A 288,358-nucleotide genomic window follows, 5' to 3' on the forward strand; every position below is an offset into this window, starting at 1 on the left:
AATATAGCCACCAGGGTTTCCTGTTTCCCAGAGCTACTAACCAGAAGAATGCAAACTCATCTACAGAAGCTCAGTGTAGCTTTGATGGCTGGAGTGTGTTGAACTGTGATTCAAAGGATAGATGACAGCTCTAATTCCTGCTGAGCCTCCACTCTGCCCCGGGAAAACTCTCAGCATCCTCTTATTTCCATGACCCCATTTACCACAAACTTAACTGTGGGTGAAGATGCCGTAAGGAATTCACTCAGCCTATATAAAGGCATCAGAAGGTATGGATGAGTGACACACATCAATCACAAACAAGAAGAGGAATTTAGTGGCAACCATGCAAGAACCCTACCTACACAGCCCCAAAATCAAATCATGGGACTGCTATACATAATTATGACCAGGTCTTCTCAAAGCACAGTTCTGGACCTCATCCCCAGAAACCCTGACTCTATACCCTAAAGAACCCTGCTTAACCTTTTATCCCAATACAATAGGTATGTGGAGAGAATGTTGCTATGTAATGAATATGTCTTTAAAAAACCAGCCTATCAAAATAAACTCAATAGATTTTGAAGATTCTTTATCCCATCATCTTCCAATATGATAGGTTTTTAAAATTTAATTTTTAAATTTCACACAGGAATACTGTATTTACATTATTTTCACCCCTCCCTCTCTCCCTCCAACCCCCCCTCCTACTTGCTCTCAAATCCATGGTCTCTTCTTTAATTATAATTGTTGTATACACACAGACACAGACATACACATGTACACACACACACACACACACACACACACACACACACACACACACACATTTGATGTTACTCTTACTTATCTGTGTTTCAGGCTGACCACTCAGAATTCGTATTTATCAGGGAGCTCATCCCTGGAGAAAACCAATACTCCTTCTCCCAGCAGCATTGACTGCCTACAGATCTTCATCTAGGGATGGGACCTTTCAAAACTGCTCCTGTCCACATTGCATATATGACATGGGTTTTAAGAATCTGTTTTAGGCCAGATAGAGTGGAACACACCATTAATTTTGGGACTTAGGAGGCAGAGGCAGGAAGGTCTCTATGAATTCAATGTCAGCCTGTTCTACATAGTAAATACCAGGCCAATGCAGACAAAGCAGAAGAAAATGACCTTAAAAACAACTCTATGAAGATGATAGAGGCCCTTAAAGAGGAAATGAGAAATTACCTTAAAGAAATGGAAGAAAAGACAAACAAAAAAAGGGGAAGAAATTGAGGAAAAGACAAACCAAAAAATGCAAGAAACCAACAAATCTCTTAAAGAAAGCAAGGAAAGTCAAGAAAAAACAATCAAACACGTGAAGGAAATAATTCAAACAGTTCAAGACTTGAAAACTGAAATAGAGGCAATAATGAAAACACAAACTGAGGGAATACTGGAAATAGAAAATCTGGGTAAATGATCAGATGTAACGATAACTCTTTCCAACAGCTGCCTGGGTTCTCCTACTGCTCTAGGGCCCCCAAATAACACAGAGAGATTTATATTAGGTACAATGCTGCTGGACAGTAGATTTCTTATCTGCTAGCTCAGTCTTAATTATCAACCATAAGTACCAATCTATGTATTTTATAAGGACTTACCTTACAGAGGACGCTGGCCTTACGAGTCCTCTCTTCCTGGTGATCACATGGCGATACCTTACTTCATTTCTCAGAATCCTCCTTCTCTCCTAGTCCTGCCTAACTTGCTCCCCTATTGGCCAACAGTGCTTTATTTATCAACCAATAAGACAAGCATATACACAGAAGGACTTCCTCCATTAATCAGAAACTACAGATGCAAGCATAACCAACAGAATACAATAGATGGAAGAGAGGAAACAGATTCATTGACCAAAGAAAATGTTAAGTCCAACAACTCCTTAACACAAAATATCCAGAAAATATGGGACACTGTGAAAAGACCAAACCTAAGGAAAAAGGAAGACCAAACCAAAGGAAAAAGGTCAAGTAACATACAAAGGCAGACCTTTCAGTATTACACCTGACTTCTCAATGGAAGCTCTGAAAGCCAGAAGGTCCTGGATAGATGTTCCATAAACACTAAGAGATCACAGATAACAGTCTGGACTACTATACCCAGCAAAGCTTTCAATCACTATAGATGTAGAAAACAAGATATTTCATGACAAAACCAGATTTAAACAATACATATCTACAAATCCAGCCCTACAGAAAGTAATGGAGGGAAAATTCCAACCAGAGGAAGTTAGCTACACTCATAAAAACATAGGCAATAGATAATCCCCCATTACCAAAAGCCAAAAGTGTGTGGGGGGCACTGGGTCAGGGGGCTGGGAGATGGGGGGGACAGGGACACAATACCACTATCACAAACAAATCCAAAACTAACAAGAATCAACAATCAATGGTCATTAATATCCCTCAATGTCAATGGTCTTAATTAGCCTATAAAAAGACACAGGCTAACAGAATGGATACAAAGACAGAATCCATCCTTCTGCTGCATACAAGAAATGCACCTCAACTTCAAAGATACACGTATCTCATAGTAAAGGGTTGGAAAACATTTTTCAATCAAATGGATCTAAGAAACAAGCTGGCATAGCTATCCAAATATCTTCAAATTAGACTTCAAACTAAAATTAATCAAGAGAGATGAAGAAGGTCATTTCATATTCATCACATGAAAAATCCATTAGGATGAAGTCTCAATTCTGAATGTCTATGCCCCAAATTCAAAGGAACCCACATTCGTAAAAGAAATATTACTAAAACTTAAATCACACATAAAACCCCACACACTTATGTTGAAAGAATTCAACACCCTACTCTCACCACTGGACAGGACTACCAGACAGAAATTTAATGAAGAAATAAAGGAACTAACAGAAGTTAAGACTCATTGGGTTTAACAGACATTTAAAGAACATTGCATCCAAATACAAAAGAATATACCTTCTTCCCAACACCACATGGAACCTTCACTAAAATCGGTCACATGCTCAGCATCAAAACAACCTCATCAGGTACAAAAAATATTGGAATAACCCCCTGTATCTTGTCGGATTACCATGGTTTAAAGTTAGGATTCAACAACAACAAAAATTGCAGAAAGCCTTCAAATTCATGGAAATAAACAATACTCAATTGCATCACTCCAGAGTCAAGGAAGAAATAAAGAAAGAAATTAAAGACTTCCCAGAATTCAATGAAAATGAAGGCACAACAAACCCAAACTTATGGGACACTTTGAAAGACATGCTAAGAGAAAAGTTTATAGCACTAAACACCTATATAAAGAAGATAGAGAAATCCCACACTTTCCAATTAATAAAACACATGGAAGTTCTAGAACACAAAGAAGCAAACTCACCCAGGAGTAGACAACAGGAAATAATCAAATTGAGGGCTAAAATCAATAAAGTAAAAAAAAAAAAGAAAACAATACAAAGAATCAATGTAACAAAGAGTTAGTTCTTGCCAGGTGTTGGTGGCCCATACCTTTAATCCCAGCACTCAGGAGGCAGAGGCAGGTGGATCTCTGTGCGTTTGAGACCAGCCTGGTCTACAAGAGCTAGTTGCAGGACAGCCTCCAAAGCCACAGAGAAACTGTCTCGAAAAACAAAACAAAACAAAAAAAAAAAGGAAAGAAAGAGTTGGTTCTTTGTGAAAATCAACAAGATAAACAAACCTTTATCAAAACTAACCAAAAAGCAGAGAGAGAATATGCAAATTAACAAAATTAGAAATGAAAAGGGGGATATAGCAACAGACATTAAGGAAATCCAGATAATCATCAGATCATACTTTGAAAACCTGTACTCCAAAAAATTGGAAAATTTAAAGGAAATGGACAATTTTCTGGATAGGTAGCACTTACCAAAATTAAATCTAGAACAGATAAGCAATTTAAATAGTCCTGTAACCCCTAATGAAATAGAAACAGTCAACAAAAGTCTCCCACCAAAAAAAAGCTCAGGACCAAATGGTTTCAGTGCAGAATTCTACCAGAAATTCAAAGAAGAGCTAATACCAATACTCCTCAAAGTGTGCCACACAATAGAAGCAGAAGGGTCATTGCCAAACTCTTTTTACGAGGCTTCAATAACCATGATACCGCAACCACACAAAGACACAACTAAGAAAGAGAACTACAGACCAATCTCACTCATGAACATTGATGCAAAAATACTCAAGATAGGGGGCCAGTGCGGGGCAGGGGAGGAGGAGGGGAGAGGGAACTTGGATTGACATGTAAAACAAGGTTGTTTCTAATTTAAATAAAAAATTGTAAAAAAAAAAAAAAGAAAGAAAAGAAGTTGCTCAACATCCTTATACATCATGGAAATGCAAATCAAAACAACTCTGAGATACCATCTTACTCCTGTCAGAATGGCTAAAATCAAAAACACCAAGGACAGTTTATGTTGAAGAGGATGTGGAGAAAGGGGAACACTCTTTCACTGCTGGTGGGAATGCAAACTTGTACAATCACTTTAGAAATCAGTATGGTGGCTTCTCAGGAAAATGGGAAATCAGTCTACCTCAAGATCCAGCAATTCCACTCTTAGGCATATACCCAAAGGAAGCACATTCATACCACGAAGAAATCTGTTCAACTATGTTCATAGCAGCATTATTTGTAATAGCCAGAACCTGGAAGCAAACTAGATGCCCCTCAACCAAAGAATGGATAAAGAAAATGTGGTACATTTACACAATGGAGTACTACTCAGCAAAGCAAAACAAAACAAACAAAAACTAATGAAATCCTGAAATTCAAAGGCAAATGGATGGAACTAGAAGAAAACATCCTGAGTCAGGTAACCCAGCCACAAAAAGGCAAACATGGTATGTACTCACTCATAAGTGGATATTAGACATGGAGCAAAGGATTACCAGCCTACAATCCATAACCCCAGAGAAGCTAGGAAGCAAAGAGGACCCTAAGAGAGACATACATGGACCCCATCTCTGGAGTAAATTGGGAGCACAGGGTGGAGGGAGAAATGGAGGGGGTAGGAAAAAAAGAATCCAGAATCTTCTCTAGGAACAAAGTTTTCTGTGCCCATCTCTCAAGAAAGAGGAGATGCTGTCTTTCTTATAAGAAAACCCAGATGTGAATTCTTAAGGCTCTTCACTTAAACACATGTAGGAATGCCAACCAAGCCAAATTGTGGTTAAGAGTTGGAGTAAAGGGAAAATGAAGAAGTTACTTGCTGCACTGTTTCCAAAACTGTTCTCCCTCAGGGTAACAATAGCTGTACCATTAGAAACGTTGAGAATTCCATGTCAGGTTAGGAAGGGAGTATAGATGGACATGTATATACATAAGAGAAGTTACTGGTTTTGCAGGCTGAGAGCATGTATAAATTACATCCAAATGCTATTAATGCACTTAATGTTGACTACACATTAAGTGGTATTTTCTATTAATTAAGAACTACTAAACCTTCAGAATAACATACAGCTCCCAATTTGATATTTCCATGAAGGCAAGGAAAGACACTATCACCTACAGAAATATTTCAAAAAGTGATTAACTGATAAATTAGTGTGACAAAACTATAAGGCTCGATCTCATTTTTCTCAATTGCCAATTCTTACAGAATTTTTTCCTATTCACCCCAGTTTCTCAGAGTCTCTGTGCGTGGGAGGAGGGTGTATGTGTTTGTGTAAGCACATACATGTGTGTCTGTGTGTGGAGGGAAGAGGTTGGCAGTGGCTGTCTTCCTCATTACTCTCCACCTTATTTTTTACCTCTCTATTATTTATTTATCTATTTCTTTATTATTGTTTATTTTTATACTGATTCATCAGGGCTCTCTGGCCAGCACACTGCAAGGATCCATTGTTTCCACTCCCTTCCTCAGTTCCGTGATCACAACTATTTGGCTTTTTTGTGGGTGATGGAGATCAAAACACAAATCAGCATCCTTATGTCACAAGGCTTTCCCAACAAAGTGACCACCCCAGCCTCAGATGGATTTGATATTTGGTTTTTTGGCCAATGTCAGTATTTTCAAAGAATCTGGCACTCTGAAATACACCTTACCTCCCCAAACACCTTTCATAACTTTTGTGGCTTAAATATGATTTGTCTCCTCTAAAACTTTTATCAATATTTAATGTTGTGTTGGGCAATATTTAAAGTAGTGTTGGGCAGGGTCTTTAAGAGGTCTCTCTAGCCCAGTGGTTCTCAACCTTCCTAATCCTGCAACCCTTTAATATAGTTCCTCAGTTGTGATGACCCCCCCAACCATAAAATTGTTTTGTTGCTACTTTCTAACTGTAATTTTGCTACTATGATGAATCATAATGTAAATATTTGATATTCAGGATATCTGATAGTGAGCCCCAAAGGGGTCACAACCCACAGGTTGAGAACTGCTACCCTAGAGGGAGTAAGAGGAAGAAGGATAGCTATATGTGAGTGAGTCATTATAAAATGAAGCTGTCCCTTGTTACCTCTCACTTTGGCCTTCATCTTTTCCATCATCTTATGACATAGCACAAGGTCCTCAACAGATGCACCCACCAAACTTTGGACTCCCAGCTTTTGAAACTGCGAGCTTTAAAAGTGTTTCCTTTATAGGTTCCCTAGTCTCAAGGGTTGAGGTATAACAATGGATAATAGACAATACTGTATCATCCCACTTGTCATCACTATAACTATATGCTGTATCCTATTATAACAACTAGTCCTTTTTAGAGACTCAAAACCTGAGATACTGAGATACCAGAGTCTATGCGGTTAATTGCTTTCAACACTGAAGTGAGAACAAAGTAATTAGGCAGTTATGTTGAGGTTATTGTTAATAATTCATGTAACCTCTACTTTCATAAATTAAATTAGGATCCTAAGGGAATAGCCAGTACTTGTTTTATTTTTCAATGTCACAAGACTTGAAAGCAGATAGAGGACCTATAAGAGTTAAGGTCCTGCTCTCATTTAATGTGTCCTCTTTTAAGAAATATCTGTTTGATTTTGTCATTGGCCTTCCCTTTTTATTAGTTTCCAAAATTCAAGGCAAGAATGTGGCCTTAAGTAATGGTATAATTTGCCTAAATAGAGAACTGGTAACTTACTGACATTCAGGTGTTGTGACTAATGTCTTCATCTACACATAGCTAAATTAATTCATTAAAATCAGTGTTTGCCAACCAACTCATCGCATCTTTGCAGTAGATTTGTCTGATGTGGGTATAAAAGCACAGATTATAGTTTATTTCTGTAACTAGCATATTTTTGCATGTTTTTACTACTGAGAAAGCAGAGACAAATTTGTATTAGTTGCCGTTGTTGTTTGGATATGCCGTTGTATGGCCCCATAGACTCATGTGTTTGAATGCTTGGCCCATAGAGAATGGCACTGTTAGCAGGTGTGGCCTTGTTGGAGGAAGTGTGTCACTGTGGGGATGAGCTTTGAAGTCTCTTATATTCAAGCTATACCCAGTACACAGTTTCTCCTTCTGCTGTCTGCAAGTCAAGATGTAGAACGCTCAACTCCTTCTCCAGCACCAAATCTACCTGCATGCCTCTATGTCCCACCACGATGATAATGGACTAAACGTCTGAAACTGTAAGCCACCCAATGAAATGTTTTCCTTTACAGGAGTTACCATGGTCAGGGTATCTCTTAACAGCAAACCTTTTAATACATCTGTTTTTAGTATCTGTAGTTTTGAAATAACTTTATGTTGAGGGGATCAATCTTAGTTACATAGAAAAATTATGAAGTTAATACAGAGGGTTTTTGTGTATCCCACACTTGATTTCCTGTGTTATTACCAAGTATTATGTACTATTATTCACCAAAACCCTGTTTTCCATTCAGTTTTGTTTTCCTCAGTTCTTACCTAAAGTTCTTTTTCTGGTGCTGAACTCCACCTGAGATACCACACCCACTTAGTTGTTGTGTCTCCTCAGGGTCTCCTTGGCTGTGTTTCTTAGACTGTCTCTGTTTTGATGACCTTGATGGTTTGAAGTACTGGCCAGTATTTTGTAGACTATCTCTCTAATGAGATTTATCTTAATTTTTTCATCATTAGAGTGTGCTATTGTCTTGGGCACCTGTTGCAGATGAAGATCCCAAAGACAAAGTGCCATTTTTACGAAACGTATCACAGGTATCAAAATGGCTTCTCACTGTTGAAGTCAGCCTTGATCATTTGACTGAGGTAGTGTTGGACATTCTCTTACTCTAAAGCTGTTATTTTTCTTTATTTCTACAGTACTCTTTGCACTCCATAAAGGTCACTACTTCTGTTCTCAGGTAAGAAGAAAAGAGTCATTTACTTTTTAAAATGCAATCAAAATGTAACTTGGAGTTTTGAAAGCACAGTTAGATAAAATAAAACCAGGTGAGTCTGGGCATCATTAAGCAGCACAGTAAGAACACTGTTCTGAAACTCTTTGTAGGGATTTCTCTGTATGACACATTTGGAATGGACTATCTCCATGCTTCAGATTTGGCAAGCCTTTATTCACCTGGCACTCTACTGGATCCTGGGAACACACATTTGGAAAGTCACTTTTGTCCCAAGAGGTTAAAATTACCACATAAAACTCACCCTCATGTCTCTTGCCATGGTATTTGGACTATTTGCAGATTCAGACAAATCTTTTAGAACTATGCTCATTATGAAATAAATGGAATAATACAGGATTATTGAGGAAAGGAGTGAACATTCTTTTTAAAAATCATACTTTTTTGTATGAAAAGTATGGAGGTAGTTCCTTAGAGGCAGACTGTCCTTGGGTCTTTTCTTGGAAATAAAATGGATATGGGACATTATATATGTCACCTGCTAGTTTTATCCTCACCTTCTTTCACTATTGAAAGGACAATAAAGGCAAACAAGGATGGGAGATCTAGTACTATCCTAACCCTTACATCAGCTAAAGCATCCTTGACTAAAAGAATTCAGAATCATTTAGCCAAATGAACTTAAACAATACAAACTCATTAACTCATATATCAGAAAACTCTGATGTATTTAGTAATGGTGGAGGGTGGTTGCATTCTTTTGCCAATGTCATCATGGATGCTACATTCCATTTGTCACTCAGTCATCATCAGTGGCCTGGGATTGTGCTCAGACTTGTAACACATTAATAGCTATTCCAGTCACTGGGTACAGACACGAACAATTCAGAGGCAGGTAGGGGATGGGTCTTAGGACAGACATCTTTTCCAAACCACCCATGTGGTGATATATTATTTATGATTTAATAAACTTGACTAAGGGTTCAGAATGCAAAGCCATAGAGCCAGGCAGTGATGATACACACCCTTAATTACAGCAGTCATATTAACTAGCCATAGAGGCCAGGAAGTGGTGGTACACACCTTTAAACCCAGGGCTCAGGAGAAAAAGGCAGATGGATCTCTGTGAATTTAAGACCATCCAGGGCTACATGAGAGTGAATCAGTCTAAAAGAGAAACAGAGCTCACACCTTTGATCCCATCACTAGAAAGGTATATAAGATAGGAGCATGGTCTTGTATTCTGGCAATTAGTCTCCAACCATGTTGAAGACAGGATTCTTCTTCCAACTTTGGTAAAGGTAAGTGCTCTCTGGTGGCTTGGCTGCATTGCTTCTCTGATCTTCAGCTTGAGCCCCAATATCTGTCTCTGGGTTTATATTATTCATGCTACACACACTCTCTTCCACTCATGGGTAAGAACCACATTTCTAGACTACATAATCAATTCCATAAATGGTAAACCTGTAATATCACAAATGACTCAGGCCAATTGTGGTTGACCCTTGAGCTGGGGATCATCTAGACTGCAGAAAAGATAGACAGGTATCTCAGTAGAATGAGGCTCTTGCTGAAGAGAATAGATCTTACAGAGTGCTAGAAAAGCCAAAAGTTATGGTCCACATGGTCTTGTCCATGTGATCCCTGGATCTCCAAACACCAGTGGTATCCTTTCTACCATGCTATTGTTTTCAGATGATTCTGCCAGACTAAGCCTTCCTTCTCTGAACACTGAAAAAAAAATTTTCACTTCCAAGTTACTCCAAAGATGTATGAATTTGTCATTATGTAGGCTATATTCAAGTTATTTTCCACATAAAATAATGCCAATACATTTTCACTACCTTGGCAGAGCTGGCCTGTGTAGCCAAGGATAACGTTGACCTCGTAATTCTCCTGCCTTAGCCTTCCAAGTGTTGGGATTACAGGCATCTGCCATCAGGCCTCTCTGAAAAGCCCACTATCTTCACATAGTTGCTAGATATACCTTCCAGTTAGGTGGTCAGCTTGTTTCCAAGCACAGCTGCGATGTTGGTTCTAAGTGAGTTGGCTTATTAGACTTTGATTGCTAAATTTTGTCCTGAATTCTTTGTCTTCTACAGAGCAGAATTTATCACCTTTATTGCAAACGCCCATGACATGTCTGACACAAGGGGAGTTCTAGAGCTAAGGACATGAAAACATGTAAGGCTGGGGCTAGAGAGATGGTTCAGCAGATAAGAGCATTTGCTGCTTTTTCAGATGACCTGGATTCAGTTCCCAGCTCACACATGGATGGCTCACAACTCCCTCTAACTCAAGCTCCATATGATCTGGCCTAGTGAGGCACATTTATATACATGGTGCATATACTTACCTGCACTCAGGTAAGTACAGATGCATGGTAAAATAAAGTAAAATAATTAAAATTTAAAAATAATTTAATTTAAAATCTAAGATTTTAAATTGAATTTTAAAATTAAATAAATAATTTTATCCCCCCCTTTTTTTATAAATGCAATATTTGTTATTTTATTCAAAACTTGGTAGCGTTAGGGGTGGAATTCCAGAACTCCTCAACTGTGGTTTTATTTTTAACAGAAAAACACCAATAGTTTTGAAGTGACTGGTCATTCCCCTGCTTCTCCTCTTTCTAAGCAAACAGGAACACAGCTGAAGAGAACATCGTCTGTTCCCTTGTTTTAAACTGTGTCTCCTGGGAGTCACCAAGCTAGTCAACACTTGGCACAAGCCAGTGCCTTGGATGCCCTGAGCAGGCAATGGCTGTTACAGGATTGCTGTGAAGGAAACAGCAAGGGCAATGTGGTAGGAGAGAAAGAGATAATGAACCAGAACAGGAACAGAGTTTTAGGAAACCGAGAGAGTTCCTTGGGGGCTTTTTATGAGAAACAGGGAAAGTAAGTAAAGAGTACATTTGTGTAGGAAACCAAGGCCTGCCCTGCTTATAGTTTTGCTGGAAAGTGCTGGTTTAAACCCAGGTTTATACTTCATACCGTTCTCTGATTTTCTGATTTTCCTTAATGATGTTTTCCAAGTCTAGAATTTCTCTGTTAGTAACAGCCCTCTGCCTTCCTGATCCTCATTGAAGCTTATTTTTGCTGCAACTTATTTTAGTTTGTAAGCCTGATTCTAAGTAGAGATTATTTTAGGCCCAGGCTTCCTTTCTTGTGCTTCTTGGTGTTTGATTTATGACAATTTCAGTAATCATGGGGCAAAATTAAGAATTATAGTAAATATTGGTCTACCGCCAATCCTGAGGCCAAATCTACTCTTTTTGTTGAAAATTACTTTACTAATAAGAGAAAGAAAACATTCTTCTTGTACCTTTGCCCCACCCTAAGCCCTGGCCCATGATGAATATTGCTCAGTTTCTTTTAGTTATATCTCCATTTGAAGAGTTAATATACTTTATTCTTTCATTCTTTTTTATTGTGACTTTTTTCATATACTAGGTTCTGATCACACTTTCCCTTTCCCTTCATCCACCTCCTCCAAGATCCTTCCAACCCAATCTATCCAACTTCAGGTGTCCTTCCTTCCTCCCTCTCCCTCTCCCTCTCTCTCCCCTTCCCTCCCTCCCCCTCCTCCTCCCTTCCTCTCTCTCTCTCTCTCTCTCTCTCTCTCTCTCTCTCTCTGTCTCTTTCTCTCTCTCTCTCTCTCTCTCACACACACACACACAAACACTGTGTCAAAAAAAAACATGACTGAGTTCCTTTTGTGTTGTCTAATCACTCGGGCACGGGGCCTGCCCTGGAATATGGTTAATATATACCCAGTGAAACTCCATTGAAGACAACTAATTTTTCCTTTGCAAGTGGGTGTCAATTGCAGATAGCTTCTTGGTAGGGGCCAAGTACACATCCACTTTCCCCTCTCAGCACTGGGACCCTATCTGGCTTGAACTTGTGCAGCCCTATGCATGCTGCCACAGTCACTTCGAGTTCATATAGGCATATGTTGTGTTGTGTCTGGAGGACACTATTTCTTTAGTGTCTTCCATCACTTCTGCCTCTTACAATCATTTCTCCTCCTCTTCTGCATAGATCCCTGAGCCCTGAGAGGAGGAGTTTAGTGAAAACATCCCATTCAGGACTGAGTGTTCCAAACTCTCTCATCCTCGGTACAGTTCACTTGTGGGTCTCTGGGTTAGTTTCCATCTACTACAAGAGGAATTTCATTCTTTTTTTTTAAAGAATCTATTTGATGGTTCTTATTTTCTACTCTGTGTCCTCCATGTTATGGATATGGGGATAGACATATCACAACATGAATGTTAACATGATCTGTATATGACATTTAAGCAGTATTAATGTATTACACCCCTTGCCCATACTCCAAGGATCGATGCTATTCGAGGAGACATAAGAACTGAATCACTAAAATCAGAACCAAAGACTTAAGTGTGATTATTAACTAAAATTAAAGTAATTAACTTTGAAGGTTTTATGAGGGAATGCTTGACTTATCTTAGCTACATTTGTTTCACAGTAAAGTTAGGTTATCAGTAGTCATCTCAAGAACTGTTTTGCTATCAACTGAGATAGTTGGCTTGAAAAGGATATTATTACTATCATGAAGTATAAGAACATATAAGGATAAGGGAAATATTTTGGGTGTTTTAGGAAATGCAAAACACATAGAAAAAATAAAAAAGCAAATTAATAGATGGCTTTATTTGGGCAAAAATTCGCAACTGGTTAAAATGTCAGTTCTCAGCTCACATCCCCTCAGCCTGGATGTTAACTGAGTTCAGCTATCATAATACATTATTTATGATTTAATAAAGCTTGCCTGAGGGTTCAAAATGCAAAGCTAGCCACAAGCCATAGAGGTCAGGTAGTGGTGATACACACTACCATACTAGATAGCTATAGAGCTATGTATGTAGTGTTAGCACACACTTTTAATCTCAGGACTCAGAAGACAGGTAGACAGATCTTTTTTGGTTCAAGGCTACAGTGAGCAACATGAAATTGATCCAGTCTAAAAGAGAAACAGCTCACACAAAAGTGATCACAGCACTTGGGATTACACGTCTTTAATCCCAGCACTAGGGAGATATAAAAGGAAGAAGCAAAGAGTCTCATGTGGAGATTTAGTTTCCAGACAGGGAAGACATAGGATTGCAGTCTGAGGATTCGTGAGGACAGGACAGCCCTTTCAGCCTGAGGTAGAGGTAGGAGCTAGTGGCCAGCTGCTTTGCTTATTCCACCCTCAGCTTGAACCCCAATATCTATCTCTGGGTCTTTATTATTTATGTTACCCAGCTAGATGTTTCTTCACCTCTAGTAGTTTCCCTATGTATGCTCTGAGGATTCTCAGGGAGTTGATTTTTTGGAAGCAAGTATCAACAAGTAAAGGATAGCTATTAATAATCAAAAAACACCTGCACTTCCTATTGTCTACTTGGAACAGATTAAGAAGTGCCTTGCACAGCCTCTCCCAGAATCCACAGGGACCTTGAACCCCAGTTGCCACAGCAGTAACTGGAATGTAGACTTACACCATGCTTCCTGGATCACCTCCTAGACAGATTGCTAACATTCAATTCCTTAGCTCACAACCTGCTTTTGAGCAAAACACAAAGTAAGATGTTTCATTTTTCAAAAAATATTTTTTAAGATTTCTTTTATTTTTAAATTTGTATGCATGTGCAAGTCCAAGCAGAGTCCAGAAGAAGGCTAGAAGATTCCCTGGAGCTGCCATTACAGGGAGCCACCTATCTCTCCAGCCCCATTTCTCTCTCTCTCTCTCTCTCTCTCTCTCTCTCTCTCTCTCTCTCTCTCTCTCTCTCTCTCATTTTAAAACTCTGCTGTAGTGATCTGTAAGATTTGTTTTTATGGGTGTGTGTTAGTAATGGTTCACCTTTTGTTTTAGTGTTTGCTTTCATTTTTCTATTTTAAAGCGTTTCTATTTGTGAAGTATGAGAAACTAAAGAGTAGGCCAGGAAGGAGAGGAAAGGGGTGAATAGCTGAAAGCTAAGCGCTTTCACACAAGCCAATTGAATCAACAGTTTTTGTAGACTGAAGTCACACTTTTGAAGTGTGAATCAAGCCAGTCATCAGATAGAGGCGAGAAAGAAGGGTGTGATCCACCAGGCAGAAAGGATGGAAGACACCAACGTCATTCTCTGACCCCAATATGCCTTTAGATACATTTTTTCTAAATATAGTTTCTTCTTTATTGCCGCTTTGGCCCCCAAACTTTGTAACTCTTTCTTAACCCATTTCTCATCCTTCAAGGTGACACATTAAATCTCCAGTGAGAAAAGAGACTAAAAGGCTGCTTCAAGCAGGACTATAAAAGTGCAGCGTTTCCCCTCTGCATTCTGAAATTGGATGGGCTGCCTAGAGGCCAGCTCTGTCCGCCAGTGGCAGAATCAGAACCAGATCTGAGTGGAATGTGCAGGGGGAAGGGGGCTCCTGGTGTTGGGAAGTGCAGGAAACAGGTAGTCAGGCATCTAGGACATAAATGGTCACTCCCACACTGGATCGAAGCCGAGAGATGGGTATCAGCACTAAGAATGTGCCTTGGCATTACTTTCTTTCTTCTATTCTTTCCACTGCCTCTCGCCTCAACTTCCAGACTGTGCAAAATAGTACCACACTGAAAAACTACACAGCCTGATGGGAATTGTTTGAAGATACCTCCTGGGGCCGGGTAGGGAAGAATACATGGGCCACAGGACAGAAAGTATAAAGAAGCAAGCTGAGGAGGAGGCTGTTTTCAAGCAGCTGGCTGAGAATACACAGTAGCTATCCCCTGCCCCGGTACCCAGTGGCACAGCCTCGAAGGGGTGATTTTCAGTCTGCATTCTAATGAACCTGTTACCGAAGGATCCTAGCGTTATTTAGAAGAGAAGTGTGAGGAGACTGACTCTGGTAGGATAAAACTCACAGGACAGTGTAATGTCAGAGAAGAAAACAAGGTGGAAAGGAAACCAAGGATAAACCCACTGCCACAGATATCCCCCTCTGGACCCCAAAGGATGGAAAAGCCTACAGTATTTTCTCCTCTAAATGAGAACCATGCATACCTTGACCTGAAGTAAAAGCTTTACTTCCTGAACACCAGATTTGGGGTTCAAAAGCAAGGGTTTGGCCTGAAGAAAAGCAAAATGAAATGGAAAATTGACCAGTGAGTCACCAACTCCTACTGCCAGGATCTTCCCCAAGCTCAGCACTTGCTTGCTCACTTTGTAGGTAGATTGCTTCTTCCTTCCTTCATTGCTTTTTGAAGAGACAAAGATTATTCTGCTAAGAGTGCATTGGTCTACTTCGCATGTTGCCATTCTTTGCAAAGAGATAGGCATGTTTGATCAAGGTAGTAGAGTTCTCAGCCTGTAGCGCACAACTCCTTTGGCAACCCTCTCTCTCCAAAAATATTGACATTATGGTTTGTAACAGTAGCAAAATTACAGTTATGAAGTAGCAATGAAAATACTCTTATGGTTGGGGGTCACCACAACATTAAAGGGTCACAACAGTAAGATTGAGAACCACTGGATTAGGGGAAACCAGGAACCTATTTACTATCAGGACTGGCTTCTGTGAGGAAGCAAAGCTTGTAGTGACTTGTGCTACTCCACTCAGCCACCTTTGACTTGTAGCAGCAGTAGCAAGTCACTTGTAGTGACTTGCAGCAGCAGCAGCAGCAGTGGCCTAGGACCTGTGTGTTTTCAGAGTCCCACCGCACAGGTACTTTACCCTTCAGCGTTTCTCTTCCAAGTCTTTCTCTGAAGCAGTAGGAACTTCCATATATGTGTACAGGGCAAGCCCAAAGAAAAGGTTAGAATGTCTTCAGAGGAATGGTGGGCCAAAGGGCCCAGGAAGCAGCAGAGGACGGATGCTTCAGCCTCCCATTCCCACTCTTTGTAAGGGCACTTTGTGACTTGTACCCCAGGTGGCCCTTCAGAATATGTGAACACAGTTGCCCTGAGTGATAGCCCAGTAACCTGCTGTTTATTGACCTGTCCAGCTTCCTTTTCTTTAAAAAATAAATAAATAAACCTTCCTTCTTCCTTCATATCTTTGGTAGTCTTTGAAAACAAGTACCTAGACTTGTGCCTTCATCTCAGACTCTGCCTTTGAGGCCCAAAAAGAACCTTAATATCAAATGAACTGCAAGAAAGCTGGCCCTCAGGGCAGGACTGTGCAAATGCTTTATTTTCCAGTGATATGGAAACAGAAGTCCATCGTAGATAGAGTCAATCACCTCTGGCCTAACTATAGAATTCTCATTCATACTAAATCGGATGTGGGTGAAAGAAGTTTTGCTTATCCAGTGTCTCTAATATTTGAATAAAAAGTGGCAGCATTGATTATAAGAGTATACATTGACTGGTTTTCATGAAAATCCTTCATAGTCTTGCATGCCTCAATGAAAAAAGACAACAAATTATTTGAGGCTTTCTGTGAAAGTTAAAATCCCTCCCTGGGTACAAACAGACCATAGGGGAAAAAATAGAAATCTGGACTAAAAATCAGGTGCAGAATTTAATTATAGGGGTGACAGGAAGAACCCCAAATGTGAAGGTCTCCTATGTCACAGCTCTGTGTCAAAGACAGGAATGAGCAGGAGCCTGAGACTTGGAAATAAGACAATTGGGAGTTATGAAGACATATGGGAGGCTATATCGATATGGTCATGAATATGAGGGTGGCTACAGATGTGGATATAAACATGGATGGGATCTGGACAAGGTTATGAATATGGATAATAAAGACCTTATATTCTGGATGCTCTTCAATCATGGAACCTAGAGAAAGCAGTCTCTCCCTCTTGCCAGTGGATTGCAGTCTTCTCTTGCCCAGAAAAAAAAGGAAAGCCTCTCTTAATTGAGGATCTTGTAGAACGACAATCTTCCTTGGGATCTTGTCAGCTGCCTCCCCAATACCTCATATGCTGATACATGTAAGCTTCTAGAATATGAGGTGGGAGATTGAGAATCTGGATGGGAAGATGTAACTTACTGAAAGAGTTACAGAAAAATTCTGATAGAAACTAAGAAATGAGCTACGGCAGTAGATTTGAAAGTGCAGAAACTAAGTAGGGTGATGGAGATGTAAGGCTCTGTGGAGTTCATTGACTTGGAAACATTTCCCCCACAATTCAAGACTTAATATCATGTCAAGGACACCTAGAATTTGTTTCAAAATATTGTTCTAAATGTCCCTTGGAACAAAATGATGACATAGAGAAGCCTGTGATACCTTTGGATTTTAAGGACTATGCTGGAAGGCTCCAGGATGTAGGGATGGGGTTTTCAAGTCACATCCATTGCCTGTGTTTCCTAGGATAGTCCCTTCCCTGGGAGGAATATGAAATGTGCTAACACGGTTTAAAAGGTCAGTGAAGTATTTCATATGAGCCAGGGTTTACAGAATAAAGTTTGACCATAGAATACAGCTCCATGGGGCCTATGGGAAATAAAAAAGTATGATTTTAGAGTTCATATAGCTAGACTTACACAGCAAAGGTCAAGTAGACACAATCAGTACAATGGATAGAAGGTGTAACCAGAGTTCTGGCGTCCTAGGTGTTTGGGGGTAATGACTAATAGACCTTGTATTCCTAGGTGTGAAGAAGGGAGGTGAGGCAGCTTTCAACATTATTATTTGACTTGTGGCAACAACCTCCCCTCCAAAAACCCCAACCATTAAATACAGGTGAGCAGTAGATGAGAATTGAGCCATAATTGGAAAGCACCATCTGGCTGAGTTCCCAGGTCACAGCCAGTTATCAGACCCAGAGCCCAGTGGCTGGAGAGGAAGCCTCCTTGTGTGTGTGTGTGTGTGTGTGTGTGTGTGTGTGTGTGTGCACTAACACTCCAGCTCTCCTGCTAAAGAAATACATTTACCCAGACCTTGTAAAAGCTACATATCTGAGGTGCCCCAAACACTATCTTGGGTTCATTAATAAAGTGCAAGGTTAAAGAAGCCAGGGAAAGTGAGGTGGTAGTGACAAGTGCCTTTAATTGCAGGACTTGGGAAGCAGAGGCAGGCAGATCTCCGTGCGTTCAAGGCCAGCTTGGTCAATAGGTGGGTTCCAGGACATCTGGAACTGTTTCTCAGAGAAATTTGTCTTGAAAAACAAAACAAAAAACCAAAAAAGCCAGAAAGAAATGGAGACCATCCTGTGTCATTCTCTTCAGCCTGAATGAATAACAGGGATAGATGTACTTAATCATGGACTGCAGTTTTGTTGTTGTTGTTTTGTGTGTTTTTTTTGGGGGGGGCAGGTTTTTTGGTTTTTTTGAGCTATGGTTTCTCTGTGTAACAGTTCTGGCTGTCCTGGAACTCACTTTGTATACCAGGCTGGCCTTGAACTCATTGAGATCCACATGCCTCTGCCTCCCAAATGCTGGGGTTAAGGGCGTGCACATTTCTATTGCTTAGGATCATAGCACAGATTTGGTCTCTTTTAATTTTGGAGGCAGCTGCTCCCCAGGGAAGATGCTGCTCGAACCCATTTATTGAGTAACTCAGGATTTCACCAGTGCCCCTTCAGACAAGATGCAAACGACCACTCTGTAACAGACTTAAAGGACTATATTATAAAGCAGTTTTCCTTGGCACTAAGACTACAGGACACACCAGACTAATGGGTGCCAGAGGCTATCAGGAGAGGAGAGTTAACTCAGCTCCTGTCAACTTCTGCATCTTCTTCAGTGAACCACTCAAGTAACGCGTTCTGCTATGCCCCAGGGTCCCACTAGAGCCTGATCACCTGGTCATGAGGCATCAAGAAACATCGAGTGGAGATGCCCGCTCTGAGTGGTATATTATCAAATCCTCTAAGTTATAAGTTCATATAACCACTATGCATCATGTGAGGGGAATTAGACAGACAGAACTGGATTTAAGCAATTCCTCCTTGGGGTGAGGAAGTTTCATGATCAGGTTCCAGGTTCCCATTCCATCAACCTATGCTGCACGAGTGATCCTCTCCCTTCCCACACCTATAGCCTCACGAGATGCTCCCTGTGCCCAAATGGCAGAAGAAAAAGATACAATTCCATTTGCAAAATGAAGTGACTTTAAAAATGGACATGGTGGGGGCTGGAGAGATGGCTCAGAGGCTAAGAGCACTGACTGCTCTTCTGCTCTTCTGAGGACCCGAGTTCAATTCCCAGGAATCTCATGGTGGCTCACAACCATCTGTAATAAGATCTGGTGCTCTGCTCTGGTGTGGAAGCATGCATGCAGATAACTGTATACATAATAAATAAATAAAATCTTTAAAAATGGACATGGTAATGCATGCCTATAATGTCAACACTTAGGAGGTGGAGAGAGAAAGTACAAGGTCATGCTCAGCTATACAGTGAGTTGAAAGCTGGCCAGGGCTGCATGAGACAATAGATACAAAGAGGAAATGGCTTAATGTGAAGTCTGGAGTGTGGCACAGAGCACCTGGTGTATAGAGGAAGAATGATGTAAGGTATATATGCTGTCCCGTATAGTCCTTGTCCAGTTAGGGTTTCTATTGCTGTGAAGAGACACCATGACGACTACAACTCTTATAAAGGAAAACATTTAATCAGGTGGCTTACAGTTTCAGAGGTTTGGTTCACTATTATCATGATGGGCATGGAGGCATGCATAGTGCTGGAGATGGAGCTGAGAATTAACACATCTTGATCCACAGGCAACAGGAAGTGAACTGAGTGTCTCACTGAAAGAAGCTTGAGCAAAGGAGACTTCAAAGCCCACCTCCACAGCGACACACTTACTCCAACAAGGTCACACCTACTCCAACAAAGCCATACTTCCTAATAGTGCCACTCCCTATGAACTTATGGGGGGGCAGTTCCATTCAAACTACCACAGTTCTGAATTTAGTTGATTTGTTAGGGCAATGGGATTAAAATTACAATGCTGAGCATAAAGAGTCATATGGAGGTAGAATCAAATATGCACATTTTAATGTCTCACACATGTGTCCACTGGAGTTCATTCATCAGCAAGGAGGCTGGTAGTGGGTACCTTGTCTGGTTTGGTGTCAGCTAGGCTCTGTTCAAGGCACACCAGTGTGATAGACCCATAAACATAGTGGCCTTTTTGACAGGCATGGGGGACATGTAAGGCCCCAATATTATTGATTCCTCTCACCAAGTTGACATAGCTACTATTTCTGCAAAAGTCCTGTTGTGCCAGCAGCAAACCCAATAACTAGCATTTGATAGAGTATGAACCCTTAATGAAACAGCAAGGCACTTAGTGATAAATTGTTTCCATCAGATCTCTCTCACACACACCCTCCAGAGAATGAACGAATGAGTCATTCTTGTTGGAAGTGCCTTTGATTCTGAATATGTGTTTGGCTGACTTGCCCATGAATGTCACTTCTAAGGATTATTACTTGATGTCTCACAAAATGATTTATTTACAGACACTGCATCCTAGCATGTATCACTTTAGATAAGAGACCCATAGTAAAGAGTCACAACAAGGCAGCGGGATCCACAACATGGGATCCACTGCTCCTACCATATTCCTCATTATTCAAAAGTAGTTACTTTGCTAGAATGCTAGAATGGATTATTAAAGGCTCAGTTCACTTGGGGAAAAGGACCTGTATGGTTGGAACCTGTCCTACATGGCATGGTATATGCCTTGAGATAATGACTAATATATGGTCCAAACACTAGATCCAGGTCTGGAAACCAAGATGAAGTAGGGATGGCTATTCACACCATCCCAATCATTCAATCTCAGAATCTGCACTCGGTTCCCATACACCATTAGGCTCTGTTAGGTTATAGGCCTTGCCTATAACAGTGAGGAAGACACTCACTGTTAAACCACGGCAAAGTTCCCACAGAACTATCTCCATGGCTACCACCTGCTCACTTTGGATCTTAATGACAAAGGTCTCACAGACAAAGGCACTTTTTAATACTGGTATATGAGTTGATTATCATGACACCTAGGATTGTTGCCCAATGATAGAAACAGAAACAAATATTTCTAGATCTCAAAGATTTCAATGGGATTCCTTTGTCCTTCTTCCATCCTCTGTCCTGGTGAGAGATCGGGGGAAAAAATCAATAACAACTCTAGCCTGACACAGGAAAGCTCGTTAAGAGCTTGGGTTTCCTCAAGAAAATTACCCAGGTCAGCTGAAGTACTCATCAAAGGGGAGGAAAATCTAAAATAGATGGTGAACATTGGGCTTGATAAATATCATCAGTGGAGTTGAGATAGTTCCATAGGAGCACCTGTGTGCTACATGGACTGTCTTGTCTTGAGTCCCTGCAATATTTGCAAATGACTATGGCATTAATATTTTGGAGAGGAGATGGATTTTAGAGGCGGTAAAGTGGATCGGAAAAAATCCAAGGGCTAGATTGTGGGAGATATTTTTGGTGTCCTGCACCACTTCTCTTGAGTCCACCTTCAAGTGATGGACAACTAAAGAGAGTGCCACAGCTCTCACTCTCTCACAAGTGCTGCTTTTCTCCACTCTTTTCCGGTGTCATAGAACTTCACTACACCTATATTGAGTGGCATATACTATAGTGGTGGTTCTCAGCCTTTCTAACGCTGAGACCCCTTAATACAGTTCCTCATGTTGTAGTGATCCCCCACTCATAATATTATTTTCATTGCTAATTCATAACTGGAATTTTACTAGTGTTGTGAGTTGTAATGTAAATATCTGTGTTTTCTGATGGCTTTGACTGATCCCTGTTTAAGGGTCATTTGAGCCCCAAAGGGGTCAGGACCCACAGGTTGGAAACCACTGCACTCAACTAGTGAAGAGAGTTGGTGGATTAACATAAGCCTTTAGGCAGTGGAAGGGAAATTCTGAGATGCATTCTACAGGGTTTTTCTGAGGAAAGTTCCTAGAACTGAGTTCCTATGGACATAGTGCAGTCACCTCAATGGTGTACTCTTTCGTACTTCCTATGTTTCAGCTTCTTGCTTCCCTAAACCATCTATCAGGTAAAAGAGCTGCTTCAGTTCCTACTTTCAGAGCAACCCAAAGAAGATGAACAAACTAGTTGGCTTCTGGAAAAGATTGTCTTTGCTAATAAAGGGAAAGTTAATGATACTGAAGAGTATGAAGTGAGCTGAAACCAGAAGCAAACATTTATTGAATATTAATCATGGACTAAGCATTTGGATGACACTGAATACATCCACTGAGATCAAAGGACATACCTAAGGTTTATTGTATGTGCCAAGCTTTGGGGGACTATGTTAAAAAGCAGAAGTGAAAGTAGGAAAATGATTAATGTGTGGTATACTTAAATAAATGTAACACATTCTGCCTTAAAATGTGTAAGTAATTTGGTATGTAATATGTGAGAAACGTAAGAACCCCTCAAAGCCCTTTTGCTGAATTATCTTGTCTCTCAGAGGAACACATTAATGCTCAGAAGGTGAAGATTCTGGTAGTCTTTCTATCACACTTAGACACTTGTACCAAGACAGGAGTTGCCAATGGGAAATATTTAGCTGAAAATAGTAAGCTAATTGGTATGTTTATTGATTCCATTGAAGTTCAGTTGCATGTTGAATCTGTATTAATTTGGGACCCATGTTACTAAACTTTGTTTTATGACCTTGGATTAAGTCCCATTTAAGTACAGAATTCTCCTAAGAGGCAGAACGCTGTGATGTAAAAGAGAGGATACCTGGGACATCAGCTTACTGCCCTTACAAAGTGCTACAGTAGATATCCAGTACAGGTTACCCATACTTAATTCAATCTCTGATTCTTTGGCCAAATATCCTCTTTTATGAACGCCTGTCCCAGGCAGGAAATGGCTGCCTCACCTGCACTTGGGAAGCAGTCTATCAGCAGGTTATTTCTAGTCTCTGGAACAGATTTCCCATAAGTAACAATAGTATCTTCCACTGAAAAAATATGATGACCAATTTTATTCATTGGGATAAAATATATCTAACATTCAATTTTAGCCATTTTAAGTTCACTCATCATTACCATCTGTCTCTAGAACTTAGCTTCTGTCCCAACTTAAAGTGCTCACATTAAATACCACTCCATCCTCTCTCTATATCCACCACTGTTCTATTGGTCTCTATGAATCTGACCACTCTACCTTCCTCATACTAGTAGAACCATACTCAGTTTGTATCTTTTTGACTAGCTTAATTGACTTAGCATAATGTCATCAGGATTCATCCCCAGAGCCTGTAGCAGACCCTTGAAGATTCCATTGTGCTTACCACATCCTGCTTATCCAACCCTTTGTGCATAGAAACTTGCCATGATGGAGAGTAGAGCTGCTGCTGATTCTAACATACAGATATCTTTGAGCCTTTGCTTTCACTTCTTCCAGATATGCATTAGGAGAGTGTTGCTATTGAGTGATATTGTATGTTAGGGTGTTTTAATTTTTTTGAGGAACCACCATATTTTTTCAGTGTATCATAATTTTATATCCCAACTAGACATGCGCAAGTGTATTACTTTCTCCATATAATACTTACTACTTACTGTTTTCTTGTCATTTTGGTTTGATTTTTATAATAGCCATACCGTTGGGTATGTGTCCCGTCCACCCTTGACCAGCAAGAAAGACGCAACACCGAGGAACCTTCTTCTCACAGTTTAATCGGGAACCTTGATTTACAGTGAATGGCGGCCCCGGGTAGAGGAAGACGGGGGCCTGATATAGTCTACATCTACCAATCACCTAACCCTACGTGGCGCTCCAGGATAGGTTGTCTCCAAGCAGAATTAAAAGGATACATGGCCTTTACCAAATTAGGAGTTGTTTACCACAGAGAGCACTCGCCGTCGGGCTGGCGGAAGGCAGAAATCGGCGCCATCTTTTGAGCGCGGTACTTTGCAGATCCCAACATTTCCCCCTTTTTGTTTTAATATTATAGGAGTAGCAGTATCTATCTGTTGTCAGATTTCAGTCATCTCTGTCTTAGGTTCAACCCCAGTGTCCGTATCTTACCTGTCAAAGAGTCACTGTGTCGCCCTCACAGGCTCATGTCTTAGGTTGAAGGGAACACATGTATGCTTATTCCCTCAGCAAGAGGGTAGGTGCCCGTCATTGAGCATGACTGATTCAGATACGCATCACTCACTCAGCAAGGGTGAGATAGACACCTATTTGTCTGTCAGCATGGGTAACCATGCTTGAGGGGATTGTCCTGCTTCCATAGCAGCAAAGGCCTGTACCAATATAGCAGCTTGGGATTTTTGCGACTTCCTGATCCTGCTTAGGCACCACAGGCAAACAAAAATGGCTAACAGCATCATAGAAAGCATAACCCCCACCCCAGCCCATTCCTTACCTAAACTAAAGGCTTGCTTAAGAGTAGTTAAGAGGGTATTAACAGTGGGCAGGCTCAGGCGTGTAGCATTCACAGCAACAATTCTGTTGTGTTAAGGTGTCTGTCAGATTCTCGAACTGTTGACTCCAATTTCCCTGAAGGTAGGCACTCAGCTTTCAACTCAGGTTGCTGTTCTCCGTGAAATTGTTGGCCATCCTGGAGGTGATACATAAGGAAGAAAAGGAATGAATGCATCCTATGGAAGTTAAGGTTACTAAATCATCCACCTGTTCCTGCAACAGGTCCACTCTTTTGTTCACAGTTAGAATGCCAGCTTTTAAGTGGCCATCAATAGATCTCAAGGTAATTAATGTTGTGGCTGTTTTTTCCACAATGTCATTGACTGTCTCAGCTGATTGGACCTGAGCAGCCATGACAACGGCAGCAGTCGTAGCCACTGCTGCAGAAAGGGTTATGGCAGTAACCAATGCTGCAGTTATGTCAAAATCCCGTTTGGTTCTGATGATTTCCGTAATGGGAAATGTTCCTGTATCCACTTTAACCGGAATAGGAACATACGTAAGGACCCTCATCACTACTGCTGTATTAGCAGAACCATTCCAACATTGACTAGCAATGCAGGAGACGTCAGTCAAATTGCACGAGATCACTTCTTTGGTAGCATTAGTAGCATTAGAGAGCAAAAAGAAAAAGGGAGCTTTTAAACATACTGGGCTAGCTGGAACAGTGAAATTATCCAAAGTTTTATGTATTGATAGATTCTTGAGAGAAGGTCCCTTTTCATCCCTTATACCAGAAACATTAAGAAGTCTTATGCAGAGATTCTGGAGAACCATAAAAGGTTCAAGGGAAGTAAATGCTCCACGCTTGTTGGAGAGTACCCATTGAAACCATGGCCAGGTATTTTTACTGCCTGTTCTTTGGGAACCTCCTTGAGTTAGGTTATACTGATACCTGCCAAGAGGGGGAGTAAATTCAAAACCAGAAGCTATCTGTTTAAGTTTGTGGTCCGGACTCTGACAGGGCGTCCAATGAGGAGGATAGCCTTGATTGGGTGCACAATAAGGCAAGACTTGTCGAGCAGTGGAGTTCTCTTGACTAAAGCGTGAATTTGAGGGTCGGAGCCCCTCCATCAGCATCAGAAATGTAGTGATATTTACATCCTTGGTCCCATTTGTAACAGTGCCGGAGCCAGAACTAGCGCCTGTACTAATCTGGGTCAGGACTTCGATGAGCATAGCGCTCAAGATCTGGTTATGAGTAAGGGTGTCAAGCCAATTGCCAACAGAACCGTTTTTCATCCAAATGCATGGGTTAGAATTATTAATAAGGGAGAAGCATAATGCTCCATGGAGAGAAATATTAGTGGCTGAATACTGGGCAGTGTCAGGGTCTAAATTTACACAAGGCAAGCCCAATTCACAACTAGTAGAGAAGAAAACAGGCAAAACTTTAGATGCGCTATGAACATGTGAGGGAATTGGCCACGCTTTCGCTATGGCCCACAGGATTTGTTCTCTGGCCTGGATCAGCCACGGTGTTGTTATGATCTTTTTTGGCAGTCTCCCAAAATATTGAACGCATTGCTGTATCCCATTTTGAGCCAAGTCAGCAACCGCTGCAGGATAGTATTAGAATAAATCCATAGTAACGGACCATCTTGCCACAGCAAAGCTGTAGGCTGGGAGAATGTTGGGAGCACACACAAAAGAATATCCATATTTTCTACTAGCCATTTAAGGCTGGCATTTTGTAATTCTGTCTCCACTTTCTTCAAAACTCCTCTGGCTTCAGCGGTTAACTGCCTAGGTGAATCTAACGCTGAATCACCATTGAGAATATTATACAATGGTTACAACTCATAATTAGGCAATTTTAAATAACACCTTATCAAATTTATATCTCCCAACAACTTCTGAAAATCATTAAGAGTTTTTAAATTATCTTTTCTAATCTCTATCTTTTGTGGAATAATTGTATGAGGGAGAATCTTAGCCCCTAGATAGTTAATAACAGTGTCCTTCTGTACCTTTTCTGAGGCTATGACTAATTTATGCATCTCAAGCAATTTTACCAATTTTATATATGCCTTATTGAGCGTTTTATCATCTTTGGCAGCCAATAAAATATCATCCATATAATGAACACATCTAATCTTTGGAAAATCCACTCTCAAAGGAGCGATGGCCTCTGCAACAAACAACTGACACATAGTAGGCCATCCCCTGTGGCAACACTATCCATTCATACCTTTGATCAGGTTGTTCATGATTACAAGAGGGCAGCATAAATGCAAAACGCCCTGAATCCTTGGCACACAAAGGTATGGAAAAGAAACAGTCTTTAATATCTATAGAGGCCATGATGCAGGTAAAGAGGTTAAAAGTGGAAGACCCACGTTGCACAGGGCCTATAATTTGCATCTGCTGATTAATAGCTCTAAGATTATGAAGCAATCTCCATTTACCAGATGTTTTCTTAATGACAGATATAGGAGTATTCCATGGGGACACAGAGGATTTTATATGCCCCAGATCCAGCTGCTCCCGCACTAGAGTCCTAGCAGCCTCCAGTTTTTCAGAGGAAAGTGGCCACTGAGGAACCCATACCGGCTCCTCTGTTTTCCAGGTAATAGGAATACCTTCCCTAGTGGCCCCTAGGAAAAACCCAGACCTAGATTCTTTGGTCTCGGTTGTGGAATAATAGGACTAGTTCGACCCTACAGATGTTTTCCGAGGCCTCGACCTGGGACGTATCCCATTCGTATCATGATATCTTGAGATGTTTCTGAGTATTCATTTGTGAGTTTAAAACCCATATCCTTTAACAAATCTCTTCCCCATAGTGAAATTGGTAAGTCTAACACATAAGGCTGCATGGTCCCTGAATGCCCTTCCTGATCTTTCCAAGGCAATTGTCTAGCACTCACATCAGGAGCCTTAGCGTAGCCCAAACCTTGTAAAGTGTGAGAAGAGACCTGTATAGGCCAGCCAGAGGGCCAATCTTTGGTGGCTATGATGCTCTTATCAGCTCCAGAATCTAGTAAGCCTAGGATTTTCTTACCATTCACTATTAACTCAAGGGTCGGACATTGATCGAGGTCTAAAGCTAGGAAAGTTAACTTCGATCCAGTGGAACCAAAGCCTCCCTCTCCTCTCTCTCTGGTTTGAGCTGGAAACTTGTCATGTAAACTTGGCAAAAGCAGTAGCTGTGCTATCCTGTCTCCAGGAGAAATGGCTGTAATCCCTCTAGGAGATTCTACCATGATCTTTACTACACCCATGTAATCAGGATCTATAACTCCAGGATGTACTCGTAGACCTTTCAAGGCTGCAGATGATCTTCCTATAAGCAGGCCTACTGTGCCAGGCTCAAGGGGTCCCTTAAAATCAGTGTCAACGAGCTGGACTCCCATTCTGGGAGTTAATATGAGTCTGGTGGTGGAGCGTAAGTCCAGCCCCGAGGAGCCTGTAGTGGCTCTCCTCGGTCCCTCGGATGTCGAAGAGAGGGCCAGGTTTCAGGACTCTGCTCCTGGTTCTGATCCTCCATGGCCCCATATATTTGTGGGCCCTGGGGTTGTGGGCCCCATCGTCCGTTTTTTGGACGAGCTCCTCCATACCCCTGAACAAGAGGCTGTCCACTGATGTCTTTTACTGATCTACAATCCTTAGCCCAATGATTTCCTTTTCTACATCTAGGGCATAAGCCAGGTTGCTTAGGGCGAGGGGTAGAGTTATTGACTTTAGTAATTCCTCCCTCTGGGCATTGCTTTCTCAAATGCCCTTGCTTGCCGAATTTAAAGCAAGCTCCTGAACTTCTGCCTTTCCTAGTTAATTGCATCACAGCAGCTGCTAGGCCAGCATTGGTCAGCGGACCCCCTAACTCCCTACAGACCTTCATCCAGACTTCAAGGCCTTTACCCTTATATGGAGTTATTGCAGCCCTACACTCCTTTGTACATTGTTCATAAATCAGCTGTTTGATCAAAGTCATAGCAGCATCTGGATCCCCAAACACTCGTCCTGCAGATTCTACCATTCTTGCCACAAAGTCTGAAAAGGGTTCATAGGACCTTGTAATATCTTTGTAAGATTTCCACTGACCTCACCTTTGTTGGGCAGAGACCTCCAAGCCCTAATGGCATTTGGTTAATCTGATCCTACACCTGAGGGGGATATCCCGTTTGTTGCTGTGCAAAACGTCCTTGACCAAGAAGCATGTCCACATCCCAGGCTGGATTACCAGCCTCGAGGTTAGCCGCACCTTGATCATTGGCAAATTCAATTTGGAAAGCTCTCCAATCCAAATATTGTCCTGGTGATAAACAAGCTCTTACCAAATTCATCCAGTCACTAGGTGTCATACAGAAGCAAGTGACTGCTTCTACCTGAGCAATTGTAAAAGCTGCCATCACCCCATAGGTGCGTACTGACTCTGCCAGAGCTTTGACTATTTTAAAGTCAATCGGCTCATGATATCTCTGTTGGTTACCATCTGTAAAAACTGAATAAGCCAGTGGTCGAGCAATCCAGAACTCAGTGCGAATAGTACGCCACACTTCTGGACAGAAGGTGGAGCAACCAGGAGCTCCTTCCTACTTCCTCTTTCTAGCAGTAGGGGGGAGGAGCAGGAGGGCGGTGCCCTTGCTTTACAGTCACCATTTTAGGGCGCTGTTTTTCTGGTATTTTTAAGGAATGTTTTTCCATGAGCTCAATAATCTCTCCCTCCTCATCCTCCGTGAGGTCCTCATCCTCACATTTATCCTGCTCTGATTCTGAATCCTCTCCTGGTTCTTTTAACTCTTTCCTCAACTCTCCTAGAGAAGGATAGACTCGCTTCTTATTCCCTTTCTGTTTTTCCTTTCCTCTCTCACTTTCTGACTGTTCTGATCTTTCTTCTTGAAGCATTTCAAGGGCAGCTTGTCCATTTGCTATAGCTTTCTTATATCCCTCATATATATATATATATATATATATATATATCCTTCTAGGATATATATATATCCTTCTAGACAGCTGTGTACCAGTCGCCATACCGGCCGAACACACGGCTTCAACATTCCTTGTTCCCAGGCAAAATCCAGGTCTTTCCCTAACTTATCCCAACTAGCCACCGTGAGATTGCCTGAGGCCGAGAACCAGGGTGCAATGGTGTCGCATTCATTCAGGAACCTCTGCAATGTGGCTTTAGTTAACCTTAAATTTTTAGAATGAAGTGGCTCTTGAAGAGCCAGAAAAATTGGATGTGACTGTGACGATCCCATTGTGCTTTTGTCTTAGTTTGTGCGCTCCGAAGGTGTGCAAGTCGGATACCACCACCAGAAAACAAAAGCCCACACTGCGATGTTAAAGAGCAGCCAAATCACCACAATAATAGCGGGGTCCATTCACTTACTCTCACTCTCCAAGATAAAGCAGGAGCGAGATGTTTTGCTTTTGGTTCAATTTTGCCACGAACAGTCTTGCTCCTCTCTGGAGACCTTATTGCCTCTTTACTGAGGGCCCTGTTGCTCCTTTACTGGAGACCATATTGCCTCTTTCCCGAGGGCCTTATTGTCCCACTTACCTTGGGAACTTACCGGCGCCACCCCAACTGTGAGAAGTTCTGATTCCTTGTACGGGCCACCACTTGTCGCGTCTACCCTTGACCAGCAAGAAAGACGCAACACCGAGGAACCTTCTTCTCACAGTTTAATTGGGAACCTTGATTTACAGTGAATGGTGGCCCCGGGTAGAGGAAGACGGGGCCTGATATAGTCTACATCTACCAATCACCTAACCCTTAATGGTGTGCCAGGATAGGTTGTCTCCAAGCAGAATTAAGAGGATACATGGCCTTTACCAAATTAGGAGTTGTTTACCACAGAGAGCACTTGCCGTCAGGCTGGCAGAAGGCGGAAACCAGCGCCATCTTTTGGGCGCGGTACTTTGCAGCTCCCAACAGGTCTGAAGTATCATCTCACTGTGATTTGATAGGAATGTCTTTGATGGTTAGAGATATTAAACATCTATCTTTGCACTTTCTTCCTCGTCATTTGTATACAGTTTGGGGAAATGACATTTCAAGCTTTTTAAAATCAGGTTCTTTGTTTCTGAGTTTTAGGAATGCTTTATATATTCTTGATATTAATCCATATATGACCTGTAAATATTTCCTTACATTGCAAAGATTTCCATTTCAATCTTGAGTGTCCCTTAATCTGCCAACATTTTTTTAAACCCTGATGAAGTCCAATTTGTCTATTTTAAAACTTGTTGCCTGGGCTATTATCTAGAATCACCATGTTCTTCTATGTCTGTCTGTCTGTCTGTCTCCCTCTATCCTACTCTTTCTTCTCTGCCTCTCTCCCTGCCACTTCCCCTCCTATATGTGTTTGTCTGTTCTTCCCTCCCTTACATTCCTCCTCCTTTTTCTCCCCCTCATTTTGCCTTTCTCTGATAGGGTCCCAATAGCTTCTGGCACGAAATGCTGCACCAGCTGCCACTGACTTTGGAGCTTACATTTCAAACCCCATTGTGATTCTTCTGGTCCTTAGTCAGATACCTTATCGATTGCATTCCTGGCTGGGATTTTCATTCTGAAGTGCAGCAGTCTGGAGTTTATCTAGGTTTTCTGAGCCTGAAATAAACACAATTTTGTAAGCTTAAGAAAGAAAATATAAAACTATTACTTTTTATAAGTTTCTGTTGAATTTTGTAACCATGTTATTCATTCCAAAGACCCCTCTTGGTAGGGTCATGCAAGCTCCATCTGCTTTGTTATTAATTAGCTGTTGAAATATGAACACAATTTTCAACACTTCCCTACCAGCAACTATTTTTTGGGTGGGGGTGGGGGAGATGGCAGGATCTCTCTGCATAGACTCACCATGTAGATAGACCAGGCTGGCCTCAAACTTACAGAGATCAGCCTGATTTTATCTCTCAGGTGTTGTGATTAAAGGTGTGTGCCACCACCCCCAGCTTACCTGAAACCATTTAAAAATCATTCTGAGGTAGAGTCCTGCTTGATTTTTTTCTTCTGGATGCATAATTTCCATTCCTTCCTTTTTCATATCGCCAACATATTTAAGGTGGCAATCACTCTTGTCCCACCTAATGGGTATAATAGACTCCTCATCCATATAGGTGCCTCTGTGGTCCATTTTCCTCACTCACAATTATGGAACTGAAATGCAAACCCAGTTATGCTATTTTTCTTGCCTAAGGTTTTTCAGGTGCCCACCCTTATCTTCAAAGTAATCTTCTGCAATCTCATTGTCAAGGTTCATAAGTCTTCCCACCCATGAGTCATTTTGACATCTGCTCCACCACACTGCTATTCTGAGACCCCATACAAACTTTGTTCTAGCCACGTCACACCCACTGGTGCTACCTAAATAGGCCACGTTCTCTCATCTTCAGGGCTTTGGCCTTGCTAATCCTAGACCTTGTTCTCTCTTCTCTTTATCTGAAACATGTATCCTTCAAGAGTCTGTTCAAATAACCACCTTTTTGTATGCTTTGAGCCTTTCTCAGCCGCTCTAAGTCCAACTGTACCCCCTGTAGCCTGAGTGTACCCCCTGAAGTTGCTTTACAATGCCTAATGATGTCTTCTCCACTTAGTTCAGGACAGATACCAATGGGGAGCTGCAATACCTAGAATTCAGTAACACTTAGTGACTGCTTTTGAATAAACACCTCATGATAGAAGCTGTTACTGTACCAAGATTTCTTGTCTAACTACCATCCCTCCTTTTCTCTCCCTTTGTATGTCTTCTTTAAAAATGAGCCTCTATGTTACAGGATCATGAGTGTGTTATAGCATATTTCTGTGCATTATTTATAATAAATATAATTCTTCATAAAATGACCTGTTTTATTAATTATTCATAGGGAAAATGTTAGATCCATAGAATGCTGGATACCTTCTGTGCATAAAGTTTTGGGGGGATGGGTTCTCTTGGCTTAAGGTAGTAATGGCAGACACTCATGTGCCATATTTCCTAATTTCCAAGTCTGAGCTGGAAGATGCAGATAACTGTCTCCTCTCTTCTTTCAGGGGAAGTGTGGGAAAGGAGAAAGGTGCAGGGGATGAGCTGATGGTACACATTGGTCTCTGCATTTCTAGTCCTACAGTCTTTCCACTCCATTATAGACACAGAAGCTCCAAACTCCTTTCTTGCCTCAGCAGGATATGGCTATACAGATTTGTATTTATTGGAAATGTGAAGGACAAGGGAGTGCTAACGTGATTGAGTCTTCTCTGCCCCAAAATTTAATCAAATAATAATACTAGTTTCTGTCAGGTCCAAAGGAAAACTCAATCCCCCAAACTCCAAAAGGCAGTCCATAGTTCAGAAATGAGATCAATCTGGACACAAGAGGCTTTCAGGCAGTTAGATAAAAGCTAGTATTCCTCAGAAACTTGTGAGACTGGTGCCTCTCTAACAGAAGGAGTCATTTCCCTGACCTCTGGCAGAAGGGATTTGTGACTATCAGGTAGCAAACCTCATGCTGGCCTTCAGGCTCCTTCAGTATCACAAGTGCTTCTTATACATCTCAAAGTCAAGCAGTCAACCTCACCACTTCCCCTAACCCAAACTCTCTCCAGCCCATGCACTCCCTCCACTCAGCTACCCACTCTCCCTATAACCCTGCCGTTCTTGCTTTGTTTTTCTCTATGCTCTGCTCGGGCTTCTCTCACGGTGTGTTCTGTATCCCACCCCGTTATTCTTCCCTCTCTTGCAGACAGTCTTGACCTTGTTCAGTAGACTGGCCATGTTCAGTCTATTTTCTCTCCCTGCTATAGACTCTTGGAGATGTCTCTGCCGATTCTCTTATATCTACAATAACCCCCTCCCTTATCTATAGCATGGAGGGTCATGTCATCAGTTTATAGAGTTTCTAATTCTCTTTTATTTAATTATTAGTGATTAAGGGGACAGAAAACACACATTCATTTCTCAATACTGCCCCATTCAGAACATTGGAACTAAACTCGTTTTCTGGAAAGTCTACTACTGAGGTACTGAGCGCCTGGCGTCTGGCAAAAGGTGACACCAGTTTCAATCTTTCTTTCCTTCTGGAATTCTAACCGATCTGGAAATGCTTCAGGATCTAGTTAATCTTCATTTTATTTTGTTTTGCTTGTCTTGCTACATTTGGACACTTTGTACATTTGGCCCCCAATTTAATTTGCTAGGATTTCAATTTTTATGTGATGGCTGCTTGCTTGTTAAAGAAGAATCACATAAAGTGGAGGAACTCCGTTCTGCAAAACTGCAGAGAGAATATTATTTTCAAAAAAATACATGTAATTTTATAAGGTGAGTCTTCACAGTACCCTAAAGGGATCCCACTTCAACAAACAGTACAAGTTTAAAAAAGTAATTTGACCTAAAGAGCAGAGATCTAAGAGATCTGTGCAAAGTAATACATTTAGCATGGTGAAAAGTACTTGTAATGCCACATTTTGGTACAAGCCCCCATCTTTAAGGGCTGACTCATTCCATTGTTCTGCTCTCCTCTCTATATTCCAGTCCTATTCTAATTTCCAGCCAATTGTATTTCATACACAATTGTTTCTGGCTTCCTTCCACTGAGAAGTGGGGTGCAGCTGACTCTAGAGGTACACTCCTTCACTCCTAGGCACTTGGCATTGTTTTATTCAATGTAGTCTGGCACACAATCAGTCAGCGCAACCGTGGAATGGTCAAGCCTGGGTGAATTTGAAAAGACCAATCAAGTCTAGAATTACAGGTCTTCTTCTATTTCACCACCACTTCTCTGGAGCGGAGGAGGTCCTTGGCCTTAGAGGCCTGCACACAAGAGGTACAAGCAGAAGAGGCTCTGTCAAGCTGCAGGCTTGTTGCTAACAGAAGGTGACCATCAAAACTTTTCTCTTCTGAACGATTTTAAAAACAACAACAAAACAAACAAACAAAACCCAGAAGACTACACACTCAGGCACAGGGCAATAGTCAAAGGCTGCAGGCTGCTGGGACAGGTTGTAAACTACAGGATTGGATGGGGTGCGGGCTAAGGCTGCATGGTGAAAGGGAAGGTGATGTTGCAGGGCTAGCAGCCTGCAGAGCTGACTATGATCTGGAGGCCTCCGCGGTGCAGAGCTTCATATGGGGCTGAAGAGCTATGGAGCTGCGAGCTGAAGGGATGCGGAGTGCGCGTCTGTGTGCTGGCGGTTGGAGGGCTGAGGGGTGCAGGGCCGCGCGTTTGCGGGAAGCAGAGCGGTTGCAGGCGCGCGGAGCTACAGGCGGGAGGGCTGAGGGTCGGATCTCGGCTGCGGGCTCAGGAGCTGCGGGCTGGAGGCCTGCGGGGCGGAGAGCTGCGGGGCGGAGCTTGGCTGCGGGGAAATGACGTGGCCAGCTCCGCGCGCTCGCCGAGCCCCAAGCCGCGCGCCCTGGTAACGGCGCTCCGCGGCTCCCGCGTCTGCGGCCCGCCTCCCGCCGCTGCAGCCGCCCGGTCCCCGCCTCCCTCGCAACCCCGGCGGCTGCCGAGTCTCGGGGCCCGGTGGCCCGCCGTTCGCGGGACGCTAGCCGCGCCGTCGCCAAACCGGGGTAGGGGGACGCGGCCGTCGCGGGCGGGAGGGAAGGCGCTGGCCGCCGGGACTGGAGGGCGCGGGCCGGCGGGTCGGCAAGCGGCGGCCCCTGCTGTCGCCTGTCCCGCGTCGTCGCTGCGCCGGCCTCGCCCCGCGCACGGGGACAGGTGCCCCAGCCGGGGTCTGCCGGGAAGATGGCGACCCCGGGCATGAGCTGGCAGCAGCACTATTACGGCGGCTCTGCGGCCGGGGCGGCCAAATTCGCGCCCTCGCCGGCCGCCGCGCCGCCGGCCGGGCACAGCATGGACTACAGCCAGGACATGCACCTGAAGATGAGCAAGAAGATCGCCCAGCTCACCAAGGTACGGGGGTGCGGGGTTCGGGACTCACCTGGCTCCTAAGAGAAGCAATAGCCTAAGAGTTGCTTCCTGGACCAGCCAAACTTGGGTGGAATGCTGGCCACTGAACTTGAGCTACACTGCACCCCGCGGGGTTTCCAGGGCTTGCACCCCATTGCCAACCAAGAGTAAAGCAGCACAGAGCACAAGAAGGCTCACTTTCCGGGCTCCACAGTAGCAAATGGACTGTTGCTCCTGTGCCTCTTGCCGAGGGCTGCACGAGGCACCACGCCAAGAGTACCCGGTGAAGTACGGTACCTAACATGACCCGGAATCCTCAGAGTTAATCAGTGTCTGCTCCTAGGTCCCACGGTTAATGGGAGCATAAACTTCCCGAGGTTATTCCGAGGACTGTAGGAAGATGAAACATACCTTGCATGCCATTTTAGGGATTTAATGAGTCATTCCTTACTTACCCTGACATAATGTCAAATAAGGTTTATTAGATGAATCACACTGAGTTTGCATTTAGTAAATGTTTCATCTTTATCAGAATACAGTTTTCAAGGAGCCCATCACCTGCACAGTTTTCCAACCACGGTCAGTTTGTGAGCTCTCTTTCTAATTTAGTAAATACTGATAATAAGGCATGGGTCTATGTAGATCTTAGCAGCAGTATAGCGCTATGTGGGCTTGACGTTCACTGCTTGGTAATCTCTTTAGATCTGGCCCAACTCCAGAGCCCCATCATCTTATTTTACTAGAGTTTAAAGAGAGGACAGGGAATGGTTGTGAAAAGGTAATAAAAAGAGGGTGAAAATGGTAAAGAGATATAATGGAGGATACAGAGAAAGATGCCACAAAAGGAATAAAGAATGAAGGGATGCACAGAAGGCTAAATTTAAAGAGATTAAAAAAAAAAAAACAAGCAAACAAACTAAAAGCATGTGATCATGACTTGAGCCATGCAAAGCAATACTTCCTTTTGTGGAATGCATATATGTGTATGGTGTGTGTGTGTGTGTGTGTGTGTGTGTGTGTGTGTGTTCTAAGCACTGTCTGCATGTGTGTGTGTGAGAGAGAGAGAAACAGAGAGAGAGAGAAAGAAGAGAGAGAGAGAGAGAGAGAGAGAGAGAGAGAGAGAGAGGAGAGAGGAGAGGGTTGTCTCCAAACTCAGAATGGAAGGTGTAGCTATTATGGCTGGAGCTAAAAGCCAGGCCTCCCCAGCAGTTTCATCTTCAGAATGCTGGTGGCCATAGTGAGGCTCATGAATATTTGTTCTGGCTTTTTTTTTTTTTTTAATGCTGTGTGCACAACATTCCTTTTCTTATTTTAGAATGTCACTCTTGGAGACTCTTGTAACACACACTGCATAGGTTAGAAGTGGGACTGTGTAGTATTTAATAAAAGCGGGTTTTCATCAGTAAGCTTTTCCTCTTTCTACTTAGGCTTCAATTTCCTGTTCAGTAAAGCAATTCAGCCTCGCTGCACAGGTGGATATTAAGGGGGATGATCATATCTCTCTCTCAAATGTAATGAACCAGGTGCTGCTGGCCCAGGGCTTCCCTGGCTGCTGAGCATTGCCTGCATTCTGATTGCCTGTTTGTAGTTACTGTTTCTAACACCCAGTCTGCTTGGAAGTGCTGCAGGCATTTAATCCCTTGTGTTGGGGTTTCTCAGTGTAACACAGTTGACACTTCAGGCCAGCTAGTTCCTTATTGGGGACTATCCTGTACAGTCCAGAGATGCCTAGTAACATCCTTGCAAATTGTGGGTACAGGTTGCACATGCCTCTGCCCTGCATTTAGAAGTGACAAGAGACAGGTCTGCAGGCGTTACCAAGTGTTTCTTGGGCAGGGTAGTGTAGGAGGCTCATTGGTAAGGGATACTTACCATGGAGTTGTACTGAAATGCCTAGGGCTTCCCCCACCGCTATTGCTGGCCTTTATATTTCCTAAGATAAAGCCTGAGTCTGGTAACAGTCTAATAACAGCACTCGATTGCAGTCAGTATCACAATCCTTTCTGTATCACTTTAGAAATTGTCAAACTTGGTAGTCACATATACGTCATAAGCCTTGCACCATGAATGTGTGTATAAAAGGATTGCTAGAAATTTGACTTTGCAATGTATTTGCTGTCTGAGATTGTCATAAAGAGTTTACTACTGAGTTCCTAGCAGTCAGAGATAAATTAAACGCAGCTATGGTTGGAACTTGACTTTAGCTTTTTTTTTCAAAATACAATATTGTAGAGGTAACCATTTGAATAGGGACTTGGGACTAAAAAAGGAGCTCTGTTGATAAATTGCCTGCCCATGCAAACATGAGGATCTGTGTTTGATCCCCAGCACACACATGAAAAAGCCAGGTGCTGCAGCTTGCATTTCCAATCGAAGGGCTTGGGGAGCAGAAACAGGAGGATCCCCGTGGCTTTCTAGACAGCTGGTGTAGCTGAAGCAGCAAGATGCTGGTTCAGCGAGAGACCCAGTCTCAAAGAATAAGATGGAGAGTGATGAGAATGACAACTGACATCAGTCTCTGGCCTCCATGCATATATGTGTGTTTGTATGTATATACGCACACTCATGCACACACGTACACACACACACACACACCACCAATAAAAAATGCAATGGGCTCACACCACTGTTAAAGACACAGTGTGATTAAGAATGTGTGTTGTTGATGTCACACACTGTCTTGAGTTAGAAAGCTGGCTCCACTACTTACTAATAGTGTGACCTCAAGCAAGTCACTAACCCTGAGCCTCAGTGTCCTAGGTATAACAAAAGGAGTAATGCCACTTAGGAAGCTGTAATGGCACACAGTAGGCTCTTAATTCAGGTTGTCACTGAAATTACTTATTATGTACTACCAAAGTACTAAGAAGGAGTATTTTAAATTTTAACTTTGATTTTTTTTTTTTTTAAAGACAGAGGCTCTCTATATAACTGAAACTGACCTCAAAGTAACAGTGCTCCTGAGTCCTGGGCTCCCAGAAGGACTCTGTTCTGCATTTGATAGCATTATTGATACTCTATTTATTTTCTACCCAGCTCTATTAAAATTTGTATAGTAGATCTTCTGTTGAATAGCTGAGTTTCAAGGCTTCACATTCTGATTTGCTGTTTGGTCTGCAAAGCATGCTCCCGGAGATCCCACTAGCTCTGAAAGGGCAAAGAAGAAAATTAACCACTTTAGAATGCACCTGGTGAGGCTTGTCTGGTTTCTTTCCATTTGGTCCCAGGGATCACACCTTGTGAGTGCTGAGCAAGCACTCTGCCCCTGAGCTGTATCCCGAGCCCTTTGGTGTATTTTTAACTAAAGAAATTACTCACGGTGTGAATATTTGCTCAGGATCTGTTTCCTAAGAACCCGGCAGGTCAGCCTTGTCCTGGTGAGAACAGCAATTCTTAGAGCCCCTTTAGTAGACAGGGCTTTTGCTGAGTGTTAGAGCAAGCAGGAGTAAGAGAGAGAGGAGCAGAACAGCCTCTGCCCATAAGTCAGGAATATTTAGGTCGTTTATGTCAAGTTTTGCAAATGAGTGCTGAACTGGTGGTGGATTCCTATGTCGTGCCATGTTTCTGGAACTGTTAATAACTGACTTCAGGGCGAGGGGAGGGGCTGAATGGATTCTGTTTGATTTGTAAAACCCCATTTCTGTGCTTCCATACTTGCCCTTCTGTAGAAAAGCAGAACTTGGAAGAGGTAACCATGAAACAGCCTTGTTGTCCCCTTTCACTTTGCCTCCCCTATCCCCCTCCAGTCCAGTTTGTCCCTTTGACTTCTTAGGACTGGATTATTTTTGGCTAGCGATGGACTTGATTTTTCTAGTTGTCCTTAGATAATATTGATAGATCAATCTCAGGTCACGAGAAGTCTCAAATCTGATTAATAAAAGGTCCAGTGCCGATCATGCAATCTTGAGGGCAGATGCAGAGGTGAAGCCCCCTGTCTTCTGCTCGCCCTCTTCAGCCCTGCCTCTGGCCAGGGGGGATGGTAGGTGACTGGGGAAGGCATTTCATAGACTTACTATTATTATTATTATTATTATTATTATTATTATTATTATTATTATTTGCTTCTGGCCTGGTTTCTACCCTTGCCAGCCCTGGTCCCTGATCCCTGTGAAGTGACACAAGGAAGGACACAGAAGGAAGGGAGCAGCCAAGTTCCATGGACTCTAACTCTGGTGCTTCCGTAGCCTTGGCAGGTGTTTCCCGCCTACCTCCTGCCTCAGTTGCTTAAGATTTCCACTTTAACTTCCCTGATGATAAAAATGCATCTAAACTCTGACTAGTTGCTGGTTCCCTGCCCAACCTCTTGGGACTGGCATTACCGCCATATTCATTTTTTTATGGTGTGTTAAAGCTCCAGATATGCCTCTTGGCCCGACCCATGCAGCACCATCCCAGCTTGCTGTGTCTCTTGCCCATAGGACTTGCTTGCATGTGGTCCATGGGACAACACTCATCTTCTTCAGACTGGTAATGGGACCAGTTCAGCCATCTCTCTTGGGCTCATGTTTCTCCACCCAGCATCTTCTCATCCTGCTGATTATTAAGGGATGGAACGGGTGCCACAGTGCTTGATGTAAGTGTCAAGCTCACCAAGTGTTACCCTCAAAGCTTTCTTCTCAGCTTCAGTGGGGGCCAGTCATCTTTCCACAGACCCTTCTTCACTGTGGCTTCCCTAAGAAAATCACTAGAACCACTCTATGATTTCCATAAAGCTGCTTGTTGCAATGGTTTGCAGAGGGGTAACTTATGTGAGCAGTGCTTAACCTTCAGACTTCTTCCTTTGACATTTTAAAGAGTGCTTTGATCACCTGCTTTGGAATGCTGTTTTATTGTCTTTACCTCTAAGTAGAAACCTCTGTTTATTTTCTTGCTATTTTAGCTCTTGCCTCTGTTGGTAACTGAGTTTCTGGTACACCTCATTCCACTCATCATTTATAGTTAGAACTCACAGAAGGTACAGCATAAGCTGAAGCTTATAGTTAAAAGCTTTCTGTTTGGTCCTTTTTCAAGTTCTTTTCTTCAGTAGGCTGCTGTGGCCTTTCCACATGGAGCTGTCCTGACCAGTCTAGTCCTCTGAGGACTTCCTTCCTCTGAAGGCTTATAATATTTGTTACCTTGATTTCTCATTTGATACTTAATGATGCAAATTTGTCACTAGTGGTCATTATGGGTATGACTGTGTCCATTCCCCTTATTTGATTGTTAGTTTATCAGCTATAGGAACCATAACGTTTAGTTCCTGTAACCTTAACTCTTCATTCATTGTAACAGTTACTGAGTATTTGGAAAGGGTGATGGTGGTAATATGAAAGGAATTTTATTGTGAAGTAGGGAAAGTCAGTATTTTTGAGAAATTATATCTGTGGTTTTCCTGGGTTGGCTGAGTTAAAATATTCTAAGCTGTTTAAATGTGACTGGCAGTTCATTAAACCATTGATAAGTGCTATATGAACTTAGTTTTCATATAAGAATTTAAAATATAAACTCTTCTGTCTAAATTCTAACATAATTTCAGAAAGCAATTGCTATTTTTATAATCAAACATTTAAAAAAATCTTAATGATCATTTGACACTGTTTTTTTTCTATGTTCCAAACCAGAATGTATTTAGGCAATGCAAAAACCAGTAAAAATTTCAAACAATCCCATTTTCTCTTCATTAAATAAAACTGATTTTCAGTTTTTATTTATTTTTATTTTTTATTTTTGAGATTATAATTCCATCTTTTCACCTTCTGTCTCCTCTCCAGCTTCTTCCATGCACCCTCTTGCTCTTTTGTTGGATAACCAATTTGGGGGCTTTTCCTTCTAGAAGAATATTACTCCCAACTCCAAGAATTTCTTAATTTTTGCCTGTTTTTGCCAAGGGTTGAGGCCTCCCAAGCTTTCCTGTTCCATGTTAGCATGTTTATTGGTGCCATCTTTGTTTAGGTCATATTTAGACAGCCATGTTGGTGAGATTTCATGGGTGTAGCTTCTCTGACATTTGTAGAAAACACAATCCCACAGCTAACTTCCTATTCCTCTGGCAGGTACCACCCTCTCCCCTTCAGTGATTCCTGAGCCATGAGTGCAGGAGTTTTGTAGATGTATCAGTAGAGACTGGGCTCCACAACTCTGCATTTTGATTGGTTGTGGCTCCCTATAATGGTTTGTTTGTGGCAAAGATAAGTTTCCTTATGAGGGGTGAAGACTACACTGATCTGTGGGTATATGGATAAATGTTTAGAATGTACTTACGGATTATGCTGGTTAAATAAACTGGTTCTCCAAGACCCATAACTTCACTGAGTAGTTGGTTAGGTTTTCAGTACTAGGCGTGATTTCCCTCTTGGTGAGTCAGTCTAAAGTCTAATTAGAGAACTGTTGGTTACCATCAAGGTAAGTGTGACACCACTGCTCCTAAAGAGTTATTGTGCCATGCTGGTCATTGTTGTGATTCATAGGCACTGTAACCGTGTGGGACTATTGTTCACGTCCCTCTTTGGGAGGTTTGCATGGAGACTTCTGGCACCATGAAAGCTGGTCCTCAGGGAGGAGACTCCCAGATCAGATCCTGCTTGGGTCCTCTGGGTGCTATGTCCTAGGTGCATGGTGTCTTCAGCAGCAGGGATATGCCTTCCATCTCTGGGAGGCAACTGAGATAACAGCAGTAGCCTATAGTGTTTTGGGATTCTCTTATACAACCCTGCAAAAGAGGGCTTCTCCATTAGTTGATTAGTTGATAGCAATTTGCAGCTTCACTGGATTACCATTGTCCATACAATCTGTGGCTAACCAAATGTCAGCATACAGCACAAGACTGCACTGAAGGCTGTGATTTTCTCCTAAGCAAAGATTTAAATCCATGCCATTTTTATGTTTGATGTACTGCTTCTGATTTGTGTATGCATGGTTCAGCAGGCATGTCCATGTGTTGTGGCAGATGTGTGCAAAAGACAGCTTTTAGAAATTAGTTCTCTCATTCCATTACACTGGTCTTCTAGTTCAAACTCAAGTCACTAGGCTTTGTGGCAAGTGTCTTTACCCACTGAATTACCTCCCCATTCCAACTGCTCTTTTTAAAATGCAGATTTCTTCTTCATTTTTGCATTCTAACTTTATCTTATTTAGAGAATATATTCTATTTAATTCTTTGGGAATTCTCATTTTTGGTGCATCCTAAAATATAACTAACACTTATAAAAGTTCAAATTAGCAATGAAGAGTATACTTATTTGGGGGAGTTCCAGGTCCTCTTAATTCTAGTTCACTTATCTGCCATACCAAATAGAAAAAATAAAAGTTTGATGTGTTCCTGGTAAAAAAAAAGGGGGAGTGGGGGGAGCTTCTCATGCCTGGTGTTGGGGTTTTTGTTAGACTGTCTCTGGCTCTTGGAGAAGCGTTGTCAGCCCCGATGGGAAATTTTCATTTAAACTATATATGTATATGTGTATACAGACTCATGCATTATAGGTATTTCTAAGTAGATATACAATAATACGATTCCTTATAACTTTTCCTGTATATAACCTTACTTAAGTAAATATATGTATGTATGTATGTATGTATGTATGTATGTATGTATGTATGGTTATATACTTTTACTGTTTTAAGTAGTAACTGCATAATAATGTCCAGTTTGGGTTTCTGAGCAATTGCTGTAAGTAGCCTCATGGTGTAAACATCTGGCTGTTTCAGCTTAGCACTAGCACACGCCAGATGCGGCCTCCTTCTACATCCCGTGTTACACAGCAGCTCTGCCATTGTCTTGTGCAGTAGCATGGGCATAATCTTCTAGTCATAGCTGAATAGATTAATTTTTATGATTTTACAAATGGACACAAAAGCATGATACACAGATAGGTGTAGTCATATGGTCCTGTAATCCTAGCATTTGGGAGTTGAGGCAGGAGGATCATGACGAGGTGGAGGCCAACTTTAATTACAGAGTGAGTTCCAGGCCAGTCTGGGCCCCATAGCAAGTCTCTGTTTTAAAATTAAAACAAATGAAAAACCATAATGTCCTATTAATTGTCTAAAAAATTTTAGATGGGGATGGGGAGGGTGGAACTGTCTTTTATAGTTAAAGGAAACTCTGGACAGAAATTTTAGTCTCTAACTAGCTTAAACCACTCATTTACAGACATAGAAGTTGGGACAGTTATACAGCCTATCAGGACTTGAATTCAGTTCTTCAGATTGCTCTGCACAGACAGCTGAATTTACAGGTCTTTTTCTCAGTGTTTTCCTTCTCACCAATTTAGGTTAAGAAGTCACAGTTATTGTTTTCCCTATTGGAGCTATATTTTGCTTACCATCCAAATCAATAGATATTTGTTAATATTGAAACCAATCCCCTTTTTCCCCACACTGTAGAAATTTTCTAGATTTAAGGATGGGAAGATAGTTGGTAAAGCATTTGCTGCACAAATATCATACCTGAGTTCAATGTCTATGTGTAACCCCCCCCCCCAAACAAACAAAAGAAAAAGCCAGGCATGGTATTATATGCTTGTAATCCCAGAACCAGCGAGGCAAAGATAGGTGGAGAGGTGGATCCCTGAGGCTCACTGGTCAGCTGGCCTAGCCTGGTCCCCGTGGTACCTGATCCACCTCACTACCATGTGTATTGAAGTTACCAGTATAATCAGATTAGGTCAGTTGCTATACTTTAAATCCTAAAATGATGACTATTTCTGAAAATTTTGCATCTCCTCCAGTTGAGATGGGCATGAAGAGTAACTTGGGTCTGTAATACCAGTTAGGTGCTGGTTGGCAAAGGGGACCTACTGATGAGATGCTGCTGTGCCAGCCAATCCTGGGAGATTTCAACAACAAAAATCCCTCTTGTCAGTATGATGCTGTGAAAGGAGACTGGTGTGCACAATGGGAATTTGCCCTGCACGGCTGGTTTTTCACTATAGAATGTCCCTATCCTGCAGGTCTTTTGTGAATAAAAAGGACATTAAATAAATGCCACAGTTGGTGCACAGTAGGCCTTTTGTGGAGGTAGACACCTGCAGGGAACATTTGTTAACTGAATTTAGGGTTAAAAATGGAAAACAATGTTGTAAATGATAGCTTGATGGAGGGTGGGGGATGTCACCATCTGGTTCATTTTCTGTTTCAAGCCTATTTGAGCCACAGTAACTCTTTTAGATTTAGCTAGTAACCAAGTGGTCCTTTGATATACTGTACATCGAGTTTCTCTTATCCAAAATGCCTGAATTTGAAGTAAATCAGCTTCCCGATTTGCATATTTGGCCATATTTGCATAGACTTTACTGGCCAAACATCTTGACCTTAAGAGTCCAGATTCCTTCAAAATTCAAAATGTTTGTGTTACATGACAGTGTTGAAAAAGTTTTTAAGAGTAGGGCACAGTGACATGTACCTGTGGGCTGAATGAACTCTGAGTGAAAGGTAGGCAGGAATATTGCTTGAGCTCATGAAGTCAAGACCAGTTTTGAAAATGTACTGAGACCCCACATGGAGAAGAACAAACTGTTGGGATTTTGGAATGTTTCAGATTTCACTGTTCAGGTTAAAGATCTTCACCTTGTTCCTTCACTTCATGTGGAACAGTGAATTTTGGAATCGTCATCTTTTGCAAGTGGAAGATTGCCAGTTGTAGTCAGTATTTTGGTATAATTAAAATCTGAGCCCATAGCCCACACTGTAGAAAATATTTTCCTAGCTATTGCTAAACGGCATCGATAGACACTTGTCATTTGTAGACCTTGCAACTTTATTCTTTCCTACCAAAACTTTAACAAAAACATGTTAGAAGTTGAAGTGTACATTTGTTGTTTTTCTCTTAGTACTGTACTTTGATGTACACAATCTCAAAGCTCTGTAGTGCCTACAAAGATGGAAAAACAAGGTCAATGATCATCCGTGTCATGTGGGGTGGGTATTTCAGATTAGCCGCCGTGTGCTGCCTCCTATGTTACAAAGCAGATAGCATTTCTAACAACCCTTTAAAGTTGTCTGTCTGTACCTCGTTATTTTTGTACATCATGTCTATATTGAAATTTAAGGGGTTTGAAAGTACAACATTTTGTCCATGATTAGATTACCAAATATATTTGATATTTTTAGTCAAATACTGGAATAATTTATTATCTACTATTGGAGAATAACTTGTTTTAGTTAAGTGGAACTTACCTAGAGATTGATAATCTCCTACCATCTAACATGTGTTTTAAAAACATAATTCACAAGTTAACTATGGTTCCTTGTCAGCCTGAAGCCATTTTCATGACCAATAATACAGGATATTAAACCAAAGTTGTACCAATACCAAACCAAAGTTATACCAATACCATTAGGCTAAGCCTATAAATCAGGAGGCCCCAGACTGCATTCAACCCAGGGTCGCTATGCATGTACCCCAACCAAAAAAATGTAAACTCACTTAAAACATGATGAGATTTTTTATTGTTGTTGTAATTTTATTTTTTAATACCTTTATATAATTCTTGAGTGTGTGTTTACTGCTCTAAAGGTGGTGGGACCTGGAAGAATAGGACCTAAAAGTGAGACAGATTAAAGGCTCATTCAATGGCAATCTTTATTTGGAACATCAGACAATCTATACTCTGGGGGTTGAGAAAGGCCACATGAGCAAAGTTCTCATGAGTTCAAGCTGTATACAATCACAAGGACAGCTGCACATGGCAAAAACATGTTTTTCTATAGAGGCATATAAACAATTAACAATAGCCAGTCGTAATGAATAATCTGAAGTAAACTCACTCCTATCCACCACACATGGAAGTGAAAAACACATTCCAAGAACAATCCCATGGTTTTGAAGACATTGAGGTCACAAGACTCTTGTTTTCTCACAAGTACTCAGAATTCCTCACACAGGACTCCTTTCTTGGACGGTATACTGGCAAATTAGAACCTCTTAGGTGATGACATCATGTTTCAATGGCAAAAGGCTGTGCACTGAAATATATTTTGTTCATTCACCTTTTATTTGGCACTTCTCATTTGCTTACCAATGAAGTACAGAATAGAACATGCAGATTTCTTACCATGTCTTCTCAGTTGCACAGATGTTCCTGTTGTGGGGAGTGGGTGCTTAGGTGCAGGTTGAGTATCTCAAACTTGAGATACTGGAGGCCAGAAGTCTCTCATTGTGAACTGTTTTAGATTTTTGGAATATTTGCATATATAAGGATGGCACCCAAACATTAACATGACACTCGCTTGTGTTTGATAGACACTCAGGAGTGGTAAGTTTTTGAGATATTTTTGATATGTCTGCATTTTGACTGTGATTTGTCACATGAAATCAAGTTTGGAAATGCAGCAGCATTACTCAGTCCCAGAAAGCCTCAGATTTTGGACCTTGGCATTGGAAATGCTTACCCAATGTTTGTGTCAGTCATTTTGCTTAAGCTTGATTTCTACAAGATCCCATTTCCTTCAGAAAATATTTTGTGGTCAAATACAAAATAGTATTCTTATTCTTAGATGTTAAATGTCAACCAAGAGTTATGATTAGGGGGTACACTTCAGAGTGCATTTGCATGTGTTTAATGATCTACTGAGAACAGGAAAGGGGATAACAAAACTGAGGTGGAATTCAGAGGTGCATGTGTTTAGAAAGTTTATTCAGTTGTCAACACTGAACTAAACATTATTCGTTACTTATTTCTGTTAATTTATTATCCCATTTTGGATTATATGGGTTTTTTTCTGTTTGTTTTTATTTGATGGGGAAAACATAATAGGAATATGTTGATCATATGTATCACAACATTTATTAATTATGACAAATCCTACATATATTACCATGGGCAACTTGTTCTATTTGATTTGATTATTTGGTAGAGGTTATGTATATGCTCTCCTCAGGCCATGAATCTTTGTTTCTTAAGCACATCCCTAATAAGGTTTTGATGCCCTAGTTAGTGCATTCAGTGGTTACAAATCGCCATGTGTGTATTTGGCCAGGGAATAGAAGGAATGGAGGGAAACCCCAGGAAACCGGGGGTTAGTGTATCTGTGTGAGATCAGGATTTCCATGAGCAGGCCAGAGAGTCCCTTGGAAAGCCTCAGCAGTATTCACCAGAGGGCCAGAGCGAAGGTTCCCTTAGATCTACTTCAGTATGTCTATGACTTCTGTATGTGCTGCCTTCCAGTAAACGTTTTCACCTCTCTGAACCACACTATAAATTGACAGAGCCTACTGCACACAGTTATTGCAAAGGTCAAATGAGATAATTTATGTAGGTGAGAGGCGGTCAATAAATATCAAATCCTGTGCGCTCCAGTCCTTTCCCCTCCAGGCTGAGCCTCTGCCAACACTGTCTCTAACAGAAAGTGTGGTTTGCACAGGATCTCTGGGATGCAGGGATGTTTGGCATCATTGGGGGCCATAGCTAAAAGCAAAGGCTGAGGAGTGATGAAAATCTGGTCAGTTCTCATTATGCAAAGCAGTTCCTATTCCATGCTCTGTGTTCCCGGGGCAAATTAGAATGAGGTTGGTGACAATCCCCTAGTCTGCCATGTCCTCAGCTGGTCAGCACACAGTGCCTTTGTTTATGTCTGCCTGAAACACTTTGTGAATTGTTGGTTCATTGACACTGAATCTGCTGTGTGACTCAGGTACAAATGGAGCTTATCTAAACACACCGTGTGAGTGTTAGATTTGGAGTTAGGTACACATTTTAGCAGGAAGGTAAATCCACAAATAGGAAGTCCATGGGTACGAGGAATAAGCTGTATCTGAAAACAGCAGAATTTTGTATCTACATAGCCCGGCTTTGGCTTTCAGCTGTTGTTATGGGCCTGTGTGACTGTGACTGTTATTACCACCCTAAACACCCGGCTATTATTGCAACTGTGGCTCTTGTTATTTCCCCAAACACTTGGTGGTGAGACAAAGAGGAGGAGGCAAGAATATTCATGTGCTGTGTGAGTTGCCAGTCATCTGGCCCAGGCTCCACAATTACATTCAGATCTGCTACTTGCATGTTAATTGTATCTGTCACATTGCCCTACTTCAGGAAAAGTGACACAGTGTATAATTTATTTCAAAACACGGGGTGAGGGTCAGTGAGACGGTTAAGAGGATAAGAGCACTTGCTGCCAAGCCTGGCAGCCTGAGTTTGATGTGGCGGAAGAGGAGAACCAAGTCCTGCAGGTTGTCCTCTGATCTCCTGTGCGCTATGGCAGTGCCATCCCTACATTCAAACACAAAAATAAATAACCGTTAAATTAAAAGGCAAACACAGAGCAAAAGCTTTAACACTGCTGTGTGGCTTTAGCTTTATTTCAATAAAGCCATGTCTTTTGTGTCCATCATTTGCTTAGGATTTATTTGCAGTTGCTTCCTTCCCAGCGTACTCTGCCAGTGTGGGAGATGGTTTTGGTAAAAGTCTTTGTAGGTGTATAAAGACAGCAAGGAATCTCATAGTTTGAGTCTGTCACACATTTGATTGGACATTTTATGGATTACATTTATGCAATATATAAGAAACTTAAAAAAAAAGACAATCCAAATATAGTATGTCTTAGGTGTGTGGTTTAGTGTCTCCATGCAGTCTTCTTAAATGGTCTAGGACAGGCACTGTTTTCTTTTGTTTTGGGATAGAACCCTGGGCCTCTTTCACAGTAGGTCACCTGCTACCACTGAACCATTGAACCAAATTCCTGGCCAGCCCTTTTGGTGTTTTTAATAGCAGCACGTGTTCCTATCTGTCTTCTCTTTCTGATCCCAATCACCTTGTGCTTTTAAAAAATACTCATGAGGGCTGGAGAAATTGCTCGCTGAGTAAAGGCATTTGCTGCCAATCCCAACCGAGCATACCCACAGCCTTGAGCCCCTAAGCCACCATTGCTATTTGCTTTCTCTATTTCTTTCTCTTAACTGTGGAACATTTTACTGAAATCTGTAGCTGGTGGCTGAACAGCGCCTCCCTACAAAAGAGCCATCATCTCCAGCTTCATCTCAGAAACCTGTGAGTATGTGACCATCATTTCAAGATGTGATTTAAAAACTTGAGACAGGTGTTTACTCTCGATTTTTCTGCTAGGGAAGAATAATCTCAAGATACTCTCTCAGTGAAAGAGAGAGGTGGGAGAGGCTGCAGAAATGTCAACTAGTCTTTGCTGGCTTTGGAGTGGGAAGCAAGGGATACAAACCAAGGACTGTAAGTCGCTTCTAAAATATGGAAAAGACAAGGAAAGAAGCCCGTGTGACCATCCATATTTTAGCCCAGTAAAACTTCAGATCTCTGAGCTTCAGAGTTATAAGATGAGCAACTTTAGGTTGTGTTGAGAACACTGGCTATGTGGTTACATTATTACAGGAGTTGTAGGAAATTAATGCCAGGACTGACATGCCGTTTTATTTTGTCAGATGGTTTTGCTGAATTCTCTGATGGTGCTGTGTTTGAACATTTTTTCCCCACTGTCCTTTTTCTCTCTCTATATATATTGGGGAGATGCAACCTTCTACTCTGCTGAAATTAGCAATGCTAGCAGATTGAAGCTATTTGTCGTTCTTTCTTTTTTTTTATCCTGTAAATTTTTTTCCCAATTTTATTTTTTGTTGATTGTTTGTGGATTTCACATCTTGATCCCATTCATCTCCCCATCCCTTCCCATCTGATCTTGCAACCCTCAGCCCCAGGATAAAACAAGATAAAATTCGAAAGACAAGGGGGGTCTCTTTATGGAAGCTGTAGTGTGACACAGTGAGTCACACCCTGTCTTTTAGTCCATATATTGATACTTGCAAGTGTTCATTGCAATGAGTTGTTGGTCTGGTTCGAGGTCTCTGGTTTTTGATACATCATCAACACTGGGCCCTCACTGGGACTCCTCTTGGGTATCCTGTTGTCCTGTGTCTTGGAGATCCTGTAACCTTGAGTCTACAGGACCAGCCGCTTCACTTTCTCCAGCAGATCGTAGATGGAGTGGATGATGGGACTGACTGACTCATAGCTCTGGTTCTGGGTCTGGGTAGTTACTAGGTTGGTCAGCCCACCAGCTCTTCTTCGTCGTCAAAACCATGATGAGCTCTCCTATACTGCCCAGGCTAGTTCACCCTATGTAGTAAGCAGCAGTGGGCAGGGCTGATTCTTCTGCCCTCATGTCCCACACCTACACCAGCTTTACTGTGTTGCCTAGGTGAGGTACAGAGGCCACTCTGCCTAAGGCTGCAGCTAGTGAGAACTCCCTCTCTCTTTAGTGACCTCAGGGATGGTTCTTGCACCTGTAGCAAGCTTTCCTGTTGGACTATCTTTGGACTTCCAGCCCACAAATAATGACCCAGAGACTTATTATTAATTATGAAAGCTTGGCCTTTAGCGTAGGCTTGTCTTAACTAGGTCTTATAACTTAATTAACCCATATTTTTAAATTTATGTTCTACCATGTGGCTTGGTTACCTCTCTTCCATCTTGTACCTTCTGTCTTTTCTCCTTCTCTGGCTGGTGACTCTGCCTTTCTTCCTCTCAGTGTTCCGTCATCTCTGTAAGTCCTGCCTAACCTCTTCTTGACTAGGTATTGGCCATTTAGCTCTTTATTTAAGCCAATTAGAAGGAGCCTTGGCAAAGGCATATCTTCACAGTGTAAACAAAGATTCTGCAGCATCCACCTACCACAGGCCTCGAGGGGCATGGGGTGGGGCTTCTCTCCCTTGCCCACACCACCATATGGTATATGAGGGGCAGAATCCCGTCTCTCACACTCACATTCTCGGCCTGGCTCACCCATGCCTCCAACAATGGGGTTAGCTCTACTGTGTTGCCCAGGCGTGGTCCAGGGCGTACTCTCCCTAGTTCTGCATCTAGTGAGGGTACAGGGCTAGCTCTCCCATTCTCACAACCTTGGGGCAGCCTCATCTGTGCCCTAACCAGCAGGGTCAGCACTACTATGTTGCCTAGGTGAGGTGCAGGGCCTGCTCTCCTGAGTGCTGTAGTGATGAGGGGAAAGGGGAGCAGGGCATCTCTCCCCTATCCATGCTACATGACAGATGAGAAGTGGGCCTAGCTCTCCCACACTTAGGCCCTCAGAGTGAGCTCACCAGAACAAGCACCAGCAGGGTCAGGTATCATTCTTTCTTTAAGAGAGCCATCTCCTTAGCTCTCATGAATATATTGTTGCTTCTCTGTCTCAAGTAGATCCTCTTGATGACACATAAAAGTTAAGGAAGCTAATTGGAAAGTTGACATAGTGAGAAATTTTGAGATCTTAAAATGGTGGCGAAGAAAGAAGAGATTGGAGAAATATTTCAGAGCTCAGCATGTCAGAACTTGGTGACAGTTTGTTGTAGGGGAAGATTGAGATGGACAGGTCTGTTGTTTATTAGGTGCTTAAATATTTGATGCATGAAGGAGAGAATGACTACATAAGTATAGAGGTATCGGTAAGAAGGATTGTATTAGTTATCTATTGCTAAGTAACAAATAATCCCAGTAATCGAGAAGCTTAAAGTAACATTTACTGTCGCACATAGAATCTAGGGTTTGTTTCATAGATGTTATTTATTTGGCTTGTTCTGGTTCAAGGCTTCTCATGAAGTTGGCCAGGGCTGTAGGCACTGACGAGTTGACTATAGCAGAATTTCTTCCACATGAGTTAACTTATATGACTGAGTTCTGTGTGATCCCGAGAACGACCTATGATACACATGCTTTTCCATTCAAATGAGTGAGTTTTTTTAAGTTTCGGGGTTTGCTGTTTTCCAAACAGGAAAACAAGCCAAGAAACACAAAGAGATAAGAGTAAAAACCTGGTGCAGATTGACTTCATCAACCTAATCAGACTTAGGATCAGTCTAATAACAGCCAGTTTATTCCCAATGTATTTAAGCCTAGCATAATTTGGGAAAAAAGTTTTCCAGTGTGATACAATCCCCATTGCACAAGGAAGTGTAATTACATTTCATCTCAGTTCAACTCAGGGTAAATTTCATTTCCTCTAAGAAGATGGGTTCTAGAGATACACTATCTGTACTAGCTTAAGGGCCTAATGGTCTGGCCTGGTCTGGATCATACAGATAGTGTATATGTTATTTGGGCTATTATCCACCTCTGGTCCTGGTTGTCAGAGCTTGGGGAAGGTCATTTAGATTATTAGCTACTTGCATTCTTAGTTGTAAGAGCTTGATATGGCCGGGCCCAACAGATAACACAGATCATGAGGCTGTTAATCACTTCCAGCTCTCAGCTTTCTAGGTGGAAGAACAGGCTGTTGATCTTTCCCATTGGAAAGACAATCCTTTGTTCTTAACATTCCTGGTTTCTCTGGAGACCTGTGGGCTCAAGGACCTTCATGCTATGCTCCCAACATTAAGTATATCGTAAACAAGAGTAAGGGAACAAATAGCAGGTAGAGAAAAGCAGCAGATAAATAGTTAAACACAATGAAATCCAGCAGAGATGACTGGAGTAGCCTGATTGAGACAGCAAACAGGTAACATCATCATATTGGGGCTTTAGACACCCAGCAGAAATGACTGGAGAAGTTGAGGCAATCACCTGATTAAGCTTTCTTTGCATGGATGAGCTTTCCATGGCTGAACTTCTGGCTTCCCATTACCACTGCAGACATTTTATACCTTAAGATAAGCAATAACAACTTGTGTTGGAAATGTTTACCTTGTAGCTGTTTTCAAGGGCACATTGTTTTCAATATTGGACTGTTTTCCATGTTCCCTTCCCTCCCTGTGACAGAATTAGGGAATCCAGCACTGTACAAGAAGTCTTGGACAACACTGTGAGATAAATCTGTGTGGCTCTGAAATGTTGGGATCAACCTTGTTTCCAGAGACAGTTTCTTGGTGAAGTTAAAAAGCAGGTGGCAGTTTACCTACACATTGTGTATTACAGGCTATAATCTGGAAACTTTAAACCTTGAGTGGGTCTCTCCTTAGCATGTGATCTAGGGCAAGGGTCAGGGACAGACAAGATGAAAACAATAGTCTCTTCAGGATATAATCATAAAATGACATATAATTTCCTTTGGTATGTTTCATGGTTACAAGGACCAGCCATTTTACAATGAAGGAAGCAACTACACAAATATTTGCAGTTATCTGCTGTTTTGTGAAAAGGGACATTGTTTGTCATGTTGATGGAGAAAAAGGCTTGGGATTACTCCAGAATCTGAATTTTGCTTGATAAGTGCAGCAAATGAACTGGCTTAAAGAACGTTAAAGAGCTTTGGCAGAGAGTAATTTGGCTACTCCACAGTTAGGAACTGTAATGGACTTTCCTTTGGGCCTCCAGCTCACAAATAATGACACGGAGACTTCTTATTAATTATGAAAGCTTGACCTTAGTTTAGGCTTGTCTCACTAGCCCTTGTAACTTAAATTAATACATTTATTTTAATCTACATTCTGTCATGTGACTCATTACCTCATCTCTCCTACTGTCCATGCATCCGGCTGGCAACTCCGCCCTCCTAGAGTCCTGCTCCTCTTCTTTTCTCTGCCTGGAAACCCTGCCTGTCCCTCCTGCCTAGATATTGGCCATTCAGCTTTTTATTACACCAATCACAGCGATACATCTTTACACAGTGTATAGACCCCACAGCATTTCCCACTTTTTGTCTAAATAGGAAAGGTTTTAACTCTAATATAGTAAAAGTATATTCAATAAGAAAAATTATCAGGTAGGAATTACATTCACAATGTTTAGTCCATATGTATTTTGCAAATTTGGAGAAAGAACTGTATTATCCTAACTTAGAGAATCCAGAGTTTTATACCTAAGTCATTTTCTATCACAACTTGTATTTTCGCCCTAAAAATATATTTTTAGACCTTAAAACATCTTCTTAAATAAACAATTGAAGCTCTTATGTTTCTCAACCTTATAAACTTTACATCTCTTATGTAAGTTTCTTTTCTGAAGTTGGTAACAAGGAAAATCTTTAACTATAACTATCTGGTCTTCAACCCAATCAAAGACCTGAGAAAGATATAATATTGCCTGGGTAAACAGGAAGTGCAGATTGCGCAACCTCCAAAGCTATAGAAATGACAGAAGCACCTGGCTGCCTGGATAGTCACCAAAGATTCTTCTGCTGTGATGAGGCATCCATCTTTGGCCTACAGGCCTACAATATTTGACAGACTTTCAATGAAGCAGGAAGTTTGAAAGACTGTTTTTCCTTGTATTGACAAAGTTTGGCAGTCTTTTCCCTTTGAGTCCTGCTTGTCCAGTTTGTACAGCATACTGTCAGCAACTGAGACAACAGTAGTTTCTTGTCCAAATGGCTAGCTTTGCTGCAATAAAAGCAAATTCCATATTCTATATTCAGTAGGTCTCTGAAGTGTCTGAAGATCACCTATCTAAAATGCATATGTTTAATCTTGAAAACATACTAACATAAGCAGTTTGTAATAATAGCTTTCAAGGACTAGAACTTTATTTTACATTTTTAAATGAGCTGCATAAGTACAATATCTTAAACAAGAGTAGAAATATCTATGGTATAACAAAAAAACCTTAAATTTGTATCAATATACAAAAATCCATAGAAATGTAAAATATTTGAGATGAGTAGTTGTCTTTTTATTCCATATCCCTACATCCCCACTAAATGATGACAAACTTCAAAAACCCACTAAATGACCATAAACCCAACTAAACTCTTTTTCCTTGGTCATGGTGACTCATCAAAAACAATAGAAAGTAACTAATTCAGAGGCTAACATTAAGCTAATAGACTGAAGACAGACAGACAGACACACACACACACACACACAGAGAGAGAGAGAGAGAGAGAGAGAGAGAGAGAGAGAGAGAGAGAGAGAAACACCATTGGGATACATGAAATCCATCCTTGGAAGGTACTGTGATGAGGCAGATTGAGTGGTAAAGTTGTTTTAAATTGGACCTCATGCTGACCTTGTCCTAAGGGGTTGCTACTGGATTTCATGAGGAAACTGTGTGCTACAGAGTTCCAGTGACTTGCTGCTGACCAGGCTGTGAACAGAGGCAGAATCTGAACCTAGATTTGTTTTGCTCCCAAGTTGACCTTGTAGAGGGCAGTTAGGTGAATACCCACATAAATGCTTGTATATCTGTGATGAGTTAGGTAGTGTGAGAGCAGCTTGTGGTGAGAAGAGCCTTACTGAAGCTGAAAGATCAGCTTCAGTAAGGAATGTAGCAGAATGTGATCCTGAGTATGTAGGTTGTTAGTTTTACTTTGTGTGGATTATTATTATTATTCAACTTCTGGTTTGGATTCTAAAGAATATAATATAGGCTGGTGGGAATGACAGTCTTGGGGGAAGAGACAGGTAATGGAGATGAACACTGGAATTTAACTTAACATATTCCACAATCATTTGCCTGCATAAAGTAGAATGTATGGTTATGAAATGCAAAATCTTAGATACTCAAGTTTTTTTAGAAACACCATTTCCTTTATTATTTTTAATTATGTATGTGGGAGGATCTGATTTGCAATTTTCTTCCTTTACTGCTAGTCAAGTATTCCTGAAAAGGGGCCAGCTCTGTTTTGAGAGATAGCTATCTGGTGGTTTAAATGGCTATAGCCCACGGAGATCAGAAACTTTGGCTCTCCTGGAGCTGGAGTTAAGACAGTTATGAGCTACATGACATGGGTTCTGGGAACCAGGCTCAGGTCCTTTCCAAGCAGTACTTGTTCTTACGCACTGGACCATTTCTCCAGCCCTGTGTGCTCACAGTTCTGTAAATGTTGGACAGCAGCTCAAAAACCATAGATATTTGTCAAATGGTAATAAAGAACACTACAGTTTTAAAGCAAGATTATGACCCGTTTAAGTGAATTGTCAAAGATCCTCATACTTTGATGAAATTCTTCACATAAAATTTCTATACATTTGGTCATAATAAAAACACTGAGTTTGGCATTTTGGGAACATAGCTGTAGTTTAGCATTGGTAATGCTGAAGTAGACTGTAATTTTGAGGCCAGCCTGGGCTACATACTGAACATGGAAGGTCTTTCCATTTTCTATTTCCCTCTTCCATTTTTCTCTGTGGTGTTTTAAAGTTTTCATCCTAGGGTTCTTTTATCTTCTTGTTTAAGCTTATTTCTAGCCTTTTTAAAGAAGGTTGTTGTGAATGAACTTGCTTTCTTGACTTCTTTCTCATTCTTGATGTACAAAAATGGCTACTGATTTTGTGTGTAGATTTTTATCTTGTCACCTTGCTGAATTTATTTACAAAAGCTAAAGGTCTTTTGGTGGTGCCCTCAGGGTCTTCTAAGTAGTCTTTTGTCACCTACAAATGACTTCTTTCTGTGAAGGTTATCTTCATTGTCACCTTGATGGGATTTAGAATCACCATGGCAATACCTCTCTGGGTGTGTCTGTGAGGACTTTTCCAATTCAGTTTTACATAGCAGGAAAGATGCAGAATATGGGGGTCCCAGACTGAATAAAAGGAGAAATTGAATGAGCAGCAGCATTTCTCTCCCTCCCTTCCCCTCTCTCCCTCCCTCCCTCCCTCCCTCCCTCTCTCTCCCTCCCTCCCTCTCCCTCTCAGCCTCCTGAGCATAGTGGCTCTGTGACCAACTACCTCATGCTCCTGCTGCCACCCATGCCTCCCTTGCTGCAATCAATTATACCCTCAAACTGTGGTACATAACAAAATAAATCTTGTGTTAAATGTAAGTGGACATCTTTCTTTTGGTCCTTATTTTAGATGAAATCCTTTAAGTTACTTCCCAGTCAGTCTGAAGTTGGCTATGTGTTTACCTATAGTCCTTGTTATGTTGAGTTATGATGTTTCAATCCTTGTTTCTTTGGGGATTTTGTTTCAGGAAAGAGATGGATCTTTGTGAAAGGCCATTTATGCATCTATTAAAATGATTATGTGATTATCCTTCCTTGATTCTGTTTATGACCAGGATTATATTTATTGACTTGATTATGTTGAGCCATCTCTGCAAGCAAGCATCCCTAGATTTAAAGCAGTTTATAATCATACTGTGTGGTCTTTAAAATAAGTTGTGAATTCAGTTTGCAAGTTTGCATCTGTGTTCATCAAGGATATCTGTCTATGATTTCCCCTTTTTGTTGTGTCTTCATGAGGTTTTGATTAGGATAATGCATTAAAGAATGAACCTGGACCATTTTCTCCTGTCTGTGGTATGGAATACTTGGAGTAGCAGTGCCTTGTGCTTTATCGACCTGGTAAAGGTTAACAGGAGAATACATCAAGTCCTGTGTTCTTGTTTTTCTGGGAGACTTTTTATTATTCTGTCAATTTCATTGCTTATTATGGATTTTTTAGGCTGTTTATAGCATCTTGGTTTAATTTAGGTAGACCATGTGTGTCTAAAAGTCTATTTCTTCTATCTTCTCTATAACACTGGAGTATAAATTTTCAAAACAGCATGTCTGGAGGGTCATTAGATCTCTGTTGTAGTGTCTTCAACTTGCCTCCAATGTTATTAGTTTGCATTTTCCTTGCTTTTGGTTAACATAGTAATAGTTTGCCACTTATTTATCTTTTCAAAGAACCAATTTGTTTCAATAATCCTTTATATTGATCTTTGAATCTTGACTCATTAAATGGGGTTCTACCATTTAGTATTTTTTTCTTTTATATTGGTTTTGAGTTTGCTGTGTTCTTGTTTTTCTAGATCTTGACAACCATCATTAACATGATTATTTGAGATCTGGTTTTTGTAACATAGAAACTTATGGTTTTGCACTACCCTCTTTTAGAATTGTCTACACTGTGTTTCTGGTATTTTATGTTTTCATTTTCATTTCATTCTAGGAATTTTTAAATTTCCCCCTGGATAATTTAGTCACCCCTTGAGTATTGAAAAGAAAATTATTGTTGTATCTCCTGTTCCGATTTTTTTTTCATTTCATTATGATGTGGTAGAATTCATGAATTTTTTTTCTTTCATGTTTGTCAAGACTTACTTTGTAGTCTAATAGATGATCTAGACTAGAGAAAAGTCCATGAGCTGGTGGTAAAATGTTTCTTTTTCATTTGTTGTATTCTATAGATGTCTGTTAAGCCTATTTGATTCAGAGTGTTGTTTAACTCTGATTGTTCCTTGATTTCTTGACTTGGTCTATCCATCGATGGAGTAAAGGCTACCTACTATAATTGTATTAGGGCTGGTGTGTCCCCAAATGTCTAGTGTTATTTATGTAAAATCATTGTCTCTTCTTAGGTAAAGGCGACTAATCATATATAGTAGCTTTATTTGTCTCCTTTTATTAATGTTGTCTGGAGGTTTGCTTTGCCCTTTGTGAATTTATTTTATCCTTCTTGCTTTCAGATACAGTGCTTTGAATATCATTTCCCATTATTTCTGTTTCAGTCCATGTATATCATGGGTGAGTTGAGTTTCTTATAGGCATTAATTAGCTGGGTTTTGTTAATCTAATCAGTCTGTTAGTTGCAGTTTTTGAAAGACTTCTTTATTTTTATTGTATGTGCAAGGTGTTTTGCTCATATGTACATATGTACATATGTCTATGTACCACTTGTGAGCCTGGTGCCCCAGCCCATCTGTTCTTTTTAATTAGGGAATTAAGACCATTTACATTCAGGGTTATTATTGGCAGATATGCCTTAACTTCTGTCACTTTGTTGCTTTGAATCCTTTATCTTTTATTTCTCCTTTATTCATCTTAAGGTTTTGGTGGTCTACTGCATTATGTTGTTTAATTCTTTCCTAGTGCTCATTTGCTTTTCTCCCCTCCTGTTGAGACTTACCGTTGTTTGAGCTGCTGTGACTTGAACTTTTCTTCTGCGTCTTTGTACCTTACACAGTGCTGACTTAGTGACCATAGATCCTATAGTTAATTCTTACCATATCTTTATTACTACACTGCTTCTGGTGGATGCCTTTTCTCATAACAAAAATATATATTGGCAGTGAATTTTTAAAAAAATTTCAGGGCTTGATATATATCATCATCCCATGCCCTCTTGGCCTTGATGGATTCTGGGGAAATACCTGCAGTTATTTTGATGTGATGACTTTGTTGAATACTTTGGTGCCACTGTCTTTCAGCTTGTAGAATACCTTCTTTGTCTGCAGTGGAGTTTGTCTGGTCCTGGTCTCTTCTTTGTTGGGAGACTTTACCACTGTGTTACTAATGTCATTGCTCCTTGTGAATCAATGCAGGTTGTTCGGATCATCTTGGTTTCACTGTGGGTTATATGTGTCCACTTCTAGACTTCTGAATGCATTGAAGAATATTTTCCAACTAGTACATAGGGAACTTCTGGATCCCACTGGTGTCTGAATCACCTGGCAGTTTTCAGTTTTCCCTGGTGTTGCTTTCTACTTCTCCATGCTTTTTAGCTTCCTAGTCATTCTTGATGCTCAGTGCTCTTTTCTCTTCATTTCTTCTCAGAATGTAGTTTGCCCTTTGTTTCCCCTCAGTCCTAGAGCTGTGTGGAGGAATATTTGAAATCTGCTGTCTTATCTCTACTCAATTTCATCTTCTCTTTATAACTTGTTTAGCAGGTAGCAGTCTCTTCACTGGGTAGGAAACACCTGAGATGGAGAGCTGCTTAAAATAACTTTCTCAACACTATACACTTGTATATAAAGGCAAAGGTGCTACCTCTCCAAAGCATTGGAATCCTGTGTAAAACCAGTTTTCTGTGTTCGCAATGGTGAGAGCTGGCTGTTTTCTTGTAGGCTTCTTATCTACTCAATTCTGTTTCCTTGCGCTTTGCTGGGCCCCAGCTCCAGATGCAGGCAGCTGGATCCCGTATCTATTCTTCTGCAGTTGTGTCTTGTATTTTCTGAAAAATTTTCACATTCTTTTTAGTATTCATATATAAGCATTTTTACATATTTTTGTCCCAAAATTTAAACTTTTGTCAGTTCAGCCACTATCAATACTGACCAACCATTATTCAGAGTACTTGTACACTCCACTCTTGCAGCCACACATGGCAATCCTGTCAGGACTTTGTAACCACATCCTAAAACTCTGGTTTTATGTTGCCAAACGTTTCTGCAGCTACATCTGTTTGTTGAACACTCTTTAATTTGAAAGTCACCCTTTCTGTCTCCCTGGGCTACCATGTATTCCTTGCAAGTACCATTGCCTATCCTCATGCATTTCTTTAGTCGGCACTATCTTTAGTTCTCGTTACAACCTGTACCGCCTTGTCAATGTAATGCCTAGGGTTCAGCCCCCCCGTGTTGCTTATATCCACCCTCTGCTACTTTGCATTCTCCCAGTGTGGGGGGTCCATCAAGCATTCCGCCCCCAGGTTTCTTGACTGTCTCAGACTCTGAGCTTCATCTTTACTTAGACTCTATTCATACACATTTTCCTCTGACTCCTAAACTATAGTAACTCTTGTAGCAGGGACTCGTGTAGGCATTTGTGGATGATATACATGAGGTTTTACTTTCCAGTAGTTCATATTTCAAATTATGTGTCTTGTGCAGTTCCTTGGGTCTTTTTATTAAGCACCTTCAGTTTATCCTTATTCATCACCTCCTTTTTGCAGCTCTTTTTTCCTCTCATTCTAACATAAGGACACTGATACAGTGAGGCATTTAGCAAGTGATGAATGAAATTCAGTTTCTCCCCCAAAGGGCCAACAGTCATGTCTGTTTAAAGCATTATTTCTGTGGAAAAGGTCTAGGTTGACACGGAAATATAAAAGAATGGTTATATTAGTCAGACTTTCTCATCTCCATCACAAAATACTAGACAGATCAAGTAAAGAAAGATTTATTTTGACCCATGGTTCAGGGAGTACAGTCCACAGTCATTGCCACTGATTCTGGTGTCATCTTGGCAGTGAGGCAGTGTGAAAAGGCTACTGGCCTCCTGTCAGGCAGACTGTCAGGTCACTTCACCTCTAGGCTGCCTACATTATCACTTCATCCGTTCGTTGTCTTCTGCTCTCTTGCCTGTCATGTTGTTCTGGTACATAGCCATGGAGAGAAGGACACAGGTGAGCACTTTAAAATTTTGAAGGAAAAGATTTAATGTTAAGTGTGATGACTTACTCTATTTTAACTATCTTCTGAAAGGCCTAAGCTGTAATCTAGATGGCAACAGGTTTAAGGCAATCAAGAACTAACTGGGTGTGACATGCCCCGCTTCTGAGACTAGAAGAGAGGGCACTCAATATGATGTGGTGGCAGATGGATTTTTTCCCATATCACTATAGTCATTAAAACAACAATATTCAAGAGAACCAAGCTTCAGTTTCTTTTTAAAAATACTTATTTTTCTGAGTATATGTATGTTTGAGCATATATATGTGCACCACAAGTGTGCTGGAATGCCAAGAGGTCAGAAGAAGGCATCAGATCATCTGGGATTGGAGATACACAGGGTTGTGAGCAGCCATGTGGGTGCTGGGAATTGAACTTGGGTTTTCTGCCAACAGCAGTAAATGCTCTTAACTGCTGAGCCATCTCTCCAGTCTGCAAGCTTCATTTTGTTACATTATGATTTGTGAGGGGCCAGCTTATATAGTAGCAAGATATAGTGTAGATTATATTTGTAAACATACAATGAGTTCATACTAAATTATATATAAAATAATGGGTCTTTGAAAGTATTAAAATGTGCTTTTCTGATAAGGTAGCAGAAGGAGAGATGTGCCAATGTGCACTATAAAAATATTCATAACAATAAACATCTGAAGTAATAAGTGCTGAACAGTCCCTATGCCTGACACTGCCATCACTTATCTTGGTTATAGTTAGATGCACAAAATTTTTCTTTGGGTATTTATGTCTTTAGCCATTCCCCAGTCCAAACATAGATTGGATCAGATGGGTGAAAAGACTAAAATAATTCTGGTAAGTAGATAGGATGCTGCGAGTAAAAGCTTTTTAAACACAAATAAGCTGAAAAATTAAACTCTAGGAAATCATTTTCTTGGACATGACCATTTCTAAAGTTGAACTCAAAGATATGAAAATTCACAGTGGATTTTTATTATTGGCAAAAATAATGGGGAATGAAAATTCTTATAAAGAAAAATATGTCGTGTATGGTTACTCATGGATTGTGTATTTCGGCTACCCTACAATATGCTGCTGTGTGACCTCTGTTCCCACAGGACTTCATTTACTACCCAAGGAATGCTACAGGCAAGATGTCTCCTCCCTGTCCTCAGCAGTGCAGCTTAGTGGACCCAAGTACATTATACAACAGCCCCTATTTGACCCTGAGACTTTCTGTCCTCTAAGAACATCTGATGATAGTGATGAGAACTGTTCTGTATGTTTAACTTGGCTTTTTTGTCCTTGCTTTGAGCCCTGAGACATCTCAGGAAAAAAAAAATGAAAGAAGATTTAGAGAAGCCCAGGAAAGGGCTGTGGAACTCTGATTACCTGAAGTCCCCTGGTGCCCTGCAATCTCAAATTCCACTTCAAATCTTCAGTGTTGCTCCCTGGTGGTTACTAAACCAAGTGACAGCCATTTATCCAACATGCATTCACTTACTTATTGTGGCTCTAATTATTTCTTGGTGTCTTTTACACCACCTACAACTACCATTTTTTTTATGCCCACAAGTTCTAGAGTCAGGAATTCAAAGCAAGACATTCAGATGGCTGTATGGTTCAATAAGCTAGAGTTGAAAAAGAATCCCTCCCTGGAGAACTTGGTTACGCATCTGGCACTTGGACGAGGATGAATGAAAGGCAGGCTCAGCTGGAAGTATTAGCTAAAGTCCTCCACAGTCCTGTATGTGTAGCCTCTTTTTCTCAGCTGGCTTCATTTTATCACTGTATAAATGCTGGCCAGGGTATGAGTGCCACACTCTCATAGCCCTTTGGAAAGGAAGATCCTAGTGAAAGACTGACTCCCTTCACCCCTTATTTTTAATGATGGAAATAATGCAAAAATACACCTAAACCCCAAGCATTTGGAATACCATCTTGATCTTGCACCTCTTATCTCATTTTAAACTCAACCTTGGCTGCCCATTTGGCCTTTCACTTCTGGACTGGATCTTTAAAGGCATCCTTGTTGAAGACAGTTGGTACAAGAGGATGCCCACAGAGTGCTTGTGGGCATAAGGTGACTATAGTTATACATCTTCTTGGGAGACTTGATCTGCAACTTCTTGGTGGTTTTCTTCTTGCCCATGACAGATGTCACTTTGGGGAATAGCAACAAAAGGTCAAATCCAGCCATCATAATGAGATTATAGGGGCTTTCTGGGGTGTCATCATCAATGTTTTTCATGATAACAGCTGTGTGTCTAAAGTAGCATCTAGCTAGGACCAGCTAGGAGCAGCACCATTTTGCCAGGTTTCATGAACTTACCCACTTCTGTATCAACCAGCAGGGACACAAAAGGAAGGAAGGAAGGAAGGAAGGAAGGAAGGAAGGAAGGAAGGAAGGAAGGAAGGAAGGAAGGAAGGAAGGACACTCTGAATAGCTATACTCTGTGGAGCTATTGCAAGATTGTAGTTGTAGAGTTGAAAAATGTAACAGTGTGGTAAGAACCAGGATTTAATGGACAATTGATATGGTACCCAGTGCCAACTGCTGCCCTTGGATAAAACAAGACCTCCCTGGTAACTTTGAAATGTTGCTGTGGTGTAGAATTCTCAATCACTTTGGGGAAGCTTCTTTGCCTGCCATCCTTTAAGACTGTCATCTGTACCTGGGTGTCTGCCACAACCTCAGTTCCTATCACTTGTCCAAAATAGGATTAATTGTCTTTATTAGATACCCCTCCTCCACCCTGCCACATGGCAAAGATAAAGACATGAGCTACAATGCCTGCTTTCCTTTCACAACTGTCATTTCTGTCCAAGTCTATGTTAAATTTAGTCTTTCAAAGTATAAGTCTGGAATTAAATTTACCTCTTCTCTTTTTATTTTTATTTTTATTTTTATTTTTATTTTTCTTTCCAAATGTCTTTTATATTTGTTCTCATTTTTTCATTAGTCTTTGAGGTTTTTTTTTTCTTTTTGTTTGTTTGTTTGTTTTTGAGATAGAGTGTCTCTGTGTAGCCTTAGCTGTCCTGGAACTTGCTTTGTAGACCAAGCTGGCCTTGAACTCACAGATCCATATGCCTCCTGAGTGCTGGGATTAAAGGCACACACTGCTTGGTCAATATTTGTTGTTTTTTGTTTGTTTGTTTGTTTGTTTGTTTGGATGGTTGGTTAGTTTTATTCCCCCACATTCTATGACACAAGTATGTGGTGTCTTCAACAGTGGGGTTTTAATGTCAAGTTCTGGAAAATAGCCAGAACATTGGAAGTAGCCTGTAACATTTTATATTTTCCTTTCCCTTCCCATTATCTTGTGGAGGAATCAATGTTAGCCTTTGCTTTGAAAAGTTTCTCAACTTTGATGTTCTTCTATTTTAGTTATCTTGCATAGTGCTATGACTATACCATCAATAATACAATCACTGACACAAGTTCTCATTCCCTCATTGTTGTTTACAATGTCATATATGAGCTTCTCTGAAAAAAAAAATGTATGAAAGTGGGATGTAGACAGGATGTCACTGAATTAAATGTGTCTAGTTTCCCTGATGACTTTGAATGCTCATAACTTTAAACTTCTTTTCTAGAACTTCATTATGTTTCTTCAAATTCTTTCATGATGCTATGGAGATTATCTCAGTAGGGAGAGCATCATAATGTTTGTTTCATTAAACTATATGTAGCTCCTGCTGAGAAGTAAATTGAGACCTAAAATGTTTATCACTAGCAAGCATTGGGAAAGGTATTTCAAAAACACACTTTCTTCCCTTAAAATTCAATTTGTTATGCTACTGTCATGTTTCAAAACTTTTTGTTTTGTAAAATTTTGTTTCTTTTTAAGAACTGAATTTTATTGGCCTGTATCTTTGTGTTTATTAAAGCAATAGGTGGCTCTTTACCTTTTCCCATTTAGTCTACTTTGGAAGGTGTGGCTGTGGCCATCAGGATGGGGGTAGGGGAGTAAATGTGTAATTTCCTATCAGGGTGACCTAATGATTGTTATACTACCCCCCCCCCCCGTCTCTGCACCAAATGAGATCATCCTCTATAATGATCAAAAGTTGCTAATGAATGTGGGTTATCTCCTTGGTTATTAGATTAAAACATTGGTAAAGCACACAGTTAGCCTCAGGTTCTCACATAAAGGCCTGTTCTGGAAGTGCCTGTTGTTTTGGGAAGATAAACACTAACAGAGCTATAGCCCTGAAAGTCAGAAGTGGAGGAGCTATAGCCCAACCTGGTTTATCTTTGGTAGCAGGTTACTGTCTAGGGAACAAGGGTGTAATCTCAATTACTCAGTGTTATGTAAGTAAAGTCTTTGTTCATTTTGTATCTCTATAACCAAGTACTTGAGGCTGGGTATGGTCTCAGTTAAGAGGTTTATTTTGCTAATAAATTTTGATGACTAGAAAGTCTAAACTACCTGGTACTGGTGTCAGGGTGAGACTCAATGACATGGTGGAAACAAAGAGGAAAAGTGGTGACAAACCCAAAATACCAAGCATGTGATGTAGCTTCTTTTATAATTGCCAACTCTGTAAACAGCTGCCTCACCCATCAGAGATCCAGCCCACTCCTCAGTGGAGCATTAACCTCTTCATGGATGTCAAGTCTTGTGACATAGTTATCTCTCACCACGTTAACTTCCCAACTCTGTAGACCAAGCTGTTAGCCATGAACTTGTGTGGATGGAACAGTTCCACAAATCATAGTGTAAGCTGTCTGTCACTCTGGTTGTGACAAAGTGGACTTTGTAGAATTACACCATCAGCAGACTGAACACCTTGGACAGAGTATGTCTCGACTTCTGGCCAATCATCAGACTCTCTTGCTACCAGGACCTATATAACTCTCCATTTAAGTCTCCCATCTTTTTCTGTTAAACTCAGTGCTGTCCCACGTTAGCAATGTCTTTTGAATGTGCCCTAATTTCATACCACCCAGTTTATCTTCTATAGTGGAACTAAAACTTTAATTTTTAAGATGCATATCAAATCAAGTCATTCCTTTGCTGGAAGTCCTTCACGGGCTCTCCACCTCCCTAAGGAATGAAGGGTTAAAGGGATATGCTGAATTCCATCAAGGATACTTGTGATTTTGTTTTAGTAATTCATTATACAGGTGTGTCTTCCTTTAGGACAGACAGCTCAGTAAATTCAAATTCCTGGTGAGTCACACCAAAAGCCCTTGCCCATTCTGCCTACACAGCCAGTATAATACTGACCGCTTCCAGCAAGAGCTGCTTCCTAACCTGTCTCTGGGGAGCACTTTGTTGGCTTTGTCTGTTGGACTCATTTGGTGAAAATGACTTCAAGTTTAGGTTAGTTAAGGAAGATCATAGATCTTTGAAGACTGAAGCACTAACCCGTGTGATCTGCTTTTGTTGCTCTGTACATGTTGATGGGAAACTGTTGGATGGCTGGGAACAACAGTTCTGCTTGGCTTATGTTTTGGTGGCCAGTTTGGTTTCTGAGTGAGGAGTAGATCAAAGCAGAGCAGGAGGGCAAGCTCAGGGATGAGTTAGGCAATTGGGTCCTTGCCTTAAATCCAGAGATGCTGGTGCCTTGCACTGGGCTCCTTGCAATGAAAATGAAGATGGCAGTGGAGACTGATGATGCCTTGTGGAGGCTGAACAGACAGAACCTTGTAATACTGACTTCCTATGGGGTGGGGAGTGGGGAGGAAAGGAGGAAAGGAAAGTACTCCTTGGTGAAATGTTCATTTTTTTTTTCAAAGCACTTTCAAATGTTTGAAAGTGTGAAATGAAAAAAATTAGAAAATGTTTTTTTTTCTCAAAGCCACCAATAAATATTAGTTCAATCTTAGAATTGTTTTTGGAGTTAGGTGACTAATGTTAGTGATTAGAAATAACAAATATGTGACTTGACAATATAAGGTTCAGGAAGCAGCTTATAGAGCAGACACTGCTGTCAACGAGTGCAGCCAGAAGGCTTCAGAGTAACCAAGAAAAGAGTCCCGAAGCTCCTGGGATACGCCAGGGAGTGTGTCTCATCTCAGGAACAGAGTATCTGGCATAGATGCTGGAACATGGGGACCTGGACCTCAGGTGGCTGTGGGCTCCAAAACTGTGGCTCTCAAGGATGGTGTCCCACCACATTCAGTATCTGGCATGTTTATATCAAATAACCTTGCAGTCCCAGCTGAGTCACCTCATTGAATTTTATTGTCAGGCAAGTTCTTATTCAGAAACCTGTTTATGGAGTCCTCTGATTGGACAAGGTCACGAGGTTAAACAGCTAACATGTTATAACTCCCCTCTTCACTCATTCACCCAGGCCAGTGCATTTGTTCTTACTAATGAGCGAGGCACCTGTGATTTACTGCTGTCACCTGCTGTAATTGCGTCATGGCCCACAACAGCTGATGACATACCACTAAAGGCTCTAGTGGTAGTTCTTCAGGTCTGTCCTTGATTGGTAGTCACTCAGCATCAAGTTGTGTAGTGTCAAGGTATATCAGAGCAAGGTGGGGCCTGTCCTAAACTGTAGAGAAATGCCCGCCCTACTGGTTGCACTCAACTGATGTGTTTTGAAAGGAGTCATCTTCCTCTTCCTGGGGAGCACTCCTTACTTGCCCTCCAGAATTGACCACATGAATTCATTACTAATAGCTTTCTTGTTTAATGACATAGAACCTCTGAGAAAAGATTTAAAGTGTTGTTGATGAGTCATTAATATTGCCCAATACATATTTATTTGTAAGATTCATTGTCTGATTGATTATTGAAAAGGCACCAAAATGCAGAATAAAGGCAGATAAGTATGAAGACAGAATTTGTTGTGTTAAACAGAAACTGTAAAAGAGGTATGTTGAAATATCATAGGAACCCACATATTGTGGGCCTCCTGGAGTTCAAATGCTGTTTTAGAAAAGAACTGATGGTGTAGTCAAGGCTAAAAATATTTTACATGATTTTGCAGACACAATTTTGACAATATTGTCAAGTATCAGTGTGTATTATGTATCTCTCTGAATTTCCTTTGCACAGAAAATAGAAATTGAGGAATGTGGTAATATAGAATGGGAATTAGATGGGCCTAGAAAAACTCCAGTGTATTTTTGGATAGCTTTTATTTGACCAGCATCCAGTTACTGTGTAATTGTAATGAAGTTACTTTCCAAAGTAAATGTTTCTCCTCATGAAACTAATTGTCTTCCCATCTTCTCAGATTGTAAGTGTTATGATTTTTTCACTCTTCCTTGTACTTTTCTCTCATGTCTAACCTCTTTAATTTGTAAAAATAAAAATGTAGCATTCTCCCTTTCTTCTCTTGTGTTCTAAACTTTCTACAATGAACAGATTATAGGTCAGGAAATGTATAACACAGGTAATTTTTCCCAAGTGTAGTTTTTAGTAATTGGACAAGACAGTAGAGTGTTCCAGGGGAACAGTGGTATTGGTAAAGATGTACAAAGAATAAAATCAGTTAATTTCAGAATATTTATAACTTCTCTAATCAATAGTTTAGATATATTTTTAAAGAAAACCCTGGCTTCATAGTGTTCCTGAGGAAACTGGAAGTCTCCGTTACACAGTTTGAACATTTGGCATGACCATTGCTAAATTCACGGTGGTGCAGGATTCTTCTTGTCTGAATACCGATGGCAAGCAGTCTGTTTCTGTAGCCCTGTTTACATCCCCTTGCCACTACTGTTCTGCCTTTTCAGTTCCAAGGTACAGTCAACCTGTTAAGTGACAACACTGGGCCTCCCTGGTCATTTCTCTTCTTAAGAAGTGGGGCTGGGGACTAGACTAGTCTGGAGAGGCTTCCCAAAGCCCTGCAAGTAAGCCAAGCCATGGCCAGGCTCAGGTGATGCTTCTTCAAGCAGCCCACCAGGCAGCAATGAGAGAGCACTAGAGGAGTGACCTGCTTCCAAGAAAAGACTGGCTTCTTGCAGGGCCCCTCTCCTGGTCACAATTAGAACAACCACAAGCCAGAGATTTGGGGAAATGCACCGGCTGCGGTGTTTTACTTTGGCAGGTGGAGAAGAGAAGTGGCCTTCTTTTCTCCTAAGGTTTTCTGGCTTCTTTGTAATTAGGAGCTAACTTTTTTTGTTGTTGTTTAGATCTTTGAAATCATCACAGCCAAGAACTTGAGGAGTTGAGGTGGGAAGGATGACATCTATGGCTTTATTTTCAGTCTGTCCAGGAATGTCACAATCTTTGCATGGGACAAGCACTGGTGGGAGAACCCACTAATAAGGCCTTCAGAATGACCAGAAGCTGTGTGTCATGGTATTCTAATAGAAGCCACCACTAAATTACTCTTCTTGTGAGCAACTTTTCTTTCTGTGCTTGCCTAAGAAAACACATAATAACCTTGTTCAGATCAGCTTCATAGAGCAACCATGGTAGTTAAACTTTACATTGTTGTGACCAAGTTAACTGAAAAGGAAATCACTTACAAGCAGAAGGCTTTATTCCGGCTCATGGCTTCATGGTTGCTTGGCTCCCCGAACTTGGACTGAACTTCACCACAGTGGGAGTCTTCCTTGTCTTAATCTAGTTGATCCTTTTAATTTTTTTAAAGATTTGTTTTTATTTCATGTGCATAGGACTTTTGTTTGTTTGTTTGTTTGTTTGTTTTTGCCTGTATACATGTCTGTGCACCGAATGCACGCCATGCTCATGGAAGCCAGAAGAAAGCACGATTCTCCAAGACTGGAGTTATAGATGGGGGTTAACAGCCATGTGGGTGCTGGCAGCAGAACCCAGGTCCTCTGCAAGAGCAACAAGTGCTCTGAATCATGAGGCCAGCTCTCGGGCCCTTAGCTGATCCTTTTTTAAAAGACCAGCTTTTCATGTCATTGTTTTCTAATCTCATTCATCTCTAATTATTTCCTTCCATTTGATACTACCAGGTAAAGTTCACTCCTTTTCTGATTCCTTTTGAAATGTGGTTTATTTTATCGACTTAATATTTTTATTCTTTTTCATGGTAGTTGATAATGACTATGCAGCTATATTGTTGCAGTAGGAAAACAGCCAGCAATAGCATGTAAATTAATGAACTTGGCTGTGATCTTTTTATAAAAAAACAAAAAACTGTGTTTGTCAACGTTTGTTTAAGTTACACTCCAAAAACCTTGAAATACGTTTTATTTCATTTGTATTTATGGAGTTCCTGCCCTTGGCCTAGAGGACATTGGATTTTTCTCATCTTCAGGCCTCCACAGGTGTCACTGGTTCCTATGACTAGAGGGGAGAGAGCACCACTGCCTTTACCTGGTTTGGGCTTTTAGGACCTGATAGCATTGTGCTTTCCCGCAGTTGCAGTCCTGTCCCCCTAGGGGGCGTTCTCTGTACTCTTGATCCATCTTTCTTGCAGATATCCACCAAACTTACAGACAAGGGTCCGCCCCTGACTGTACCTATTGCTTCAGGAAGTTTCAGATTCTGGCACTTGCCCATGTTTTGCTTTCAGCAGTTCATTACAAGATTTCACTTACTTTTTCTTACCTGCCTGTAGGATAGCTGGTTTTCTTCCTTTGCTACACATACCATAATGCTTGTTCCCTGTCTAGCCTGGGAGGCTTTTCCGGTATTGAAAGGCAGCTGACTGAATTGTGGTGGGTGCTGTCTGACAAGTTGAAGAAGATGACGACTTTGTAGGCTGATGTTTGTTGGGTGCAGCTCCGCTTTCACCTTTCTACCTCTTAGGTGGGAATGGGATGATCTTTTTAATTGGACACACCCAAATACCAGGAGGATTAGACCTTTTCTGTAGGTAGTTCATTTCCTCCAGGAAATGCTTTGATCCGTTGCAAGGACGGATGGAACTCTGCTGCTAGCATTCAGAGGCTGCACTCAGGAGGGCAACAATCAGGAAATTATGTTTCAGGTGTGGTTTTGCAAGTAGACCTTGTATTCTAGATTTTCAGCAGAACTGAATGGAAATTACAGGTGTTTCACATACCCTCCCTTCAACACACAGGTTCTTGTGTGTTATAGAAGCTTCTGGCAGCAGGGTGACACATTTATTAGAATTGATGATCCCACAGTGTCACATCATTACCACCTTAGGGGACATTAGGACTTCACTCTTGAACCAGTGGAAATAACACATATACCTGTTACTAGACCATACTCCATCAGCACACTGCTCAACAGCTAGTACCAGGGAAATAAGAGTTGATGAGATGGAAACCAGGTTTATTTGCAGGCTAGCACCTACAATGATAGAAGGGCATCATCACTCCAAATGATTGTGTTGGGAAACTCACATATGCAAAGGGGCTTAAATATGTATGCATAGGAAGTACAGGAAAATGGGCAGGAAGACCACACTATGCTGGGTAGGGCCATGCTCACTTAGGACATGGGATCTAGCAATTTCTCTCCCTCCCTCCCCACTTACCTCTCCTGAGAGGACAATGACAGTTGACATTGAAGTGTCACAGTAATTTGTACACTCTGCTTCATGTTAGTTGGTGCACAAAATGAAAAGGGCCACATTTACATTCTGGTGTTATCTGATGGTAGCAATATATTTTACACTCAGTAAATTAAAGAATTACAGTTAGTCATTCTTTAATCATTTAGGTATAGCAAATTGTTTAGATTTAGGACAGGATGCATCACTGAGGCAGAGGGAGGGAGGGGATGAACTGCCTCTGCAAAGGGGAACTTCCAAAGGAGTTGCCATTACAGCGCCATGTAGATTGACCTCATTAAACATGTTCATATTCCCTACCTGCCTCTTGACCACTGGCAACCACTGATCTTTTCCTCTCTGCGCTTTCCCTGAATGACACATAGTTGAAATGATATACAATGTAACTTTTTCAGATTGGCTTTTAAAGCAGACCTTACGATTTAGATTTGCAGTAGAACTGAACAGAAATAGTTACACACACACACACACACACACACACACACACACACACACACACACACACACACACACACACACACACAGATTCTTATGTATTATAGAAGCTCCCTGCAGCAGGGAAACGTGTATTAGAATTGATGATCCCACAGTGACACCCACAGTGACAAAATCTATAGCTCCACTTTCTCTGTTTTCCTTTTTTCTTGTCCTTATTTTAAAAAATAGTAATCGTAGGGGTGAATTAAAGAGGAAAGATAAATTGTTTCGGTGCCATGGCTTTGTGATTTCATTTTTTCTTATTGAAAAATTTGATTTTTCAAATGCATTTTTTGATATTTGAAATTTATGGTATCAATTCCTTCTGCATTAAGCACAAATTGGCATTATTAATGTTTTTGTGTTCTTAATGTCAAATAATATGTTTTGCCACCATTAAACTATCTTCTTGATATTTTGTTCCAAAACTTATTCTTTGAGAAATAGAATTTTTAATTCAAAAACACAAAACGCAGTTTTGGTTTCTTCTTTTTCTTTGAGTAGTGCCAGTGTTCCTGTTTGTGATATTGCCAGCACACCAACACTCACTGTAGTCAAATGCTGTGGGAAATGCTGTCCTGCTGGCTTATAGAAGAGATGACACAAAGTGTCATTTCTACTATTACATATAGTATGTGTTTTAATAAATCAAAACATTTTGATAATGAATTTTAGATGTCCCTAGTAAAGAAAGCATGATTGTACACATTAAAATGTAGGTAAGCTAAGAGATGCTTTATTTTTAACACCCTGTGAAACATCCTAAATTGTGATTTGATGGGCATTTGTGAGACTGACTGGAGACAGGTGACTTCTCTGTCATTGCTGAAAGTTGATTGCATTTACAGAGACAAGATGTCCACATGTCTCACAATGGACTGACACGATAGTAAATGACACATCGAGGTGCCCAGCAGGACCTCTAGAACAGAAACTGTGGGTAATTGGTGACAGATCGTATGGGTTTGGACTGAAGACTGCGGCTTCACAGGGAAAACGGGCCTCGGGATGCTTCTGAAGCATGAGTCATGTAAAGTAGGAACGGTACTGGCCACGGTGGTCATCTCACTGGGTAGAAAAACCAAGGTCTTTCAAGGGAATGCAGGTCTCAGTGGAGCAGAGCCTGGGCATCGGGACTAATGTGTGCAGCTAGATAAGTAGATTAGACAGGACAGGCAGTGCTAATCGCTGCTCTCTGAAGGTCTGTAACAGGCAGAAGCTGAAGAAGGTGCTTTGATGACTTTACTTGAGAGACTTTACTTTAAAGAGTTTTTTTAGTAAGTAACTCAATATTCTCATTTGCAGGTACAGAAGCAGGCATACACAGAGTTTGAACACCTTTGCCAGGTGCCATAAACGTAAGCAGTGCACAGACTCAAAGCCGGGTCTTGTTTTACTACAAGATCTGAATGCTTTCGCCATCGTCACACATGGGCCATTTGGCCACAGCCTATGGGATCTGTTTTTGCCATACAGTGGTTTAACGATGCTATGCTTTAAGATGATTTGCCTAGGGGTGGTGGACAGGAGAGATGGGAACACAGATAACTGAGGTCAGGAGAGAGGGCAAAGATCTTTCCAGTAACTGTCATTGGCTACTCAGAACCAAAGCAATGACAAAGAATAGATACCTAGAGAATGAAGAGGAACTGGAAATGCTGGTTACTGAGAAATGAGCAGACTGCAGTGTCAGGGGATGGGGAGAATGGTGTTGTCAAAAAGAAAAGAATCCTGAGGCTACGCATTTGTATAAAGGGACTGTCTGCCTCCTGTTTGTGTGTGTGTGTGTGTGTGTGTCTGTGTGTCCCTCTGAATGTCTTTGTGTGTATGTGAATGTTCGTATGTGTGTATGTACATGTTTTCATGTGTGCAGGTGTAGCAGGGGCAGAGGTTGATGTCAGGTGTCTTCATTGATCACTCACTCTCCACTTTATTTCCTGAGCCACTTGTAGCTGGAGCTTGCTGATTTAGTTAGTCTAGCTAGTCAGCTTGCCTTTGGGGATCCCTCATTTCTGCCTCCAGAGCTTTGGGATTATAAGGGAGCTGTCACACCCCTGTGGCTCCTTATGTGGGTGCTGGAGTTCTGAACTCCAGTTCTCACTTACATTACATGTTCTTTACCCATTGAGCTTTCTACTCGACCTCTTTACTCCCTATTTAACAGCTGTTAGACTTTCCCTGGTGTCCCTGATGCCTTGAGCAAAGGATGTCAAGCAGGCAGCCAGATGTCCCTCCTGCTGGCATTGGCTGCTCTGAACACTCTGTTTGGAGGAAACTACATAGCAACAATAACTGTGTGCTGCCATGACAGAAAGTTCCATGACTTGGAAAACAAATTGCTCTAGATATTTGTTTTGCCAGTGGTGAACTCTGGACTACCTGTAGCCATCTCATCCAGACTAGGGTGGGGGAGCACTTCCCTTGGTCTAGTGGAAGGCTTGTGATTTGTGCAGAGACCTTCATTTGCATTGTACATAGTCTTTCATTTGCAGGAAGGTGTGCTTTGATTTTTGTAGAAACACCTTGCCATGCCCTTTTCTGGAAATGAATGTAAGCAAGCTGTTTGGCTCACCTTTTGAGTCACTTTTCTGATGCTCCTCTGGTGTTGTGAGCTGACATATGGGTGCTGGGAATTGAACCCGGTTCTTTGGAAGAACAATCGTTGCTCTTAACCACTGATCTAACTCTCTAGCCCCTAAACTTATTAATTAAAACATTTTAAGTATGTGGATGTTTGCCTGCATGTGTGTATTTGCATCATGTGCATGCAGTGCCCGTGGTAGCCAGGAGAGGGCATCATATCCCTTGAACTACATACAGATTGGGGGCGGTAGGTGCTAAGAACTGAACCTGGGTCCTCTGGAAGAACAGCAAATGCTCTTAACTGCTGAGACATCTTTCCAGCTCCATCCTTTCAGACCTTTTCTGGTAACTTTCAGTCTTCATCGAGTTATTTCTACTGAGGACCTCGTGTTGTGTCTTCATTCTGCACCCCACAGCTTGACACTTGATACAAATGTGTATCATCTGAAATGTCCATTATCTTATGTATGTTCTAGTTTGAAAAGTTCTATTTCGGGTTAAGAATGCATATGTTTTTCTTTGTTGGAATTCATATAGAAATTCAGAGCACACAGTAAAATTCACACATATACACACACAAACACACACACTTACACACACACACACACACACACACACACACACACACACACACACACACACGTTGATGTTTTATAAAGTTTGGTACCTCAGATCCCATAGAGAGAATCCTGAATGACAACTGGATCCATGAACCTGTTGTGTTCAAAAAGAGACATTTGTGTTTTAAAATTCAGACTGACTTTCCTAAGGATATAGGAACATTCTACATCACCACACAGGGAAAGAAAGCATCATTACACTTTATAAATATTTTCTGAAATATTTTTCCAACAGTAGTTATGGAAACACAGAGAACAAATGTATCTTTAAAAGTAATTATTTCCCAAAGTAATTAAGTTTTCAAATTATTTTAAAATCAATGCTTTAGAGTGCCCTTGGCTTACATAAATCCGAATGAGCTTTTTTGTTAATTGCCTCCTAAATGTTTCATTTAGATACAAGTCTGTTGCTGGAATTAATTTGATTACATAATGCATGAAAAGCAGCTTTTGTCTTTCTATTTAATTTAATACAAAAGGAACTGGACCAAGAGGTGAAAAATGGAGGTGGTTAACTTCCAGTCAGGACAAAACTGCTGTGTGTGGTCCAGTGCTGCTCTCCTCAGACATCAATATGTGCCCAGCATTCCCGTACATCCTGTTGTACAACTAAGGTAGAAATGAACTGCATACTTTATGAGAATGTGGATTAGAAGGATTTTCCTTGTACATTGCCGAGGACTGTCAGATTCTCTTTACATATCTAGTTTGTTAGTGCTTGTTCCTCTATGGCTCTCACTGCCTCTTTGAATTCCCTCCATACATGTGAACAGTTCCGTTTCTAACAACCCCTACCCAGGAAAAGAAAGGACAGGATCTCATGGAGCAGGGTTGAAACCAGCAAGCCCCAGCCTGTAACTTGCTGCATATGAGGAGGACATTGGTCTTAGGATCTAACTTTATAAGCAAAAATAAATTCTGTTCTATTTTCTTATCTACATTTTTTTGTTTGTTGTTTGTTTGTGGACTCAGTCATACAGTGTGGTCCAGGGACTGAAAATGTGGTAATCCTCCTGTCTCAGCCTCTTGAGTGCTGGGATTACACATGGGCCACTTGGCTTTTCATTTTATCAAGCAACTTTTTTTTATGTGCATATATGTATGTGTTACATGTGTGCAGGTGCTGGAAGATGCCAGGAGGGTGTGTCACGTTGAATAACCTGGAACTGTAGTTACAAGCCACAATGAGCCACCTGATAAGGCCAAACTCTGGTCCTCTACAAGATTGGCAAGTGTTCTTAGCTGAAGAGTCATCTCTGAAGTCCCAGCTTTCTTATTTTTTGATGGATTTAAACTGAGTAGTACATTACAAGAGAAGGATACTACTTGAGAAGAGGATTGGTGAAAGTAATATATTTTATAGTTTTACCCTCAGAGTATTAATGTAACGATATTAATTAATGAATGAATTTTACATACTCAGCACATGGACTGAGAAGACACAACATCAAAATTTCTTAAATAATTTGGTATTAAAACCCCCCATAAAGGGCTGGAGAGATAGCACAGAGGTTAAGAGCACTGGCTGTTCTTCCAGAGATCCTGAGTTCAATTCCCAGCAACCACATGGTGGTTCACATTCATTTGTAATAAGATATGGTGCCCTCTTCTGGTGTGCAGACATAAATGCAGGCAGAATGTTGTATTCATAATAAATAAATAAATCTTTAAAAAAAACATAAAATAAAAATATAAAAACCTACACACTTCATAACCAACATCCTGGTTCTTTAAAAACATACATGTCATAAACTTAAAAAAAAAAGAAAGAAAACAATAGTGCTCTCTCTTCTCTCTCTCTCTCTCTCTCTCTCTCTCTTTCTGTGTGTGTGTGTGTGTGTGTGTGTGTGTGTGTGTGTATGTGTGTGTATCACTAAAGTAACAGGACAGTTTAGAAAAATGTGGAATTAATGCTAAGTCTACACTGATAAAGAAAAGATGCTGTAAATTTCACTACTGGAATAATTAAATTTTCTTTATTATCCTCTGGGAATTGGAGAATGTTGTATTAGTCTAAATTTGGGGGTATTAAAATAAGGTTTGAATATATTTTGAAACAGTATGCACTGGTAGATAAAATTCATTTTTAAAAGGTTCAGAAAAGAGAAAATAATCCACATGTGTTCACATTTTTGTGTGTATGTGTACACATGCTTGGTGCTGCAACCTGAGATTTTCTCCTGACATTTCTGTTTGTATTAGGTAATGCTCCTTAGCTTTTGCCACATCATTGTTGTTTGGCAGGCATTCTCATTTGTGACTTACTAATTCTATGTTTGTTTGTTTTTTCTTTTGTTCACCTCATCTGTTAGCATGAGTTACTTGGCATGAATTTGGCTGTTTTTCCCCTTCCATGCAATGAGTAAAGCTGAGGTAATATAGTCAGCATAAATCTATCTTACCTTTTATCCTGGTATAACTGTCAAGAAAATAAGGAAGTACTTGTATGGTTTCATCACCTCTAAAGGAATGGCTTTAAACATTTGATTAACATGCCTTTACTTAGCAAGAATGGATACGGGCGCACAGGGCTAATATTCAGGCTCCAAACTATAAAACTATGTCACCAATGAATAAGACTCCCTAAGTAAGCTGTTTAGAGCTCATTGGAAGTATTTGAGAATTGGAGAGCTGTCTTGGACAATTTATGAAATTTTACTTCTGAGTCTGTTCTGAGAGTGTCAGTGAATAGAGATCCAGACAGAGTTTTCACCTGCGTTACTGTTCTAGAGCAAATGGAACAGTAATGGCAAGCACAAGACATTATCTGTAGAATTTGAGTTTTGACAGTGTTATTTCATTCTGATGTCTTAGGACCAAGTAATCTATTGGCCGACTCCACTAGAAGAACATAAAGCTTAAATGTGAGAACAGAGCTGGGGTGCAGTTCATTGGCAGAGTGCCTGCCTAGTGTACACAAGGCCCAGGTTCAGTCCCCAGCACTATATAAACCAGATATGTGGTGCTCTCCCACGGTCCCACCCAGGGAGTGGAAGGCTGAGGCAGGATGATGAGGTCAACGTCTTCTCTGGCTCTATTGCCAGTTTGAGGCCAGCCAGCATGGACTGTATGAAACCCTGTCCATAAAAGTCAAAACCTTTGGGCAAGATGTATTAGATCTTAACAATACAAACAACCCCTCCCAAACACCCTACCAAATATGGGTCAGTGAGATGGCTCAGTGGGTAAAAGCGATTGCCACTAACCCTGATGACCTGAGTTCAACCCCTAGAACTGACGCAGTCGGAGGAAATTTGAACTGACTTGTGCAAATTCTCTTCCGACTTCCACATGCATGCTGCTACATTCCCTCCTCCCAAATAAATAATGATTCTAAGTTTTAAAAATATTGACTATGAGGCCAGGGAGGTGGTTCAGTGGGTGAAGTGCAAACATGAAAGTCTGAATCTGGGTCTCCAGGACTCACGTACAAGTCAGGTGTTATGGCCACTGTTTGTGATTCCAGCAGTTGGGGAGGGGAGAGACAGGCAGATAGCGGGCTCACTGAGTAGCGAGTTTAACTGTACTCATGAGCTTTTCTTCTGTGACAAGTCCTATTTCTAAACCATAAGACTAGAACAACCACCTCTGGCCTCCATACCCATATCCACAGGCATGTGCACCCCCCACACACGCAGACACGCACAGATGCACACACATGCATAAACCACACACTCTCTCCCCAAACAATCAAACAAAAACTAGTGAATATGACTTTGTAAGCCTTATGCAACTCTTTGGTACTCAGAGGGCAAGTTTCTTCTCTGTTGGCCCATTCCTAGCACTGACTAGAAAAAGAAAGTGCAGCTGCATCTAGAATTGTCCCCTAGTTGTAAAATAAAAGATTGAGACTGTCTGGAAAGCCATACCCTGGAGGAGCAGTGATGAGAAGGGTCTACTCCTGGCTGCTATGCGACTGAACCTTTCTCTAGGTAGATGTGCAGGCCTGATGCCTGCGGGGGTCAGAAAAGGAATCAGAGTTACAGATGGTTACAAGTAGTGACCATGTGGGTGCTAGGAATTGAGCCTGGGTTCTCTGGAAAAGCAACCAGTGCTCTTAACCACTGAGCCATCTCTCTAGCCCCTTTAAAAATGTTAAACTATTTGTTTAATATGGTCTGTAATGTATGTGGATGTTAGCAGTTAACTCTTTGATAAGTAAATTAAAATCCATATCATCAAAGAAGTTAGGCATAGAATGAGGGAGGGACTAGGCAAGGAGAAATAAAATACATAGTTATGGATGGATGAGGAGGGGCTTTTGCTACAACAGGAGGATGAAACGGGGAGGGGAGGGAAAAAGGGGGATGAAGGAGGGACAGCTGAAACTAAGGGCTCTTTGAGTGATCATATATGGAAACTAGATACAATAGATGTTTCCTAATACACACGAAGGTGATCTAAATGGAATCCCCAGATTACAGGGGAGTTAGAGCCCCGTGGGCCACTCTTGTCACCAAATGAAGCCTCCAGTTCTGGGACTGGGTTACATGTAATTGAGTGTTGGCCAAGGGGCCCTGTGGAAACCCCAAACAGTCCAGACTCTTTCCAAGGTTTCTTAGCATAATCTGATAGTAATCCCCTATGGCTGAAGACAATACCGACATAATTCATTGAATATGGAGATGTCAAGCTAGTGCCTACCTAGAGCCTTTACCCCTATTGACCAGTGTCCATAGTACGCGAAGGTACTCTACATGCTACCAACGAAGAAACATGGATGGGGAATACATGGATGGGGAATGTCAATCCAGCTACAAGCTTTTCCATCTACAATGGTGACCTGCCTGCAAGATTTGCTGGTACAGTAGTGGCACAAAGCTTGTACAACTAACCCATCAATGTCTGATGGATTTAAGGTCCACTCCATGAAATGGAACCCATCCCCAACACTGCTTAGGTCACCAAGAACCTGAGACTAGATAAGCTAGACACTAAGGGAAAGCAGATACTATTGTTCTGCTTAAAGAACCTAGCAATAAAGTGATTCCTAACAACATTCTACTATACTCATAGGTCAATGCCTTGAGTCATCAACATAGAAGCTTCCTCCTGCAACATATGGGAGCAGATACAGAGACCCACAGTCCCACAATGTGCAGACAGTGGGAGACCTTGGAATACTCAGTCCTAAATGGGATGTCTCCATCAAATCCCTCCCCTCAGAGCTCAGGGAACCCTACAGAAGAGTAGAAAGTGTGTAAGAGCCAAAGGGGAGCATGGACTCTGGGTACACTAGAAGACCAGGCCACACACTCAGCAGTAGAGGGACAACACAAAATGAACTCAGTGACATTTTTAAGGGTTCTTTGTCTAATAATGCTTTGTCAGGTTTTTTGTTTGTTTGTTTGTTTGTGTTAGACCCCCGGAAAACTCAGGTATCCGGGGTCCCAGGCCACGACCGAGGTCACCCCAGTCACCAGGCGGATTCGAGAGCTTGCTGCAAACTGCATGAGGCTTTATTGTAATTTAACGAGCTAACCCCATGGTAGCTCAGGTCTTTCACCCACCCGCCATGGCGGATGGCTAGCAAAAGACTCTGAGAAGCCACAGGACCGAGATCTTATAGGGCAGTGAGTGTGTAGGGGTATGCACAGGCTCAGGATTGGTGTGCCTCCAGGCTTGGAGAGTTTGCCCTGTGTTGATTGGCCAACTGGTTGTTATGGCCCATAGACCCTCCCAGGGTGGTTGCTATGCTCTGCGTCATTGCTGTGTGCTTGTCCGTAAAGTACACCCAGGGTATTAAAGCAAAGCGCCACCAGCTAACTTCTGATTGGTTCCTTGTCACGAGGCAGGCATCTGACTTTCTAGTGTCTAAGACAAGGTCATAGAGCACGTGCTCCGCTGTTATGGCTGCCCAAAGGAGAGCTGGTCCCTTCAGTTTGTTTTTCTTTCTTTTCTTTTTCTTTTTTGTTTTTCTTTCTTTTTTTTTTTCCTTACAGGTCCTTTGTGCATGCATTAAGGTTTCCAGTTTTATATTTCTATGGGTTTTCTGTTTGTGCAAATGTGTGTGTCACTGTTTCTTGAGCATTTTCTTTGGCTGTGTTTTGTTTTGTTTTGTTTTTTCCTGTTTGCTATATTCTATTCTCATTTGTTTGGTTTTGCTTTATCTTATTTTATGACTACTTTTTGGATGCCTGTTTGTATCCTAATGAGAGAGACAAAAGGAAAGGGTGTAGATTTGGATGGGTGGGGAAGAGAGGAGGAGGATCTCAGGCTCAGTCTCAAGCTCTCTATCTCCCCTCCCCAATGCACCAGCATTGACTGTGGATCAGGATGTAAATCTCTAAGCTACTTCTCCAGTACCATGCCTGCCTGGCTGCTGCAATATTCCCCATTATGATGATTATGGACTAATCCAATAAAACTGTAAACAAGCTGGGCTGCAAGGTGGCACATGTCTTTAATTCCACTCAGAAGGCAGAGGCAGGTGGATCTCTGTGAGTTCAAGGCCAGACTGGGCTACAGAGCAAGTTCCAGGACAGGCTCCAAAGCTACACAGAGGAAACCCGTCTCAGAAAAACAAAACAAAACAAGCAAACAAAAAGCTGTAAGGAAGTCCCCAGTTTAGTGCTTTCTTTTATAAGTTGCCTCAGCCATGGTGTCCCTTTGCAGCAACAGAATACTAAGATGGATCCTGAAAGAAGCAGGTACCAGCTGAACTTCCCAGAAGAAATAAAGGCCAACTGAGTCACCTGGAAAGGACACTTTCCAACATTTTGAGCTGCCTGCACATTATGCAGTGAGCTCCCGGTCTGGTTTTTGTGAGCTATATTTGGCTGGTTTCTGCTTCTTTCAGGCTGCTCGACTTGTCTTGAGAGTTGGGAAGGAGGGACCGTGTAAATATGGCCAACTGGCCTTCACCCACAGACTTCCTGAAACTATTTTGAGTTGTTTATTCCCTTTCTTAATGAGCTTCCAATTGTAACTTCTCTGCAACACGTGACTGGGATAATGGTTCAGAGGTGTTCACTGAGCAAGTTTGAGGACTTGCATTTGAATCCCCAGCACATACATAAAGAGCCAGACATGGCCACATGTGCCTGTGGCTCCAGTATTGGAACAGTGGACAGTGGAGATCATAGGCCAACCTAGCCAAAATGTCAAGTTCCAGTTCAGTGAGAGACATTATCTCAAGATAATAAGATAGAGAGCCATAGTGGAAGATACCTAATGTCCGCCTCAGGCCTTTGCATGCATGTATCTGCATGTACACCTGCGTGCCCACATATAAAGTGATGTTTTTTTCTCTTTTGGCTTTTTGAAGGGCTCACCACCCAACTCCCAAATAAATCATACACGGAGGCTTATTCTTAGTTATGAATGCCCAGCCTTAGCTCCTAGTCAGCTTTTCTTATCTTCATTTGTCCCTTCTACCTTTTCCCTCTGGACTTCCATCTTTCTTCTGTATATCTTACTTTCCTTCTTACTCTGTAGCTGGCTGGGTGGCTGGCCCCTGATGTCCTCTTCTCCTTGTTCTCGCCTTGCTCCTCCTCTTCCTAGGTTCTCCTGTTTATCCTCTCTGCCTGCCAGCCCTGGCTATCCTTGTTCCTGCCTCACTGTTGGACATTCAGCTCTTTATTAGGACCACCGGGTGTTTTAGACAGGCACAGTAACACAGCTTCACAAAGTTAAACAAATGCATCGTAAATAAAAGTCACACACCTGAAAATACTATTCTACCATACTCACATACATACAGCACACACTGAATTTCTCAGTTTGGAGGCTTGGATTCCATGCCCAGGGTGCCATGTAGTTCAGTCCTATGAGGGCTCTCTTTCTGGCTTGCATGTGGTAGTCTTTTTCTTCTGTGGTAGAGACAGAGGGACTAAGTATAGATGAGGCCCCACATTGTGACCCATTGAAACCTCTCAAAATTCTCATCTCTAAATACCACCATGTCCAGGGAAAGTTTTTCAAAATATGTATTAGGAAGAAATATAATTCATCCCATATCAGCCAACATTAGAAAAAATTATTAAAGAAATGACTTGTTTTGCTTGAACTTGTAAACGTGTGTGTGTGTGTGTGTGTGTGTGTGTGTGTGTGTGTACACTCAATCAGTATGAATATCTACAGCCACATGTTCAGATGCTTTTACACATGGGTACACATATGTGGAGGCTCAAGGTTGAAGTTGGTGTATCTCCCTGATAGCAGGGTCTTTCACTGAGCCTAGAGCTCATGGATTCCTCTAGGGTGGCTAGCTAATCAGCTCCAGGAATCCACCTGTCTCCTCACCCCTCTCCACTTGAATCTTCATATGGAAGATTCTTATTTTAAAATAACCATAACTTGAGCTGATTGCTCAGTGGATAGAGGGAGGCACTTGCTAGTGAGCCTGATGACCTGAGTTTGATCCCTGGGTCCCACAAGTTGGAAGGAGAGAACCAACTCCCTGGAGTTGCACTCTGACCTCCACACATGTACCACGGCACGTCCCTTCCCCCACAATAAAGTAAATCAGTGTAAAAATAGTTTTTAAAGATTTTAACCTTTTTTTTTCCCCCTGAGACGGTTTCTCTGTGGCTTTTGGAGGCTGTCCTGGAACTAGCTCTTTTAGACCAGGCTGGTCTCAAACTCACAGAGTAAAGATTTTAACTTAATGGCATGTCTCAAGTGGTAATTTATTGGGCTAGTATTGATTTGTTGCACTTGGCACCTTTTAATTGTTCTTTTTAAGTTTTTAGAAATATATTTTAATATTTCTTTCCTGGAAGATACGGTATGTTTGACGTGGGTGTGTACTTCTTTATGAATTATACCTTCAAATTAGACAATTGGTTTCTCACTGTGTGAGTTTTGGTGGAAAGGAATATGGAAGTGTTGTTGCTGATTTTTGACTAAGATGGCTTCCCTGAGACTGGGAGTTTGTAATGGGCTTTTCTACTCCTTCTCAGTCCTGCTGTCATGGGCGGATTGCAGCATTGAACAAATGCACACAGTTATGCTGTAGGTATTTACAATGGCAAGCAGCAGCCGTATTTGGCCTTCAGATGTTGCTTGCTGACCTCTGCATTAGAGTTTTAACTGAAATAATGCTTGCTACTGTAATATTTTTCTGTTTTTCTGCATTTTGATAGTGTACATCTTATTCTTTCTAATTCATTGTTTTAATTCCAAGTTCCTATTGAATTTCCCCTATTTACTACTTTGAATGCTACAATGATTTTCTATCGATAGCTTCTTTTCTAGACTCTCTGAGGGACTCCTATATCTTTCCTGCCTTGTTGACCATACTTAATCTAACACTTCCTGAGTTTCAGGAGATGATGACGGTAAATGATGGGCATGCTGGGTGGTCAGAGCATAACTTTTTATCAGTGGTGTTTGAGAAAGAAGGGTTAAAGGATGTGGGACTTGACGTCACTCACCAAAGGCGGATGGAAATTGTTAGGAAGAAGAGTATTTCAATAAACCATCGATGAGAAAACTCACATGCTGTATCCTTCTACTGCTTCATTCCTGAAATAGTGACGCCCCACAATGGGCTAGGCCTTTTTAAGCACAAAGTCCTAAAGGTGTGACTAGGTTCTTGGAAGTCTATTTCCTTTCCATTTTCTTCCATGTGCTTAGGAAGATAAAATTCGACTCAGAGCACAACTTCCCTAGGAAGACTTGAGGCCTGTAGTCTGCATCCCCTTGCTCTAGGCATCCTGACCAGTGGGCTTCTCTTTTCTTGCCTTTTTCCCTTTCCTGTTCTTTTTCTTTCTTCTTCTTTTTTTTTTTCTTCTTTTTAGACAAAGCATTGCTGTGTATCCCTGCTGGTCTGCTGCTCAGTTTGTAGTCCAACCTGGCCTTAGGTTCATGATCCTCTCTCAGCCTCAGCTTCTTGACTATTCGGATGACTGGCATGTGCCATCATCCCTAGCCTGGTTGTTCATCTTAATGGCTGTTTGATATGGGATAAAGCAAGTTGTCTTCCTTTTCTCACACTCAGTGTGGTTTGCTGTGGTCACCTCTGGTCACCACCATATATGTGGATTTCTCTAGTGTCTGTAATTCAGTTCACCTGGAAGTGATATTAGATCTCAGAGACTGAGAATTCACGTCCACTTCAGAGTCCCCTAGGAGCACTAGAGCATAAGGCTGGTCACAGCAAAGGGGAGCAACCCTATATTCTTTGAGCTCTGTAGTTCTGGAGCCCCCTTAGCATCACATGCCACTGCTCACTAGGGCCCTGTGGACTGCAGAGGCCTGGCCCAAGTCAGGTTTACATTTACATTCACTCACTGGTTTAGAATGCAGCAGATTTTGTGCATTGTCAATAAAATAGTTCTAAACCCTTAACAAAAGCAAACAATAAGGGAACTAGAAAAGGGAATTTGCAAATATATATATATATATATAATATATATATATGTGTGTGTGTGTGTGTGTGTGTGTGTGTGTGTGTCCTTTAACACACAAAAAAGGACTCTGGGGACCCCTAAAATCTTGAGCTCTGTGCATGTGAATGTGATACAAGGACATGATTCAAAGTGGAGAGACTTTTCTCCTCATCTCTTCTGTAGCCCTCACTATGATGGCCTGGGCTGTACAGAGAACTACCTTCTCTGGCCAAATGACCTCTGTTCTTCTTTTCATCCTTTCTTTATACTACATCATTCTTAATTTTGAATGCTTTTCTGAGAAAGAGATGGGAAGAGAGACAGAACCAGAGACAGACAGACAGACAGAATTTCTATGTATTCCAAGATGGCCTGGAATTCAGTATGTATGTAGTAACTTTCTATCCTTCCTCCTTAGTCTCTTGAGTGTTGGGCATTTTTAAAAATGAGTGATCTTGAATGTTTTAAAAATAACAATTTGAAAGTCTGTGCAAGGGCAGACATTTTCAAAGCAAATCAATTGCATGATGTTTCAGTGTTTAATATTTGTCAGAAATAATATTTACATAGAAAAAAGACAATCCAAATGAAAGAATTAACTTCAAGATGTAACAGAATATGTGCTGAATTCTTCTCCCTTCTTCAAAACCATGTAGGTAATATATGCTTTGAATACTAAAAATGATGAACACGAGTCTGCAATTCAGGCGCTCAAAGATGCTCATGAAGAAGAAATCCAACAAATTCTTGCAGAAACCAGAGAAAAGATACTGCTATATAAAAGCAAGGTAACAGAGGAGTTAGACCTTAAGAGAAAGATCCAAGTTCTGGAAGCGTCTTTAGAAGATCATGTGAAGATGAAGCAGCAGGCCTTGACGGAGTTTGAAGCCTATAAGCACAGGGTTGAGGACATGCAACTCTGTGCAGAGGCCCAGCACGTCCAGCGCATAGTAACCATGTCTCGGGAGGTCGAAGAGATTAGAAGGAAGTTTGAAGAGAGGTTGCAAAGCTTTGGACAGCTCCAGGTACAGTTTGAAAAGGACAAACAGTTAGCCCTGGAAGAGTTGAGAACCACCCACAGACGGGAAGTCCAAGAGCTGTTGAAGTCGCAGCAGGACCACAGTGCCTCAGTGAACCAGGGACAGGAGAAGATGGAGCAGCTGCACAGGATGGAGGTGGAGGCCTTGAACAGCACCCTGGAAGAGCTGAGACTTGAAAAGAAAAAGCTCATTGAGGAATATGAAGGCAAGTTGAGCAAAGCTCAGTCATTTTATGAGCGTGAGCTTGATAATATGAAAAGGTCACAGCTCTTCACAGCAGAAAGCCTGCAGGCCAGCAGGGACAAGGAGGCTGATCTTCGCAAAGAGTTCCAGGGACAAGAAGCCATTTTGAGAAAAACCATAGGAAAATTGAAGACTGAGTTGCAAATGGTGCAGGATGAAGCCAGCAGTCTTCTTGACAAATGCCAAAAGCTGCAGGGGGCACTGGCCACAGCAGAGAACAATGTTCAGGTGAGTGGGCATGGGTCATTTAGAGTCTGTTTTCTCTCTCTCTCTCTCTCTCTCTCTCTCTCTCTCTCTCTGTGTGTGTGTGTGTGTGTGTGTGTGTGTGTGTGTGTGATGTGTAAACCTGAGATTGACACTGGGTGTTTTCTCAGATTGCTCTCCACCTCCCATGTTGAGGCAGAGTCTTTTGGTAAAACCAAGAGGACTCCATTTGCCATTTCACATATTCAAGCTAGCCAGCTTGCTCTGGGGATTCCTGGCCTCTGCCTCCCTAGCTGTGACATTGTAGGTGGCCACCATGCTCACCTGACTTTAACTGGGTTTGGGAATCTGAACCTTATCCAAACATTTGGATGGTAGACACTTTACTCACTGAGCAATCTCCAAACACCCCACCACCACCACCACTTAAAAACAAAACAAAAAACTTATTTTGGATTTTTTATTTTATTTTATGTGTATGGGTATTTTACCTAGATGTATCTGTTAATGGATGGCTGTAAGCCACCATGTGGATGCTTGGGAACTGAACCTGAGTTCTCTGCAAGAGCAGCAAGCCATTCTCATGCTCACCTACCTTTTCATACATATTAATTTGTTGATTTGGAGAGCAGCCTGGCTAACTTTAGGATTAGCTGTTTATATTCATACCACTTTATTATACCCCTGCCCCCACCCACCCCATTTTTTGTCTTTGCCTTTGTGAGGTAAAAAACTGGAAGGGGTAATTCTTATTACCTTTACCTATTCTGTTAGATGTTCAGACATCAAAAACCCAAAAAGATAAGTTTAAAACTTTGTTGGTTCTATGAGTAGATTTCATTTAAACAGCTTACTCTGGTATTTCCATCAGTGTCTTGGGAGAGTTGAAATACAGAGCTTAGGGGTTAATTGTGCTTTTCTTTTTTTCTTCAGTAAGGATAATCTGTCTCATTATTTGGTATTTAGACACTGAACAAAAATTTATTACTTTTGATGGTATATACCTTTAGCCCCAGCATTCAGGAGACAGAGCCAGGCAGATCTCTGAGTTTGAGGCCAACTTGGTCTACAAATGATAACTAGGGCTATACAAAGAAACACTGTTTCAAAAACCAACCAAGGAAACAAACAAAAAAATTAATAAAGAGATAGCCCACATGCAGAAAAGATGCCAAAAGCCTCTATAAGTTTTGTTGTACGGGCACAGAAACTTTCCTGGCTATGTAAGTATCAGCAGAATATTAGAATTCATTAGGCAGGGTAGAAATAGACTTCCCTAATTGGGTCATATGACTTAAAATGTCAGATTGCGTTACCTCATCTAGCAGATTTAAAACTGGGTAGTCCTAGTTACACAGAACTTTCCAGGAAGAGAAAAGGTGATGCTTGTAATTTAAATAAATTATTTAGCTTAGTGTCATGCTTGCATTTTGATTATGGCTATTTGATCTTTCTTAGGTTCTACAAAAACAGCTCGATGATGCCAAGGAGGGAGAAATGGCCTTGTTAAGCAAGCACAAGGAAGTGGAGAGTGAGCTGGCAGCTGCCCAGGAGCGTTTACAACAGCAAGCTTCAGACCTTGTCCTCAAAGCTAGTATGTCTCCCCATAGCTTGGTGCAGTGCTCAGCTAAAACCAGCCCTTTGTTCACTCAAAACAATATCTGAGTATTTTGAAAGTTCTGCTAATTTAATATTTACCATCCCTTCTAATGTTTTAATTTAGACTATGTTTTTATTTTAAAATAATATCTAATATCTTCTTGAGTGATTATAACAATGAAATAATGAAACTGTCAACAGTTGTGGGGCACAGCCCCTTCCCCTAATCATCCCCCCACCTTTACCCCCTATCCTGCAGCAGCCTGTGGGGGTTCCTTCCAGAATTCCACTGAGGTTAAGTCAGGTCTTTGACTTCACTGTAAAAAGGATTCTCAGAATGAACCAGTTTGTTTCTCTGAAGAGATTTTTAACATAGATTTAAACCCAGGGTCAACAGAAAAGAGGTGATCCCTGAGCAAGTAAGATGCCCTGACATATGGGTGTGGGCTTCTCGAGAGAGAGCTGCGCCTCGCTGTCTTTTCAGTAGCCATGTTTATGTTGTTGGCGTGTTTCCAGTTGCCATCCTTAGAGCTGTCAAGGAATTTGAGGTTCCTGTGGTGTTCCAGTCAAGGATTTTAGTCAGGGTAACATCCCTAAATCACATGAAGCATTTACTGTCAACAAAAGTTAATAGCCTAGTTAGTGAGATTCCCAGGAACTATCTGGGGAAGGCTGAAGATCAAATTCAGTTATGTGTGCTCAGGCCTTAAGCAAGGTTTATTGCTGTTTTGACCTTCTCCTTTGGGAATATCTTTGTGTAAAAGGAGCAGTGTCTCCGTGTAAGCAATTTTTACAGCACATTTTAATTGCACTGGGATGCTTAAGTTTCAATTGGTGAGAGACCTCACCCAAGCTTTGGACCTAGTGGCTCTTTTTCCTTCCCATCTTGCCTCAGGAGCCCTCATATAGTTTTTGGTTTTAGGAATATATTTTTATAGAATACACTCCACAAAAATAAGACGTTTATTCTTTTCTATCCTCCCTCTCTCCCTCCGTCCGTCTGTCTGTCTGACAGCCGAGTGACCCATGTGATGCAGCCAGCGTTCTTCATTTCATAGCACTTAGTTAGTGGGAAGATGCTGATCCAGGTCAGGTCTGATTTGTTTTTTGTCCATGTGGATAGTGTATCTATCCAGTGGAGCTGTTTCAGGACCCCCTTACATTTTGATTGGCTCCCTGGCAACTTTTCTTGCCCATAAAGTAGTCATTTCTAATGTCCTTCAGCATGCATCTGAATTATGCAAGCAGTTAGCATGCCCACAGATGCTGGGCCTGCCTCAGGTTTTGCCACTCCCTGGGCAGCAGTAGGCTCTCCCTGGCTGTGTGTCCAGGATTCTTTGAAATTTCCACTTACGTGATGCTTTGTTTGGGAACCAGTTCCACCCTCTAGATCCCTCATCTCCCCTTTACCAGTGCACTCCCCTCACCCGTTTTAAATAGACTATCTGCTACTTCTTGCAGTTTCAAATCTGTAAACAATGGCTTGATCGGATCCAGCCCAACCACCCTTTCACTACCCCTCACCCAGTTTTACTGTCATTTATTTTATTTTTTCATAATCTTGTTGTCCTCCTTTTTTCAATCTAGTCTTTATCTAAACTAAATTCAGTGGAAACTCCACTGCTGTCTGCCGCCTTTGTTCCCTGCATACACATTCTTCCAGGAAGAGACAGAGAAGCAGAGATCAAAAGGAAGAGTGGGAGCAAAAGAGATGATAGAAAGTAACAAGTGGCTCATTTTCACTTCATAGTGTTAGTCAGTGCGTCTTCTCTTTCCTCAGTTACCCCCCACCCAGGAGACTTTGACATGAGCTACTGAGGAGTTGCCACTACTTCAACTTGTTTTGCTTGCATTCTTCTCCTTTTTTAAAAAGTGAGATGCTACCAGGGAGCAACATTAGTGATGTAAAAATGGGCTTTGTGTTTTAAAGGATTATAATTGGCTAAGACATTCCCATGGTGAGTATTTCCCTTTGTACCATGAGGAAACAAAAGCCCTTCTCCCACCCCCCTTTCGGCCCACTCAGGGGTGAAGTGCATTGTGTCCTTAGAGACACACTTTAATGTCAACGGACTTAAAAATTAAGGAGACTTTTTTTGTGGGGGGTGGTTTCTAGGTCATATTGGAATGCTTCAAGCAACTCAGATGACCCAGGAAGTTACAATTAAAGATTTAGAATCAGAAAAATGCAGAGCCAATGAGAGATTATGTCAGCTTGAAAAGGAAAGAGCCTTTCTGCAAAGCAGAACACGGAGTCTGGATGAGGAACAGAAGCAGCAGCTGCTGGAGCTGGAGAAGGTATTGTGATGGATGCCTGGAGGACAGGCAGGGAAGTTCCTGATGGGTGCCCGGAGGACGGGCAGGGAAGTTCCTGATGGGTGCCCGGAGGACAGGTAGAGAAGTTCCTGATGGGTGCCCGGAGGGGACGGGTAGGGAAGTTCCTGATGGGTGCCCGGGGGACGGGCAGGGAAGTTCCTGATGGGTGCCCGGAGGACGGGTAGAGAAGTTCCTGATGGGTGCCCGGAGGACAGGTAGGGAAGTTCATGATGGTTGCCCGGAGGACGGGCAGGGAAGTTCCTGATGGGTGCCCGGAGGACGGGTAGGGAAGTTCATGATGGGTGCCCGGAGGACGGGCAGGGAAGTTCCTGATGGGTGCCCGGAGGACGGGCAGGGAAGTTCCTGATGGGTGCCCGGAGGACGGGCAGGGAAGTTCCCGATGGGTGCCCGGAGGACGGGCAGGGAAGTTCCCGATGGGTGCCCGGAGGACGGGCAGGGAAGTTCCCGATGGGTGCCCGGAGGACGGGCAGGGAAGTTCCCGATGGGTGCCCGGGGGACGGGCAGGGAAGTTCCCGATGGGTGCCCGGGGGACGGGCAGGGAAGTTCCTGATGGGTGCCCGGGGGACGGGCAGGGAAGTTCCCGATGGGTGCCCGGAGGACGGGCAGGGAAGTTCCCGATGGGTGCCCGGAGGACGGGCAGGGAAGTTCCCGATGGGTGCCCGGGGACGGGCAGGGAAGTTCCCGATGGGTGCCCGGAGGACGGGCAGGGAAGTTCCTGATGGGTGCCCGGAGGACGGGCAGGGAAGTTCCTGATGGGTGCCCGGAGGACAGGTAGGGAAGTTCCCGATGGGTGCCCGGGGGACGGGTAGGGAAGTTCATGATGGGTGCCCGGGGGACGGGTAGGGAAGTTCCTGATGGGTGCCCGGGGGACGGGCAGGGAAGTTCCCGATGGGTGCCCGGGGGACGGGCAGGGAAGTTCCCGATGGGTGCCCGGGGGACGGGCAGGGAAGTTCCTGATGGGTGCCTGGAAGATGGGCAGGGAAGGTAGGAAAGTTTGTGATGGGTGCTCAGAGGACTGGAAGGGAAGGACAGATCCAGACTCCTGCTGCACAGGAGCACTTCTTAGTCTAGTGTTTGTTGGTTTGTTTTTGAGGAACAGGAAATATGCAATTTTAAGTGTGCATCCCAAATATTAGGGTAATAGTCTATTTTATGAAAGTCTTAAGAATTTCAGTTTATTTTAAACCAGAAATTGAGTTAACTTTTATTTCATTGAGATTTGTATTTTATTAAATATCATATTAAATATACATATTTAAATAAGTGATGTATGTTATTGTGTATTCCTAGGAAGCTTCTATTTCTTTCTCTCCCTTCCCCCACTTCCTTCCTCTCTTTCTGGTTTGGACTTTTCTTTTTGAACTTGGAATGAACCCTATACCTTATTAGTGTTAGGAAAATTCCCTGCATCTGAACTCTATTCCTGGGCTCTTTACACTTTTTATTTTGAAACAGGGTCTCTTTAAGTCTCAGCTAAAGCTGGCCCTGAACTTGTAATCCTCCATGGCAGCCTCCCCAGTAGCTAGCACTAAGGCCTATTACATGATGTTTGGATCCTAGGAAATTTCTACAAAAGTAAAGAGAAGACAACAAATATCAAGTTGTAAAAATTCTTACAGCAGCATTGTGATTTTTCTGGACCACAATTGCTGCTTATTTATTGGATAGTTTCATCGAAAGTGTGAGTTTGGGCTATGCTCTCCCTTCTCTTTCCAGTATTTAAATCTATTTAGGAGCATCTGCTGTTGCTCTGTGCTCACTCCAGTTCACTCCTTAACCTGATGCTGCCTGCTCTACCATGCCATAAGAATCTGGGTTTGCCTCAGTTCCCCTGACTGTGGTTGTCACCAGATCTGATTGGTGCATCTTCCTTTGTACTATTTGTACCTCTCCCCACAGTTCATAGTGGTATTTCATACTCTCTCATTTCTCTTCTAACTCTTTGGCCTTTTAGTCTTACTTGTAAAAATTTCCAGCTCTACCCATTCCATTCCTGAAGATTTTTCTAGCAATAAAAACAATTATTAGTTGAGAATTTCGCACATTATTGTGTTATAATGTGTTTTCATCAAATCTTTCCCCTCTCAACTCTTCCCATAACTCTACCACTTTTTCCTCCCAAGTTCACCATCTCTTTCTAATCCCACCGAGTCCATTAAACACTTCCTAAGTATGTGTGTGGGTGCAGGGCCATCCAAAGGAACATGGGCGGCCTATTAAGAACTGCACCCTAGGAGCCATCAATTGCCTATAGCTCCTTAGCCAGAGGTGAGATTTTGTGAGCCCCTTTCCCATTCATACTGGGACTTTGGCTGGCTTGGTCTTTTGTAGGCCTTGTGCATCTACCATAGTCCCTGTAAGTTCATATTTGCAATGGTCCTGTAATGGCCAGAAAACACTTCCAAAGCAACCCTCCACTACTCCTGGCAGAATTTTCTGACTCTTCCTCTGAGATGATTCCTGAGCCTTAGGGGTAGGGACTGTGGTGTAGATGTCCCATTTAGGGTTCAGCACTCCCCCACCTTTTATCCTCTGCACTTTGTGATATGAATCTCTATAGTCTTCTCCGTCTACTGCAAAAAGAAACTTCTCTTCTGAGAATTGAGAGCTGCAGTAGCCTGCATGTGTAAATATGTGGGAGACGGTTTAAATCAATGTTAGCCGTAGGTCCTTTGCCCAGATAACACTACCAGACAAGTGTTCTGTCTTGTGGAACGAGTGTTAAATCCAATCAGAAAGCAAATGGTTGCTCCAAAAACATTCTTAGCATCATCACTATTGCTCTTAGTTATGCCCCAGAACTTGATGATAAGACCCTGCTGCGGAAGACACCACAAACTTGAGTCACAGGACATGCAGACATCAAGCTGGTACTCACCAGGAAGTGCCATCCCTGCTGGTTAGCTTTCATGGTACCAGAAAGTGCTCTGCTTGCTCGGGGTGGGGGGTGGGGTGGGGTGGGGACACATGGATGGACGGATGGGACAGATAACCAATGCTGTTGCCCAGCTGTGAATCTTGCAAGCTACAGAAATGACCTTCCTGTCAGGATCTTCCCAGGGTTTTCTTTCATTCCACATGCTCGTCTATCTATCCTAGCAACATCAAGTGCCTTTTGTTTACTGATAGCTGCAAATCTACCGTTAACAGTCAGCTCTCTTCTCTTGAGTCTCATATATTTAACTCTAGTTGTCTCTATTTATGGTTTTGATAAAATGTCATCACATTATGCACAGGATTTCTCTCCCCTTAAAACGGTTTATTGCATTCCTTACTTGGCATAGTTGAAGGAGTTTTTCCTGATTTCTTTTTTCCAATCTCCTTATCTGTTACTAAGTCCTGTTAGTTCTACTCCCTTCATACATTTTTATTCTAGCCATCCTCCTCTCTTTATACCCACCCACAGACTACAAGTTTAAGTAAGTGTCATTGCTTGTATGGATGATAGTGACACCTTCCTAGCTGCTTTCCATAGCCTATGCAAAGATGACTATTTAAAGTGTGTATACACGTGTGTGCGTGTCTTTATGATTTCTCATTCCCTCCATAATAAAAGTCCAAGATTATAGAATTAAGACTCCCTTCATTGTCTGACTCCTGCTTGTTTCTGAGCCCCATCTCTCTTCCCTCAGTATTCCCAGGCTTCTATAGCCTGTGGTAACTTGTGTGCCTTAGATGCATTAGGCCTTCTGTCTCCCTCCATCTTTGCCTCCTGCTTAACTACTTTTTCGTCTTTCAAAATTCTGAAAGTCAATGGAAATGGTTATGAACCCATGCTTTTGACAAGAGATGTAAATGAGACATCTCTGGATGCCTCTGGGCTTGTATAAATTGAGAGAACATGTCATTACCAGCTCTATATTTTCTCTTCCCAAATTGAATTGATTCTTATTTCTCATTCTCGCTCTCTCTCTCCCTCCCTCCCTCTCCCTTTCTCTTCCTCTCTATTCCCCCTCTCCTCCCACCCTTACTTTTCTACCCACCCAGGTTATGCCCTTTTCCTGTATTCTCTAGCAACATACAATAGACACCCTTTCACAAAACTCATAAAACTATTGCCACTGTGTTTTTACTTTCTTTTACCACTGGATTGTGATTGGTTAAAGGGCACATAACTGACACACCAGTTGTATTGAATAATATTATTTGAGTGGTTAATAGGTAAGCTATTTTGTGTACTATACAGAAACTTTTATCTTTTAAGTTGGTCATTGCAGAAACCCACATTTGATTCTAATACAGCAACAGTTTCTTTTATTTCTTGATTTTTAAATATTTTATTTTGCCTCATCCTCCTTGTCACTCTCTGGGAACACCAACTGTAAGGTTTCAAAGTCTAGATCTCAAACCAGTTAGTTCATTCCAATTTACGTATGCCTAAGGTGTTCAGACAGTGATAGCACTAATGAAAAAAGGAGGTACCAGTTCTTAACCTTTATTTGTTTTCATTCAAGAGAGTAAATGAAGCAAAGAGAACTCAGCAAGAATATTATGAAATGGAGCTTAAAACCCTGCAGAATAGATTGGAAGGCGAGGTGGCCCAATTAAACGAGGCCCATTCAAAGACTTTGAAAGAATTAGCCTGGAAGCACCACATGGCGATGGAGGCTGTGCACAACAATGCAAGCAGAGATAAGAAAAAGCTGCAAATGGTGAGTGGAAACTTCATTCACTAGTACAGTTTAAAGAGGTGACAGTGTGGGGATTGTCCAACATGGCCTGTATTGTGGAAGAATAGTTGCTTGACTTTTATGGCTCCTGTCTTGTCATCATGCTTCCAGGAATAATACCCATAAAAGTGAAATTCCTTCCCTGTCTTCCTCTTGAGATGTGGCCTCACTGTGTAACTCAGTCTAGTCTTGTCCTTGTAATTCTCCTGCCTCCACCTCCCAAGTGCTTGCACCATCCCACCTGGCTTATATTAAGTTCTTGGTACAGCATGGTTTGTTAGCGCAGACTATGTACTACGTAATGCAAGTCATAACAGAAACATTCTTTGACCTGGGGCTTCTTCATGATGAAATAACTGTACCACACAGGAAGCCTTAACTCACCAGGGCACATCTTTCTAGTAGATAGCTTCCTTCCCTGGGAACACTATTCATGCATGTGTGTTTTTGTTTTCTTTCCTTCCTTGAATAATCTCTCAGTTTATAAGGATTGGGTGGATCTCCAGTCTCAGGCCTTATTAATAAGGGCACTAATATTTTATATGGCAGCAATTTATAGTTTACAAGTGATTTTTCTGTGATGTGTTCCTTGATACTCATGACTTGGAGATTAGTGTCATCTTTATTATAAAATATATACTATATTTAGTAATCCTAAATGATTTTTTGCAAATCCATGAACCTGATTGAGTGGAATAGATTGAATGCAAATTTAGATATTCTGACTTAATACTCCTTCATTTTGTGGCATAAGTGCTGGAAGAAATATTTTAAGATGTAAAAATTAAAAATTTATGTGAGATTTTCTGGTAGAATGTTACTTCTTTCTAGGTGGAGACAAAACTTTCATACTCTTTCTCAAGACTGATTGCCATTTTCTCTGTGCCAGGTCACATGTCCCATCCTTGTGTAGTCCTGTACTTGCTTAAGGAGGCTGCTGTGCACTGTTCAGGGTTACACACTAATGCATGCAGTGGACACAGCTGCCTGTGATTTCCTCCCTAGCTATTGTTTATCCTTCGTATTTATACATTCATTTTTAATTGATGATGTCCTACTTTTAGGTGTTACTTAAGCAAACTCCAGTTTGTCTGTACTTCATTACTCCTTATCATCTCTTCACCCAGTAAATTCTGGATTTTGTGCTACCTGCAAACCTGCCTTAGCCCACATTCGGTTCTTTTACAAAATAATCTCCATGTGTTTATTTTTATTTTGTGTGAGTATTTTGCCTCTAAGTATTTATATCTGTGCACCACATGTGTAAAGCCAAACACAATGGAGTCAAAACTAGATTGACAACGGGTAAAGGGATAGTACTCATGGAAGGGCCAGTGATCAGGTTTACACCAGAGCTGGCATGACAAGCAGATGTCCACTCAGCCAAGCGGGAGAGAGGAAAGAGGGCCACATGCATGCCTTTCTGCTACTTAAACCCTTGCTACGTCACTGTGACATGCCCAATTGGGCATGATCAGTGGCACCTGTGGCCAGCCCAAGCAGGCATGGTCAGTAGTACCTCTAAACAGGATTACTCCCTACACTTATGTCCAATGACTGTTGAAGCCAAAGGAGGACTTTGGAGCTCCTGGAATTAGAATTACAGAAGGTATCGAGCCACTGTGTAGGAGCTGGAAATCAAATCTGGGTCCTCTGGAAGAGCAGTCAGTTCTCTTAACTACTGAGCCATCTCTCCAGCACCCCACTTATGGTTCACAAAAATCTGTTCCAAAACACATTAGCCATTGGAAAGATAACTTGAACTTTGCTGCATGTGAGCATATTCAAAAGCTCTGTGTTGTGTTTGAGGCTTCCTTGGGGAAGCAGTACACACTGGCTCACCCCAGAAAGGGAGCCTGTGACAGACTGAAGTAACAATTACACCAGCGTCCAAGTTGGGGAAGTGGTGAGTGATTACTGGGGTTCCTAGCAGGAGCATGGATGAGGAATTACATGGAGCAGGAAAGACTCAGAAGCAGCTGTATCTACCAAAAGCCCACCCCATCAAAGTTGCAGCTGGAGCACACACTCTGCATGGGCTGCAGGCAGATGCAGAGGTCTTGGGGACTCAGACTCGCAGCTGGGCTGGCCAGGGCTCCTCCTCCAGCCATTTTTCTAGCTTTTATGATGCTGGGGAGAAGCCTTTGAGAATTGTCCAAGTTTTCCTTCACCACACCTGTGACTTCTTGCTTACCTCTTGAGGCTCATGAGCCTGGAGAGAAAGTTTCCTTGTGAAGGGATTTGCCACAGAACCCTCTGAGAGGCCTTACCTGTACCACTTACCCAAATAGCTTGTTCTTACCTGCTGCTTCCTTCCCTTGCTGCTGCCAAGTTAACATAGTAAGTGTGTGAGCTAAAACCAACTTCGTTCCAGAATGGCCTTTCTCTAATGTCAAAGAGCATTTAGGGGAAACAGTCAGTCAGTGCCTGGCTCAGCCATCCTCTGAGAAGCTCCCCACTACAGCAGATGGGAACAAATACAGAGACCCACAGCCAGACATCAATGCAGAGGATGAGAAACCTTGAACACTTATCCCTCAATTGGATGTCTTCTTCAAACCCCTCCTCCTAGGGTTCAGGAAACCCTGAGGAAGAGGAGGCAGAAAGAGTATAAGAGCCAGAGGGGATGGGAAGATTCAGGGGTGGGGTGGATGGCAAGGCCCTCTAAATCAACATGATCAACGTATATATGAACTCACAAAGACTGAGGCAGCATGCACAGGGCCTGCAGGGCTCTGCACCAGGTCCTCTGTTATATATTATGGCTTCCAGTTTAGTGTTTTTATGGAATTTCTGAGTGTGCCAACAGTGGATCTCTTGGGCCTTCTGTGTTGTTGGTTGTTTTATTACTCTTTACTCTTTGGCTCCTTTAGCTCTTTTGGGGGTCCCACCACCTGGCTTCCAAATACTTACAAATACTTATAAATACCCAGCCTTATTTAGCTTGGTTTGTTTCTAGCCAGGTTTTCTTAAGTTATCCCATCTACCTTTTACCTCTCGGCTTTTATCTTTCTTACTTTTGTATATCTTACTTTCCTTCTTACTCCCTGGCTGGCAGGGTAACTGGCCCCTAGCATCCTCCCTCCTTTCCTTGTTCTATCTTGCTTCCTCCTCATCTTCTTAGATTTCCACTCCTATTTATTCTGTCTGCCTGCCTGCCAGCCTCGCCTTGCCTTTCTCCTGCCTCGATATTGACTGTTCAGCTCTTTAGTAGATCATCAGGTGTTTTAGACAGGCAAAGAATCACAGCCTCACAGCTAAACAAATGCAGCATTAAACAAAACAACACATCTTTACATGGTTAGACAAATGTACAGCATAAACAAAAGTAACATACCTTAAAGTAATATTCTACAACACTTCCTTTTGTTTTGTCCAATTCTGACCTGTTAGCTTTTGTTTTATCTTATGTTATATTTTATTATCCCTTAGAATTCTGTTGTTTTTTTTTTTTTTCTAATGAGAGACAAGGAGTGGATCTGGATGGGAAGGGCTGTGAGGAGGAACTGGGAGGGGGAACTGTAGAGATGGGCAGGACTATTTTCTATAAAAGAAAAAAGGTAAGAATTATTTTAAGGGCCTTAGTGAGAAATAAATGTGTTTATGAATGTGAAAAAAGAACATTTAGCTAAGATGACCTCTCTGTTCCTTATTTATTACAAAAGGACTGTATTTTCTACTGTAACTGTAGTTCACCATCTGAACAAAAGTACAGGGACAACCTGTGCAGAAACGATGACATAGCACCCAAGACTACTCTTGTCAGACAGTTTAGCCTCTGACTGGTTCCTCGAAACTGGGGTTTCAGAAGGGTGTCATCTTCCCCCAAGATGGAAAGCTCACCTGCTTAAACTGTATGTACCAATAGTGTGATAATGAGAGCACCTACTTATCCCCTGGAACTTTGGAAGAGGGTGCCCATGCATCCAGGCCCCAATGAAAAAGACCTGGGCCCCGTGTCTCTCAGGAGCCTTCCTCCAGACTTTATTTCATACTGCTGTCACAGCTTGTTAGGGCAGTCTAGTTAGCATGTCTAGTGTTCAGGGCCCCTTGGTAGCCAAGGCCCTGTAGATACCTCACTCACGCGTTTCCCTTTGTAGGTTGTAATTTAAATATTTTCACCATAATAAATGCCAAAGCCTGTGGCTACTCCTAGAATATCATCCAACTCCAGTTTGTCATGAAGGTCCCCAGCACAACCTTACCACAGCTTTCCTCACCTTATACTGTAGAAATTGTGCCCTTACCAAGCTGTGCATGTGTATGCTCCTCCGTTGTGTTTAGACATTCCTTTTCCTCTACCTAGAATGCTCGGTTCCCCTCTACTCCACCATTATTTTTAACTGGTATGCTCTTCAAACTCTGCTTAGTGTCCTATCCAAAGAAAACTCAATCCCCCAAACTCCAAAAGGCAGTTCATATATGCAGAAATGAGCTCAGCCTGGACTAAAGGAGGATTTCTAGGGAAAGCTAGAAAAGCTGGCATTCCACAGGAACTTGTAAAACTGGTTTCCTTCTTCTAAATGGAGTCATTTCCCTTACCTCTGACAGAAAGGACATAGGACTAACTGTGGTTCCTACAGCATATCAAAGCTCATTCTGGCCACCAGACTCCTTCAGTATCACAGGTACCTATTAAACATTTCGAAGTCCAAGCTAGCATCCTAGCCCTTCTCACTGCCTCCTATATTCTTAACTTCCTCCAACTCATGGGATTCCCTCCCCCTCAGCTATTTATTCTCCTTATAGACCTGCTATTCTTGTTGGGTTTGCTCTTGCAGGTATGTTTGCTCTCTCTCTGCTCTGTTCCTACTTCTCTCATTTTCTCCATTCCTTATCCTCTCTTTCTCCCCTCTCTTGCAGAGAGCCCTGGCCATGTTCAGCCTACTGCTTTCTCTCTCTGCCCTGGACTTTTCCAGATGTCTCTGGCTATTCTCTCTCTAATGTCTAAAATATAAACCTTACCCCTAACCATACTGTGGAGTGGTCATGGCATCAGTTTATACACTTAGGAATTACTTTCTCTCTAAAGTTTCCCCTCAAAGTTTATCTGTTCCCTGCCTAGATAATTCTCTCTTTACTCCATATGTCTAATTTTTGGTGAATAAGTGGTTCCTTATTTGGTATCATGGGTTATTAAGACAGGCTTCCTATCACATCTTGTCTGTGAGGCTCAGGTATTAAGTAGCATGCCTGGAAGATAGATAAGTTCTTTAGCAGTTATCATTGTAATTGGTTTTACAATCCATTCCTTCATTTTGTTCTTGTTAATTCTCAACTACATGCCACAGTTTGAATGGCGAATTTCTGTGTTACAGGAATTTTTGTATTTTAATATGAAAGAAAGGAAAATTCAAGAGAATGTTTTTGTGTGTGTGTGTTAAATTATCATTTCTATCATGCTTTTCTGGTTTTCTTCGATAGCTTAGCCAGTGAATGACACACCCTTGTCATGAAAGGCACTATCTAATGGCTATATCAGTATGATTTGACCTACTCCATTTAGTGTTAAATGGTGTCACAGTTAACTGTGACATTATTTATGAGGAGAGATAATTTGTAAAGAAAAATATTAACATGATTGTGTTTCTTGGAATCTCAAGGTATATAGTACTTCAATCTTACTAATTTTTAATTTTTTCTCTTTTTAAGGAATTGGAGGAACAATATAAAAAGGAGAAACTGAGTCTGGAAGAGGATAAAAGTCAGCTTCAACTAGAGCTGGAAAACCTAAAGCAAGTGCTGGAAGACAAGCTGACTTCAGCCAATCAGGAGGCAAGAGCTCTTTAGGCCTGTCGCCTACATTCCATGTATGCTTTGTAGTAACTTAATCTGGTGGCAGTATAGTTAGGTGACAAAACTGGCCAAAGGTCTTGAATTGGTGCTGAATTTTCCTAACAGTGTGTTTCTCTCCTGTTAGGTAAACCTTTACTATCAAAAATACTAAGTGGCAATGCTTTTGTGGAGGAGTGCAAAGCAATGGAGAATACACCTCCACAGGTGAAATGGAAGTGACTGTTAGCACCGTAGTCTTCTCTACACTGTACCTCGTTTTAGAGAGAGAGATTTGTAAGGTCCAGATACTGGCTTCTAAAACAACTGTTGAATTTATATGGAAATATTGTTTAGCCTTTTCTTTGACTAAGGATACAATATTAGAAAAATGTTAGCAACTCAAACAAACAAACAAAAAACAACCCATAAGTAAATGTATATGTAAAGCCTTTTGTAAACATGACATTTGTCCCTCCTCTGCCTGCATCGGGCTGATTGCTAACAGCTTCCCTAATGTTTACCTTTTTTATTCCAGTTCATCCCTCTGTGGCTTCTTGGGTGAGCTCCCTCTGATTCTCTAACTCGGCTCTTCTCTCTGCCCTTTTCACCTCGCCAGCTTTTCCTTCCTCACGGACCCCATGGCTCCATACAGCCCTGTTGGGTGGGGCCACTTTTCTGTTGCCCTAAATCTGCCCACAGAACACACCAGAAGGCACTCTTGCCCCAAGCGGGCTGCAGTTTGCACTCAGTGTTCTTGGATTGTTTTAAAATGTTTGTTCAGAGAAATTACAGAGTACTGTCTTGGAGAATGGTAGCCCAGCCTGTCTTCTGTTGTCCTAGCTAATCCACGATGACTTTGTGAATGCACTTTCTCATCAGAATCCACCCAGTTGCCATCCCGCTCTCACGGGAAGACACTTCAGTGGCCATCTGTTCTCATGTAGGCTCCTTGGGCAGCCTCTCTCAATTCTAAATGCTTCCTCTCCCTATCTCCCCAGCCTCCATACTGAAGCTTCTATGAGAAGAGCTGCAGTGAATATGTAACTTAGTTTCCTCCTGGCTACATTCTCAATTATGTTTCCGCACCCTGGCGATGCTTTGGGGCCACATTACTATGGCTCCTGAGAATCTGCTTGGCTTATTGCTCCATCTGCTTCAGAACCGGCAGGCAGTCTTTCTCCTGTCCTGCTGACTCCAGTCTCCAGGGACAGGGTTCCTCTTCCATTTCCCGAACTTAAAATCAAGGATAGGCAAATTTCCCAGTCAACCAAGGTTTCCATAGAACCCATTCACGAATCATTGGTGAAAACAGATTATAACCATGTTATTATTCATGTGACTGTATTAATTGGGAAAAACTGAAACACTGGAGATACTATGAATGTTCTAATAAAAACAAGTGTATAAAATCATAAGGAGTAATTCTCGAGACATTTAGCACCCGTCTATCAGTGACTGTGAAGGGCATCCATGTCAGTGATGTAAGAGCAGATTTAGGGACTCAGTCTCAACTCTCTAGGTCATTGTGACACACGCCTTGCTTGTCCCCTGCGGCCTCCGTGTTAGTGCACCTTTGTGGAAGCCACAGCACCTGTTTGCTTGTTCAGTTAAAGATAAAACTTGCAAGAAAGAAAATATTCCATACGCAGAAGGTAAAGAGAAAGGGAGGTATAAATGGCTGATAAATTGCATAAATAAATTCATGTCTTTATTACCATTAAAGTGTTTACAAAGCAGTAAGGAAAATGGGCACCACTATTTTGTTTTTATAAACTAAAGAGAAAGAAGAAAAGTAATTTTAACCTTGCTAAATTTAAGAGCTAGGAATCTGTAAGATGCCACTCCATGACCATAAAATTCATTGTGATAAAAATTGAGGCCATGCAGTATTGCTGAGTGTGGGGAGAGATAAGCATCCGGAAGCCTCCAAGGGTGATATGAAATCACTGATTTTTCTGGAAAGGGCTTAGCAGCCTGTGTGGGAGCCTCAGATTGGCATGCCCTTTGACAGAAGCTTCAGTTTTTTGTTTATCATGTAAGCAAATAATAAAGGATTATTGAGGAAATGTCAGCACTGTTTACAGGAGAAATTCAGAAATAGCTTAGATTTCCACAGAACTCTTGTCTCCCCAAAAGAAAGGAACTCTTTTTCTAATTCACATGACATCATCTGTGTCCCCCATACTCTGGAGCTGTTTGCACTCCAGTGGGAATTGCCTATTCCTGCATGGAGGCACCACATGGCCTACCAGTGGCCTGGGGGTAGTACAGGGTCAAGAAAAGCTGAGGTACTGGTTTCTTTTACAGATTAAATGCTTGCATACTGAGATGTCAAAGATATTTTATTCCTTAATAAGTATATATGAAATATTTTAGTAATTGACTCATCCATTTATTTAGTGAATGTTGGGTGGTTGGTTAGGTACAAGGAACTCTTTCTTAGGCACTGTTATTGCAGTGACAAATTAACATGGTCCATGCAGGGATGATAGGTTTCACAAGATAAAGTATTTCTAAATCTAGCTAGATGCATACTGCAAAGGGAAGCTAAGTGATTGACAGGGACTGGACAAGGTGAGAAATTGAGGAAATATTATACAAAGGCTGTAGTCCATGGGGTGTTTCAAAATGGTGTAGGAATGCCAGTATAGATATGGTGCTACAACAACTATAGTGATGTTATTGCTTACTGTCTCCCAGGCTTTGATTTGTAGTCTTCTCTCCTCTATCCTTAAGACAAGCCAGGGCAATAGATTCTAGTTACTAAGTCACTAAGAGGGATATAGGATTTGTCTGTGACATGTACTAAGTGGGCGAAATCAAAATTTCAGTCCAAGTGTATTATCTTAGCTCAGTTTAACCATCAGGGCCACAGTAATTTATGCTTCCAACAATTACAAAGACCAAAGAAGAAAGATTGTCACGCTAGCTAGAGAGTTTGGCAGCCTCTATGTCACAGAGGCCCTGTATAATATTTTGACTGTTAGCGTAGTGGAAGGCTATTAGAAGATGCTAAGCACAAGCCTGTGGATGCTTACTTCATGGACAAGGCTTCCACTCATGTCTGTATTCTTCATTTATAAAAGTTCACTCAGTGCTTCTTAGGCGAAGGGGTTGGAGAAGAACATACATTCATAGGTAGGGATTCTAGGGAGGAGGTGTCTACCTTTTGTAGTCCCTTAGGGGTCAAAATAATAAGAATCTAGATGTTCTATCTCTGTTGCAAAGAGCAGAAGTTCTAATGCAAACCAACAGAAGGACAAAGGAAATACACTGACCCATACTGGTTCAAATATCCCAGGATAATATCAGTTTCAAGCAGATTGGATTCAGAGTTGGAATAGGTGACACTGGGACCTTCTTTGTATACTTCGTGTTGACTTTATTCTTCAGCCATGCATTCCTTTGGGTGTGGTATGGCTGACAAAAGAGCATCAGTAGGAGACCCATTTTCCTTTAAATCGTCTCAGTTCTCTATGAATGATATGTTCATCCCCATGACTTCTCTTGAACCATTCCCAGTGGCTAGAGAATGAGGCAACTGTGTTGGGTTAGACTAGGATCAGGCTGATTATCTGGAGTTTGCCTGAAGTCCTGCTGAGACTACAGGACACCAAGGTGGAAGGAATGAAGATCTTCCACATGCCAAAAAGAGATTTTTGACAGTGACAAACAACAGTTATTTTAAAATGAACCCATTTGAATTATACTCATAAAAAGCAATTAGCTATTCTTGTTGCTTACTTGTATTTTGTATTTTATTATATTTAACTATGCACAATTTAAAAGTTTTTGCTTATTTAAATATTAATGTCCTCTTTAATTAAATTATTTATTTCTTTAATATAACTTCCCTTTATTCTTTATGTGCTACTTATAGTACTATTCTTCATATATTTTTGAATATGTTATATTCATGTAATATTTAATCAACTGAAAACTTGCTAGATTGTAGAAGAATATTTCCATATTATTGAATTTTATTATTATTTTTCTTTTAAATTTTTTAAAAAAATATTTTATGTGTATGGGTGTTCTGGCTACATGTCTGTCCCTGTACCACATGTGTGCCTGATAACTGTGGAAGTCAGAAGAGTCTGTCAGTTCCCTTGGAACTGGAGTTACAGACAGTTGTAAGCTGCTTTGTGGATGTTGGTAATTGAAACCAGATCCTTAAGCAGCAAGTGCCTTTAACTCTGGAGCTATCTCTCTAGCCCTACCTTAAAAAAATAGTAATAAATTTAATTCAGTATCTTACCATAGTGCCCTAGCTAGCCTGATCACACTATGTAGCCTGGGCGGACCTTGAACCTCCCAAATGCTATAATTGTAGACATGTACCACCATGCCTGATTCTGTATCCATATGGATTGTCCCTTATATCTTTTCTAGTAAATATCTTTCTCTATATCCTTGGATGGAATTATGAAAGTAACCCCACAAAGATTGGGATTATTACTCCTGTTTTATATTGGCAGAGCTTGGACTTAAACTAGAATTCCTGCTAAGTTTAATAACCTCCCGGTTGTTACCACTGTCTTTCTTACAGCCCATTTGCCACTGCCATGCACAATTATGGGCAAGCCAGGTCAGCACAAAGAGTTGAGAAGACACACCATGTAAGCAGTATGGAATACAGAATGGGGATTTAAAACAGTGGTAAAGTTTAGACCCCTGTAAGTGGATGCTACATATGAACATGCCGGTAATCTTTAGTAATCAGTATGTATTTTTATGAAAGTTTGTACTTTTAAAATGGCTCAAAGAACTTAAACAACTTACCAATTATAACCATAAAAGAAAATCGTTCACCATGTGTCTAGACAGACATTAGGTTCAGAGAATTTAATGGATGAAATTTTACCAAATTTTCTAATTCCGGCTATGAATGTATGCTAGAACACAGAAAAGGGGAGAAGTTCTTAAATCATTTTACAAAGTTTTTGACCATTTAGAGACACTACAAAGATCACAAGATTGTATCCTACCACCTCCAGACTCATTTAGCATACACATATAGAGATACCATGTATATGTATGTATATATGCATATAGATATATACACATAGAGATACCTGTAAAACATATAGACATACACACATAGAGATACCATAGATATATACACATATAGATACCCACGTATATGTATACATATAGATATATACACATATATACATGTACAAATATACTCATAGTGTTACCTGCACTGAACGAACAGGCAGGCTGTGTTTCTGAAAAAGAATGTGTGTCACACTTCCTGTCTGTCTGTACAGACCTCCAGATCTCTATGGTTAGGTAGTGGCAAGGTCTATCTTCTGATCTTCAGACAAGCTTTATTTGTACAAGCAAGATATCGCCACAACAGAGGGTGCTAAAGGACAGTTTTTGTATTTTCCTTTGTGAAATCTATAGTTGTAAGAAAATATCTTCAGGAAAATATTCTTGTATTTTTAAAGAAGGCTTGTCCATTTTCTGTTCAAATGCATTTTGACTTCATAGCATTTTCTTAAAGTATTTATTTCATTCATTGATTTTGGCTCTTACAATGAAATGGTTTCTGCCAACCCAGTCAACAAATTGTCCTTTTACTTCTAGTTCCAACTTAAAAGTTTCTTTCCTGAGGCAACTTCTGTGTGGAAGTACAAATAACAATTGGTTTTCTGAGATATATTTAAGAGATTGCCAGTATTGACCTAAATGCATGAAGGCTTGACTTGTGATTTGTAAATGGTTCAATTTTAAAGAAAGCTTTAAAACCATTTATTTTTATCTCTAATATAATCTTTTATCTTTCAGTAGTTCCTTTTTCATAGGTATTTTATTATCTGATCTAACCAGGAATTTTTTTTAAACCAAGAGCCCAAGGAAGTTGTATCCATGTCCTTGCATTATAGTCCTGGAAAGTGGAAACTGTAGTCATGGAAGTCTTTTTGAAAAAAAAAAAAAAAAAAAAAAACAGATGGTAAAGATTATCATGGCTAAGTGTTTCTTACAAATTCATGAAGAAGGAATCCATTCAGCGAAGCCAAAACTAAGGAAAAACTCTCAAACCATGAGACTGGCACTGGTCTGCCACTGTTTGGCATATTAAAAATACTCTGTTCACTCATAGATTGGCCGCCTCCAAGATCTGGTAAGGAAAAGTGAACAAGATCTTGGCTCTGCCGAGGGACTCATTGCTAGTCTTCAGGACTCCCAAGAGAAGCTTCAGAGTGAACTGGATCTGACAAAAGGCAGGCTAAAGGACACCAAGGATGTCCTATTAAAAGTTGAGGTAATTGCTTATCTCTGCTGTAATCTAAATGTGTAATGTGAAAATATAATTGGACCACTTTGCTTAGAGCCTATGTCAGCATCATTGTGTGTATATTAGTTCCCAGGAATCCCATTAACAAAGTAACACAAATGCTGTGACTTGAGCCCATCTAAAATGGGTCATCTCCTGGTTCTGGAGCTAGAAGTCTAAAATAAATTCCTATGTCTCTAAGAGGGAATCACCCCCCCTCCTTTTTTTGAGCTATTTATAGCCCTGAAGATGGTTTTACATTTAGTCACATCATCTCCGTTTCTACCTGTCTCCACATTATCATCTTATAAGTCATATTGGAGTAGGGATTCAGTTGCTCCCATACGGCCTCATTTTAAGTAAATAAAAGTGCATGGGTGCTGTTTCCAGATAAGGTTGACTCCTGAGACAGACTGAGTGTAAGGGCTGAGATTTCAGGGAAGCTTTTTACAGACACAGTTAAATCCAGGATAATTAGTATGTGCAAGTTCTTTTCCTGGTTGAAGCTGCAACTTTCATATATAGCAAACAAGAGTTCTTTGTGACTTGCAAGTCTCAGAAGGCCCTGCCTTTCCCCTCCCACTCTTGGGAAATATAGCAAAGTTTCAGAACCTGTAAAACTAGGCAGACAATAGACAAGGGTTTTTCATATACTCTCTGAGTGGTGAACTGGAATGTGGATTCCATAGTCAGGCAGTGCTGGTCCTGTGTGAACTCTGTATCCACCACTTACTGTGGCACTTTGGAAGAAGATGCATTTTCTTCCTTGACACTTTAATAAGACAGAGAGCAACATAATAATATTTTTCATATCACAGTTGTAATAATTAAAAGAGATAAGCTATGTACAGGACAGTGCTCAACAAAGTGGAAACACTTGGTGTTGGTTTTAGTAATAATATTAGCTTTTAGCTTCAAGTGTGTCACCTCCTATACTGTGTACATATATAATTCTATTCATGTTTACCTAGGGAATTTTACCTAGGGAACAATTGCTTTGATTGCCAATTGCATTTTATTTTTGAAATCTGTGACAAAATAAATAGATGGCTTTTATTTACCTTTATCTAGTGGCTATATGATACAACAGTGCTAATAGGACAAAGAATGAGTCTTCATTTAGAATTGCTGTAGTATACAATATAGTTAATGTGTGTGATACCAAGCATTGCTTATAGTATCAGTGGTAGCCATTTTCCACAGAAGGCTGAATGGAATGACTAATTCATATTAAGAGATATTTTTGTACATTGCCAAAAGTAAAAGGTATTTTAAATGCATAAATCCATTTAGTTGAAAGTTGCACATGGATTTTTTTTTTTTTTGTGTGTGTGTGTGTGTGTGTGTGTGTGTATGTGGTACCTCACCTTAATGTATGTGCCCCATTCCTAACTTTAGCATATGTCATCTTACAACTCCAGCCTCAGAGGGAACCGATGCCTCTGAGGCCATCTGTAGTCACATGCACATGCCTACACACACACACACACACACACACACACACACACACACACACATTTAAAAATAAATCTTAATGCAGAATTTCTTTAAATAAGAAAAAGTTTAAGAAATTCTATTGTGTGTACTGCTACTGATTGTGAACAAAAATGATTCCTAGAGGATAAATAGTATTCTAGAACAGGGACCTGAATTCAATTTTTAGTATTTACCTTTTGTTAGCCAAATGAATCATATTGAGTGGGAATTTTGATACTGACGTCTTTTTTGTCATTAATATGAATACAACCTTTAAAACTGCTCTATCCTATGCTGTCAGTCAGAGAGATATCCAGGAACATGCATCAGAGTGACCAAAGGATACTCGTCACCTCCCTTTTGCCTGGTACCCTTGAGCAGCCACAGCACTGACAGTGGTCTGTTTGGTGGATTTTGTCCAGATGCTCACCTCTAGCCACTAGTCCAGAGAATCACTTGATTTATGCTAATCTGTAAGGGTTTCTTGTGAATCATGTCTTTTTCTTAGCATTAAGCACATGGGCCTGTGGCTTAAGTTACGTAAGAAAATATCCAATCAACTTAAGTTCCTCATAATTCCTTTAATCATATTGATGGTATGTAGCTATAATAATTAGACTTTGGACAAATGGCCTGATTTTAAATATGAATATGAATTAATTTGAGGAACATGGCTATATGATATATGTTTGTGATTAAAAAAAGAAAGCTTTAGTAAACTAACTTTAAACTGTTCAAATAATGCTAGTTTGGATTTTAAAGGTTAAGGAAAGATCAATTAAAATATAGAATGTGTTCCATGTATTTTGTTGAAATATCTTGAATAATTCTCTTAGCTAGCTTTATCATTGGCTGCTACTGTAAACATTGGCATGGTCTATAGAAGCATGCTGTTCGTGACAGTAGTGCTCGGGCTTGTGGAGACTGACCAATGCTCACTTGTGTTTCTGTTCCACAGGCTGAGCTACAACAAGAGAGACACCAGCATGAAGAAACACTTGCTGCCATGAAGGAAGAGGAGAAGCTGAGGGTGGGCAGAATGGCTCATGACCTAGAGATAAAGTGGACTGAAAATCTTAGGTACACTGGGCTCTGCTGTGCGGTCTCCCTGGTACAGACAAGTGGGAAGTATCCCTGTTGTAGGCTGCTTATTAAAGATGTGCTAGCAGTGCTTTAAGTTAATTTTTCTCATGGACAAATGTAGAGAATTTAGAGTTCTTTTTTTTTTCCTGTTTGAGTTCAGATTCACCCTTTAAATGTAATTTTCTTGAATATATTTTTTTAAAAAGCAGAGAACTAACTTGATTAGAAGACTATTTGTTCTCATGCCTATTGTGCCAATAGTAGAGTGATAAGTGGTCTTGGTTAGTTACCAGTTTCCTGAAAGTCAGCCTTGTGACACAGACTCACAGACTTGAGAACTCAGTGAGCTTTTAGAAAATCTGTGAACCACTAGGGAATGCTTACGGAGGGAGATGACTCTCTTTACAAAGCAAATGCCTCTGTTTTATTATAGACTAGAGTGCTCTAAACTTCGCCAAGAGTTAAGGCTTCAACATGAAGAGGATAAAAAGTCTGCAATGTCTCAACTGTTGCAGCTGAAAGAGCGAGAGAAAAACGCCGCCAGGGATTCATGGCAGAAGAAGGTGGAAGACCTTCTAAACCAGGTAGATCTAGTGTTCTCATGGGTGTTCATCTCCTTGGCACTCTCCAGTTGATAAACACAATCTATTGCATGTCAACTCACTGTATTTTGTTTTCTGTAGGACAAACTTAAACATTTTGAATGTTTAAAACCACACAGACATATTCATATGAAACATTGTGCTAAATAAATCTGTTGCATACGTGATCCTAAATTCTGAGAAAATTTCATAATTTTTTAGTTTCATATTTGAGCAGAACACATCGACTTTATATAGGAAGGTCAGCTCATTTTTGAAAATGGAAAATCATTTTGTATCTAGCCCTAAGATGCCATCTGGGCAACAGAAGATGTTCATTAGCAGTGTCCTGATTTCCTAAACACATTTACCCAAGTGAGCAATTTCTGTCTGTTCCTCTTGTGAGTTTGTGCCTGAAGTACTGGAAGAGTATGGCATAAATGAAAAGTGGTATTTCTAGATCTGTCTTATTTCCAAAAGATGTACACATTTTCACTTATTTGCACAACCTCAGACTTTATTGACTTTTTGTACTGTCCTGATAAACCAGTAACTGAAAGACTTGACTATGAGCATCACCAAGCAAGGCAGATCCTGGTAAACCAGTAATTAAATAGACTTCACTGTGTATATCACCAAGCAAGGGCAGAACTTGGGCATGAAGCAACTCCTGATTCAGTGCTGAAAAATGTGCTGATATCTTAATCCTTTTTATTCTGTTTGTGATCATGAAGAATTTCAAAATAGAATTCAAAATAGGCTTTCTGTAAGCTAGTTGTTATGTATGTATAAACATGTATTGCCCTCTTAGGAGTGCTTGAGGCCTGCCCATTTGTGTCTGATTTTTATAATTTAATAATTTATAATGAGACTCTGAAAAGGTGTGTGTGTGTGTGTGTGTGTGTGTGTGTGTGTGTGTGTGTGTGTGTTTTCAAATCATTTGAAAGAAGAACAAGTAAACCCTTACTAGAGGTTGGTATCATATTTTGCACAGCTTAGTAGTGACCTTCTATATACTTCTTTTACATTCTTATTTAGGGACCAAGATGGGGTGGATTTTCTTGAATAGACTCCCCCATCTTTCTATCATGCTGCGCACCTAGCAAGATGTAGTTGGTTTAATTACATAATAAAATGGACACCTGCAAGTCTTTCTGATATTTTTCAGTCAGAAATTATTGAACACAGGCATTTGGGGTACTGGGTTAGTATTATAAGGAAATCTCACCACTGTCACCATTTTTCTTTAAATTTAGTGTTGTTCTTTTCTATTGCATGCTACTTCTTTGTGCAATATACCCATGTACACTGTGCATGTGTGGAGGTCAGAGGACAACTTTCAGGATTCAATTCTTTCCTTCCACCATGGGGACTCCAGGTATTGAACTCATGCCATCAGATTTGGTGACAGACACCTTTACCTGTTGAACCCTCTTGCTGACCATGTCTTTGTTGTTCTTGTATCTCTTATATTAAGTTGTCAGAGGGCATCCTTGTTCCTTTTTTGCTTTCTCTCCTCCCCACTCCTTTCTTTTCTTCCTAATTTTCTTTGTGTTTCTTCAGTGCTGATTCCTAAGAGGTTTTCTTTTAATATTTCATTTGTTCCTCTTTGTGTTCCATGATTGTATTTTAACATATTTTGGTTGTTGTTGATGGTGGTGGTGGTGGTGGTGGTGGTGATAATGGAAGTCGTGGTAGTGATGGTGGTGATGATGATAGTGGTGGTGGTAGTGATGGTAGTTGTGGTGCTGATGGTGGTGATGGTGGTTTAGGGTCTCACTGTGTTGCCCAGGTTGATCTGGAACTCTGGGCTCGAGTTCTCTTTCTCCCTCACACTCCCAAGTTTCCAGGCTTACAGGTGTGTGCTAAGCAGCCCAGGCTTAAAGGGTTACAGCATTGCCCAGTGCAAGTAAATGTGATACTCACCTCTGGCGAGAGTTGTTATTTCAAAGGTTTCAGATGATTTGAACACACACACACACACACACACACACACACACACACACACAACCTTTTCAGAGCCTCATTATAAATTATAGAAACCAGACAACATTTTGGCAGGCCTCAGGCATTCCTAAGAGGGCAATACGTATTTCTAGAATATGGTGTACATCAGAATTTGCAAACAAAACAACTAGGTTTGCATTCTGTAATAATATCTAGAAAGTTGTAAAGAAAACACTTGACCATATTTTCTGTTATTAATCCTAAAGTATCATCATATGCTCATTTATTTCCCTATTAAGGCAGATTTTATTGTGGTTCCAAACTGATGATTCATTTATTTATCTTCATTTAGGATATTAGCTGAGAAATTAAGAAAACTGATCGCTTAGACACAAACCTATGGAATAGAGGCATGATCTAAATTCATCTCAGATAATGTGGATGGAATGACTAGAACTGGAATCCCTTGTTACGTGTAATTAGCCAGAGTTAGAAAGACAAATAGCCACTTTCTCACATGTGCAGAACATAGATTTTAGGATGTATGTACATGTGTCTCAATGTGTGATGAAACTGGCAAGGGGATCATGAGAAGGGAGGGAGGGGTCTAAAGAGAGAAGGAAGTAGGAGAAATGGAGGGTGCTAGAATACAATTAAGTGAAAGCAGAAGGGGCATAATGCAGGGAAGAAAAGGGACCAGCAAGAAAAGTTGGTGGGATGAGGGAGGGTGGGGGAGGAGGGGGGGGAAGAGTGAATCAGAGCACAGTAGAATTGTACATGTATATGAACATGGCATAATGAAACCTGTTACTTTGGACGATGAGTTTAAATTTAGTTAAAAAAAAAAATGAAGTCTAGGAAGATGATTCTGGGTGAGAGGGCTCTGCAAGCATGAGGACCTGAGTTCAAATCCCCAGAACCCATGTAAGACCTCAAACATGGCCATGTGTCCTTGTCTGTACCACAGCCATGTGAGAACTGCAGACCGAAAGATTACTAGGGCTTGCTGACTGCCAGCTTAGTTTCAGGGTCAGTGAGAGACCTCGCTTTAAGCAAGCAGGGCACGGGATGACAGAGCTGAACACCTGATGTTCTCCTCTGACCTCTGTTTGCATGGGCACACCCATGCACACATGAACCAAAAAAAAACCCAAAAAAACAAACAAAAAAAAAATATGCAGTACCAAAAAAAAAAAAAAAATCCTTGAAGGAGAAAAGGTTCATTTTGCCACAGTGTTAGAGGGTTTTGTTCAAGGTCAGCTGGGTCCATTACTTTAAGTATGCTGCATTTGAATATTATTATGACAGGATTATAAAGCAGCCATGAAACAGAGAGAGGAGAAGGAGAAGAAAGCAGAGGCATAATATACACTTAGCAAGGCATAGTGTACTTCTGAGTACTTCTCCAACTATTCCTCAGAGTTCTGCTTCCTCCTGTTTTTCTGTGAGCATCTTCAGCCCATGGTCAGATTAAGCTATTGATTAGATCAGAGCCCTTATAAACTCAGTTGTCTCTTTAGAATGCTTCATAGACACACCCAGAAGTAGATTTTGTTCTCAAGGCATCTATCATTCCAGTCAGCTCAATTATGATAGTTAATCATTACTCAGAGTCTCTCTCCTTAAAAGACTGCAAGGATTTTAGAATTTACATTACCAAAATGTTTGCGAATTACTAGAAGTAAAACCATGCCCTGCTTTAACAATGAATAAATCAGGGTTTAGAAGAATGATGACTGACAAGATGTCTCAGTAGGTAAAGGTGCCTGATGCCAAACCTGAGGACCTGAGTTTGATCCTATTACCCACATGGTAGAAGATAGGTAATGGAATCCTGCAAGTTGCCCTCTGACTTCTGCCAGAGTGCTGTGGCACTGTGCCCCCTTGTCCTCACAAAATAAATAAATAGAATGTTAAAGAGAAGTTGTTAAAAACAAGAACCAGGAATCAATTCCTAAGAGGATTGCCTTTTATATACAATGACCTAGATTTCTAATGCAGTATTAAAAAAGATTGATTTCACTTTTTCTCAAGTGATTTACACTCCTTCTTCAAGAGTAGAAATCATGAGGTGTGGTGCTCACACCTGTAGCCCAACACTCCAGATTCTGAGATAGAAGTAGTGCTGTGAGTTCAAGACTACCCTGGGTCACACAGTTCAAAACAAAACAAAAGAATTTTTGAAACACATTACATATTTAGTAAGCTTTTAACACTGAAGCCTCTGAGTCCACTCAGTGAACTGATGATGGCTCACTCCCCTCAAAAATTACAAAGAATCTTAAGACCCTTGAAAATGATGAGTATGTAGTGTTATAAGATGGTGTGAGGGTGGGACCTTGGCCAATCCCGTGGTGGGGCATAAACACGCCATCAGGCAGAACTTACATGGAAAGGAAGTTTTACTGGGAGGGGAGTGGGAAGAGTAAGAGAGGAGAGAGAAGAAAAAGAGAAAGAAAGGGTGACAGAGAGGAAGCGAGAGGAGAGAGACAGAACAGGTAGGAATCTGCCTCCTCCTCGTAGAGATGGCAGAAAGACAGAGGGGGGAGGTGGGTGGAGTTTGCCTCTTAAAGAAACCTTTGTACCTTCCTGCAGACTAGGTAGTGACATAGCAATCATGGCACCCTGGGATGTCCAGGGTATTGCATGAGTGCATTCTGCCAGGTGACATGGGGCAGGCCAGAATAATGCCTGAATCCTTACATGTACGACATCAGTTTTGTTGGTATGGATCTTATATAGAATGCTAGACAAATATTTCACATAGAAGCTCTTAGTTTGTACAGTATTCCTAGGCAGGCATTTGTAATTTAGCTTGTATTCAGTAACAGATGACCATAGACCACATCCTTAATAGACAATGGAGGTTGGTTTCCAATAGCTGAAAAGGCCAGGAAGTCCAAAGTTCAAGGTATTTGCAGTTTTGGGCTGGTCAGGGTACACTCATTGGCTTTCCTCTCACTGCATCCTCATATAGTTGAAGGACCAATGTAGCTCTTTCTGGGGTCCCATTTTCAAGGCAGCATCCTCTTGATCTAAAGGCTAGACCAAAGGCTCCAATTGCTAATACTACTCCACGGAAGGTTAGGATTTCCCCATTCCTGCCCCCCAATATTCATGATGTTCCCACATGCAGAAATACACATTACATCCCAACATCGTCCCAAAATTCCATCTCATTCCAGCATCAACCCTAAAGTCAAAATCTAAAGCCTTATGCAAATCAGACTGGAGTTAGATTTTATTGTGATAGATCCTGAATCAAATTGCTCTCCTGCTGCAAACCTGTGGAACTGACTAGCTAGCTCTCTCACACTGTAACAAAGTATCCAAAGTAAGGATAAAGTGTAAAGTTTATTTTGAATTGCAATTTCAGAGATTTAGCCCATAGTTGCTTAGACCCATTCCTTGTAAGGCCTCTGGTGTGGTGCCAGGATGTCAGTGGTTGAAAGCACGTCATAGAGAAAACTTCAGGGCCAGGAAAAACAGAGCAGATGAGGAAGGAGTTGGTGTCCCACCAGCTTCCCTTCTTGTCTTGTCTCTAGTGATACAAGGCTCAGTGCTAGGCCACTGTGCTAGGGTACATCTCTCAAAAGCTCCCAGGTGCACCACCTCCCGGGAGCATCACCTCCCAGGAGCACCACCCTAAGGGCCAAGTCTTTGTCATGTGAGTTTAACGGAGCCACTTACCATCTAAATCATAGCACTAAGTAAGTTTTATGCATCCCACATAAAGGGTGGGAAAACAAGATACGCATTCTTTTTCCAAAAGTGAGAAATAGGAAAGGAAGGAATGATTCCAAACTGCAAGGCAGATACAGTGAGATCTACAGACTTGGGATTCACCTCTTTACTCCTCTGCCTTCTAGTGCCACTGTAGCTGAAGTCCCAGCTTCCAGAGACAAGAAGACAATGGGTTAGCAGTCCTGGCCCTAAAGCTTTGGAACCCCACCAGCAGCTTTAGGAGGAGTCCTTCTGGCTTGTTAGCAGTGAAGTGCAGGGTCTCCCCTCAAGCAAAGACAGGTGATTCACGTTCAGAGATGTCCTTCCCTGTTATTTCTTCCTTCCTTCCTCCCTCCCTCCCTCCTTTTCCCCCTCCCTCCCTCTCTCTCTCTCTCTTCCTCCTCCTTCTTCCACCTCTAACCCCTTCCTCCTCCTTCCTCTCTTTCCCTTCTGTTTCTTCTTCCCCCTTGAAATAGAATTGTGGATGGATGTGAGTAGCCACGTGGGTGCTGGGAACTGAGCGCAGGTCCTCTGCAAGAATGAAACATGTTCTTAAGTGCTGAGCCATCTCTCCAATCTCTCTCTCTCTCTATGACAGCCAATCCAGACCTCAAAACTGCTTACAAAGCACTTCAACTTAATATCCAACTTCTTTGCTCAAGTTCTATTTTCTGTAAGACCTAAGTACAGAAGCAAGTGGCAGCAAAGGGTGTGGCTTCTTTATGAGAAGGACAACCCTTTCTCCAGTTTTTAGCATTGTGATCTTTTTTACCTGAGACTTTATCTGGATGGCTTTTACTGTCCATATTTCTACCAACCTTTTATTTCCCCAGCATCCCTTTAATGTTCCCTAAAGTGATTGGCACTTCTCTGCACCTGTCCACTTTTCTTTCTGAGCCCTAGCACTAGGTCCATTCACACTAATATAGGCTTTTCTAGCATGGCACCCAAACTCCAGCCTCCACCCAGTACTGCGTCCTAAACAACTTCTACGTTTCTGGATTAGATCCACACCCTCACTTCTTAGTACCAGTAGACCTGGCTTAGCCTGGGCTACAGTGATGGAATGCAGTAGGTGTTAGCTTTTGAATGTAAATATTTCTAACAGCTGTAAAAACTGGAAAGTTCAACTTCAAGGAGCTAGCTACTTGGTTTGTAGGCAGCCACCATCTGCCTGTGCTCTCACTAGTGGAAGTTACCAGGAAGCTCTCTGGGGATATTTTTATAAGGACAGTACCCACTAAAGAAAGTGTTGTCCATATGACCTAATCCTTTCCCAAGGTTTTACTCTTACTTCTGTCCCTTTGAGTGTTGGGATGTCAACAGAGGAGATTGAGGGTTGGGGACACAAACATTCAGTCCATGGTTTTTTAAGATTCCAGGTTGGCTTGTAATGTACATAGCACTAACTGTCAGTGATTGCCAGTGTCAAATCCATAGGTGTGGTATCTTTCCCCATTCAACTCTAGTAAACCATGTTCTCTAATGTCTTAGTTTTCCAGGCATAGTAAACCTTGTAAAAAAAAAAATGTTGTTTTATGTGTATGAGTATTTTGCTTTGCATGTATGTATGTATACTTTGTGTGTGCTTCTGCTGTCAGAATCCCAAAGAGGGTTGGCATCAGATTCCCTGGAATTGGAGTTACAGATGATTGTAAAGTACTATGTGAGTTTTTGGGAACCGAATCTGGGTCCTCTGTAAAAGTAGCGAGTGTGCTTACACTCTGAGGCAGATCTCTAGCCTCATAGTCAACTTTTTGACATTAGAAAACAACAAAGTAGTCTATAAAGTTCATGTTAGAAAAGAGGATTTAAAAGCTATAAAAATCATCTCAAATTTTCCCTAGAGTCCCAGTTTCCAAGATTACCTCAAGGCAGCAGAAATACAAAAACATCCAGGTGGTTTTGTGGTTCTCATTTGCTCCCTGGAGAAACCTATGTCCTACAGCCATTTGCATGCAACACTTGAATAGTTAGGTTGCAGCTATCTGGAAGACTTTAGAACAGCAATAGCACTCTGTTCCTGTCCATAACCATCTTTTATACTGGACTCGGGTCTCATGTTCTAACCTTAAGCATCCTGTATAGGTAAGTAGACTGCCCACAGGTGCATCAGATAATTTTAGGGACTGTGTGCAGATCATTTACACTGTGTCTTAAATTTTAAATCAATTCTTCTTAAATCAAATTTCTTCTCAGAACTGTTTTTTGTGAGCATGTTATTATTACTGTTCTATGTTTCACACTTGGTTTTTAATCTTTCTTTTTCTCACTTAGTTGGTTTCTGAATGTTCCCCTTTCTTCTGTGATCTTTTTTTTTAGCGGCACTCTCTGGGTGAGGCTTTGCATAAATCTATCAACAATGTAAGTGAGTGGCACTTACAGTTTGTGCACAAGGCATGTTGCACCTTTGATTTTGCATAATAACACTGCTTTGAAGCTTTAACTTATACAAAAGTATACTTTGGCACAAAATAAGATTTTTTTGCATATAGGTACTAATAATATCTAACTTTCAACCATTCATTTGTGTATTGTATGTGCAAACATCTGCCATCCATCTTATTAAGTGTTTTATGATGAAACTAATGTAGATTTTCATCTTATGCATAAAATTCATTAATTTAATGTTAACCTTGAAAGGCATGGTAATATTCTTGAAAAATACTAACTAGTTGATTATCATAAAATGGGAATAAATGCAAAATTTTTTGAGTTAAAAGTTTATTTTTGGAAAAGTGTCAATAGACTTTTAAAGAATCAAGTGTTTGGGAAAGTTCACAAAATTTAAATATGGTTTATGTTTTACTGTCCTAATTTTAACACACAAAAAACAAAATAATGTAAATCCATTTCCCAAGAATTGGCAAAAGTATTGTTTTTTTCTTCTGTGTAGACACACATATAGGAATTAAGCTTCAAAATAATATTCCATATGTTCCTACTCAGTAAAGATTTATACATGAAGAAAAATATGAGATTTATCTTCATATCAAACCCATTCCTATCTTATCCTTCATGGTAAAATTACAGAGTTGGATGTCTCTAAATAAGTTCCTCAGTTCCTGGATATCTCAGGAGAGGTCTCCGCACTCCTACTGGAAAAGGCATATGGGTGGATTTTTCTTTTCTCAGGTAGTGGAAAATGAGAATATTACAGTTGAGTGCTGTCTCTGCTGCTATCCTGTGGGACACCTACTCCTTGGAGTGTCACACAGGGACACAGCTGTCCTCCAGTGCACTTAGAAACAGAATGGAGCCTGCCAGTGTTTCCCTAGACAAAGCAAAGTTTGAATCTAGATGTGCCCTGTGAAACGTTAATATTTCATTTTCTACTACCTGAGAAAGGAAATTTTTGCTTGCTTTTCAAAGTCAATTCTTCTTTCAATATAAAAAGCAGTTGGAAAATAAATGACTCTGATCATCATAATTTTCTTAATGTGTTTTAAAGTAAGGAAAAGATATATTTATCTAAATTTTGATAAACAACACTACATTAAGATATTCTTGTTAACAATAAAATCTCATGACTCGAATAAAAATTTTGTTTGATATTTCACTTTTGGGCCTAATAATATCAATCCAGATTTTTTATACATCATTTGTTGATTATATAGAATAATAACTTAAATATGATTGTTTTCTAAATGAATCACATTGTACCTTAGAATATATGTGATGATGTAGTTATTCCCCTTAGTGGTTAAAAAGGTACTAATTAAATAAAACCATTTTATTGACTCAATATCATAAATAAAAGTACATTAAGTGTCTATTAGTAACTGGATGGGAACAACTTTGTTATTAATTAAATGTTATTACCACAATGAAATCCTCATTGAATTAATCCCCTAATGTGACATCATAATTATCGTTGGTCACCTTCACCCTCATCATCCATAATCAAAATGAAGTGTTGGCATACAGAATTGCCAGGCTGGCATTCCTCACCCACCATACATTGGCCCTGCTTCCCAAGTAGTAGTTCCTTTCTTAGCAAGAATTTGCTTCTCTACAGGTCATCCTTTAAAAAGAAATGGAGTGATTGCTAATATATCTTATAGATGCTTTCTAGTTTGTTTTAGTTTAAGACCGAGGTGATAACTGGGAATGTATTTTATAGTATCTCCAGGAAAATAAGAAGTGTCACTGTGGCTCTTAATTGCTAAGTTTAGTTTAGGATCAAAAAAAAAAAAACAAAAAACAAAAACAAACAAACAAAAAAAACACTGTCTTGGAATTGCCAAACAGAAGTTTTTCGGAGTGACCATAATTTCATGACCTGAAATATATTCTTTTCTTTTTAAATGTTTTTACTGAAATACAATTTTATCACTTTCCCTTCTCCCTGTATTCTTTAATAATAGCAAATTAGTAATCTTAAAAAAGAATTAAGATGTCTATGCACCATCCACCATTGTCCATGAAAATGTATGCAAGTCATTGACATACTAAAGATTAATCTTATTGTTCTCCACAAGGCCAAAATTAGCAGGTTTTAGTGTTGCTTTCAGTATTTGAAAGTGCTGGACTTTATACCTTACGATTAAGCTGATATTGCCTAGTTATGTATTAGTGGGAAAAGAGGGTCCCCTGGTCTTTAAGATGGTGACATGACTTAATCCCAGCAGAGTCTGACAACTCTGTTAACTGACATGGAACAAAGCCTGGAGGGCAAGGGACAGTGACTGCTGTAGAATGCCATTAAAAACACAAGGGAGGTCATTAGCATGCCTGGATTCTAGCACTTGAGAGCAGAGGCAGAAAGATCAGGATTTCCAGAACATCACCCAAGATATAGGAGACCCTGTTACAATAATAACAGTTTTGAACATTAAAAAAGAATGGGCAGAAAAATCTGTATGTGTCATCCCTGCATCTGCAAGTCTAAGACCAGCCCAGCAGTTATGGTAATTAGAAACAAACATGTTGGTCAGCCTGGGCCCAAATCCAATGTGCTAAGCCAGAATCTCAGACACCAGGAGAGATTCCTATAATATTCAGCTAAGTTTGAGGGTCATCTACTATCTTGCAACAGGCTGTCTCTTGAGGACAGATTGTTTGTATACTTTGTGTGATCCTTAATTCTTGTAATAAGACTGAAGAAGGAAAAGACTCCAGTATCACATGAAAAACAAGCAAAAATAAAAGAGTTGGTAGGTAATATTGTGTCTGTGTTGGTATCATGTCACACCTCAATTTGAATTGTTTACTTCTAGAATTAATGATACAATCTACATATATTTGAATACTACTAAGTTAATAAATGACTAGATTAGTTCCAGTATTTTTGTTGAACAGCTTCAACACACACACACAGTAAAGGCCCAGGGCCTTTGTGAAGGGCTCCACAGTGAGGCAAGATAACTTCTACATTAATATATATATGTATTTATATATATAAATGTGTTTTCTTTTTGATATTTATACAAAATTCTATCTTTAATACCATATTTTCTAAAAGATAGTAAAATTTCTGTGTGGTGGTGGTACACGCCTTTAATCCCAGCACATGGCAATCAGAGGCTGGCAGATCTCCAAGAGTTTGAGGCCAGCCTAATCTATAAAGAGAGTTCCAGGACAGCCAGGACTATTAACACAAAGAAACCCTGTCTCAAAAGAGAGAGAGAGAGAGAGAGAGAGAGAGAGAGAGAGAGAGAGAGAGAGAGAGAGAGAGAGAGAAACTTACTTTCAAAAAAAGTATTGCTCAATAGTGGAAGTTAGAGGATGTCAATCATTTTCAGTACCCTTAAACTTTTTAAACTGTTGCAAGATAGAGGGCATGTTACTTAATTACACCACACCTACATAGATTGGTAAGAATTGTTAAAGTAAGAATTTATTTTTTTTTGCAATAAAGGTTCTTGTATTTTTTTAATGGAATGAAATAGGGCTGGCCAGATGGCTTAGCAGCTAAGATCCCTGGCTGTTCTTCTAGAGGATCTGGGTTCAGTTTGCAGCACCCACATGGCAGCTCACAACCTTCTGTAACTCCAGATACAAGGGAATTCTCTGGCCTCTCCAGCCCTACATCACATGGTACACAAACATAACATGTAGACAGAACACACATACACATAAAAATAAGTCTTTTAAAAAGGTAAAGGGATCAAATGTCCAAAAGTTTATGGCATACAACGACACTAATACCATACACACAGTACTTAATTTGAGTATAGTATACAATTTAAAGCAACTGCTATTTCTCATTCACTGTTCAATGTATCTTTCTAGATATTCTGTGCTCTTTATCCGTCAAGGTTGTCCAAACATTTAATGCAGACCCTGCCTTACTTTACTTTGAATTAATGCGGGTTGATGTCAATATGTATATATAAACTATATATTACGCACAGATGCTTAAATAGTGGCTAGAAAACATTAGTTTATATCTCACTGCTCTGCTCATGATCTGTCCTTTTTAATGGTATGCAATTTTCCTGCTAAACAAAGGCTGATTTACTTAGTGCTGCTCTACTAACGCGCTCACTTGCAGTGCTGCATTGCATGACACGGCTTCTGCATACAATTCACATTGCTGCACTGAGCATGAGTGCAAAGACTTTGGAGTTTGTGTGCTTCCAAAGTTCAGAAAACAAAAACACGTGGATTTGACTACTAAATTGCATGGTGTCTTTTCCTACATATAGAGTCTGTTACTGTCTAGAGTGTAGATTCAAATATTAATCATACATTCTAAGTTGGAAAATAATATTTTGGAGTTCTTTTAAGGTAAAGTATATTATACTATAAAATATTAAAGCTAGAGAAAGTTTAAAATGCTTATATTTTAAAAGTATTATGTATTACTGTATTATTTAAAAGTATATTATATTACTGTGGCAATTCTCTTATTTTAATGTTATTTCTTCATTAGCTTCACCTTTAAATAGATTAATACAATTCAATGCAGTTGTGGTCCAATTAACACCACGGCGGGCAACAATCATTTAAAGCAGGTATCACAACAGTAAAACATATGCCAGGTCAAGTGAGTGGGTGGTTTCTTACTAACCGAAGCATTTAAAGCAGCAGTTCTTAACCTGTGCGTCCAGACCCCTACCTGCATACCAGATGTTTACATTAGAATTCATAACAGTAGCAAAATTACCGTTATAAAGTCACAATGAGAATAATATCATGGTTATTGGTCACCACAACATGAGCAACTGTATTAAAGGGTCACGGCATTAGGAAGGTTTATAGGGTGCAACCTGGGGCCACCGCCAGCCCCATTGGTACCTTTGGGCAAAGCAAAACTTCATGTATACTCTTGCTAGATGAACATAGGCTGTGCCAGGGCATGGTAAGAAAAATGCTAGGTAGATTTTTAGTTCTCACTTTGTCAGGTGCCATGGAAGAACTTTGAGAATATCAGTTAAAATTATGCATGTGACACACAATGTCCCCACCTTTCCCATATGTATCCTAACAAGTTAACTCCAGAGAAACATAAGGCAGTCGCCATGAGGCCCATCCTGTTGCTGAGATTGGTACTGAACCCATAAGAGAGTGGAGAGGTGCCTTTTGTCTCTCAAGACCCTGCTGGCTGGGCATAGACTGACCACAATTACAGATCACTGTTCACAGTCCTATTTACTGCTGTGGCCTCTTACAACTTTCCTTTTACTTCCTTAGTATTTGTTTCACCCTGATGTTCCTTGCATAAAATTGTGAGCACTAAGCTATAATCCTATCCCACATCGTGGCCTTATTGGTGACTGTGCCTTTTTCGTGAAGTTAGCCATGTGTGGTGTTCACACTCACAATTTCTGAACTCAGGTGGATTGTCATAAGTTCCAGGCTAGCCTGGGCTACAGAGGAAGCCCCTGTCTCAGAGACTATTGAAAAGCTTAGTTGCCTGGAGTCAGATTCATGGTTGCTCCTTTGGCCCCCACATCTGTAAAATCTCTGGGATATACCACTGTATAAAAAGAAATTGATAAGGTTTCAACAGCTAAAGTAGCTCCTTGGGAAGTACATATCCACCATCTGTGTCAGTTGTGTCATTTCTCACCAGGGTGTGGCTATATCCTTGACAACATGCACTGACTCTTCTAACTAATCCTGGTTGGTGCCTTTGTAACTTGGCCCCAAACCCTTCCGTGTAGTTCATGTTGCAGCCAAGCTCACTGCTGTGTTTAGCCTTACTCGTTTGCTAGTGAGTGGTTTTCCCCTCTCATCTTGCTTTGCATTACTGGTGAATCCCCAGGCTGTCTTCTTTCTCCTGTGCTTTCCTTGTGAGACATGTTAAGTGGCCTGTTACTGCCACCAGCACATCAAAGAAAAGTTGTTGCCAATATAAAGGAAAAGGGCTCCTGCTCAGTGTAGGGTGCCCTCTTCAGTTGGCTTTGGAGGACCCAGACAGTTTTGCTTAAGTATGAGTGGATACGAGTGAATACGGTGTCTTAAGTTTTTTACAGGGTGTATTTTTACAACTTTTTATCTGGACTCTTAAGTTGCTCTTTTCTTCAGATTTCTTCTAGAGTAAGGTCAACCTTCACCATTTCAGGTTAGAATAACATGGATAAGAATAGAAATAGATAAAATCAAACCATTTCACCAGCTCCATGTATGTATTTGTATGTAATACACACTTATCTATACTGGCATGCTTTTTGTTCTTAGGAAAGACTTCATTTTAATTAAAACAGCCAGAGATGATCCTTGACAGATTAAGGCTGATGTCTTTGGTTGACAAAAGGAACAACAAATCATTTTCCACTTAAGGAGGTTGAGTGATTAGAGGGAGCTTGCTCCTCTTCTGGGTTTGGGGCTCAGCCTCCATGCCTGGTAGCTTACAACTGCCTATAACCTTAGCTTGAGGGGATAGACTGTGATCACCTCTTCCAGCCTCTTTGGGCACCCTCACAAACATGGCATACATGAATACAAACACATGCACATCACATAAATTAATAAATAACAAGCTGACAAATCATTTGAAGGAGCAGGTCTTCAGCCCTCAGACAATCTTAGCTAGCGATTACTGCTTGTTCCCTGTAGAAGTACTCTAAGCGACAGTGGGTGGAGACACCAATTCCCACACTGTGGTGAGAGTAGATACAGATGATGGTGGAGAAAGAGGACCTTCATTCCAAACCCATATCCCTAACCATCTCACTGCCGCCTCCCTGTGGAGCCATTTAACCCTTGGTGCTTTCTCCTCAGAGCGAATTCATTGCCTCCTGTTTTATATAAATGTTAAACACATGGCAGCAAGTGTGATCTACAAATTGTGTATTATTTTATAAGCAGTATAATTAGGCCATTTTCAAGGTACTACCTGAAAACAGGCTTAAACTAGTGATTATGCAGATTAGATTTTGGGGCTGGTAAGATGGCTCAGCATATAAACTGTCTTCCATCAAGCCTGGCACTTGAATTCAGTTTCCAGAAACCACATAAAGGTAGAAGGAGAGGACCGACTCCATGCTGCTTTCCTGTGACCTACACATGCACACACCATATACACATCCACTAATAATGAATGAATTTTTCAGTTAGGTTTTTTTTTTTTTTATCATGGAACATTTAAACTAACCACAGTTATCCCATCAGCTCTATTTGAGCTGCTCCTTTCCTTTGGATGGGGAGTCTGTGAAGCACACCTTGTGTTTACTCCTTGTTGTGTGTCTCTCTGGCATAGATCTCCCTGCTCAAGCAGAACCTGGAGCTGCAGCTCTGCCAGTCGCAGACATCTCTGCAGCAGTTGCAAGCTCAATTCACACAGGAGCGCCAGCGACTCACACAGGAGCTGGAGGAGCTGGAGGAGCAGCACCAACAGAGACATAAGTCCCTCAAGGAAGCACATGTCCTTGCCTTCCAAACCATGGAAGAAGAGAAGGAAAAGGAACAAAGGGTGAGGTTCCTGGGAAACACCTTCAAAGCTCGTCCAAGAGCTTGATGATAATTACCCTTTAGATTCCTCTTTGTAATGGCTTGTGGCCCATATGCAGCACAGGGTGGGCCTGACGTGTGAAGATGAAGTAGAAACCACCAGCCTTGAGATTCGTTAAGAATTCCAAAGTTTTCCTTCCTTTTCTCTTTCTTCTATTTTCATTTTTCTTTAAAATGTTATATATTGTTTTACTGAATTGTTCTCCAGAACATGACTTCCTGTAGGAGTCAGTCACCGTGCTTAAGCACACACAGTGATTTACATAATAGTGGACAAAGAGAGTGGAGCTAACATTGTCTGTTTATCGTAACACCAAGCTGAGCACATCTTTGGCTCCTTAACAGTTAAAACAGTTGTGGTATAAATTCAGCTACTGTTCTAGTCATAGTGTATTATCCTAATAGTTTTTCATTGGATTTTTTGAGACTCATGTGACCACGCTAGTCTTGAACTCACTTATGTACATGGGCTGACTTTGAACTCCTGATCCTCCTGACCCAGCCTCCTCAGTGCTAGGATTACAAATGTGTGTCACCACACTCAGACTTCTATCAAATTCTAAATTTGTTTTCACTCTGGGCCTACAAAAAGAGAAATGGATCCGAGATATATAGCTTTGCTTTTTTTGTTTTGTTTTATTTTGTTTTTCTCTCTTGGATTTTCCCCTTACATTCTTTCTGTTTGTACAAAAGAAATATTCATGGTAAAATGAATTTGAAATGTTTTAAAATATAATTTCCTTGTAATATAATCCTATAACTTATATAAAAATTATAACTACAATAACTTAAAATGGATTTAAATCAAGTGAATATATTATTGAATTATTATCATAGTCTTTTTACTCTGTGTGTGAGCAAACATGTATGTGTACATCTGCACAGGCATATGTAGAGACCAGATGTTGATGCCACGGATCTCCCTTTTCTGCTCTTCTGTTTGGTTTGGTTTGGTTTTAAGGAGACAGGGACTTTTATTGAGCCTGGAGCTCACTGATCACTAAACTGACCAATGAGCTCCAGGGATCCTCCTGCTCCATCTCCCAGGGCTAGGATTACAGATGTGCACTGGCCTGCCTGTCTTCTTACAGGGTTGCCAGGGATGTGAACTCAGGTCCAGGGCTAGGGCTCAGTGGGTAAAACATTTGCCACGCCCCTACAAGGATCAGAGTTCAGAGCCTCAGAAGTCATGTACAGTCATGCACAATAGTTTGCATCTATAATCCCAGCATTCTTATGGTGGGTAGTTCTTATGGAAGGTGGTGACTGGAGAAACCCCAGAAGCTCATGGGCCACCTAGCCTACTGTATGTGGAAAACAGCAAGAAACTGCCTCAAACAAGATGGATGGCAAGGAGCAACACCCTGAGTTGTCTTCTAACCATCACACACACACACAGATTGTATATCTGCAATCACACACATTTATATACAAGCACATAAACAAATACAGAAAGAAAACAAACAAACTGAGGTTCTTGTGTTTGCATAGCAAAAATTTTGTTCACTAGCCCCCATATTATTATATTCTCTGCTGGGATCTCCAGATATCTATTTCTTTATTTTGTCAGGGAGTGGGGTGTGTGTATGTATGTGTCATATAGTTGTGTGCATGTGCACACGAAGTGGGGGTCAGTGTCAGCTGTTTTCCTACATTTCTCCACACACATTTTTTCCCCTTAGATTGAGTCTTTCAATACTTGGAGCTTATACATTCAGATAGGCTGGCTGGCCAGTGAGTTCCCAGAATCCCTCTGTCTCAATGGCCTCCCATCCTGGAGTTACACACACACACACACACACACACACACACACACACACACACACACACACACACACACACACACACACACACGCTGCTACCCCTGGCTTTTTATGTGGATACTTGGGATCCACATTTATGTCATCATGCTTGAGCCAGGTGCCTTGCCTGAGCTATTTCCACAGCACCCATTGTTCAGTTGTAAACCATTAGTGTGTCACAATTGGAATGTGATTCATTTTTGTTTAGTTCATTTCTTAGCGATGTATTTTTCACCTTCTTCCAATGACCTCAGTATAACAAAGACTTTGTAGAAGAACCCAGTCATACTATCATTTTCATCATAATACATAATTACCTATAAAGGCTGTTTATTAATTTTTCATTCAGGTGCAAGCACTAGTTTAAGAAATGGTATAAATAAATTAAGGTTGAATTCAACAGTGATCTTAGCTTTTCAACCTGTTTTGTGTCTTGACCGTTGTTAACTTTAGAGTCTTTGACATGTAGAAGTAAAATATCTTCTTTGTATACAAAAATAAATGAATTATTTAGGAAAATTTTATGCTTTTAAAAAACAAAGAAACACTTACTTATATGGCAAGTTATAGTCTATAAATCATGTCCAGAAATCCAAGGAGGTCTCTTGGGTTAAGAATTAGACCTGATAGACGGAGCAAGGTGCTACATTCCTATAATCTCTGCACCCAGGAGGTGGAGGCAGGAGGATGAGCGTCATCCTTTGCTACATAGCATGTTTGAGTGCAGGCTCAGCTACATGAAAACTTGTCTCAAAACAAACAAACAAAAACAAGAATCAGGAAAGGCCTGGCAGCGTTCCTAACTTCATCTACTCGTTGGCTGCTACTTTTGAATTGATGTAACACATGACCTCTTATCAGTAATGAAATGCTATACATTTGAATTTTTAAAATCAATTAGCTTTGATCTTCAGAAGGAATCAGAACATGAAATGTTTCTGTGTTGTCATTAAATAACCCAACTATCTAGCTGTAGGTTCTGTAGCAACAAAACAATCATTTTGCTCATAATGGAAGACACTCATGCTTTGTTTCTGAAAAGCGTTTCTCAGAGAGTGATAAGCAAACAAATACTAAACTTTAAAACACCACTTCTCTGTTAAAGAAGTGAGTCTTTTTCTGTCCCACCTACCAGCTTCCAAGAAACAGTCCTAACTGTCCTGGAACTCACTCTATAGACCAGGTTGGCCACGAACTCAGAGAGATCTGCCTGCCTCTGCCTCCTAAGTGCTGGGATTAAAGGTGTGCCCCACCACCACCCAGCCCTAACTAGTTTTTATAACTGAAATTAACCCATACCTTTTAATCTTTGTCCTTTTATATGACTCAGTTACCTTTGCACTGTGCTGTCCATCCTGCCTCCTCTCATGTCTGGCATCTCTGCTTTCTTTTTCCCAGAGTTCTCTCTCCACCCTGAAACCCACCTATACCCCCTGCCTACCTATTGGCCATTCAGCTCTTTAATAAACTAATCACAGTGACATGTCTTCACACAGGGTAAAGGAATAGTCCACAACTATTAAATGTAACCCTAGTTGTAGGACTCTAAAATACTTCATTTTAGAAATTACAGTAAAACAAAAGCAACAAAAATTCTATCACAGTCAGTTCATCTTTCACCTGTAAGGACCTGGGTAACATATTTTCTCTTAACCATGTATAGGCTGTTATATCCATAAAACCTTTGAAGCAGCTTATCACATGTAATCTGAAATAGTTGCCTTTATGTCACTGTGACAGAATACCTGACAGAAGGTTGTGTTAGCTTTTCCTTGAGCAGACAGAACAAAAAAATGTCTCTCACTCCAAGTAGGACACCTACAGCAGGCCAAAGCAGCAAGTCTAGCTTGATGAACCAATGAGATTAATTGGGATTACTTCCAGGGGCACATACCACCAAAGAAAAATGCTCCATATCCTCCCTCCAGCAGCCTTTAACCAGACAGGGAGGGATCTTGTGGGCCTGGGGAGTTCTTCTCCCTCCATGGGAGAATGCTCGCAGACTCAGCTCTCAGGGTCTTCTTCAGGACAGCACAGCTGCTCTGACTTTAAGACCATGGCCATGCCATGCCCAGAGGGAAGGGCTCCACAACACAGGGGAACTCAAGGGAGAAAACATTTCCTTTGGCACTGTGTTTGGAGTCGGGAGAAGCACAGCAGATTTAGTAGTGATGGGAGCTCTGTACATCACAGTAGTCCAGGAAGCAAGCCACAGTGTCCAAAGTCTTGATGGTAGTGACTTTCTACTTCCAGGTAGTCTGCTTCCTAAGTGATCAAAGAGCTCCTCCAAAGACACCACCAGTGGTCAACACGTTAGTGTAGAGGAGACTTTTCAGGGACAACGAAAACACTTCTATCCACTTACCCTCAGAGAATTGCTTCTTCACACAAATAATTTATGGAAAATAGCTGTAAAATATTTGATTGGAGGGGACTAGAGAGATAGCTCAGTGGCTTAGAGTACTGGCTGCTCTTCCAGAGGACCCAAGTTCAATTCCCAGCACCCACATGGCAGTTTACCAGTTTGTTAACTCCAGATCCAGGACTTCTGACACCTTCACACATATACATGTGCTCACAAAACATCAATGCATATAAAATAAAAATAAATATTTAAAAGAGATTTGATTGGAGTGATGTTTCCCCAATGTCCCCACTGTGCTTATGCAAACCTAATGAGGAGTGGCTTTGTGTTATTTTCTTAATGATAACCCCCTCCTCTCCTTTCCAGGCACACAGGTTCTTTTCCTTAGTTTTTAGTAATTTGTATCCTTAGCAACTTTAGAAAATGATTTTATTTGGAAACTACCTGCAGCTAAAGGTCTGTATTTCCAAATTCAACAAAATCTGGTGAGCCAAACTGGTTTCATAATTCATTATTTTCTACTGATTGCACCAATGAGTTTGTTTTCCAGTTACAGTTACTTTATATCTGATTTTGATGAGAATGAACTAAGGCAGCGAGTCTTCTTAAACACTAGGCTCCCCGGCCACTTTCTGTTTTGTTTTTCATGCTCTAGCATAATGAATTAATTTGCTTCTCCCACCCAGGCTCTGGAGAATCACCTGCAGCAGAAACATTCTGCAGAGCTGCAGTCACTGAAAGATGCACACCGAGAGTCCATGGAGGGCTTCCGCATGGAGATGGAGCAGGAGCTTCAGACACTCCGCTTTGAATTAGAGGATGAAGGAAAAGCTATGCTTGGTATTGTGGGAAGGATTATGATCTTGTCCTACTTATCTGTACACTCCTCCATTGTAAACCTCAACAGAAAGCATCTAGTTGCATAATTAAATTTTGGAACATCAAGATGATGTTTCTGTATAAAGAGGAAAGGAAGGTAGACTGGGATGATGTCAGCTTCCTCTGCACTCTGAGAAAGCAGTGTTCATAACGGATTTGTCGGTCTTCATGGACCTGAATGGAGGCAGAACACTTAGGGATCTGAGAAACCAGTCACTGTCCACTAGCCCCCATGCATCCACACATGCACTCCCACACATACACCAATGCAAGCATCCACGCATGCACTCCCACACATGCACCAGTGCAAGCATCCACGCATGCACTCCCACACATACACTAGTGCAAGCATCCACACATGCACTCCCACACATGCACCAGTGTAAGCATCCACGCATGCATCCCCACACATGCACCAGTGCAAGCATCCACACATGCATTCCCACAAATACAGCAGTGCAAGCATCCACACATGCATTCCCACACATACACCAGTGCAAGCATCCACACATGCACTCCCACACATACACCAGTGCAAGCATCCACACATGCACTCCCACACATGCACCAGTGCAAGCATCCACACATGCACTCCCACACATACACCAGTGCAAGCATCCACACATGCATTCCCACACATACACCAGTGCAAGCATCCACACATGCATTCCCACACATGCACCAGTGCAAGCATCCACACATGCATTCCCACACATACACCAGTGCAGGCATCCACACATGCATTCCCACACATGCACCAGTGCAAGCATTCACACATGCATTCCCACACATGCACCAGTGCAAGCATCCACACATGCATTCCCACACATACACCAGTACAAGCATCTACACATGTACTCCCACATCTGCCCTTGCATATGCACCGAAACATGCATCCACACATGCACCCATGCACTCACCCCACACATGCACTCCCACACATACACCAATACACCCAAACATGCATCCACACATGCACCTATGCAGCCACCCCACACATACATACTCTCACACATACAAATTCAGGCAACCACACATGCATTCCCACATCCACCCCCACACATGCACCCAAACATGTACCCACACATGTACTTATACCCATGCACACATGCAACCACACACATATCCACTCACACACTCACATGCACACCCCCACACATGGCTCATGGCTTGGACTTTACAATATTGTGTTTCCACTTCAGGATTTTGTTCTGGGAAGAAAGGGAAAAAGACCTTTTTATTGATGTCTGTTTCGTATGGAATTCTTCCCTATGAGATGGATCCTTGTAAAGTGAGATCTTTGTAAAGTTTTGAAGAAAATGTTAGATATGTATTTAAAATTTTATTTATGATTTTGTTTTTTGATGTTATTAGATAACTCATTTCTGCCATCTCATTTTTCCCTCTATTTTTTTCCCTGTGTTTGACATAATCCAGTGAGCGCTCTTTGCAGGTGAACTTGGAACAAAGAGGACTAGCAGGGTGTGAGTGACTATCTGGAACTCAGAGGGGAACCATGGGTACTGTCCATCACCCATGGGACAGGTGTGGAAGTCCTAGGCCATGTTGTTACAGTTCTCATTTCTTCTTGAGAAGCTGTTGTGATACCTAGCTTGAAAGTCACAGCAATGATGAACATTATCAAAGATTTGCAAAACATCAAATTGTATGCTAGAGGCTATACTGTGCTATTTCATTAAAAATGAGCTGCTGCTCTGTCTTTGCATGGAGCTGAGAGCTAACACCAGAGGTGGCCTTTGTAGGATTCTGGCCATAGAGAATGCCATTCAGTTTCCAAAGCTGTGTGAGGTAAGGTTGAAGGAGCCAAGTGTTAGATCTATCCCTGTTCAGCCCTCTGAGATGTGATTTCACTACCATCAGGTTGAAATAGGATGTTGGGAACCTCTAAAAAGGGTTTCTTTTTAAGATAATTGTAGATTTGCATTACTTTTTTAAAATTTAATTTAAAAAATTTTTGAGACATTTACACAGTTACATCACTCCCCCAGTTCCCTCCATGTCCTTTGCTTCCTCCTAAATTCATGACCTTTACTTCCTTAATTATAACTCCATGTATGTCTAAACATACCAGTATATTGCCCAGGTCTTATATATCCTTGAGATTTAATGGATGCAGCTTCCCTTTCATATAAAGAAGAAATGGTACAAAAAAAAAAAAAAAAAAAAAAACCACCCTCATGCCTTTTCCCATTTTCCAATGAAAGCATCCTATAAGAGTGTATTACAGTATCACAGCTAATGTATTGATATGGATACTGTTAGGATGCAGAACTTTTAGGTCCCTGGGAAACACACTTTCTTCACTGTCTTTCCTGTCTGGGATTACTGGCAAACCTCAGGCTGGTCTCTGCTTCTACACCATCAGCAGTTTGAGAATGCCATCATTTTTATATGTAGAATCTACAATATTTCTGTAGAAATTGCCCTTTTCACTCATTATAATTCTCTGGAATCACCCTGGTAGTTGTGGTCATCTCTAGTTTGTTCCTTTTCTCCCTAGTCATAGTGGTGCATCACCATATCCCCGTCTGTCCTTCAGTCATTGAAGGCGATCTGGGCTTCAGTTTGCTGTTGCATTTGTGCACACAAACATTCATGTGTATGCTGTCTGCGTAAATACAAGGTTTTGGTTGTCTGGAATAAAAGCCAAGAGAAAACTTTCTAGGTCATGTGGTTATTATGTATTTATTTAGTTTTTAAAGGCCCTGCCAGAATGTTCATTAGAATGCCTCTGCCATGTTTCAATCCACTAGCATTGTCTCAGTGACCCATTTCCCTCACATCGCACCAATATCTGATCTTATGACTATGTCATAATATCTCATTGTGGTTTTATTCTCCATTTCCCTAGTGGATAGAGATGTTGAATATTTTTCATGTTCTCATCAACTTCACGTCTTCTTTTTTGGTTGGGTTCGTCATTGTTACTGTTGAGTTTTAAGTATTCTAGTTATAGATTCTAGCTACTAGTCTTTCTCTGGATCCTTCAGGTCTGTTTACTCTATCACTCTCATTAACATACTGTCCCTGAGGCCACCACCAACTTTTGAGCTATTGTCACTGTCTGGCTCTCATCTTATTTTCTCTGTGTGTACATCTGGCCAGTTTGTCCTTCTTGGGTCATTTCCATGTTATTATATATTCTCGCTGTACCTATTTTCTAATCTGTACCCTTTACTGAAGTTCTCTGCCAAGGTCTCAACAGGAGCTTAAGTTGGCCAACTATAAGCAAGGGGAGCATTCTTTGACTAGATCTCATGTTTTAGCTTTAAAACCCACAGTTTGCATTTAACTCATTTACATCACAGTTTGAGGACCTAGGGTTTAAAGTAAAAGCTATGCAGGTTCCATTTCCTTCATGTCTCCATGTACCCTGTGACCTCCTGCCACATAGACTTCACAGCTTTCTGGACAGACCTCATTCTGGCTTCTTTGGCTTGTTCTGTCTTAGTGATAAAAGTGCCTCCTCCTCTACTTAGGAGCCCCAGTTCAGTCCCACTGAATTGCAGACAGAGTCACCATAACAGTCTCTCTGTGATTGATCCCCAATCACTGACTCCCAGAAATTGGGATGCTTTCACCACTGTGTTTTCATTATACTTGATATGAACCTCTGATATACCAGTTAGTTACCCGGCATAATGTGTTCACTTCTGGCTTGTGAAGTTATAAAGACAGGATCAAATTTTATTCTCTCTTAGGATACTGTTGTCACTCAATAAATGTGCACTGTATGATTAATTAATATGTATAATTAATTCCAGGGCCAGGCATAATGCATGCCTGTAGTCCCAGTACATGTGACATACATGACATGTAGGAAATGAAGATTTCAAGGCCCAGTTGCAGAGTGAGTTCCAAACCAGCCTTGGCTACATGAGACCCTGTCTCAAATAAATAAATAAATAAATAAATAAATAAATAAATAAATAAATAAATATTAAAAATAAATAAAATGGAAAGTCAGTTCTGAGCTCTACTGAAGGTGATGGCTGACCTCCAGGTAATTCAGAGTGTTTTTCAGCCAGTACTTTGTGTATTCTGGGGATGTTGTAAAATAATTCCTACTGGGAAGAAAGTTGACTCTTAAACATTTATAAAGGTACAACTCTAAAATCCATAGTATTTTAATAATATAAAACAGTCAAAGTATTTCATCTCCACTGCCACTTTATCTTCCAGCTGAATTCATCAAAAAACCCGCCTGTCATTTAAGTTCATGACATTTTTCATACCCTCATCAAAGCTAAGTAAATTTCAAATCCACATCTGATAATCTATTTTATGCACATTTTTGAGTATCCTAATTTTAAAAGTTATATTCTGGATCTTTTGTAGTTCTTTTCCTAAGGTACTAGTAGGATTTTGACGTTTCTAACCCTTACCCTTTGCATGCCAGCTTCCTTGCGATCTGAACTAAACCATCAACATGCAGCTTCAATTGATTTATTACGACACAACCACCATCAAGAACTGGCAGCGGCTAAAATGGAACTAGAGCGAAGCATAGACATCAGCCGAAGGCAGGTCAGTGTGAACACACCACACTGATCCCTTAAATCTGGGTCCACCGAGCCCACACGCTAGGAGAGGGGATGTTGTAAAATAAGTACTAATTGCATTAGTTATTATCAACATGGTGAAAGTTTCCCTTTTCACAGGAAAAGAGCAACCTTCTTTTGTACACCAGCCATAAAATTACATTTTAGTTTATGGCCATTTGACTGAATATTTTGCATTTTGTTTGCATCTTAAGAAAATAAACAATAAAATGTGAACAAAAATATAAAGGGTAAAACCATCTCTATTCAATAGGACTAGCCATGTCAATCAACACACCATTCTGTGTCTGGGAGGTCCATTGTGGTAGTTGGTTTGTCTAGTACAACCAAGAAACTGCATTTTCAATTTTATGTATTTTGACTTAATTAAACAGTTGCATTGTATGGTATACTACACAGAAGGAGTAGATCCCCAAAAAGAAGAAGGATAACTCATATTCCCAAAGTATGAATTAGCCACCGCTGCTTATACTTTTTAGACTGTGCTCTTTGGCCCAGTGTCCTTTTTTTTACTTTGATAATCTGTGATTTGATGATATATATGTATGGAAGGGTGCAGCGGTTGGCACTGCAGAGAAAGCTGCTGTTATTACACTTCCAAACTTCACTTTGTTGGTTAACGAATTAGCCTGGATTTGTTCTTCATTGCTATGATAAATGGGCCTCCTGTAACCATAGAGGGAGGTTACTGCTCAGCTATGTGCACAGTGAAGTTGACAATCTCTACAGAGCGTGCAGAAAGCATGGGCTTGTAGGAACATCTTTCTAGACAGAAAGCTATTAGGACAGCAGTGAAAGCAGCAAAGGCTGGCTTTCCAAAGAATGGAATGTGTGTGTTGGGTGGGGTTCCCTAGTTGAAAATCCTTTTGATATTAAAGGACAGTGGTACCAGCAGTTTACTATAAGACCTATATAACTTACTAAGAGACCTGTGTTCTACTCCAGATTCTGCCACTGATCATAAGTTATCTTTGAGAAAAATTAGAGTATATATTGTTTTTTTTACTCTTTCAGGGCCCACCACCACCCCCCCAAACAAATCACACATGGAGACATATTAATGCCCAGCCTTTGCTTGGCTTATTTCTAGCCAGCTTTTCTTAACTTATTATCCCATCGATCTTTTGCCTCTGGGCTTTTATCATTATCCTGTATACCTTTCTCTACTTCTTACTCCATAGCTTGCTGTGTAGTTGGGTGGCTGCCCCCCCTCCCCCCCCACGGAGTCCTCCTCCTTCTCTCACTCCTAGATCCTTTCTCTCCCCAGATTTTTCCTCCTGTTTATTCTCTTTACCTGCCAGCTTTGCCTATCCTTCCTCCTGTCTTGCTATGGCCATTCAACTCTTTATTAGACCAATCAGGTGTTTTAGACAAAGTAACACAGCTTCATCACAAAATAAAAGAATTCAACACATCTTTGCATCTTTAAACAAATGTTCCACAGCATAAACAAATGTAAAACATCTTAAAATAATAATAAGAATTATTATAGTTAATATTCAAAACTGTCATTTTCTCTCCCTCATATTAACACAGAAGACAAATGTATAGAGAACACTCTAGCAGGCTTTGTTTTTTTGCAGAGTAAGGAGCACATGTGTAGAATAAGTGATCTGCAAGAGGAACTACGGCACAGAGAGCACCACATCTCAGACTTGGACAAGGAGGTCCAGCACCTCCATGAAAACATAAGTACCCTAACGAAAGAACTGGAACTTAAGGGGAAAGAAATTCTCAGAATACGAAGTGACTCCAACCAGCAGATGAGGTATGCCAGTAACTACAGCAGAAGATGCATTGTTGACTAAAATATTGTTGGGGACATGCTTAGCAATATGTCCCTAGTTTTGTGACTAGACTGCCCTCCCAATAATATATAGAAGACCACTTTTCACTGTATGTGGTGGGTATGATATCATCTGGAAAATAAAATATCTGCATTTTATGATATATTTATTTTCATTAACTTTGGGAAATGACCATAATGAAAGATTTTTTAAAAATTTTTTATTAGAAAAAGCATTAAAGGAGACAAAATTTAACACTCACCAGACAACTACAGGAAACTACATAGTTTCTACATAGTAAACTTAACCTGTTTACATTAATTTTCCAAATGTTATAACAAAAAGGGGGTGTTTCAAATCTGGTAGAACATAGACTCTTTGAAAACGTGACTTCAGAATAACATTTTCTTAACTAAAAATAAATTAAACAGGTTGCATGAGCAAGATATAAACAAGAGACTTGAGAAAGAGCTGGATGTCATGACAGCAGACCACATCAGAGAGAAAAATATCATGCGGGCAGATTTTAATAAGACTAATGAGCTACTCAAGGAAATAAATGCAGCTTTACAAGTGTCGTAAGTCATATTGCATTAAAGAAAATGTGTGTGTGGATAATAAACTGACGAGCACTGTGTCTAACCTCAGCTTAACTGTCGGAATCTAAGAAAAAATGATCCTTAGTGAGGAAGACTTAAGTACTGTATTACAGATGGAATATCATTGTGATATCTATGTTCTGTAGTTAGGATAAGGCCATTGGATGCTTTTGTTGCATCTGCTGCTATTGCTGCAGGTCTACTAAAACAATACATATCTTAAGAGTGACCCCATGGTACATCACTTCCCTGATGACGTCTCAAAGTGTGTTCATTCTATAATGTAACCTTTTTTAGTACATTGTGAACATGCGTAAGTTAACAATACATATTTTGCAAAAACCAAAATGTCCTTCAGAGTGAGCATACACTTTTAACAATGTGGCCCCATTTAGCAAGTACATTGGTAGGTCCCAGGGAAGGAAAGGGACAGAGACTTCATTTCCGATACTCGGGGACTGCCTGAATTTCCACAATTAGCATTTAAATGGCTTTTTTATTAATTTAAGGAATCTATAAGGTAAAATCATTACAAATAAAGTTATTACTCTAATTTAGTAGGCCCATTATTCAAGTCAAAATTTGTACTTATTTCCTAACATTCATTAAGAAGACTAATAGCCCCTGTCTTTCCAAGATCCTTTCAAACTGCTGCAGACAACTCACTTTGAATTCAGTCTGTCTCTCTGAACTAACCATTGGTCCCCTTTAGGTTATCTTAGGTTTAATCTACTCTAAGCTGCTGCTAATGGCTTATTCCCTGAAAGTCCTTCTTGTTCCAGTTATTCAGATGCTTCAATAAAAGTAACAATTAAGTCACCACTCCCCACAGGGTCAGACTCTTAGCTTTGTGATGCCTTCTTGTGCATTTGTGTTACTAATACCTATATACCTACCTCAAATATAGATACCATCATCACATCTTCTATCAGTGTAACAACTCAGTCTCAGCAACTACTCCAGGCGTAGGTGCAGACACACATACACAGACACACTCAAGCAGGAACAGGCCCCAGCTGCTAGTTTTACTGCAGTGTCCTCTGGGATGAGGCACTCTTGCTGCTAGGCTCATTTGCCCTCTTCACATGGTATTCACCTAATGAAGCTGTCATGGATAAATTGCATGAAGCTTCCCACTTAGTGACATTACCCATAAAATAGGGAAGAAACTCGTTATTTCCACAAACTCAGTGATGTGTTGTTTGCCCTTACCCTTCCTTCACTGTGACCTCCTCACATGTCTGCAATGGAGCAGAGCATATATAGAACATGTTTGGTAGAAACCAGATGTGATCGGCCTCAATGGCATGGCTGTCACATTTCCTGACCTCTGTGTCCTGGGCAGACACTGATGCTGGTGTCCCTCTTCCCATCACAAAGACAGCCTGTGTTCATCTGTGTGTCCTGATATCTCCTTAGAAATAGTGATTTATGAAAAGGAAAGGCTAAGTCTGTTTGGACATTCTTTTCTGTGGTTTTGCTCATTGGGAAATTTCAATAGATAGTAACCTTTAACATAATGTCTCTATATTTTGAACTTTGATAATTGAAGAATTAATATTACTGATAAGTAAAATGTTTTTGCCTTCTTTTTTATACGTTGGGTCTATACTAACCCACCACACTTCTCTTTTTACCTGCTTTAATATCATATAATTCTTTAGATTTAGGTAATCCCTTGTTTAATTAAAGTCAAATCATGTACACTCAGTTTTGACTTGCACTGTGCCACAGAGTTTTCCATGAAATGCTTCCCATTATCTCTTCCCAGTCTAGTGGCTATTAACCACGAGTAGTTATGGAACACTTGACCTGAGAACTTAAACCCTAATCAACATAGTTAATGGAAATGCAGATGGAAGCCCGTGGACTAGAAGCTGGAAAATAGTACTGGGTGTTTCTGGCCATGTCCTTTCATGAAGACTGGTTAAGATTCAGACAGCTGATAAGTGGGGGAGTCCTTTCCGGTTTACAGGTGGGGGAGCGGGTGATTCGAACTATTCACAGTCTACTGCAGGGTTGCCCTAGTGTGTTATGAGCACCTGTATCTCAGCTTTGTTGCTTCAGATTCCAAGCCCCAGGTACTTTTATTAGAGGGATGAGAGGGGACTGTAAAGGCCCATGCTTCAGCCTCCAGGCCAAAGTATGGGGCTTACTCAGCATATGGAAAACTTCTCTTCTCTATTCTGCTTCTGCTGAACTGAGGAGAGCAAGAACAGGTTTAAAGGAGTGCAGCGTCTTTGAAGTGGCTCTTAGAAACTGTGCTCTGTGTGCTGAGTGTTGAGACCCCCTTAGGGTTTCATGGAAATTTGATTGTCTTGACTGTTGTCCTAACAAGAACCTTGCATCTAATTTTAAAATGTATTCAGTTTCATTTGTTTAAAAAAAAAAAAAAAGCAAGCAGGGGATAGGACATAGCTCAGTGTTAGAATGTTTGTTTAGCACACACAAGACATTAGTTAAATTCCCAAGACCCTAAAGGGAGAAAAAAACATAATAGCAAGTGACAGGCAAGGCTACTCAATTTTACCTAAGTGGCATTTTTCTATAGGTAGAGTTTAAACTAAATTGAAAATTGTCCCAGTACCTTGTGGTCCAGAAATATTTATTGTATAAAAAGTGCTTAGTGAGCCGGGCGTTGGTGGCACACACCTTTAATCCCAGCACTCAGGAGGCAGAGGCAGGCGGATCTCTGTGAGTTCGAGGCCAGCCTGGTCTCCAGAGCGAGTGCAGGATAGGCTCCAAAGCTACACAGAGAAACCCTGTCTTGAAAAACAACAACAACAAAAAAAAGTGCTTAGTGTTTGTCATTTTAGTTTTTGTGGGTTTGTTATCTGTTGTTTTTTGTTTGTTTGTTTTTGTTTTTTTTTTGTTTGTTTTTGAAACAGGGTTTCACATAGTCCTTGAATGTCCTTGAACTCTTGCTTTCCCTCTCCCTATCTCACAAGGGTTGGGATTATAGATGTGGACTATCACATCTGGCCAGAGACTGCTTTTGATTGTTTAGTTTACTTTAAATTAGCACCTACTGTACTGGAACAAAAAGAATATTTCTTTATTCGAGAACTGTCAGTCTGCACATAGATAGATAGACCAGTAATTTTAACTATAAGGATAGACTCTGCCATAGCAGAATTGCTTATTTTCAGTCCCTAATCTCTAAAACTCCAATGATTTTTATAGTTGTTTGGTTCTTTGTTTAATTTACCACCACCCAGGCTATTTCTGTAAACTTTGAGGACATCTGGAAGTAGTAGTGGTCTTGTTAACACAAATGAATGTCTGCTTGGGAATTTTAGAAGTCCAACAGTGAAATGCTTCAGTCCTCTGATGTATATATAACAGAATTCATAAAACATAATTTTTGCTGCATATGTTCCTGGTGATGTTATTGTTCAGTTCTGCAGTCTCTAGTCATTGATTTTCTTGTCTGTTGGGTCTTATAAAGCAACATGAGGTAGATGATAACTTGGAAAACATCTTTGTACAGTTTAATACAGGACTGTGTTGTTTGTGAGCTATGGAAATCTGACCTCTATGCGCTCTCTCTCTCTCTCTCTCTCTCTCTCTCTCTCTCTCTCTCTCTCTCTCTCTCTCTCTCTCACACACACACACACACACACACATACCCCAAGAAATATTCTTGGCTAGAGTCTAGCCATGACCCTAATTAGCACTTCCATGTGTTCTGCTTCTCCTTCCTATGTGCAGTCTTTGTATTTATTACTTTTAATGGTAATCTGAAAACTCAGTGAGAATCAAATTGGATTCTACCTACCATATTAATGTTCAGAGACATGACTTTTATGAATTAGGGTCGGAAGTATATTTTATAAAGGCTATTTAAGAACTATGGGTCCAAACAGACTTCTTGTGATGATAATGGTTAGAGGTTGGCTGTTATCTTAGTACATGTCTGTAATCCTTGCACTTGGGAGACAAAATTAGGAGCATCTCTGAGTTTACATCAAATCCAAGATATAAACTGAGGCTCTGTGTCAAAGAAATAAAGGATGGAAGGAAGCAAAAAGGACTTAAAGAAGTCAAACCTAGACACCCCACCCCAAGAAATCTGCTGATTCTACTTTATACTTTGCACTAGGCCTTTTAGATGCACTGTTGGTCTAGAGAGTTGCCCAGATGGCTGTGAAAAGGGAAAACATTGACTAGTTTTACCTTGAAGTAGATATTGGAATGGTACTAAGTTCCTTCCCATTAGAATGTTGGATGAGATTCTTGTACATTTTTAAGTTACAAGCAGTTCATAATAGTTTCTTCTTCTCTCCTTTAATGCTTTCCTATTTGTTCTTATAGATTGCTGCCTGTCAATACTTCTCTTCATTATTATCTAGTTTTTTATTAAAATTTTTGCTGATGTAAAACCATGTTGTAGGGAGAATTAACTTGTGTTAATTCTGTAGGTAAAAATGTTTGTGCTAGGGCTGGAGAGATGGTTAAGGGGTTAAGATCACTGGCTGCTCTTCCAGAGGTCCTGAGTTCAATTCCCAGCAACCACATGGTGGCTCACCAACCATCTACAATGAGATCTGGTGCCGTCTTCCTGTATAAAGCTGTACATGCAGATAGAGCACTCTCATACATTAAATAAATAAATATAACTTTTAAAAAAATACTTCAGCTAAACTAGGTGTGGTGGTTGCACACTTATCCCAGCACTTAAGAGGCAGAGGCCGGTGGATCTCTGAGAGTCAGAGACCAGCCTGGTCTACATAATGTATTCCAGGACAGCCAGGGCAGCATAATGAGACACTTTCTATAATAATAATTGTTGTTGTTGTTGTTGTTATTACTATATTATTACAATATAAATATAATCATAAATAATATAACAACAGGATATCTCAGCTAAATTAAATAGCACACTTGAATGGGGGAGATCTTTATAGCAAAAAAGAGGGTCCAAAACTGTAAATAGCTGTCTTAGATTCACTTTACTTCTCGTTGTTCTGCAACAAAAATAACATCTAGGCTGGGCTTTAGCTACCCCTTCTACCAGCTATTCTCTTAGGTGTGGGAAGTAGTTCCAAATCTGCTTTGCTTCCAACCACAGTGGTAGCCCTCCAGTGACATCTTGTGGCTGCTCCAGCACAAAGTCCAAATGCCTCTTTTACCTCTTGGATAGATAGTATTTCTAAACCTGAATAGAAAACTGACAAGCTTGGCTCACAAAATGCATACAGGCAGTTCTTTTCATATTGTAATCAAAATGCAAGACAATTCTGTAGCCTCAAAGGATATCATTTATATTTGCTTAGTATGCACTGTCAAAAAAGAAAAGGGGGAAATGTATTGAAATGTGCTGTGTGACCAACTTCTGTACTGACTTAGCCAAGTCCCAGGTGAGCCAGGGATAATCACTGTCTAGCTCCTCACTTCCCTATTACCCCTTCAGACCAGCAGTCAGGGACAGGGTGGGAAGCCAGATATTTTTCCTCCAAATCATTTGTTTAGGTTGGATTCATGGTTGGTTTTTATGACTCTAAAATACAGAGATTATCTGTTGTCTAGGATTTGCCTGGTGGCACAGTGGCAGATCACTAGCATCTTCATGATAGGTCATCTAGAGTTACTCAATGCTTGTTAAGTGAGTTATTTCAGACTCAACATTAACCGCAACTTAGCAAGTTTTAATTCCACCTTGTCCATTCTGAAAATAATAAAAATTAATTGCTTTAATTATTTATACTTTCTGAAACAGTTCTTTTACCCCCAAACTAAGCCAGCAGATTGCATTTGCATTTAGATTCTGCATGATCCATGTCACCCCTGCTTGTAAGGAATGGTCTGTGTTGTAGTCTTTGGTGGCATTCACTCCTGTTAACACTCTCTTACCATTCAGGCAAGAGTAGGCCGACAAAGAAATGTGATTATTCTCCTACCCGATGAACCTTTTTTAACTGGTCCATATTGGCTCAGAATGTAGAGTTTTAAAACTGCCTTCCCCACAAACCAAGACGAGAGGATGTCATTCATGGGTGTCTTTTGTTCCCCTTTGTATCTTTTCTTGTTCCTTATATATGTTACATACCCCATCATACACTATTGCATTGATGGTAATCACTCCCTATAGTTGCTGACCTGAGTTTGTGAAGTTTGTATTATTTGGTGTCTCAGTTCCTTCACAGGGCTCACCTCACCTTATTCACATATGACATCAAGTGGGTAAATCCTTCCAAAAGTAACCAGTGGTGGGAGCACTTACTGGCTCCTATTCCTGCGAAAACTTTTGCAGCTCTTGAGGCAATCGTGTTACCATGCTTGCAAGTCTTAGTTAAATTTGTGTGTATTTAACTGGACTAATTGAAACATGTAGGTGTCTATTAGAACAGGATGTGTCTGCGTCATACCAGTGAGATAAAGGTTTTCTCGTTTATAGACTAGAAGAAATGGAAGAAAAGTACCTAATGAGAGAATCAAAGCCCGAAGATATACAGATGATCGCAGAATTAAAATCCTTGCTTTCAGAGAGAGACCGTGTCATAAAGAAACTAATTGTAAGATATTTTGTTTTTAGTATAACCATGTTAGTTATCAATAGACTATTGGTTGGGAAGACATGGGGAAGTATTTTTGAATAATGGAAAGTGAAAAATGTAAAATCTGTGCATTGTGATCAAGTTTATTAAAATATAATTTCAGATTTAAATTTGGCATTAAAATAAGGGAATTTTATGTTATTCTTCAGTGTTTCATTGAACGTTTTAATAGGTATGAAATATTTAATAATATGTTGTAGGGAGAGACCCCGATACCTGTACCTGTGACCACATTACCACTTAATAGTTAACATCCTATATATAGGGATGTATATTGTACCACAGAGTTAGAACTAAGAAAAATCTATGAAGGTAGCTATGCATTAGACTGCCCTGTCAACTTACAGATTAGTCTCTTTTTATGTTTGTTTTGTTTTGAGATGGAGTTATGCTATAGAGCCCTTTAACCTTTAACAGCAATCCTTCTGCCTCAATAGCTGAAGTTCTGGTATGGCAGGCAGGCATCACCTGTCATCATGTTTCATTCAAATGAATCATGTTAATTTTCTGAATTGTATTTACCAAACACTAATCTGTAGGGAGACAACCTAGCCCCGCCCAATAGTCCTGGGACAGGTACCAGGTGGACCCGGGACTCGCCCATAAGGGCGTGGTGAAGGAAAGCCGGGGTGACGTAAGGGAGCTTCTTAAGGGGCTGCACGTGGGGACCCGGCCCCTTTTTGTTCTGGCCGCGCTTGCTGGGTTCTATAACCTAGCTCTGGCCTGTGTTTTGCCTTGGTGTCTTCTTGAATAAAGAGACTTTAATCTAAACACTAATCAGGAGAGCTATGGACCCATCCATGTACTCAGGAGACTGGGGTAGGAGGAGCTTAAGTTTGAGGCTAACCTGAGCATCATGTCAGATTCAAGAGTATCTTGGGATACACAAGAAGCTGTATCAAAAGCCAACACCAAACAAAGGAAAAGGAAGGTCTCATGGTGTAGAGTAGGAAGAACTGTGTGGTCTATCAGGGAGTCAATATGCCGAGTGTGAAGGACTCGCAAAAGTCTATTTGAGAAAAAAATAAGATTGTAGTGATAAATATACCATCTTGAGAATCAAAAAAATACAAATGTTTGAAAATTTATAAAATATTTCAGAATTTTCAAAAATGCTTTATTCTGGTCAGTAACTAAAATGTTGCTATTCATTGCCACTAATAAATGAAAGTATTTCATAGTAAAATTGAAAACGACACTTGCCATCTATATGTTCCTTGATTGCTTTAATTACACACTCTGAATAACAGCACAAGACCAATATTCTGACATCCTTTAAGAATTACTTTAATGATTTAGAAAATTCCATCTGTTTTAAAGACTGGGAAGTTCCTTTTGAAGCCAACACGGGTGATTAGGGTCCACAGAAGGAGCCCAGGAGTAGGCTGTGGAGAGTGTTCCTGTGGTTGTAGCCTGCCCAAGCACCTAGTTCTCCAAATGTGGTACATATGAGCATAGTTCTACATTTAAGACACGGGCAGTCAAGCCTAGACATGCTTAAACAAAATATATAAGCCGTTATAGTTTATTAAATGTTTAATGAAATGGCAGTCATACAATTTAAGTTTGTAAGTCTATAATAGAAAATGTTGAAAGACTGTTTATAATTCTTTTGCATAGGAGGATAATAAATTTTATCAGCTGGAATTAGTCAATCGAGAAACTAACTTCAACAAAATATTTAACACAAGTCCTACTGTTGGTGTTATTAACCCATTGGCTAAGGTATGTGTAAAGTAGGGATATACTTAAGACTTGGAGGGAAATGGGCTAAGTTAGGTAGAGCAAGCAGCATAAAAGGGTAAAGCTCCCCTAAATGGTTTCATAAGTATAATAATCTCCCACTAAAGTTTATTAGTTCTTTGTTCATTTTCACAGTGAGCTACTCATTTGCTGGTAATTTATACTCTTTAAAATATTTTATTAATAATGAAACACTTTGACTCTATCTTTGTTTTTCATATGTCTAAAGAAAAGCAAACTTCTGGCTTGAATTAATTTATTGTCATTTCTTTATTGACCACAATCACTTGTGGAGTTCAGAAAGACTCCAGTTCCAATGCCAAACAGTTCTTCCTAGTCCCAGGCCTTCTGTCATAAGGGACTAAAAGTGACACTGTATGCTTCACTTTTGACATTCTTTGACTGTTCTTGGAAAGTTAAGTATGGCTTTTTCTGATTCTGTGTTATTCTCTTAGAACAAATGGAAGAGCCTTGAATTACATCTGGGTAACTTATCCATCATTGCACCCTCTCCTTTCCTAGCCCTGGTGTTAAACTGCAAAACTTATCAATACAAATTATTCTATAAATAAAGCAAGTAATGAATAAATAGTTGCATATGCTGATTTCACATCAATTGTGAATCTCTTAGGAGAAATCAATAATAAAATAAAGCTTACATTAAAGCTGTTTTTTAATCCATATTTTGTCACTTCACATTGTTCTGATTAGTATCCAGAAATTTTATTTCCAAGATTATACAATTTCTCTGTTTAGAATACTAAATTTACTATTTCTTCAGGAGTGTCCCAAACTTTGAACTTTAGTATTTTGCAAACTAAAAATAATAGCTCTAACTTTAGGACTTCATGTAGAAAGTTCTCAATAAATAATTAAATGAAGAAACAGTTTATTTTATGCTGGGTTTTTGTTTTCATTTGATTTTTGAAACAGTATCATGTGACCTAGGGTACCCTTAAACTCACCCTGAAGCCAGGGCTGGCCTTGAACTCACCTTATACCCAAGGCCAGTCTTGAACTCACCCTATAGCCACAGCTGGCCTTGAGCTGCTTACTGATCCTCCTACCTCTACCTCCTGATCTCTTGGGTTATAGCTGTGTGACATCCACCACTAAAAATTATTAATTTTTAAAATTAATAATTTAGGATAACATAGCTTTTAATTAGAAAATATTTCAAGGTTTACATAAAACAAAGCATACTGGAGAATTTTATGCATTTTATCAGAATTATTTTTTTTTTTAGCTTTAAAGCCAATACTTTAGAATTTTACTAGAAGTATGGGTTTTCTTGTTTGTTTGTTTGGTTTTTAGACATGGTCATACTATGTAGTCCTGGCTTACCTTACTGTGTAGACAAAATTGGCCTTGAACTCAAAGAATGCTGGTATTAAAGGCATGGGCCACCACACCTGGCTATCAACTATATGATTTCTTAAAGAAAAAAGAAACAAGACCCAAAACCTTTACAATCTTGGAGTAAGAAAAGGGAAAAACTAGAGTGTTGAGAGAACCTCTGACTGCTGTTGACTCCTAATAGCTTTCCACTTTTCACACACACACAGTGCTCTGACGCTAGAGATACACTATCCCAGACACTTGTTAGTTACAGGGTATGACACATGGAGAACGGCCATGAGACTGGATTATCTTAAGTGAAGTAATGTCCTATCTAGGATATTATTCCATTTTTAAAACTAATTTTGCAAAAAAAAAAATTCAGCATACATGCAGTTGAAAAACATGTGAGAATGTTCTAAGTCAATTACAACATACCAATTTTTATTTTCATAAAGATTGGTGCTCATCAATCCTAGAACTAGGAATAAAATTCCTTGAGATTAAAGTCAATGACTTGGAAGCTGACAAATTTTGAGGCTTCACACAATGTGTTCATTTTAAGTACTGATTGGACATTAAAAATTGATTACTCTTGACTTTAGCCTTTAAATTGTGAGCTAATCCTTGATATAGCCAATTAATTAAAATGCAGATTTACACAGATTTAATTTTCTTTCATCAGAAAGATGGCACAGAGAATCTAAAATCAAATTATTTATGTCAGTTTTAAGTCTTTAGTAAAAATGTAAAATTTGTTTCAAACTACTATGCCAAGCATTTTCTTATTCCTTTTTTTTCCAGGCAAGAACAGCTTCTCTTTGACAGATGGATAAAGTTCATGGACCTCTCTTTTAATATTGTGTTTAGCTTCATGCCTTCCAATTTTAGCCTAAACCCACTTACCCTTGTGGTATTTGGAACTTCTCCTCCCTCACTTGTTCCCTGCACCCAGCACTCCAGCCTATTCTTCTCTTCCCCTAGTCCACTGAGTGGTGAGGGAATAGAGGTGAACCACTCCTTACTGACCCTTTGCCCTGTGCTTTCTATCCTGGTAGCATGTCTATCTTAGAGGATTCCATGTAGATGAACACTTTCGAGGGTCCCCAGACCACACGTTGGGTAACACTGGTTAATTTTAACATGATAATTTGACATAAAGATTCCAAAAATTTTCCATGCCAAATTTCTGTTTCCTGCTATTTCCTGTTTTCTTGTTGATTCCTATGCAGCAGAAGAGTATTCTCACGTGTGTTATCTTTAACGCAGCAAAAGAAGAAGAATGATAAGTCCCCATCAAACAGGTTTGTGAGTGTTCCCAATCTAAGTGCTCTGGAATCCTGTGGAGTGGGCAATGGACATCCTACCCGCTTGGAACCCATTCCCAATTCTCCAATCCATGACGTTGAGTTCAACAGCAACAAGCCTCTTCCACAGCCATTGCCACCCAAAGAACCCAAGACATTTTTGAGGTGAGCCTCGTCTCACCAGTAGTTTTTTTTCTTCTTCTTCTTTACATTTTTAACTTGAGAAATTTTCCTTTTTGCATTGCAGAAATCCACTACTCCAAAACCTAAAAAATAATATACAATAGTTTGAAAATATTTTACCTCTCTAGAGAATTCTCTTTTGACATTGTCCAAAGATATTTTTTTAATTTATCACTAGTGAATTTACTAAATCCTAACAGAGGTGTTCACATAATACATGTGCTCAGAATTTCAATATTTATAGTTTACCAAGATTTTATTCGTGCTAACTTTTATTTATTAAGATTTTTATTTCTTATTATTTATATATTTATTTTCTTTTATCATGCTTATTATTAAGATACATATGCATATTGCCAAATTAAAAAAGTAAGCTCCAAGAATTTAATGATACAGTTAAATATAAATAAATTTAGAAATAAATCAGTTTTAAAAATTATTCCAGTTTGAATTTGCCTCAGAGCTGATTAAATATATTAAGTAAATTTTGAATGAAATGAAATTATTAAACCATTAAAGGATAAAAATTTTTAAAGTACTGTTTTGTGCTCACTTTAATACTTCTTTTTCTTGTTATTGATTCAACTTTATTTTTTTTCTTTTTCCTAAATCCTCACAACTCCACTGGTAATTTTTATGAGTGGAGTTAGTATTTCTGCTTTTAAGCTAAATGATTTCTAACATAGTCAATGACTGGTTAAGAATGAACAGTAGTCGAGTCTGTCTCTGAACGTGTCTCCTGCTAAATCCTCTGTGTTGCTTGTCTCCCGTGCGTGGGTGTGCTCAGGTATCAGTAAGGATGCATGTGCATGTGCTCAAGGAACTTGACCGCTGGAGCTTCCATTACACATTGTTGCGTGCCTTGTAATTTCCCCAAAGACGGTAGGGATGCTTTTTTTTTCTTAAGTAGCCCAAAGAATCTTAGTTAAAATTACGATGTACTACTTGGAGAATAGAAGAAAACCTGGTTTCTAATGCACTCTGTAGAGTATCTGCTTAGGGAATGATGGAGGCTTAATGTAAATGTGCAGATAGTAAGAAGAACTCTACCTTGATTCAGTTACGACTAAGTTTAGTTCTAGTGAAGGATACAAATGTGAGAATCAATGCTCTTGTCAGATTATAATTAAAAGGGAAAAGTTTCCAAAAGAAGGAACACTATTTTGTTCTCTCTTCCCACAAATACTCAATTTTTTAAATTTCCAGGATGATAATATTGTTTTTGCCAGTTGCTGACTTTCTGCCCCATGGAGTAATTATTATGATGCGGCTCCTCTGTCACTGAGTTCATCTGAGCTGCCACTGTAACTCCTGCTCTCAGAGGACCCTCTCTGAGAAGGCAGAAGGGTAGCCAGTCCTTACACACGGTTCTGACGGGGGTTGCCAGTTGTGGAAATCAGTGCTTACTATTTAATTGCCTTCCCATTACTTTGCAAAACGTTTAATCCTGGGTTACGTCTCTCTTTTTATGAATTCAGTCCTCCTCAGAGTGAAGCTTCCCCGGTGGCTTCTCCAGATCCACAGCGCCAGGAGTGGTTTGCCCGGTACTTCACATTCTGAACGAATTGTGCTGGCACAGCTCTTGTGGACTGTTGGAAGAGCATGACTGTATCTGAATCATTATGCAGACAGGCTTTCCCATGTAAAGCACTGTGAATGAGAAAGTGTTTGTCCAATTTGAAAATGCACTGTATTTCCTGTGATATTTATTGGAATCACTCTCTGAGGGTACTATACTCTATTATGTGTGTAATTATAACAATTATTTTTATTTGAGATGGAAGTCTTTAATCTTTGTAATTACTGCATAATAAATTTTGTTAGAACAAATGTTATTCGTTGTTGTTTTCTATTAAGTGTGCTTTAAACACTTTTTAATACCAGGTGTAAGACTTGTCAATATGTTTTACTGCATTAATGATCATTAATTGTTACCATAATAGTCTTAAAATCAATATAGGGAAATATATTCTACTAATAGCTTTCATTGTTGTGTATAATTTTAACTAAATTGTCAATATTTATAAATCCAGAATAAAAGAATTTATGTAAATTGTGTACTTTCAAGTACTGAATTCTTGCTGGTTTATAGTTTTCTCTTTTTATTCTGATAGATGAGATATAAACTTTCAATGCAGCTAGTATCTGTGATTAATATTATTTAGGGTCAAAGTTATTATGTAAAATGACTATGTGAAAAAAGTTTCTATGTAAAATACATTGTAAAAAAAAAAAGTTCCACTATAGTTTGTCTTAAAAGGTAGTTTATGCCAGATATGCTGGCACATGCCTTTAGTCTCAACACTTGAAATCTCTGTGCACTGGAGGCCAGCCTGCTCAACAGCCTGCTCAGCTAGGCCTATATAGTGAGACCCTGTCTTTAAAAAAAAGAAGAGGAAAAAACCAGATTGTCAATTTTCATAGTAGCCCAGTTCTTGTTGACATATGAACACAGATCCAAAGATGTCATAAATGGGGTTTTTTTTTTGCTTTTTTGTCCATTTTTATGACTGTGTGTGTACATATGTACATATACTTTTTCATGCATGTATGTGAACATAGGTACATGTGGAGGCCCAAAGCCAATGTCGGAAATGATCCCTCTTTCCAGTATTTATTTCGGCAGGTCTGTCAATCAACCTAGAAGCCACCAAGTGACTAGTCTTGTTTGATTCGTCTCTACCTTCCAGGACTGAAATACAGGTGGACAACCATGCTCACATAGCAAATATGTGGGTCCCAGGAGACCGGATTCCTCCAGTCCTTACAATGTGCAGCAAGTGTTTTAACCCCTGAACAATCTCTCCTGCCCCACATTTGATGTAAGCTTAGCAGAAAGTACTTGCTGTGATTCATCCGAATGCAGCCAGAGTAGCACAGGTGCTTCAGGGCCACTCCTTCAGTTCTGCTTTTGAGAACACAGCTAGCAGTGGGATTTACAGGGTGCTGTGGTAATTCTGCTTGGAATTATAGGCTGGAACATCTCCAAAATGAATGTCAGTGCCACCATCCTCGCCTAAGAATAGCCCAAGTTATAGGCGCATAAAGCACTGGTTAGACTTCTCCAAAAACGTTAAAAACTGTGGCCAATGCTTTTCATACTACAGCAAAGTCACTGATTCTATCTTTAATAACTAAACTGAATAATTATTACCTGTCAGTTGCTAGCCAAATATAATCCAAGCTGATGTTAAGTCACTTTTCCCTGCTAATATGTAGTTTCTAAGAACACTGTCAGTAAGTAGGGGGACGTGACCTTTCTAATGGCTACTGTGGCTATGTATCATCTTCATCCACAAAGATCAGTGGCAGCAATCAAAGCAGACTTGCCTCGGGACTTTCTGGAGAGACATCGATATCTGATCACCCCAAAGGGGAAGGAACCAATAGGTGAAAGATTCCAAGTCTAGCTTCACAAATAAGTGAGTTTATTTGGAGTTGTTCACATGAGATGGTTAGTGCAGGGCTAGCTTGCAGCACTGAAAGTCCCATGCAACAGCAATGGGATATGCTCAGGGGTAAGAGCACTTGTTGGATATGAGTTCAAGCCCAGGACTCTCACAGGTTGTTAACTGACCTAAGTTTGACCGGCCACAATAAATAAATATAAACAGATGTCATTCTCAATTTTTTTAAAAAAGTACTACTCCAAGTCAATGTGGTTTTTTGTTGTTGTTGCTTTATTTTGTTTTTGTTTTTACCTTACTTTCACACAGTGGGGCAGGAGGGGATGGTGATTTCAATGTGAGGGGTAGGTCTGTAGATATTTAGACCTTCCTCTTTCTAAGATGAAATGTTCACATCTCTATTGCCAGTGCCAAAGACCTAGCTATCAGTTGCACTGTTTGACTTATTTTGTAGTCATCACTGTAGGTTATGGTCTTCAGCAGGCTAGCAGCTCTGCTTCAAGAGGCGACTCTGTGTGTGTGTGTGTGTGTGTGTGTGTGTGTGTGTGTGTGTGTGTAAAGGTTATACTACAAGGCTTGAGAGTGCCCTATTGGCCATTTATGATAGTTCATACCTGAAGTCCTAGCACTTGGGAGGCAGGAGAATCACAAATTGGAGGACATTGTGAGCTACATAATAAGATCCTGTCTCAAAAAAATAAATAAACAATGCTTCTAGTAATTGTAGACTTCAAAACACAAGTCTCACCTCAAAGGGGTAACAGTTTATGTTGGAGTAAAATATGAGTGGCCATGACCCAGAGGCACAGATTCATGTTACTTCAGTTTCATGGTCCAATGTGCTAACTGTTTCATGAAGTTTTTTAGAGGAATAGAAGAAAATCAAGACACTTCTCAAATACATTGGTGGATTGTTAGTTACTCAGGTGTGTTGGTTAATTTTAAATGTCAACTTGCCTCATCCTCTGAGAAGAGAATCTTAACTGAGGAATTGCTGTATCAATTGGTCTATATCCATGTCTGTGAGGGACTGAATCCTTAACTGATGTAAAAGGTCCCACCCTCTGGAGGTAGTACCATGCGTAGGCAGGTAGTCCTGAACCATGTAAGAAAGCTAGCTGAATACTAGCTGGCTTGTGAGCTACCCAGAAAGCAGCATCTTCCATGGTTCCTGCCACACTTCTTTGGCTGTAAAGTTCATTCTTTGGTGAGAATGAGTTTCGAGCAAAGCTTGTGTACTGTCAAGTTACTGCCTCAGTGATGGACCTGGACTCGTAAGTCAAATAACCCCTTTCTCCCTCAAAGTTGTTTTCCGTCAGGATAATTTTCACAGCAGCAGAAATGAAACTAGAAGAGCAAGTTCCAGCAAAGCTTGGAAGTCTCTAGGATGCTCTCTAATAATATTAATGGTGGAAGCTGGCGGTCTGAAAAGTCCCAAAAGGGGCTGGAGAAATGGCTTCACCATTAAATAGAATGCACTGCTTTTCTGAAGGAACCAAGTTTGATTCCCAGAACCTACTGAAGGAAACTTACAACCGCCTGTTACTCCAGTGCCAACAGATCCAACACCCTCTTCTCATGCACACATACCCACACAGAGAGACACACATATACACCTCATTAAGCATAATAAATCCTAAAAAACAAATACAGTCAAAATGGTTTCACCAGTTACAAGACTATTCAGTCAGACAAAAAAGTTGACAAGAAATACACTTTAAAGAGAAGATGCCTAAGGTGAAGTAGGTTGTGGACCTGTCTGTTTCATTCCACCTTCACAATCAGTGAAGCTCTAATCAGTTCATCAAACTTTTAGTAGTTTACTTACTTGTTTTTATTTGTTTTAAGGCAGTCTCACAATACCCTAGCTGGCCTAGAATGAACTCTGGAGACCAGGCTGGCCCTGAACTCACAAAGATCTACCTGTGCCTACCTCTGCCTCTCCTAGAATTAAAGTCTAGTGCCACCAGGCCTGACTGCAGGTACTTGCAATATGGATTCTTGGAGTGCAGAGGAGTCTTTCCTGGTTTTCTTTGCTTGACCTGTGGGAACTAGGAAGCAGGGTGATCAGGGTCACCTGAGCTACCCCAAGACAGTGGCATCTGGTTTCATTGTCTCAGGCCCAAGAAAAATAAAATGTGATCAAATAGAAGAATGAATAAAGATTATAAATTAGTTAAGGAAAAGTGAGAAAAGCCTCGAGTGAGTAGGACACAGAGCATAGTGTAAACAAGAGAGTTTATTACACACTTGAGGTATGAGAGTGGCCAATGGCTGCAGGGACACTTTACAGAAGGAAGCACTCCTGGAATGAGAGTATACAATGGTCAGGCTACTGTGCTGACCTCCGTGTTTAGGCTGGGTAAATACTATTTTCAGACTGCTTTCCTGGAGAGTGTTTTTCTATTCAGGTAATTGGCAGACTAATTTGGATTAATTTGTGTTGAGATTCCATCTCAAGTAGCCCAGACTGACCTTGAACTGGCTATAGAGCTGCAGATAACTGTTACCGTGGAAGCTTCACACCAGCCCCTGGCATCCATATATCAGAGTCTGGAATGTTCTGGTGGAAGTTCCATCCCAAGCCCTCTCCCCTCTCTCTCTCTAAACCCTGATGCATCTCAGAAAGCCCACCAAATGATGACTCCTCCCCTAGAGATGCTCAAGACCACTCCCACAGGGTATTTAAATCAGTCCCCAGAAAACAGATACTTGGTTTTTCAATCAGTCTTCCCCATACCCTCTCTGGGGGAGGAGAGCAAAAAGTCATCGGGGAGCATTTTATTCATTAAACATGGGCTTTTTCTAATTCATTTTGATTTGGTCTGATTTGGATTGTTGTGTCAGCTGAGACACTTATCAGGGTGCAGAAACTTTTCAATAACCTTGAGCTGGAGGCCTTCCTGCAATACTTCCCAAGTGCTGGGATTCCAGGCCAGGCCCATCAAGCTGCCAATTTGAATGAACACTTACAGGTGGGGATGATGTCTCTTATTTTCCAGTAATCCACCTGATGTAATATTGAAATCTTATTGACATTCAGAACGTTATGTCTATACCCAGGGTTAGAGATCAGATACAACTCAGATTCTTTTCTATTCTTACACACACACACACACACACACACACACACACACACCTACCTTATTTAACAAAATGGATAGAAATATTTTTAAAATAAAAATCTATAAAAGTGGCCTTGCTGTACTGGGAGAAAGTAGCCTTTCCTTAATGGGCTCCAACAAATCCCTGCCCACATCTTCCTCCTGTTCAAGACAAAAACTTCATACACTGCAAATTAAATGCTTCTTAAACTCATCCACTCAGAAATTTGGAGAGAGAGACTTGCTGGAGAATTGGCTCCAAGATTAAGAGCACTTGTTGCTCTTAAGAGGACTCGGTTTTGGTTCCCCACATCCACAGATACCTCATAACCATCGCCAGCTCCAGAAGATCTGACACCCTCTTCAAACCCCCGCTGGCACTAGACATGCCCATGCTACAATCCATACATGTAGGCAAAACACCCACAGACATAAAATAAAACTTAAATCTAAAACAGACACTACTGAACCACCACCTAAATCAACATGACCCTTATTTTAAGAGTCATATGAAACACTAGTTACTAAGTAAGCTATCATAGACCTATTGATTTACTGTAACAGGAACTAAAAGTCCAGCTATTGTTGCAAGGTTCATACTGAGCCTCAGTCAATTCTCCATCCCCTCAACAGTTTATTTTCTATTTTTCCAGGCTAGGCTCTGTCACATTGTTCTTGAAGTCAAAGGATATGGGAAGAAACCTGCATTTTTTTTTATCCTTATACAAGTTATGTTTAAATTTTCAATGTCCTCGTATTTCTTAATATATAGGAATACAATTGATTTTTAAGCATTAATCATAGATTCAGTAAAAAACCACTTTTGTGTTTTAGTAGCCTTTTTTACATTTCATTATTTTCTACATAGGTTTTAGTCTCTCTGAATACAGTTTACTTCTTTCTCATTAGGACACCTTCTTGCCTTCTTGATACAGTGCAATGTTGATAAAACATGAGGAGGAAAAACATTTTTGTTTTCAATTTTACGTGGAAAGCATTCAGTATTTTTCAAGGAAACCCAGACAGTGGGTATTTTTGTAAAGACAGATGATAAACACATTACTGGAACAGAATACGAAATTTAATAATAACCCCACACAGATTTTTAACAACTGATTTTTTTTAACATTAATGCGTGCAATTCTTTTCTGGGAAAGTTCTGAAACAAAAGCTAATACATAATCATACACCACATAAAATTTAGCTGGAAATGAATCAGAGACGTGAGACCTATACTGAACGAAAAATTCCACCTTTACCAGAAAAACGTATTCCTTAGATACACACACACACACACACACACACACACACACACACACTCACACACTCACACACACACACACTCACACACTCACACACACACACACTCACTCACACACTCACTCACACACTCACACACACTCACACACACTCACACACACAAATACACTCACACACACTCACACACACACACACACTCACACACACACACACTCACACACACACACACTCACACACACACACACTCACTCCCACACACACACACACTCCCACACACACACACACACACACACACACACTCCCACACACACACACACTCACACACACACTCACACACACTCACACACACAAACACACTCACACACACACACACTCTCACACACACTCATACACACACACACACTCACACTCACACACATTCCCCCCCACACACACACACACTCCCACACACACACTCCCACACACACACTCACACACACACTCACACACACAAACACACTCACACACACACTCACTCACACACACAAACACACTCACACACACACACTCTCACACACACACACACACACTCACACTCACACACATTCCCCCCCCCACACACACACACTCACACTCACACACACTCACACTCCACACAACTCTTCTAAAATTGCTGGAGATGGTAACTTCTCATCCTAAGCATAGTCCCAGATCGCCCGCGTCCCGCCCCTCCATAACCCAACCTCGTCCCAGCCTCGCCCTGCCCCAGCCCCGCCCCGGGTTCCCTGTTGCTCCTCCCTAACCCCGCCCCGGGCTCCCCGGAGTCACCTAGCTATGGAATTCCCGCCCGCCGCAACTACCTACGTCGCCCTAACCCCGCCCTCAAAGCCTTTTGCCCCACCCCACCCCGCCCTAGTCCTCATAGCCCCGCCCCCTCTCGGGTCCCCGCCCCCCGCTCGCAGCCTCCGGCTTTGGTAGGGGCGCGCGCCCGCCTGCGTCTGCACCCGGAAGAGCCGCAGCGGCCGGAAAGTTGGGACCGTGCGCGGCTCGGGTCGGCGGGAAGCACAGCTCTGCACAGACCGGGCGAAAGCAGCAGGACGAAGCCTGCGCGTCCCCGCGTAAGGCGGCCCTTTCAGCGGCCACGCGCACGCCCTGCCCCCTCTCACGCCGCGCGGGTCGGGGTGAGCACCCGCGGGAGCAGCGCGTCCCCGGCGACCAGACAGTGCGTGTCAGCCCGTAAGTGACGGCCGCAGCCGCGTGTCCCGGGGATTGCTTCCCTCCCGGGGTTAGCGTCAAGTCTCACCCGCTTCCTTTAGTTTCTAAACTACCCGCGGGGCTGGGAGCCCCCCACCCCCAACCACCTGAGGATTAGAAGCGGGATTGGGAACGCATCCCTCCGCTCGGCAGGGACCGCTAGCTCGCCGGGCAGCCGAGAGACGCGCAATGAGCGCGCACCGGCGAGCGGCGCGCAACGTGGGGCTGAGACGCGCGCACCCGCGGCAGGAGCGCAACGCGGGCTGAGACGCGCGCCCCGGGAGGGCGTGGCCACAGCAGCCGAGGGGCGGGGCTGCGCGAGCTTCTGGGCGCCTCGCCAGGCTCCCTGCCAAAACTGCTCTTTTTGGCGCCACAGTATGAAATAAAATAAAGCTATTTTTATTTGTTTGAACGCCAGAAACTCAACTTGATGGAGGGAACTTGATCGTTGTACAGGCATCGTGGCCCAAGCAATAAATGGCTTAGGTCTGTGTCGGGATGCCGGTGTTTATGGGTTGGCAAACTTACTGGCCTCATTGCACAGATGTTGAAAAAAACCAAAAAAACAAAACAGGATTTTTTGTTTGTTTTTTAACACCCGGCGCATTTAACAGTGTAATTTGCCCGTCTAACCAGGCAAAATTTTACCTGTCCTGAATATAAACCTAAAATTCTTCAGCTATGCTCTTAATGCTATGTTGGAGTTGTTTTTCTAGATTGCTAAATTTGATGCTCTACATTTTTTCTGTTTTTGTGAACTCATAAAGACTGTCATTTAGCCACTATTGAGAGTGGTGCTGTTTTTTTTTTTTTTTTTTTTTTCAGTAAAGACCATATCGTGAAATATTATGTGATCCCTTTCTAAATGCTTTCTGTTTTACTCTTGGTTAAATATGTATGCTATTGCCTAACAAAACCAAGTTGCTTAGTGCTTTTTGGAGGGTTGTTTTGTTTTTTGTTTTTTGTTTTTCGAGACAGGGTTTCTCAGTGTAACAGCTCTGTAGACCAGGCAGGCCTTGAACTCACAGAGATCAGCCTGCCTCTGCCTCCCAAGTGCTGGGATCAAACGTGTGCACCACCACCACTGGGTGTTTTTTGTTGTTGTTGTTATTGCTTAGTGTTTTAGTGTTGACTTACTTTCCCTGATTCTCTGAAAAAAATTATTTATTTATCTCTTAATCTCATACTAGCTTCCAGTAATTGCCAGTATTCTTGGCTTAACTGTCATGTAACTTTATACGTCTCCTACCTCCCAGAGAAGCAGGTGTTCAGTGAAGGGAGAAGGCAGTGTGGTCCAGCTAAGGGATGCTAAATTGAACTTTATACCAATCTTCAGTCATTATGTTTGTAGAATATGATAAATATTGGATAAAGTCCAATTAAAAACATATCTCTGCTAAGGTACTTGCTCTGTTTGCAAACTAAGACTCATTTGCAGCTAGAATGGAACCCCTCAGTGCAGCTAACAGTTTCTCCTCTTGGACTTCTCACCTCATTTAAATTAAATCCCTCCTCTTTGTTCCTTCTTTCTCTCTTTTATGAGTATATGTGTAACTGAATGTTATATGCAGCACATGTGTGTAGGTGCCATCAGAGGTTAGAAAGTAGCATCAGATCCCCTGGAACTGGGGTTATAGAGCCCTGTATTGATGATGGGTTCCAAATCCAGGTCCTCTAGAAGAGCAGCAAGTGCTCTTAACCACCAAGCCATCCGTCCAGAACCTGCGCCCGCACCCCCCCCTTTGTTCTTGCTCATGCTGTGGTTTTACTCCTTGTAGAGCAGTTTTGTTTACAAAACTGTTTTGTTTTGTTTATCTGTCCCTTGGGTCTCTGCTTCTTTCACTTGTGAGGATAGTGGTTTATGCCTGGTAGATGTTAGGAAATTGATGCTGAAGTAGGTTTAGGATTTGTGATATGACTGCACATGTGGAAATGAGATAGGCTCCTTACTTTTGTAAATACATGTTTGAGAGAGATGCAAGAGAGTGAAATAGGTGCAGTACAGTACATGTCCTTAATGCTCCTTTTGTCAGTTTGTTTAGCTTTTCTACATCCTTAATGACTGCTTTTACTGAAGTCCATCATCCATCATTTTCCTATGTTAATAAAACAAAGCAGGAAAACTTTCCTCCAATGCCCAATCCTAAAGCAAACCACTAGTCATGTTAGAACTGTCAGTCTGACTAATAGTATGCTTTGCTATGCAGCAAAGTGTGTATGTATGTGTGTGTATGAGGGGGGGTGCATATATGCTATAGCATGCATGCGGAGGTCAGAGAACAACTCCTGGGAGTTGTTCTTGCATATGGAGGTCAGAGGACCACTTGTGGAGTTGGTTCTTGCCTTCCACCTTGAGGCAGGGTCTCTTTTGTTTCTGTAGCTGCACTGTATATTTTAGGGTAGTTGGCCCTTGAATTACTAGGCAATATTCCCATCTCTACCATCTCACAGTCGTAGTACTTGAATTACATATGTGATATGTGTGCTGCTGGATCCAGCTGTAGGCTAAGTTTTTCTGTGTCCCTGCAGTCACTCTGAAATAACGATGAGACTTAATACTAATTATAAATGCTTGGCTTAGACTTGTCCAAGCCAGTTCTTCCAACTCAAGTTAACGCATTTCCATTGATCTGTGGGCTGCCCAAGGCTCGTTTACCACGGGTCTATGAACTTGCCATGTTGCTTCTTTCACATCTGCATGGGGACTCCTCAGGCTCCACCCTTCTTCCCAGCATTCTCTCTGCTTCCCAAATCCTGCCTATCTATTGGCCAATCAGCTTTTTTCTTAACAATGAGAGCAACACATTTTCACAGTGTACAAAAGGGTTATTCCACAGCATCCAGCCTGTTGAAGAGGTTCCAGGTATCCAAACTGGGGTCTTTAGGCTTGGCTGACAGTGCTTTCCCCCACTGAGCCTCTGCTCTAGCCCCAACGCCATTGATTTCTAAAGCACATGTTTTACATAACTGTAACGGGTAATTCATCTACAGGTAAGATTGGATTCATATTTTATTTTGTGATTGCAGTGTGACCAAAAGCTAGGTGGTTTATGAGTAAAGGATCTTTTTTTTTTTTTTGTTAAATTGTGTGCAAAGCTTGAATAGCAAAGATATAATACCATCCTTTCTTTCTCTTTTGTAACCTAGATTCAAGATGAATAGTGACCAGGTGGCACTGGTGGGACAAGTGTTCGAGTCCTATGTTTCAGAGTACCATAAAAATGATATTCTTCTGATCTTGAAGGAAAGAGATGAAGACGCTCACTACCCAGTTGTGGTTAATGCTATGACCCTTTTCGAGACCAACATGGAAATTGGAGAGTATTTCACTGTGTTCCCCAATGAAGTACTAACTGTTTTTGACAGTGCGCTTCGAAGGTCAGCCTTGACAATTCTACAGTCCCTTCCTGAGCCTGAGGGGTTTTCTATGAAGCAGAATCTTCATGCCAGGATATCAGGTAAATCATGAGACGATGTTAGTGGCATACAATATTCTGGGAAGATGTGTAAAATATATAATACATATGTGACTCAGAGCATTAGCAAGTAATTGTAATTTGAGGGCAGGCCAGATTGGCTTAGCAGATAAATGTGCTTACTGCCAAGGTTGACAACCTGAGTTTGATCCCTGAAACTCGTGTGATTGGAGAGAACTGAATCTCAAAATTTGTTTTCTTCCATCCACATGCACACTGGCATTTGGACGGACACACACACACACACACACACACACACACACACTAAATAAATAAATAAATCTAAAAAGAATTTTACAAAATAGTTGATGTTTATTCTTAAAATAGGTATCTTCTATATGGTACATGATGATTGTCTTTTGGGACATGAGATACTTGCCATGCCAACAGCGGGGAGGGAGGGAACATGGAGACATCGGTGTACTTGTGTCTGAGTATTTTTTTGTGTGTATAAAGTTATCTAAAGCAGATTTATGAGCTTTTGTGACAAGTAACAATAAAATATTGGTAATGTGTGAATTAGAAAAGATCCTGCCCAGGGATCTTCAGAGCTCTTTTATAAAATTGTTCTTATACGTCACGATGAACATCATGATACTCGGCTTCCAGGAACTTAATACATGGATGTTGAGTACATGCTTTTGATTTATTTAGTGGTGACTAAATGAATTGATTTGATGTGTGACAGGTGGCAGTAGTTTGTCCACTAAGTGTAGTTAGTTGTATATTTAGAGGCTACTGAGAGCTTTCTTGTGAGAATCAGTTAGTTCTTAGTCCCACTTGTAGCTTCTAGAGATGTGCTTTCAAAAGAGACCATTGGTTTCTGTTGTCTGAAATTCTTAATTGGGTTGATGATCTGATTTTCCAAAGTAAGACACAAACATGGTCAAGTGCTTGCCACACAATATGAAGGCCTGAGTTTGGTCCCTTAGCTTTATATATAATGCCAGATATGGTGGTGAGTATCTGTAATCCCAGCACTCCAAAGCAGAGGCAGGAGAGTCGCTGGCGCTTGCTGACCAGCCATTCTCATGGAATTGGTGAATTCCAGGTTCAGTGAGAGACATGGTCACAAATACCACATAAATAGTTCAGGAAGATGCTGAACATGAATATCTGGTCTCCACACATGGGCACCTACCCACCTACCCACACACAGTAAAGTTAAAAATAAGACATAAGTTTTTCCCCCTAAAACTATGTTGTTTATATTTTCTGGGAAAGATATAACATTTTGCAGAGTCAGTTATCAAAATATAAGTTGTTGATGTTATTTTTCCATTAGGTTTGCCCGTTTGTCCTGAACTGGTACGAGAACACATCCCTAAAACCAAGGATGTGGGACACTTTCTTTCTGTCACTGGGACAGTGATTCGAACAAGTCTGGTGAAGGTGCTGGAGTATGAGCGGGATTACATGTGTAACAAATGCAAGCATGTGTTTGTGGTGCAGGCTGACTTTGAGCAGTATTACACTTTCTGTCGGCCATCTTCATGTCCCAGCTTAGAGAGCTGTGATTCCTCAAAATTCACTTGCCTCTCAGACATGTCTTCATCTCCAGCCAGATGTCGGGATTACCAGGAAATCAAAATCCAGGAGCAGGTAAATAATCGAACCAGATGGAAAAAAAAAACACACACAAATTTGGAGGTTCTATTTTGTACCAGAGCCAAATGGCTGGGATTGGAGAATACAGAATGGAAACAAATTACCCTGTGCCTTCACCTTGTGGAAGATCAAAGTCAAAGTTGTCAAACATGTATCAGAATATATGTTTTGGAAACCATGAAATAATCTTTGTTTTAGAGCACTGATGAGATTTTTAGAACCACTTAATATTAAAATTTTGTCACTTAAGTCGGTTTGAATATTTATTTTATCCATCTACAATGTAGATTATGGTTAGAGATATTTTCCATATTTGGTGTTTTAGCTTTATTCTACTTTAATGAATTCTTATTTTTTAAGTTTTATTTTTATGTCTGTGTATGGGTCTCTGTATGTGGGTGCCCACAGATGCCTGAGAGTGGTGGATCCTATGGAGCTGGAGTAATAGGTAACTGTGACACTGGTCAGCTGGGAGACCAGTTGAGACATCTCTCCAGCCCTAGTGTTAGTGAATTCTTTGTTTTTTCAAGACAGGGTCTCACTACGTAGCCCTGGCTGTCCTGGAACTCACTATGTAGACAGGCTTGCCTTGAGATCCAGTGAATTCTTAAACTGCTATTAGTCATCATTTTCAAGAAGAAAATTCCTTAAGTCCTATCAAATCAAATTACATGATTACCATCAGAGAAATGGAGCCATTTCAGGTCCTACTGCATCTTGGATACATAGCATCTAGTTAAGCAAACTCATGTTTATCATTATGCTTTCTTTGGTAGGTCCAAAGACTGGCTGTTGGAAGTATTCCGAGATCTATGAAAGTTATCCTGGAAGATGACTTAGTAGACAGTTGTAAGTCTGGTAAGGAGTTATTTTCTTGCTTTTGAGACATTTCTGTGTAGCTCCCATTAGTCTTTAACTCTTGGGCTTGAGTGGTCCTCAGCTCCCTCCCACCCCCAATAGCTGGGTCTGCATATGGCCAGCAAAAGTAAACTTTTGGTAGTGTATACAAAGTTCTAAGTCATTTGTTTTCCACAAGATGACTGACAAGGGATGAGGGCTTTACATGTTCATCCTGTGAAGTGGGGCTAGGAGAGGGAGGGAGGTAAGAGCTGAACTGGACCTTACCAGTCTATCCCTGCCGCCTGCTTACTGACCAGAACTACTTTTAAAGAGTGAAGTGGCAGAACTGGAGCAAAGGTCCAGATCACTGACTTGTGATCCAGTGCTCTCATCAGTGGGTCATGTTTAACAGTGTCATCTTAACAAGGGGGCTCGTGGATGTGGTAGACAAAGGATGCAGGATGTGCCTGTCAAATGCCACTAAATACACAGTGATGCTGATTTTGAAAACGATTATTTTTTAGTAGAGAACAATATGTTTCCTTATAATTCACTGAAACTGAATTATGTCTGCACTGAAATCTTAAGCTCTATTTCTTTCCATTGCCATTAATAATAAAGATAAAAGCAGTCTGTTAACAGCCATTGGTTTCATTACCCAAAGCTAATTTCCTAAACCTAAGAAACCAAAAGGTAGAAATAGTTTAATCCTTGCCCTCCAGGAATTACACTCCTCAGAGCAGTGAAGTTGATGATAGTGCTGACAACTGACTACAGATGTCCACAAGACTAAAGCTGGTGGAGAAGGGAGTGGTACACAAAGGGATTGGAATGTTTAAGTGGAAGATCTGTAGCTACATGGACAGTTTGCATATTAACTATAGAAAAATACAAACATTTTAAATATTCTGTTACTGTGAACTTCACAATTGCAATGACATGAATCTATCATTTGATAAATATTTGTGTGTATGAAAACATTGTGTATTTTCAGTGCTCTGCAAATACAAGTTAATTTTATTACAATAATAGCTAATACTTACTGAGATTCCATTTATATATATTTTATAATCTAATTTTCATTGACAATTCAGTCAGATAATTTGCCCAAGAACAGTGGCACTAGGATCTACATCCAATCCAACAATAATAAGATTACTACGTTATTCTTGGCCACTCTTCATTACTCTGCATTTTCCATATAATCAACTGTTGACTGAAGTCTGCTTTTTACTAATGGGTACTATATCTACAGTTAAGTTCCTCATTTAATGAATGTGGAAACTTCAATAAAATTCATTAGAATGAAGATAATAAGGGGATGTTTCGGGTAAGTGTTCATGTAAACTTATTCCAGTAATTTTCACCTAAAATGTTAAGAGGAAATACAGTAAAATGCCATTATTCCAGGTTGACTTTGACAGGCATCAAGCATTCCTTATGAAAGCTCTCAGAAACACATATGTAAAACACATATTTATTGTATTTGTCTATCTGCATTTTGCATTATGGTGCATTTAGCTAGAAATGTGCCTGGTAGTATGTGCAGTAGCACCAATAATTTTATGCAGTTAACTCTAAGGAAGCCGGGCATTGGTGGCGCAAGCCTTTAATCCTAGCACTCGGGAGGCAGAGGCAGGTGGATCTCTGTGACTTCAAGGCCAGCCTGGTCTCCAGCCAGGATAGGCTCCAAAGCTACACAGAGAAACCCTGTCTCGAAAAAAAACAAAACAAAACAAAAAAACAAAACAACAACAACAAAAAAAAGCACTAAGGAGCCTTTCTCCAGGAAATCAAAAGCTCTGCAGATTACATATTCCTCATAGACTTAGAGTGAAAGGCATTATAAAAACATGTGTGAGAATCTGCCTACCGGGAATAGGTTTTCCTCAGGTAGGAAGGAGCAAGTTGGTTGTTACTTTCTGCTTTGAAGTAGAATTGGTATCCATTAATTCCTTCATTCCTTCATTGAAAAAAGCAGGAGACTGTGAGTAAAATATTAGCAAAAAAGTAAAAACTAACCACAAGAAACTACAGTACATGCCAGTCAGCACAAGGTTGTCTCCTTTCCCAATTCCAAGTTAATGCAGTTTCACTTTCTGGCTGATTAGTCTCTTAAGAGAATGAAAATGTCCAATGAACAGTGATAAGTAAATCATCCAGTACACTATTCCCAGTAAGGGGTAATAATTGTGATTATTACATCCAGATTTCAAAAACTAAAACTGCTGACTTTTGACCTTAACTATTCTGAAACAATTACTTGTTGGGGGTTGAGGATATGGATATGGGGTGTTTTGTCCTAAACTTGCTAATGTACTCATGTGTTACTTTTCCTTAGGGGATGACCTCACTATCTATGGGGTTGTAATGCAAAGGTGGAAGCCCTTTCAGCGAGATGCACGCTGTGAAGTGGAGATTGTCTTGAAGTCCAACTATGTCCAAGTGAATAATGAGCAGTCCTCGGGGATGGTAATGGATGAGGAAGTTCGAAAAGAATTTGAAGACTTTTGGGAACACTATAAGAGTGATCCCTTTGCAGGTTTGTGACAAACATAATTGATGGCATTCAACTTAGTAGTTAAATGTGATGTGATCTGCAGACAGCTTATATGGTGTGCAGGTCAGTGGCTTTCTTCAAGGGGTGTCATTAGTTAGTGTCTCTGACAGCAGGCTTTCATCCAAGTCCATTTCTGGCATTTTCTGTTGTGTGTGGTGTGTCTGTGCAATTCTGTGTGCATTAATTATGTGTGCATATGAAAGCCAGAGGTCAGTCAATCTTGTGTTATTCCTCAAGGACCATCACCTGTGTGTCTGTGCTCCCCCACCCCCACCAAGTTGGCTGACTCAGGTAAAAGGCTCATAGATGTGCTGCAGTGGGCCCCAGTGATCACTTCTCCCCCCCCCCAATACAGGGATCATAAGCATGAGCCACCATATCCAGCTTTTTATGTGGATGCTGGGGATTAAACTAAGGTCAGTCCTCATGCGTTTATGCATCACATACATTGATTTCTAGCACATTCTGAAATAAAGATAACTCACTGTTAGCTTAGGATTTAAAGTAGGGAGTAAATGGAAAAGACTGATGGAGATCATGCATTGAACACATCATCTCGGCAGTAATTCTGACTGTGAACATACCATGTATTACATGAAATAACACACCATAGCCTTGGGTTTGTAGAGCATGCTTTTTATTAGGAAAAAAAAAACCCACATGCTTAAGACATGCATTAAATCTTTCTTTTCATTTTTCTTTGGAGGTATCCTGAGAAAAATATTTGCCTCCAATCTAACGATTATTATTTGCAAGTCATAAACTGACCTAGACACTTATTTTACAAAATAAGGCTTTCATTTGTCTATAGGGCAGTTTGCTTCTATTTTGTGCAATTTTTTTTTTTAATATTCCATGTGTAATTCCTTGGACTTTATTTGATGAGGTTCATAGAAATGAGCCCAGATCTCACACTGTGGCTTGACTAAGCAAGCACTTTACGAATCATACATTTTTAAGTGCAGTTTTTGACTGAACAGGTCTTTAGAAGGATGTATAATTCTTTTTTGACTGTGTTCATTCCTTATTCTTTCCAGTGCCAGAGCTCATCTGCCTTCATTACACCCTACTTCCCCCCCAAGAGAGACCCAAATTCTTTGTGTTGATGAAGGTCTGTTTTGTAATTAGAAAACTGTAGCTATGTAACTCATCTGTCAGATAAAGGACAAAATACATATAATAGTTAGGGAGACATCGTTTAAATCAGAGCCCCTTCTTATTTTCCTAGATACAGGTGTGTTGTATTTGACCATTCTGAAGTGCTATGTATGTGTCTTGCTGGAATGGAGAAAGCTATATCCAAAGGGCATCTTTCCTTTGCACTCCAATGCTGCTCCTCTTGGGGTTTGACTTGCTACTTGAAACTGTGGGAACTGCCTAGGCTGAGCCACAAGTGGCTTTGTTCTGATCTGCAGGGAGCCTGGCACTAGGTGCTAGACAGAATCCCAAACACAGTACTTGGGTCTGTGGAGCCATTTGAACTCATACTGTGCTAACTGAATTATCTTAAGGTGACTAAGGGCAGTTAAGTTTAAGTAGGAAACTTGACATAGACACTCTAATAACATGGTCTAACACTAGAAGTTTAGAAGGGACTGAATGCACTGTGTTCCATGATAAAGCCATGGCAAATGGAGACAGGAAAGCTGAGGCTGTCAACCAAGATGCTCTGGGACCCATGTGTAGGCTGGACACTAAAGCCTGTGCCCTTTACCATTGCTGCAAGACTTCTGCCAGCATGTGATAGTTTTTGGCCTAGCTTACGTACTCTTAAACATGTTTCTTGGGTCCACTCTGTTTTTATGTGTAACCCTTGGATTTTAGTCAGAACCTCAAGTCTTCTTGCCTAAGAGCTCTGACTTTTTTTTCTAGGATTTCTATCTAGAAAGGAAAAGGTTTCCTCTAGTAGTTAATGTACTTCCTAGATTTACTGCATCTTCCTTCTGGCTTCCTGCTAATTGAAGGATTCCTTTCTTTGCTATTCCTGCTGTTCTGGGCTCATCAGTATCAATTATTTGACACTGAGTCAATATTGAGCCATTACTGGATGGGAAGTAGCTCAACAGCTGGTTGTGTTCCCCAAACCAAAAACTATTCTGATTCATTTCAAACAGTAGCCTTTTACATGGGGCTATCAACCATGGGAAGGCTCGGGGAAGACTCATTAGAATCTTGTAGACTGACCAGACCAGTGACTGGATGAAATACTTTATTTATGAATACGCTAAAGTGAGTCCCAGATGTTGTGCTTTTATTGAAAGCACACAATTAGACTTTCAAGATCTTCACCTTGGATTACTGGGGTTATAGTCTGCAATGATCTTAATATGCTAATACATAACTTACTCCAAATAAAACAATTTCCCAAGCAATCAGAACAAATGCCAAGTCAACTTGCAAAGTGGATTGGCTTTACTTCTTTCTCTTATACTTTCAGAAGCTCCAGGAGCTTCAGCTTACCTCTTTAAAAAAAGTTAGATAATTTCCTTTTAACTAAGTAGTGGGATACTTAGTGACCTTTAGTGACCTTACAGAGGACATATGACTTTGTTATATTAAGGAGTGAGGCTTAATAGCTAAATGTTGAAAGAGAAGGAAACTACTTTGTTTTAATTCAGTATGACAAATTTATAGAATCTTGAGTAGGTGGCATGGAGTCATGGGAGCGATGAGGGGACAGGACACTCTTTTCATGGCACTAAATTTAGAACCTAAAAAGGTTAGTGAGATATGGTGCCATATACCTATAATCCTAACACTTGGGAGACTGCACATTTGGAACCAGCTTTGGCTACTTTGTGGAACCGCCTCAAAAAACAAAACAAAACAAAACCACCTAAATAAAACTACTCACACTCTTTCCTCATTTTACTTGGCCTCCTTTGTCCTTTTAGATTGGCACAGAGTATGTTTATAAGAAAACGGCTGCAGGATAGGGAGATTTCAGTTAGAGTTTCTAGAAAACCTGTTGATAACTCCTGATCTTTCTTACTTCCCAGGGAGGAATGAAATACTGGCCAGCTTATGTCCGCAAGTATTTGGGATGTATCTAGTAAAGCTTGCTGTGGCCATGGTGCTGGCTGGTGGAATTCAAAGAACTGATTCTGCAGGAACAAGGGTCAGAGGTCAGTACCTGCTGCCACATTTTGGGAAATACTAACATAGAGGGGATGAGAGACCCTTTCTTTCTTCAACAAAAACTGCTTATTGGAAGGTGGGAGTGGTGAGTTATACTGATGCATATGTTTGAAAATACCAAAATGAAGTACATTACTTTGTATGCTAACTGCCTGTAGTTTCTCAGACCTGGATTTTTCCATATACCCTATATCCATATTTATCAGAAACTAGGTTCTCTAGTTCCAGGAAGATAAAAGAAATCACTAAATTTTCAGTGATTATATACTACAAGCCTGTAAAGTACCACAAAATTGGCTCCCTTGTCTCCAAAAAAAGGAGTGAGAGATTAGAAATGGTGTCTTAGTGTCTCCAAGTTGGTCTCCATCTGTGACTGTGGACTGCTGCTCACAGTCGTCTGCCTGCTGATTCTCCTGCTGGTAGACAGCAGACAAGCCATCTGCCAGGAGTTGCTGCTGTAGGTCACATTCAAGCAGAGACTACTCCAAGTGCAACACTGATGGCAGACAACTGCAGAAAGCATGGCACACACAGGGCTGTTGATAACCAGAGCTGACCCAAAGACTAAAAGAGCAATACTCTAAGCCAGGTTGTTAGCAGAACTCTAAGACCATATAGTACAGTAACAAATAAACAGAAACACTTTATAAATTGTATATCTTGATCATCTGTTATCTGAAAGGCACTTTGTTAAACGTTAAGCTTAAATAATGGTTTCTTATTAATATATTTAGAAAATACTTACTACTAAAGAAATTTGTTTGTCCAGTATAAGTATTTACCATAGGCTAGGCTTGTCCATTTATGTTAAATGGGAAAATTGAGTTCTTAATAATTTTAAGGTAGATACTTCACTAAGCTATGAAAATTTACATAAATGAAAATGTTTTTAGTTAATATAATCATAATGATTTGATATGTATAAAGCACTTATAAAATCCCCAACATTTAGAGGTATTTTAAAAAACAGAAAATCTTGTAGGACTTATATGATAGGATAGCTTTAATCACAGTAGTTTGGATTTAAAAATAAGACAGAAAAACAGAAAGTTGTTATAAGTCAAGGTTTTTAAAAATGTTAAACATGGGCCTCAGCATCTGGAAATAGCACAAACTCTATTAAAAGATTTAAAATTTTCATTGTCACATTCAGTAACCAAAAATTGCTGTATTAGTGACAGACAACTAACTTTTCTAAGGAATTCTTGTTAACTCCTTCCTGAAGAACCTTGCATAAAATTTATCAAAATGCCATTTAAAATGTGTTGGCATTTAATATGGGTCACTTTCTCTTTTATTAGCTATATTGTGTTCACAGATCTTTTAGGAATTCTGAACCTTTACACATTTTTTTCCTAGGTGAATCTCATCTTTTATTGGTTGGGGATCCTGGCACAGGTAAATCGCAGTTCCTCAAATATGCAGCAAAGATTACACCACGGTCTGTATTGACCACAGGAATTGGATCTACTAGTGCAGGTACTGTGTGTGTGACAATTTTAAGTAAATTAAATTAACATTAATACAGAAACTAACACAATTATTTTCTTATGAAAATTTACCTGTTGTAGGATTCATTTCAAGTAGTTACTTTAAGTTACTGCCAAAAATTGAAGGAAATCTAACATCCATTTGTACTATTAAGAAAGTGTTGAAAAAAGGTTCATGTCCTCTGTATGGAACTTAGTTTTATGTAGGAAAATGTAAAGATATTATTTTATAAAGATCTACCAAGCACATCAAAATAGTGAAATTCATGTTTAAAAGTAGGTAGGTGGCATATAGCTTAAGGCATTTTCATGGAAAACAGTGGCTCCTAATGACACCTCTTAGATTTGTTTATTTAGAAAGTATATGTTCACATATGTACTATCAGAGATTTCATTCGTACACTGTAATAATACTTTAGCAAATATATTTAAAAGCTTTCACAGACAGACTCAATATCTTGTTATAAAGTGACAGGAAATTTAGGAGAAATTATTTTTAAAATGTGTCTTAGTGTTTTCTATTTTTACAGTTTTGATAATTTCTCCTGTTCTTCTAGAAATAGGGCTTCGGTTTCACATTTTTTGTAGGTGCTGTATTAAGATAGTCTCATTTCTATAGTCTCAGAGTTCTGATGAGACACTTATAAAGCTCATCATAAAAGTAAGCATCCCAATAGTCCCATCTAAGGACTTTAAACACTATTACCAACTGCTGAAAAGATGCGATCTGTGCAGTAAGAACACAGAAGAGAAGGAGTAGTCTGTAAAGAGTGCTGCCTGTACATTTTAAAATCCTTATGGCCCAATGTGTTCTACATGCTAAAGTCAAGAAGACACTAATTACATGAAATGATTCCTAAGCAGTTATGAGGAGTGTTATGAGAAACAAGCCCATACCATCTTGCAGGCAACTATTAATGTCAGACTATTAATGGCTTCAAAGTGTTAATGATAATGTAAGGTGAATTAGCACTTTTCCTTTGTTTTCAATGTTGAGATCATAATCTAAATGTGAGAAAAAAGATCAGTAAAGATTTTGTAACTGTAGAAACTTATTGCTACATTTTCCCCACTCCAAAGATGTCAGTAGCCTTTCGCCATTCTTTGGCAATCCTTTAGTCAGGCTGCACACAATAAAGCATAGCAGCAAAGGGCCATGTTCACGAAAATTTTTTTCATATAAATGCATATTTGTGTTGCAGGGTCATACTATATCTCTGTGGATTGTGATATAAAACTATGCCATAGCTTTTCTTTTCCTTAAATTCTATATTACCTTTCATTTATTTTGTGTGTGCATATATGGAGGTTAGAGAATAACTTGTGGGAGTTAGTTTTCTTCACTGTGTGAATTTCAACATGTGAATCCTGGGTATTAAATTCAAGTAGTCAGGCTTGGCAGCAAGCACTGTTACCTGCCATAGACTCTCTTAGTAAAACTAGACCTTAAAACTAAAAGGCAAAATAATAATAGAAAATTAAGGATCAGACAAGGTTTTGCATGAGCAAATGCATGCATGCCTCCTCCGTTTCTGGAGTGGTTCTTTAACTCAAATGATAACTTCACAACCTACTCACCTAGCTCTTTACTGTTGTGAATGGACAGACAGTGTGTGTGAGAGAGAGAGAGAGAGAGAGAGAGAGAGAGAAAGAGAGAGAGAGAGAGGCTTGTATGTAGGAAATGGATCTGGGTGTGGTGGCATACACATTTAATCCTAACACTCAGGAGGTAGAGGCAGGCGAATCTCTGTGAGTTGAAGGCCAACCTGATCTATATAGCGTGTTCAGGACACCCAAGACTATAAAGACAGACCCTATCTCAAAAAAAATAAAATAAAATAAAATAAAAAAAGGAAAAAGGGGGTCTGGGGATGGTATCTACCTTTTAGATGTAATTCAGACATATCTGTAAATGAGGCTAAATAGGGAAATCCCTACATGTTAATTTCTTAATGCTTAATTTAAATAGTTCTGTTATTATTCATTTATTTTTTATCTTTAAATTCTACAAAGCAGTAGCATTTAAAATAGTAAAAGGCAGTAGTTTATGTCTCAAACTTTTGTGACAATGGGTTATACATTTAAAAATTGATACAAAGACCTAAACATATGTCATTGCAAAGTGGTTTTCATAATCAGAATAAATACTCCAGTGAATTGCTTTACTTGGTGATTTTAGTTTATGTTTTATTTCTAACAAACTTATTCCTACTGTATTGCTCACTGAACTCTTGTTTTAACATTTTCTCCTAATTGTAATGAGACAAAAATGAGATTTTTCTTTTCAAATACTTTTAGAAGTATTTTATTTTTAAAATCTATGAACTGGGTTTTGTATAATACTATAATAATCTGGAGTATTAAATTTCAAAGTTTAACATTTAACAAGACTTGTTTCACAAATTCACCTTTTAAAATAGCAAGAAATATATACAACTTAAGAGTCTATTTAAACAAATGCCTTATCCTTTCCTCAAAATGCTTTTAAAAGTGCAGTATAAAACTCAGATGTGAAGGCACTGCATAACTTGAATCCTATGGCTATCCTGCTTATCATCAGCACATGTCAAATGAAAATATTCTACTGTAAATTTAATGGAGCCAAACCTTAACAAAGTACCTATCTCTCAAAGAAAATAAGCTTTTGGCCCATTTATTTGGTAAATTCCTTTCTAAAATTGTTCTTCAACTGTCTGGAAATCGGTCTAGAATATGTCAACTACAGATGTGCCCTGATCTTATCATTTTAATGAGAAGCAGAGGATATGGGGTATTGTAGCTGTGAACCTAAGACATACTTCTGAAGGTAGCCAGCCTAATAGGATAAAGCTAAGTAGACCTTTCTAAATTACCTTTCTGTAGCAACAGTGCCAAAAACACATGTTCGGAGTTTCTATAAACTGAATAGCAGATCTGAGCCATTATAATCTAATCTTATACTTTAGAAACCTTGCGTTTATTCTCACCATGTTGAAATCTTTGGACAATGATTTATGATCATGGTTTCTCAGTTTTAGAAGTAGGGAAGCATAAGCCATAGTCAGAAGGACTTCAAAGGTAGCCGCATTTATTACATAGAAACCAGAAGTCCAGTGTTAACACAAGCTGTGGTGGTAGCCACAAGACACACTGGGGTGGCCTAGAAAAACCTTGGTGGCTACAGTTGATTTCAGATTCCCTTTTTAAAGACATCTCTCTTTTTTTTTTTCTTTTTACTACAGTATGGAAGTTTGCTCCTTAAATTGAAAGGACACTGTCTTCACAGGAAAAAGCATTTTAGTTGAAGTAAACTTTGTTCTTTTAAAGGCTAGTAAAAAGTATTACTGTCCAAGAGGCTAAAACACCTTCACAACCTGGTCTAATAATTGATAAGTTTTCTTTTTATAAGTGCTTTAATTACATATAAAGAAGAAAATAATATATATATACTTTAACCAGATTAGTTTCATGAACAAATAAAATAACACATTAGAGAAAGAAAGTACTTAAAAATAGTTGTATTTATATTCCACAATTTGCTCAAATACTGGTTTTCTTATAAACTTTCTACAGGATGTTTTTAAACAAATTCTCTTCACATTTCACCTTGACTATGTACTTACGGAACTTCAGGGAAATAGTTCTGTTTTTAATAGCTTAATCTGTACTACTGGGATGGCACCTGGTCACATGCAGTCCATGTGGGATTCTAACATGACATTCAGTGAGTTTTCTGACGTGGACCATCCCTTTGATGCTGAAGGTAATGCATCTGTTGAAAGAAGGGACTGTAGATTTGGATTACTGCTCTCTGCATCTTCCAGTTTTTCTGTGTTATCTTCCCAGTTAATGTGGAATCTTGTGACTCTGGGATTAGATGCCAAAATATTTCTTTGAAGCTAGAAAAGAAACATTTAAATGATGAGCACCAGGAAAGTTAAGATTACCATATGCAAACTGAGTGGCTCTGGCAGTCCTTTTAAAGGACTAAATTCATATGCAAATGTATCAGCAAGTGAAGCACTTAAACCTAACTAATAAGCAAGGACTACAATAGCAAATAGCAAAAGAACTATTCCCCCTTGGAAACAAGGTAAGAAAAAAATCCATCTAGATCTTCCAACCTCCCCGCCCCCAACACACAAAGTACCTTGCTTTTATATTTCTGCTTCTTAAAGGATAATGGAAGGGAGGTACTTCTGCACACCCTTTAAAGGATGTTTTTAGTTAAATAAGCATGCCTTTAGCCTAATGTGTTTTCAGGCTGGGAACATAGTGCAAAAAAAGTACTCTGGCTAAGTCCCTAGGTTCAAATAAGCACCAAGAAATAAAACAAAAAACAAGACTTGAAAATTTTCCTCAAATAGAACCTCTAATTACTGGGATCTTAACTGTAATGTATTAAAATTCATTTTTAGAAACAGTATTCTAGTGTTTTGTTTTGTTTTGTTTTCTGCTATACAAAGGTTCTACTAATCCTAGCTCAACAGGATGTCTCTAAATTGTGGAAGATATCCCACCTGCACCAGCAGAAAGCAGAAGTCTCTAGTCTGTGGCAAGTCTGCCACATAGAGTACCACACAGAGTAAAAAAAAATCACAGTAACTAAGACTGGTAACCATTACCAGTTGAAAAAAATCTAAGATACTAAGTGATTTTAAGACTACTGAATCAGATTTTGATGTCTCAGAATTTAAGTTGTCATTATCAGAAATACTTAATACCTTTAGTTTAAGCTCTAATAATAGCAGACAGGATAACATATACAGATATTCTAAATATTAATAGAAATAAGCACACATTGGGCATGGTGACAACTGTAATCCGAAAGCCTGGACAACTGAGGAACAATGCCATAGCCATAGTTCAGGGCCACTTTGGGTTACAGCAGAAAGCCCTGTCTCAAAACCATCACAAAAGAAATGACCAATAAACCACATTTATCTTCTTGCTGTGATTTTAGGAAGTTATAGGCAAAAATATTTTTATAATCACTTCACTACAAAAATAAGACATTACATGTCCTCAAGGTTGAAATAAAAGACCTAACGGCAATGAAGGCCTGCTCTTTGCAGGAAGCTAGACCATCTGACTCAGGGTACCCATGGAACATTAATTCCTGGAGAGACAGGATTGAGGCCTTCCGTGCAAATGGAACAATTAGTTTGTTCAAACACTACAAAACTTCAAATTTCTTTACGGCCATGTTATAGAATGAAATAGCAACCCCCCTCAAAACTGAATAGTACACATAACTAAAAAGGAATACTAAGAGCCAGGCAGTGCTGATACACACCTTTAATCCCAGCACTTGGGAGGCAGAGGCAAGTGGATCTCTGAGTTCCAAGCCAGCCTGGTCTGCACAGCAAGTTCCAGGATAGGCTGGAGAGAAACAAAGCTATAGAGAAACAAACACTGTCTTGAAAAACAAAACAAACAAAAGGAACAGTAAGAAAATTACCTTAGAAAAATCTGGTTTTACTGGTGGATTTTCCCTTAATTCTGTTTCAGTATATTCATTATTTACATAGTAGCCAACTCTAATAAATTCTTGACCTCGATAGGTACAAGTAATTAGCACAACTGTTACCCCCACTGCATCTGCATCTGGAATGAGTCCTGGATTTGGTGCATCAGCCTAGAAAAATTTAAAAAGAAACACAAAAAGTCTGTTAGTGGCAGGTACAGTGAACGAGTTTCAATTACTTGAGCACTACTTGAAATCACATTGTGGGGGAAATGTTTTTTTATTAATTTATTTATTTTTAGCTTTTAGAAACAGAATCCTACTATATGGCCCTGGCTGGCCTGTTACTCACTGTTCAACCCAAGCTGACTACTAATTTATATGCAATTTTCTCACTCTGCCTCCTGAGTGCTAGAATTTCAGGTGAACAGCACCATACCACCACATGTTCTTTGGTGGGAAATCAGCTTATACCTAAACAAATAAGGTCCCCATTTCTGTGTATTAGTCCTGGGTACCCTTAGTACTTTGCAAGCATAGTTATAACTAAAGAAGGAAATAATTCTGGTTTTGCTGTATGATGATTAATTATGTAATATATTATAAAATTCATTGTTTATAGTCAAATCAATTATTGTAATGATTCTAACCTTTTGCAGTCCTAACTTTCAGTCCCAAGTAACTATGTATCAAATTAATTTCACAGAACTTATTCCAATAAATGTTTATCCTATTAGTTTCCATCTCTATCGGGCACATCCAGGTTCTTTATATCTAGTCAGCCACCTTTTGCAAATACTTCAGTAGTAAACTATATTAAAATGACAACTCAATTCAATCCCTAGAACAACTAAGTAAGTAGTAAACATAAATAATGAATAAAACTGACACTGGGTCTTAAACCAAAGAGCAAAGCATATTGTAAATAGTCACTTGGTTGGACACTACATATAGTATACTGTTTGAGCCACATACACTGGAAATTCAGTGCAGGCAAAGACTGTTTAAATTTTGAATCATGGTAAACCTTGAGGAATGAAGAAAGTTAAAACAATAGAACGAGAACTAACTAAAGATACCAGACAAGGCTGGAGCCATGCCCACAGTAATGAGCAAGATGGCAGAGACTGACTCAATGGAGAAGAACCACAAACTAATAAGACAGTGATGGTGAGGCATCTGAGTACAGCCTGAAACAGCCATTCTGTGTGGTAAACGAATGAAACTCTAGCAAAATAGTTTACTGTTTTCCAGCACCAAGGAACATCCTTTGCAAACAAACACTTAACTTCTGTATATGCTTTAGCTCAGAAACTGTTAAAATTGTTAATTATATAGCCCAGCAGTGGTGGTGCACTCCTTTAATCCCAGTACTCAGGAGGCAGAGGCAGGTGGATCTCTGTAAGTTTGAGACCAGCCTGGTCTACAGAGATAGTTCCAGGATAGCCAATGCTACACAGAGAAACCCTGTATCAAAAAACCAAAAGACTGATATATATATATATATCATGCAGCCAACACTAAAAACCATAAAAATTCATGAAGACTAAAAATCTCAGTCAACTTAAGCTTTTCTTATTCTATTACCTTGTCGCTCTCGGCATCTCATTTCTAAAGGCTGGGAGTTAGTCTTCATCTCTTATGCAAAATACTGCTAAGTTTTCTAACTTGTCTCAGTTCTAGCTTGTTATTTATGACTTATATTGCTGCCATTTAAACATGAATCTCTTTCTATTCCTGAGATGCTATAGTTGCTTCTCTAGGAGATAAACATCTTTAATTTCATTTATAAGGCTCTTCCCACTTTGTAACCTCACCTGTGTGTGTATGAATAACACATTCTGTGTGATGTGCTGGAAACCTTTCATGCCTCTGCCTCAAACAGTACCCCTGGCTATAAAGTTCCTTCCCCACATCCTGCCAGATTTATCTCTTGATATTTTCATTAAACCTACTTTCCAAGCAAAGTTCTTTTTGATACAGAAGGTAGCAGTGTCCCCTTTTTATGTGTTTATATTAATTGACACAATCTCCTAATCTATGTCTTAACAATCTAAATGCAGCTATAAGAATTTATTATTTTAGAGTTTTATCATTACTCAGTTCCCGTCCTAATAGGGTTTATGATCCCTTTGGACAGACACCAAGGATAAAGCAGACCCTCTCCGGTAGATTATACCCTTTGTCCTACAATTTTATTCATCCAGGGGTTACTTTCAGGGTATCCAAAGGGTTTCTCATATACCTGGAAATGGGGGATTATGGGAAAGAGTTCAGTAATGTTCCTATCACCCAGCAAATTAGTTGTAGCTGTGTCTGTTGCTAGAGGATTCACCTTGAGCAAATTTGGGTCAAGAAATGTTTATACCTTTCAGGTAATTAAGGATGGAAAAGTGATGGGGGCCACTTTTGTTTACCCAATCCTCAATACTGGGCAGATGTCTAGATATCTCCGGGCTAGTCTTAGACCCACTCATAAGAAAACAGCAGACCAGGAAAATAGGACAGTTTGCTCATAATACAAAACAAAAAGTGTACCTTAGTTTCTTTTTGTTAATAACTGTCAGACTTTGAAAATTGCCTAGACTAACACATGACCTCAAAGTGCTTTCTCTGTTCTTTTTGGCAACATTTACACTGATACCAACAAAAGCTACATACTGCTATGAGATTTTCCTCACAGCACCATATCAAGCCAAAAGCTTAGTGGTATTCTTAACATAAGCACAAAAAGATTCCCAAAGGCTCACTCCAAAATCAGCAATACAAAGGGTATGTATGACTATACATTAAGGTGAGCTTCTTTTACTACATTGTGACTTTTCAGTACAGTATAATCCCCAGGCTTATGGGTGCAAACAAATTCTGCCTCTTTATATAATGAGAATAAAATAATAGTCTTAATTAACTACAGATGTAGCTTGTCAGTAATTTGCTAATTGCCTTATTCCTTCTAACATTATTATGAGGTGGTTCATTAGTGAGGTCACATATCTTCGTAAGCAGAAGGATCAGGCATGCCTGAGACTGCAATGCTTCCTTAGGCACTCTGTGTTGCTATGGCTTTCACAAGGTTACACACAAACACACACACACACACACAAACACACACACACACACACACACACACACACACACACACTCACTCACTCACTCTCGGTTTAATGGCACTTTTAATTAAAGTATTACATCCTTTAGATTACTGTAGTTGACTCTTTCTTTGCCATGTTTATATACACTAAATTATTTGAGGTTTGCTAACAGCAAACCCTCAGTCCCAGCTCCTCAGTTCTGTATCTAAGAGGTAGCTTCTCTACAGTGTGCTCTTAAGCAACCCCCTCACCCATTTCTAAAGGATTTCTTCAAAACGAGTATTCGCTGAAACTGTCCTGTCTGTGAAGGGAGAAACAGAGGTCAGGGACAGGAAGTAGATTTTTGTTCTGGATTCTGCCTGCAGTAAGACTTGGTTGGTTAGGTAGAAATACTTCTAACAAAAATTAATAGTTATTTAAAAGCTAACTCATTACTCCTTGCAGTATTATAAATAGCTTCCTCTAAGAAGCATGGATAATTGAAAATAGTCACTAGTTTAATATGGCAATTTAATATAAAGTAAGAGAAATAACAGTTATACAGAAGATAATGTCTCAAGCTTAGGCACAGACTTAAATACTGTCAGACGTATTTAAGAACATGATTTATATTCGCAGAAATCATACTCTCAAGTTCTAACGGGTAATGGACATGTCACAGCAGTCCTCTATAAAAACCTAGATAAAGCAGCTTCAGTGAAGCGCCAGACTTTAATCCCAATGGCTCAAGTCACATCTGCTAACATTTCTTAGCCTTGCAGTTACTATGTCAAAATGAGGTTGTTGAAATTACATCAGCAGGCGAGTATTACTAACTAGCACACCATCTGAATACACATTTGGGGATGCTTTCATCTTGAAGAACTACTCCACAGGACAAACCCAAATCAATCTTGTGAGCGCCACAATACAGTTTAAGGTGTATTGTGGTCTGACTAGTTACCAATAGTAAAGACATTAACATCTCTGCACACAGTCTCAAGTACAGAACTCCTTTATGACAGATACTGCCTGAAACAGAGCAGACTAAAAGTGGGAGTAGACGAAGTAAAATTACTTAACATAAAAAGGATCAAGAGCTCTGAGATCATTTAGTCTATTAGAAACTGTAGTGATATTTTGTTCATGATCTAACAAATAAAGCTTGCATGAAGATCAGAGTGCAAAGCTAACCACACTAGTTAGCCATAGAGAGAGGCCAGGCAGTGGTGGTGCATACCTTTAATTCCAACAATCGGGAGAGAGAGGCAGAAGGATCTCTGTGAGTTCAAGGCCATGAGATTGAATCTATCTAAAAGAAAAACAGCTCACACAAAGGTAATCTCAGCACTCGGGATCCCACACCTTTAATCCCAGCTCTAGAGAAGAATATAAAATGGGAGAGACAGGAGCTCATTTAGCAGTCTGAGGAGCAGTGCAGTCTGGAGATGCAATCAAAGGACATGATCGCCCCTTTGGTCTGAATATTGGTAGAGGTTAGAACACTCTAGTGGCTGGCTGCTTTGCTCCTCTGGTCTTCAGGCAAGCTTTATTTGTTAGATCATAAACAAAATATCACCACAAGACACATATTTGACATATACATTTTAAGAGTAATCTTACCTGAAAAACAAACATATGCCTTCCTGCAGGAACGGGGCCCACTAAAACAGAGTCTAAAACTTGATCGTATTCTTCACTTTCGGCAGAGCCCACATAGATAATTTTCCACTCCAAGTCTAGGGTTAAAAACCAAAAGCATTATTGTATTTATCAATAGCAATTATATTAACAGATGATAAAGTCCTCATCTAGAAAGATATGGAAATGTTCCTTATGAATTTCTTACCAGAATTCCTGTTTCATTCCAGTAACCTTTCCAAATTCTCTTTCATGAAGCTCTTGTCCTTGGAGAGGGCTCCTCCCAAATAAAACCTGAACAAAACCTGGGGAAATGCTAAGTTTCCCCAAGTACTCATAAAGCAAATGGCACAGTACTCAGAGAGCTCCTCAAAGAATACCTGGAACACTAATCCCACTGCCCAGGTGATTTACTGTGCAGTCTCCCAGGCTTGCCTCACCACTGAGGAAAGGCTGCCCTGTGAAAGAGAAATCAACACAGAACCCAGAGTGGGAAATGGTCAGCAAACCTTACTTGTGGTTCAGAAGTAAGGGGCTTCATCATCTGATGTAAATTTGTCAGGCTGTTATCTCCTCCCTCTTGCTGGCTGAAATAACTGATGGTTTATACTAACTTATAGTTACCACTGATACATATTACCACTATTCCAACTGTAGCTAAGGATATAGTGGAGCTGTTTCTTCCTTTCCTCCATACATTCTTAAAACCACAAGAGGAAACCAAGATCCTTACACCTCCTCAACCAGCAGGGACATGATACACTCAAGTACAACCTGAGACTTGGCTTGTGATTCAATCTAGATTTCATTAAGCACCATTTTAGAAAAGTCTATGGAGAACAGAGAGGCATAAAACCATTTCTTTTTGAAGGAATCTGTTCTTTAAACAAGGGTGAAGATGACAGATATCTCCTAAGGTGTTGAGCATGTGTGGTCTATGTTTGGCTTCATTAGTGAGACTATACTAAGCATCCCCTAAGAGACTGTTTCAACAACTGAGGATGGAGACTATGGTGGTGTGGTTCACTATGGTGACCATGAGGGTAAAGTAAAGCACTATATCCTAGGTAAAAAGTCTGGGGATGGAAGCAGCAGTAGGCACTCTCTTTTTCCTTTTGGGTATAAAGGAGAAAATAATCAGGAGTTAGTTTTATACGTGTTTGGAATGTCTAGTAGATGTTTCAGTGTGGATACAACATAGGCCCGATCTTAAAGAATAGAAAATAGGCAATAATACATAAAGACAAGGAAAAGAATGGGATTCCTAAGCACTGAGCCTATGGACTCTCCAAAAGATCGGGAAGATGAAGAATCAATTAAAATATTAGGAGCTATTGGCCAATGAGGGAAGTGATCCAAAAGCTAAATGAAGAAACTAAAGAAGGGTATATGAAAAGCTACTAAGTGACCTAAAGTATTCGCATGGGCTTTGTCACTTTACAAAAATGCTTTATTATACAGATAGATCATTCAAGCACACACATACTGTACATGTGTTATATAAACAAGAAAGCTGAGACTGGGAGAAGCTAAGTAATTTACTAAAAATTCACGTTGCTTACAGATCAGAATTAGAATTCAAGTTGGGCTGCTGCTACTCAAAAGCCTTGGCTTTAAAATAAATACAAGTAACTGGGTAAGTTCTGCCCCTTTCTAGCTGTGAACTAATGAAATTAAAGAACACAGAAGGTGGGTAAAAACTGGCAGTGGAGAGCTAGATAATCCAGCCTCAGTAAGTACAAGCAGTAACTCAAGAAGGGGCACACACTGGGTTTTAATGCCATCGAATGCTTATTTATTAGTTTGTTTATAAAGCCAGTTTTCCTTTCTGAGTTTAGGAAGTTAAGGATAAGTCCTGTGGCACTACAAGTTACTAGCTGGAATTTACTCACTTATTTAAAAAGTTAACTTTTCTATTTAATCATGGTAATCCCAGACAGAAAGTATTTCCATGTGTGATGAGAGGTGTGTTATCCAGAAAATTTTAAGTTAATTACACTGTTGGGAATCTGTAGTCTAGGAGAAAGTATAAAGTCTTTGCAATCAGAATAGGCCTGAACTTTTAAAATATAAAGCCACAGGCTCAGTTTTGGTACACTGCAAATATTAAACCCTAGAAATTGTAGGGAGGCTAATCAGACTTGTACAGGCATAGCAATGGGGGCATGATAAAGCCCCTACTTAGATCCCTTAAAAATTTTAAAGCATTTATTGTGTTTATGTATGTATATGGGCACTAATGTGGAGGTCAGAGGACAACTGGTTGGAGTCAGTTGTCCCTCTACCATGTGGATTCCGGTGTCGATCTCAGGTAGTCAGGCTGAGTAGCTAGTAGCTTTACTGGCTGTGCCATCTATCTCACTGGCCTTTACATCCCACTTTTTAATGTGCTCTACTCTTAGAAGCCCAGTATAAGAAATAACTGTTTCAACCTTAGAGCAAATACTACTCAAGGCTTCTGAAGCAAAGCTACAGGGCAGCTTTTAAAGGAAAATTAAAATAGTTGAAGATGATTGATGAGCATAACAAATGGTGGCTAATCTGTAGGTTGGGGGTAGACCCAAATTATAGACTCAAAATTCCCTTCGAAGGATTTTGTAGTTTGATTTTAAGAATTAAAAAAAAAAAAAAATCACAGTACAACAGAAGTATGGAACCTAGAAAAGAGCTTTTGCAAAATAAGTCAACTCCATTTCCTTACTCCACACAGCCTCTAGATGGAGTACACAGAAATGGCACCTTTTTGAAAGATTCCTTTGCAGCTTTGGAATGACTCAGCTTAAAATATCCTAAAATAATGGTGCCCTGGTTTTGAAGGGTACTAGAGGTAAGGGTATTCTTGACATGAGAGTGATACCATTGATGTGAAAGGACCCCAGTTTAAAACGGAACCTCACTTGGTTTCTGTGGATGGCTGGTTTCGAACTATCCTGTAGAGCCACCCTATAACAATATCCTAGATCATGTCTTCCTTGCACAAAGTTGAATCCTAAAATGGAAGCCATCGCTTGAGAAATACCTGTAATATGAAGAACTTCTAATGCCTAGAACACACTGCTATTGGGATAGAATGGACTCACCCATGCTTTTTTCTTTATCTTTATATATAAATTGGCAGTTAAGAAGAAAAACCAATGTTGTGTTTGGAAATGGGTCTGGTGTGGAAATGCTTTTACTAATACTATCGGACAGTAACAAATGGAGTTTTAAGCAAAACTTACCCTCAACCTTACATCACCACAGCCTATTAGGAGACTACTATATTCTAATCATGAGTCATTCTTCAAAATATTTCCTACATACTAAATTTTTGTGCATTTATACTTTATATAAGTATTAAAAACAACAGAGGGGTACATTTTAAAGTGATGGTGTGGTTAGCTAAAAGAATGGGTGAAAGAGCTGTGACTTCCTTTTCCAACTTTTTAAAGTTTATTGCAACGGGCATATATTGGTTTTATAATTAAACTTAACATCCTACATAAAGTACACTGTGGGGATTTAAAACTTTTAAATGAAAAGAAAAATTCTTTCCGTCATGGTGAGGATAATACTCTTAAAGGCATTTTTACGAAATACTTCCAGGTCCCAAGATGTCCTCCTAACTAACTTAAATTAACACTGATGAAGTTATTACACTTTTTGTTTCAAATTTTGAAAATGAAGCACTGGTTTTACTAAAAGCCTAAGAAAACTGATGATAATCCCTCATTGTAGCTTTCTAAATCCTGTATTCCTTCACTATTTTGCATTTTTTTTAAACCGCAAAACGTACTTCAGAAAAGACTTTGGCTTTTATTCCCTAGCCAACGTCCGTATTTTCTCTATCCGCCTGGCCGTGGAGTTATTTTAATTGCATCTTCGTACGTTCTGGGGAAAGTCTTGGAGACTTTTTAGAAGCCAGTACCGGGAATTGTTGCAGCGCCCAGCTTTGGCTCTTGGGCAGGGTGGAACTTCCTAGCCCCGCACCGTTTCAGAGAGATTTCCGTCCTCCTGGAGAGGCGTCCACACTGCTGGGGAGCCTGCGCGCAGCATCCCGGGCGCCCGCCGGGAGCACCGCGGGGAGGACGACGGTCCCCGGGAGCCAGGCGCCGAGGGGCCGAGTCAGCGCCCGCCTTCCGCGCTGGTTGGTGGAGGGAGCCGGAGAGCGGCGCGAGGACAGCCCCGGCGGGAAGGCGCGGGCCCGCTCGCCCCCGGCGGCCCGGAGCAGGCGTCGTGCCGCCGGGTAAGATGGCTCCGCTCCCCGCCGGGCCGCGGGGCCCTGGGGCCGCCGAGGCCGCACGACCCCCGCCGGCGCCTCACGAGCCGGGGCCGCCCAGCGCCGCCCGCCACAGACAAAGCTGACAACATGGCTCCTCCGCCGGTAAGTTGCTCGCAAGTTGCGGTGCGGCCGGCGTCCCTCAACTTCAAGTTTCCCTCGCATGGCCGCCGCCCGGCCGCCCTCCCGCCGCCCGCGGCCCACCCCGCGCGAGGCCGGGCCGGGAAACTTTAACGTCCGCCGCCACAACTGACAGCCCGGCGCTGCTCACCTTCAGACAGGTCCTCGATGCACTCGAAGGTGATCTCGAACTGGAACGGGTTGTAGAAAGGCGACGGGTTATCCAGCACCACTACATTGTTCACCTGAACCTTTGCCATATTTTGAAGAAAACACAAACAATGGGGCCGGGGCTGGCGGCACCACAGAGTCCCGCGCGCGGCCGCTCGGAGAGCGCAGACCCCCGCCCCGGCGCGGCGCGGCCCGACGTCGTGCAGCGGCGACTTGAGAAACTTTTTTTTTCCCCCTTTTTATTTACACGGCAGCACTCCACAGTGTTTTGCAGCTTTCCTATTCCACTAAACTACAGCCCATTCTGCTCTGATAACTAGCAGCGTTGCGCGCGATTGGCTGCCCCCGAGCTCTGACCCTCCTCCTCCAGCGAGGGCCGTGGCGGCGAGCAAGATGGGCTCCCGCTCGCGGAACGGACGGGAAACTTTCACTGCGGCTCCACCTGCTGGTGTGGACCAGGACAAAGGCGCAGAACAAAGTGAGTGGAATAGGGGCTGGGAGGCCCGCGCGGAGGCCGCCGCCGGCGGGAGGGGGGAGGGGCGGCGCAGGCCCCGCCCCGCCCGCCGGGCCCGCGCCTCACGTCGGGCGTGGCCGCGGCGGGACGGAGGGGCGGGGCCGGAGAGGGGGCGGGCCGGCGGCCGTGGCGGGAGGGCGCGAGCTGGCCCCTCATGTGCGAAGCGTGGGCCTTTGGGTTTTCCGCTGTCCGCCCCGCCTTTAACGTCTGTTCTTCGGTGCGGCGGCTTTGCGGGCTCTGCTGAACGTAGCGGATAAGATGCGATTTTCTGCGCTCGTCAGGCCCAGCTGTGTGTGCTTCCTGTGATGGTAGGGAGTAGGAAGAAGGGCTGGTTGCAATGGAAGTACATTGCATCTCGTAGACCCGTGGCAGCTCGAAAGGAGCAAGCCATTTTGGAAGACAAGTTCTTGGCCACTTATCGACGTTTTGGCAATAGAAAATGAGGGCGGGGAAATCACACCACACACACATACACACACACACACACACACACACACACACACACGAGAGAACGAGAGAGAGAGAGAGAGAGAGAGAGAGAGAGAGAGAGAGAGAGAGAGAGAGAGAGACAGAGACCGGAAAACAAATCTAAATATACGATCTTTGGCTGCACCTTGGATTTCTTCCCATTTCAGACCTGAAATAGAATGAAAGGGGAGATAAGAGGAAAAGATGGGATCAGTCATGTTTCTGCCCTTTGGGGGAGCAGAGCAAGAAGTTAGAAGTCAAGAAAAGGGAAGTGTCAGGAGACCGAAGGACAACAAATTTATTACAATAGAGTTTGAGAAGGAGAAAACAAAGTATACCATGACATTTGGTCTTCAAGAAATTTATACCAACTATTCGTACATTAAAAATAGCATTACGAATTCTGAGGAGCCCTTCTATGCCTGTAATGCCTGTGAAACCATTTCAAGGCCAATTGAGGAAATGTTGCTTATTTATGCTACTGAGCTGCTATTGTGGAGGGGGAAACAGAAGCTTTTAACACCTTTGTGAAAGTAAACTGTTTCCTTTTACTAAATTGAGGTGTTACTCAATTTACTATTGTGTTTTCTCCCCTTTGGAATTAAACTACGAAACGTTATTAAATAAAATTCAGATTGAAAATTGCTTTTAAGTATTAATCTGCAGTTTACAGAATTTTGGTTAGTCATTCTTTGGACATGTTGAGACTTAGGTGGGTTGGTAATGATGAGAAATCTTTGTCTTTGAATGTTATTGTGAAACAGGCCCATTCTCTTAGTTTAAGGAAATGAAAGTGGGGGAGAGAACCACTCTTATTGTCAGTAGACTGAGCAGTCAGGTGGCACATGCCTTTAATCCCAGCACTGGAGAGAAAGAGGCAGGGGGATCTGTGAGTTCAAGGCCAGCCTAGTCTACGGAGTGAGCAGAGTGAGTTCCAAGATGTGCTCCAGAGCTACACAGAGAAACCCTGTCTTGGGAAAAAAGGGGGAGGGAGTGCCTACCAGTTCAATCACAGTTATTTCTGTGCATCAGAGTAAAAGTCACACTGTGGTTGTAGAGGTGGTATACCATGCGGATAAATAATACACATATACACAATACACATGCATAAAGGCCTTGTGAGCAAACAATGAGAAGATAGCATTCACAAGCCATGAGAAAAAAACAAACCAAAGCCTCTGAAGAAACAAACCAATGTTAGGCTTGGAAGGTCTAGCCTCCAGTATTTTGTTATGATAGCCCTAAAAAAATAGTGAAACTATGAAACATTTTTTCTCATAGTGAATGAAGGTTGCTTGAGTAAGCATGTTTAGTCCCAGTATTCATCAGTTATCAAGTACTTTATGAAGCGTGAAATGCAATAGGGAAGATGATGTGGAATCGTGTGCATAGCCATTCTTCAATGGAAGAACCTATTGTTGAACAGGTACCTTGACATTTGAATAGATAAGCAGTGTTTCCACGGGTCCAAAACTCTACAAAGAAAACTATAACATTTAGTTAAATTGAGGTTATACAGAGGCCCGTGAAAAAGCAAGTTAAATTCAATAGAATTAAAATGTTTTGAATGAAATTTTCTTGGAACTGAGAATGAAATGGAGTCCTGCCTGCTGCAAAATGTAAAGCAGAAATGGCAGAGTAACTTTTAAAATGTGTATTATAGGGCCTGATGATGGTGGTACTGCCTTTAATCCCAACACTTAGGAGTTAGAGGCAGGCAGATCTATAAAACAAGTTCCAAGGCAGCCAAAGCTACACAGAGTAATCCTGTCTTGAACCCCCCCACACACACACGTTTATTATTGGGGTGTTGGGGAAACATGTATGTAGGTCAGAGGACAGCTTGTGTAATAGGCTCTCTCCAACCTAAATGTAGGTTCTGGGGGTGGAGCTCATGTCACCACGCTGACATATGGAGAGCCTTTACTTCCTGAGCCGTCTTGAATACTCCTAACCTTGCTTTTGTTGCTCTTTTCTTGTTTTATTTTGCACAATCATGTGTTGCCTTTGAAGGTTATTGGTATTATTACTCCCATCTTTAAAAACAAAACTCGCATATGTGTTGCCTTTTTGTTTGCCTGCTTGTTTTTGTTGTTTGCAGTGCTGCGGATTGAACCCAGGTTCTCCCACAGGGTAGGCAAGTTACATCCCAGGCCAATTGTACTGAATTGTGGTCTTCATTAGCATAAAGGCCTGTTCTACAGTAATGGAGTGGCAAAAGTTAGGGGCTGTTTTAGACATTGTTTCCCTGTAAAACTGTAGAATGTGCAGATTTGCTGGGTTTTTCAGATTTTTCTAACCAAAGTCTCAGTGATTTTCACTTATTGCATATATACAGAGAGCATTTATTATGTCAAATTTCAGTTCGAAGCACCAACATAAAGCATATAAAGACTTTATGGTCTGGTAGCAAAGGTAGCTTATGTGATCAAAAAGTTATGACTAGAAGAGATTTACATTCCTCCTAACCAGTGATATTAGATTGAGCAAGAGAATTTTTTTTTTACTCTTTGTAAAGAATGTTTAAATGGCATACATTTTGAGCAACCCAGTACCCTAGAATGGCTAGGAGGGCAAGGAATTACCATTCAGGGTAGCAATTAAGGGCTGCTACCTAGGAATTGACAACATAAACTCTCTGTCCTCGCCACAGCAGGAAAATTTAAAGAATTCTTTATGTGTAGAAAAATAGAGGCATAAAATTTCCTGGGGGAGAGGGTGACAGGTTGGCCAGCACTGTGTTAATGACTTCAGTAATGAATCCCTAAAGAGAAAAACTGTGACTGTAAATGACCAAGGCAGGTGCTGGAGTTGGAGCATGATCTAGCAAGGCAAAACTGAGAGAATCTCCCCATGGAGGACTTTCAGGCTGACAGCCTGTTTTGAAGGGACAGCCCTAAACGTGGCGGGAGAATAGAACCATACATCCTACCTGCATCCTTACATGTCTTTCCCCTGCTTTTTCTTTGGTTTGGCTTATAGGCAATTATCTTTTTTTTTTTTTTTTTGAGAGAGAGAGAGAGAGAGAGAGAGAGAGAGAGAGAGAGAGAGAGAGTACGAGAGAGTACATAGCATGGCACATTTGTGAAAGGACAACCAGAGTGGGCTCTCCATTCCAGCCTGGGTTCAGGAGTCAGTTTCAGTGGTCGGGCTTGCCTGGCCAGCCCTTTGCTCAACGAGCCATCTCACCAGCCCTTTAAATTTCATAAGGTTTCTATGTGTTACATACAATGTGCCTTTTTCCTCATTGTCTGCTCCACAGTATTAATAAAGGTTTTACTGTTTGATCATCACTGTCCACCACTCTGTTAAAAATGTGTTAAAGATGCCTGGTATGTATCTGATATCTATTTGTAGCTGAACTACCCATTAGATGGCTATAAATGAAAGCACCTGCTTTCCAAAGCAGCGGTGTTATGTGAATGTTAAAATCTGTCTTATTGTTGCTACATTGCTTTAACCAGTGTATTAATGGAAATGTCTAAAAATTATTCTGCCATTCCAATTTCTTAGCCAGTTCGTCCTCATCCTCTCTTAAATTGGGTCTTTCTAGCCCTTGAACTCAGTCTTCCTTGCAACATACCTTCTGTATTTTTCTTATTATTATTTCTTTGCCTCTCCCACTCATCACAGGTTTTCCTCTTTACCTGATACTGGCAGGGGGGGGGGCTTGGCGGTGGGGAGTGATGAATAGAAGACAAAGATCTTTAAAACACCTCTAGGCTAGACCACTGCTTGTACAAAGTCACTGCTAAACAAAGCAGCTTTTTCTAGTTGGTTGCTATAGAGACAAATGACATTAAATGGAGTCACATTTGGCAGAGACTAAGCAAGTAGGCTTTGTAAGGCTGGGGCCTCATATGCATAGCCTTTTAGAGGCAGAGACTAGGAAGGCTATGAAGGGGACAGGTTTCACAAATGAACTAATGAGTTATTAGTTGGTAAATGTTGTTCAAGTACCCATTGGTATGATTACACAGTATTTTTAAAAGTACAGCTTAATTGAGACATAACTCATGTTTCCTCATTTAAGGTATCTAACTTAATGGCTTTTTATTCAGATGGCGTAAGCATCACCACAATTAGGAGTATTTTCATCATTTCAAGAAGGTACTTTTGGGTCTGCCATGATAGTTTATACCTATAATCCCACTCAAAAGGCTGAGGCAGGAGGATGGCTAGTTCAAGTGTAACCTGGGCTGCATAGCAAAATCTTATCTCAAAAGACAGAAACAGCTGGATTGGTGGTACAGAACTTTACTCCCAGCACCAGAAGACCAATGCAGGGAATGAGTGCCATATCAACCAGATCTGCATAGTGTTACAGGCCAGCCAAGGCTACATAGTAAGTTCTGCCTTTAAAGTGTGTGTGTGTCTGTGTGTGTGTGTGTGTGCGCGCGCATGTGAGCACATGTATCCATTTGTATATGAACTATTTTATCTATTTCTATTTTTTTTTTGGCTTCTGCTTGTAATTTCTCAAAATCATTACCTATTCCATGGTCATAAAGATTACAGTAGTGAGCTGGGCAGTAATGGCGCACGCCTTTAATCCCAGCACTCAGGAGGCAGAGGTAGGTAGATCTATGTGAGTTCGAGGCCAGCCTGGTCCACAGAGTGAGTGCCAGGACAGGTTCTAAAGCTACACAGAGAAGTCCTATCTCAAAAAACAAACAGATTACATTAGTGTTTTTTTTTTCTACTTGTGTATTTTTAGCACTTTACAATTATGTCTTTGATTTCAGTTTGAATTAGTTTTGTATATAGTGTGAAGCATGGAATCCAAAATAATATTTCTGCAGGGTTGTCCAGTATTCAGGAGTGTCTGTTGAACAAGTTCCCTAGTCAGCTGGCTTAGAATTCTTTTTTTTTTCTTTTACATTTCTTATTTTTATGTCAGAGTGTCTGCCATGTGTGTGCACATAGAGGCAGAAGAAGATTCCAGATCCTCTGCAACTGCAATTCCAGAGAGTTGTGCAATGCCTGATGTTAATGGTGGAAACTAAACTAAGGTCCTCTGAGAAAGCAGCAAGTGCTGTCATATATAGAAGTATCTCTCCGGGCCATTAGTCTAGAAGTCTTATAAAAAATGAATTTGCTATACATATATGGGCTTTTTATGCACAGTTGTACTGCTGACCTGCTGCCACAGTGCACTGATTTCCTGAGGTTACAGACAGTTTCCAGACGAGCAAATGTGAGTCTTTCATTTTGTTCTCTGGTTTTCAAGGCTAGCTATTTGATATCCTTAAATTTATACATGGGCTTTAAGGACACTTTGTCAATACTGCAAAGAAGCCACCTTCAGTGTAGATAAAGATTGAATTCAACCTGTGCATATGTTTCAGTATTTTTTTAAAAAGTTTTAAATTATGTGTGTATATTTGTGTGGTTTCGTGCATGTGGGAACCGGTGCCCACAGAGGCCAGAGGTGTCAGGTTCCCTGGAGCTGCCTGATATGGTTGCTGGGCGGTAAACTTGAGTCCCTCTAAAACAGCGCTATGTAGTCTCAACCCCAAGTCATCACTCCAGCCCCACTTCTGAGGAGTATTAGCATTTTAACATTGTCTTCTATTAGCAAATGTGAGATGTCTTCCTTTATCCCATCACTTTTAACTTTTTCAGCAATAATTTGTAGACTTTAGAGTCTTGAGTTCTGTCTTGTCTTGTTGGATTCATTCCTGCTATTTTAGGCTATAATAAATGGAGGTATTTTCTTAATTTGAATGACATAAGAAAAGCATCTGCCTTTCTCTGTTTTAATTAATTTATTTTTCATATAATATACTTAGGTCATATGTTTTCATCTCTCCCAACTCCTCCCTTTAGGCATCTGGTCTGTGGACCTGTAACTGTGGCCACAACCCTTTGGGTGTAGCTTCAGGCAGACAGAAGGGGAAAGAGAAGAGCTTGAGGCATGGCTTGTCTTTGCACTCTCTTTCTTGGGTCAGCAGATCCTGTAGAAAGAGCAGGGAAAAGCTCCAGCAGTTCTTTGTATTTTTCTGTGTAATTGTTCACCAGTAAGCAACCATTTATCATTTTTCTTGGGTCTAGTGATATCATTACATCCTCACCTTCACCTCCCAGACTGTTCCTACCTCCCTACCCACACAACTTCATGTTCTCTTTCAAAAACAAAACAAAACAAAGCAACCCAGTAAAACAAAAAATATATTAAAATGAAACAAAAAATATAGACAACAGTTCATGTTGGCCAATTACTTCTGTGCATTGGACTTGCCCTAGAGTGTGGTGGACAGACCCAGTGACACTCTATGGGAGAAAACTAATTTTTCCTTTGCCAGCAGGTATCAATTGCTCATAGCTTCTTGGTAAGGAGTGGGGCTTAGCATCCACTTCCCCCTCTTGGTGCTAGAACTTGAAGCCATCTACCACCTCTGGCTCCTACATCTTTCTGCCTCCTCTTCTACATAGATCCCTGAGTCTTGAGGGGAGAGGTTTAACGAAGACATCCCATTTAGGATAGATTGCTCCAAAGTCTCACTCTTTGCACATTGTCCAGTCATGGGCCTCTTGTTAACTATCTACTGTAAGAAGAAGCTTTTCTGATGGGGATGTATAACAATATGTCATTTGGAGTCATCTTATTGCTACATTCCTTTAGCAAAATAATAGTAGCACGTTTTCCCAAGGGCCCATGACCTATCTAGTCTCAAGTTCTTGGCCACTTTGGCAGTGTCAGATATGGATTCCATCTCATGGTATGGGCTGTAAATCCAATCAAAAAGTGGTTGGTTAGTTCTCTAACACTTGTACAACTATCGTACTAGTATATCTTATAGGTAGGCTGCTCTTGTAAGTCATAAGATTTATATATATTTTATGTATTACTTTTCTACTCCAGTACCATGCAAAGTACCTTCCAGTACCATGAACACCAATCAGTAGGGATGAAGTTTCTAGCTAGGCACCATCTTGATTTCTCCATGTTCAATGCAAGTAAGCATTGTCTTCAGCAATAGGGTCTTACCATCAGGTTATGGAGAGTAACCAATAGGTTTGGTAATTGTCTGTGATCTTTTGGAGAATCTATGAGGCTCCTTTCTATTGCTCCTTTTGGAAGATTCCCCCCATGACACCTTACTAAGTACCTAACCTCTGTGTTTATTTGGATTTAAACATACAGAGCTAAAGCTTTAAAGCTAACATCCATATATAACATGCAATATTTGTGTTTTGGAATCTGGATAACCTCACTCATCAATTTATCTGCATATATTTTCATTTTTCTTAACAGCTGAATAATAATGTAAACATACCACAATTTTATTATCCTTTCATCAGTTGATGGGCATCTAGGCAGTTCCAATCAGTAGTTATTATGAATAGAGCAACAATCTACACGGATGAGCAAGTCTGTGTAGTCAAATGTAGAGTCCTTTGAGTATGTAGCCAGTAGTGGTATAGCTATTCCCAGCTTCCTGGGGAACCATCCCCCTGATTTCCATAGTGGCTATGCAGGTTTTCACTTCTCCCAGCAATGAATTCATGTTCTCCTTTCTCACATCTTTGCCAGCATGTGCCCTCATTTATTCTTATTAATCTTGGCCATTCTGATTGGTATAAGATGGAGTCTTAAGTGGAATGATTTGCATTCTCCTGATGACCGAGTTTGTTGAACATTTCAAAAGTGTTTCTTGGCCCTTTGTTTTTCATCTTTTGAAAAAACTATTTAGTTCTGTATCAAAATTTTTATTGACTTCTTGTTTTTCTTGATGCTCAGGATTTTATGGTTCTTTATATGTTATAGATACTCACCTTCTATAATTGGTAGAGATTTTTTTCACATTCTGTAGGCTGCTACTTTGCTCAAATTTTGGTGTCCTTTGCTCGAAGATGCTTTTTACTTTCATAAGGTCCCACATAGTAATTGTTGGTGTTGGTGCCTATGCTATCGATGACCTGTTAAGAAAATCATTCCTTGTGCCAATAAGTTCAAGCCGATTCCCCCACTTTCTCTTCTGTTGGATTCAGGGTAACTGGTCTTATGTTGAAGTCCTTGATCCACTTGGACTTGGGTTTTGTGAAAGTGATATATATAGATCTATTTACATTCTTCTACCTGCAGCTAACCAGAACCATTTGTTGAAGACACTGTCTTTTCTTCAATGTCTATCTATCTTTGACTTCTTTGTCAAAAATCATGTGTGGAATTGTCTGTGTGTTCAATTGAAACCATTGATCAATGCATCTAATTTAATGCCAATACCACAGTATTTGTAGTACAATAGCTCTGTAATACAACAGGAAATCTGGGATGGTGATACCTCCAGCAGTTTTTATATTATTCATGATTGTTTTAGTTATCTCATTTTTTAATGTTTGTAGATGAAGTTGAATGTTATGTTTTCATTTTCTGTGAAGAATGTGTTGGAGTTTTGATGAAGATCACATTGGGTCTTTCCATTTTCTGGTATCTTTTTCGATTTCTTATTTTTATTTTTAGTGTCTTAAAGTTTTTATCATACCAGCCTTTCACTTGCTTGGTTAGCATTATTTCAAGATTTTTTTTCTTGATTTTTTTCCTCACTCTGTTTGTCATTCATATATAAGAAAGCTACTGTTTTTGTGCGGTTTTGCCGAAGGTGTTTGTTAGCTATAAAAGTTTCCTTGTGGAATTTTCAGGGTCATTTATGTATACCATCATATCACCTGTACACAAGGGTGCTTTGCCTTCTTTCCTATTTGAATCCCTTTGACCTCCTTCAAGGGTCTTGCTGCTCCACTTAAGACTTCAATTGCTAACTATATTGAATAAGTATGGAGAGGTTGGGCATGCTTGTTTTGTTCCTGATTTAGTAGAAATTTCTCTCTGTTTAGGACAATGTGGCTTGCTATAAATAGTCTTTATTATGTTGAGAATGTCCCTTGTATACCTAGTTTCTCTAGTACTTTTATCATGAAGGGATACTGGATTTTGCCAGAGGCCCTTTTTGTGTCTACTTGATCATGTGGCTTGTCTCTTATGTGGTAGAAAACATTTATCTGTTTACTTATGTTACCTACAATATTTGGATTCAGCCAACTTGCATCTATCCTTTGTGGTGAGATTATGTATGTATGTATGTATGTATGTATGTATGTATGTATGTATGTATGAATGAATGAATGAATGTATGTATGTATGCATGCATGCATGCATGCACCTTAAGAGCTGAATGAGCATACTTTTTGGAACACATTCACCAGCTCGGAGCTTCCCATTGTGTGTGTGTGTGTGTGTGTGTGTGTGTGTGTGTGTGTAGTGATGGAGTGGTGTTGAATTGGGAGAGGGAAGGAAGCATACAAGAGGGAAGAAGTTTGTCATATACTCTGAACAGCCATCCTCACAAAGTTTTAGGCATTTTTGCATAAATGTTTCTTGTTACTGCATGCCCTTTCCAGAAACCGTAACTATTGAGTTTTGAGAAATCGTTTCCATTAGTTATGCTTGTTTTACTGTGGAGCATGCCACTGGAGCTCTTCACTGCCATTCCAGGAGTGGGCTCCCTGCTGTGACAGTTTAATCTGTTTTTGCTGCTGGGTTGTTTGCACAGCTGTCATAACTGGTTTACCAGGAGCTTCTGCTGCCAGTGTCCCCTTTCATGTTTTCAAGGAGTTTTCCTTAGTGTGTGTCACTGGTTCTTTGCATAGTAAGTTTTACCCAGTGTTAGCTTAGGATGGAGCAACAGGAAGATGAGTGCCCTTGTTATCATTTGTTAATTTGTTGAAATTGCCAAACACTTCATTGAGCAACCTTAATTTTGTTCTGCAAAGGACAAAATTTTTCAAGTGTAAGACTGCCACTGACTGTTGTAGTTTATAAAAGATTACATAGCATGGTATTGATTAAAGGTGCTACTTGGGAAGTGCCAAGAAGGAGGAAAATGTTCTTGGTAACCTATTTCACAAAGAAAACAGGACTGAAGTACCACAGAGGAGTTAGAGAATATAATAACCATTATTATAGCTTTACATTAATCCTTGGCCAACTCCATATTTGAACATATTATACATTTAAATGCATGCTTTGAGAGTAGCTTGCTGAATTGATAAATACAAGAACCCTTTTAAAACAAAAACAAAAGCACAGGATGAGTTGGGATTCTCCCCCTGCTCATTGGTTGTCTTCTCCTTTCCGGTTTTAGTACTAAATTCTCCAAGTGTGACAGGATTGCCATCCATATGAACATTTAGATTGCTAAGTACCTATAACTTATACTGTGTTTTCTGCATTAAAAACACCCCATTCTCCTTGGACTCTCGAAATAGAAACTTTTCCTTGCATATCTGGATTCAACAAATTAACAATTATTAAAAAGTAAGTATGCATCTTATGTGTTAACTGTTTGCCACAGATTTCAAGGAGCATGTAATGAGCCCTCCTGTACTCCTAAGAGTCACAGGATTGGAAAGGACTTTACTGACTTCTGCATTACATAAAATATGTTTGTGTGCCTTCTATAACAAATACCAGTTCTTCCTCTGAGTGCTAAGGAATGGGGACTCTAGTGTGATTATTTCCTTATTTGTGAATGCTGTTCCCACAATGACATATTTATAAGACTGTGTTCAGACCAAAGATATAAACTACTTTGCATTATAACAAACTATTCTGTGCAAAATTTGTATAGAGAACTCAATGATGCTTTATATATTTCTAATTAAAATGTCTGGAAAAGAAAAAAAAAGACTGTGCTCAAATACTGTCTAATAGTAACAAGACTGCTCCAACCCTCTTTTGGAAACTATTTTAAATGAAATGTTTTCTGTCCTTTTGCTTTTAATTTGTGCTTTTAAGTCTAAAGTATGTCTCTTATACATAGAATCCACAAACCTCAAACTTTTCATTGCTATATTTAAACTATTGATGTTTAGTGTGATTACTGATAAGGTAGGATATATTTATGCCATTTCCTTTTTGTTTTCTATCTAATATCACCCTCATTCTTCTATTTTTTCCATTACTGCTTTTTTTTTTTTTTCAAGATAGGGTCTCTCTCTGTGTAGCTTTGGAGCCTGCCCTGGAACTTGTTTTGTAGACCAGGCTGGCCTTGAACTCACAGAGATCTACCTGTCTCTGCCTCCTGAGTTCTGGAATTAAAGGTGTGCTCTACCATGCCTGGCTCTGTTACTGCCTTCTTAACTGATTTTTTAAGGGTTTTTTAGTGATTGCCTTACATGTTAACCACAATATACTACAATTTATTTATTCTTCTGTTTGATAGACTTCTCAATTGTTTTCAGTTTTAATAATTGTAGAAATTCCCGAGAATTGTGTATGTGTAAGAATTATGATCATTCATCTACATCATCTATATGTAGACAGGGAGGTAGATCAATTGATCTTTCTTGTGGTGCACATGATCGTAATCCTTTGTAAGGAGTATAGTAGCAGTAAAATTCCTCAAGTAAATGAGTATGCCCAACCTAATCATTTGTAAATATGATCAAATTATTTTCCAGCATGGTTCTGTCAGTTTTGAGACAAGGTTTCTCTGTAGGTTTGGAGCCTGTCCTGGAACTGTTTTGCTTATAAATGCACAGCTTGAACAGTGCTCAACAGGGCCAGGTTTTTCTGTTCCATGCATATCCCCTTTCATATCCTCCAGCTTTCCTGGAGGCTGGCAGATCTACTTTCAGGATATGGACTATACTGCTGCTGCATTGATGCTACCTTAGGTGATAGCTCACCCAGGGCTGGGCATTCAGAACCTCATGTTCCTCCACACAATGCTTGTGTTGGTTCTTTAGGCTTTTTCACAGTATGGTAAGATCCTCTGAACCTCTAGCATTTCAAGAAAACAAGGCAGAAGTCTGTGCATTATGAACTAGCTTTGAAAAACACATAGTATCTGGAAAACACATAGTATCACCTTCACAGCTATCGACTACTCAAGGTAATCCTACAGACTTGCCCTGGTTAGGGAATGAGTACATACATGAGTACATACATCTTTCCATGTACTTACTTGTCAAATGTGGTTTTGTATTTAAAAGGTATATTCAAATCTTTTACTATTTATTTTCACCTTACTGAGTTTTGTGAGCTCTTTATATATTGCAAAAATGAGTCTACTAATGAGATTTATGACTTGTAAATAATTTATCTCAGACTATTACTCGTATTTTGCCTTTTCTTTTTCTTCCTTTATTAAAAATAGATTCTTCTCTCATATAATGTATCTTTATTACAGCCCCCCACCATGCTTCCCAATTCCTCCCTACCTCCCCTCCCATCCGGATCCGCTCCCTTTCTATTTCTCATTAGAAAAGTACAGGCTGCTAAGAGATAATAACAAAACATTACCAAATAAAATATAATAAGATAAAACAAAAACCATCATATTGAAGTAGTGCAAAGCCAACCAACAAAATGAAAAAAGCCCAAGAGAAGGCAAAGGAATGAAAGAGCTACTCATTCATACACTAAGGAGTCCCATAAAAATTCTAAGCTGATAAAAGTTATAACATATACACAGAATACCTGGTTTAAACCCATGTCGGCCCTGTGCATGCTGCTTCAGTCTCTGTGATTTCATATGAGCTTTGCTAAGTTGATTAGAGGGCCTCATTCTCCTGGTGTCCTCCATCCCTACTGGCTCTTGCACTTTTTCTAACTCCTATTCCATGGGGTTTCCTGAGCTCGAAGGGATTTAATGGAAACATCCATTTTGTCTTGTGTGTTTCAAAGTCTGTCTCTCTCTCTCTCTGTCTCTCTGTCTCTCTGTCTCTCTCTCTCTTTCTCTCTCTCTCTCCTCTGTGTGTGTGTATGTGTGTAATATCTGTCTGTGGGTCTTTGTATTTATTTGTTCCTATCTACTGCAGAAGGGTTCTCTTATGATGGCTGAGTAAGGCACTGATCAATGAGTATAGCAGAATATTACTAGGAGTCATTTTTTTTTCTTTTCTTTTTTAAAGAGCAGTAGTATTTGGTTTTACCTCATGTCTCTGGGCTGTCTAGTCTCTGGTTCTTGGTCACCCAAGCAGTGTTGAGTATGGGTTTCATTTCATGGGGTTGGGACGTAAGTTAAATTAAACATTGGTTGGTTATTCCTACAAGCTTTGTGCTACCATTGCCATAACAGACAGATTGAAGATGGTTTTTACATTTCTCTTTTGGTATCCTGAAGACTACCTTTCCACTCTAAAGACACTAGAATGTAGGGGTAAAGGTTCTATGTAGGCACCAGCTGGACCTCTCAGTGTTCAGTGATTTGTGTGAATATTATCTTCAGCAATGAGGCCTTGCTGTCAGTTTGTGGAGAGCAACCTATTGTCTTAGTAACAGCCTAGAGTAGTTTGGGGCTTTCCAAGGGACCCTTTTGGCCAACGACTCAATTAGACGTAACCCAGTCACAGGACTGGAAGTTTTGTTTGGTGACAAGAGATGGCCAGTTGGTACTCTGTATTCCTCATTATTTGGAGACTTCATCAGAATTGCCTTCATATATTTTAGAAAGCTTCCACTGCACTACCCCTCAAAGCATCCCCAATTCTAGCTTTCTCTCCCTGCAATCCCTCTCCAAACATCATCTCCCCTCCCCTGCACCACCTGATCCTCCCATTCCTGTCCCTACCCCACCCCCAGTCCACCCACAACGTCTATTCTGTTTCTAGGGAGTTCCATGTATCCCTCCTAGTCCCTTTCTTTATAGCTAACCTCTCTGAGTCTATGCATTGTAGTTTGGTTGTCATTTATTTAACAGCTGATATCCACATATAAGCAAATGCATACCATATTAATCTTTCTGAGTTTGTGTTACTTCACTCAGGATGATTTTTTTTTTCAATTTCCTTCCATTTGTCTACAAATCTCAAGATTTCATTTTTTTAAAATTCATTCATTCATTTTAACAGTTGAGTAGTTCTCCATTGTGTAAATGTACCACATTTTCTTTCATCCATTCTTCTCTGGAGGGGCATCTAGGTTGTTTTCAGTTTATGGTTATTATGAATAGAGCAGCAGTGAACATGGTTGACCAGATGTCCTTCTGGTAGGATACAGCATCGTTTGGTTATAGGCCCAAGAGTGGTATAGCTGGATTTTTAGATAGATTGATTCCCAATTTTCTGAGGTACTGCCATATGATTTCCATAATGGTGTACAAGTTTGTGCTTCTAGCAGCAATGGATGAAAGTTCCCCTTATTACACATGCTCTCCAGTATGAGCTGCCGTATGTGTTTTTGATCTTAGCCATTCTGACAGGTATAAGATGGAATCTTAGAGCTTTAATTTGTATTTCCCAAATGACTAAGAATGTTGAACATATTCTTTACATATTTCTCAGCCATTTAGCTTCCTGCATTGAGGATTCTGTTTAGATCTGTACCCCCTTTTAAATTGAGTTTTTTTTTTAATGTCTAGGTTCTTGAGTTCTTTATATATTTTGGATATTAGTCCTCTATTGGATATAGAGTTGATAAAAATCTTTCCCCATTCTGTAGGCTTCTGTTTTGTCTGATGACAGTGTTCTTTGCCTTACAGAAGTTTTTCAGATTCATGAGGTCTCATTTGTTGATCTTAGGGCCTGCACTATTGGTGTTCTGTTCAGAACGCCTTCTGTGGCAATAAGTTCAAGGCTCTTCCGCACTTTCTCTTCTACCAGGTTCAATGTATCTGGTTTTTATGTTGAGGTCTTTGATCCATTTGGAGTTAAGTTTTGTGGAAGGTGATAAGTATGGCTCTATTTGTATTCTTCTATGTGAAGATAACTAATTTAACTAGCGCCATTCACTGAAGATGCTGTCTTCTTTTTTCCAGTATGTGTTCCTTATCAAAAATCAGGTGTCCATAGATTTGTGTCTGGTTTTTCAATTCGGTTCCATTGATCCAAGTGTCTGTTTTTATGACAATACCATGATCCTTCTATTACTATTGCTTTGTAGTTCAACATGAAATTGGGAATGGTGAGACCTTCAGCAGTTCTTTTATTATTCAGAATAGTTTTAGCTATCCTGGGGGTTTTGTTTGTTTGTTTGCTTGCTTGCTTGCTTGCTTGCTTGTTTTTCCATGTGAAGCTGAGGATTGTCCTTCCAAGATCTCTGAAGAACTATGTTGACATTTTGATGGGGATTATATTGAAGATGCAGATTGCTTTTGATAGGATGGCCAATTTTACTATGTTAATCCGACTGATCCATGAGTATGGGAGATCTTTCCATCTTATATCTTCTTCAGATTCTTTCTTCAAAGTCTTTGAGTTTTTATTATACAAACCTTTCACTTACTTGGTTAGAGTTACTCCAAGATATATTATTTGAGGCCATTGTAAAAGATGTTGTTTCCCTGATTATTTTCCCAGTCCATTTGTCATCTGTATATAGGAGGACTACTGATTTTTGTGAATTAATTTTGTATACAGCAACTTTGCTGAAAGTGTTTATCAGCTGTAGGAGTTCCTTGGTAAAATTTTTAGGATCACTTATGTATACTATCTTATCATCTACAAATAAACTTTTGCATAATGACACTAATTTATATGTAGTATAAAGCTACTACTAGTATTTTTTTTAAGATCTTATTTATTATGTATACAGTGTTCTGCCTACATGCCAGCAGAGGGCACCAGATCTCATTCAAGGTGGTTGTGAGCCACCATGTGGTTGCCAGGAATTGAACTCAGGACCTCTGGAAGAACAGTCAGTGCTCTTAACCTCTGAGCCATCTCTCCAGCCCATCTTTTTTCTTACTTCATTGTAAGGTATATAATTAATGTCCTCTCTATAATTCTTGATAGTTTCAACTATGACTTCTCTTATTATTTTTACACCCACCTTGGTCTGTCTGTCCAGGAATGTATCCATTTTATCAGTGTAGCCATTGTTAGCAATCATCATGTGTTATATTCCTTTTAAATAGCTTTCCTTACATACGTAAACATAATAAAAGCAATATATAGCAAGCCAACAGCCAACATCACACTAAATGGAGAAAAACTCAACATGATTCCTCTAAAATCAGGGACACGATAAGGTTGTCCATTCTCTCCATACCTCTTTAATATTGTCCTTGAAGTTCTAGCTAGAGCAGTAAGACAACAAAAGGAGATCAGAGGGATACAAATTGGAAAGGAAGAATTCAAACTTTCACTATTTGCAGATGATATGATAGTTTACATAAGTGACCGGAAAAACTCTACCAGGGAACTCCTAAACCTGATAAACACCTTCAGCAAAGTGGTAGGATACAAAATTAACTCAAAAAAATCAGTAGCCCTACTATACACAGATGATAAACACACTGAGAAAGAAATCAGAGAAACATCACCCTTTACAATTGCCACGAACCACAAAAAATACCTTGGAGTAACACTAAGCAAAAAAGTGAAAGACCTGTACCCTAAGAATTTTGAGCCATTAAGGAAAGAAATTAAAGAAGACAACAGAAAATGGAAGGATCTCCCATGTTCTTGAATTGATAGGATCAACAAAGTAAAAATGGCAATCTTGCCAAAAGCAATCTACAGATTCAATGCAGTCCCCATGAAAATCCCAGCACAATTATTCACAGACCTTGAAAGAACAATTTTCAACTTTATATAGAAAACCAAAGGACCCAGATAGTCAAAAGAGCCCTGTAAAATAAAGAAACTTCCGGAGGCATCACCATCCCTGATTTCAAGCTCTATTATAGAGCCATAGTCCTGAAAACAGCTTGGTATTGGCACAAAAATAGACAGGTAGATCAAGGGAATCAATTGAGAACCCTGATATTAACCCACACAGCTATGAACACCTGATTTTTGACAAAGAAGCTAGAATTATACAATGGAAAAAAACATAGCATCTTCAACATATGGTGCCTGCATAACTGAATGCTGGTGTGTAGAAGACTGAAGATAGATCCATATCTATCACCATGTACAAAACTTAAGTCCAAATGGATCAAAGACCTCAAAATAAATCCAACCACACTGAACCTCTTAGAAGAGAAGGTAGGTGGCACCCTCGAATGAATTGGCACAGGAGACAACTTCCTGAAGATAACACCAATAGCACAGACACTGAGATCGACAATTAATAAATAGGACCTCCTGAAATGGAGAAGCTTCTGTAAGGCAAAAGACACAGTCAACAAAACAGAACGGCAGCCCACAGAATGGGAAAATATATTCACTAACCCCATATTTGACAGAGGGCTGATTTCCAAAATATACAAAGAACTCAAGAAGCTATTCTCCAAAACACCAAACAATACAATTAAAAAATGGAGTACAGAACTAAATAGACAATTCTCAATAGATGAATCTAAAATGGCTGAAAGACACATAAGAAAGTGCTCAACTTCCTTAGCCATCAGGGAAATGCAAATCAAAGTAACTCTGAGATACTATCTTATTCCTTTCAGAATGGCTAAAATCAAAAACACCAAGGACAGTTTATGCTGGAGAGGGTATGGAGAAAGGGGAACACTCCTCCACTGCTGGTGGGAGTGCCAACTCGTACAGCCACTTTGGAAAACAGTATGGCAGTTCCTAGGGAAAATGGGAATCAATCTACCATAAGATCCAACAATTCCACTCTTAGGCATATACCCAAAAGATGCACATTCATACAACAAGGACATCTGTTCAACCATGTTCATAGCAGCTTATTTGTAATAGCCAGAACATGGAAGCAACCTAGATGCCCCTCAACTGAAGAATGGATGGAGAAAATGTGGTACATTTACACAATGGAGTACTACTCAGTGGGAAAAAAAAAAAAAACAATGGAATCTTGAAATTCACAAGCAAATGGATGGAACTAGAAGAAACCATCCTGAGTGAGGTAATCCAGTTGCAAAAAAATGCTGTGTACTCACTCATATATGGATTTTAGACATAGAGCAAAGAAGTAGCAGCCTACAATCCACACCGACAGAGAAGCTAGGAAATAAGAAAGATCCTAAGAGAAACATACATGGTCCCCCAAAGAAGGGGAAAGGGACAAGATCTCCTAAGCTAATGGGGAGCATAGGGGAAGGGAGAGGGAGTTAGAAGAGAAGGGGAGAACAGGAGGGGTGAGGAGGACATTAAGAGCAGGAAGATTTAGTCAGGGGAAGAATAGAAGAGAGCAAGAAAAGAGATACCATCATAGAGGGAGCCATTATAGGTTTAAAGAGAAATCTGGCACTAGGGAAATGGCCAGAGATCTACAAGGTTGACCCCAACTAACAATCTAAGCAACAGTCTAGAGGCTACCTTAAATGCCCTTCTCCGATAATGAGATTGATGACTACCTTATATGCCATCCTAAAGCCTTCATCCAGTAGCTGATGGAAGCAGATGCAGACACCCACAGCTAAACATTGAGCTGAACTCTGGCATCCAGTTGCAAAGAGGGAGGAGTCATGAGCAAAGGGGTCAGGACCAGACTGGAGAAACCCACAAGGACAGCTGACCTGAACAAGTGGTTGCTTATGGATCCCACACTGATAGCTGGGAAACCAGCATAGGACTATTCCAGACCCCCTGAGGGAGGATGTCAGTTTGGAGGTCTGAGCAATCTATGGGGCCTCTGGTATTGGATCAGTATTTATCCCTAGTATACGAATGGACTTTGGGAGCCCTCTCCATATAAAAGGATACTCTCTCAGCCTAGACACATGGGGGAGGGTCTAGACCCTGCTCCAAATGATATATGACAGACTTTGACGATCTCTCATGAAAGGCCTCACCCTCCCTGGGGAACAGAAAGGGGTTGGGATGGAGGGGGGCAGGGGAGGAGGGGAGGGAAGGGAGAGGGAACTAGGATTAATATGTAAAAGAAGCTTGTTTCTAATAATAATAAAAAAACATGTATTTCCGAGAAAAATCTTTCCTTGTATTTCATTTACATATTTAAACTCACTGTTTTCTGTTGTTATGCTCTTTTATGGATAAACTGAGACTGATATATATTAGGAAAATTGCCTGTAATCCAGTATAGGATTCTAATCAAGTTTAGCTGGCTCCAAAATTATTTTTAATCACTTTTAATGACTATTGAGTCAATAAAGGGTGAGTCAGAATTCAGCAATATATAGAAGGGACTGTTACATCTCCTGTATTGTGACTGGCAATGTATTTACCATTTCCCTTGACATTAACAACTGATTGCTGTCATTGCATCCAGTTCTATAAGAGCATGAGGTACTATTGGATACTCCCAAAAGATCCGATGTCCATAGTCAGGGCACCCATAAGGACTCTGAGAAAATTTTAGAGACTTTTAGTTGCCACAAAATACTAACACATTGGATTATTTACAGCACATAGCACTCCTGGCGTCTTCTAGTACCTAGAAATGGGCTTAGCATCCTTGTGCTATCCATTTTGAATGCAAATGAGAGCCTTGACTGTGTTTTTTGCTTTCACAGATAAGAGATACACTTTTGAAGCTAAAAGTTAACATAGCTGCCTTGTTTCCTCAGGTCTGACAGTAACAGCTGTGAAAGACTCAGGAGAATGGAATTTGGAGGCTGGGGCCTTGGTGCTTGCAGATGCTGGGCTTTGCTGTATTGACGAATTTAACAGCCTCAAAGAGCATGACAGAACCAGTATCCATGAAGCAATGGAGCAACAAACCATAAGTGTCGCTAAGGCTGGGTAAGAATTTCTGGCTTCCTAAAGTCTATGGAAAGACTGTTGAGTATAAATTCAAGAAAATGGGAACCTTGTTGTTACACTCAGGAGTGATGTTTATCAGTTTTCACTTTCCAAGTACAAGGTTTTTGTTACTAGAATATAGAAGTGAATAAGGAAATAAAATGAATTATTGAGATAAAGAAATGTTAAGAATAAAGTATAAAAGTAGACTTTCTTCTTATACTTTTTTCTGTGTCTGTTATGGCAGGAAGTGTGGTACAAGGCAGGTGGCAGGCATGACACTAGAACAGTGGCTAAGAGTTTACATCCTCATCCTTAGGCAGCAGGCAGAAAGAGAGCAAGACTGGGCCTGGAGTGAACTTTTGAAACCTCAAAGCCCTCCCCAGTGACACACATCCTCCATCCAGGCCACACCTCCTAATCCTTCCTAAAAGTGACACACCTCCTCCATCAAGGCCACACCTCCTAATACTTCCTAAACTGTCCACCCCTTGGCTTATAGGGCTGCCTCCTTCAAAGCACCACGTGGACTGATTTAGCTCAGGAGGAGCTATTTATAGCTCTCTTTCAACGCAGGACTCAACTTATTCTTTCCATAGAAATTGTGTATGTACTCAAGGCATATCGATTATTAGATTCATGAGATAAATCTAATGAGCTATCTTCTAAGATAATAGCTAAAAGTTGTAAAGCATTAGAAACATGCTTTGTTTCACTTGAAGGTAATACTGTTATGATGTAAAATTTCCCCAACCAGTCTGAAGGCTCCAGGCTGTTCCAGTCAGAATTCTAAGTAGGAGTTTCTTTTATGTGTAAGTTGATTGGCTGCTTTTACAAGGGAAGAAAGGCACAGAAGCTAAACTTACCAAAACTAATTTGAAAAGGATTAATATGGAGAACCATATGACCCAGCTATACCTTTCTTGGGTTATACTTAGAAGAGTCACATACAATGAAGATACTTAACACACCGTATTTGTTACTGCACTACTCACAGTCTTTAGAAATGGAAGTCCATCAATGATGAATGAATGAAGACAATGTGCTACATATACACAATGGAATTATATTGACCCATAATGAAAAATGAATTTTTATAGGAAATTGAATTGAACTGTAAATCATTGTGTTAAGCAAAATAAACTAGACTGGCAGTCAAATACCACATGTTTTCAGTTATGTGGGAAGGGAAGAAGAAATCTTACCAGAGTAGGAAGGAAGAGAAAAGAGGGGAATGGAAAACATGTGACATGAAAGTAGAGAGAACTGTTGTAGAGGAAGGAAGTGGGCCAGAGAGGTATGGCAAGGCATTGAGGGAAGGGAACATTTAGATCAAAGTGTAATTGATAATATGTTTGAAAATAATGAAACCCATGACTTTTGTGTGTTAGCTTAAAACTAATCTTAAAAGAAATTTATGTAAATGAAATAAATATGCTTGAAGACTTTGATATCCACATGCAAAAAAGGACCATAACAAGCATGGTTTATAACATCAAATATGGACATAATTCCATCCACATATGAAATTCTAGAAAAGGAGAGATCAAGTCAGTATTTGCTGGTGGTTACAGAAAGACATCTTAAAGGGATGATGTTCTAGTGTTGTGTAAATTATATCACAGTACTTCTTACTTCTAAAAACATGGAAACTCAAGTGTTTGGATTGTTGCTGAGGGTTCTGAACACTTCTTCCTGGCTGCTGTCTGTGTGTGAACATAATTCGCAGCTTCTCTTTGGGCTTTGTCAGTAAACCTACCTAGAAAAAATGCCATATAAGAAGAGATTGAAGGACATTGAAGGAAGTAACGGTGCCTGAGTCACTTGGGAGACTTATCTGCAATTGCCCTTTTGTAACTGAAATAATGCCGCCCAAAGGAAATATTTTGAAGAATAATTTTCAGATTGGATTTCCTTGTCTGAGAAGAAAAGGACTCATCTTAGAGTATGAGAACCTGTTGTTGCTACTTTTGGGCAGGTTTTCATTGTTTCCTCTGTGAACTGTCTAACAAATACTTTATATGTACTACACAGTTTGCCACACCTTGGGCACAGTGATTATGGTCACTACACAAAACATTTGTATTTTGTTAAAAGTAAAATGCCACGTATGTTTCTGCTTTGCCTTGACCTTCTACCCAGTGTTAATACTTCCTTGAATGGAGGCACTCACCACAATTAGTATCTTTGCCTTCTGACCTTTTCACATTTATTTAAGAAATTTTTTACTTTGCAAAGCAATTCAACATATTTATTTCATTTAAAAAGTATTGTAGGGATTGGAGAGATGGCTCAGTGGTTAAAAGCATTGGCTGCTCTTCCAGTTTTGATTCCCAGCACCTATGTGGTGGCTCACAACTGTCTGTAACCCCAGTCCCGGGGGATCCAAAGCCCTTTTCTGCCTGGCCTCCAAGGCATCAGGCATATAGGTGCTATAAAGACAAACATGCAGGCAAAACACCCACATACACAAAATAATTTTAAAAATTTAAAGATTGTATTTAAGAATTTACTACATTCAAGGAATGATAGTTCAAGTATCATTGCTCTCTAGTTATTACAGCCAAATTGGGTCTTATTCACTCTTCTTGTGTTGATATTGTTAAAATTCTGCCCCCCCATAACTATTCCTGGATTCATAAGGACTTTATACTATTTTACTATTAGCATTAGATTTCTTCATATTGAAAAAGATTCTTTATCAATTTAGTAAAGATAATTGTAATCACATTATGATAACAAAGCTGGAATTACTGTGTTCTCTGAATTTAGTAACTTTTCCAGTCTATTTTCTGTGATGGAAGGGGGCCACATATTGACATGCATCCAAGAGCATAATCTTGATATTGGTTTTGATTCTGAGCATTGTGTTTATAGTGCATACTGACCTGAAATTCTCAGCTAGGCTAAGCATTTCTCATTCCTTAAAATTTTAAATTTCATTTAAAAACAGAACAGTTGTTGCAGTGTGGGTTTAATCTCTTTGGCCATGAACCATTAGATACTAGATCTCACATTTTCCAAATCGAGGAATGGCTTGAAATAAAAACTCCCAAGAAGAGCAGATGCTTCCAAGAGGCCAAACACCTTCCTCCCACATTAATTCTCTTTAAATTTTCTACAAAATTGCTGCCTCTTTCATCACTCAGAAGCAAACAATGCTCAACATGGACAACAGCAATGAATAACCCTTATTTAGAATAAAGCATATCTGAATTGTAGATACACTATAGAAAAGTCAAAATGGGTACAATAGAGAGTAAGTTCCTGCCTCAAAGACAAATGGCATCGATGGTGACCTAATAGGTTTTTGACCTTGTGGACAAGCCTATCTTTCTTTAGTCTCTTACTCTGTAAAATGAATGCCACTGCCTTTCATTCCAAGATCTTCATTTGTTGTTGTTTTCATTCCTTTTGTTTGTTTGTCTTGTTTTTTTCCAAGATAGGGTTGCTCTGTGACTATCCAGACTCTATCTGACTATCCAGAACTCACTCCATAGACCAGGCGAGCCTCAAGAGCTAAGAGATCCACCTGTCCCTACCTCCCAAGTGCTGGGATTAACGGTGTGTGTAGTGATAAGCCTTTCCGCCAAGCTGCCCGAGCCCTGCTTGTGTGGGGGTGCTTTCTGCCAGGCTGCCCAAGTTCTGCCAGCCACCACATTAAGGTCCCAAGTAACACACAGACAATGAGGCAGCAAGTTAGGCAGGACTAGGAGTCAAGGAGGATTCTGGGAAATGTATTAAAGAAGTGGTGATCTAGGCAGGAAGTGACATAGCAGGGAGCATAAGCAAGGGCAAGAAGGAAGTCCTTCCCTTTTCTCTTCTTCCTGCTCTCTGCTCTGGAGTTGCCATGTGATCCGCTGGCAAGAGTGGGCGCTAGCGGGAGGCGTCCTCAATAAGAAGCTGGCATCCCATAAGATAAGTCTTATGATTATGGATGATAATTAAAACTGAGCTAGCAGATGAGAAATCCTAGTCATTGGCCAGGTATGCACCATTACCATCAACTGTTTTTCTTTTTTAATATTTTGTGACTAATATAATTATGCCAGTTCCCTCTTCCCTTTCTTCCCTGCAAACCCTTCATGTACACACATGCTCCTGTTCTCTAAATTCATGGCCTTGTTTTTCATTAATTGTTGTTATACACATACATGCACATACATACATACATACATACATACATACATACACACACACACACACACACACACACACACACACCTAAATGCATAAATACAATCTGCTTACTCTGTATGTTATTTCTATGTAAGTGTTTTCAGAGCTGACCATTTGATATTAGATAAGTGATTGGTGTGCTCTTCCTGGGAGAAGAACATATCTCCCGCTCTCAACATTCCTTAATTGCCAATAGTTCTTTGTCGAGGCATGAGGCCTCCTGAGCTTTTCCCTTTCATGTTAGCATGTCTGTTGGTGTAGCTACTTCTAGCTCTGAGTTCTTCTTAACTTAAAGTATGTAGATGTCAACTTCTTGGCTCAGTGCCTGCTGCACAATCAGTAGATAGAATCTATCACTATTTAAATATACTGTTTTATTACTGTGACTACATAGACACAGCATAAAAACTTACTTTAATCCCAGTACTCGAGGCAGAGGCAGTTGGATCTCTGTGAGTTCAAGGCCAGCCTGGTCTACAGAGCAAGTTCCAGGATAGGCTCCAAAGCTACACAGAGAAAGCCTGTCTTGGAAAAGCAAAACAAAACTAAACTAAAACTTCCCATCTCAACCATCTTTAAGTGTATAGCTCATTCATGCTAAGTACCTTCACATTGTTAGGCACTGCTTTGACATCTAGCCAATATGCTCTTGTTCTAGATGGGAGGATACTTAATGAATCTTCAAAATTATTTTAAGTGTGTATGTGAAGGTGTTTATAGTATTCTCCATATTTCTGCCCCAGTTGAGTCTCCAAAATAGCTTCATGGTAATTACATCAACATCATTCTACTAATAAATAAAGAAAAATGATGTTCAGGCTTTCTTTGAAGTACTTTTTATGCTTAAAATCAATTCTGCTGGGGTTATATATTATTCCAGTTTGTATAGGAAGTTTGTCAATTGCTGAGAAAATTCATTTAAGGATTTACTTTGTTTACAGGCTTTAGCCATTTCTGTTCAGGTCAGCTGGATCCACTGTTTCTAGATCTGTAGTTGTAGTGCTATATTATTTATGATTTATTAAAGCTTGCCTAAGGATTCAGAAAGCAAAGTCAGTCACAAGCCATAGAAGCCAGGCACACTAGTTTAATCCCAGCAGCCAGAAGCTAGGAGATGTGGTGGTACACACCTTTAATCCTAAGACTCAAGATCAGCTCATTCAGCCTGAGGAAGTGGTAAGAGCTAGTGGCCTGCTACTTTGTTTTTATGTTCTTCAGCTTGAAGTTTATATCCCAATATCAATCTCTGTGTCATTTATTAATTCATGTTACATGTAGCAGGACAGACCAGCCAGGCAAAAGGCATTATAGAGCAGAGCTTGTAGCCTCATGGCACTCAAGAGGCGGACAGGGACTTAGGAAGGGGCTCAGGAAAAGACATAGCCCATAATAACTTGTTACCCAGGCCCCACTGCCTCCAGCGAGGTTCCTTTCTTGTGCCCTGTTTTCTGCCATCACCTCGCACTTAGTCACTCCTGAGATTTCTTCTACAGTGTGGGCTATAGAGTTAGGTTAGCTGCTTTCCATTGTCTTTATAGCCCCGACTGACTCTCTTACCACTGCTACTTTACTCTCTCATTGTCCTTAGTAGTTAAGCTTTCTTTCCTGGAACCACTTTGGATACCTTCAAGAAAGGTCCGGTTAGATACTGTCTTTCTTAGTAAAAGGTTTATGTCACGACAGCCCTGGAGACCCTAAGCGGTTTATGAGTTGGCATCTCTTGGGTCTGGTGCCAGTCTCTGATCCAGTTGACTCTTCTTCCAAAGCAGTTAACACAGAAGAGACTGTGGTGTTATATGCTTGGTGAGTGGTCCAGCATGGGGCCTGTCCAAAAATGTATTGAGGACTAAAGATCACTTCAGGAACATACCAAGAATGGGTCATGAGTCAAGTTCTGGAAAATAGTAACTGAGGTATGCAGACAAAATTGGCTGATGAATTCTTCTCCACAGGACTTCAAGGGTCCTAAGGACACAGTTATGCATAGCCACTGATAGCTAGACTCCCAGTTCAGCCCTGCAGTAGGTCTACAACTTCTCCCAAGATTATGGGTAAATTGTGATTGTACAATCTATGTGGTGATTCTTTGTCATCTTTACTCTCATTGCGACAGTATCAATAGCGAGGTGCTTTTGAGTTAGCAGCTAAGTGTGGCCCAGTCACTAGTGTTTTTCTGTCAAATATGTCGTGGTGAGAGCCAGTGGATACTCCTCAAGTTCCACTGTAACTCATGTCTTCATTTTTTTTTATAACACTCACTCTGCAGTAGCTCATCTAACATTTTTGGTTAACAGCTTTATAATCTTAAATTCATTACTTCTAACTAGAGCCCTGCTAACCTTCCTGATGCAAAATGTCAAGTAAATGCCAAATGCAAAACTCTTGAGAAAAAAATTCTAGAGATGTATGGTATGACACAATATTAATTAGCAACAGATATAGTTAAGTGTGCAAAGGAATACATAATCACAAAATCTACTAAAAAAGAAAGGTACAGATTACTTTGAAAAATCCTTATCTTGACTTTATTCCTTGGTTCAAGCACTTTCAAGTGTGATCCCATAGTTTTGTGGGTCTTTCAACTACAACCATTAGGTATATATTCTGGCCCCTGTCTCCGGAACCACTGCAGATTTTACCCTAAGACTGTCAGTACCTTTCTTACAGAATCATTTTCTAGAGCTCTTGAAGATATCTGGGTTTGTGTTCTTTCTCCCTTTCTCATATTTCAAGTACTTTAAGTTGTTGATTCAAAAAGTATTTTGATCTGGATATGGTCTGCCTTGATGATGTTAAGTATAGACCACTCAGTATATTCTACCCTGCCTACAATACTACAGGGAATTTCTCTGACATGTTTTAACATGTCACTTCATGCATACTAAAGGGTAATCATTCTTTTCAGCATTCAGGTTAAACATTATACACTCTTTTCACATGATGGGCACATAACCTACACAGACATATCATGGCCCATACTTTTTCCCATTATAATTTGGAATTGTTACAAAATTGGGAAGGAACCAAGATGGTTTCTGCAATGTAAACTCTTATTAAAATCAGAATATTCTAGTCCCGTACATTTGTCATTGTTTTTTACAGCTGAGTAGTACTCCATTGTGTATATGTGCCACATTTTCTTCATCCATTCTTTGGTTGAGGGGCATCTAAGTTGTTTTCAGGTTCTAACTATTACAAATAATGCTGCTATGAATATAATTGAACAAATGTCCTCATGGTGTGAGTATGCATCCTTTGGGTATATGCGCAAAAGTGGTATTGTGGGGTCTTGAGGTAGATTGATTCCCAGTTTTCTGAGAAGCTGCCATACTGATTTCCAAAGTGGCTGTACAAGTTTGCACTCCCATTTGCAATGGAGGAGTGTTCACCTTACTCCACATCCTCTCCAGCATAAGCTCTCATCAGTGTTTTTGATCTTGGTCATTCTGACAGGTGTAAAATAGTATCTCAGAGTTGTTTTGATTTGCATTTCCCTGATGGCTAAGGATGTTGAACCATTTGTTAAGTGTCTTTCAGCCATTTGAGATTCCTAAGTGAAGTAACCCAGACCCAGAAAGGCAAATATAATATGCACTCACTCATAAGTGAATATTAGACATAAAGCAAAGGATAACCAGCATATAGTCCACAACCCCAGGGAACTTAGGTAACAAAGTGGACCCTAAGAGAGACATACATGGATCTGCCTAGGAAGAGGGAAAAATTCTGAGTAAATTAGGAGCATGGGGGGGGGGATGGGGAAGGCTGGAAGGGGAGTGGGTGAAAATGTATAGCTCAATAAAAACAAGTTCAAAAACTAAGAATATGAACAAAGGTAAAATTACTCAGGAAGCCTAGAGTTTACAAAAAATGTAAATAATGTTGGTAACCAAAGAGAAGCTTCCCAGCAGATGTTGAAGAGACCAGCAATTCATTCCTTGCTCATGTTGCTTAAAACTAGAACCTTTGGGTAAGGCAGTGCCATCTGGCCATATTACCCATACTAACCTCACACTCTTGAGCACAAGGGCTCCTGCTTCAGATTATCAAGTAGTAGGCCAAGCATATAGCATTGTTTGTAGCACTGGAACATTTTGCATATGCGTGCTTAAGGTGTTGCATGCATGTATATGTCAAAATACCATCAATGTGTTTGCATAGCTTTGTATGATATGTGTGTATGCATATATACATACATATATGTATATGTATATATGAATCCTGCTTTGTCTTAGCAGTTTTTTAATAATTTATATATTTTATTTTATATACATTGTTGTTTGCCTGAAGGTATGTCTGTATGCAGGAATCAGATTCCCTAGAAGAGGAGTTACAGACAGCTCTGAGCTGCCATGTGGGTGCTGGGAATTGAACCCCTGTCCCCTGGGAGAGCAGCCAGTGCTCTTAACTGCTGAGCCATCTCTCCAGCCCCAGCAGTTATGTTTTTTAACTGAGGTTCTCTTAATATAGGAATGTGAGACAGCCTAGAAACATTTATGTGAAAGTTGCATCACAAACTGGTTTTGGAGCTGATGCTTTTGCTGTGTGTTTGCCATGCTGAAAGGGTCCGGAACATTCTAGAAAGGATTTTACTCTTTATTAGTCAGAGTGAACCAACCACTCCAGCAAATGGTAGTTAACACACTAAAAGGTTATTTGTTGCTTATGTCAAACTCTAATCCCATTGTGAGGGCCCTGCCCTCATAACCTCATCGAAACCTAAAACTTCCCAAGGGCCACATCTCCCATTGTCATCATGCTGATGTTAGGAAATTAGTATGTGACTCTGTTCTCCCCACTCCTGTGTTAGGAGGATGTAAAAATGCAAAACAAAACCTACTGACTTCTTATGGGTATGATTCATTGTTAAATACAGTCACAATGTTATGAGGTCATTTTTCAACTCCTTGTCTTACAGACTGAAACCAGAACTCATTGACTGTTTTGCTTCCTGCTAAATTCTGCGTCCGGTGTCTATGAGCTTGCTTACTCTCAATACTTCCTATAACTAGTGCTATCATTTTACTTACCATGATGCCCTCAAGTCCATCCTTATGGTGGCATGTGCCGGAGCTCCATAAAGTTGAGTATCTGTTCTTCCTTCTATGTACACTGGGTTGTTTCTGTCCCTCAGCAGTTGTGTCCAGACTGCCAGAGAAGTGGAGTGGCATCAGCTGCTTAACTGTGGCCATCTTAATGTCATTTAAGTAGAAGATTTCATAGTCTAAATCACTTTATAGAGTTCAGGCAGTTTGCTGGATCTCTGTTGTTCAAAAGCTTTTTATCAGTCTTGCCTTCTATCTTGGGTTTAGCATAATTTTTCTAAACCTCAAATTTCTAAGCTATCTTTATTGTCATTCATTTCTCATTAAAAGCTAGTCAATGAGGGGAGAGAGAGGGAGAAGGGACTTACATGTGAAACAAGCTTGTTCCCTAACTTGAACTAATAAATAATAATGAAAAAAAACTTAAAAAAAAAACAAAAAAATAAAAAATAAAAGCTGGTCAATTCTTTCTTATGGTCATCTCTTTCCTGTGAAAGAGGAAAGTCTTCTACCAAGGAAAGTTTATCTTGTTTATGTCACTACCTAATGTAGGTTGAAGGAGGATAGCCCTGTTCCCAGTGTGACTGTGACTCCAAGAATTTGTCCTTCTTAGTTAACAAAGCAAAACTATGGAGGATTGTGCTGGAAAGCTGTTAGAGCCTAGAACAGACACCTAAAAGTGGTGTATGCTTTGTGTTTGTTTTATTGGTATTATAACAGACTTGGTATTATAGCCCTTCTCAACTGTGGAAGGAGATGGTAAATACAGTCTTACTCCATTACCAGGGAAGGGGAAAAATCAAGATTTATTGAGGATACAGGAAGCACTCCACAGACTGGAGCTAGTTTAGAATAAGCAACATATGACAGTTATGAAGGCCATGAGTAAACATGGGGATTAGTCCAGAAAAAGGTATAGGAAATCGATGAGACACCATCATACACACGTTTCCTGAGGATCTGTGAAAATAACATGTACAACCTGTTTGTCATTTATAGAAAGTATTATTGTGTATGTAGGGAAATTTAAACATGTGGATGAAATAAGTAGAAAAGTAGCTTTTTCAGAATCTACAGCATTTTCTGTCCTTAAAGCTATTGCAGAAAAATGTGTCTATCAGCATCAAGTTTCAAGATTGTTGAAGCTATGCATATAAAATAATAGTTTCATAAATACTAAACAAGTTGAAGCTTTATTTTTACTTTTTAAATCTGTCCATTTATTGAGTATTGCCAGAGAATGTGAAGATGACAGTAATAAACCAGTCCCTTGAGGGAGATCAGATGTAGTACAGAGAATAAGAGAAGTGAGTACCTGAGCATGCCAGGCAGATCAAGATCACAGCAGTGGCGTGTCTACAATGAGTTGGCTCACAGGGACACAGTCTAGAAATGAAGGAGCATTGGTCTTGGCACTCAGCAGACCTTGGCTTTAGTCTTGGAGCAGCTGCTCCTGGACAACTTCCAGAAGTTTGTGTCTCTGAACTTCTGCTCTATTTCCAGGTTTAATTATATAATTAATATAATTTATACTAATACCTGACATCCAGGGTTTTGTTATGATTAGAGATACTGCATATACACTTAAGTGTTTGATATTATAAATATGGTGTTTTTATTACTATCACTGAAGAAGGGAGTGTTCTACCTTCTTTAAATCTATATGATTTAAAAACTGATCTCCAGGCCAGGAGGTGGTGGCATACACCTTTAATCCCAACACTCGGGAGGCAGAGGCAGTCAGATCTCTGTGAGTTCGAAACAGCCTTATCTAGAAGAGCCAGTTCCAGGACAGCCTCCAAAGCATAGAGAAACCCTGTCTCAAAAAACCAAAAGAGAGAGAGAGAGAGAGAGAGAGAGAGAGAGAGAGAGAGAGAGAGAGAGAGAGGAGAAACAATAAAACTGATCTCCTTTATACTAATTTGTGAATTCCTTCATCCAGTGGTTATTTAGTAAGCCATGGCTGGCACAAGTACTTAGGACCTGAGTATGTTTGAGCCTTTATTGATTTTCTAAAGTTTTTAACAGTAACGTAGTATTACAAGTCTGCAACTGCCTTTCCCTTCCCAAGAGTCCAGAGACCACCTGGCACCAGGCCCATCCTTCCTTGCCTGACCTCTTACCCCATGTCACCTTTCACCCATTCTCCTGCTTTTGGTTGCGTGCCTTCACCAGCCAGATCTTCCTTATCCCCTTCCTTAAACTTATTCTTTGTAGTTTTTCCCAGTTATCTCAGTAAAAGTTACCACTTTCTCATACTCTGTGTCCATTGTCTTTCTCATGTCATAGAACACTCTCAAACTATCCAGGTGTCTGCACAGGAAGTTTCTCCAATAGGCTCCTAAGGCCGGCTCCGACACCAACAACCCACCCACACGGGCAGGTGCTGTGCAGAGCCTTTTCTGCTCCAAGCTAATTGGAGACAAGAACTACAGTGAGTTCTCAGCACAGTCCTCTGGGCGCCACAGATGCCCTGTTTGTGGACCAGAGAGGAAGATGTGTCTCAGCCACGACAGATGCAGCCTCATTTTGTTTCATTGCCATCCTGCAGAAACTCTCCTTGGTTATGATGAGTGCAGGAGCATCACCAAGGATGGCCAGTGTGCTTTGCGGGGTTAGGAAATACTGTTACACTGAAGTAATGAGACTGATTTCAAGCCCTAAACATCTGCCAGTGTGGCACATAAATTGTAAAAGGTGTTTGTTTTCTCTTCAACTAAGTTTTAAAAGTGGGGCTGAGATTTTGGTAGAAGCGACTTGTCTTTGTCTTATTCAATAGTGACTTTCTGAGCTATTTGCCACAAGTAAAGATTTTAAACTGTTTTTGACCTCAAGGAATGAAGAAATTGCTAGAGACATCTGGAAATAGGATGGAAATGACAAATGTAGCTCATATTTGTTATCACAAGGCTGTGACTTCCAAGAGACAGGTATCCCACTCTAAAAATGGTTACCAAACACAGAGCACACACTCACAGATAGGAATGTTATGCTTCTGCTATTAGTAAATGTGGCACAGTTTTGTGGATTAATTAGCTTTAAAGTGATGTCTAAATAAGCTAGCCATTCCTGTCACTGCACTCCCTTGCTTGGGACTCCGTGTCCGTTTTACTGGGCCACACATTATGCTAGCACCCCACACATTTCATTTCTCTGTGGACCGTTTCTTTCTTGTCTATCAAGTTCTTTCATAACTGTTCCTCAAAACTCTGTGTCAAACTGATTCTAGCCTTTTCCTGAGTTCTCTATCCTCCTACACTCTTTTTCTTTCCTATCTAGAATAATCAAAACAAAACCAGGCAAGGTGGTTCATGTTTGTAGTCCTCGAACTACAGAAGGTAAGGTCAGAAGATTCTGAACTTGAGTTTGAAGCTGGCATGGGTTACATAGTAAGTTCAAGGTGGTGGGGGGAGGGATAGGTAATTCCTAGTGTCAACTTGACTGCATCTGGGATTAACTAAAACCCAAGTGGCCGGATACACCTATGAGGGATTTTTCATAATTAGATCATTTAAAGTAGGAAAACCAGCTTTTAATCTGTATCTTTTGAGATGGCCTGTTCTCCTTTATTCTGGGCCACACCTTCCAGTGGTAGCCTATATAAAGGATGTGGGAGAGGGAAGCTCTTTGCTCTCTTGCCTGCTTGCCCTCACTCTGGTTGGCAAGTCCATTCCTTTACTGGCATTAGCGCCTACTTCTTTGGGACTGATGTATACTGAAGAGCAGATGAGACATCCAGCCTTGTGGACTGGATTCTTGGACTTTCTGTTGGTAGACAGCCATTGTTGAACAAGAAGGACCAAAGCCTATAAGCCACTCTAATAAGTCTCATATATATTCTCATTCATTCTATCAGTTCTGTTTCTCCAGAGAACCCTAATATAGATTTCTAGATAGATGAATGAATGATACATAGATAAAAATCAAAACATAATAAGCAATACTTAGGAAGTTTTTGCTTCAACCATTTCCCAGTATCATCCTTTCCTTCTGTCCCCCACAGTATCAGTATATATAGCCTTCCAATTAATAATGTCCACATGACATTATTAGGTCAAAAGCTGCTTCATCTCATTTCTCTGATTATCTTTTTCATCTAGCTAGGCAAATACATGGTGCCTTATTTCTCCTGTAACTTTAACCATATAGAACTTCCTGTATGCTGTCTTGAATTAGATTATAGCTAGTAGAGTGCAAACTCCTTGAGTATTGTGTTCGTGCTTAGTTTAATTTTGCATATGCCTTAGTATTTAACATAGAGGGTTCTGCTCACCGTAGGAGCATAGGAAGTATTTATGGAACAATTTTCTTCAAGATACTAATTGCAGTTTATTTTGCTTGAACTTGGTGGTCTGTGAGATATCTTCTTCTGTCTCTCCATTTTCTTTCACAGAATTTTCTCTAGATTTTCAGAGTATAAGTAAAGCCCAATTTTATAACAAGTCTTATCTTACCTCTTGTTTAAATCTCAGTTAATGAATTGTTCCCTTTATTTTGGTAGCCTCGTTTGTAAGCTGAACACAAGGACCACCATCCTGGCAGCAACTAACCCCAAAGGCCAGTACGACCCCCAGGAGTCCGTGTCTGTGAACATTGCCCTCGGTAGTCCACTCTTAAGTCGATTTGACCTTGTCTTGGTCTTGCTCGATACCAGGAACGAAGACTGGGATCGTATAATTTCTTCCTTCATCTTAGAAAATAAAGGTAGGTGAAGAAAAATGAACCATTTACTGCAACAAGGAAAGATTAGACCTGACCAAAGGACATTCCCTTAAATTAAATACTCAAGACTTTATGTTGACAGGTAATGGAGAGATGCTTAGACAGAAGGCATCTGTGAAGTTAGTTAGTGGGCTTCAGAATAATGAACAGAAGGGAAAGTAGCTTTCTCCACCTCCATCACAAGAGTATATGAATTATATATGCATGTAGGGAGGGGGATGGATGGACGGACAAACAGACAGACAGAGATCTAGATATCCTTTCTCATAAGAGACATCCTTGTGGTAAAAAATTAATACTTTTGCACACAACAAAAATTGGAGAGAGGATTATGAAATGGAAATCAATAAATGTTAGTTTTCTTTAAATTAGACCTACTCGAGTCCTTATTGCTATAAATGAGACCAGAATTATTCTAAATAATTTTCACTCTGGGGTAAGCCTCTTTTTATTAATCTTACATCATAAGACAGCTCATTCTGGAACTGAATATGCTACAAGTAGGATGGGTCTAGATTTCAGTGAACATAAAACCTGAAGCTGATCTTTTAAAAATGTATTAGGAGACAGGTAGGGTGGTGTGCACCTTTAATTCCTACACTTGAGAGGCAAGCAGATCTCTGTGAGTTCTAGGTCACCCTCGTCTACATAGTGAGTTTCAGGACAGCCAGAGATAGCTATGTAGAAGATTCTGTCTCAAAAAAAGGCCAAAAATAAATAAGTAAATAAATAAATAAATATTAAAATGTATGTAGGAACTCAGTTATTTTTAATTTACTGATCCATTGTCTGGTGTGCGGACACAGGTTACCCAAGCAAATCAGAGAATCTGTGGAGCATGGAGAAGATGAAAACCTACTTCTGCCTCATTAGGAATCTCCAGCCCACACTGTCTGATGTGAGCAATCAAGTGCTCCTCCGATACTACCAAATGCAAAGGCAGAGTGATTCCCGGAATGCAGCCCGGACAACCATCCGCCTATTGGAAAGCTTGATCCGATTAGCAGAAGGTTTGTTTCATTTTACAGATACTTTTATTAGTGCCCAGTTTGTACCAGGCATGCACCATGCAACCAAAAATGATAAGAGTAATCACCACTCCTAGTCACTTAAAAAGTAAAGGTTGAGAGGATGTCGGAAGATGGGATAGCTTAGCAGATGAAGATTCTGGCCCCAAGCCTGATGACTCGAGTTTGGTCCCTTGGACCCACACGGTGGAAAGAAAGTATTGAATCCCACAAGTTGTCCTCTGACCGCCATACACACATGTGAAAACACAAATAAATGTAATTATAAAAATTAAAAATAGTAGTTATAGAGGTGGCTCAGCATTTAAGAGGACTCCCTCCTCCACCAGAGTTTCCAAACTTGGTTCTTAGCACCCATGTCAGAGTAACTCCAGCCCCATGGATCCAATGTCCTCTGCTGGCTTCTGTGGGCACCTGCATCCCTGTAACATGTATGTGAGTGCACACATACACACACACACACACACACACACACACACACACACACTTTTAAGAATAATAAAAATTTTATGAATTAAGAGTAAAGACTCTGAGCCCCTGACCAGCATGCTTCTGAGAATACATAGTGATTATGGAATGAGTCTTTGTATCATTTATGGACCTCCCACAACTTAAGCTATTATTCATTTAGAAAGCCTTACTTGTACTGTTTCTCAGTAGCAGACTCCCAGCATTTTAAATAGTACAGTTTCTTGCTTGTTTGGAATTGTTTCCTATGTAGTGTTACTTGTTCTTATTCAGTAATTGCCATTTGTGACTCATGCCTATTCTTTTTTTATAGAATTTTTTTCATATACTATATTCTGATCACTGTTTCTTTTCCCTCATCTCCCAGATCCTCCCCACCTCCACATGCATCCAAATCCATACCTTTTCTCTCTCCCTCTCCCTCTAGAAAACAAACAAAAATATAAACAAGAATAAAACAAAAAAAAAGGCATAAGAAACATATACACTTAGAAAAACATATACAGACACACACAAAACCCACGAAAACACACAAGCAGAACTATATAAACAAGAGGCCAGTAAGATAAAGATATATATATATAGAGAGAGAGATAGATATAGATATAGATATAGATATATATCCAAACAAAGCATTATAAGACAAAACCTATCCAAACACACCATTGAGTTTGTTAGCTATTCACTGCTGGGCATGGGGTCTGCCCTTAATCATGTTTTGTACCCAGCAAGACTCCACTGGAGAAAACTGAATTTTCCTTTACTAGTGGTTGTTAATTGGAGATAGCTTCTGTGTTAAGAATGGGAGCTTGTGTCTACTTCATTGCTCAGAATTGGGACCCCATCCTGCTTGGACCTGTGCAGGCACTACGCCCGCTGTCATAGTCTCTATGAGGTCATATGTATGTCAGTCCTGTTGTGTCTATAAGACACTGTTTCCATGGTGTCTTCTGTCCCCACCTGTTCTTCCCTTCTACCTCCTCTTTCTTATAGCTCCTTGAACCCTGAAAGGACAGTTTGATGAAGACATCCCATTTAGGACTAGATGTTCCAAGGTCTCTCACTCTCTACCTATTGTTTAGGTGTGTGTCTGTATTTGTTCCCATCTACTGCCATAGAAGCTTCTTTGATGATTGCTGAGCAAGTCACTGATCAAATAATGCTTATAGCAGAATGCCATTAGGAGTCATTATATTGCTGTGTTTAATAACAGAACAATAGTATTGGGTTTTCCCCCTAGGTCCATGGCCTATCAAGTCACCTGAGCAATGTCAGGCATGAGATCTATCTCTTAGAGTGGGCTTTCAATCCAATTAGATACTGGTTGGTTACTCTCACAACTTTTGTGCCACTATTGCACAAGTGTATTATGCATTCAGGTCACCATTGTAGACTGAAGGTTTTATAGGTGGGCTTGTGTTTAGCTTTCCCCTCCGGTAGCATGCAGAGTACCTCTAGTACCATGAACACTAGTCAGTTGGGATGAAGGCTCTAGTTAGGCACCTGTTGGACTTAATCATGTTCAATGAGTATATAGGTGTTGTCTTCATCGATAGGGCCTTACCTTCAGTTTCTAGAGAGTAACCAATAGCCTTGATGATAGCCTGAGCTGTTTGGAGCTTTCCATAGGGTGTCTTTTGCCAACAACTCAATTAGATGTAACCCATTTGTAGCACTTGAGGTTTCACTTGATGGTGAGAGAAGTCTATTTGTCCTCCCCATTATTTGGTGATTCCACTCAGATTTCTTTCATGTAGGTACGTTTTTGCTGGCCCTCCCTATATCTTGTGCCCCCCCCTTTCTCCCTCTCCCTTCCCTTTATCCATTAATCTTCCCATTCCAGACACTGGCCTTGTCCATTCATCACTGTATATTCTATTTCTCATTCTTTGGAAGATCCTTTTCTTCCTCCTAGTCCTTTACTCTATACCAAACCTTTGTGGTTTTACCAATTATAACGTGTCTATTAGATGCTTAAAAGCTAACATCTACATGTAAGAGAATACATACCATATTTGTCTTTTGGGGTCTGGGTTAATTCCAGATGATTTTTTTTTTCTAGATGCATCTATTTACCTGTGAATTTCATGATTTCTTTATTTTAACAGATGGGTAATAATACTTTGTGTAAATATACAACTTTTTCATTATCCACTCATTTGTGGATGGGCATCTAGGCTCTTTCCAATTTCTGGCTATTCTGAATAGAGCAATAATGAACAGAGATGAACAAGTATCCAAGTGTTCCCAGCCATTTGTGTTTCATCTTTGGCTACTTTCTATTTAGTTCTGTACCCCATTTTTAAATTTGGTTATTTTCTTCATGTCTAGTTTTTTGTTGTTGGATATGTAATTGGTGAAGATCTTTTCTCATTCTGTGTCCTGCCACTTTGTCCAGACGCTGGTGTCCCTTGCCATGCGGAAGCTTTTCAGTTTCATGAGGTCCCATTTATTAATTGTTGGTCTTAGTACCTATGCTGTTGAAGTCACCCACTAACTCTGTACAAGGATCAAATGTGATTTTAGCTGTATTAGTATTTCTTTTATGAACTTGGATGCCCCTATCTTTGATACATAAATATTTAGAATTCCAATATTCTTTTGGATTTTTCCTTTGAGTGTCCTTTCCTATCTGTTCTGATTACTTAGGGTTTGAATTCTGTTTTTTCTTATAATAAAATGACTGCACGACTTGCTTCTTGGGTCCATTTTCTTGGAATATCTTTTGTATCCTTTTACCTTGAAAGTGATGTCTATCCTCGATGGTAAGGCATATTTCTTGGATTTCTTTCTAGCAGAAAGGTGGATCCTGTTTTCTAATCAATCTGTTAGTTTATGCCTTTTTAGGAGGAATTGAGATCATTAATGTTGAGAGATATCAATGGGCAGTATTTACTGATTCTTGTTATTTTGTTGGGGTGGTAATGATTTTTTCCTCCTTTTGCTTTGCTGGACTTCGGTTATTTGTTCCTTATGTTTCTTGGGTGTGATTAATCACTTGAGATAGAAGTTTTCCTTCTAGTACCTTCTGGAGAGCTGGATTTGTAGATATATGGTGTCTAAATTTGATTCTATCATGGGATGTTTTTATTTCTCCACCTATTGTGATTGAAAATTTTGCTGGGTACAGTTGTTTGGTGGCATCTGTGGTCTCTTAGAGTTTGCAGAATATCCATCCAGGCTTTTCTGACTTTGAGTCTCCTTTGAGAATTCAGGTGTTATTCCAATGGGTCTGCCTTTATATGTTATTTGGTCTTTTCCCCCTTGCAGCTTTTAATAGCCTTTCTTTGTTCTGTACATTTAGTGTTTTGATTATTACGTGCTATGAAGAATTTTTTTCTGGTCCTGTCTATTTTGTATTCTATATGCTTCTTTTATCTTCATAGGGACCTCCTCCTTGAGATAGGAAATTTTCTTCTCTTCTATGATTTCATTGAAAATATTGTCTGTGCCTTTGGCCTGGGTTTCTTCTCCAGTACAGATTGTAGATTTGGTCTTTTCAGGGTCCCAGACTTCTTGGGAGTTTTGTACTTGGATTTTTTTTTAAAGAGTTAACATTTTCTTTGAAGGAGGTATCCATTACTTCTACCTTGTCTTCAACACTTGATAGTCTCTCTTCCATGTCTTATATTCTTTTGTTGAGATTTACCTCCAAGGCTTTTGTCATTTCCAGTTTTATCTCAGTTTGGGGTTTTCTTTGGTTTTTAGTGATTCTATTTCTTTGCTGAATTCTACTTTCATGCCATGATTTATTTTTTATTATAATATTCCACAGTTTGTGTTTTCACAGACTTCGTTAAGGGATTTGTTCATATCCTCTTTAAGGTCCTTGAACATCTTCACAATAGCTATTTTGAAGTCCTTGTCTTGTGCTTCAGCATATATTATATTTCACTTGAAGTACTGTAGTAAGATTACTGGGCTCTGGTGGAGGCACACCTGCTTAGTGGTTCTTGATTGCATTTTTGTGCTGGTGTCTAGGCATTTGGAGTTGGGATGGTTGTGATACTGGCTTTTGTTATCTGCTCTTGTCTTTGTTGGGTGGCTTTTCCTTTCCTTGTTTTCTGTTGGCCTCTCTGGTGTCTTAGGAAAATGTGGTGCTGTGGGTTGGCTGGGAGGGAGTACAGGTTGGTGGGTGGCGGAGAGGAATAAAGGGTGCCTAGGAGAAAAGGTTGGGAGAGACTTCAGGGAATTTCAACCCAAGGGAATCCTGTTCACACCTAGAGTTAGGGTCCACAGGGAGTTAGAGGTGTTACAGAGAGAGGGGATCCTGCAAGTATGTTGCAGTAAGGTAAAGAATTTTCTGGAGAGACAGAGCTGAGACCCAGGGTCTGAACCTAGAGTTGGAGTCTCGATCGAGTAAAGGTGCTGGGGTGGAAGGAGGTACATCTGTAAGCAAGTTGTTACTTGCTGAGGGAAGAGTGGAGAGACCCTAATGGATGACAGGAAGGGTAGTCTGATTTATCTACCTGAGTCCCTGCCAGGTGTGGCCACTGGGGCCACAGTAGAGAGTGTTTCTAGGTATTTGGGGGCTAACAAGAAGGAGTGGGCTCAAAGGGTGAGGTCTGAGAGGGTCTACAGGAGGGAGGAAGTCTGGGTCCACTCCAAAGTTTGACAGAGTTCCCCAAGAGTGCAGGTAGGGTAGTAGGACAGGCTCCTGCAAGTAGTCTGTTACAGGGCTGAGGGGAAGACTGGGCAGATTGTAATGGAGGACAGGGAAAGAGGGTGAAAATCACCTACCTGACTCTCATCCCATATGGCCACTGGCTTCCCAGGTAAAAGTGTTGCCAGCTCTAATAGATAGCTGACACCAAGGGATGGGGTGAGGGGGTAAAGCTGAGTCCACAGCAAGGTTCAGTAGAGTCCCCAGGGAATAGAGGTACAGTGGGAACATGGGTGTCTGCAAGCCGTCTGTTACAGCGCTGGGGACAGGACTAGAAAACTTGTCATGGAGGACAGGAAGGAGAGTGAAAATCACCTACCCAATACCCATCCCAGTGTCTCAAGCCTGTTCTTATAACCAGATCAGCAAAGCTGTACCCCATCCTATCCCAGCAGCTTAGGGCTTACACATACATACGAGGCTAATGTCCATCTTAGATAGCATTTACACTTTACCTGTGTTCAAATTAATAACATTCACACGAATTGAATGTATCATATCCTGAAATCATATAAACTTAATGAAAATGCCACAAAACAAATGAAACTCATTTTATTAAAGGATTTATAGCTAATATTCAGGCAAAAAAAAATCTAAAAATTATTGTTGGCTGGTTTGGTGCTTTAAAGGGCTCGTACATCATAGATAAAAGAGGTGCCAGAGATGAGAAATGAGTTTTAATTTTGTGTATTTAAATGGGAGTAAAAAATGAAGAATAAAAATTGCTAAATATTAAAGATACTTTTACAGTGCCTTTCTTTGCTAGAGAATGTTCTTATTTAAATCTACAAAATTGTGTGGGCTATGAAGGATTAGGATTGCATTCTTCACCTCAGATACTCTAAAGTGTCTTGCTGTCGTAGCTCATGCTCGCCTGATGTTCCGCAATACTGTGACGCTGGAAGACGCCATTACAGTCGTGTCAGTGATGGAGTCCTCAATGCAGGTGAGGGTAGTCTGTGCCTAATGTTCACCCTCATACGAGCCCTTCTTAAAGTGACATTTTTAAGAGTTGTAAAAATGACCAAATTCTATACTTTATACTTCCTGGGAAATTCCAAAAACAATCACTTAAAAGAAGGGGCTGTTGCAGATGGAGACCTTCACTCTGCCACCGCCATTGCCTTTGCCTACAAATGGCAAGCAGCAGGTCTCAATGTTTTCCTGTCTCAGCATACCTAGGAGAGTTCATGCCCTCATTAGTGACAGGTGGCTTCCTGGTGCAGTGATCACTCGCTGCCCTGCAGGACAAGGGATATAGAAATATAGTGATTAATGTTTTTTTAGTCTTTTGCTCTTTTTGATTTTTTTTTTTGAGGTGCCTAGCACCCAAGTAAATAACACACAGAGTCTTATTATTACTTATGAATGCCTGGCCTTAGCTTGGCTTGTTTCTAGTCAGCTTTCCTTAACTTTAATTATTCCCATCTACTTTTTGCCTCTGGGTTTTTAATCTCTCTCTTCTGTAAGTCTTACTTTCACTCTTACTCCATGGCTGGTTAGGTTGGTGGCTGGCTGGCCCCTGATATCATCTTCCCCTTATTCTCTAACTGTTCCCCTTCCTCGGTTCTCCTGTTTATTCTACCTACCAGCCCCACCTATCCTTGCTCCTGCCTTGCTATTGGCCATTCAGCTCTTTATTAAGACCACCAGGTGTTTTAGACGGGTACAGTAACACAGCTTCACAGAGTTAAACAAATGCAGCATAAACAAAAGTCACACACCTGAAAATAATAATCTGCCACACAGAAATTTGAATGGTTCCCATGATTGTGATGCCCAAGATGAGGATGTAGAAGAGAGCGGGTCTTTCCCACCTTAGATCAGTGGTCCCTGGTGTGCCCTTACTCTTGTGCAAGTTGATCTGTGACTGCCCCTGGTGTTTTCTCACCCCTCAGGGAGGTGCACTGCTAGGAGGTGTGAATGCTCTTCACACATCCTTCCCTGAAAGTCCACGGGCACAGTACCGGAGGCAGTGTGAACTCATTCTGGAAAAGCTGGAGCTCCAGAGTCTCTTGAGCGAAGAGCTTAGAAGACTTGAAAGGTAAAGGAGGAAAGGAAAGGCAGACACCTAGAGAAACATGCTTCTTTGGCATTTGGTGAAATGGGAAGTATAAAGTTAGCAGTGAACTGCCAGGCATCATATCTGGTATAACCAATCACTGCAAAACTCAATGCCAAAAACAAACCCCACTATTTCAGTACTTAATTTTTGGGGAATCAGACTGATTCAGAGGAAGATGGCTGTGTCTATGCTCCTTGTCATGTTGACTGGGTCAACACTGGGGTATGGCAGAGCAGTGTTTCAAAACTCATCACTTGGGAAGTGTGTACAATAGACATGGTAGGGACATAGGGGTGATGTGTTAAGTGAATTAAAATGTGTAATTTTACCTAAAGGTATTTGACCTGAACTTCAGTGTTCCCTAAATGCATGGGTTTCTGTAAAGCTAGACTTTGAGTCTTCGCCTCAGGAATGAGGAGTAAGAAATAGCAAGACTGTCCAGGCACCTTTGTGATTAGTCAGAGTGGCATCATAACATACCCCAACTTGTAATCGGTGTTATCTCCAAATCAGACAATGTCCGGAGTGCATGTTGAACCTGAGTGGCTGTCTATATTGGGATTGTTGATTGCATTAAGTCAGACCTTGAAAATATTTTTCCTACTATTTTTCCACTCTGCTGACTCCCTGGCTTCTCCCAGAAGAATTCTGCTTCTAATGTGTCAAACCTGAGCAAGTAAGTTTCTCCTGAGGAGTGGAGCAGAGTTGGCTTTACTCACTAGTAACAGTTATCAGGCTGTGGTAAAATGTGTAAAATTAACTGGTCTCTCCTTGGCCCTAGCTGCTTTTATGACCCAGAACCGTGTATGGTTAGGTGTAGCTGATCTTTTGAAGTTTCAGCTGGGCTCAGCTCAACTTTGCCTGGGAGAGTCTGCTCATTGTGACCAACTGGAGTGACCAAAAATGATAAATATTGGAGTCATGAAAGAGAACCACGGAGCTTAGCCTTAGTCATCTTATATTCAGAAGTAACTCCTAGACTGGAATGGGGAGAAGTGTATATGACTATCCAAAAACAAAAACAAAAAACAAAAAACAAAAAACCTGAATGTGGCCTTAAATAGTCCTCCCTACTGTTACTTCTTTATCATGCAGAAACATGTTATAGTGTTGATCTTAAAAACAGCAGAACCAAGTGCCTCACACTTCTGGTAAATTATCTTCAAGATCCAATTGGAAGCTAATCTCATCAAGTCAGAAGAACCCAAATACCTATAAGTTTTTGACTTTTAGGAAAGACTTACCTAATAGATCTCATAGTAAAAACACACATATTTTCCCCATACTTTCTTCCAGAAAACACTAGGCTAGTAACCACCTCAAATGATGGCCATTCTGTCTACTCAAGTCAAATGGCACAGATAGCACTTGGTTTTAGGATGCTGTAGCACAACTGCAGAAATTTTATGTAGGAATGTAATTACTTAGCAAGAATTAGACTAAAAATAACAAGATCAAACCATTCTACTGCTGAAATTCCTCAGCTTTGTGCCCGTTCTTACAGCTTTAGCAAATGTGAGTACCCTGACATTATCTGATGCTGACATGTCTACGCATGGCAGTGATTTGGAAGGCTGCTTGCTTCTCTGTTTGGTTGCAACCCAAATTAGAAACAAGGAACATGAGCACTCTGGTGATATTTCTAAACCTGTGAGTGATAAGTTTATAATCTATTTTTATAATTTGTTGTTTTATAAAAGTAATATACATTTCTGTATATTTTGAAAACTGGAAGTAATGAACTAGTTACTTCCAAAAAAAACCAAAAGTCAAATGTAATCTTATTTCCAAGAGCTACATATTAACTTCTTAGTATATTTAAATTTGTATTTTTTAATTCTTTTTTCTTTACTGTAAATGAATTTGAAAATAATGGTTTTTAAGTGTAATTTCCTTTCAGATTTAGCACACGGAAGCAGGTCATATATGTCCCCACAGTGAGCCGATGTTTCTAAATTAAGAAGGACCTTCTAAAGGACCCGCCCTGGGGTGTGGTGATGTTTTGCTTATGCTTTAACAAATAAAGCTTGCCTGAAGATCAGAGTGCGGAGCTAGCCATAGAGGCCAGGCAGTGGTGGCACACACCTTTAATTCCAGCACTCAGGAGACAGAGACAGATGGATCTCTGAGAGTTCAAGGCCACCCTGGGCTACATGAGACTGAACCAGTCTACAAGAGAAACAGAGCTAGGCGGTAGTGATTCACCCCTTTAATCCCAGTACTCGGCAGTCACATGTTTTTAATGCCAGCACTAGGGAGGTGGAGACCGGAGTGATATGGCTGGGCAGAGAGAGGAATATAAGGCCAGAGGAGACAGGAGCTCATTGCATCAGTCTGAGGATTCGTATAGGTAAGAACTAGTGGCTGGCTGCTCTTCTCATCTTTCAGCATTTACCCCAATATCTGATTCGGAGTTTTTATTATTAAGACAGATTAGAACTCAGCTGCCCTGGGGAGCTGTAATTCCTGCTAGAAAGTGATTCCGGCCTATGCTCAGCTTTAACCTGCCCAATACTGAGAGCAGGTTGCCTGAGTAGTAGATCCTTCATTCAGAGCTGATAAGCAGGTGCTAATTCTGAGTCAGACTGCAGGAGAGCTGCCCAGTCTCTGAGGAAACATGATGGGGTTTTATAGGAAAAGGGGGCACAGTGCCCAAAGGGTCTGCTGTGCTTATGAAGGTGGACAGGCAGTGGCAGCAGCTGCAGGCAGGAACCATAGGCTCCTCACTCCTAAGGAAGGCAGTTCTCATGGACACTAAATCCCATACCTCCTTTTGGTAAAGCTGTGTGTGACATCCGCATCTCCAGACTCACACTCTGCCTAGTGAAACCATCAGAGCCATCACTTAGCAACATCAGCTTCTGTGCAAGGAGTCACAAGTATTTCTTGTATTTGAACGTTACACATGAAAGGCTCTGAGTGAGCATTTTACACTGGTCTTCAAAAGGTCTCCAATAAAGTCACTGGCTTCCTGAGAGATCTGAAAACATAGACCAGCCTCTGGTTTCATTTTCTTTCTTTTATTACAGTTTTAGGTTGAAAGAAAATGCTTGCCAGAGCACTGAATTCAAAGTAATTTTCTTCTGCTCTAGGAGACTGTACTTGTTATTGACTAAGTGTTGCACTAATTCCAGGTGTCATCTTAAAGACTAAAGAAACAGAAGGCTGGCATGGAATTCCCTCCTTTTAACATTTTCCTTCTCTGTCTCTGCCCAGGTTACAGAATGAGAATGTGCACCAGCCCCAGCCACAGGCAGTAAATGTAGAGTCGGCTCCAGGTTCCTCGAGAAATGACCCAAGGGACAAGCCAAGGCTCAGGACTTCAACACAGCAGGAGCAGAGCTTTAGCTGCTACAACTCCTCCCCTGCTGGGAGTTCCACGGAATGTCCTGATGGAGACTCCACGTCTGGTCTTGGGCTCAATGGACCAACAAGTAGTAACCACTCAGCTGAGCACAAAGGTTGCAGAGATGACACCTTAGATTCGTTTACCCTCGTGGCAACTCCTGAGATTGAATCAGAAAGCAGTGCTGTGTCTCCTGAACTGAAAACAACTGAGGAAAATGTGGCTTTGAAAATCCCTAACAATAAACCTCAGGGCAAAGAGAAACATGGATCAGGGCACAGGAGCAAATTATTAGAAACTGGACATCTTCCATCACTGGGAGCCATGGATGCCCCCTTAAGGTCACATGGTGTCAGGGGTACAAAGGCTAGAAAGGCAGTAGTTGTATCTGAAGGAGCAGGGCAGGATAATAAACCAGACTCTGGGCTGAATCATATACCCCATAGGTCCCCCAAGCTGCTGAAAGAGGGGTCCCAGAGCATGCATAGCAGTACAACCCGGGTGCGATCACTGCCTTTTACCCCGTCCATTCCTTTGCCTGGACCAGAAAAAACAACAGGAATACCCAAAAGAAAGAGACAGAAATCTCCCGCTCAGGTGGGAGAGCCTGAACCTGAAAGTGTGGAGACTACACATACTCCATTGGTGAAACTGGCCAAATTCACTTTCAAACAGAAAACAAAACTGAGTCACTCCTCTGATGGCCACAGCCCTGTGCCTCCCAGTTCTCCTAAAATAGCAGTGAGCAGTTCTAAAATTCCCCAACAAAGAACAAGAAGAGAAGCAACTGTGCCTGTGAAAGGCCGGAGAAAGTTGACATCTACCTCAGGAGATGGATGCTCTGACCAGCTGCAGGGAAACACAAAGGAGCTCTCAAGGCAGCTACCAGAGAGAAGTCAACCACAGGAGGAGAGGGACCAGGGGCCTGAAAGGAGGGTTATTCAGCTCGAACTGGAGCTTGGGAACCAGGCTGGGCATTCTCATCCAGCTTGCGAGACAGACAAAAAGGAAGGGGGTTCCTGCAGTAATAAAAGCAGCAAGGTTCATTCTGGCACGTTAGCAAGACTGGCAACCTTCTCCTTCGCTTCCCCACCAGAATCCAAATCAGAATCCCTCCCTCCTGAAAGGAAGGACCATGGCGAGAGACGACACAGCCCTCCTGCAGCCACAGTTCCAGGGCTTGGCCAGCAAAGGCAGTCTTTTCAGCTGCAGCCGTCCACTGAGAGAGGGAATCTTTCCACACACTCCCTCTTTACTCTATCAGAACTAGATGATGAAGCATTAGATTTTGACTGGGATGAAGAGATGAGTAAGAAGTCATGATTGTGAGAAGCGGTCTGGCCATAATTGTCTTTCCCAACTCAGCCTCATGCCTTCAAAGGACATTGAGGTGTTTATAGGTGTGTACACACAATGTGTATTAAGTGCCATGCAAGAGTCCAGCTCCCTTGTTGGGTTTATAATTTCAGGTTTATCTTTATGAATTAAAACACTAAATAATGAATTCCAGTCAGTGTGATGCCAGCATTTGGGATGAATAAATTAATGCATCATTTCACAAAAAAAGATGACTTGCCATTCAAAAGCATTTCTAGTTTTTCACCTGTTTTTGGTTGGTTGGTTGGTTGGTTGGTTGGTTGGGTTTTGTTGTGTTGTTTTGGTTTGGAGGTATTGTTTTTTCATTTGATGGAGAAGTCCTTTTCTAATTTCCTTCTTTCACTCATCCAGACCAAATGGCATGAAGGGAACACTCATAAATCTAACAGGTTCTCTGTTTCCTCTATGTTCCTTTATATTTTCTACCCAGTATGGACAGAATGTGGTGAATATTTATTAACATTTGGAATACCTTGGGAAATCGAGTGGTTTTCTCCCACTTTGATGTTTATTCTAGTGCATCAGATTAAATGTGAACGATGGGTTTCTGTCTTTGAGAAGCTTCTTTCATTCCCTGCTATCAAAACAAGTCGCACAGTGGCTTTGGGACTTTCTCTTTTTTCCCCTGGAGCCAGTACTAGATGACTTGATTCTCAGGAGCCTATCTTCAATACAACTTCAGTCATGTGGTTAGAACAGGGTGCAAACCAGGACTCCAGTTGTGAAATGGGTTATATCCGTACCAGTGTTTATATGGAAATGTAACCCTGCTAGGCTGTCATTCATGTGTCTTTAAAACCAAGCAATTTGGGCTCAGAAGTAGAATGCTTATCCAGTGGGTATGAAGCCCCATATTAAATCCCTTGCACTGCAAAAACTAAAAACATAAGCAAAGTAAAAGTAAATAACACCGAAGAAATTTCTGTTGCTATTGGGAATAGATGACTCAAACTCTGTTCTTCTGTGTGCTGCTAAACCCCTTTCTTTGGATTCTAGCAAGGGTCCTTGGGGTTCTGTCCTTACTTGCTTCAAAATGTGCATTTATAACAATGGTCAATTCTTTAATTGACTGGGGGCTTTGGGACATGAAGAGTACTTAAAACTGTATGTGCTTTGTTAATGTTTATTTTGTGAAATTCATACAGGAAAAAAACCCATAAAACTTTATAAAACCCAATTTTCTTAAGTATTTAAAAATTAATTTCCAAATTGACTATCTTTCTGGAACATTTTAAGTTGTTAGAACATATTTATTACTTAAGAGCCTTCAGGCACCTCAGACTGTTCATAAAATGTTTATACAAGCAGTAATTTAAGTATTGCATATTCCTTAAACCTGCTCAAAAACATTAAACTATGGTTTAAGTAATATATTTCTGCAATTGTTTAATAACTTTCAGGCATAGAATGATCCTGAATATATTACTAATCCCCTATCATCTTTTTCTGTCCTGCATTTTAGCAGACTTCCTAGAAGTGAAGAGGAGAAAGGATTTGCTGTTTTTTCCTTTGGGGAGGGAGTATACACATGAGTGCTCAGGAGTGTGCATGAGTACACTCACATTCTTGTGCATGTGGAGGCAGAGGTTGATGTTGGTGGCTAGCTCAAATTTTTCCACCTCAATCTTTTCAGACAAGGTCCTCACCCAATCTGAAGCCTGTCATTTCAGCTACACTCACTGGTCAGAAAGCTTCCTGGACCCACCTATTTATACCCTCAAGGCTAGGGTTACAGACATCTACCTTGCTGTATGGGTGCTGGGGATTCAAACTCATGCCCTCATGCTTGCACAGTGAGCACTTGGCCCACTGAGCCATCTCCCAAGCCCCATATATAGATATGCAACACTGTGCTCTGCTCTTTTGGAGTCGGGGAGGTGGGACGGGATCTCACTCTATAGTCCTAGTACTCACTGTTAAGATCATCTTGCTGTGTGTCCTTATTAGGGTTACTATTGCTGTGATGAAACACCATGACCAAAAGCAAGTTGGGGAAGAAAGTGTTTATTTTATTTGCCTTACACTTCCACATCACAGTGCATCTCAAAGGAATTCAGGACAGTAACTCAAACTGGTAAGGAACCTGGAGGCAAGAGCTGATGCAGAGACCTTGAAGGAGTGCAGCTTACTGGCTTGTTCTCCATGACTTGCTCACCCTGCTTTCTTATAGAACCCAGGATCTCCAGCCCAGGGGTGGCACCACCCACAATGTGCTGTGCTGTCCCTACCAGTCACTAATTGAGAAAATGCCCTACAGGCCTGCCTACAGCCAGATCTTATGGAGGCATTTTCTCAGGTGAGGTTCTCTCCGTTGGATGACTCAAGCCTATGCCAAGTTGACTTAAAACTAGCCCGTATACTCTGCTTGTATTTAGTGTCAAAGTCTCCCTCCTTGGTTAATGGGGAAGTCCCTTACTCCAGTATCCTAATAACATCCTGAAATTTCTGAAAGCACGAGGGGATTTGACAACAGTGGGCCTTCCAACCTATTCATTTATTTATTTTCTTTCAACTTATCTATTTGTTTGTTTGTTTGTTTGTTTTACATTCCCCAGGTTGTAGAGATGAGGATCAGTAGAGACCAAGTTCCAGGTCCCGAGATGCACAAGACAATGCAGGTTTCACTGCTGCTGTCCATGTCACTCTTAGCGATTTCAGAGCTGGAAATAAGTTAACAAATTGATTTGTGTATTATTTTGAGACACAGAACCCTCGTGTAGCCAAGGCTGACCTAAAACTGACTGTTTAGCCAAGGCTGGCCTGGAGTTCCTGGTCCTCTTGCCTCGCCCCACCCCACCCCTACCCCCCAGCACTAGGGTTACAAGTACTTGTATCATTATGCTCCAGTCCAGCTCACATGTGGCACAGCACACTGGGTATATGCCCCACACACACATAACCCTTTTCACTGTCACTCTAATGTGCACAGAAAGCAGTAATAACTGCCATAAAGGCACACTCCTAACAGTCCTATCAGTTCCAGCTCCTTTAAAGCCTGTGAAGGTTAGGCTAGGCGTGGCATAGGTTAGACCAGGTGTGGACCTGTGATCCAGCCCTTGAGAGGCTGTGTCAGGAGGGTTACTGTGACCGAGATGTCAGCCTGGGCTCCACAGTATGTACCAGACTAGCCAAGGTCAAACTGTGTGACCCAGTCTCAAAAAACAAAAGACATACAATGGTTTTTGGGAGATTGTTCAGGCAGTAAAGTTGAAAACATTAGGACCTCGGTTCAATTCCCAGAACCCACACAGAAAAGCCAGATGTGCTGGTGTGTTTATAATCTCATTTCTGGGGAGCAGAGACAGATGAACCCTGTGGGCCTTGCTACCAGCCAGCCTGGCCTACTGGGTAAGCTTCAAGCCAGTTAGAGACCCTTCCCCAAGGTACATGGCTTCTGAGGAAGGACACCCAATACTGAGCACTGATTATCCCATGAGAACCCAGACATGAACGTGCATCATGCTTGCTTGAACACACAAGCAGAAGCAGAAAGTATATTACCTTGGGAAAAAACATTTTTAGGCCATTCTGTTTTTTTTTTTGGCTGGGTCAAACACACATAGTGTATCTCAGGTTTATATATATATATATATATATATATATATTTATATATTTTTATATATTTGAATTACAAACAAGATTGAATTACATGACGATCCCAGTTCCCTTCTCCCTCCCTCCTCTACCACCCCCCAATTAAAATCTTACCTGTCATATGTCCTTTCTTCTAATCTAAACCTGACTCAAAATTTCTGCTTCCTCATGACCTCTGCATCCTTCCTTTTCTTCCCTTCTCTCTCTCGTAGCTTCCTCCCCGCTATTCCCATGTTCTCAATTTGCTCAGAGGATGGTGATCCTTTCCCCTTCTCCAGGGGACAAAGTTTGTCTCTTTTAGGGTCTTCTTTGTTTACTAGTATCTCTGGCAGTGTGGATTGTAGGATGGTAATCCCTTACTCTATGTCTAAAATCCACATATGAGTGAGTACATATCATGTTTGTCTTTTTGTGATTGGGTTACCTCGCTCAGAATGGTTTCTTCGAGTTCCATCCATTTTCCTGCAAGCCTTAATGTCATGGTATGGTTGAGCCACCAGAAAGCGAGCGTTTCCATCAAGTGTGTCTTGATATGGGAACAACCTTGGTTTTCATAATAATGTTTGAATATTGATTACCATTTGACTTCTCAGTGCCTGCTGACACATAGGAAGGAAGTATTATACCCAAATTTGGAATCAGGTGGATTAACTTCTGTTAACTTTGTCATCATCAGTGATCTCATCCACAAAAGCAAAATGCCACGGGTATCTGAGTTAGGTATTGGTGAGGGAAACAAATATAAAATGGGAAAACGTCAGAGGTTAGCTGAAATAAAACTAGCTTTGCTGTAAGCCTCTCATGAAGGATGAGAAAGAGTCCAACAGCCTGGCCCTTCAACTGAGCATCAACTCTCCTCTCAGCCTCTCCTAGGGCCTCTCGGTCCTTGTCACTGCTTCAGTGTGTGTGCTTGTCCTGCCCCGCCATAGCTGTCCCCTGTGTTGATGACTGGTGTGCTCAGGCTCCCTGTAGTTTGTGAGATGCTTTGAGGCCTGATTCCAAATGTCACTTCATTTCTGCTTTCAGGAGAGCACCTGCCTTCATCTCACTGATGCTGCTTTTTGCTTTCTGATTCAGAGTCTTGGTTCACAGAGAAGAAAGGGGTGTAAGTAACCATGGGGCACAGGCAAGCCCAGCAGCCTGGACTGAGGGTGAAGACAATCTGGCCGGCCTCCCACATCCCTGTCTTCCAGTGGGTTTAAGGTTGTTGGACCCATAAATCCCAGGAACTGGTTATGAGTGCACTGGAACCAGGGAGGATGCCTGACCACAGCAAGGCAAACACGAGCCTTTCCGATGGTGCTGATATACAGATGAGGCTACAGAAGCAGAGGGAGCAGGCTACTGTACTGCCGAGTTCCAGCTTCATTGGCCCATGTGTGTGTTGATCTTCATAGCTGTTAGAAATGCTCAGGTGAGAGCCAAATGGCTGGAAGTATGAGGAGGGTGTTAAAATACATTTTATGTTTTTCTCCAGATTGTTTAACTAACTGTACAGTTGCCAACAAAGCAGAGACTAGATCCACTTTGAGGAGACAGAATGCCAGGCCTGCTTTAATCCTTACAATTATACAGAAGTAGCAGTCCATAAGAATGATATATGTTTTCATTGTTAGAAAATTATTTTTAAAGGTGGAGAATCTAGCCAAGTGTTGTGGCTCCATTCCTATAATCCTGGCTGGCACTCAGGATATGGACACAGGAAGATTGTGGGTTTTAGGCCAGCCTAAGATATATAGTAAGTTGAAAGAACTCTGGGCTATGAAGAGAAATTTCCCCTTCCTTCTCTCCCTCCCTCCCTCCCTCCCTCCCTCCCTCCCTCCCTTCTAACTCCCTTCTCCCTGTCCCCATCTCTTTCTCCCTGTATGTGTCTGACTGTGTAAAGCTCGACCTCTAAAAGAGTTGAGGGACCTGACATATCTGTGACTTGCTTTGTCACTTTCAAAGGAGTTCATTGTAAATGGGGGAGTGACACAGCAGGTCCCTGGAGAGGCCACTCCTTGTATATAGCTAGCCCTCAGTAGCTCATGATCCACACACACCCATGAACGGAGCACTGCCTGACAGACTGCCCAGCACCCGCCCATCCCCATCATCATTCTTCTTCAGGAAGGCCACAGAACCGTAAACTTGTATGTATTCCTTGCAGTTACACATGTGTATATAATAGTTCTCTCCAAAATGATCATTCACTGACTTAAAAAAAAAAAAAAAAAAAACCTTTGAGCCAAAACTATATTCATTGCAAGTAAAATTTTTCTAGATTTGTATTAAATGTTAATTTTCCCAAGTGAAACTTTGCTTACTATCATCATACAGCTAACACATAAGTTTTCATGGCAAATTTATTACATGACTTCATTTGGTCTTTACAATAACCAGTACTATTCATTCAGGTAAATTTTATAAATAAGGAAAATGCTCCAGCATTTAGGTTTTTGTTTATTTGTTTGTTTGTTTTTTACAATAAGCATTTTATTTGCTTACTTCTTATTTCATTAAAATAATGACTATAAATAAAGGGAGAAAGCTATCTGTTGGTTGTTTACTATGTGCTAATTTTCAGCATTTTGAAAGTAGTAACTCTTTTAATGATTTTTGACAATATATGATTTAGCTTCTCCTCATCTCTTGGATGTTTGATGATTGTATATCCCAGGGCTCTTTTCTATCCTGGACCATTCCCTTGGTACTTGACTCTTAGGGCTCTCTGTACTCATCAGTCACCCAGTGGTCTCTACCTGAGCTCCTGACTCTTTTGTCCCCCTTATAGTTATACAAGCTTGCCTGAAGATCAGACGGCAGAGCTAGCCACTAGCTAACCATTGAGGTCTGGAGGTCTTACAGGAAGTGAGGTGAGAGGGATATAGGTGGGTCTCTTTCCAGTTTGAGGATTTCATAGAGGTAAGAGAGCTCTAGTGACTGCTTCACGGCTTCGATGAACGCTAGTCCCTGTACACTGGAGAGATGGCCCCCACCCCTCACCACAGGCCAGGGAGAACTGACCCTGAAGGCGTGCAGGTAGGGGGTTGACTCCACCCACTCACCTGAGGTGGGTGGCCCCAGGGGCCTGAACTGACCAGCTTGGCTGCTCTCCAGGCCCACAGTCAGGGCTTGGACTACCCCACCTAGGACTGTGGCAGCCATGGGATATCCCAGAGGAGTTCTGGTGAGGATCCAGTGATGATGGTATACCAGAAGCCAGGGGCCTTGAACCAGACCAGTGACTCATTGCAATGAACAGTTGCCAGTAAAACTGATGGAACAACTCATTGCCACCAGGACAAATGAAGAGTTGGAGAAGCAGGAAAGGAGAAGCAAAAAGATTTTTCTGTTGTTGTGGGTTTGGTTTGGGGATTGTTTTTGGTTTTGCTTTTGTTTGATTGCTTGCTTACTTTGATTTGTTTCCTTATGTGGGGGGTGGAGGTGCGGCAGGGATGAGGGGAGGATGGGGGGGACCAGAAGGTAAACAGAATCAGGGTGCATGATATGAAACTCCCAAAGAGTCAATAAAGAAGTTATAAAAAAAAGAAAGAAAAACAAAATGAACAACGAAAGGATGCACTAATGAAGATAAGAAATGGATCAACTCTTACCTTCCTTTAGGTCTTTTAAGTATGGAAGTCACTTCTGTCATTTATTGTGAGATGTTGTAATTGACAATCTTGCCTCACAGGTGTCTGGGGACAGCTTGAGGATTGTTCCCTACTATAACTTTTGCCCACAGGTAAAGGAAGTAATTTCATCAGCTGTACCACCACCTTCCAAGTATCATTCATTTCAGATATAGACTAGATTAGATGGTTGGATGGACAGACGGACAAACAGATAGACATCAGAGACAATTGGCACACTTTCTTTTTTCTTTTCTTTTTTTTTTTTTTTGTTTTGTTGGGTTTTTTTATTTGTTTGTTTTTTGTTTTTTCATGGCAAGCTTTCTCTGTGGCTTTGGAGTCTGTCCTGGAACTAGCTCTTGTGGAGACCAGGCTGGTCTCGAACTCACAGAGATCCGCCTTCCTCTGCAGCCATGATAGGCTGCAGAAAAAACATGTAGGCCTCTGCAGCACATGTCTGGACTTGCCCCTCCTGTTCTACTCACTTGGAGGTCAAATACCTTCCTCATTGGCAAGGAACCAATCAGAAGTTAGCTGGCGGGCCTGTGCTTTATAGCTCTGGGTGTGATTTATGGACAAGTGCACAACAGTGACATGCAGAGCATAACAACCGTCCTGGGAGGGTCTATGGGTCATACCAACCAGTTGATCAATCAACACAGGACAGGTTGTCCAAGCCCAGAAGCACATTAATCCTGAGACTGTTGTGTACCCCTAAACACTCTGCTTATGCTACCTGCTATATTCCCCACCTTGTGGTTTCTCTGGGTCTTTCTCTGTCATCCACTGTGATGAATGGATGAAAGGCCCAAGCTAATGGGGTTAGCTCATTAAACAACTACAACAAAAGACTCTTTGCTTTTGCATTGAAATGGGTCTCTTGGTGATTTGGGGGTTTCAGAATTTGGGTACAACAGAACAACACTTGTGCTATTTAAAACCAAAACAAAGCAGGGTAGGTTGGGTGGGGGGTGTTGGCAGCATATGCCTTTAATCCTAGCATTCCAGAGTTAGAGGCAGTCGGATCTCTCTTGAGTTGCCTGGTCTAGGACAGCCTGAGTTCTAGGACAGCCAGCAGCTACCCAGAGAAACCCTGTCTTGAAAAACTAAAATAATAATAATAATAATAATAATAATAATAAATTATTAAAAAATAAAGCACAATCCTGTCTAATAAAAGCTCAAACCTAAGAAACTTAGAAAGCAGGTGAGCCGTGTTTGGTTGTTGGCCCCTCTCTAAGGCAAAGACAATACATGAGGATGGGACTGAAGGAGTCTTATTTTGTGAAACCTGTGGTGGTCAGGGTATTCTATTGGTGCAGAACCAATGGATAAATATATATTAAAACGGTTTGTTAAAACCAGCTTACTTCAAAATAGTGACAACAGCTGAATCACACTTGAGGGGCTGAGAACCCCCAGTAGCTGCTCTGTCCTTGGAGCTGGAAGCCTCAGCCATCAAAGTAACACCACAGTGACAGTCCCACACTGGAACACTGGAGAAGCTGAAACCCCACTCACCCTTTTCAGTCCAAGTTCAAATCCGGTTCTAAGAATGAGGGGGTGGGGATGGCGGGCTCTGTTGCTGGAGATCTGTCAACAATGGCACAATGGCAGCCTGAAGACACTGGTCTGGAATCAGCTAAGGAATCAGCAAGAAGAAAAATGAACTTCAGTGGCAAGAGGGAAGGCCAACGGTGCAAAAGGTGAGAAATCTTGCTTTGGCCATGCCTCTTTTTTTTTTTTTTTATCTGGGCTGCCCCCAGAAAGTACTGCATAGTACTCCCATTTGGGGTAGGTTATCTGGCATCAATCAAGGCACTTAAGAGGATTCCCCAGTATTTTCTGGAAATGCTTCAGAAATGAAAAGCTTTCTTGCAATCAGACTGTCAGCCTTCCAGAAGATGTCAGCATCATCTGAAGAGGCACACAGTCACTATGAAGGGCTCCAGAGGGTCCCACTGGAGGGACTTCAATCACATGCACATAAAGCTGAGTCTCACAGGAAGAGAATAAAGAAGCTCCAGGCTGACAAATCATGAGCAAGCAGAAAGGAACAGACTACTGTCGGAACTACCTGTGGCCATTTTCAGAGAGATCATGGGTGTTTCCCTGGGCCTCTATTACACGATGAGGTCTGAGCATGTTCACAGCACATTGTGATTAAGGAGAATGGGTCCTGGGTTGAAATCCAAAATTTCTTTAACCTGCAGAGTTTGGATGAGGACAGGTGTTGCTTGTTCTGTCCCTCAGACACAGAAGAATGGCAATGCAGGCTGATGAGCAACACTTGAGTTACCCAGCTGCAGACATCCTGGATTATAAGTACCATTCAGGATGACTTTGGGGAACAGTAAACTATTTAAAAAAAATTCCCCAACTGTAGCTCCCTACTCAGGTGCTTCTAGTTTGTAGCAAGTTGACACTGAAACCAACTGTCACACATGAAACCATCATGCTCTATGAGGCCTGAGGAGGATGTGGGAGGGTGACGATATGGAGGATGCAGAGATCACCATTGGGACCAATAGTACATTCGCCATCACATTAGATGTCACATGTATATATGTATGGATACACATTTAATATATTTATGCAAAATGTACATTATATAGATAATATATATGTAGATACATAGACTACACAGAATTATGCTAGAAAAGTATTGCTAACCATGCTTCATAGATAAGCACAAAACTCAAGAGGATGCTAATGCCTCAGTGTTACAAGCAAACAAATGGAACATGGTGTTTGATTCCAAAATCAAGGTCGGAATGGAGATGTGAACTACACCAAGACACCTCCCAAAGAAGGAACTCTCCAAGGTAGAGCATGATAGAATGACCAAAGCATAGGGATCTTAACCCATCTCTTGCTTAGTTGTCATTCACTTTCAGAAGAAAGAATGGGGTAGCAGCCTCTTGGTGACCAGGGTAAGTTCCAGGCTGAGGGTGCTTCTCTTGTCCACTGCATGCAGACCTTGGTAGCTACTCAGTGGTCCAAAGCAGAGAAGCCATTCTCCTCCTAGACTTGGGCCCCACATCTAAGAAATGGTGTCGCAAGCCTACAGAGCAGCTGTGCCTGGAATGCCATGCAATCTCATTCATGGAGTGTAAGGCCGCAGAGCACCAACTACACATGGAGAATGTGGTACCCCTGGAAAATGGTCCTGCGAAAGACTATGCTTCATTTTCCTTCAGAAGCACGCAAAGTCTTTTTCTAGAGAACTTTCCCCTTATATTTCAGAACTGTGCTTTGGACTACTGTCCCAAAGGGGTTTTTGCTTCCTGCCCTTGCTTGCTTAGAACGCTGATTGTTCCCAGAAGCCGATGAATGCAGTCTTGTAAACACAAGCTAGGCCAGCCCATCCACCACTAGGGGGCATGAAGTCCCCGACAGAGGAACCTAGAAGGCAGCAAATGCACAGTGGACGATTTTTCCTGGCACTCAACTCGAATTCTGAAAGTATTTCTTCCAGTATCAGCCTCATTTGAACACCTGCAGAAGAGGTGTGTCATTTGATAATCCTGGAAAATTTTCATCTGAAAATGGGGGTGGGGGGCGACCTAGCCCACATACGAAGGTTACAGCAGAGCTTCAAACTCCTGAGCCAATGTCAGGCCTGCTCTGGAGAGCCAATATTTATTTAATAATGAGAACCTTCAGGAGGCGCTGGGCAGGAAGTCACACTCCACAGACATGAGGTCCTCAGAGAGATTCTGTCCATCAGTAACAAAAAAAAAAAAAAAAGAAGAAGAAGAAGAAGAAGAAGAAGAAGAAGAAGAAGAAGAAAGAAAGAAAGAAAAAGAAAAGAAAAGAAAGAAAGAAAAAAAGAAAGAAAGAAAATCAGAATCTTCATAGGCATTTTAGCACCCAGAGAAATCAGTGTGTGGATGGGACTGGCCACCAAATGGACCTGTGTTCTCTAGCTCTGTGGGCTTCTGGATGTCAACAAACAGTGTGTGCTGTACATCACACACCGTGTACTGGGCAGTGGGGAAACAATGGGTCTTTGCCTGTTGAACATTACTTTCTACTGAAAATTGTATATCCTTGGGGACAAATTTGATATGACATCATATGACATCATAGCTTGTGGTCTTTTCAACTACATCTCCCCTCCTTGTGTGTTTCACCTTAAAACTGTAGTATCCAAGAGCCAGGTCAAGATTGTGCTTGCAAACTTCAAGGTTTTCCTTTTGTTTTGCAGTTCTGAGAATTGAGCTTAGAGCCTTGTCCATGCTAGGAAAGGGTTCTACTACTGAGCCACATCCCCAGCTTTACACTTTAGTTGTTTGGTTGGTTTGTTTTGGGGGGGTGGTTTCTAGACAGGGTTTTACTGTGTAGCCTTGGCTCTTCTGGAACTTGCTCTGTAAACTAGGCTGGTCTCGAACTCAGAGATTTCCCTGCATCTTCCTCCCAAGTGCTTGGATTAAAGGTATAAACCACACTGCATATCTCATACTTTAATTTTTAATCTGCCTTTACTTGTATGTTATTTGGGTGTGGTAGGATCAAGAGAACTACAGTCATTTATCTAAGTCCCATGATCTGACCCAGTGTTGTTGTCTGAAGAAGTTTGCAGCCTCCTTTAGCAGGTTGTAAACATCACCTACTCACTAACTCAAGAACCGCTTGTATTTCCATTGACAATTCAGGGCTCAGCCAGTCAGGTGCACACACAGTTGTCTGACTCATCTACAGAGGATGTGCAGTCCACCCAGTGGAAACTTTGTAACAGAGACAAGCCTCTCACTTCCTTGGAAACAGTGCCAATGTGACAAACAGTGATCCACTACATCCATTATCCCCTTGCCATACCTATTCTCTAGCCTAGTTTTCTGACCCTCCTCCTGACTCAGTGAGCTACCCTATTACTTTCAGCAAAATTCTTTTGTATTTAAATGCACAAAGATGAGTTTTGTTCCTTGAAGCCTTAAACTCTGATATACACAGGACGAAAAAATGATTAAGCCATTGACCCTGTCCTTTAGGAGCTCAACACCTAAATGGAAGAAAAAACAGGATATTCTCAGGGCATCTAATGTGTTGGCATCTACTGTACTAGACAAATCAGCAGTTAACAAGCTGAGTATCTGGCTGTCAGGAGCTTGGTCTTCTGGAAGAATGAATGCCTCAATGAGTAATGACATATTTACATAAAATAGCTTTAGATATTGTGCCAGAGAGTATTATGTCAACTTGACACAGCTAGAGTCATCAGAGAGGAGGGAGCTTCAGTTGAGAAAGCTCTAGGAAACTGGGCTATAGGCAAACATATTGAGCATTTTCTTAATTTATGATTGTTGTGGGAGGGTCCACCTCCATTGTGAGTGGTAGCACCCTGGTCTGGTGGTCCTGGGTTCCATAAGAAAGCAGGCTAAGCAAGCCATGAGGAATAAGCTGGTAAACCACACTCCTCCATGGCCTCGGCATCAGCTCCTGCATCCAGATACCTTTCTAGTTTGAGTTACTGTCCTGAATTCCTTTGATGATGAACTGTGATGCAGGAGGATGATAGAGGGGTGAGAGGCACATTTGGAGGGACTGGGTACTGAGCAGGATTGGGGCACATGATATGAAATTCCCCCAAAGAATAAAAACACTACATTAAAAGATGAGACCATGTGGTAGAGTATTATCTCGTAAGAGCAGTGTCCATTTAAGAAGAGGTTTGAACACTACTGTGTGCCACAGGAAGACCGGGTGAAGGCACAGCAAGAAGAGGGTTGTTTGTAGGTCAAGGACAGATGCTGAGAGCTCTCTTCATTTAGGGAACCAACCCTGTGGACATCTTGATCTGCTGACATCAAACATCCAGCCCCAGCCCTGTGAGAAAAAGAATTTCTGTTCTTTACACTCTCCCTTGCCCCCCAATCTAACAGCCCTGGAAAACTAATATGAGGTTTTCAGTTGAAAAAGAACAAGGGGAAGACGGAGAAAGGGGTGGGGTGAGACAATACTATTGTGAGTGAAGTCTATTCATATTTAAAAAAAATTAAATCTGTGAAAATAATGCATTGGATAAATGGAGTTTAACTAGACCATGTTTTGAAAACAAATCATCTGAATCCATTTCTGTAACAGGAGTAAAAGCAGAAAACGTCTCAATGTGTGTTGAAGTGGGACCCGTGCAAACTGTACCATAGGAAAGAGCAGCTTAATTAAGACCACAGCGTATTTGCTAATTAGCTTTCTTCTCTTTGGTGAGACCAGCAAAGGCAGCCATAAACAGCAGGGGACATGGGTGCAGTGATGCACAGATAAAATGAGCAGGGCACTAACTGCTTAGTGTTCAGTTTCCTTGGATGGCAGCAGCACTTTCATTAATAATGAATGCTGGCTGTCCTCATGTCTTCTGAATTTCCTACTAACGCTGCAATTATTGGTTTGAAACAGGAGACTTCCAGTAACCACTGGCAACTGAGAGATTCTTAGAAAGTGTGATGCTGCATTCCAGGGGAAAAAACATTTCTAGGGTATATTTTCTAAGAAATTTCATATTTAGTACTGGCATGCATGTGGCCTGATGTTGGCTTGCAAGTATTCTTCATGTTTAGGATCCTAAAGGTTACTTGAGCCTAAGGCCCTAGTAGTCTTATATTCTGACTGTTGTAGACAAGAAATAAATTCAGAGCAACCCAGCCACAGGTCTGAATCATTTGTCGATTGAAGGGACATTCATAGTCTTGACCAACTAGTCTTGTTTTCAGCTCTATTCTATCCTTTAAGCATCATGTGTGGATTGGGAAGAGATCTTAGTTGGTATAATGATTTGCCTTGTAAACACAAGGACCTGAATTCAATCCCCTAAATCAACATTAAGAAAGAAAGGAGAAGAGAAAAGGAAAGGAAAGGAAAGAAAAGGAAAGGAAAGGAAAGGAAAGGAAAGGAAAGGAAAGGAAAGGAAAGGAAAGGAAAGGAAAGGAAAGGAAAGGAAAGCAAAGGAAAGAAAAGAAAAGAAAAGAAAAGAAAAGAAAATATTGGTAAGGTAGTGCATGACTGTAATCTGTAACCCTGGAACTGGGAATGTGTAGCCAGTTCCAGTAGGTGGATTGCCAGCGCTCACTGCCAGTCAGCCCAGTCTACTTGGCAAGTTCCAGGCTACTGTGCACCTGTCCATATATAAGCATGCATGAGTGTGTTTATGTGTGTTTACACCATACACACAGCCATGCATTTCCTGTTAAACAAATTTAAAGTCAGGAGACTTAGTTAAATGTTTTATTTTGACTGAAGTTACTGTCTCCTTTCTCTTTACACAAGGGAGGGCCAGCTCTACAATTTGCTTCTTCCCACACTGGAGTTCTGTCTCAGCTGATGTGACAGAGGCGTGATGGATGTCCTTAAAAAAACCCTTCTCAGTCTGCTGGTGGGAGGGCACTAGCACACAAAGAATAAGGTCCATTTCATGCAAGTACCCATGAGAAAAGGCTACTTGATTCAGATTTGGGAAAGAGGGGGAACCTCATAACTTTTAGAGACAATATACAGTGGTTGGCATTCAATCCAATTCTGAATCAATGAATAGGAAAAGTGGGGGCTGGGTGGGAAAAAGAGCCAAAAACTGAGGAGGGAAATTAAAAAAAAAAAAAGATGAACATTTTTTCTTTTGTTTTTAAAAGTGTTTTGTCTGCATGTATGTCTGTGTACCACTTGTGTGCCCAATGCCAAAGATTCCAGAAGACAGTGCCAGGTCCCCTGGAACTCAGTTGTGAGTTACCATGTGGATGTATGGAATGGAACCCAGGTCCTCTGGAAGAGGAGAGAGTGCTCTAAACTGTCGAGCTAGCTTAAAAAGTATGCAAAAGGAAAAGCAGAGAAAGGTGTGCTCAGGTGAAGCGATAACGATGGACATTAGAAAGGAAAGCTCAGAGACAGAGGGCTTCCACACACTTTTGTGGAATCTTATACTTTATTCTTAGGTTTTAGGGCATGATGGCCTCAGAAGCGGTCCCATGTTGTTTGCCAAAAGGCAAAAGAAAAAAAAAGTACAAAAATTACATCCCCAGGTAAACAAGCCTCATCTACAAACCATGGAGCCACATGAACCTTGTGTTTTTAGGGTCAATTGAGGAAGAACAAACAGTAAAGGAGGATTTTCAAATTTCCTGTCATTCACTGGCCTTTCTTTGTTAGCTACAGAGAGTTGGATCAATTTCCTACTATCTATTCTTGGGGACCATGGCCTCTTCTCTCATGTTCTCTGCTCTCTGCATCTCAGGCATTGCAACTGCCTTCCTAACCATGTAATTAAAGTAGCAACTCTAATGATAGTTTAAATGAGCATTAAGCCATTGGACTCTGGTATGCTTTGCATTGTTTACCTTTAGCATCATCCTGAAGGCAGTGATGGACTAAAACTCTGCAGGAAAAGTATAGGATTTTTTTCATCTCTGAGGGACAATACAGAATTACATGGCCATGAGGGCAAATTTGTAAACACATTCTTGTTTTTCAAGTCTTCCATGCTATAGGCTATTGCGAGTTACTCTGTTTGAACACCTCTTTCGGGAGGGGGTGAGAAGATTCAGCACCAATAACCCAGGCACTGGGAGTCAGTGAGTAGCAAAGATGCGACAGACTCATTTATTAAGGAAGTCAGACCTGCCTTTATACCCCCCTCCCAAGGACCTAGTGGCTCAGGTGGCTGACTCTGCTGCATTATCCTTTCCTCATTGGTGTCTCTGGGTCAGATGTCTCAGCAGTCTCTGAGCTTGGCTCAGGGAGGAAGTGCCTGCCTCTCATGCTCATGCAGTCTGGCCTGGGTACCTGGGCAGGGCTACTGCGGCTTGGGTAGGCTGGCCGGCAGTTTCTCCTTCCCAGGTGAGGAGTCTGGTGATTCCTGGGACCATGGAGGAGCTTCGACTCGTGTAAGTTGCTCACACAAAGGATGTTCAGACACCTGCTTACAGGCCCAGGGAGCTAAATAGCCAGCTCATGTGTGACAGCAATGCAATCTCTATGCAAAGGAAATAAAAGGAGTTTCATTCAACTTTTCTTCAAAGTCTTTTTTTCCTTTCAGGATTCACCGAAGTGTTTTCTTATAAACTCAGAGACACTGGAGCTTCATTTTCTGGAACCATGGACTGGATGACAGCCAAATCAAATGCACCCCGATGGAGAAGGCTCGGAGACATGAGCTCTCAACTCAGGTTTCCGGTGGCCGAGCATTCAACCCGCAGGCTGGAAGCTGAGGTCATGGATCACTTTCTCATTTCTACCAAGTGTCAGGTCACCTCATGCTCCCTGACATAATTGTCTGACATCATGCATAACAAATGGCTTTCAGCCCATTTCCTCATTCAGACAGATTTCTAATCAGCTATGAAAAACTGCAATTAATATCTCTCCATTTAGATGATGCTAGCGAGGAAAGTGTTGAGAGTGGCTGTGGAGTGGTAGTCTAAGGGTCAAATAGAGAAGCAGCTCGGGAAACCGGGCTTCATTAATTGGAAAGAGAAAGTCTAGAAAATGTGAAATTTGCTTTATGCAGTTTCCGATCCCATCAGTCTGGAAATAGGACTTTAGCCCACTGATAATTTCTTTATTCATATAAAGGAAATAAATTAACAACGTTGTTCCTTTCTGGCTTTCCCTGGGCCTTTGAAGATGGGTTTAGAAACAGAATTCTTTGGGAGGCCTGTGTAAGCAGAACAGAATGCTGGGGTTCATCAGACTCAGTCCACTGCTAATCAAAAGGTTTCAGTTCGTGAAAGGGCCAGCCCTACTGCGATCTCACTGTCAGGGCTTGCTGGCGCCCCCTTCTTCCGGAGCCCTGCAAGGTGAGCTAACCAGTAGCACAGCTTTCTACTTCTTCAGCACCCCTTTCCTAGCAAAGGAGAATTGCTTCCTGTGCTGCACTTGGGATCTGCCAGCTGAGCTGTGGAGAGAACAGACAATGGAGCCCTCTGTATCACTGCAGAACGAGAGGAAAGCCATGACATTCAAACAAGCACATCTGAGATCTGCCGTTGCCTGGGGGTGGCCCCGTGATCACTTCATAGATCACTTAGAATTTCTCACTAAGAAAAATGTCTACTTTGGTTAGAAAACGAAGTCTATCCTCTTTTGTCATCCTCCTCATTAAGTCGGTGTGTGCATATGTGTGCATGTGTTCATGTGTGTGCATGTGTGTGTGTGTGAGAGAGAGAGAGAGAGAGAGAAAGAGAGAGAGAGAGAGAGAGAGAGAGAGAGAGAGAGAGAGAGAGAGAGAGAGAGAGAGACTTCACAGTTTTGCAACACCGAGAGTTGCATAATCACTTGCAGGCTCTGTCTACTCCACTGAGGTAACTAACTATACACTAAGCCAATTATTCTAAAAGCTCTTTTCTTTCAAAAGAAAGAAATCCATGAACAATATGTGTGAGAGTTCACTGTGGTGGCACATATCTGGAATCCCTGAGCCTGAGAAGTTGAGGCAGGAGCATGGTAAATTCAAGGGCAGGCTGGATTACATTGCCTGACCCTGTCAAGAGATGGGAAAGTCAATTCTATAGAGAAAGGAGGCAAACCTAGCCTGGGACAGATAAAGAAAGCATTCTTTTTGCACGTCTATAAAATTATAGCATCATTTTGCCACATAATTCTGTGCTTTAGGCTGGAGGAGGGGCCAGTGCATATGGAGTCTTGCTCCAGGCTGGAGGAGGGGTCAGCACTTGGGAAATCTGTGCTGGAGGCTGGAGGAGGGGTCAGCACATGGAAAATCTGTGCTGGAGGCTGGAGGAGGGGTCAGCACATATAGAGTCTGTGTCTAGACTTGAAGAGGGGCCAGTGCGTATAGATTCTGTGCTCTAGGCAGAAGTGGCTTTCCTCCAGGGTACCTGAGAGTTTAGAGAAGTTGCTTTCCTGGTAGCCAGCTTTCTGATGTGTGATGGCTAGTGCTGACTGTTACCCTGACGGGATCGAGAATCACCTCTGGGCACGGCTGTCTGTGAGGAATTACCCTAATCGCTTGAGTGAAGACCCACTAAGATGTGGGCAGCATCACTCCACTGTTCTGGTGTCCTGGACTGGATGGAAAGGAGAAAGCCATCTGCCTAGCATTCACCTCTCTCGGCTTCTTGACTGTGGGCACAATGAAAGCAGCCACCTCCTGCTCCCACCACTGCACACTCCCTGCCAGAGCTGACAACATCTTGTAGTCAGACTTTTTCTGTCCCATATGCCAGCTCCCAAGTAACCACATGGAGACTTATTAATTACAAAACCTCAACCAATAGCTTAGGGTTGTTCCTAACTAGTTCCTATAACTTAAATTAACTGGTATCTTTTAATCTACATTCTTTTATATGGCCCAGTTACCTTTACTCTGCAAGGCCCATGCTGCTTCCTCAACAGCTGGCTGGCAACTCTCTGCATTTCTGCCCGTCTTCTTCCCAGCATCCTCTTTGCCCTGAAAATCCTGCCTAGGTATTGGCCATTCAGCTTTTTATTAAACCAATCGGTGTGACAAATCTTCACAGTGTACAAAACAATTATTCCACAGCAGCATACTTTACAAGTGTAAGGAAAAATAAACACTCCCCTCCTCTAGTTGTTTTTGTTGGGATTTATTTGCATCAACAAGACAAGTCAGTAACACAAGTTACACTGTGAGAGTCAGGGTGTGTTTCTACAGGAGAAGCCACATCTTAAAAACATCTTGAAACATCTCAGAAGTGACTCTTTAAAATGATTTGTGTGTTGGGAAGAGCTGAATTCCTTCACAAAGGGGTAGGCTGAATGCCAGGATCCCTGTTCTGACTTCCCTTGATAATGAACAGCAATGTGGAAGTATAAGCCAAATTAACCCTTTTCTCCCCAACTTGCTTTTTGGTCATGGTGTTTCGTTGCAGCAATAGAAGCCCTAAGACAACAGATAGCTTGGAACTTTTTTTTCTTCCAGAAATGACCTATTTGGTCACACATATGGGCAAGAGATCCCTGAGATATAATCTTTTGCCACACAACCATGTGTCAATAAAGATTGAGTTTTGTGTTTACTAATGAAGAGAAAAAGAATAGATTTCAGGACATACTTTTTTATTTTTATTTATTTCTTTATTTGCAATTGACAGCTAATTCATTGTTTGCTGAGTGCATGGGAAAGAAAATCCAAACTTTGTTCTCAGCCACAATAGCGTTTAGTCCCACGGTTCTCTATACCTCCAGAACATGACCATACTATGCAGTGGATATCTAGAAAAAAACCTAAGACCATTTTAACCAATATTCCAAGGCTGAAGGAAGGAACCGGATGATACCATCTGGCTGCAGAACATTTTTTTCAGGATTGTAAGGAATCTGATGATGCCATCTGGCTGCATGCCATATTTTAAGGGTTGTCTCTTGGGAAAGGAAGGAGGAGAAGAGTTGAGTAGGGAGAGAAAACCGGCTGTATCCCAAGTCTGGTAACACGCTTGGCTGTGTCCATAGGAACTCTGCACTGGAAATAATCCATCAGAGCTCCATGTCAGGTTCACAACACATGTGCCTATGACACCTGCTGACAGAGAGAGGTTTAGGGCATGGCTTTGCAGCTGAGACATTCCCCTAAGCAGTGGTTCTCAGACGTCCTAATGCTGAGACTCTTCAAACAGTTCCTCTTCAAACTCTTCAAACAGTGTTGTGGTGACCCCCAACCATAAAGTTACTTGGTTGCTGACTCATAACTGTAACTACTCTATTGTTATTAATCATGATGTAAATATCAGATATGCAGGATATGTGAGGTGGTTGATCCTTTGCCCCCGCCCCAAAGGAATCATGACCCACATGTTGAGAATCACTGCCCTTAAAGGGGACCATGGCATTCTCTGGCCTCTGTCTCCCTCCCTCCCTACTTTCAAACAAAAAGTGATGTGATCAAATTACCTGTGTTCTTAAGATGCTATTTTTCTGTATTTAGCAATCCGAAGTGAACATGATCTAAATACGGTTCACAGTTATTCTAACCATGTAGATAATCGTTCAAGTAGACGCTTAGTATTTAATTGAGTGCTTCTTGATGGGCATCTGAGAACATTCCTCTATTTTCTTTTACACATAACTTAGCCACAAACATTCTAGTGGACATATCTTTCCACATACATGTAATCATCATCACAGAACAGTCCCTAATGCAAAATGGCTTGGTCACAGGTGTTCTCGATCATGTAGTAAGGTTTTCTGCCTGGCTGCCTCCCTGAGAGCTGCACTGATTTCCCAAGCTCTGGAAGTAATCTTCATTAACCTTCCTACATTATGCTTATATTCGAAAAATATCTCATTGCTTTCTTTCTTTCTTTCTTTCTTTCTTTCTTTCTTTCTTTCTTCCTTTCTTTCTGTTTTTGTTTGTCTGTTTTAGACAGTGTTTCTCTTCATAGGCCTGGCTGTCCTGGAACTCACTCTGTAGACCAGGCTGGCCTCAAACTCACAGAGATTCACCTATCTCTGCCTCCAAGTGCTGGGTTAAAGGTGTTTACTCTCATGCCTGGCTTCGTTGCTTTCTTAATCACATGTATTAGTGAACATGCTAAATTCATTTCACATGTTGACAAATTGTAATCTTGACTTATTTTCCCTTTTGTGACTCATCTATCCTTTGCCTACTTCTCTCTGGTTTGTGTCTGCTATAATAAAGACACTAAGTGTCTGGTTTGTAAGATACAGTATCCTAACATTGTTCATGTCTGATTTTTCGCCCTCTGCCCTGACTCAGTCTCTGTCATTATCTACTCTGCAGTTACTGGTGAAACATAGCTGGTAAGTTTCTCTCTCATCTAAATCTACAGAGATAGTCTGTATGAGTTTTCTTCTACTGCTGTTATACAGCTTTACTGTCAAGAAGTAGTACATTGTGTTGAAAAAGATATTTTTCTCACCAAGCCCACTCTCTGTGTATGTCCATGTAGGCACACATGTATGTGGGTGCATGTGGACACACATGTATGTGGGTGCATGTGAGCACACATGCATGTGGAGGCCAGCACTCTCTGTGTATGTTTGTGTGGGTACATGTAGGCACGCATGCATGTGGAGGCCAGAGGCTGGTGTTAGGTATTTTCTCTTATAGCTCTCCACCTTATTTCTGGAGACAGGGTCTTTCATTGAGCTTGGGGGAGCTCCCTGATTGGTTGGACTGTTGACCACTCACCTACCTGGGATTCTCCTGTCTTCACCCTCAGAGCCAGCACATGACCTGCTTTCATATGGGGATCCAAACTCTGGTCCTCATGCTTGTTCAGCAAGCACTTTACCAACAAAGCCATATCCATAGCCCCACAAACCACTTTTAAATCTCATTTAATTCTCAAACCCCACTGAATCCCATGTTACTGGGAGTAATAATGAGGAAAACATGGTTTTCACCTTTCAGTGTGGTTGGTCACTTTGACGCAACCACAAGTCCTGCTCCATCAGAAATGCCCCTGGTCAACAGGATTATAAATAAAGGAATGCATAAAGGAACTTAAAATAAGCAGCAACTTGGGTGCTATTGTTCTTCTAGCCTTGGGAGTCACTAGGGATGACATAAAGTGGACAAAGTAGGGTTTCAAACAATACCACTTACAACAGTTCTCTCTGCTCAGCCCCTGATCTAAGCCATAGCCCCTCTCCCTCTGACTCACAAGGCCCAGGCTCCCTGACTGAAGACCTGCTTAGATCTCTGGGGGTTCATACTTCGTTTTCCCTCCAGGTTTTCTGTGGTTGCTTTTGTTTTATTGAATCAGGATCTCACTGTGTAGGCTGGTCTTGAACTTCCTAGTCTCCGGATTCAGTCTCTTTAGTGTTCAGATTACAGGCCTTTGCCACCAATGTCTGGTCTGGTGGCAGTTTTTTGTTTTATTATTTTGTTATTACTGGTGGTAGTTGTGAGGTGTGTGTGTGTGTGTGTGTGTGTGAGTGTGTGTGTGTGAGTGTGTGTGTGTGTGTGTGTGTGTGTGTGTGTGTGTGTGTGTGTGTGTGTGAGGTGTGTGTGTGTGTGAGTGTGTGTGTGTGTGTGTGTGAGTGTGTGTGTGTGTGTGTGAGTGTGTGTGTGTGTGTGTGTGTGTGTGTGTGTGTGTGTGTGTGTGTGTGTGTGTGTGTGTGTGTGTGTGTGTGTGTGTGTGTGTGTGTGTGTGTGTGTGTGTGTGTGTGTGTGTGTGTGTGTGTGTGTGTGTGTGTGTGTGATGTGTGTATGGACACAAGTATGCTATATGTACATGGAAATGAGAGGGCAACCTTGTGGAATCAGTTCTCTCTTTCCAAGTTTACAAGGGTTCTGGGGATCGAACTTAGGTTGCCAGGCTTGTGCGCCAGTGCTTTTGCTTCTGAGCCTTCTCACCAGCCCCTGGTGGCATTTTAAAAATAACTTCATTGACACCTAATTAATATGCCATGAAATTCACCCATTTTCAATGTAAAGTGTGAGAATTGTTAGAAAATTACTGAGTTGTGCATCCATCACTGTAGTCTAATTTGGGAAGATTTTCATTACATTTCCCTTCATTCCCTTCCAGATCCCAGGTATCCATTAATCTACTTGCCTTCTCCAGGGAGTAACTCCAGACCCAGTTCCAGAGCTCAGTGAAAAACTGACCCACCGGACACAGGTCCAAGAAGCTGGCAAATGACAGAACTCTAACTCACTCAAGCCCAAGCCTTGTGTTTCCAAATCCCTCTCATTCCTTCCACTTTCCTGGTCTGGATACATCTTCAGGGTGGAATGGAAATTTTAGTGATGGCTGTTTAGAAAAAAAATCACAAAGATCATCTCACATGAACTCTGACTTCCTGGGTGTTGTTGTTTTGTTTTGTTTTGTTTGGTTCTTATCATCCACCAGAGGGTGCTGCAAAGACTGGTCTTTGACTTACTTGTTTTAGTTGAGCAGCTCAAAAAAGAGAGTGAAGTTACTTCACTGCACCCTGGGAGTTTCCACAGTACTTTTCCTCTTGGACAATAGCAAATGGCAATGAAGCTAAGAGCCCAAAAGTATTTGAGTGCACAGTGGGAGCTTGTGCTTAGGCTTCTCAGGCCTAGAGCTCTTCCTTTTTTTAAAAAAGTATAATCAAAGGAGGACTTCTGTAAGAAGCTGGAGGAGTTCCTAACTTATAACAATTTGATTTAACAAGTAGAAAGTAGTTAAAATATTAAGGTAATTTGGGTAATATTTTGCATTTTAACATAAAGGAAGAAGAAACACACCTCCCCCTATTCTCTCTCTCTCTCTCTCTCTCTCTCTCTCTCTCTCTCTCTCTCTCTCTCTGTGTGTGTGTGTGTGTGTGTGTGTATGTGTAGTTAGGCATGCATGTGCCACAGAACACATGTGGCAATCAGAGGACAACATCAAGTGTCAGTCTTTGCTTTCCACCTCGTTCATGATAGGGTGTTCTTCATTTGCTTCTTAGCTGGCTCATGTGCTTCGGGGATACTTTTGTCTCTCTCCCATCTTGTCATGCTATCCCTGGGATTACAGGCTTCTATACCACATCTGGGCTCTTACTCAGATTCTAGGAATCCAAGCTCAGGTTCTCAAGAATGCAGAGCAAGCACTCTAATGACTGAGCCATCATGTCTTCAGCCCATATTCTCAAGTTCTTACCCAAATTCAGTATTTGCTTAGCTGTGATTCAGTGCTCCGGTTTGGATCTGAAATGTCTTCAAAGGCTCATGTGTGAAAGGCCTGGTCCCTGTCCTGCACTACTAGGAGATGGTGGAAACTAATGAAAAGTTCCAGGTCTGGAGTAAGGGATGCCCTCAAAAGGGTTTGGGCAGTGTAGGGGACATAAGCCACACCTGTTAGAGGCTGGCTACAGGTGTGTCTGACCACGCCTGTGAAGGCGGGGTCAGAGTGAGGTCAGGATGAGGCAGCATGGGCTCTTAAGGGACCGCAGAGCACATGGAAGCCCCTTCTCCTTCCCCTTCTCCCTGGCCTTGCTGCTCGGCTGCCCCTGGCACACTCTGGCTGGTATTTTTCTGAATAAAGGTATCTTGAACCTACAAGCTCTGCCATCAGGATAGTTCTGGTTCTTTCCTCTCTCTTTTATTTTAATTCCTAGTGTAACGGGGCTCCAGACCTTAGTAGGCCCTGAGACCTTATCACAAGCAACTCCATGGTGGAAATACCACTCAAGCTGTAAAACTCAGCACATAGACAGCACCATCTGCAAAAACTAAAACATAGACTTAATCTATCAAAGTCCAGAGTTCTGGGAGTCTCCAAATGTACTACTGTGGCTTTTTGGCTTCTGTTGTTCTGCTTCTGGATAACTATTCTTGTTGATTGAAGTATGTCAACCCAGAACATGGTTTTTGTGCTTAAAAACTCACCCTGAGAAAGGCTCAGGTCTACATTGAGATCCCAAACACCCAGTATAGTTGCTGGTGGCTAATAAAGACTTTCTATTGGCTTAAACCCATGTTTGAGTAGTCTTCTCTGGTGAATACCACACAACTGTAGTCACCATGAAACTTGCCCCGTCACTTACTTTTCTACTAGTCACAGGCTCCCAAACTATGAGACCAATCAAGCAGAGCCTAAACCTCCCAGACTGTGAGGCAAAATAAGCACGTTCTCCTGGTTACAAGGCTCCTTAGTTGATTAATCTGAGCTTTTTGTTACAGTTACAGAAAACTGAGCAACACATTCAGTACTGACAACTCAGATTATCTTTTGAGAAATACTTTCATTGTGATACATTTACAGTGACCAGAACTAAAAGTGACTGAATTTAGTTGTCAGTTTTGACTCTAAGAGGGGCTTAGCTTCATTCATGGTCTTCAGGGTCTGGGGGGCAGATGTATTGTTAGGTTTTTCCAACTGAATGCCTCCTTCACTCACCTCCATTGGGGCTACATCAGATAAATGGATGGCTAGATAGATATGTGTGGGGTTTGCTCAACAGTCAGATGGCAACTCCTGGGGGTGATTTTAGGGGAACTTAGTGATGAGTTGTGTGAGCAATGCACCCTGGGGCCATATGTCTGGTGTGCTGTGTCTATTCATGAACTGTGTAATCCCTGGAATCCTGGCTGGGCATTAGAACCAGCACTTAGCCAGATTCTCAAGATGAGCTTCAGGACTGGCTCTCCCTGCACCTGCCAGGTATCATGTAGCATTCTGCATTGTGTTTCTTTTAATCTAGAAAGTGGTACCACTAATAATGTTGCCCTTCACCACCCCCTATCAAATAGATGGAAGAGTGCTAGACTGACTGAAAGTATTGAAGCACTGTGCTGCTGTGAAATAATCCCTTTGTACACTGTGAAGATGTGTTGCTCTTATTGTTAATAAAAAGCTTTTGTCAATTGCTAGGCTGGATTTTTTTTTTTTTTTTTTTTGGTAGAAAGAAAGCTGGGTAGTAGGAGACACAGAGGGAGTAACATGGGAAGTATGTACGTGAAGCAAAGGAGCCTCAGGGCACCACATAGATGAATGGAAATGGGCTAATTGAAGTTATAAGAGCCAGCTAACAAATGAGCCTAAGCTAATGGTGGAGCATTTATAATCAATTTAAGTGTCTGTGTGGTTACTTGGGAACTGGCTGGTGGGACACAGAAGACCACCTACACTGTACCTGAAAGACAAAGGAGGAAAGAGGAAGAGGCAAAGACTCAAAGACAGAGCAATAGAGAAGAGGAAGGGAACCAGAGGAGGGAGAGGAAAGAATCTCTGTTGCGTGGGTGTGGCTCTCCCTTTGGTGACTATCACCCTTGGTTTGAATGGATTCTCCCCACATCACCACCACCACCACAAAGTTCTTTCTTGTATTGGGACCTTAATTCCTTAGTGTGGCAGTGTTGGACAGTGGGGAACAGAAGAGGTGTTTGGGTCATTAATGGGTCAAAGCATCTTGGATGACATGATTAAGGTTCTCAGATACTCTGCTGTGGCCACTGTGAATGAACATTAAGGCAAGTAGAGCCTCCATAGCTGATTGGCTCAAAATTAAGAATGAAGTCTGTAGCCTGATGATTGAGGGGTGTGTGATCATACAGGTATTCCATCCTTGGAAGATATAAACTAGACTTTGTGGGCCTTGAATACTATGGTTTGAATAGCCTCAGGCAGCCCTGTTTTACTGCCTACACCAAGGAATTAGGACCAACAGTCTTATGTAAATATATGTGAATTTTGGCCAAACCTGACAGGGCTTGATGCCTCTCTCATTTGCATAAACAGTAGGCATGATTCTCCCTGAGAAGTTATTCTATGTAAACTAGTTCCTTTCTTTGATCTTTCCATACCCAATTTTATTTTCCAAAGCAATGAAGAAACTGCATTTTCTTTTCTTTTTTAAACAAAGCCTCCCATTTTCTCTTGAACTCTTTTTAAATGAACTTTGGTTGATGAAACAGAAAACAGACTAGTAAAGTACTACCAAATGGACATTATTCTACAATTGGAAACACCTACACAATTACCTTTTGGATAAAATCCAGTCTTTGACAAGATCATAATTGGTTGCATGTCTGGGTAAACCCCACTAATGAAGACACTATTGGTCATAATGGCCGACTTCAATTTGGACTCACAGAGTGGATTTACAGTCCTGGGCACTTCCTCTTACTGGCCCCTTCCCAAGATCTGAAAACAGATGGGTTTGGTTTTGAAGGAAATAACACACTTAAAGACTTTCTGCCCCACCCCCAAGCCCTCTGTTGTTTACAAATGTCTACCAGAATAATCTTGAGTGGAGAAAAAAAGGAAAGAGAAAGAAGTTTTTTGTAAAGGAAAGAATTTGCCTCTGGTCATGTCTAGCACAAGTGTCCCATATTATTCTGCAATGCGGTTAAGAGGACAGGAAACACTGGTGACATCTTTTCAGTAATAGTACTGAGCATCTATTTCTCCAATCACTGTGCCAAGTGCAATGCTATTCTTTCTACGGACATTCTCATTGGTTCATCTCGACCCCCCAATAAAACAAGAACCATAATTCTTTTTGTGTGTGTGTGTGATTTTTTTATTAGTCCAAATTAGGAACAAACTTGCTTCACATGTCAATCCCTTCTCCCTCTCCCTCCCCTCCCCCCGACTCCTCCCTCCTATTCCGGATCTACCCCCCACCCCATCCACCCTCCACTCCCCAGGCAGGGTAGGGCCCTCAATGGGGGCTCCTCAAAGTCCACCACATCATCCTGGGCCGGGCCTAGGCCCTCCCCCATGTGTCTAGGCTGAGAGAGCATCCCTTCACGTGGGATGGGCTCTCAAAGTCCCTTCTTACACCAGGGAAAAATACTAATCCACTACTCTTATCCATGGTCCAGAGACTGAGGCTTAAAAGCAGCTTGCCCAGATCATATAGCAAATGAGTGTTTGAGGCAGAGTTTGAATCCAGGTAGTGTGACAGTAGGAGCCTTAGTGGGTTAAATTATTCTTATTTAATTCATGCAAAAACCTCTATGCATTTCTTACTTATGTTTTGCAGATGAGAAAACTGGTTTAGACTAGTTAAATGGCCTGAGGTTGCCATTGTGATGTAATGCAGTTGAGAATCAGACCTGATGTTCCTGGGCCCTCAAGCCTTGTTCTTCCCATTAAACCCAGGATGCATTAGTTTTCCTTCTCCCCAAGGCCACTTTAAAAACAGAAGGGAGATTATTGAATTGAAGCTGAGCAGGAGTAGTTTGATGGCAGCTGATCCCTCCTGCCAACCTTTTACTTGGAAGATCTCGGGGTCTGTGTTCTCTGCATATGTTCCTTGTCCCTCCCTGCAGGTCTCTGGGATGGCACTGGACATAGATTAGATAACCAGGGGGCATTTCTGAGAGCGATAAAAATACGTAACACACACTGAGGTTTTGGGAAGTCCCAGCCAACAGCTGTGCAGGATCTGGATTCGAGAATAGGGAACATGAAATCCTAAATTTCCAAGTGTCTTCCTGGGATGCTTAAGAGTTGTCTGTTACTCTTAATGATTTATTTTATTCTCTCATGAAAAGGAGCTCTACCGTTTGGGATGGGCACTTTATCCAAACTCAGTGAAGTTCTTGCGACTTCAGAGTTAGAGCCACTCCTGTCTCCCAATATGTATTTGCATACGCAGTATGTAAAGGGCTGATGACCCCAAAGCCTAATGCTGGCTAAGTAACATGTGCAGGCCTAGGATCTGGGGAGTTCCAGATAAGGGAAGAATGGTGTGACCTCCTAAACTAAGCAGGTCATAAAAAGGCCAACATACCAACCTCTATTAGTAATCCCAACTCTGAGACTACAGGAGAACAATCCGGCATAAGGCACCTTTTCCACCCTATAACCCTCCCCCACCCACCCCCACCCCCCATGCTGTGGCGACAACTCCAAAACTGAGGAAAAGCTGATCTCCTTCATTGTTATGCTTCCATTAAGGTCAGTTTATCCCTTCTTTTATTTCCATCTTTTTCTTTCCATGTTGCCTCCACCCACCCCACTCTAACAGAATATATTTAACTGTCATCTTAGGATAAACAGTCACGTGACCATTGGAAAAAACATATTGGTGATAATCATCTCAAAATTGACATTCTCAGTTAGGGAATTGATCAACCAAGAAAAACTTGGATTCTGCATTTAAAATATCCTACAGTAGAGACTTTATTTGTTATGTATTTATCTATTTTGAGGATCTGGCTATATATAGCATAGTCTGGTCTCAAAGTGGTGGCCCCAGTCTCCCTAGTACTAGGATTGAAGGCATGCGCCACTGGCACTGATAATATCTGTTAGGTTCCACAGTGGCAGCAGCCTGCCTTTGCCACCAAAGCAGTTAAGTTACATCGTCACCTGTCGCCAGGTGCCATTCCACCTCAGCTATGCAACAAGTGCACCCATTAAGTGCCTGCCAGGCACAACTAGCTCTCTTGCCTCTTGCCTCTCTTCTTCCTCTTGTCTTTCCCCTGTGCTCCCTGTCTGTCTCTCTGTTTCTCTCCTGCCCCCACTCACAGCCGGCCTTTCATTCTTTCATGCTCCCCCTCCTCCAATAAACCTTTTGAATGAACTCTGTTGCTAAGTGAAATACTTTGGCAGAGCCTGGCCAACGGTACCCACTTCACCTTTCTTTCTTTCTTTCTTTCTTTCTTTCTTTCTTTCTTTCTTTCTTTCTTTCTTTTTCTTTCCTTCTTCCTTCCTTTCTTTCTTTCCTTCTCTTTCTCTCTCTCTCTCCTTTCTTTCTTTATCCTTTCACTATTTTTAATAGGACTAACTACTTTGGCAATATAAATTATTAGTGCTAATTTATTGGTGCTTGGGAAATGTTCCTAAATGGAGGCTATGATTACGATCCTTTAGATGCTGCCTAGAACTCTTCAAAACACATTTAGGGCGAAACACTAAGCAGTCAGTGTTCCTTTCAAACAGATTTAAATTTGGTCAAGAAGAGGATGTGAGCAAGCCCAGCCTGGAGGAGTGCATGGGATGAGGGCCCCACAGTTGGAGGCTCTGGTTTCCTTTTCTTTTTTTCTGTTTTACAGGGGAAAGAAAAGCAGATGCCACAATGCAAGCTTCTAGCCCCGGATGGACACAGGAGCTTTGAAAGCATGTTATCAGAAGTTGCTGTAAGGAAATGCCATCTTTATCACATGTCACCTGTGCCAGTAGCCAGCCTGTTCCAATTGCCTTCCCCTGTGTTATTCAGTGAGCAGGTCCCGGTGGGGCAAGCACGAGGCAAAGAGAGCCAGATTTGGGTCAGAACACTGCTGGCAGCCCTCAAGCTGGCTCTTGTGGTAAAACTTCGTTCGGTTCCCTGCCTTGTCTTCTGTTCCCCTTCAGGCTCTGGAGCCTGAACTCAGGAAACTGCTAGCTTAAACATCTCTCCTGACATTTTCTCAGCCTGTTTTTTTCCTCTGAGGTCTTTTGTTCTATGGACTGCACTGCCCACTGTTGCGTTCTGCATTGCTGGTGGGACTCCAAGCATCTGCCCAGAAACGCTCCCAAATGGGAAGAAGGGCCAAATGCTGACCTATGGGCGAGAACACAAACAATCGGGCCTAAAAAGGCTCGTTTCTGGAATTGGGAAGCTGGGAACACCAAATGAAAACTTGGCAGCATTGTAGAAACGGAGGCCCACTGGAGACCACACAGGCACCGAGCTGACTGGGTTCCCTAAGCCAGGGAGAGAGAAACAGCAGGACATCTTATACCAGCAGCTGTGCCCTGGAGTGGAGCTGAACAGAGAGAGGAGCATGGAGCCGCAACTGTGGCTCATAGGGCCAAAGGCTTTGGAGTCAGAGGCCAAAGTTCAGGATGCAAAGCTGGCTTTTAGGGTTGCTCTGGCCCTGCTAAGAGGGATACCTCTGCCAGTTCAGACACCAGATCTTACTCCCCAGAAAGTGCATTCTTTAGTTTTTTACTTGATGGTGTAATAATTATCATCTCATCCGACCTTTTAATCACTGGCCTTTTTATCCGCCATGATTAATTTTCTTCATCCTAACTTTTCTCTAAACTTTTCCTTCTTGGAGAGTTCCCGTCTTCCTTATTCAGCAGGTCCAGGCACCTCTGAAAAAGACATTGCCTACCCAGTCAGGAGCTCTGCCCTGATTTTCTGACTTGAACAGGCTCGGACCAGTTACTACTCCATCAGGCCTCCCACGGGCAGTCACTGTCACAGCAGACAGAGAATTTAACAAGGATGTGGACAGAGGAAAACCTGAGTGTGTGATGGCCTCACTGAATGTGTGCTGTAGACATGGTCATGGCCATGGCAAGTACCTTGACCCTGGACTCATAAAGAATACCTTCCCTTCTGGTCTGAGTGTGGATGCTAATTGTGTGCAGAAAATGTCCACCATAGCTTTCTGCCCCCAACCCAGGATATTTACATCCTGAAGACCTCTCCCCTACAGAGACTGCTCCTACTAATTAGCTAAACCCCCTGTACACCATAAACCCTGCCTCCTTGTTTATCTGTGTGAATAACTACACCTCCTTATGAAAGACCCCCGAAGAGATACTTTTGTAGAGGGAGACCCACACCCAGGAATCAGCGAGGCCACGAACTGGATGCAAAAAAACAAGAGGCTTTATTGGAGACGCAGGTACCTGGGGCGACTTAGCTTTTCTGAGGCCAAGCGCGCCGAGCCAAGGGAAAGGGGTCCTTATATAGGGAAAAAGGCGCAAGCTAGGAGCAGGGATTCTATTGGATGGTTCAAATGAGGCACAGAGCCATTCCAGATCAGCATATTCTCAAGGTCTGGTGTCTGGTACAACAGACTTGATTCCTCCCTCCGCGCCCAGGTGGCTGACCTTGGGGGCGGAGACCTTGGGACGGAGTGTTTCTCAACGGGGGGGGGCGTGGGGGCGAGGGGTGCCCTTTCCCTGCTCGGCCCCAGCCCCGGGGCGCGGTGCCAGGGCAGCCCCGCCTGGGTGAACCGGCTTGGGAGGGAGCCAGCCGCCAGGCGTGCGCGCGCGTACGGGAGTGTCACCGAGACAGAGAACGAGCCAAGGGGCGGGGTCTTTCACTTATTCAACTGTATGAAATAACCCCCCTCTCTGTTCAATCTATGTAATAAACACACTGAACCTTGAGGAGGAGGCTGTGATTTCTCCAGTAGAGGGCCCAGACCACCCAAACCCAGATTCCTGTCTGTGTGTCCATCTGTCTTCAGGTCTATCCTTTGAGCTGTGTTGGACATGGCACTAGAATGCCCAAGGCCCATCTGACATAACATTCCACCAGTGTCAGAAGCCAGCCTTGGCAACTCCCCATGCCTAGCTAGTCGCCAGCTAGTCTAGCATCCCACCCCTCAGGTTCCAGGACCTGGCCTGAGAAGCAACTAACACCTATCCCTTCCCCCACTTCCTTATGTTAGTGCTTGAGGTAAACACAGGAGATTCCGGATTCCCGCCCTGGCCTGAGAGCAATTAACATTCATTCCTCCCCCCACCTCCTTTTTCTCTGCTTCCTCCTTTCTCTTTAAAAACCCCTTGTAATAATCAATAAAGTCAGACCTTGACAAAAACCCTGCTTGGTCTCCTCCTTCTTTCTCGCCCATTATTTTCAGGCTTGATCCACCTCGGACCCATGAATTACTGGTGCCCCGTGGGTGGGGCAGGTGGCGCCCAAACTTGCGGCTCGAGGTACGGATTCTTCGCCAAACAGAGACCCCCCCCCCCAAAAGGAAACCTCGGTAGTGCACACAGACAAGGAAGTTCTGCTTGCCGGATTGCGACAGACGTTGGTCTGGGAAAAGTTCTCACCGCTCATGAGTGACTGATTCCCTGGTAAGTCCCCCCTCATTCCATTCCATAATGATGGGCCAAATTGTCTAAGGAAGTCAAACACTTCCTTTGGGGAAAGAGGAGTTTGAGTAAAATGTAAGGACTTGATTCAGTTTTTTGCCTTTTTGTCAAAAAATGTCCATGGGTCATTTTAGAAAGCCCAGACATTCATCACCTAACTTGGAAATAGGTCGGAGAAGGACCTTAACAGATTGCTCATAGAAAAGGGACCTGAGGCAGTTCCCTCACAGACTTTTAGTTACGGGCCTTGAAACTCATTCCCCTAAAAACCTTAAAAATTACCCTGTCTTCAGTTCAAACGCCAAATCAGAAACAGATAATAAAAGCCTAGACTGCTCAAGTACAGGAGATTTTAGAGTTTAAAAGTTTTAAAGGGATCCTTCCCGCTTACAAAAGCCACTGCCATGATGCAGCATTTTGAGTTGCGCAGGGGCTTGGGAAGACATAGGTGCGGCCTCGCATATACGAAGACCTTCGGGAGATATCTAGGAATGTAATGGAGAACAGAAACTCCGAGCCTACTTAGGGGCGGCTAGATGGAAAAGAATATACAAGACAAATGATTGGGACCAGCAGGGAGAAACAATTAATAAGTACCAAGATGGAGGGAGCCCTCACCTCCTTCTTTCATTTTAAACTGGAAATACGGAAAGGTATTTTACCATTTACTCAATGGTAAAATTCAGCAAGAGCTAAGAGAATTGGGAATTTTTAGCGAAATTGCTTACAGGAGATAAGAAATTTACAGGTTTCCTTGGATCAGAGAGAGAGTGGCTCAGGGGAACATAGCAGGACGCATGTGCCAATACCATTCAAACAGCTCTAGGAACTAATAATGGCTTGTGTCCATTATGGACCAACAGAGGCTGGTAGGGAATATTGCTATAGAAGCCTCACCCCTAGGAAATTGAAAGCAGGTAACCAAGGCCTGCCAGTCAGGAGGAGGATATTTGTTATAGAGAGCAGGCAGGGACCTAGGGAGTTAGTTGAGAATTGATTTCTAGGCCTGTGTGGAATTTTACAAAAAAAGTTAGAGACACAGGTGTTAGAACTTTGATTATGAAACAGCTTGCTTATGAGAATGCTGGCAGGAAGAGGACTGGTGTGGCGAGTTCATTAAGAAATTTTCAGATATGGACCTAGCTTACACTCAGGGATTAACGATGATGGCTATCTTACAGGAAATTCAGTTAAAAATAAGTTATTCCTACACAGAAAGCAAGGCATAGGTCATTAATAAAAAGGAATAGATAGAGCAGACAGCTCTGGCTTCAGCTCAAATAATCAAACTGCGAGCTGTTACAGTGGTCTTTTAAATCCTGGTAAATAATTCATTTAATTTGTATACTGACAGTCACTATGTCTTTAAGGCTTATAAGGTAATAGAAACAGTCCCATGCACAGGGTCTAGTAATAGTCAAGTCAGAATGTTATTTGAGCAAATTCAAAATGTTATTCACCTAAGAGAATTATGTTTATGGGTCACACTGGGAACCTATTAAATAGGCCTTTCCCTGATTACTAGCCAAACGGAATGAATTAACTGATTAACAAAATCAGTTGATTTGCCTTAAATAGAAAAAGCTCGACAGGCTTGTAACTTTCTTCATCATAAAACTTTCTTCATCATAGACTTTCCTCAGCAAAAGTCTAAGAAAGAAATTTGGCTTAACCAGAGAGACTGCTGGTCAAATCATCAAACAATGAGGAATATGTCCACAATATGGCAATGGATAATTTAAGGGTTCATCCTCAAGGCCTGCTCCCCAACCATTTATGGCGAATGGATGTTATAAGTCACTGTTTAAGATGTTTTGCTTTCATGGGAGCACCAAAAGTTATAAAAACAGATAATGGGTCTGGACATACTAGCAAAGCTTTCCAGCAATTTTGTGCTTAATTCCCCGGTGCTACAGGAATAGCCTGTGTGGCCTAGTCCCACCCAGTGCGCGTTGACCTGCCTGCCGAGCCCGGGTTAGTGGCGGGGATGGCTGGGCCTTTGGGGACGAGGCATGCCGCTGACTTGGTTGAGTGAAGCGCCTGCCTCCACGCTTCTGTAGCTCGGCACTTCTGTAGACATGAGGCGAGCCCACAGCTCCGGCAGTGGTGGCTCCTGAGCCGGTGGGGACGCACGGGCCGGGCGCGGTGGCGCACACCTATAGTCCCAGCTAATCGGGAGGCTGAGACAGGAGGATCACTTGAGTCCAGGAGTTCTGGGCTATAGTGCGCTATGCCGATTGGGTGTCTGCACTAAAGTTCGGCATCAATATGGTGACCTCCTGGGAGTAGGCGGCCACCAGGTTGCCTAAGGAGAAGGAGTTCTATACAATGCATTGTTTGTGCTAAATTTCCTCACATATGATGCTATAGGAAAATCAGCCTCGGATCACCTCTGGCATCCATCAACGGCTCAAAATTATGCTCAGGCCTTATGGAAAGATCCCCTAACTCACAAATGGCACGGACCACATCCGGTCCTCATTTGGGGATAAGGACATACATGTATTTTTGATACTCCTGCCAATAATGCTAGATGGTTGCCTGAATGCCTTTTAAAACTATATAATCCACCCAGGGGAAGCCCCTGAGAAGCCTTCTAATTCTGCTTAATTTTAGATAAAAGATGCTGTCTTTCTGGCTACTTGCGCCGTTTATCACCTTTGATTGCCGTTGCTGCTGAAAGCCCTTATCAGATCTATAACTACACCTGGATGATCCTCAACCGAGCCAGTGATGCTGCCAATGCTGCCACAACTATTTCGACCACACCCTCCTATTCCCCCTGATAGTTGACTTATGTGCTTTAGCCTTAGGGGCCTCTCCAGACTAGGGAACCCCTGACCATTTTTTCCCCCAGGACCTCCCTCCTCCGATGACCTTATTCTATCCTTAATTAACCCTACTGTTCAGGCGCCTCATCAAGCCAGCCACTCCCTTATGGAGGACTGTTGGGTCTGCTATTCTTCCACCCCTCCCCTGTATCAGGGAATTGCAGGCACTTACTAATTCCTACCTTGCCTGTTCTACTGGATTGACTACTTATACTGTCACCTCTACGTTTTCAAAAACTAACCAGATTCATTAAGTCTCAGATTGACGCCATCCTTGAAAAACCAGTTTTGATCCACTACCATTGCCTGGAGGCATTAGATTCTGAGCTGCCTGACGATAATAAAAAACCCCACAGTCCTAAAGGACTGGATTTTTCAGGTCTTGAACATCGAACCTCCCGATTTCCTTGGCCTTGGAGCCGACCATGATGGGAATATCGTGGTGCCGCAGGTCAGATGCCGACCCTTCCCAATGGCTGTAGCGCCCTCCATGACGGGATTAGCGTGAGACTGACCTCCAGATGCCCACTCCAAAGCACTCCCGAGCTGCTAGCCTTATGAAGGATCATAAGAGTGCTGGGGACAGATGCATCTCACGTAACCTAAGACAGAGGCACTACTCCTCACTGTCATATAAATGACAATATCATAAAACATAGGGTCCTGGCTGCGGGTGCCCATCACGTAGCCTAAGCCAGACGCTCCATTTTATTATACTTAGTAGGGGGAAATGTCAGAAGCCAGCCTTGGCGACCCCCCATGCCTAGCTAGTCGCCAGCTAGTCTAGCATCCCACCCCTCAGGTTCCAGGACCTGGCCTGAGAAGCAACTAACACCTATCCCTTCCCCCACTTCCTTATGTTAGTGCTTGAGGTAAACACAGGAGATTCCGGGTTCCCGCCCTGGCCTGAGAGCAATTAACATTCATTCCTCCCCCACCTCCTTTTTCTCTGCTTCCTCCTTTCTCTTTAAAAACCCCTTGTAATAATGAATAAAGTCAGACCTTGACAAAAACCCTGCTTGGTCTCCTCCTTCTTTCTCGCCCATTATTTTCAGGCTTGATCCACCTTGGACCCACGAATTACTGGAGCCCCTCAGCCGGGGCACTCATTCATGGGAAGGGGATTTTCCAGCCAACCCTTTAAACTTAGAACCCAGTCACTACAACAGAATCAGCACTTCTCAAAGGAAGTCTACCTGCCAGGGAGGCCTGGGGCACTTGGAGTCACTTGCCCCGAGGAAGGCAGAAGAGAGACACTAAGCTGTGAACTGTGGGCACTCATGATTGAGGTCGTATATTCAGCAACTCCACTACCCTGGTTTAGAAGGAGAACCTTATTTATTCCTGTTTCTTAATCTCACAGTTGAGGGCATCCAAAGATTGACCTGATCCCTTATCCCTAAACTCACTGACACTTTTCTTATTTGCCTAACCCAGGACACTGCCATTCATTGTCTAATTCCTGTATAAAGTCATTGTATCCAGTGTGGGATCACAGATGGCTGCACTGTTAGACTTCATTTTATAGAAACTTGCCAGCACAGCACACATGTGATGAACATTAGGACAGTCAATGCTTCCTAGAGAAGTTTTAAAAATCCAATTAACAGCACATCAGCTTTAAGGCATCTCCAGCCATTCAGGCAAAGCACAGACCCATTGGATTCCAGCTTGTATCACTGTGTTAGCAAGCAGGGTATCTTATAATCAGTTCCATCAAGTGCCACAAAATTCCCCTCTGGTTTCTATTTCCTTATCTGTATCATTGCAGCTAGTGCCACACCTCATACTAAGGCTCTTTATTCGGGTGCAGCAGTCCCTACTGAGTGCATGGTAGATATTATTCCAAACAGTGAGGGCATCCAGAGAATGAGTAAAATAGAACCCCAGAGCTGGACATTTCTACAGATGTACATGCATGTATATAAGGTATAGCAATAGCTCCTTAAAGATGCTTCTGTCCTGGATGTCTGGACCTGGAGACTATGTGGCTTTACACAGCAAAAAATGTAGGTTGGTTAAATTAGGGGAATTGAGGTTGTAGGATTATCTTGGACACCCTGGGTGGGCTTAATTTAATTTATAAGAAGTCCTTAAGGGCCCGAGTCAGAGAAGGGTAGTGATCACAGAAACATGTGATCAGAGGACATAAACTAAGGAGCACAGACAGACTCCGGAAATGATACTGGAAGTAGCTTCTTCTTGAAGCATCTGGAGGGAAACCAGGCTGCTGCCCCATTTGGGACTTTTGGTCTCCAAGACAATGAGATAAATTTATGGTTTAAGTCACCATGTAAGTAAGTGGCAATAAGTTATAGCAATGATAGGAAGCAAATAGTATAAAACTGGAAAAGGAAAATTTGCTACATCAGAGGCCGATCAATACAATCTGGATCTTTAGAAAGAAAAACTACAGGAGCTCAAAAACCAAGTGTTATCAACTGGGATACAGGGCACTTCTGAAAGTAAGTAGATTTCCCAGGTTTCTCTGTGTACTCCAGCCTGGTCATCTGCTAGTCCGCAGGAGTCTGTAAGTCTATCCCAGACTAAATCCAGCCCTCAGAGATTCTGAAGAGGGTGGGGAGGCAGGAAGGGAGGATATGGAATAAGGTCTCGCCTAGCCCAGGCTGGCCTTGAAGTCCTGATCTTCCTGTCCCTACCTCCCAGAAGATGATGGGATTTCAGGCACATCATGGCTGCCTGGCTTTTTTTCTTTGGAAATGTCTTTATTGCAGCTCAACATGGCCTGAAATTCAGCTCACTTGTAAGAGTATCCCCACAATTAGTGCCAGATTGGAGGAGGCCTGGGCTTGTCATTTGTTTTGCATTGCTTGCTTTTTTTATTTGCCACAAGCCACTTCCCTGAGGAAAATTCATGAAACCTATTAATTAAGACTCAAATGAGATCCTACTGTAAAAATAATTATGATAAAACATTCTGGAAAGAAACTGAAGTTTTCATCACATACTATTTCTTAGAATCAATTCCTTTCAATATAATATTTTTAGGGTGGAGACCTAAATGGAATTTTCAGTTCTCACTACGAAGTCTATATCAGACTTTTAGGGCACTGGAGAAAATCTCACAGAAAAAGTGAAATATTAATTATAGCTAATATGTCTATGGCCTGTAATGCAGAGGAGCAGCCGTTCAACTACCAGAGCAGGCAGTACCTTATGCCTCTTTTGTCTCTTGGCAGGCTTCAATTCCCTCCCAGCTTCTTGTAAGCTTAATTTCTGAACTGGAGGAGGTCTGTGATTTTGAAATCAGGCCCTTTCTGATATTAAAATTCTACAACTGTCTTTGGAAATAAGGGCTGCTGGGAGCAAGAGAACTGCTTGGAGAAATGATTCTGTGAGGCTTGGACCCAAGGTGATGTGGATTAGTGAGTGCTAAGGGTGGCCACTATCACTGAATGGAAGCAGGGTTCCTCGAGGTTCTGTGATGTCTTAAGGAATTACCTTTGGATTCTCAAAAGCCTTGTGTTTACTCTGTCTATGATTTCTCAATAAATACAGGCATCAGAAGTTCATAATTCAATGCCATTAAGTTTCCAGACAGGATAACTGGAACAGGTCAAAGAGGTCTTGATGCTTGTAAAACAGTGATATGCCATAGCATTTGTGCCCTCAGGGAGGTCTCAGAACATTCCTAACCTAGGCATGCATAGCATTTTGCTATATGGGTGACATTGAATATATTTATGCTAACCCTCACCCCCTGAAAAACATACTATTGTGAATTTGATATTTTCAATCCCTTCTATAGCTGGGTAGAATGGTTCATGCCTGTAATCCCAGCACTTGGGAAGCTGAAGCAGAAGGATCATGAGTTCATGTCATGTCTGGACTAAATTACAAGACCTGTATCAGTAAATAAATATAAATAAATCAAAATTCCACCAATGTCTACATGTTAAGACTAGTGTCTGGTCCAGCAACTGTATTAGGACATAGTGAAACCAATTAGGTTATTGGCATGTGCTGTGGGATAATCCTTTTGTCTGCTGTGAATATGCATTAGTCCCATTGATTAATAATAAAGCTTATTTCTCTATAGCAAGGAAGGATAAAGTTAGGCGGGACAATCAAACTGAGGACTGGAATGAAGAAGGGTGGAGTTGGGGGTAGATGCCAGTGAGCCACCCAAGAAGCAAGATACTAGAGGACAGGTAAAGCCACAAGCCATGTGGCAATACACAGATTAATAGAAATAGGTTAATTTAAATGTAAGAACTAGTTAACAATAAGCCTGAACTATTGGCTGAGCATTTATATTCATATATAAGCCTCTGTGAATTTATTTGTGACTGGGTGATTGGAACAGGATAATGACTATTTACAGGCATGTTCTTAGGAGGGAACACTGAGAACCTGGTTTTTGTGCCCAAATATGCCCCTGGTCCCTGGTCTTGCTTCCCGGATACTATGAAGTATGTAGGTTGCTCTGCAATGTATCTAAACATATGCTGCTTGAACATGGGCTCAAAGTGACAGGACTGTTGTGGTTTGGTGTAATGAACAGGGTCAGGAATGTGAACACTTGGCCACCAGCTGGTTGTGAAATCTTTAGGAGGTAGAGTCTACTAGAGAAAATGGGTCACCGTGGTGTGCCTCTATCTTTACAGGTTGACTCTACTTCCTGTTTGCTCTCTGCTTCCTGACTGTGGATGTAATGTCCCCCCAGCTGGTCTCTTGCTCCAGCTGCCATGCTATCCACAATATCTGGGAATGTATCCAACTATACACTTGAATAGACAATTCTGATTTTAATTTGTTTCTCCTGAGGCTGCTGGTCACAGCAGTGAGAAAAGTAACTAAACAAGAGTCAAGCGCCCACAGGCTGACCCTAGAAACCACAATCTGAAAGAAATCTTCCCATTCTTAAAGTTGTCATTTGGTAGAGAGTTTTCCTAGTATTCATGAGGCCTTGGGTTCAATCTGCATTACCACATAAACCAAGGATGGTAGTGCTCACCTATAAATCTTAGCACATGGGAACTAGAGATAGAAAGTTCAGAAGTTCAAGGTCATCCTTAGTCACATACTGACTTTACAGGCAAACCTAGGCTACATTGTCTAAAACAAAATGAACTGTCTAAAACAAAAATGAACAACCACACAAAATAAAGCTTGATGTAAAGAAAAAGTGATTGACTCAGGTATTTTTATAGCTGTGGAAAGCTGAAAAAACAAAACTCCGAACTGTTTATATTTGTACTGCACATTAACATGTATGTCATATGAACAACATACAACATTGCTTTCTACATTTTAGAATTTCTTATAAATGTAACACTCATATATATCCTTCTTCAATTTGCATAGTTTTGGTCCATAGTCTAGGTTTTTTGTTTTTTGTTTTTTGTTTTACTGATTCATGTAGGCTTTGTCACAAGCTAGATTCTACAGCTCCAACAGTCAGTCCCATTCAGTGTCCCAAACAAGAGGAAAGGGTGTGAAGAAAGGCATTTATTTTGATTTTCATTATTCTGAGAGGGAACTATCTGTTCCTTTTTTTTTTTTTACTTTCTTTTTTTATTTGAATTAGAAACAAGATTGTTTTACATGTCAATCCCAGTTCCCTCTCCCTCCCCTCCTCCCCTCCCACCCCCTTCCCAACTAAAATCCTACCTATCACATATCCTTTCTTCTCCCCCTGGTTGGTGAGGCCTTCCATGGAACTATCTGTTTCTACTGACAGGGTTAGGATGAGAACAAACTTTCAGAATATAGTGCCTTCCAGTTTACCTTGGGAATAGTCTCATGTCTTAGGAATGGTAAGTTCTTTATTCCACACTGGCTCAAGAAGCTTTTGTTACTGCACCTCAGTGTGGAGGAAACAGGGAAAGCAAATTCCTGCTAACAAGGATAATGGGGTAATCATTGCTATTGAGAACCAGATGTGAGTCCTAGCCTGAGCACACTTGTTCTGACACTTAGGGATTTGGTAAACAAAGGAGAATAATGGGATGTCTAGGCTTTGGGCAGCCAGCCCTGAGTCCTGGCTTTCTAAAGAGGTTGGGCCAACTTGACACTCTTTTAAGCAGGACATGGACTTACCTGTTGTGGTGTCACCACCTGGTTTGTTTTTGCCAAAATGATAGTATGTAATAATTGTTTTCTGGCAGCTTGGAATTGGGAGATTCTGTTCTATTCGCCTTTAATTAACTTGGGTTTTATTTCTGTCTGTAGCATTTGGAAAAGATTCAATTGATCCCCCTTTTTCTCACAGAGTAACTATTAGTCCCAGAACCATTTATTGATTAAAACTTTTTTTGAGCCAGCAAGAGATGGGTAGAGAATGTGAAAGAGGACAGTGGGAGCTGAGGGTAAATATCACAAAGTAAAAACACACAAGTGTATAAGAATGATGCAATAAAACCTGGTACTTTGTGATGTCATCCATGTCTCCTGTCATATGTCATTTTGAGGGAGGGAGGAAGAAAAGAAAGAGAAGGGGAGAGGAGAGGAGGCAAGGGAAAAGGAGGGAAGAAAAGGAGGAGAGGAAGGGAGGGAGGAGAATAGAGGAGGACAGAGAAGGGGAGAAGGGGAGAGGGGAGGGGAGGGAGGAGGGGGGCAAGGGAGAGGCTGCTTCTGGGTACTCCTTGTTGTCTGTGCTCATTTTCACACAGTTGGACCTGGATTTAGGGTGACTCTGACATGCTGGAGGATGAGACTCCCTACTCTACTTGTTTGCAGAATGCACTGCCTGTCTTGGTTTCTTTTTCTCCATTGGGATCTCAATGTGTTTGCCAAGAGTCCTCTGGGGGAATTTCCCTGAAGCTCTTTTAAATATTAGGGCACCTGGGGAGGATGCCCAGCTTTATAAGCCTGGACCTTCCAGTCACTGAGCACCATACATCTACTGACACAGCTCTTCTCCAGGTTTCTAGGTACAGCTTTAGACACTTCTCATTATGGTCTACTCATAGTTTTTTTTAATGTGTTGATGTTATAAATGGTATTTTAAAATGCATTTCGTGTGTTGCCGATAGAATAGATGAATGCTATTGAGTTTTATAAATTGTTTCATATAGACTTTGTCAAACTCTTCAATTCATCCTCTTAATTTGTATGCCCTCCTGTCTACAAATAATATGAACTTTCCCTTCCTTCGAAATCCTTGCATTGTATTTCATCAAATTTAATTAAATATAAAAATCTTATTTTCTTTGCTAACACTTGGCCACCTAGCTCTTCTGGTGCTTCAGCAGAGATTGCTGGTGCCCTGCCTCATCCTAGGAGAGAAGGCCCCTGTCCCTTCTCTACTATTGAGCTGTTTGAACTTGTGCATCTGTGCTCTTAAGTGGGACTAGTCTGCACTGAAGCTGTCTCCTGTTCTCTTTGTCTGGTTCTGTTGGCTGGATGTCCTCATCTTTTGCAAGGATTATCCAAACTAACCTCAACCCAATAAATGTGGCAATAGATGCTTTTAGTTCAAATTACCTTCCAAACAGACTCTTAACTCGATGTCAAGTTAAGAGTCTGTTTACAGAGCTGCATCCAGTTCATAATGTCTTTTCAGTTGTTTTTGACATCAGGTCTCCAAAGCATTCTTCAGTCTACAGCCTCTGTGATATACTATGAAGGAAACATGAGGGTACACAATAATGAGAAAGGCATTGCTGTGGGTCAAAGTGTGACTTGTGTTCTGAAGCTTTCTTAATCCCAGTGCCTCAGAATGGGGCTGTATTTGGAAACAGGGACTTAAAGAGGTGATGAAGGCGATGAAATAAGCCATTGAAGTGAGCCTAATCCAATCTGACTGGCACTCTCCAAAGTAAAAGGCATTAGGACATGGAATACACAAAGAGAAAACCATTTAAAGCCACAGAGAATAGGTGGCTAATTCTAAGCCAAAGAGGCATGCTGTCAGGGGAAACAAAACCAGCAGATCTACAGCTTGGATTTCTAGCCTCCAGGCCATTTGGTCCATGGCACTTATTATAACAGCTAGAGCACACGCATACAAACATGTTCACTCTAGCAGGATTTTACATTCCACAAAGGGCAAAGGACACACAAAAATAATTAAAATGCAAGGTGAACATGGTTAGCCATCCCTTCATATAGGGGACAGGAGGAGAGCTTAGTGACTGATAGATGAGGAATCTTGACTGTATGCAGGGGATAGGCAGAACCTTTTTTTAGATGGAGGTGGCAGGTCCTGAAGAGAATGAACCATGAAGAGCCAAGAGGAAAGAAAGGTCTGTCTGCAGAAAAAGCAGTATAAGGTGTTTTGTTTGGGTTTAGTGACAGCCCCAGAATGAATCAAGGGGCTCAACAAGTACTTTTTGTTCAAAGTGAAGTTCTAGTGCTCCTTCATAGGATTCTCAAAGGAAATGGCAAAAGCAATTTTGTAACAGTTGGCACTTTACACAATTGTAGGGTGTATACAAAAGACTGGAATTTATAACGAGAAATTATGTGAACAAAAGTTGAGTTATCTGACAGGTAACGTCTCTCTCACTAGCTTGCTCCCTCTGTCTGTGCACAGGTGTGTGCATGTGTGTGTACATACATGTGCACTTGCTGTTTGTGTGTGTGTATGTTCATGGGTAACTCTCAGAGATCTGGATCGTATAGGGCCAAAAGGCAGCTTTCTGAAGACTGACTGTAAGATCCACAGGCAAATCTGTGAGTGAACAGTAACAGTGGGTATGGAGCTCGGTGGCACAAAGCATGCCTGCGAACCTTTTTGAGGGCCAGATATAACTGCATGGGAGTGACGCTGCCTGTCCAGGAGGTTTGCCAAGAGTAACTGATACTTTTCTTACAGAAATGAGGTGATTTTTAGGACCTTAAAAGCAGAGGACTTTTGTCTTTCACAAATGAGCAGATGTGTTAGGTGACTTCCCCAATCTTCACTGAGGGCAGGGAGAAGGGACTGAGAACAGGTTGAAGGGTCTGTGAGTGGGAAGAAGATGATGTCTTCTGATTGTGCCATGAGTTGTGATCTCTTATCATAATGATTATACAGTAGGCTAGACAGGAAAAAGGTGGGACAAGCTATATGGCTACTGGAGGCTAGTTGATACAGAACTGAACTTCCATGAGACTACTCCAAACAGGCTACAACCCAAAAGAGCCAACGCATATGACTTCTGGTTGTCCAAGGCTACATTATAATGGCATACTGGCCTGGCAAAACTTCCTGTTCTAATCATGTATCAACATAACACATCCAACACCTCCTTGTAAGGATAGAAAGTAGCAGTGAAGGGCTGGAGAGATGCTCCAGTAGAAAAGGTACACACTGACAAACCTGACTACCTGAGTTTGACTGACATGGTGGAAGAAAAGAACCAACATCCATTAAATTGTCCCCTGATCTCCATCCCAAAACTACAGTGGCATGCCCCTCCCCCACCAGTGAACAAATAAATAAGTGAACAAATAAATGTAGTTTTATTTTATCTATTTTTTATTGGTTTTTCGAGACAGGGTTTCTCTGTATAGCTTTGGAGCCTATCCTGGCACTCTCTCTGGAGACCAGGCTGGCCTGGAACTCTCAGATATCAGCCTGCCTCTGCCTCCCTAGTGCTGGGATTAAAGGCGTGCACCTCCAACACCTGGCTATAAATGTAGTTTTAAAAAACAAGAAGGAGAGTAAAGCCTGGAAATCCTGACCCATTCCTGGAGTTTCCCACCATAAATCACAAACAATCTTCCTCTTTATTAAAACTTGCCCATATAAATAGTGATCAGAAAATCCCACCAGTTCCTCTCACACTTGACAAATGAGGACTCATCCCTGAGTCTGTACCTGTTGTGAACTCCTTCACAAACCCTTACTTTGTCCTGTTTTGGGGTTCTCTCTTGGGTGGACACGAGACCATGGAAACACCTGGGAGAGATCTGAGTGTGCTCTTTGTATCTTCAAAACCTCCAGGCTTTACCTGACAGTACAGTTACCATAGCTTACCTTGCCACAAACAGCAAAATGGGACATTGGGAAATATGAATTACAGGTAGTGAGGATCTGTAACCACTGTGTTCGCATTCAGAATTTAGTCTGTGGGTATGGGTAGAAGGCGGGTGATGGAGTGAAATGCTCAGGGCTTCTGCAGTCTTGGAGATGAGGCAAGTGAACTCAGCTGAGGAAGCACACAGTGGCCCAGCAGCCCCTACCATTTTCCTGCTTGAGGTCCCAACCCCAAGACTCTGGGACACGCACATAACCTTCTGAATTTATGTGCTAGGGCTGTAATCTAAGCATATACTCAGGATATTTTCTCCCAGTAATGGCAAAACTGTTTTCTCTCCTCTTAGTTATGTTTAGGCTTTACTCAGAGTCCAAAGCAGGACTTCTTCAGTTTTGTCAAAAGTGAACAAGGTTTTACAAAACACTATTTTTTAAAGATATACATTTATTTATAGTTTTGTGTATGTATATGCCTGGAGGAAAACTAAACAAAAGCAAAAGAATGATTAGTCCAAAATTCACAGCAGTTGTAACCTTTGGGAAAAGGTAGCAGAAGAGGGCAAGTGTTTCTGTGGGGAGGGGGGTTATTGCTCAAGATGGGTTGAGCGTAAATGAAGAGAGGTTCAACAAGAATTCAAATGGAGCAGGTAAAAAAACTAGGGCCAACTTGAAGACTGAACCTTGGAGACAAACTGACAGAGATACTTTGTCTCACAGAAACAGTGAGGAAAAGGGTGTGTTTAAGGACTGCAAGCATAAGGAAGAAAATAAAACGGCATGAAGTCACTTCAGTGTTGAAGTCAGGTGATCTGCTGATAGTCCAAAAGGGCGGGGGTGAGGGTGGGGATGGGGCATTGTCTCGGCATTCAGCGCCTGGAATATGGTTGTTGCACAATGAATTTGTGTTGAATGAATGGTGAATAGGGGTGGAGTGGAGAGTTGGAATAAACACTCTTGGCCATCTGCTGGGACGTAAACATGAGAGAGTATCTGAATAAAGAGGACTCAGATGACTGTGTGGGTTTGGTTGAGGTTAAGGTGACTGGAGACCTGCATGTTCTAGAGAAGGGTGAAAATGATGAACTTGGGAATTGAGGAATGAAAAGCTCTCCAAAGCGTGAGTGAAATAGCCAGGCACAGGCCTGGGCTGCTGAAAGGGAAATAGAGCCAGGAGGCAGATGTGCTTGGAAGCAAATGGGAGGACCAAGAGAAACTTGCTGATGGTCATCTTATTATCAAAGAAAGGAAAAACAATTCTTGACCTCAGTTCTAGCTACTGCCCTGTTTCTCTGATGTGCTTATCTAATTATTCATTACCAATAAAAACTTGGGAGTCAGATATTGGGGCAAGAACCTGAATGAGCACAAAAGCAGCTAGTGACCTCCTTTCTCTCTCCATCCAAAAAGGGCAGAGGCCCCTCTCTATGCCCTACTCTATTACTTCCTGTTTGTCTTCAGTCCTCCAAAACCTCTATGGTTAATGTTTGTCAGTTGGTAGCTAGCTCTGTGCCCTGATTCAGAGCAAACTTTATTGTCAGAATGCAATCAAAATATCACACAACTGTCTTTTGCAGTAGACACCTTTGACAGAGTTTGCTATCTCTGCTGTTTCAACTTTCCCTCCTCCCATGCTCTGCGAAACTCACCCCAGTGACGTGTCTTTTCACTACAACTTCACTGAAACGACTCTGGTCAAGGACACTACTGTCTCTCAGATTGCTCAGTGTAATGGTCAAGTCTCAATTCTCATGCTATCAGATCTGTTGGTAATTTTAGAAACATTAGACATAGTAAATGATTTTCTCATACGTGATAGAGTTAGGGCACCTTCCTTCTTCTCTCATCTTCACAGCCGCTCATTTCTCTTTCTTCCTTACTGGTTCTTCCTCTTCTCTTGATCTGTTAACCCTGGAGTAGCTCAAGGCTAAATCCTTGTTCATTTTTCTTCACCGTGTGTACACACTTTGGTCCAATGCTATATATAGCTCACGAGTGCATATGTCAAGATCAAAAATCCCTGTTGGTATTCAAACTCACAGATAGATCTCCTATTCGACAGGATTGGCATTTCAAAGTGAGCTGAACTGTCCTATGGACACTACCTTTACATCTTTACCCATATTTGTCTACTCCTCAGTTAAAGGCAATTGTCAGTGCCCACGTGTTCAAGTTAAGTATATTGATGACGACCTTGATTCCCTTCCCTGACACTCCAAATTCTTTTATCAGTTGGTATCTGCTATTGGCTTCAAAAACATCTGGAATCCAACTAAGCCTCACTACATCCATTGCCTTCGTGCTGAGTCATCACATTCTATCTAGACAATAGAACAGGACAGTTAGACTGGCTTTGGACCATGACTTACTGCTTCTGCCTTCTCACTTCCATCAACGCCCTCCCCTCCATCTATCTCAATACAGTATTCAAGTGATACTTTTCCAAGGAAACCACGCCCTGATCCTCATCTAGTTATAAAACTCCCCTAGCATGCTGTGCCTCTGGGGAAAGGCTGAGGTTCCCTGAGTTCTCATACTATTCTACAGAGCTCATATTTACCACTCTTTCTTAACCTCGGTTTCTCCACACATGTCCACCAGACTCCTTGCTGTTCTTAGGACACAACAGGCTCAATGCTGACATGGGACCTTTGCAATAGCTTCATGGCTGCAAATGCTCTTAGCCTGGAGCCTACAAGACTAAATGTTCCGTCCCATCTTTGCCCAAATATCAATGATCAATTTAATATCACACTAATATTGTTGTGCTGATAATTGATTTTCAGCTGCATATCTAATGGAAAAAGTCACATTTTCTAGTATATTCTAATTTCCACAGTGAAAATAGTCAGCAATTTTGAAGCTCTCTAGGAAATGTCACCAAACTGATGATTTGGGACGTGCAGTTGAGAAGAAATGGCATCGTCAACTCTCAGTGGCAGTTTCGAACGAGCCACAGCACACAGCCCCAGCATCCAAATCCCTCTTAACACACTCTCTCATTTCCAGACTCTATCACTTTTCACATATCAGGTCACTTGTTTTATCTGTGGCAATTATCCACCTCCCTTCCCTACACACTCCTAGAGACCTTTGTGTGCGTGTTCACTGGTATGTTGTAAGAACAGTGCCTGGTGTGGAGCAGGCACTCCACATGTAGTCATCCAGTTAATAGATGGCTTTTCCTATGAAACTGATATTATAAAGACAGAGAACCAGTAAAAAGTAAGAGAATTAGCCAGCATAGATATGTAGTCAGATTTGAAGATCTTAGTAGACAGGACAGATGTGGCCCTGCTTAAGAAGGACTTGGTGGAAATGGAATTGGATCTAAAAACACTGAGCCTAGAGAATTCTGAGCAGTCACCTTCGAGGGAGTGTTAGAACCACCCTTTTCCTCAGCAGGAAGACCAGAGACTAGGGGCAAAACCTCACGGCTTTCAGAGGCTCACACTAGTCCCTGTTTTTGAAGCCCTGTCTTTAATTTAAAGGGCATCATCTCATAATACATCATTACTAAGGGCTTAAAAGAACAATGAATGCTCTTTGGAAGTGATCAAAGAGAACAGATAGGTGGGTGTTCATTAAATAGACAAAATGCTTAATGCTTTAGAAAATGCTTTGCAGTTCATTTTCTTTGGTAACCACCACTGGATGCTTAATTTTTATTAGGTGAATGAATGTGTTGATGTGACTCTCTTCACATCTTTGCCTGGGGCCTTGAAGATCTGGATATCCCCCTCTTAGATGCATATGCCCTCCAACAGTCTAGCAATTCCATTTCCACTGAAATTTCAAACTCTTTTCCTAAAAAGTTTTCTTTTCCATATGCCATTACTGCAGAACCATGATAGTGAGCATGTTGTTCTGATATATTTGAAGCCTAGCCATCAATTGCTCCATCCTTCTGAAATGCAGAGTCATGCTGTTCTCACACTGGGATATAGTCAGCCTCTGTAAGTTACCTTGATGTGAAAGCTATTTCTGATTTTACCAGCAGCCTTAAATCTTGAAGGGCACATTTCTAGTGGAAACTATTACATTTTTTCCTACTTCTGCAAATATCTTTCATTAATGGCATATATTTATATTTAATACTTTACTTTCAACATATTGAACCTACTGTTTGAATTCAGGGAAGAAAGGGTGGAAATTATTGAAGTTGTGAGTATTTAATTTCCTGTATTAGAAGTTCACATTTGTCCAGGAGTAGTGGCACAGGCATGGAACCCCAGCACTAGGGCAGCAGAAGCAAAGACCACAGTGAATCTGAAGCCAGTCAGATCTTGTCTAAAGAGAACAGAACAAATATACAGCAGCAAAACAAACTTCAGATCCAACGTGAACTCCCAAATTGGAAATACAAGGAAGACTAAAAGCAGGGAAGTAGAAGAGCCAGTTCCTTGATTCACAGTAGGCACAATCCTCTGCTCCATCAGAAGCACATCGGGTTCCGGACCACCTGGAAAATCATGCTCCACACTGTTTGCATTGGCTTTGAGAGCTCCATTGTTTTGGGTATGGACTGTAGTAGCAGTTGGTTCTTCGAGAAAATCAACAAGATAGACAAACCTTTATCCAAACTTACCAAACACGGCAGAGAATGAACATGCAAATTAAAATCAGGAATGAAAAGGGGGACATACCAACAGACATTGAGGAAATCCAGAGAATCATCAGGTCATATTTTGAAAACCTGTACTCCTCATAATTCAGGAAATCTAAAGGAAATGGAAAATTTTCTGGAAAGATACCACTTACCAAAATTAAATCAAGAACAGATAAGCGATTTAAATAGACCTATAACCCCTAATGAAATAGAAGCAGTCATCAAAAGTCTTCCAACCAAAAAAAGCCCAGTCCAGATGGTTTCAATGCAGAATTCTACCAGGAATTCAAAGAACAGCATATACCAATTCTCCTCAAAGTGTTCCACACATTAGAAGCAGAAGGGTCATTGCCAAACTCCTTTTATGAGGCTTCAATAACCATGGTACCCAAGCCACACAAAGAAACAAATAAGAAAGCGAACTACAGGCCAATATCCCTCATGAACATTAATGCAAAAATAATAAAATACTGGCAAATCCAATCCAAAAACACATCAGAAAAATCATCCACCATGACCAAGTAGATTTCATCCCAGGGATGCAGGGATGGTTCAACATATGAAAATCCATCAATGTAATCCACTATATAAACAAACTGAGAATGAAAAATCACATGATCATCTCACTAGATGCTGAAAAAGCCTTTGACAAAATCCAACACCCCTTCATGATAAAGGTCTTGGAGAGATCAGGAATAACAGGAACATACCTCAACATAATAAAAGCAATATACAGTAAACCAACAGCCAACGTCAATCTAAATGGACAGAAACTCTAGGAAATTCCTCTAAAATCAGGAGCAAGACAAGGCTGTCCACTCTCGCCATACCTCTCCAATATTGTCCTTGAAGTTCTAGCTAGAGCAATTAGAAAACAAAGGGAGATCAAGGGGATACACATTGGAAAAGAAGTCAAACTTTCACTATTTGCAGATGATATGATGGTTTACATAAGTGACCTGAAAAACTCTACCAGGGAACTCCTACAGCTGATAAACACTTCCAGCAAAGTGGCAGGATACAAGATTAACTCAAAAAAAAAAAAAATCAGTAGTCCTAATATATACAGATGATAAACACACTGAGAAAAAAATCAGAGAAACATCACCCTTTACAATTGCCACAAACAACATAAAATACCTTGGGGTAACACTAACCAAAAAAGTGAAAGACCTGTATCACAAGAACTTTGAGTCTTTAAAGAAAGAAATTAAAGGAGATAACAGAAAATGGAAAGATCTCCCATGCTCTTGGATAGATAGGATCAACACAGTAAAAATGGCAATCTTGCCAAAAGCAATCTACAGATCAATGCAATCCCCATTAAAATCCCAGTACAATTCTTCACAGACCTTGAAAGAACAATTCCTAACTTTATATGGAAAAACAAACGACCCAGGATAGCCAAAACAACCCTATACAATAAAGGAACATCCGGAGCCATCACCATCCCTGACTTCAAGCTCTATTATAGAGCTATAGTCCTGAAAACAGTTTGGTATTGGCACAAAAATAGACAGGTAGACAAATGGAAGTGAATTGAAAACCCTGATTTAAACCCGCACACCTATGAACATCTGATTTTTGACAAAGAAGCTAAAATTGTACAAGGAAAACCGAAAGCATCTTAAACAAATGGCGCTGGTATAACCGGATGCTAGCATGTAGAAGACTGCAGAAAGATCCATGTCTATTGCCATGCACAAAACTTAAGTCCAAATGGATCAAAGACCTCAACATAAATACAGCCACATGGAATCTCTTAGAAGAGAAAGTAGGTGGTACCCTCGAACGAATTTGTACAGGGTTGAAAAGCTCTTGTAAGGCAAAGGACACAGTCCACAAACAAAACGGCAGCCCACAGAATGGGAAAAGATATTCATCAACCTCACAGCTGACAGATGACTGATTTCCAAAATATACAAAGAACTCAAGAAGCTAGTCACCAAAACACCAACTAATCCAATTAAAAAGTAGGGTGCAGAACTAAATAGAGAATTCTCAATGAAGGAATCTAAAATGGCTGAAAGACACATAAGAAAGTGCTCAACATCTTTAGCCATCAAGGAAATGCAAATCAAAACAACTCTGAGATACCATCTTACTTCTTTTGGAATGGCTAAAATCAAAAATACCAATGATAGCTTATGCTGGAGAGGATGTGGAGAAAGGGGAACACTCCTCCACTGCTGGTGGGAGTGCCAACTTGTGCAGCCACTTTGGAAATCAGTATGGAGCTTCCTCAGGAAAATGGGAATCCATCTACCACAAGATTCAGCAATTCCACTCTTAAGCATATACCCAAAAGATGTTTATTCATACAACAGGGACATCTGCTCATCCATGTTCATAGGAGCATTATTTGTAATAGCCAGAACATGAAAATAGCCTAGATGCCCTTCAACTGAAGAACAGATGGAGAAAATGTGGTACATTTACACAATAGAGTACTACTCAGTGGAAAAAAACAATGGAATCTTGAAATTCACAGGCAAATGGATGGAACTAGAAGAGGTCATCCTGAGTGAGGTAACCCAATTGCAAAAAGAAAAAAATGGCATGTACTCACTCATATATGGATTTTAGACATAGAACAAAGGATTACCAGCCTACAATCCACACAGCCATAGAAGCTAGGAAAGAAGGAGGATCCTAAGAGATATGCATGGTCCTCTGGAGGAAGGGGAAAGGGACAAGATCTCCTGAGCTAATAGGGAGCATGGGGGGAGGGGAGACGGAGCTAGAAGAAAGAGAAGGGGAGAACAGGAGGGGAGAGGAGGACATGAGAGAGCAGGAAGATTTAGTCAGGGGAAGAATTGAGGAGAGAAAGAAAAGAGATACCATAATAGAGGGACCAGTTATAGCTTTAAAGAGAAGTATGGCACTAGTGAAATGTCCAGAGATCTACCAGTTTGACCTAACAATCTAAGCAGTGGTTGAGAGGCTGTCTTAAATGCCCTTCTCCCATAATCAGATTGATGGCTACCTTATATGCCATCCTAGAGCCTTCATCCAGTAGCTGATGGAAGCAGAGGCAGATGCCCATAGCTAAACACTGAGCTGAACTCTGGAATCCAGTTGCAGAGAAGGAGGAGTGATGAACAAAGGGGTCAGGACCAGACTGGAAAAGCCCACAGGGACAGCTGACCTGAACAAGTGGTTGCTCATGGACCCCACACTGATAGCTGGGAAACCAGCATAGGACTGTTCCAGACCCCCTGACCGAGGATGTCAGTTTGTAGGCCTGAGCAATCTATGGGGCCTCTGGTATTGCATCAGTATTTATCCCTAGTATACAAATGGACTCTGGGAGCCCTCTCTACATGGAGGGGTATTCTTCTCAGCCTAGACACAAGTGCTAGGGGGAGTGCTAGGCCCTGCTCCAAATGATATGACAAACTTTTAAGATTCCCCCATGGAAGGCCTCACCATTCCTGGGGAGCAGAAAGCATTTGGGATGGAGGGTGGGGGAGGGCAGGGGAGAAAGAGAGGGAGAGGGAACTGGGTTTGACATGTAAAACAAGCTTATTTCTAATAAAAAAAAAACACAAAAAAGAGAAATGGTTCCACTTCATCTTGAATTAAGGTCAGAGAGTTCAAATCCACTATTTCTCTCTCAAGGTTAAACAACAGAATGTTTGGCCTGAGATGTAGCTAAACTAATCAATGTCTTACTTTAACTACAGGATATTTGGCCTAAGGTGTGGCTATTGTGTATCTTGCCTTGAAAACTGGATTATTAGGCTTAAGGTGTAGTTATTTGATGTGTTGGATATTGAGAAGGTAATTATGCTTGCTGGCTCTTTGTATCTTGGTAGGATGTCTCATTGAGTTCCCCCCTCTTTTGATTGAGGTATGTAAAGACTGTATGTAATAAACTTGGGACTCCCCCTCTCCCCCTTGCCCCCAGTGTTCACTGGAGTGGCCTTTTGATTCTCTCCTGTTTCTCTGTCTTTTCTTTAGTATCTTTAATTTTTCTACCTGCTGTTTCTTACTCCCCACTTCTCTCGGGCATGAACACGGACAATGACACAGGATATCTTCCCATCTGAGCTGCAATGCTTACACCTAGGACAAACAGTCTAGAGGCTAGTTGGTAACCAGCGGACTTGAAGGACCCCAGACTAAATGTGTTTCTACCTTGGCCTGAGATGTCTTCTTTACAGATGTATGGGAACCTGAACTTATGACCTTTACCGGAAGGTACCATTGGGTTATTGCATCTCTAGTTGTGGTAACTGTTCCACCCACTGAAGATTCCCCAGAATTGGAGAAGTCCCTGAACATTCCCCTGAACATTCTATGACCCCATGTACCCGGAGACCATGGTCACAACCAATTGGAACGAACCAATCAGAACTGTTACCCTCGCATACCCCAGACTCCACCCGTTTGCAGTTTTTGCCTTTAGAAAGCCCCTAGACCCTAGTTCGGGGTGCAGCTCCTCTGCTCCTGCGTGAGTAACGAGTTGGGTCCCGGCCAGCCTGTTACTGAATAAAGCCTCTTGCGGTTTGCATCAAGTCCATACCTCCGCCTGGTAATT

General features: G+C 41.0%; 3 protein-coding genes across 10 annotated transcripts; 2 read left to right on the top strand and 1 right to left on the bottom strand.

Annotated features, from left to right (window-relative positions):
• Positions 1 to 35,282: 35,282 nt before the first annotated feature.
• Positions 35,283 to 151,369, top strand: Fam184a (family with sequence similarity 184 member A). 3 transcript variants are annotated; one of them, XM_027402088.2, is made up of 18 exons: positions 35,283 to 35,450; positions 86,459 to 87,313; positions 88,748 to 88,883; positions 91,005 to 91,186; positions 95,680 to 95,877; positions 101,548 to 101,670; positions 107,783 to 107,944; positions 110,391 to 110,512; positions 110,949 to 111,099; positions 126,416 to 126,628; positions 131,520 to 131,673; positions 136,133 to 136,260; positions 137,879 to 138,063; positions 138,514 to 138,660; positions 145,079 to 145,196; positions 146,859 to 146,963; positions 149,589 to 149,791; positions 151,288 to 151,369. In XM_027402088.2, exons 1-18 carry the CDS (start codon positions 35,283 to 35,285, stop codon positions 151,367 to 151,369), a joined length of 3,432 nt encoding a protein of 1,143 aa, XP_027257889.1. The 3 variants fall into 3 exon arrangements, with proteins under 3 accessions (XP_027257889.1, XP_035294976.1, XP_035294977.1); XM_035439085.1 differs by lacking the exons at positions 35,283 to 35,450; positions 138,514 to 138,660 and having other exon boundaries at positions 86,660 to 87,313; XM_035439086.1 differs by lacking the exons at positions 35,283 to 35,450; positions 138,514 to 138,660; positions 146,859 to 146,963 and having other exon boundaries at positions 86,660 to 87,313.
• Positions 151,370 to 158,553: 7,184 nt separating this feature from the next.
• Mcm9 (minichromosome maintenance 9 homologous recombination repair factor) lies at positions 158,554 to 234,627 on the top strand. 6 transcript variants are annotated; one of them, XR_004768436.1, is made up of 15 exons: positions 158,664 to 158,795; positions 161,961 to 162,271; positions 163,575 to 163,891; positions 164,674 to 164,755; positions 167,079 to 167,279; positions 170,297 to 170,422; positions 171,795 to 171,914; positions 207,012 to 207,186; positions 220,912 to 221,114; positions 221,939 to 222,142; positions 228,155 to 228,237; positions 229,190 to 229,335; positions 229,998 to 230,032; positions 230,861 to 231,006; positions 232,573 to 232,693. XR_004768436.1 is itself a non-coding variant. In XM_035440347.1 (14 exons), exons 2-13 carry the CDS (start codon positions 161,968 to 161,970, stop codon positions 230,026 to 230,028), a joined length of 1,992 nt encoding a protein of 663 aa, XP_035296238.1. In that variant the 5' UTR covers positions 158,664 to 158,795; positions 161,961 to 161,967; the 3' UTR covers positions 230,029 to 230,032; positions 232,573 to 232,696. The 6 variants fall into 6 exon arrangements, 4 of the variants coding, with proteins under 4 accessions (XP_027257894.1, XP_035296238.1, XP_035296239.1 ...); XR_004768435.1 differs by lacking the exon at positions 229,998 to 230,032; XM_035440347.1 differs by lacking the exon at positions 230,861 to 231,006 and having other exon boundaries at positions 232,573 to 232,696.
• On the bottom strand, positions 175,114 to 187,125 carry Asf1a (anti-silencing function 1A histone chaperone). Its single transcript, XM_027402094.2, has 4 exons — positions 186,613 to 187,125; positions 182,066 to 182,181; positions 177,366 to 177,542; positions 175,114 to 175,803 (listed from the first exon to the last, which is right to left on the bottom strand). The coding sequence occupies exons 1-4, from the start codon at positions 186,719 to 186,721 to the stop codon at positions 175,591 to 175,593; spliced, it is 615 nt and encodes a 204-aa protein (XP_027257895.1). The 5' UTR covers positions 186,722 to 187,125; the 3' UTR covers positions 175,114 to 175,590.
• Positions 234,628 to 288,358: the final 53,731 nt, after the last annotated feature.

Source organism: Cricetulus griseus, chromosome 2, assembly GCF_003668045.3.
Source record: "Cricetulus griseus strain 17A/GY chromosome 2, alternate assembly CriGri-PICRH-1.0, whole genome shotgun sequence".
NCBI lineage: Eukaryota > Metazoa > Chordata > Mammalia > Rodentia > Cricetidae > Cricetulus > Cricetulus griseus.

Coding starts and splice junctions, on each gene's coding strand:
- Fam184a (XM_027402088.2), top strand. CDS start 35,283: ATGGCGACCCCGGGCATGAGCTGGCAGCAGCACTATTACGGCGGCTCT. Junction 138,064..138,513: donor GACTCCAACCAGCAGATGAG/GTATGCCAGTAA, acceptor TAAATTAAACAG/GTTGCATGAGCAAGATATAA. Junction 146,964..149,588: donor TTATTAACCCATTGGCTAAG/GTATGTGTAAAG, acceptor TCTTTAACGCAG/CAAAAGAAGAAGAATGATAA.
- Asf1a (XM_027402094.2), bottom strand. CDS start 186,721: ATGGCAAAGGTTCAGGTGAACAATGTAGTGGTGCTGGATAACCCGTCG. Junction 177,543..182,065: donor GGCATATGTTTGTTTTTCAG/GTAAGATTACTC, acceptor AAATTTTTCTAG/GCTGATGCACCAAATCCAGG. Junction 175,804..177,365: donor TAAAACCAGATTTTTCTAAG/GTAATTTTCTTA, acceptor TTTCTTTTCTAG/CTTCAAAGAAATATTTTGGC.
- Mcm9 (XM_027402093.2), top strand. CDS start 161,968: ATGAATAGTGACCAGGTGGCACTGGTGGGACAAGTGTTCGAGTCCTAT. Junction 170,423..171,794: donor TGCAGGAACAAGGGTCAGAG/GTCAGTACCTGC, acceptor TTTTTTTCCTAG/GTGAATCTCATCTTTTATTG. Junction 222,143..228,154: donor CTTGATCCGATTAGCAGAAG/GTTTGTTTCATT, acceptor TTGCTGTCGTAG/CTCATGCTCGCCTGATGTTC.